General features: G+C 47.6%; 6 protein-coding genes, 1 non-coding gene and 1 pseudogene across 19 annotated transcripts; 6 read left to right on the forward strand and 2 right to left on the reverse strand.

The window, feature by feature from the left end:
• Nucleotides 1–8,781: 8,781 nt before the first annotated feature.
• LOC142864290 (U6 spliceosomal RNA) lies at nucleotides 8,782–8,887 on the forward strand. The gene has a single exon (XR_012914815.1). It is a non-coding gene; the product is annotated as a U6 spliceosomal RNA (small nuclear RNA).
• Nucleotides 8,888–12,006: 3,119 nt separating this feature from the next.
• Nucleotides 12,007–85,058, forward strand: PPP3CC (protein phosphatase 3 catalytic subunit gamma). 5 transcript variants are annotated; one of them, XM_012739309.2, is made up of 15 exons: nucleotides 12,007–12,343; nucleotides 34,879–35,076; nucleotides 35,908–36,032; nucleotides 43,347–43,458; nucleotides 52,020–52,165; nucleotides 54,204–54,343; nucleotides 57,636–57,713; nucleotides 57,800–57,894; nucleotides 61,971–62,096; nucleotides 63,102–63,173; nucleotides 69,874–69,900; nucleotides 70,804–70,885; nucleotides 71,506–71,603; nucleotides 78,326–78,355; nucleotides 79,533–80,384. In XM_012739309.2, the coding sequence occupies exons 1-15, from the start codon at nucleotides 12,295–12,297 to the stop codon at nucleotides 79,715–79,717; spliced, it is 1,563 nt and encodes a 520-aa protein (XP_012594763.1). In that variant the 5' UTR covers nucleotides 12,007–12,294; the 3' UTR covers nucleotides 79,718–80,384. The 5 variants fall into 5 exon arrangements, with proteins under 5 accessions (XP_012594763.1, XP_012594766.1, XP_012594764.1 ...); XM_075997178.1 differs by lacking the exon at nucleotides 12,007–12,343 and adding an exon at nucleotides 12,425–12,546 and having other exon boundaries at nucleotides 79,533–85,058; XM_012739312.2 differs by lacking the exon at nucleotides 78,326–78,355.
• On the forward strand, nucleotides 43,467–50,984 carry LOC105857155 (small ribosomal subunit protein eS27-like pseudogene; annotated as a pseudogene).
• Nucleotides 84,422–112,611, forward strand: SORBS3 (sorbin and SH3 domain containing 3). Of its 5 annotated transcripts, none has more exons than XM_012739304.2 (22): nucleotides 84,422–84,507; nucleotides 88,779–88,930; nucleotides 92,954–93,110; nucleotides 93,360–93,477; nucleotides 94,817–95,010; nucleotides 96,020–96,083; nucleotides 98,869–98,907; nucleotides 99,372–99,438; nucleotides 101,456–101,543; nucleotides 101,754–101,840; nucleotides 101,941–101,994; nucleotides 102,741–102,830; nucleotides 103,290–103,336; nucleotides 103,812–103,951; nucleotides 104,142–104,194; nucleotides 104,312–104,358; nucleotides 104,537–104,651; nucleotides 106,517–106,642; nucleotides 108,515–108,826; nucleotides 109,458–109,561; nucleotides 110,095–110,201; nucleotides 111,818–112,611. In XM_012739304.2, exons 2-22 carry the CDS (start codon nucleotides 88,824–88,826, stop codon nucleotides 111,877–111,879), a joined length of 2,178 nt encoding a protein of 725 aa, XP_012594758.1. In that variant the 5' UTR covers nucleotides 84,422–84,507; nucleotides 88,779–88,823; the 3' UTR covers nucleotides 111,880–112,611. The 5 variants fall into 5 exon arrangements, with proteins under 5 accessions (XP_012594758.1, XP_075853292.1, XP_075853291.1 ...); XM_075997177.1 differs by having other exon boundaries at nucleotides 101,459–101,543; XM_075997176.1 differs by lacking the exon at nucleotides 111,818–112,611 and adding an exon at nucleotides 110,766–111,801.
• A 3,564-nt stretch (nucleotides 112,612–116,175) lies between these two features.
• On the forward strand, nucleotides 116,176–136,461 carry C24H8orf58 (chromosome 24 C8orf58 homolog). Its single transcript, XM_075997184.1, is given in 16 exon segments — nucleotides 116,176–116,559; nucleotides 117,611–117,705; nucleotides 118,404–118,555; nucleotides 120,809–120,878; nucleotides 120,974–121,122; nucleotides 121,250–121,328; nucleotides 124,602–124,684; nucleotides 124,876–125,021; nucleotides 133,190–133,665; nucleotides 134,029–134,169; nucleotides 134,316–134,424; nucleotides 134,552–134,640; nucleotides 134,866–134,972; nucleotides 135,509–135,597; nucleotides 135,600–135,659; nucleotides 135,662–136,461. Coding segments are annotated over 15 exon segments (1,911 nt in total). The 5' UTR covers nucleotides 116,176–116,559; nucleotides 117,611–117,612; the 3' UTR covers nucleotides 135,730–136,461.
• Nucleotides 136,462–136,969: 508 nt separating this feature from the next.
• Nucleotides 136,970–150,432, forward strand: CCAR2 (cell cycle and apoptosis regulator 2). Of its 4 annotated transcripts, none has more exons than XM_012739298.3 (21): nucleotides 136,970–137,194; nucleotides 138,088–138,183; nucleotides 138,428–138,519; nucleotides 138,973–139,064; nucleotides 139,270–139,384; nucleotides 139,555–139,684; nucleotides 139,861–139,957; nucleotides 143,935–144,054; nucleotides 145,137–145,359; nucleotides 145,445–145,558; nucleotides 145,810–145,973; nucleotides 146,268–146,439; nucleotides 146,525–146,752; nucleotides 146,828–147,064; nucleotides 147,676–147,820; nucleotides 147,941–148,020; nucleotides 148,469–148,615; nucleotides 148,748–148,859; nucleotides 148,952–149,140; nucleotides 149,260–149,465; nucleotides 149,632–150,432. In XM_012739298.3, exons 2-21 carry the CDS (start codon nucleotides 138,126–138,128, stop codon nucleotides 149,674–149,676), a joined length of 2,766 nt encoding a protein of 921 aa, XP_012594752.1. In that variant the 5' UTR covers nucleotides 136,970–137,194; nucleotides 138,088–138,125; the 3' UTR covers nucleotides 149,677–150,432. The 4 variants fall into 4 exon arrangements, with proteins under 4 accessions (XP_012594752.1, XP_012594747.1, XP_075853298.1 ...); XM_012739293.3 differs by having other exon boundaries at nucleotides 136,971–137,194; nucleotides 147,938–148,020; XM_075997183.1 differs by lacking the exon at nucleotides 136,970–137,194 and adding an exon at nucleotides 137,280–137,769.
• A 130-nt stretch (nucleotides 150,433–150,562) lies between these two features.
• On the reverse strand, nucleotides 150,563–192,512 carry BIN3 (bridging integrator 3). The gene is made up of 9 exons (XM_012739322.3): nucleotides 192,417–192,512; nucleotides 169,926–169,974; nucleotides 164,308–164,348; nucleotides 163,854–163,915; nucleotides 159,674–159,810; nucleotides 159,084–159,124; nucleotides 154,002–154,143; nucleotides 153,717–153,851; nucleotides 150,563–151,298 (listed from the first exon to the last, which is right to left on the reverse strand). Exons 1-9 carry the CDS (start codon nucleotides 192,422–192,424, stop codon nucleotides 151,152–151,154), a joined length of 762 nt encoding a protein of 253 aa, XP_012594776.1. The 5' UTR covers nucleotides 192,425–192,512; the 3' UTR covers nucleotides 150,563–151,151.
• Nucleotides 192,513–210,312: 17,800 nt separating this feature from the next.
• Nucleotides 210,313–215,516, reverse strand: EGR3 (early growth response 3). Of its 2 annotated transcripts, XM_012739328.2 has the most exons (3): nucleotides 215,278–215,358; nucleotides 214,801–214,853; nucleotides 210,313–213,980 (listed from the first exon to the last, which is right to left on the reverse strand). In XM_012739328.2, the coding sequence occupies exons 2-3, from the start codon at nucleotides 214,838–214,840 to the stop codon at nucleotides 212,971–212,973; spliced, it is 1,050 nt and encodes a 349-aa protein (XP_012594782.1). In that variant the 5' UTR covers nucleotides 214,841–214,853; nucleotides 215,278–215,358; the 3' UTR covers nucleotides 210,313–212,970. The 2 variants fall into 2 exon arrangements, with proteins under 2 accessions (XP_012594782.1, XP_012594781.1); XM_012739327.2 differs by lacking the exon at nucleotides 214,801–214,853 and having other exon boundaries at nucleotides 215,278–215,516.
• Between the last annotated feature and the right edge of the window lie 2,527 nt (nucleotides 215,517–218,043).

Raw genomic sequence — 218,043 nt, forward strand, 5'->3', positions numbered from 1 at the left:
AAAGAGAACAGAAAATCAGAACAGAGGGGTCGGTGGGAGACAGGGCAGGGGTCTTCTGAGTGAGAGGGGAAGTAGAACCCACAATGCAAATCTTGTCAGGAGGCTCACTGGTTCTGTGGCTACACCTGGTGTTGTGTGGCCGTGCTAGCTCACCTACACCTAGGTGAGCTAGCACGCAGGTGCGCTTGCCCTGCGCTTGCCTCCTCTTCCAGGTCAACACCGACAGGGGGTGTCGGTGAGCTCTGAATGGAGGGTCAGGACCTCTGCGGGAAAACACTTGGTTTCACTGTGCTTTCCACCTCCCCTTCCCTCTCCCATAGCCTAAGACACTTTTCTATGCCTCCCTAGAAGCACATTCTGAGCACATTTAAGGTGTTTTGCATCAGCGGGGAGACTGCACAGACTATCCTCCCCTGACTTGTAGAACTGGAGTTCAGCTTATGCCCTCCTTAGACAAGGATTGGAAATCAGACACGGGATCAGTGCAGGCAAAATTGAGGATTTGCTAATGACATAAATAAAAGTACGAATAATGGGGGACGCTGCAATGTAAGGTGAGGACCCTGGGCTGGGGTACCCGGTGATTATGCTGCCAGTGAGTTTTAAACGTCTTCTCTGGGTTACCACTTCCTCTCTCCCCAACCAAAAAACGTCGAATCCTGTATCGAATCGAATATGCATTGCTCTAATTCCCTCCAGAAAATGGACGGATAGACTAATGCAGGCGGCTTCAGGCGCTGTGGAACTCACTGCAGAACTCCGGCTTCACGGGGAGCTCTTCTCCAGTTCACTGGGTGAATCGATTTATTATTATCATATTGATAATGTGAGATTCTTTCGCCACTTTGGGGAGCCAGTCTCTCCAGAAGCCTTTCTTAGTGGTGCCCACAACCGCGGCCGAGGGGTCCTGTTCACAGATTCGTGCGGGTGACGGACAAGTGTGCCTGTTCGTCGCCAACACCTGCGATTTTCTGTCCTCACACAGAAAAACTGTCCACTCTCAGTAATTAAAAGCAGCATCTATTTTGTTTTTTTTTTTTTTCTTCTTGGGAAACATCCCTCAAACCAAGGAATATTCTTGAAAAAGAACATGAGCGGGAAAACTGCTGGTGGTACTCTATAGGTTTTTCTCCTTGCCTTGCCTGTTGATGTCAGTAGATTTGGGAATAGGCTGGAGGAGGAGGAGAAATGTCTGTGTTGAAGATTCTAGATGAAATATCAGGACTGACTCCTGATGGGATTATGGTCCAGTTTTTACCAAAGAACCAATTCCTTGAATGTTGGAATCTAACTTTTTATATTGTTATTGTTGTTGCTGTTGCTTTAGAACAATTCTTCATCTTTTCTGTTTCATTTTTCTCAAAACCGCTTTCAGGAGCTAGCAGAAAATAACACGCAGAAAGTTGAAGACTCTGGAACATTTTTGCTTTCTCCTTAACTCACACTGATGTATTAAATCAATCATTTTAGCATTCCCTATAGAGCCTGCCATTCCTCAAAAATACCCCTTGGGAGTAGAATACGAAGAGTTAGAGTTTAGTGGGTTTCTAGAGTAGGAGATGAGCTCAAAAATATAATCTTTAATAAGTTGAAACATGAAATATGAAATAGTAGGGGGCTTTTCCCTTTTTGTGCACACCTCTATTAAGAAATTTCCTTTCATGGACAGCTGCCTCAAAGGGAAATCCTCTTTAAACTCTAATTGGAGGAGAGGTCAGTCCTAGTCGGAGTTTAGGAGGGGTGGAGACACTCAGATCACCCGGCTGATTGGAAGTTGCCATTGGCAACAGTTTTGCCTCACAAGTTGAAAATATGGCAATTTGTTTTTGACTTTGAAATGTTGAATTTGCTGTTTTAAGCATCTGTACATATTAGAAGTCTGAGGGGTCGCAAGTTGCTTTGAGGAGGACTTCTGTCATTCCTGCCATTTGCAGCTTCGGCCTCTTTTTTTTTGGATGGACCCGCTCCTGCTAAGGTTAGCAAGGAAAGCACGCCACATACAGGAACAGCAAGCCCGGGACAGGGGCTCTGCTACTTCTCACCTCGCCGCTAGTGGGCAGGTTGCCACTGTCCTTGTCCCTAAAGGAATAGCTCCAGTGTCAACTTGGAGCTATTCCTGACTGGTCCTTCACCATGGGTTTTAAAAAGAAGGCTTCTCTGTTTGGGTAACCTAAGATCTGCTTTCAGGAAGTCCTCTTCCAAAGAGATGGTACTATGCTGGACATCTGCTTTTTTTAAAAAAAAAAAAAGTCTGATTTTTGCAAGAGAGATTCGGATTTTATTGTTCATATTTCCCTTTACAGTTCTGGAATTCCATCACAGTATTTTTTTAAATAACTCAGGTGTTACGAGAAGAAATTAGAAAAGAAAATTAACTTATGTGGACTGTAAATGTTTTATTTGTAAGATTCTATAAATAAAGCTATATTCTGTAATTGTTGAGACTCTCACATGTGATCATTTGCAGTAATAACGTGGACGTGACACAAGGTGGCGATGGTGTCTCATTGGCTTGCAAAGTGCTGTTTTACCAGATCCAACCTACATTTTCACTGGGGTTTTAGAAGGAACTTTATATGTCCTAATTTGCTCACTTTAAAATTGATCAGTTTCTCTTTTATGGAGCCTGTGACTTCAATGTGTTGCAGGATAAAAGAATCATGGTGTTTCCTAAGAAGAATGTCTATCACCCTGTTTAATATCCACGATTTGAAACATAGAGTTGGATCAGTTCGTTTACACTTCTTTTGTGTCTGTCATGAGACTTAAAATTCTAAAGCTAGTCTCATTCCAATTTAGTTGCAAGGTCTGTTGTTTTTCTTCAACAACAGAAACGAGCAATCAGGTAAAAGGATTGATTCAGTCTCATGATGGACATAGATTAGAGATTTCCAAATGCCTATTGCTCGGTCATTAATTTTTTTAAACTCAAGAATAATAAGTGGCTCATGTTGGGGTTTTAATTTTCATGGCCTAGCTACTCCATTTGCTGGCCTTGTTCAAAGTGACATTCACTGCCCTTCAGCTTCTGCCGCCTTCTGGAAATCCATTTCTGCTGGCACTCTCTACTTGCCTTCCCTGGCTGGGTTTGGTGGCTCTCTCTGTATACCTCAGTTACAGGACTTGCATTGTAATTTCTGTTCTTTGTACACCAGACTCCTTCTGGGGTGAGGTTCTGTTGGTTTCTTTCTGTGATGTCAGCACCTGCCCCACACAAAGAATGAATGAAAAGACCAAATGAAATGGCTTTAAGTTCTGTTTGTGAAAGTGCTCTTTTTCCATTGGCAGCAGTTCTGCTGTGTGTTCCTGTCACCAGTGATGGCTCCACGTGTGCCTTTGTCACCTGGCCCGCCTTTATTTAGAAACGTAAGTTTGAGAGAGGTGAATTGGTGGCCCACGCAGAACAGAGCTAAGCAAAGTAAACAGGCCATTAAGCAGATTAAAACCTTGACCTTAGCTCTCTCTTTGTAATACTCTTAACCCACTAAGCCATTTAGGACATTTTTTGGAGGAAGGTGAAATACACCAAAATTCAAAAGATGCTATAAATTAATATCCTATTTTGTTGCTTCTGCACACTCCTTTCTACTGTTCGTTGATGCCGAGATCACATTTGAGCAAAATGCATTTCAAAAAAATAATGACCCTAAATGTGGACACAGGGCTTCTGATTGGTAGAAAAATAAAATGCCCATCTAGTTTAAAGACTGGGGACTCTTCATGATCTGGTGTGAAATAGACTTGAAGAATGATAGGATCAAACCCCAGTAGAGGTAAATCCCTTTCATCTTTCTGGAATAAACAAATTACATTCCACTCCTGATACGTGGCTTTTAGATGACCTTTTTTTTTTTTTTTTAGTAGTAGTGGAACAAATCAGTGGTTGGGAAAGATCCAAAGGTCCTTATCAGCCTTCAGCTAAGTATGTTAAGAACTGCCAGCAAAAAACAAAACATTTTTCCTTCCAACATCACGACCTGTTCTTGCCAGGTGTCTATTCAGGGTTTATTTTAAATGAAGAAAGGAAGTTAACAGACTGTTCTTTCTATGTGACAGCAATCTTTGACCCAGCTGTGGGTGAGATTCCGAGATGGTAGCACCAATTATAGTTAAGGAATAACCCCAAAGTGTTCTAACCCTGGCAATCATAAGCCAAGAAGTAGTTCTTTTTCCCCTAGGCTCTGGATGTTTTTTTCTATATCTGTGGTTTGCGTATAGATCTTGGGAACATTGAGGTTGCCTAAGAATAAACTTGGGCAGTAATCCACACGTTGTCACAAATATATGCATGTAGCACATAAGCCATCAGGAACTTCCCAGTGCAGGCCCCTGTCAAAAAAATCTTTTGATGAAGTAATTCTAAATGACATGCTCTCAAAATATCTCTTCCTGCATGTGGCTAACATTTTAAATGCATCAAAATCTAAGCATGACACCCAAGCCAGTTAACTGGAAGTTCCTCCTAAGAACATGATGTCAACCTTTGAGTTTTAAGAAGGAAAACAACTAAATCAATAAAGGGATTTTTTTCCTTTGCTTAAATAATTATAGATGCTAATAAGGAAGGAAAAAACCTCTTTGTTCTTGAGTATTCTCCCAGTGTAGGAGATTCTTTCAAGTGGTATGTTCCCTATAACTTACTGAGGTTATAAGCTCTTTTGATGCCATTGTCTGGTCGTAGTCTATAGACATGGCTCTTGAGAAGAAATTAAGATCTTATGCTGCCAAATTCACAGAGGTTAAGTATTGTAGTAATTATTCAAATAAGATATGGGTTTTTTTCCTCAGGAAAATGGAGTAAATAGGATAGAGAGATGAAATTTAGATTTTACTTTTCTGAGAAAGCTGTTTTTTTTTTTTTTGTTTTGTTTTGTTTTTTAGAGATGGGGACAGGGTCTCTGTCACCCAGGCTAGAGCGCAGTGATACAATCAAAGCTCACTATAGCCTCAAACTCCTGAACTCAAGCCATCCTCCTGCCTCAGCCTCCTTAGTGGCTGGGATTACAGGCATATGCCACCACACCCAGCTATTTTTAATTTTTAAAAAGTTTTTTGCAGAGATGGGGGGATCTCACTATGGTTCCCAGGCTGATCTTAAACTCCTGGCCTCAAGGGCTCCTCCTGCCTGGTCCTCCCAAAGTGCTGGCATTACAAGTGTGAGCCATGGAAAGATGATTTTTTTAAAAACTTGGAGCATATTGATTTTTCAGTATAAATGCTTTAATTATATATTTCTAAAAGGGCAGATAAAATCTAAATGTTAAGAGATCTCAATATCATCTTCACTTTGGCTTTAAGGTAAATTCCTATAAATCTATTTTCCTAATTTTGCCCTACTTAGCCTAGTAAAAAATTATTTTGCATTCCTTGTTTGGTTCATACATTACAACATTTTGTTTCAAAACCACCCTGATCTACCCGAGGGTAATATTTTTTCACTGAAAAACTTAAAAACAGCTTTATAAACTAGTTTAAATGAGAAAGTCCTTGGAAACATGTTTTAAGTTTAGTGATTTTTGAAGCGAATGAAGATAAGCAAGAACCAATGCAAACCTACTTCCCCGGACTTCTGAAATCTGTTAGCAACAAGAGCACAGGATTTTTCGTCCAAAAGAATGGGTTTGTGTCAATTCCATCATTGACTATCTTCGATCTCTAATGACATGTTCAACCTCTATATACCTAACGTCTTCATGAAGAAGAAATTATAATTTTTACGCTATCTCTATGAGCATAATGAGAACTTAAGTGTATGCAAAAAGTATTTTCATAAATTAAAACTCTGTACCAGTAGTAATTAATATTTTGTTCTTTGATTCCTTTGAGGATCTGAAAAACAGATGTTTTCCCACATATTCTCATCCCCACTCCCAAGCATGTATAAATATACTCAAAACCTTAATTTATTTGTTTTTGGTTTTTCAACCCGTTGGTCAATTGGCATAAACCTTAATTTCATTTACAGCCGGGAGCAGGATGGGGACAGAAGGGAAAGGAGAAGGGAAGCCCTTGTGCCCCAGGTTAAGAACTTCTGCTCCAGACAAAAGTAAGATGATAGGCATGCATTCAACAAATTGTTGAGCTCCCTTTGTGCCAGATATAGTATGACAGAGCAGGGAACAAGACAGACAGACAAAGGTCCTTCCCTTAAGGAGTGAGGGCAAATAAACACAAAAACAAGTGCCACAGGTAAATTAGCACAAGGTAAGGAGGTTGAGAGTGGGCAGACAGGGCTATCTGTAGCCACGGTAGTCAGGAAAGTCCTCTGAGCAGACATTTGAGTTGAGCTACAGCTTTGCACATCTAGAATAAATGTTCCAAGCAAAGGGGCCAGCAAAATGCAAGAGCTCTGGGACAGAAATAAGGTTAGTGTTTTTGAGGCCAGTATATGTAAACTGTAGTATATGCAGCATAAACAAGGCCAGTCTGAACTGTAGCAGACATGGAAGAGGTTTGATCTGACCATTTGGGAAAGGAAAAGTCATTAAGAGGGTTTTAATCAGAGGAATGACAAATCAATTTTAGGCTCTAAATTTAGAAAGATCTGCTGTATAGAAAAATGGACTGTAGGGGGAGTAAGTAGACAGGATACAGCGTGTGAGGAAAGAGGTTCCTGATTCTAAAATTTTGGTACAATTAACTTGATGATGCCAGTGCTGTTGACCTGTGGCATCTTACATGTGGAATACTGGAGCCCAGGTGTGCGAGGGGTATTAAATTCTATTCTCTTGGACTCTGTACCATTGTGTTGTGATTGCCATTTCTCCTGTTTCGTGATGATGCAAACAGCAGTAATAGGAAGCAAAGGCAGCTTTGGGGCTCCCAATTCTTATCATGGTTCTCAAAAGGGGTTTGCACACGACTCAGAAAATGGCCTGAATATCACTCTGTATAAATATATCCACCAGTCAGCAGAACTTCCATTTACATATTTTACTTTCAAGTATCTAAAGTGATTATTATTAATAATTTGATATCAGCTCTATTATTGGTAGGATGTTGCTTTGGGCCATGTTTTTCTAATTGCAAAAATATGTTTTTATCTGGACTTGCTAATTTTCTTAGATATCAAGACCAGTGGGTCTAATGCCAAGATAATTTAATTAAAACTAAATGTACTCGTAGAAAGATATGAATAAAGTATAGTACATAGTGTCCATAAAGTATGTGTTACTAATAAAAACATTAATGTAGTGCTTTTTATATAAAATTAGTGATTCTACATTATAATTATAGATTATATAGTATACACTATAAAATACCTTTTGTTCTGTGTGGCTGTTTTAGAAATGCTCGTTTACTTCAGTTTTTAAAATATTCTACAATTCTCATGCCTGCATTTAACACAGAAGTTTAATATTTAATGGATTCATATAAATAGAAACTGAAGCCAGGTTACTTTTACACAAAAGTGGAAGCAAGGATTCTCTGAGATTTTGTTAAATTAAAAGGCTTCATAATTATGTCTCAGAGGAGCTGGTCATTAATTAAGATTCATGAAGTGCTTAGAGAGTTTCATAAGGAAATCCACTAAATCTCACAAGCCCTACAAGATGGCAACCTAGATTTGAAGAAATTAGTAGAAATGCCACTTAGACATGAATCATGGTTATTTCAAATATTTACGTCAATTCTGACCATTGCAGAAAGTAAAAGGAAAGGGATACCAAATTCACCAACTGGATACCTGGCCAGGTGGGTAGGTCTGCACCGTGAATGAGACAGAGTTCTCCAATTATTGCTGGAACTGTTATTGTGCTGACTCTAAAATAACCACCACCCCACTGTAAATGAACGTAAATCTTACTCATTATAGAAAAAATTGTTTGGGAAGGGCACTCAATTAGAGCTTTCTTCTCTTTATATGTTCATTGAGTGGCTCTAGAGTTTTTTTAATCAGAGAAATCATTCAGAAAGTCTTTGCAAATGAATGTTTAATGCTACTGGAAATTGGCCTTCAAAAGAAAAGAGCACTTTTATTTATTTTCACCTATTTATACAGCAATACTTGCTCACTATAGACAAGTTTTTAAAAATACAGAAAATTATTAGCTTTTAGAAACAGGATCTTGCTTTGTCACCTAAGAGTGCAGTGGTGCAATCATAGCTCACTGTAACCTTGAACTCCTGGCCTCAAGTGATCCTCCTACCTTGGCCTTGCAAAGTGCTGGGATTACAGGTGTAAACCACCATGCCAGGTTATGAATTCACTGAGTTGGTTTTGATCTGATAAATGCACATGCTCAGGCAGGGACTGTCAGCATACTGGCATCTATTAGTGCTACTAGAATAACCACAATTATCAGAGTAGGATAATTACTTCATTTTCTTCTAGATTTTTTCTTTTGTATTTTACACATACTCTTTTTTTACACATAAAAGGGTAAATTTTTATTATATGTAAATTATACCTCAATAAGCTGGATTTAAAAAAACAAACAGAAGTTTTATTGAAATATTATTTGATCTTTCTGTGTGAGATGTACTCTGATCTGTTCCATTCCATTCTATTCTTTTTCATTACAACAAAAGAAGACAAAGAAATAAGATCATCTACAGTGACTAAATCAATAGATTTTACAATGTATTAACCCATTAATTATAACCTATGCATCATGATCCATAACTTGAAAAATTCTGGTCTATGTTTCTTACTGTTATTATAAGTAAAAAAGGTGGTGAATGTATCAAATATACTCAGAATGTCTGCAGAATATGTATATACATAAATGTATACATATATTAACAATAGCAATAAGCTACTTATAAGAAGGAAATTGGGTGCTGGATTCAGCAGCACATATACTAAAATTGGAATGATATAGGGAAGATTAGCATGGCCCCTGCAAAGGATGACATGCAAATCATGCAGCATTAAAAGAAAAAAAGGAAGGAAACTGAGGAACTGATGATTGGGGAATGGAGTGAGAATTTAATTTCCTGTACATATGTATTTAATTTTTTTAAACCATGTCATCTTTTACTTTTTAAAAATATATTAAAACATTTAAAAGGAAAGAGAAAAATCCTGAAAGCAGAGTCAAGTTCAAGTTATAGTTTTAATTACCTGTGTGACAGTTGGTAAGCTGCCTAGCAGCTTATCGATAAGTGAATGAGGCCCATTCACTTATCTGTCATATGAAAATTTTGGTCCATACGAATCCTTAGCCTTGGCCTCTTAGATATTCCAGTTGTCCAGTCAACCTCTATCTACTGGAGCATACTAGATTACTGCACATAAGAAAAGGTGATGTAATAATTCATGATATCAGCAAATATTTACTGAGCAACCATGATACAAATGGATAAGGCTAGAAACTGGGGATATAATCTCTGCCTCAGTAGTCTAGGTGGGTAAACAGCCACAGGTCAATAAACAATAACTCTGCCAAGCATTAGGTGGTGTTGATCTGTTTACAAAATGCTCCTGGTCCACGGAAGGAGGAGCCTTAACTTCTACCTGTATGAATTAAGAAAGGCTTCAGAGAGGTGATTGTAACAGGGCAACATCTTAAGGACACGGCCAATCTTGTCAATTGGAAGTAGAAGGAAGGGTGTTCCAGGCAGTAAAGACTGCACCTCCAAAGGTGTGGAGCTCTGAACACATCCACCATATTCCAACCCCACACCTCTCTACAGCTTTGCCCAGCCTGGGATACTTCCCTGCCTTCTTGCTCTTCAAATCCCAGCCTTCTTTGGAAGGCCACAGCCCTGGAAGAGCATGGCAAATGATTCCATGTGGCCAGCCTGAAAGGTCCCAGTGAGGCCACAGAGAGAGGAGCTCTGGTCAAGGTGGGAAAGAGATGGGGGGTGCCAAGTGAACTTGATCCCAAGGGCAATGGAAGCCACTGAAGGTAGAAGAGGAGCAGAGTCGGCAGCCAGATTTGCTGCAGAAGTTGATTCTGGGGTCAGTGTGGAGAATGCATTGGGGTATCAAGACCAAAGCGTACTGGGATGCTCCACCCAAACCCTCTTCACTATGTGGGTTCAGGGCTGGTTTCTGGCAACTCATTGCTCCCCCTTCTCCAGAGAACTGCCTTAGGCTGAATGGGAGCTCCCTCCCCAATGTCCAACTTAACTCTGCCTCAAGGTGAGAATAAGTTTGTGGTACGACTCATGCACCAGATGACGGCAGACCGAACTATCTGGAACTCTTTAAACAAGGTTCACTTTATTTTGATGTTACACAGTGCCTCCAACTTGAGATCTAAATACACTAGTCAGTTCATCTTTCCACTAGTCATACTGAATAATCCATCCCTTCACATTGGTTTGCCATGTTTTCTTAAACTTTTTGTTTATTTTTAGCTATCCTGTTTACATTCTTCAAGAAGAATTTTAGCATCTGACCTTTAGAGATATAATTTGATAGGTGTGGAGTTCTGGCTATTTCTTAAATGAAGAACTTCCTCAGGATATCTGAACAATTCTCTTGGGTGGAAGCCTGAAGTCCAAACCCATGAAAATAGAACCAAATTCTATTCAGCTCCTAAAGTGCTCCTGCCTTCTGGGTTACTATGAAAGGCCTCAGTCAAAACTCCAAGGGATAATTCAGGGCTGATTCCAGTGTATATCCTGAGACCTCCTCCCAATACATAAATCTGTATTAGTGGAGTTTTAGGTTTAATCCTGTAATCTTTTAGCTAGGAGCTGTCCAACAGAACCTTCTGGATGATGGAAATGGCCTATTCTACGATGTCCAATAAGTTTGCCACTAGCCACACATAGTTACTGAGTACTGGAAATTTGGCTATTGCATTAGAGGAACTGAATTATTAACATTAAAATTAAATTTAAATTGACATAGCCACATGTGACTACTCACTGGCCACCGCAGTAACCAAGACTGGTTTGCCTATAACTTGCATATGCGTCCTTGGATATCGGTTTCATTATTCCATTAGCATTGCTAAAATCAAAATACGTTGACATTGCCATGTACTATACTCTGTGTGAGAAGACAGTTGCGGGGAGACAGCTTCTATTCTAGGCTTAAAATTTAAAGTGAGATTAAGGTCAGTTTTTAACCTAGAGATGAACCATGTTGTTAGAACTTTATCTAGAGACTTGTCAGTAGTGTTCCACAGTAAGCCTGGGCAGGGGAGGCTGGTACCTTAACAAGGGGGAAGAAAGGGAGTTCCTGGCTGTGCAGGAACTGCACCATGGCTTGTGAGAAAGTCAGTTCCTTTCACAGAGGTCGTCTGGGCCTGAGTGTCCCAGGAGCGGGAGCTCCCCCTTCTCTGGATGTAGAAAGAAGTAACGAGGCAACAGGGCCTAGCTCAGACACTGAGCCTCTGCAAATACTGGACTGGAACTATTTAATAGGATGGACACGAATGTCCTTACTATACTAACAGCACTCAACAATGTGAAAGATATTAAGCGAGGGGGTTTAAATGTTTGGGTTTTGGTGAATGGGGGAGGGTAAACTGCAGGAGCGCAGGAGCGGAGTCCAATCGATAACGACTCCCACAGTTAAAGTGGGTGGCTGACCCAGAGTGGAGGAAGGCCTAACGACTCCCACAGTTAAAGTGGGTGGCTGACCCAGAGTGGAGGAAGGCCTAACGACTCCCACAGTTAAAGTGGGTGGCTGACCCAGAGTGGAGGAAGGCCGCAGCTCCCTGCGCGGTGTTCCCAAGCTGGGGGCGGCCAGGAGGGTGCCGGAGGGTCCCCGCCGCACACTGCAGGGCGAGGTCGCCCGGCCAGGCCGCAAGATGGCCGCTGCCTCGCTGGGCGCCCCCGCGCGGGGCGCAGGGGGTGCTTTTAGGGGCTCCAGGCCCGGGCGGGGGCAGGCAGGAGAGGAGGCGCCAGCTGTGAGGAGGCCCCGCTGACGAGAAGCGATGGGCCGTCGGAAGCAGGGACCAGGCTGGAGGAGAGGAAAGAGGCGCGCGTACGCCCGCGAAGGATATAGCCGCAGCCAGTGACCGCCTGGCCGGCCTGGGCAGCGGGTCCGCACGCGAGGCCGCCGGGAAGTTGTGAGAGCGGCGCGCGTGAGCGCGCGTGCGCGCACGAGGCCCGGGCCGCGCGCAGCCGCTCCAGTCGCCTCCCTCAGCTGCGGTCGCGGTCGCTCCGGAGGCGGGGTTCCCCGCCACAGCCGCTGGCGCCGCGGGAGGGAGCGGCCGGTGGGCCCGCATTCTGTCGGTGGGGTTCGAGGCCGGCCTGCCGCGTCGCGTCTGTGTGGTGCTTGGGCCACCCTGAGGAGCCGGGGCTGGGCGCGCTGGAGGAGAAGGCGGCGGCCGAGGCGGAGGCGCACGGCCAGCAGTCCTCAGGGGCCGGGCGGAGGCCGAGGGGACCATGTCCGAGAAGCGCTCCCAACTCTCCACTACCGAACGCGTCATCAAAGGTGCCAGGCGGGCCCGGCCTTCCCCCGCGACCTGCGGGAAACGGCCCTCGGCGGGGCGACGGCTCGGGGACGAGGGAGGCTGGGGCTCCGGAGTTGGACCTGGAGGGGTGCGGGAGAGGGGAGGGCGGGCGTGCCCCGGGGGAGCAGCCCTGCGGGGACCCCGGCATTTTTGTTGCTCCTGGATCGGTAGCTACCGGAGATTGGTAAGTTCCCTCCCGAATTGTTGACTTCCAGGCAGAGTGGGGACTTGTCTCCCACCACTCCCAAGGGCCTGGATCCCCATCTCTCTCTCTGTCTCTCTCTCTCTTCTTTTAAGAAACGATTTCTCTTTTCTGGTCTTTTATCTGGGGACGCCATCTGGGGTGGTATGGGCAGCTTAGCAGACGCTTTCAAGTCAGGTCTTTCTTGACGCCCCCCCGCCCTTTTTCAGGACATACACCATACACCTTTTGGCCCACTTTTCATCGCAGGTCACTGAGGATGGTGAAATAAATACAAATAAATCCGTTAGCTGATGTTTAAAAAGGAATTTATACACTTCTTGACATATGTTGGCCTTTTACTTTCCCTTTGGCTGTCAGAGACTTGGAGAATAATGTTCTCTGATTCAGATGTTTAGCTATATTAGATTTTTGTTGTTATAAGAACAAAACGTAAAGTTCTCCTGTCTCAATCTTGTAGAGTTTTAGGTTAAGGGCAGTTGTTTCTGCCCTTAAACTAATAAGACCGATTAAACATAACCACTAATTTATGTGCTGCTTTTGTTCAGCCATAAGACTTAAGCACAACCCTTCTTTCCTTCTGAGAATTAACAATCGGGTTGAAAGCACTATTTGGTAAGAAGGGAATATACTTAGACCAGCTGTGTTAGTGGCCTGTGGATGAAGTGGTTAGCATTAGGGTGGGGAAAACTGCTAAATGCTTTTCTTTTTCATTTTGTCATCAGAAGGAGAAAGGAAACTAAAATTGGTGTGAATTTTTTTAAGAGTGAAAAGCCTATTGCATGTTCAGAGAGGGAGAAGAGATTTACTGTGTAACTTAGGTTTTCTCCTCCCTTAAAAACATCAGCATCATAAATGTTAATTATCTGTACTGTATAATATTTAGTGAATATAATGGGATTTTTGAGATTTATCTACTGAGCATTTGTGTGGTATCATTGGGGATGTAAGTGAATTGTTCATATAACTGACATCCCTTTTACAGCTAAATTATTTTGACTATTTAAATGTAAATTTTCATAGAACATAACCCATAAGTTGTATATAACCCTCTCTTAAGATTCAAAATATACTTAACATAACCTTTTTTGATAAATCAAGGTCATCATGTACATTAATTTCTGTACCGTGCTGTTAATATGGCTGGTGCGTTTCACTGTATAGGGTATTGGCAGTTTCCTCTTGTACTAAAATGATTCCTCACTGCTATATCATTTTAGTGTTTTGTCTGTTTTTAGTGTATCTCTCCAGTACTCTTCTCTGTCCGAATATGCCCTTACTGCCTTCTAATCTACCACTTCTAAGCTGAAGTAGGCAGGGAAACCAGATAAACCAGAAGTGTATGTCAAGTCAGAATAAATAGGATCTTAGTGAGGCTTAGTGGCAGCTCTCAGACCTTCAGGAACCTCAAAATCTGATCGCCATTTCACCATGTAACTTCCACCATAATATACCATAAGATATAAAGGAAATTTTTCTATATACATGTAATGGAATTCAACTTATACCCCTTAAATCTATTAAAAATTTTTTAAAAATGGAAAAAATGGAAAATTTTCAATGGCACTTAAATATAGTAAGAAGTATAGTAAAATGAAGTATAGTCAACCAAAATTAAACACAGTTAAAATGCAGGTACTGGTTTTATTGCTTGTCATGCTCATAGTTAAGTGAACACCGCCCTGCATAGTCTGCATGATGTGAATTTGTTCTTTAGCAAAATTACAAATCACTGCATGTTGTGGACTTTTAAGACTACTCTTAAATAAAACAAATGAAACATAAATGAATGACTTCAGGCCCTTATAATGTGTGGATTTATCTCATATTTAGAAAACTTTAACATAAAGACTTAGCGACAGCAATTTCGGCTTCTTGGTGACTTATGTTGCTTTTTAAAAGGATTTTCTAGGGTTTGAAATAGAAATAAGATGTCACTGTATACTAAGGTCCATTGTATTGAGTGTTAAATCCTTGTCTGATGCTATCTTGTCTGCATTTATTCACAGCTTGAAAGCTTTTTCAGAAGTGATACCACACTCCAGTTATTTTTGGTTCTGTCATTTCCTGTTAACTTTAAAGTCTACCTAATTGTTTTGTTTGAGCAAATCTTGGAAGAGTGGATAGGCAGGAGTGATTGTATTTTTAAGTATCCTTTAAACAGCAACTTTCCTAAATTAAAGGACTAGACTGGTTGTCAGAAAACCTAGGTTTTTACTGCTGTCTCTGGAGCTTATTTGTGACCTTGCCTTTTTTTTTTAACCTTGACCTTTTACTTAGACTTTTTTTTTTTTTTTTTTTTTTTTTGCTTTAATCATCTCATCTGGAAAACAAAGTTAAGAATACCTTCCCTGTCAAGTCTGGGTCATGTGATTGACATAAGAGATATGAAAAGCTTAAGGTAGTATTATGAAACATGATAGTAGTTTGTTAATAGAGGGCTTATTACGTAAGTGGTTGGTAGAAAAATCATTAACATTGGATATATCAGAATTAGAAAGTATATGAAATTATAACATAAGTTAGGAAGCCATTGCTAGTCAAGAAAATACCTGTTCTATGATATAAAGGTTATCTGGACGGAATGCCATTGGTAACAGTGTGAGGAGACCAGCACAGTTCTGTCTGGTACTTCCTGACAGCTGGCTTCTTCTCCAGCAGTTGAAGGTGTTTATTTTATGTGTAAGAATTCTTAACAATTTTATTCATTCATTAAATATTTATTGGGTGCCATCTGCAATGTACCCGAACAGGTGCTCATTCCTTTCTTCTTTGCTTTAAAAGTAACATTTCTGGCTGGGTGCGGTGGCTCACGCCTGTAATCCTACTTCTCTGGAAGGCTGAGGCGGGCAGATTGCTCGAGGTCAGGAGTTCGAAACTAGCCTGAGCAAGAGCAAGATGCTGTCTCTACAATAAATAGAAAGAAATTAATTGGCCAACAAATATATATAGAAAAAAAAAATTAGCCAGGCATGGTGGCACATGCCTGTAGTCCCAGCTACTTGGGAGGCTGAGGCAGGAAGATCGCTTGAGCCCAGGAGTTTGAGGTTGCTATGCACTGGGGCATGTCTACTGGGATCTGGACCAGAGAACTAGAAACTCAAATGATTGAATTGTGAAATTATTTCAGCCTGACATATATTTTTTTTAGTTTCCAAGTTTCTTTTCCTGTTTAAGGGAATATTTTTTTCTTTGACAGTGATTTTTTAATTTCTTTTTAAATTTATTTCTTTTATCCTTAACTCTTTTTTCTTTAAGGGAAGACAGTGATTTTTTTTTTTTTTTATAAAAGCAGTTTATTTCACTGGACTGAATCTTTTCAGAAGCAACAAGGAAATTTCAGTAGGAATTACATGACAGATTAGGAGAATCTATAGTCTTAAATTTGTTATTTGGTGGCTGAATGGCATTTAATAGAGAAGTGAGACTTCTTGTCAGTAAGATACTAATAAATTTCTCCCACTCTCTTAGAATTCAAATATATTGTGTGTTCACAGAGTACTGTACCATTTATATTTATAGCACACATGGGAGGCTTACTGGTTCCTTGATATTCTGTCACTGGGAATACTATAGCTATGACTTTCTCTTTTTTTCTTTTTCTTTTTCATTTTTTTCTTTTCTATTTAGAGACAGGGTCTTGCTCTGTTGTCCAGGCTAGAGTGCAGTGGTGTGATCATAGCTCACTGTAACTCATGGATTCAAGTGATCCTTCTGCCTCAGCTTCTCAAGTAGCTAGGCTAGGACTACAGGTGTGTGCCACCACATCCGACTGAGTCTTTTTAGAAGTAAGGATGGGGTCTTGGTATGTTGGCCAGGCTAGTCTTGAGCTCTTAGCCTCAAGTGATCTTTCCACCTCAGCCTCCCCAAGTGCTGGGATTATAGGAATGAGCCACCAGCCCTGGCTATTCTGGCTTTCTTAAAAGATTTTAAGAAGTGTAGTGTGGACAAAAATTGCTATTTCAACAAAAATATCCTGAACCCCTTCAGTTTCTGGTACCCATATAATTCACTTATTTCCATAGTTCTTGCCCCCTCTCTCCCTTTTTTTGTATTATGAAAATGGATTTACCAAGGGTTTTAAAAAATTTTTTTCCTCTTAAATATAAACTTAACCCTGCTAATTATAAAATTTGAAAGGTAGAAAGGGAAGAAAACAAAGACTTCGTATTCCTTCCCTCCAGAAACAATTGCTTTTAATACTATCGAATTTTTCCATTTGCTGCTGTATTTTGAATTCAAAGGTAAGAGGGTCATGCATATTAAAGCTTTCATTATGCAAATATTTCGTGTTATTTTAACATTTTACCTAAATACTTCCATGATAGTTTCAATCAGCATGAAACTGGTTTGAAACAAAATGGCTTATGTTTATTATATTTTCAAGGGAGCACACAGTAATCATTTGATACAATACCAATCCAGAAGAAACATTTCAAGTATAAATTTCCAATGTGGATATGTCTTTAAGTGTGTATCTGGTGGATTGTCAACAGTCATTTGTTTAATTTATGCTTAGTATACCATTGTAATTAACAAGCTGTCAAACTTTTGAAACATTTGAAATTGATGCTATTTGAGATTCATACCTCTGAGTAGACGTCTCAGACCCTGGAAAAGAAGTCTTAATTTAAACACTTAATTCCTCTTTTTTTTTAGCAGGGATGAGGTTTTGTTTTTGTTTTTACCTATATGTTATTGGTTGTGGTCAAAACTTTATATCAGATATTTGATGATAAAGCTTTCTTTCTTTTATTTTTTAATTTTTTTTTTTATTTTGGCATATTATGGGGGTAAAGCTTTCTTTTTTAAAGTAACATACTAATCACATTTTATTGCAAAGGAAAAAAAATGTCATGGGATCCTTTGAGAGAAAAATGCTAAGGACTCATTACTTAAAGTGAATTAAAGAATTAATTAAAGATCTTAAAGAATTAATTAGAAATCTTTTCTTAAGCAGTACTTAGTAATAGAAATAGAATATCTTTCCCCTAAGGTGACATTTTTGGAAAAAGCTAATTTTTAGACATATATCTATGAGAGACAAAATTATTCAGCTAATTCTGGCATTTGTAGTCATTTTGGAATTTTGCTTCTACTTAGTTGCTAGATAACTAATGGAAATAAAGGAGTGTCTTAGTTCTCTATATTCAGTCTTATTTTGTTGGCAAACTAAAGTATCCTTAAACCTTTTAGTTTTTGAGTCTTGTGTTTATTGTTAGAAGGAAGAGGGTATAACTTGGTAACCAGGGTCTCTAAATTGGGTGACAGAAAGATATGCAGGATAAGCTGGCCAAGACAATGTGTATCTGATGATCATGGGTTATTGAATGCTAACAATTCATGAAATTTTTGTGCAGGTGAAAGAATGTGAAAGAGAAATGACAATCAAGTACAGTTTCAAGCCTGGATTAGGAAAATAAAAAACTATAGAGGACATTTGGGGGACAAGTGGGAAAATTGAATATAGAGTATATATTAGACAGTATTATATCAATGTTAAGTGTCTTGGGTATGATGATATGGCATTATGATTATATAGGAGAATGATCTCTTTTTTTGAGACAGAGTCTTGCTTTGTTGCCCAGGCTAGAGTGAGTGCTGTGGTGTCAGCCTAGCTCACAGCAACCTCAAACTCCTGGGCTCAAGGAATCCTACTGCCTCAGCCTCCTGAGTAGCTGGGACTACAGGCATGCACCACCATGCCCGGCTAATTTTTTATATATATATATATATATATATATATATATATATATATATATATATATTAGTTGGCCAATTAATTTCTTTCTATTTTTATAGTAGAGATGGGGTCTCACTCAGGCTGCTTTTGAACTCCTGACCTTGAGCAATCTGCCCGCCTCAGCCTCCCAGAGTGCTAGGATTACAGGTGTGAGCCACCGCACCCAGCAAGAGAATGATCTTATTCTTACAGCATACCTGATGAAGTATTTACATGGAAATGTCATAATGTTTGCAATTTACTTTCATATGGTTCAGAAAAAAGAATTATATATTTGTAGAGAGAAAGCAAAAGTAGCAAAACGTTTACCATGGTGAATCTAGGTGAGAACATATGGATATTTATTTTACTAATCTTTTACTTTTTTATAGATTTCAGTTTTTCAAAATATAAAGTTGGGAAGAGAAAAAAAGGACAATTAAGAAATGCCTCAAAACAGGTAGGCTTAGGAAAGGCTCTCATCATATCTGAGGATTCAATAGTGTCTTAAAGGGGGAAAGCTAAAAAGAAGAAAAAATAGCTGATACGAAGTAGAGGCAACCTGTTTAGTAGAAAAAGTTCTTTCAGCTATATGACAGGGCTTGGAAAAACATACAAAAAGTATGGGTGGAGAAACAAGGTGTACCTGGCCAAGGAGTAGGGAGAAGATAGGTAAACTAGAAGTGCTAGAGAATTAAGAGTGAGAAAATGGAGAAGAGGAGGAAGAGGAGGGATAGCTGAAAACTGCTGGAGCAGTTGGCAGTGATTCCATTAAGGGCACAGCAAGATTACTTTGATGGCCATATGTTAAAAACCCAAAATGGATGGACTTATAAACCTAATCCAAAATTATAGAAAATTCAAACACTGTACAGATAGCTAATGTGGAAAGTGAAACTGCCATGGCTTTATTTTATTGAAGAGATTGAAGTAAAAAAATGGTTAGTAGAGGGATAAAATAAATATTAAAGGCACTAATGAGTAGAGGAGAAAGACAGGATTTTCTAAGCGTATTTCCCATCCCTCTTAATCATACCACTTACCCATTTAGCCACTGGCTCAGACAACAAGCCTGGGAGTCAGGCCAGACTTTTCTTCCTCCTTTCACTGCACATCCAGTCCTACCAGACTAAATGCTATGGACTTTTGGTTTCTACATAAGCTTCTACTTCATCCTTCTCTCTCTTACCTCTTGCTTTTACTATTACAGTGGCCTCTTGCTGGGGTCATGTAATCTACTCTCCATGTTGCTATGGTGGTCAGTGAATAATGTAAAGGGTCATTCCTGTGCTTGAAATCCTTCATGACCCCTTCCTGCCTATGGGATCTGCCTGTGGGATAAACTCTGACTTTGTTGATGGGCAGTACCCCGAATGCTAAACCTTTCTAACCTTTTGTTCCACTTCCTCCTCTTCATTTCATCCCTCAATCCTCAACTGACTACACTACTACAAATTGAGCATTCCTAATCTGAAATCTGAAATACTTCAAAATCTGAAGCTCTTTGAGTGCCAACATGATCCCACAGTGGAAAAATTCTGTGACCTCATGTTGTTGGTCACAGTCAAAACACAAGTGCACACCACACAGTTTATTGTATTCCCAAGAAAAAAAGACCCTGCAAGCCCCCTTCATCTGCAATGAAGATTTAAGAATATGGTGTTTTGTACAGTCATGTGTTACTTAACAATGGGGACTTCTGAGAAATGTGTCCTTAGGTGACTTCATTGTTGTGTGAATATACACCAAAATCTGCACATGCTCAAGTCCTGAAGTCAGCCTTGGGGAACCTACATGTTTGAAAAGCTGGCCTTCTGTGTATGTGGGTCTCTCATCCTGAGTATGGTTGAACAGAATCTATGTGTAAGTCGACCCTCTCAGTTTAAACCTATGTTGTTCAAGGGTCAACTGTACTTACACAGACCTAGATTGTATAGCCTATTACACACCTAGGATATGTGTTATGGCATCTTGTTCCTTGGCTACAAACCTGTACAACACGTTACTATACTGAATACTATAGGCAATTGTAATACAATGGTAAATATTTATGTATCTAAACATAGAAAAGGTATGGTGCGAAAGAAAAAAGGGTACACCTGTCTAGGGCACTTACCATGAATGGAGCTTGCAGGACTGGAAGTTGCTCTGGGTGAGTCAGTGAGTGAGTGATGAGTGAATGTGAAGGCCTCGGACATTACTGTATACTACTGTAGACTTTATAAACACTGTACTTAGGCTACACTAAATTTATTTTAAAAAATTTTCTTTCTTTAATAAATTAGCCTTAGCTTGCTATAACTTATTTACTTTATAAACTTTTTAATTTTTTAAACTTTTTTTACTCATTTGTAATAATGCCTTAAAACATATACATTGTACAGCTATACAAATTTTTTTCTTTATCTCCTTATTCTATAAGCTTTTTCCTATTTTAATTTTTTTCTTTTTAAACTTTTTTGTTAAAAATGAAGACATAAACACACATATTAGACTAGGCCTACAGAGGGTCAGGATTATCAATATCACTGTCTTCCACCTCCATTCTTGTTCTGCTAGAAGATCTTAAGGGGAAATAACAGACATGGAGCTGTCATCTCTTATGATAACAATGCCTGGAATACTTCTTGCAGGACTTGCCTGAGGCTAACCAGTTAACTTTTTTCTTTTATAGGTAGAAGGAGTATACTTCAAAATAAAGAAAAAACAGTGTAGTAAATACATAAACCAGTAGCATAGTCATTTATTATCATTATATGACTGGTAGCACAGTAGATTTGTTTACACGGCAACCCCATAAACACCTTAGCTGAGTAATGCCTTGTGCTGTGACATTAAGACGGGCTACAGTGTTACAAGGCAATAGGATTTTTTTTAGCTCCATTGTAATCTTATGGGACCACTGTTGGTTGTATAAGTGGTCTGTTGTTGACTGAAACGTCGTTATGTAGCACATGACTGTATTTTCCAACTTTATAGTCTGCTTAGCTCTTAAAAGGATTTGAACCCAAAATGCTTAAGAAGAAAAATGCCGAAAATTTCCTTTTCTGTAATATAGATAGAATTTTGGAAATCGTGTATTCATGAACAAATATTTCATATTTGATGATTTCAGCTACATGCAACATGTTTCTGGTTGTACTTAGAAGCTTAAATATTGCTTGAAAAGTACACACATAGTATAGCATATGGTAGCCTCCCAAAAATGTAACAGAAAATTAGAAGTATGGAGCTGCCTATGACTAATACCACTGGGAAAAAAGCAGATGACTAAACTGTAGATTATATCTGATGTGAAATGTTTTTCCCTTGCTCTATAAATTGATAATCCTTTAAAGTTTAAACTGACTACAAGTAGTGGCCTAAAGAGGTAAGCCTTAATTTGTGTGTGTGTGTGTGTGTGTGTGTGTGTGTGTGTGTACACCTAGGTATATTTTGTATTTGTGACCCTAAGGCTTTGTGGAGTTTAAAAATAAAATAGGGTGATTTTAATGAATGGCTAAAGTAATAAAGGTAATTGGTAGGTTTATCCATGGAAGCAAATTAGTTATTTTTGACTATTTTGCACTCATTTATGGAAAACATACGATGTCACTACAGAAGTTATTATTTCTGTTGACCATCATTGATGGTAGTTATTACTTAATTGGTTCTAGGATGGCCAGTTCTTAGCAGATACTTCAAAAGTCACTTCTGTGACTGTCAAAGAATAGAGGGAATGATCTCAAAGAGCTTGATCAGATCACTGAAAAAAAATCACCTGTTCTAATAAGTTATGAAAATATCCAAAAGACACATATGACTTTCAGTAATAATATTTAATATAACCTCTTCAGTGTTGGCTCACAATTGGAAAGACAGGTGAGTAGGTTAGGAAATGATTCTGCAAAAGTAGGGCAGGCTTGCTGGCTTAAAATAGGAATAAAAGTAGGGTTATTTGTAGTGAACAGAGATAGCTATTTAGATAAATCCCAGTGTCCCACAGGGTAAGACCACACAGTAACCTCAAAATAATAGCTAATAGGACAATAACTTTTAAGGTTTATGTTTCATACTTGATGCAGGTTATCTCCATTGTGGCCTTTTCTTTTTATGCAAATCTGCATCAGATTTTACTTGCATTTACCTGAAAATACATATTGTTTATGGAATGGATATATATTGTAGCAGTATACTATATTGAATTTGACTATGAAAAGGCTGCAAAATTTCTTCAGTGCCCTTTAGAAACTTAGTTTTTCAAAGTGTATTTAATTTTTATTTTAATCATTGATTCACAGGATGTTGTAAAGAAATGTACAGGGAAGTCCCATACACCAGCAGGGGCCAACATTTTTGGCACCAGGGACTGACTTCATGGAAGACAATTTTTCCATGGGATGGGTAGAGGGATGGTTTCGGGGTGACTCAAGTGCATTACATTTATTGTGTAAATCTCTCTGCTAATGATAATCTGTATTCGCAGCCACTCCCCAGTGCTAGCATCACCGCTTCAGCTCCACCTCAGATCATCAGGCATTAGATTCTCATAAGGAGTGCACAGCCTAGGTCCTTCACATGTGTAGTTTACAGTAGGGTTCTTGCTCCTATGAGAATCTAATGCTACTGCTGATCTGACAGGAGGTGGAGCTCAGGCAGTGATGTGAGCAATGGGGAACACCTGTAAATACAGATGAAGTTTCACTTGCTTGTCCACCCCTCACTTCCTGCTGTTCCTAACAGGCCATGAACTGGTACCAGTCCTCAGCCTGGGGGTTGGGAACCACAGCCATACACCTCTCCCCTAAATTCCTTGCCCTTCTTTGCCACAATGTTAGCATCCCACACCTCCTCATACTATACCAAAACCAAGAAATTGACATTGGCATGATCCATAGAGCTTGTTCAGATTTCACTCAGTTGTGTGTGCATTCCTCTGTGTGTGTGTGTGTGTGTGTGTGTGTGTGTGTGTGTGTGTGTGTGTAGCTTTATGCAGTTTTACATATGTAGCCTTGTGTAACCACCAGCACAATCAAGATACTCAACAGTGACATCACCACAAGACTTCTTATGTTACTTCCACTTCATAGCCTCACAATCTCCTTCCCCCACTGGAAACTCAATTTTATAGTTTGGTTGTTATTTTGAATCATATGCCAACCTGGTTTGGTTAGGTTTTTAGTTCTGAGTTGGAAGTATTGTAAAATAATTTTTATTGAAATACCGGGAATCTAGCAGTAACTGACACATTGTAAAAAGCTAGGTTTGGGAGCACTAAAACCTTTCTCAGATGAATAAGCTTAGTTAGGATAATAATTCTCAACCCTGGTTATGAACCAGGATCACCAGTGGAGTTTTAAAAAACCATGAAAAAAAATGGGTACCTTGGTCCTGTTCTAGATAAATCTTGAAAGCAATGTTGAGTACAGAAATGCGAGTTGCAAAAGGATGCACAGGATGATGACATTTATGTAAAAATTCAAAGTATACTCTTTTGTGTACAGATATTAATACATTTGTAACAAAATTACACATGAGAAGGATACACAACTACTTAGAGGTGTTAGTTACCTCTGCAGAGGAAGGAAGAGAAATAGAAGGTATCTTCAGTTATATCTATAACATTTTATAATAACTCTTAAAAAAATTTGAAACAGATATAGAAAACTTAATATTTTAAATCTATTTGGTAGATATGTGTATTTGTAGTATTTGTGTTATTTCTTATACCATTTTATGTAAAATTATGTAATATTGAAATATTTTACCTAAAATATTTACTGTATATTACATATTATCTGGAATTTCCACTTTTCTCTCTTTTAGTATACCTTCTGTTTATTTTGGTATCAAGAATGGGGTGCTGCTATAATAAATACCTAAAAATGTGGAATTGGCTTTGGAACTTCCAAAGGACCTAGCCCAAGTCTCAACTTTCTCATGCCCTTCCTTGATGTCTGTAGCCATCATTGATTTCCTTTCTTAAAATCTTTCACACTTACAGTCTGTACCATACAATTTGTTGCTTACCTATTCTGTGTACATATTATATTTTTTTATGTGAATTATTTTGTCTACATAACTAGAACACAAGGTTCTTCAAGGTAGAGCCCAGGTGTTAAACTTGTATATTTCACACAGTACTCACAGTGTGAACATGTAGTAGGTGCCAGATAAATATTTATTTAACTAGAATATAATTAACTGCCCTGGTATTTTTCCCTGGCATTTTTTAATTTTACTCAGAAAATCCTTCCGGCTCTTTGTCTGCTGTAGATTTCAGAACTTCATTTTTAACAAATATCACTGTTATCTGGGATTTTAGGAAGGCTACCTATAGAAACTTAGATCTATTCAAGTTATTGAATATTTTGTTTTTTAGTTAGTAATGTATAACCTCTCAGTGTTTAAAAGGATGACGATGGATGTTTAGACTTGAATTGTACATCAATCCAACTGGTTGTTGGAGATGAAACTGAAATGTCTGAGTTTCGAAAAGAACAGGAGGAGTTGGTTATTCTACACACAGTCTTTTGTAGCTGTTATTATTAGGAAAAGAGGAAGATAATGTTAGTTGTGGTTGATGAATTTCTTCAAAGTTTGCTGCTTTTAAATCAAATTAAGGGCTGGTTTGGTGGCTCAAACCTGTAATCATAGCACTTTGGGAGGCCAGACAGGAGGATCCCATGAGGTCAGGAGTTTGAGACCAGCCTGAGCACCATAGTGAGACCCTTTCTTTATAAAAAACACAAAATATTAGCTGGGCATAGTGGCATGCTTCTGTATTCCCAGCTACTTGGGAGGCTGAGGCAGGAGATCACTTGAGCCCAGGAGTTTGAGGTTATGGTGAGCTATGATGATGCCACTGCACTCCAGCCCAGACAACAGAGTGAGACCATGTCTCAACAAAACGAAACAATAACAAATTAAGGATGTCAGCAACCATAAGTAGAATGATACTATGATAAAATATTTTATTGTTATGAAGAAGAGTGCAGTTTTTCATTATATGTTTCACATATTGAAGTTGGCACTAGAAAGAAATTTAGTGATTTGTTATTTTTATCTCTGTTCTCTTTAAAATAGAGCTACAGGTTTCTTACTATTCTTTAGTGCAGTCTAGGTGTGAAGTGTGTTATAATTTGTTATTGTTAATGACAATATTTTAAGTCCTAAAGTTTTTGAACGATTTTTGTGTCTGTAAGAATTAGAGTTGATTGAAGATTACCACTAGTAACTACTTCATTTAAAAACACACACACAAAGTGAGTTTATCTAGAATTATGCAAAATCTTTGTTTCCATGATCATGTATCTTGCACGTGAATGTTATTTTTCTGTGTTTTGCCTACACAGTTGTTGTTTGGACTTTAGTGGCCTCTTAGAGATTATTTTCATTCTAGCCTTTGTCATATTACTTTGATTTATGTATTAAGAAAAAATATTAGCAATTATTTTATGCTCTGGTCTGAATGTTTGTGACACCTTTCTCCCCTCAGAACTCCTATGTTGAAATCCTAATCCCTAAGTATTAGGTGTGGTTTTGGGGAGGCAAAGTTTATTAAAATTCTAAAAGAAAATATAGGAGAAATCTTTGTGACCTTGGGATAGACAGTTTTCTTAATAGGTCACAAAAAACAGAACTATAAACACTGATAATTGGATTTAAATTAAAACTTTAATAAAATAAAAGTTAAAATAAAAATTTTTATTCTTCTAAAAAAGTTAAGAAAATGAAAAGGCAAGTGTCTGCACAGATTGGGAGAAAATATCTACACTACATATATCTTACCAAACATGTATATCCAGAATATGTAAAGAAATTACAACTTACTAATAAGTACACAACCAGCAGAATTTAAAAATGGGCAACAGATTTGAACAGACAGGTCACATGAAGATACACAAATGACCTACAGCATACACGAAGATATTGAACATCATTAATTATTGGAGAAATGTAAATTAAAATCACAATGAGATACCACTTTACACCCTTTAGAATGGCCAAAATGGCAATGACAGTTGCTGTTTTGGCATGGATGTATAGTGACTGGAACTCTCATACACTGCCAATGGGAGTGTAAAATTCTATAACTGCTTTAGAAAATTATCTGGCAGTTTCCTAATATGTTGATTATACACCTCTCATACTACCCTTGGCATTTCACTCCTAGGTATCTACCCAAGAGAAATGAAAACACAAGATGTATACACAGATATGTATAGCAGTTTTAGTAACAATAGCCAAAACCAGGAAATGTTTAATAGGTAAACAACCATGATATAGTATATCTACACAATGGAATACTTAGCAATAAAAGATATAAACTACTGATACATGTAACAGCATGGATGAGTCACAAAATCCTTATGCTTAGTGAAAAAAGCCAGACACAAGACTATATACTGGACAGTTCCATTAATATAGAACTTAAGAAAGTGCAAATAATCTGTGCGACAGAAAGCAGATCAGTTGCCTGTTGCTGGGGGCAGTGGGAAGGCTCTTTTGGGGGTAATGGAAATGTTCTTTATCTTGATTGCTCTGGTGGTTTAACACGTCTTCATGAGTCAAATCTCATCAAGTTGTACACATTAGTGGATGCAGTTTGTTATACCTAAATTAACTTACAGCTTGCTTTTAGAAAAAGAAGTGTGGAACCTATACTGTAAAATTTATACAGAGGATTACTAGCTTTAATATATGGGTGTATTTTTAAGTCATCTTTTATACTTAAAGAACTGCAAATCATACAAAAATATGAAGAAAAGTGAGCAAAGGATATGATGTTTGTACATAATTTATAACTGGATAAATTCAAATGGCAATAAACATATGAACTTTTAGATGTATGAACACATTATTCATAATAGCAAAAAACAGAGAATAATTGTAATGTTTAATAATAGCATATTAGGTGAATTATATCCATGATGAAAACTCTGAAAATTATATTAGGGAAGAATATCTATTGACATGAGAAAATTTTAGTAGTTTACTACTAATTAAAAAGAAAGTAGGGCCAAAGTAGTTTGATTAGCAGAACATTTATAACTGATACTACATCGGTAGTATTATGCTATTCTATTTTCGTAAATTCTGTATTTGAAAATGTCAGTTTTAAAATAGCTCAAAAACCTTCACTTTACTTACAGTAGTATATGAATCTTATTTGTCAAATATAGCTCTATATATGAAGTTTATTTATTTATTTTCTTTTTGTGAGACAGAGTCTCACTCTGTTGCCCATGTTAGAGTGCCGTGGCATCAGCTTAGTTCACAGCAACCTCAAACTCCTGGGCTCAAGCAATCCTTCTGCCTCAGCCTTCCGAGTAGCTGAGACTACAGGCATGCGCCACCATGCTCAGCTAATTTTTTTTTCCTATATATTTTTAGTTGGCCAATTAATTTCTTTCTATTTTTAGTAGAGACGGGGTCTCGCTCTTGGTCAGGCTGATTTTGAATTCCTGACCTTGAGCGATCCGCCCGCCTTGCCTTCCAGAGTGCTAGGATTACAGGGGTGAGCCTCTGCGCCCAGCCTGAAGTTTATTTTTAATGATAAGTTAGAGTCTTTAAACTCGATTTTTAATAGATATACACTATAATAAAACTTTGTTTACATTAGATATAAAGCTAATTATTACCCCTAACTGCTGGCTGATTCTCTAGCCTTGTGGAAATAGGTGGTGAACTTTTATGTCTCCTGATACCCAGCAATACTCTGATTCCTGGCTGAGTTCCAATCATATTGGATATTGGTAATATTACTCTTGTTTGATTATGAGAATATTATATACATTTCTAAAGTCTAATTTTATTTATTTTTGAATAGGTAATACAATAACATGGTATGAAATTTAAAAAGGTATGTATCAGGCTGGGCACGGTGGCTCCTGCCTGTAATCGTAGCACTCTGGGAGGCCAAGGCAGGAGGATAACTTCAGGCCATGAGTTCGAGACCAGCCTGAGCAAGAGGGAGACCCTGTCTCTACAAAAAAAATAGAAAAATTAGCTGGATGTGGTGGCATGTGCCTATAGTCCCAGCTACTTGGGAAGCTGAAACAGAAGGATCACTTGAGCCCAGGAGTTGGAGGCTGCAGTGAGCTATGATAGAGTGCTATTGCACTCTAACCTAGGCAACAGAGCAAGACCCTGTCTCCAAAAAAAAAAAAAAAAGGTAGCAAAAAGTCTTCCTACTTCTAATTCTCAGCCACTAGTTTGTTCCCTGACTTGAGAGGGTTAAAGCATACCACCAAAGACTGTCAAGAATACATCTGTGGTCAAATAAGTTACATTTGTTTAGCTTGCTGCAGGAAGGAATACCATATATCAGAAGATCTGTGGGGCATCTCAAAAGGAGGGAGTTGAAAGGAGGACATAAAGGGTTTTAGGAGCTAAGGTCAGTCATAGAGTGATGTTGGGATGGAAATTAGTAGTTTGGGCAGGGATTGGCTGGAATCTAATTTGGGTGAGCTGCTGGAACTGTTCTGCTGTTAGTACACATGAGTCCTTGGGGAGTTACTGTTAGATGAGTTTATGATATTGGAACATATGGGTCTGGGTGAGCTGATAATAAAAAAAGGTTTGAGGTTAGATGGTCTGTGATGTATAGTACATTGTGGTTTGGTTTGATATTGTTTATCTGTTTTGCAAATCCTAGTGTTTTTCTGAGCGTTTGTGAGCACTTTGTGGTTTCTCTTTTAATTTTCAATCTGTTTTTGAACCTTCTTCTGCTAAACTGGAAGATTTATCATTTAGGGGAGGTAACCTATCTAATGTTGCTTGATAGGTTGTGAATGTTTATCAACCTTTATTTATTTATTTATTTTTTTTGAGACAGAGTCTCACTTTGTTGCCCAGGCTAGAGTGAGTGCCATGGCGTCAGCCTAGCTCACAGCAACCTCAAACTCCTGGGCTCAGGCGATCCTCCTGTCTCAGCCTCCCAAGTAGCTGGGACTACAGGCATGTGCCACCATGCCCGGCTAATTTTTTTGTATATATATTTTTAATTGCCCAATTAATTTCTTTCTATTTTTAGTAGAGACGGGGTCTTGCTCAGGCTGGTTTTGAACTCCTGACCTCGAGCAATCCGCCCGCCTCGGCCTCCCAGAGTGCTAGGATTACAGGCGTGAGCCACCGCGCCCGGCCTCAACCTTTATTTTTTGAGACAGAGTCTTTCTCCGTCAACCTCTGTCACCCAGGCTAGAGTATAGAGTCATAGCTAGTGCAGCCTTGAACTCCCAGCCTCAAGCTTTCCTCCCACCTTGGCCTCCCAAAGGGCTGGGATTACAGGCATGAGCCACTCTGCCTGGCATATCAAGCTTTTGATGGTAAACATTTTGACCTCTGCAAGTACCAGGCCATTTTGTTCTTTTTCTTAGATGATCATTTGTTGAATCATCTGGTGTGAAAGTAGCTGTACTGCAGCATTTAAGACCGAAGATCGCACACTTGGCATCTGCAACAGACTGAAATGCAGACAGTTATTATTATTAAAGTTTGAAGTAATGTTACATATATCTCATAATCTATTTGAATCTTCCTTTGGTAACCAGGTAATTTTTTTCTTTTAATTTGGATATGTATTGTTCACCTTTGCTAGTGTCTGAATGATTAGTCCTATGTCTGGTGATTGTCAAAGTCTGAAGGTCTTAATAATACAAACCATAAAGGAAAGGATGTCTGTTGACAGTGTAGAATCAGGAACCACTGGAGAGAGAAGAAAATAGCCAAGAGAATAAAGGATAAAATCATGCAGAGTACATGGTAATCAGTGGCTTCTGGCATCCGGGAGATTGTGTTTTGATGATCTTGGATCTAAACAGTCTATGCACATTGTCTTTTGCTTCTGGACCATAACAGTTCTGGATCCTAACTCAGCCATTGTGTCTTTCCATAGCAATGATACCAGCAATATGCATAATTAATTTATTCTCTGTAGTGCCAGTAGTTATGAGTACATGATAACAAATGTTTATAGAAGTTCTTTTGATATGTTTTGCACAAAGCTCAATTCCTGAGGTTTAGCTTATAGCCAGGAACTTATCATGGATGTAAAGAAGCAGAAACCACTTGTGGAAGGTGAGTTAATTCATATTAGCCAGTGTTATCAGAATGGAAGAGAGTGGAATCTATTATAATAAAATACATAATCAATTTTATAAGATTTAGTCACTGATTATCCTGGAAGTAAAAACATGTTGAACAAGGAGGACATTGACAAATCTCCTGGCCTGTCTTTCATTTATCCTAGAAAGTATATTATGAATTTCACCAATACAAGCTTATTTAAACCTAGAGATCAGTTCTTTTTGTAGATGGCTATTGTGTCACTCTTTGTACATGAATGTATGTTTTCTTTAACCTGGAAAATACCCCAGTGTTGAAGTATATTTATTTTTAACAAATTTTATTATACATGATTTACTTAGGAATGCTCAGCTTAATGATTTGTCATTTTTCCCCCTTTAACCCAAGTTTAATAAAGCAAAGAGCTCTTATAATAGTTTTGAATTAATTAAAAGTTAGAGAATGCCAAACAAAACTAATAATTTATATAATCCTTTAAAAATTTTTCATAAGGTAAAGGACCAAATTTTTATGTTATCTAATGACCATTCGAACCCAAAGATGTTGTGGGAGTGAAAGATATCTTAACAGTTTTATTATTCTGAATTTGGGAATGACAATCAAAGAGAATTGTCATGTAGTTATAGGCAATATCTTTAAAAACACAGCAATAAGTGACAGTGATTATTAGGAATGTTACCTTTTTTCCAAAAGTAAAGAACTTAAGAAAAAATGATATGAGGGTGTCAAAAAGCACAGAGAGGCAGGGCATGATGGCTCAAGCCTGTAATCCTAGCACTCTAGAAGGCCAAGGCAGGAAGGAAGTCAGGTGTTCAAGACCAGCTTGAGCAAGAGCAAGACCCCATCTCTACTAAAAATAGAAAAGTTAGCTGGGCATGGTGGCACATGCCTGTAGTCCCAGCTACTCAGGAGGCTGAGACAGGAAGATCACTTGAGCCTAGGAGTTTGAGGTTGCAGTGAGATATGATGACACTATTACACTCTAGCACTAAGAGTTAACAGAATGTTTTTTTTTTGTTTTGTTTTTTTTTTTATTTTGGCATATTATGGGGGTACAGATTTTAAGGTTTCAATAAATGCCCATTTCCCCCCTCCCCCCAAAAGTCTGAGTCTCCATCATGACCATCCCCCAGATGGTGCACATCTCACTCATTATGTATGTATATACCCACCCCCCTCCCCCCTCCCACCTGCCCAATACCCTATTACTGTAGTACCTATGTGTCCACTTAGGTGCTAGTCAGTTAATACCAGTTTTCTGGAGAATATATCTGGTGCTTGTTTTTCCATTCTTGGGATACTTCACTTAGTAGTATGGGTTCCAGCTCTAACCAGGAAAATATAAGATGTGCTATATCACCATTGTTTCTTAGAGCTGAATAGTACTCCATGGTATACATATACCACATTTTATTAATCCATTCTTGGATTGATGGGCACTTGGGCTGTTTCCACAGCCTTGCAATTATGAATTGTGCTGCTATAAACATTCGAGTGCAGGTGTCTTTTTTGTAGAGTGTCACTGGATCATTTGGGTAGATGCCCAGCAATGGGATTGCTGGATCAAATGGTAGATTCAGTTGTATCGCTTTAAGGTATCTCCATATTGCTTTCCACAGAGGTTGAACTAGTTTGCAGAATGTTTTGGTGATTTTTGCCTTTTCCAGGTTTTACATCTCTGAGGCATACCAAAATATGGACTGATTGGTCAGAGGTCAAGGAGGTCTGCACAAATCTGAGTTTTCAGTAAACTTTTTACTCTTGGATTTGAGAAGTCTTTTACTTAATCAGTTTTGGAATTTGCATTACATTTGGAAGCCTCTTCATGTTAATTAAATACAAACTAAGCTAGGCATGGTGCTTATAGTCCTAGCTACTCAGGAGGCTGAGACAGTAGGACTGCTCGAGCCCAGGAGTTTGAGGCTAACCTGGGCAACGTAATGAGACCCTGTCTCTATCCTTGAATATTCAAGTATCTGTTTTTTTCTTGTTTTAAGGAGTCTCTTCAAATAAACAATCCTCTTCATGGTAAAAGTTCCCCAAGATGCATTTGTAATTCTAAAGTTTTCCTCAGTGGGATTAAGCCATTTGTTGAATTATAGTCATACATAATCTGAAAACTTGAAGGAAGCAGGTAGAGGAGGCCCAGAAGAGACACAGAGTTAGACTGAGAAAAATCTCAGGTGACTTGCAGTGGTTGGTAAGAATGGCTCATTTGCAACCATGGGTCTCCAGAAGACATGATGTGACGTCAGAGACCAGCTCTTATCAATTGAGGGCAGTTCCAGGCAGATAGAACTAAACAAAACATTTCTTAGGATTATAAGGACTAAGAAAAGTCTTTACAGAGTTTTAGAAAAGGTGACCTGAGGCAAAATTTGACCAAAGATATTGGACTGATGAAACCTTCTGAACTAGCCAGCCTTTGGGGCTGGCTGGAGGATGGACTTATTAGGCCTGTGTTTCTCTTCTCTCTGCGCTCCTCTCTCTGCGGACTCCGTCTTACAGATGAATGACACTGAAATAGTGAACAAGCAGGTGAGGGATAGGAATGACATAAATTAGGCAGAAGCAAATTATACTTGGGAATAGCGCAGTCTATTAAGATTTGAAAAATCAGAGGACCCAAATATCACCATGACACTGGAGTGCTCAATAAAATTATCAAAGCTCAGCCACCTCATTGTTTCAGGAAGGGTGGTCTTGAGCAGGTGGAAACTCAAGGGTCTCAGATATACACACTATTACATTGTTGCAGAAACAAGGGGCTCAGCTGATTCTTAGTGGAAACTCCAGTTGTTCAAGCCCACTGACCAAAACCATGAAGGATTTATTTGTAGTTTTTAATTTTAAAAAGTTGAGTATATTTAACTTGCTGCAGAAAACAGAAAGACCCAGAGATACTAGTGCTCTCTCAAAAGGGGAGGCAGTTAGGAAACAGTACCAATTGGGTACTGTTTGTTTAGTGACAGTTGTTAGATTGTAGGGTACAACTTTGTAATCTGGACAAGAGTTAGCATTTGTAATCAAGATGAGTTGCTAGAACTCACAAAGTGCTAAGTGTTAGATCAGATCTAGTATGTGTAGAGTTACTGTTAAATTAATTTGCCTGAGGTCTTGTCTTTGCACTTGGATCTGAAGGATCTGGTGAAGGATCTAGTTTGAGTTTAGATAGTCTATGATACACATGTGGTTTGGTTTGGTTCACGTTATCTATTTTATGAGTCATAGCACAGTTACAAGTTTTGACTTCTCTTTCAATTCTAAGAGACAGCCAGTAAACATCCTTGTGTAAACATACACTGAAAATGTATTTGTAATTGTCTAAAAGTCTTAGTAAACAACTTTGACTTCCTGAATTACCCAAGAGTCTATATTGCGTAACAAATTGCCACAAATTTAGTGTCATAAACTAGCACCCATCTTTTAGCTCATAGTTGTGTGGGTCAGAAGTCCATTCATGGCATAGATATCTCTCATGGATGTTTCAGCTCAGGGCCTTGAGCTGAAATCAAAGTGCCCTCCTTTTACATTTATGGTTTATAGACTTGTGGCTGTTAGATCCCAGAGGACCTAAAGTAGACAATGTTACTATGGTTATGACATCACTAGTTGATAGGAATATTTCAGCTTCATCATAATTTTATATTTTTATTTTTTTTAAGAGAGAGTCTCATTCTGTTGCCCAGGCTGGAATGTGGTGATGTGATCATAGTTTACTACAGCCTTGAACTCCTGGGCATTATAAAGTAGACAAATGAGGAGATAACAACCAATTTTTAAATGTCATAATTTTTTTCTGTTGCAGTTGCTAATTCACTGTAGTATTATAGATATATAAACTTTGTACCCAGTGTGGTTGTTAGCGTTTCCAGATTAGAAAACATAACTGGACTTTGCATATCTATTCTTATTTTATGCTCTGTTAGTGCAGCACATTATTCTCTGACATAGCTCCATCCTGTCAGTAATGTTCTTCTTGTTATCAGTAATAAAGGCATGAGGCAACTACCTTTTAAAAATGTAGTATGTATCCATGATCCCCCTGATCAAGAATTAAAGTCAGGCTTCTAAAGTATTAGGTCAGTTCTATGGAAGAAATAAATGCCATTTTAGTGGTGTGATTTCTTTCATTTTCTGTAACCATAGTTTCATTTTTAATACCTTTTCCACAGATAGAAAAATAAAGATATTCATATCATCTCGTGCCTTGTCTCATTTTTAGCTTTGTTCCCAGAATCAGGTTTGAGTCCTTCATGTTTATATATAAAACATTATAATTTATGCACACACATGTGCACACACAAATCTGTTAAATGACTTTGACGGTAACTATGATCTTTTTTACAATTAGAGGTGATCATTATCATACACAGTATCTTGGAATTTTTTCCTACATAGTTCTGGTGCTGTGGATGCAAAATCATAGTGATTTATTAGGTTTAATTTGTCACATTAAAAAAAGTGTGTTCTGGTTGTTTTCTATACAGTTAAGTATTTTAAATTATTTTTTCTCTTTCTAGCTGTTCCCTTTCCTCCAACCCAGCGACTTACTTTGAAGGAAGTATTTGAGAATGGGAAACCTAAAGTTGAGGTCTTGAAAAATCATTTGGTAAAGGAGGGCCGACTAGAAGAGGAAGTGGCCTTAAAGATAATCAAGGATGGGGCTGCCATCCTGAGACAAGAGAAGAACGTGATAGAAGTAGAGGCTCCAATTACAGGTATGAAAAATATTTGCATGTTGGCACTTAGATTTGTGCTAATTTTGAGAAATGATCACAAATAACCAGCTAAAATGTGGTGGTACAGTTTTTCTAGGAATTATGAGACAGTTATAGGATTGGTTAGGACAGTGGTCCCCAACCTTTTTGGCACCAGGGACTGGTTTCATGGAAGACAATTTTTCCATGGCCTGGGGTTGGGGGCTGGGGAATGATTTCGGGATGATTCAAGTGCATTACATTTATTGTGCACTTTGTTTCTATTAGTATTAAATTGTAATATAATGAAATAATTATACAAACCTCTCTGCTAATTATAATCTGTATTTGCAGCCACTCCGCAATGCTAGCAACACCACCTCAGCTCTACCTCAGATCATGAGGCATTAGATTTTCATAAGGTATGAGCAACCTAGATCCCTCACATGCGCAGTTTACAGCAGGGTTCATGCTCCTATGAGAATCTAATGCCACCACTGATCTGACAGGAGGTGGAGCTCAGGTTGTGATGTGAGTGATAGGGAGCTGCTGTAAATACAAGTGAAGCTTCACTCGCCTGCTGCTCACCTCCTGCTGTGCTGCCTGGTTCCTAATAGGCCATGGACTGGTACCCAGGGGTTCGGGACCTCAGAGTTAAGATGTGTGTTGTTCATTGAAGGAATACTATTTTAAATGTCTAATTTTTCCAGTAGGACTATTTAGTATCAATAGATTCACTATAATTATATAGCAATCTAGTCAAAAACTAAAGTTATTTAAGTTAAAAGTTAAACTGCGATCTCTTTTCTTCTAAGACATGTTTCCTCACCTCACCATATGACTTTTTCCTAGTGTGTGGTGACATTCATGGACAATTCTTTGACCTGATGAAGTTATTTGAGGTTGGAGGATCACCTAGTAACACACGCTACCTCTTTCTGGGTGACTATGTGGACAGAGGCTATTTCAGTATAGAGGTAAAAATTAAACTGAATTTGTTGGAACTATTATATTGTCTTTTTCAGTAGAAGAAATTAAAATGAGAACACTGGCAGAATATATGAACTTTGCTACTTCAAAATTAAAGTAATAAAGCAATATTTTAGTTGATATAAAAAAGCTATTCCCTTTTTTTAATTAGCAGAAAATTTGACATATAGAAGGCTATATTAACCCAGCTTTGCAAATAAGTTAGTTAAATATTTACTAACCTGTCATCTTTGAAGATCGTGTACAAGCTGCATACAAGTGACATAAATTGGTGTTCACCTTTAATGGTGTTTGGATTAGCTGACCTTAATTATAAGACCATAAGCTGCTGAGCTGCACTTAACTCTTAGATTAACTGTGAGTGGTAAATAAGCAGGCAGTTAGCTTATTGTAGGAATAATTTCTGATACTGTTACACATAGTAACCACTTAATAAATGCTCATTGAAGTGGAAAAAATGAATTGCAGTTCAGTTAATGAAAACATAGTTTCCTTTTATATATTTTGAAAATTGAATGACAGGAACATGGTTAGAATTAAAAACAAATAGAATGTTTTATGTGTAAAAGATAAAACTATTTTAGAACATAATACAAGGACTAGAGTACAGTGGACCACAGCACATTTGTATTTAATGTTCATTGGTTCAACTCTATATGCTTGGCAAATAAAAGAGAAATAACTTTTGAAATAGTGTGGGTAATGGTATTTGTAATGTGCTCCAGAATAAGCCTGAGATGAGAAATTGAGTCTGCTTGCTGTTTTTATTGTCTCTAGTACTGGCTGCCCCTCATAGTCTGAGAATCTCACTGTACTAAGTGTGTTTCTGGTGGTTAAAAGTTCATTGTTGCTGCAGCATGACTCCTAAATACAAATTGACTATCTCTCCTGATGCCCAGCCAGTTGTTCTAAGGCTACAGGAAAAATAAACAACAAAATAAACAGATCTTACTCTTTAGTTACATAGGCAATCTAAATTCATCAATCAGAAAAGTTCAATTTTATCTGCCAGTGCCTAAAATTCATTTATTATTAAATGTGAGGACAAAAGTTAATGGTATAAAACTGCTGCTCAATGTACAAGGTCCCTAAATGGGTCCCAGAAATGGATGAAGATCATGTTTGCAGACCATATCATTGAAAAACTTCCCTATTGCTATTCAAGTCATGTTTCAAAAGACAGTAAGTCAAAAGTATGGATGTTTGAAAGACACACTGAGTGTCTATTTCTTTGTGTGTTTACAAGTATGAGGAGGTTTTAGAGGGTGAAGAGAAAAAGAATACAAAACTTACTGAATTTTTAATTAGTTGTTTAATGAAACAACTTTTTAATGATAAATTATTGTGCCAAATTATCTTATTATTATTAACTCATATAATGTAAAAATAGTTTTAAAATAGTTTTAACTCATTAATATAGTCAATAAAGTATATACAAACAGATCCACAATGATCTTTGTACACATATACCATGTTCAGAATATTTTATGTTAGGCATTTTTTTCTTCACTCATCAACAAAGTTTCCTGAGTGCCAACTTTATGGCAGGCTGTGAGAATAATATAAAGAATAAGATTCATGCTCTCTGTAGGAGCTCATAGTTTCATAGAAAATCTATACACTTATGAATAATCTTTCAGTATAATACAAAAGTGCTTGTTTAGTTATTAAGAAATATTTTTTTATATTAGGAGCCCAGCATAATGCTTGATACATAGTAGCCACTCAATTAATATTTGTTGAATGAGTGAATATGAATTAATCATAGTTTATACTTGGCTTTATCCTGTTATTGGATGTTTGCCAACTTGTTTTTCTGGAATAACTTAAAAAATAAATGAATTAAAACTTTAAGATGACAATGCTATTTTATGCCAGTTTTAAAAATGACCTGTGAGATATATCTAGTGTTAGTTGGTAGCCACTTATTTATAAACTACTAAGATTAGGCTTAAGCTTCCATAGGCTACAGCTTGGTCCAATATGATACAGGTATTTACTTGAAATAATTTTATATCTATGTCCTTGACAACCATGAATGTGATGATTTTGTCCAATAGCTGAAAATAAAATCACAGAATCTTTATTAAAATTTTTTTTTCGTTACAAGTAGTTCATTTTTGGTAGAAAAATTGGGAAATGCCAAATCTAAGAAAACAAAACTTTCCATAAATCAGAGAAAGTCACTGTTATATGACATTTTATTATATTTTCTTACAGTCTTTTTCTTCTTTTACATTTGTATATATTTTGTTTTTGAAGAAAATTGGCATCATGTTCTATATTCCTTTTTGTAACATTCTTTTTCCACCTAAAACTGTATTGAAAGTATTTTCTCTATCATTAAAATTTCTCCAAGAAGAATCACTTGAGTCCAGGAGTTCTAGACCAGCTTGGGTAACATAGCAAGACCTATATCTATAAAAAATTTTAAAAATTAACTGGGCATGGTGATGTGTACTGGTATTCCAAGCTGCTCGGGAAGCTGAAGCAGGAAGATTCTTTGAGCCCAGGAGTTTGAGGCTGCAGTGAGCTATGATCAAGCCATTGTACTCCAGTCTGGGCAACAGAGACCATGTCTCTAAAAAAAAAAAATTGCTGTAAGAATGGGGTGTCGAAGTCAAATGAAATATAGAGACAAATCTTTGAAATTAAAATGTTTTATTTGGGAAGAAATAATTGTAATTTGAGTTATACATGCAGACTAGGTAGTCTTCGGTATATCCAAAGAACAAACAAAATGTTAGAGGTTTTATGCAAAAGAGATAGATAGGTTATGCATTGCTCTTTGAGAAAGTTCATTAGCACTAGTGGGGTTCCGGAGAGCCGGCAAGCTTCGATTGGTGAGTGATGGCAGTGGGTAAAAATAGTCTTAGAATTGCAGCAGTCATTTTAGTAGCCATTAAATAAAACTGATTTCAGGTTACAGCAAGCAACTTCAGCAGACAGGCTTGCAGAGAATTACATTTTGGGAAAAATGTTATGTGCCTTGAGTGCTTTTCCCCTGATCTCTTGACTCTGTATTAGTTGGGTATGACAAGAATGACCCAATTGGCATGACCAACTTTCACAGTAGTTAACGGTACAAATACAATGATCTATTAACACCATTCCTCTAATATTGTTGGATAAATAGGTTTGTAGCAGGTTGTGCTTTTGCCTACCATTCCCCCCATTCTTCCTTAATAACAAAATTTCTCTTTTATTCAGATAAATGGGATTGGGGTTGCAGGGAGAACCTTTGCTCTCAGGGAAGGAAGGCCCTTATCCCAGCCCCAGTAAATTCTGGTTGTTCTGAACTAGTCAAGACAATCCATTTCCTGTCACCAGTGATTTGGTCTAGGGGTAAACATGGGATCTTCTTCTGCCTAGTAATATATAAGGGGAACTCTGCTGGGTCTCGTTTGTTGTTTTTGGAAGCATTCTAGATGAAACAACTCTTGCAAGGTGAAAGCTTTTGGACCTCCATTCTACCATGTCATTTCAAATATGGATGTATGTCCTATAGCAACCATTTTGTGACTATGAGGAGGTGACATGACTAAGGATGAAAAGTAGACCTGCCGTGAATGAATCAAAAATCAAAGAGGTAGAGAGGGCTTGGTGTCTTGGTGATGATATTGAGCTGGTACACCAAACCTGGATATCTTATCTCCAACCTTCTTCTTTTGTGGGATATATAATGTCTTCATTATGCAACAGTGAATTGGGTTTTGTATCACTTGTACTGTAAGTGGTACGAGGTTACTTTGTTATTATTTTTGTTCTGTGTATTTCTGAAGTTAATGTCTTTTCCACTATATCTTTGATGGCATTTCTGATATTTCCTAAGACAAGATTCTCATATGTGAAGTAATTGGATCAAAAAGTAGAACATTTTTAGGACTTTTGATAGATATTGCCAAATTGTTTTCACAGAATCTTATTTTACCTTATTTTTTCATTATATACTTAATTTTCTTACCTTGAGCCTATCTAAGTGAATCAAGGCATAAAGAATTTTTTTTCATGCCCAGAGCAAGTATTGGTCTTTTCTTAAGTAATGTGGGCTTTGATTAGTACACCAGGGACAGATCTAAATGTCACTTATAAAACAGAATAGTAAAGTTTCACTTTTCTTTGAGCCTTTTTATGTTCTTTTCTCATCTGTACCTATTATAAAGTGCATTTTTTGTGGTAGAGGAAGCTGAATTTGAGTTTTCTTTAGTTGGTTTTGTGAGAAAAGAAAAGATTAAAGAGGACATGTTCGGCATAATATGTCATGCTAAATACACAGGAACCACCAAGGAGAAAATGTTGTAAGATGACCAATTGATGAACAGCTGTTGACACACAGATGATTCTTGAGGTAGAGTAAAAATTCTGTTCATATAGAAGTAAAGAAGTAATTGAGTATCTGAACCTATCTCCTGAAAATCATGACCTTATAATTGAATTATACAGTTGCATCCTGATATGTAAAATAAAGAAATGAAACTTGAAATTAGAGGCCAGGAGGTATATCAACCAAATAACATTGTACTATGGATATAGATTGTGCTTTTATATATGTCATTACTTCAAAAAGGTGAGTTGGTCTGTCCAAAAGGCAGAAATAAAGACCCAAATAAATCAAAAGATATATTGTGTTCTTGGTTGGGAAAGGAATGTGTATAGAAAAGAGAAAGCAAAGTCTAAATTTATATATGGATTTAACATAATTTTCCTTATGAATGTTTTGTGAAAATTGATATCTTGATAATGAAATTCAGCACCCAAAAGAAAAAAGCCTTGTAAGCATATTTATTTGTATTCTATATACATCTATATGCCTATATATTTAAGTTTTATGGTTATTTTGCAATGTCTGTATCAAAATGTATATATACTTTGATGTAACAGTCCCTTTTTTGAGAATTTGTACATAACCTAAGTATAATGATGGATAAATAGTTTGTCACAATGATTGAAAGGTCCTATTGGCATTTAATAAGCAGGTTCCAGGGATACAAAATGTCATGCAATATGTAGGAGACTCCTAAACAACAAAGAATTACGATTTTCAAATTGTCAGTAAGATCTGTGTTGAAAAACGTGATTAAATTATCTAGATATGGAGATGAGCAAGCAGAGTCCTTTACTATATTTTCTAGTGAGAAGGACAGCCTCATGTATTTATTTACCATCTGTGAAAATCAAATTAAAGGGTTAAAGGGGACAGGAGCAACTAACTTAGATGGAGTTACCAGGGCCGGCCTTTTTGAGGAGGTAACATTTGAACAGAATGACCTGCTGGAACAAACCATGTATAGATTGGGAAAAACACCTTCCAGGAAGAGGACACAACCAGTGTAAGAGCTCAGAGGCAGGAACAAGTGTCAGCAGTCCACACATAGTGACAAGGCCAGTGTGACCAGACAGAACTGTGAATAAGGAGGAGATGTAGGAGATTTAGCAGTGAGAGAGGCAGATAGATTATGTTAGCCCTGCAGGCCATAGTCAAGAGTTTGGGTTTTATTCTGGATGTGATAGGAAGTCATTGGAGGATTATCATTATTATTATTATTATTTTGAGCAGGGACGTGATATATTAACATTTATGTTTTAAAACAATTACTCTAGCTGCCCTGAGGTGAACTGACTGTTAGAGCCCAGAAGTGGGTGCAGGGAGTCCAATTAGGAACTTAATCCAATATAATGGGCAGAAGATATTGGTGATTGGATTGTGCATATTGAGAAACATTTGTATTCAGGATTTAAAAGTCTTTCTTCTTGGGGAGGTGGGAAAATCTCAGTTGAATTGATGAAGCTCCTCAGGTCATGGCACATTTATCTTTGCAAAGTCCCTCTTTTTGTTTTATTCTCTTTTTTTCTTATCTGTGACCTCTATCTTCCTTACTCCCTCTCCCCAGTATACACATTTCTATTGTATTTGATATATGCCTCAGAATATGTGTAATACATCATATTAATTTTTTTACTATACAGTGTTTCATAGATAAATTACTTTAATTTTACATAAATGATATGCTGTTTTGTGGTCCTTAAATTTTAGCATACATCATCATTACCTGGAAGGCTTGTGCAAACAGGTTGCTGGGACCACCCATTTCTGATTCATTAGGTTTGGGCTAGAGCCTAACAATCTATATTCTAACAAGTTCCCAGGTGATGCTGGCGTATACCACATTTTGAGATGAATGTGATTATACCTTGAGAGCCAGTGGTGTGGCTCTATTTCTATTGATTTTTTTCCACTTATTACTGTATTTTTAAGACCTATCCAGGTTATTACATGTGCCGCTAGTTGATTGCTTTCTGTCTACTGTATAGTATTTTATAGTATGTATCTATGACAATTTATTTCTCTATTCTCATTGGTGGACACCTAGCTTGCCTCTAATTTCTGTCTAAAAGGAACACTGCTATGATGAACATCTCATATAAATCCTATTATGGACCAATGTTTTAGTTTCTCTATGGTTTATGAACAAGAATGGTATTGCTAGGACAAAGGGTATAAGCATTCATACTTGAACTGAGTATTGATTGCCAGATGACTTCAGAGTGGCTGTACCAGTGCATATTCCTACCAGCAGCACTGCCGTGTTCATATATCCTTATATCCACCCTTCCAGATTTTATCTCATTTTCTAATATTTACCAATACAGTGAGTATAAAGTAGTATTTCAATGTTGTTTTAATTAATATTTCTCTAATTACTAATGAAATTGAGCATCTCATATATTAGCCATTCAACTTTTACAATCACTATTAGAGGAGTTTCTTACATGACCTGTCAGAAGTAAATTAAGCATATACAAACATATTTGCATATCTTTTTTTTTGGAGATGAGGACTTGATCTGTCACCCAAGCTGGAGTGCAGTGGCATCGTCATAACTCACTGCAACCTCAGACTCCCTCTAGTACAATATTGAATAATAACGGAGATAGCAAGTATCCTTGCCTTGTTCCTGATCTTAGTGGAAATGCCTCTTGTGTTTCTTCATTAAATAAAATATAGGTTTTAGGACCAAGATATACATATGTGTGTAGGTGGCATGTCAGAGAGTTCTAGATATTTACATAGAACATGGGAACAGAAATAGAGGAGAGATTTCTGTGAAGGTTACTCTCTATACTTGGTCAAATTCTAGGGCAACAAGCATATCACATTCAAAAGCTGGAAGGTTTCATTTTTCAATTTGGCGATAAGCAGGGAGATATGCCATTACAGTAAGTCATTTGAATTTATATAAATTGTCTTTATGCATTATCATGCTCACCAAGAAAATTTTATCCTTGAATTTGTCTTGCAGTGTGTGCTGTATTTATGGAGTTTAAAGATTAATCATCCTAAAACATTGTTTCTGCTTCGAGGAAATCATGAATGTAGGCATCTTACAGACTATTTCACCTTCAAACAAGAATGTAAGTATAATCACTTCTCTAGAACCTTTTTAGTTACCCTTTAAAGCCTGTCCTAAAGTGAATCAAATATAAAGAAAAAAGAAACTAGTGGAACTCAAATACTTCCTATCTCCCCCTCCCCAAGAACTAAGATTCCACCTTATAAGACCTTTATTTTGAAAATAACTTTTTGAGTTTCCTCCTTAATTGTAAAGTAATAAATTTGGGATATTTAGAAAACAGAAGTCCAAAGAAGATAAAAATTGTCCATAATCAAACCACTTAAAGATAATCACTGTTATCTCACTATTTGAGATACAGTCTTCCATTCTTTTTTCTGTATATATAAAACCAATTATAAAATAGTTCAAATGTATATATCTGTATATATTTTTAAAATAAAATTGAGCTCATATAACTAATAAATTGTCCTTACAATAGCATTTTTCCATATCATTAAAATTTTTGAAAACATGATTTTTAAATGTTATTTTGATGTTTTTTTAAGTATTCCAGGTTATGAATGCTCTATTTTGTATATATGCAACTGAATAACAACTATAGGACATTTACATTGCTTCTAACTGTAAATACTACTGTAATAGTAAAAAAAAAAAGGTAAACATAAAGGTAGAATTATTTTGAAAGTCAAAATATTACTAGTTGATTTAAAAAATAAACAATATACTCAGGCAGTTGAGGCAGGAGGATCGCTTGAGCCTGAGAGTTCCAGATCAGCCTGGGCAACATAGTAGGACCCCATCTCAAAAAACACATTTTTTCCAGTGAAGACACCCTTCTCACCAGAACATGCCTCTCACCAAGGATCTCCTTTATCCCTCTCTGGGAGAGGAGAACAGGAAACACAAGAAGCACCAAGGTGCCGAGCCCCAGTTCCTACTTCAGGAAATGTGAAATGCCCAGGATGCTATAAAATTGCCATGGCCTTTAACCACACACAGGCGGTGCTTTTGTGTCTTGGCAGCTCTGCTGTCCTCTGCCAGCCCACAGGAGGAAAGGCAAGACTTATAGAAGGGTATTCCTGCATAAGAAAGCAGCACTAAAGGAACCCTGAATCAAGATGAATGGGATATGATCCCACTAAGCGCATTCTTATTAAATAAACAACAAACATAGATTTCTTTTAGCTGTTAATTAACATTCAGTGTGGTGGTGACGATGTTGGGGATGTCTGGGAGATCGGGCTTCTGCATTTATTTCTTCTATTCTCAGGTAGCTATCTGCTCATAAGGCATACATTCTACTTCATTCATGCCATTTCTTCAGAGATTTTCTTGTCTAGTTGCTTTTCTAAATTGAAATCTCATCATTTTTACCTTCATATTGTGCTTTTTTTTCATAGTATTTATCAATACCTGAGATTTTTATATATTTATTTTTTTACTGTCTTTTTCTCCCACTAGATTGTAAGCTCCATGACAGCAGGGACATGGTCACTCATGTTTTGTTCACTCATGTTTTCCCAGCACCTAAAACAACAACTAGGAGATGCTTAATGAACATTGGTTGAATTAATTTGATTGAGTGAGCATCTATTATTTGTACCTTTGGAACAAACTCTCAAAAAAGGTTAAATGGCATGCACATTTTAAAGACTTGTGATATATATTCTACATTGCCCTCCAAAAAGAATATATATCAGTTCATTCTCCAAGGAATTTTATACTTTTATAATAAAAGGAAACTACTGAAATAAACAAAAGCAAAATTATATTTGTTTTGATTTCTAAATGTTAGCAAATTCTTTATAAAATAAGGAAGTTAAACTGAATCTCTTGGCTTCCATCTGTCTCTACCATCTACCCTTTTCCCCAAATAGTCCTGAATATATAAAAATACTTGTGTCCATATAGTTGATATTTTGATCATGGTTTTACTTTGTATCCCATTCAGATTTTTCTTTAGAGTGCTATCATGGAGAGGTATATTATAAAATATATAAAGTTTTATTCCCAAAAGAGTATTCAAAGTTAAAAACACTTAAATTTGTTTTCATAGACTCAGAGTTTATCCAAGCACCCAAACATCCAATGCCTTTACTGATAGGTAGATCACAATTTGATAGTGTTTCATATGCTCATATTAATTCTTGCTACCAATAACTTCCTACATTGGAGATGGGAGTTGTAAAGACAGCCTCCCTCCTAGTAGAACCTGAAAGGAAAAGTTATTGTTGTTAAAAATGTGAGTATGAATACTCAAAAAATCCCTCTGCCAGAAAAGACAGCTATAAGTGGGCAAGAAACAGATCATTCCAACCCTTGGGGACTTACTGGAGTAAACTATTTATTTATTTATTTATTTATTTTTGAGACAGAGTCTCACTCTGTTGCCCAGGTTAGAGTGTCGTGACGTCATCCTAGCTCACAGCAACCTCAAACTCCTGGACTCAAGCAATCCTTCTGCCTCAGCCTCCTGAGTAGCTGGGGCTACAGGCATGTACCACCATGCCTGGCTAATTTTTTTCTATGTATTTTTTTTATTTGGCCAATTAATTTCTTTCTATTTTTTTAATAGAGATGGGGTCTCAGTCTTGCTCAGGCTAGTTTCGAACTCCTGACCTTGAGCGATTCACCTGCCTTGGCCTCCCAGAGTGCTAGGATTACAGACGTGAGCCACTGCACCCAGCATGGAATAAACACTTTAAATCATATATAATTGCCAGGAAATTTTTTTAAAAAATAAGATCTACTTTTGGTGGGTGTTTAAATTGATTTGAAGTATTTGAAGAGCAATTTTCAATATCTTTGAAAATTTTAAGCATGTATCACCTTGATCTAGCAATTTGACTTGTAGAAATGTATCATGTATTACTTTTTAATGCTACATGACAAATTGTCACAAATTTAATGGGTTAAAAGAACACATTTATTATCTCACAGTTATAGGTCAGTAGTCCAGCCACAGCATGGCTGGGTTCTATGCTTAAGGTATCACTGAGCTGAAATCAAGGTGTTGCTAGGGCTACAGTTCTCATCTGGGGCTTTGGGTCTTTTTCCAAGGTCACTAGTTGTTGGCAGTTCTTCTAACTGTAGGATTAAGGTTCCTATTTTCCTGCTAGCTATGGACCGAGGACCACTCTCAGCTTCTAGAGACTGCTCGCAGTTCGTTGATGCGTGGCCCCCATAGGTAGTTCCCAGGATGGATGTTTGCTTTGTTCCAGGCCTGCCTGGATGTATATCTCTGACTTCTGTGATCAGCCAGCCATAGAAAATCCTGAGCTTTGACCCTCAGCTGATTAGGTTAGGCCCACTCAGGATACTCTCCCTTTTGCCAAAGAGTCTCATCATATTCACAATTTCCATCCACTCAAAGGGGAGTAGATTATACAAAGATGTTTTAAAAAAAAAAAAGATTATACAAAGATGTAGATCATTGCACATCACTTCCAAATCTGCCTACCACACAAATAAACTCACAAAAAGGCAGTAAGATATGGACATTTAAGGATGGTCATTACAGTGTTAATTGTAATAATAAGAGAAAAAGATAATCTAAGTGTCAATACGGGTTGATTAAATAAATGATAATACATTTTTTAAAAATACTAGGAAGCTATTGAAAGACCAAGTTAGATTTATATGTACTAATATGAAGTGATGCTCAGATATATTATTAGATGAGAGAATCAATTTGCAGAGCATGTATACTCTTATCTCCTTTGTAAAATATATGTAACACACAGAAGAAGTTGTTAACAGTGATTATGTCTGGGGATTTGGGTCAGAAGGACTTATAGTTATAATTTTATATCCATTCTAATACTCTTTGAATCATTTTTCACCACTACTATGTATTACTTTTATAATTATTTTATTTTTTTCAAACTGCTAATTTAAAAATTACCCCATTGGGGCCCAAACATTTAAAAAGCTTTTTAAAACACCCCAAGTAATTCTGCAGCATGCTGCTGGTTAAGCATGACTGCTCCAAGGTCTTTGGAAAGTTTCTACTCTTTGTCATTTGGAAATCACTTCACCAAATACTTTAAAAATTTGAAACATTTTACACTGTCTTTGTAAATCAAATATTGGGGTATTGTTCAACACCTCTATTGCTTTATTTTGTTTTGTTTTTCTTTTTTTGGAGATGAGGTCTCGCTATATCACCCAGGCTGGCTTCAAACTCCTGGCCTCAAGCAATCTACCTCAGCCTCCCAAGTAGCCAGGACTACAGGCACAAGCCATGACACCTGGCTCACCTGGAAAAATTAAATAATGCATGTATAGCAGTTAATAAAGGCCCTGGAATATAATACTTGATAAAAGTCAGCTATTTTTATTATTTAGTAGTAGATAAGTAATGAAGAAAGCTGGCTGTGGATACCTCTGTTTTGAATTAAGTATCAGGGATTTTTTTTAGGTGACATTTTATTTAATTCTTCCTGTTTTGTCAGACTTGTTTTTTTTTTTGACAGGTATAATTGGTTCAGACTATTTTTAGAAAATGGAACAATAGGTTTGGGAAACATTTTAAGTGTCTTATTTTGCACAGAATTTCTTATCTCAGGTTTTATTTGCTTTTCACAGGCTTTAATAGCAGTTACACCTGGTTGCTTTCCTTTTTTTCTATCTACCAAGATACTCCTTCTGTTTCATTCTAAGGCTACATCTGAATGTAAATAAATCTTGGAACATGCACACAAATTCAAGTACAAATTTAAAATTTTCCTGTATAAGGAAAGAGCATGTATGCTATATTTTGCATAGCTGTTTTTACTGATAAGCTGATCTGTCTTTTAAAGGGCCACCATGACTTTTAGAATTAGCACTTTATACACTCTAGCCAGGGCAACAGAGTGAGACCCTGTCTCAAAAAAAAAAAAAAAAGAAATTAGTATGTTATAATTACTGCTAAGTGATGCTTAGTTCTAGATTGTGCAATTGTAATATTGTTAATGTCTTTTTTGTAGGGGGATGAAGTGGGTTGGAGGCTTTTCTTTTCTCATATCAATTCTTTAATTGCTTTATAATGCAATTAAAGATTAGATTTTTATTTTTTTAATATTCCTTTATTCATTCAAATCCAGAGATAATTTGGGTAGCAAAGTATAACAGTTAACTTTTTTCCTTTTTTAAAAAGATTGGTATGTAATAGTTGTACATATTTTTTGAGTACATGTGATATTTTGATACATATATACAGTGTGTAATGATCAAATTAGGATAATTGGGATATCCATCACCTCACACATTTATCTTTGTCTTACAGTTAATTTTTGACATTTACTTTTGCAAAATATTTTTTGGTATATACTTGCAAAGCAAGAAACCTAGTGTGTTTATGATTTCACCTCGTAGTTCTAGGGCCAAGTTTCTACAGTAAGGAAATTTTGTATTTCTATGAGCCATGTTTTTGATATGTAGTTAAAACAGCTGACAAGTTTTAAGTTCCAAAAACTGACAAAACTACTGACAAGTTCCAAAAACTCCTGTAATTTTACTAATGAAAACAGTATTGTTATGACAAGTTGACTTCTAAAAAAATAACTACTGTTTTTCATTGTTCATTGCAGCATTATTTAGAATAGCAAAAGATTGCTCTGGTGAGATTGTGGTATATCCATTAGTGAACTACTATGTAGATATTTAAAAAAAAAATTACAAAGCTTTTATAGGAGAGGCAAAATTTGACCTTCACCCTCTTAGGGTTTTTCAGCTGGGCTTGAGAATTAAATTGACATAAGACAGATTAATAGGAGAACAGCATACAAATTTAATGTGTATTCTGCATGACACCACAGCCCATATAAGGAAATGAAGACACAAAGACTCAGAGTTGGAACATACATACTGAGTTGGACAAAGAGTAATAAGTTGTGGAAAAGTAAACTATGTGGGGAGGCTAAAAGATAGGAGTCTATGTAGAATTCTCTTGACCTCAACTACCTGTGATAAGGTCCTTCTAGTATAGGTAATTTAAAAATTTGTCATGAATATAAAGCACTTGAATCACCTAATTTAACCTCTGGGAATTATATATTTGGCCATTTAGATTCTCCTATTAAATATCTTATTTAAAAACAATGATTTAGAGGAGTACTGGAGGGTGGTTAAGAGGATGAACATATTTTAGTTCTAGTTCTGCCACTTACTGGCTTGCAACTTTAGGCAAGTAAGCCCAGTTTCCTCAGCTTTGAAGCAAAGATAATAATAGTACTCACTTCTTACAGTTTCTGTAAGGATTAAATCATTTTATCAGTTAATGGTTACATTATACCTACTATGTGCCAGACAACATTCAACACATTTTACATATATGAATTCATTTAATCCTCACAGCAATCCTGAATTGTAGGTAGCTGTTATTATTAGGCCCATTTTATAGACAAAGAAACCAAGGCACAGACAGTTAAGAAATTTATCCAAAGCCCCAGAGCTAGTCAGTGGCAGTCAGGTTCCAGACTCCATTCTCTTGACCACAATGCTATGTAAATGCTTAGCTTACTTATATGCCTTCAACAAATTTCAATAGTAAGGGTAATATAGGCCAGGCATGGTGGATCATGCCTGTAAGCTTAGCACTAGCTAAGCCAGGAGGATTGTTTGAGGCCAGGAGTTCAAGACCAGCTTGAACAAGAGCCAGACCTTATCTCTACAAAAAATAGAAAAATTACCTGGGCATGGTGTTGCACAACTCCTGAGTAGTCCCAGCTACTCAGGAGGCTGAGGCAGGAGGATCACTTGAGCCCAGGAGTTTGAGGTTACAGTGACACCACTGCACTCTGCACTTTGTCACTTGAAGGGTGACAGAGTGAGACCCTATCTCAAAAAAATATATATATAATAAAAAATAAAATATAAGAGTAATATAATACTATAATACAAAGATTACATAATCATCATAGAAAATGAAGATAATACAGCTAAACTAAAGAATAATATAGATACCATCTTCAGTCTAATATCTCAGAAAATTAAAGGTAACCTATTTAAATCACATATTAATACAACATGAACTCCTTAACATTTTGTAACTTATTTTAGTTACATATTAATATAACATGAACTTCTTTTGGCTTAATTTGATTTTTGACCTCCTGTTTTAATTTGCAACATGGCATAATACATTATTTTACTTGCCTTCTTTCTCCATAGTTGGCATCCTTTTTGGAGGTAAGCTAAGGGCTTCTTTTGAGTCATGCTTAGGACTGAAAGGCATTTCTACTAATGTAGGATGTTATGGAGCATGATTAATACGTAATTTAAATTTCCACCTATATTCAAGCTTAGGACTCTTAAAGGAATTACTTATTGACATTGGCAACAGGGAACTCTGGTCCTAGGGTTTTCATTTTTTGCTTCCAACAGACTTTATAGCCGATACTGGATCTACTTTTGAAATAGCCAAAATGTATAGTGTTTCAATGCAAAGCAGGATGTAGGGATGTAACCGTAAGAAGATACTACATAAGACATGGCTCTTGTTAACCTTGAGCTCATAATAAAGTTAGCATATGTAAGCATAATTTGCTTACAGACCTTAAAAATCATGAGCAAAAAGGTAATATTGACATTTTATTGATGTCTCTTTTTTTTTTTTTTTTGAGACAGAGTCTCGCTTTGTTGCCCAGGCTAGAGTGAGTGCCGTGGCGTCAGCCTAGCTCACAGCAACCTCAAACTCCTGGGCTCGAGTGATCCTTCTGCCTCAGCCTCCCGGGTAGCTGGGACTACAGGCATGCGCCACCATGCCCGGCTAATTTTATATATATATATCAGTTGGCCAATTAATTTGTTTCTATTTATAGTAGAGACGGGGTCTCGCTCAGGCTGGTTTTGAACTCCTGACCTTGAGCAATCCGCCCGCCTCGGCCTCCCAAGAGCTAGGATTACAGGCGTGAGCCACAGCGCCCGGCCTTTATTGATGTCTCTTAAAACTCTAGTTTCCACTTATATATCTTCAAGATATATAAGATCTCAGAGGATCGTTTAAGACCCAATAAAAATTCAGACTCAGAAGACTACCATGGACCATAATTGGCATCTGTGTAGTTAGCAGGAAGATACAGGTCAGGAAGGGCAGCAGCAGGCATTCCTAATCACTGAAGTAATCCTCACAGAAGCACATACAGCAGTCCAGAGGCTGCCTCCATGTCCCAAGTCACAGCTTATGTGCAAAGAAACAATATATATATATCCATGTTGGACAGATTAGAGAGCCATTCTGGCTTAGAAGCCTCATGCATCACAAGTGTCAATATGTTTTGTAAAATCTTTTTGGCATAGCTTTCAGACTATGCAGGGACATAAGCAGTTATGAGTCACTGCCCTCAGAGGAGCCCAAAGCTAGAGCTTCCTACCAGGTAATTGGGTAATTTTGCCTAATCACACAGCTGACAGTCATCTTATCCAGTTTCCAGGGCAGCAGGGCTAGAAAATCCAAGGCCACACTTGTCTTTAAGAGAAGGAGAGAGATTTTGTTAACGCTTTATCCAAACTTTTCCAAAATATTTTTATAAAGATGATTGTTTTCAAATTTGTGTCAAATAAATGGTTTTGAAATAGTGTCATATGATAACATTTTAGCTTTTCTTCCTTTGACTGTTTTTCCTTTTTTTGTAGGTCGAATCAAATATTCTGAACAGGTGTATGATGCGTGTATGGATACATTTGACTGTCTTCCTCTTGCTGCCCTCTTAAACCAGCAGTTTCTCTGTGTACATGGAGGAATGTCACCTGAAATTACTAGTTTAGATGACATTAGGAGAGTAAGTAATTTTTTTTATTTTCATAGGATTTATTTTTAAAATTTGTTTTTTATTGCTGTCAACCAATACATCTTTAGCCGAATTTTTAAAATACAAATAATCAAATGTAAGAAAATGAGCCAGGTGCAGTGAGTTAAGCCTGTAATCTTAGCAGTTTGGGAGGTGGAGGTGGGAGGATTGCTTGAGGCCAGGAGTTCGAGATCAGCCTGGACAACTTAGTGAGACCCTGTCTCTAAAAATATTTAAAAATTAGCCAGGTGTGGTTTTGCATATCTGTAGTCTTGGATACTCAGGAGACTGAGGGAGGAGGATTGCTGAGCTCAGGAGTTTGAGGTTACAGTGAGCTATGATGGGCCACTGCACTCCAGCCTGGTCAACAGAGTGAGACCCTGTCTCTAAAAAAATTTTTTTTAATAAAAAAAGTAAGAAAATGGAAATTAGACTGGGCATGGTGGTTCGTGTGTGTAATCCTAGCACTTTGGGAGACTGAGGTGGGAGGCTTGCTTGATTGAGCTCAGGAGTTGGAGATCAGCCTGAGTAAGAGTGAGATCCTGTCTCTACTAAAAATAGAAAAATTAGCCAGGTATGGTAGCATAGGCCTGTAATGTCAGCTACTCAGGAGGCTGAGGCAGGAGAATCGCTTGAACCCAGGAGTTTGAGGTTGCAGTGAGCTATGATGACACCACTGCACTCTAGCCAGGGTGACAATGCGAGACTTTGTCTCAAAAAAAAAAAGGAAATTACCTATGAATTCATCATTGCAAGATAACTACTGTTAACATTTTGGTACATACCTACCAGAAATTTTCTGTGAAATCTGTGCTTTTACCAACTAGAAACATAACATTCTTAGAGTATAGCCCTGAAACTTTAAATTGTGTCACAGTGTGAAAGGAAAGAAATCAGGGTTCTAATCCCAGTCCTGCCATTAATTGTGTGACTTTGACCAAATTACTTAGTTGCATCTTCTTCTCTATGAAATGAGGAAGTTGGAATGGATGCTCTGAGCACTCTGCCAGCTCTGAATTGTATTAACTTTAACATTTTAGATGATATAGTTTAATCACTTTCCTTACATGGTGATTATTATTTCCAAGATTCTGTATCTTCATTATTGAAAAAAGATGACTAGTCTTTTTTCACTTGTGTTATTCTACATGACCATCTTCTCTTCTCTACCTTTGTATTCTCTTACCTCTCTCTTATAGGCACTGAAAACTAAAGATTTTCCTATTCATAAAACTGTTCTCTCTGAATTAAAGTCAGTCTCCTCAGGGTAAGAAGGTGTACCTATATGCACTGACTTTTCTCTTTATTGTCTTGAAAATAACCAGGATTTCTCTTTTACATAGTAAATTTTAAATTTTATTATTCTGAACCAATTGTATTAATAAAAAGCTCCTCTTTCACTCAGTAGAAGCTCTGTTCTTGGCACTGAGCTATTCTAGCTACTTGTTTTCTTTTTGTTTTCTTGCTTTTAACTAAAGCAGCAGTGACTAAAAGCTTAAGTTAATAACTTATATTGAAATGCCTCCGTTGCCTAGAATGGAAAGGATAAATGTCCTTACAAAATAAAATTAGCATTCTTTAAAATGAAGAAATCTCCACTGGAATGAGGTAAACAAGGAACAGCAGAACCATTATAAAACCTTCCTGTTCTCATGGTGACATTGACTTATCTATATAATTGAAATTAACTTTGCATAGTCTTTCTGAAATACTATATCTCTATAGTGATTGATTTCACATTCAAATTAAATTATTGCTTTAAGATTAGGATGTAAGTGGGTCCTTTTCTACAGTATAGTTAGATGAAAAGAATATTTATAAAAATTTATTACAGAAAAATAATAAAAATTGTGAATTGAAATTTGTTAAATATTCCTTTTAGGAAAATCCTTTAGGGACTTACTGCCTTCTCTCTTAATAGATTCTTGTGGATGCAAAGCGGTTTTGTTTTTCTTTGACACATACTATTTTCCAAAAGCCCTTTTACTTACCTGATTTTTTTTTCTTTTGACTTTTGTGTATCTTCTAGTTAGACAGGTTTATTGAACCTCCTGCCTTCGGGCCATTGTGTGACCTGCTTTGGTCTGATCCCTCAGAGGATTATGGCAGCGAAAAGACCTTGGAGCACTACACCCACAACACTGTCCGAGGGTGCTCTTATTTTTACAGGTAAGTTAATCCTTGAAACAGAAATTACAAAAGGAAACTGTAATACATTTATTTCATCAGGTTATTTTTAAGAACCTTCTATCTCGAACATGTATAGATACTTTTGTTTAATTTTTTGATTAATAGAAGGCAGAAAACTCTTGTTTGTTTGTTTGTTTAATATTTTCTTAGTTATTATGCCCTAAGAAGTATAACCAAACATGATTGGATACCTGGTAATCCTTTGATATTGTTGTCTGATCCTACATGATCTAGATTATTTGTTCATAAACATCATCTATACACTTCGTAAAAATAAAGTTTTCTTGGCTCTTTCCCCAGAGATTCTGATTCACTAGGACTGAGACAGGGGAATCCTGTTATGTTTTAAAAAGCTCTCCAGCTTTTGGAACTGCTGGTGTAGACAAAGATATAAAAAGAACAGGACATTGTGAACTAAGTTGAGTACATTTCCTGGAAGTTGGCTGTTGTTTTAAATCTCACATGTGAGCTTTCATTGTGATTTGATACTCAAAAATAGGAAGATATAGGGAAGTTTGAAACCTAAATTGTTTTTAATCCCGATATTTTATTGTGACAAAAATACATATATTTAGTCCCCCTAAATCTCTGTGAATTGACTAAGATAATGCATTCACTAAAGAAAAATACACACAAGAAGCATAATTTTGCCATTAGTTTTAGCATTCTTCTAAACTTTTTTCATTTCTCCGTGCCAACTTTTCCAGTGACTAATATGATGAAATCATTTAACTTTTGTTTCTTTTTATATTGCTTAAAATAAAGAGCATAATACTTATTTATTGTTGGCAGAATGTAAGTTGGTGTAATTTCTGTGGATACCAACTTGGCAATATCTCTCAATTATAAACACACATGGCCTTTGATCCAGAAATTCTACTTCTAAAACTTAATCCTGTGGATATACAGTTGATTCTTAGTATTAGCAGACTTTGTATGTGAGTTCCCCTCCTTACTAAGATTTATTTGTAACCCCCATGTCAATACTTACAGAGCTTTCACAATCATTCTTGGACACACATTGTGCATAGTTGACAAAAAATTTGAGTTTTGCCACACACATTGTTCCCAGCTGAAGTTGAACAAAGTGATGCTCTGCCTTCTTTTCAGCTCTCATATTATAATATAGTTATTCTTTTTGTGGTTTATTTAGTGCAACATTTTTCATGTTTTTCTGCTTTTTGTTAGTGATTTCACTGTTTAAAATGGCTCCCAAGCATAGTGCTGAAATGTTGTCTAGGGTTCTTAAGCACAAGAAGGCAAACCTTACAGAGATAATATGAGAGTATCAGGTATAAGCTTTGTTCAGGCATGAGTTATGGTGTTGTTGGCCAGGAATTCATTGTTAGTGAATCAATAGTATTTATTAAATAAAGTATCTTTACACAGAAACACATCTGAAACAAGGTAGGAGGATAGTTGAGGCCAGGAGTTCGAGACCAGCCTGAACAACATAGCTGTCTCTACAAAAAATTTAAAAATTAGCTGGGCATGGTGATGCACACCTGTAGTCCCCACTGCTCAGGAGGCTGAAACAGGAGGATCGCTTGAGCCCAGCAGTTTGAGGTTGCAGTGAGCTATGGTGTGTCATTGCACTCTAGTCTGGGCAATAGAGAGAGACCCTGTCTCAAAGAAAAAAAGAGAAAGAAAGATTTTCCCTACATTTTCTTCTAGTTATTTTAAAGTTTTAGGTCTTACATTTAAGTCTTCAATCCATTTGAGTTGATTTTTGTATAAGGTGTAAAAATGGTCCAGTTTCATTCTTGTACATGTGGATATACAGTTTTCTCAGTACCGTTCATTGAAGAGAATATCCTTTCCTCATTGTGTGTTCTTGACACCCTTGTTGAAGATCAATTAACTGTAAATATGTGGATTTAGTTGTGGGCCCTCTATTCTGTTCCATTGGCTAGGTATCTGGTTTTTTGCAAGAACTGTACTGTTTTGATTATTGTTGCTTTGTAATATATTTTGAAATCAGGAAGTATGATGATGCCTCCAGCTTTGTTCTTCCTGCTGAAGATTGCTTTGGCTATTTGGGGTCTTATAGTTCCATATGAATTTTAGGATTTTTTTTTTCTATTTCTATAAAGAATGACATTGAGATTTTGATAGGGATTGAATTGAATCTGTAGATCACATTGGATAGTATGAACATTTTTACAGTATTCTTCTAATCCGTCAACATGGGATGTCTTTCTATTTATTGGTGTCTTTTCCTCCATCAAGGCTTTATAATTTTCAGTCTTTCACCTCCTTGGTTAAGTTTAATTTGTATGTATTTTATTCTTTTTGTTGCTATTACAAATGAGATTATGTTCTTAATTTCCTTTTTTTAATTTATTTTTTATTTCAGAATATTATGGATTACAAATGTTTTGGTTCCATAATTTGCTTTCATACTGTTTAAGTCAAAGTTATAAGATATACTGATTTTTGTACGTTGATTTTATATCCTGTAACATTACTGAATTTGTGTGCTTATTATTTCTAATAGTTTACCTGGGAAGCAGATTCTTTTACTTTTCTAACAATTTGATAGTTGATGGTTGAAGAAAATTATGTGTTCAGCTTTTAGCACCTGCTATACATACACACAGACACACATTACTATCATACTTTTTTATGTCACGGCACTAAGAAAAGTTTTGTATTGTTTTGAGTTAAGACAAAAAAATTTTAAATGGGAAAGCACTTTCTATTTTCGTATTATCTGTTATCTTCATGGGTTTTTTTGTTTTGTTTTTTGTGGGTTTTTTTGAGACAGAGTCTCTCTTTGTTGCCCAGGCTAGAGTGAGTGCCATGGCGTCAGCCTAGCTCACAGCAACCTCAAACTCCTGGGCTCAAGCAATCCTCCAGTCTCAGCCTCCCGAGTAGCTGGGACTACAGGCATGCTCCACCATGCCCAGCTAATTTTTTTTATATATATATATATGTTAGTTGGCCAATTAATTTCTTTCTATTTTTTTATAGTAGAGATGGGGTCTCGCTCAGGCTGGTTTTGAACTCCTGACCTTGAGCAATCCACCCACTTTGGCCTCCCAGAGTGCTAGGATTACAGTGTTATCTTCATGTTTGATCTGTAATGAGGTATATTAGTGAAATCGAAACACAGAATGATGATTACTAAGATATTAATAAAATTCTAGTGGTGTATAATACCTGTAATCTTGAAACAAAATCAAATTATATCATCTTGGCTTTCCCCCTTCTTCCTATTCAAAATAATTATTTTAATTCTGAATTTATATGTTCTAATTTTGTTTTTCAGTTACCCTGCAGTTTGTGAATTTTTGCAGAACAATAATTTATTATCAATTATCAGAGCCCATGAAGCCCAAGATGCCGGGTAAGTTATATTAAAACTGTACTGAATATCACTGTAGAGTCTTTACCTTTGATATAAAGACAGATGAGCTGTCATCTCTCTTCCAGGTATCGAATGTACAGGAAGACCCAAACAACAGGCTTTCCATCGCTTATTACAATTTTCTCAGCCCCCAATTACCTAGATGTCTATAACAATAAAGGTAATGGAGTTCAGCAATACTTGAGTTTCAATTTGTGAGTAAATGTGAGCTCCAGTTTAATTATATGTATGTGTGTATTATTTTTAAATATAAATTTTAAATAAGAAAAAAGAGGTCTTCATTGAAACAAAGGCCAAGACATTTAGAATTTATGCTGCTGCTTGGTCTCCATATCCTAAGGATTATTGGGTTTTTTGTGAACATAAATGATGATCATAATAGGTCAGGTTTGTGCTACTGAATCAAAGTATAAGAGGAAAAAATTGCTTCAGGTTCACATTAGAACAGTTAGCATAAACTATTGGTTTTGGTGAATTTATTTTGTTTATAGCAGTACCTCAAAAAAATGTGACCATTGATATTTTAATGTTTGTCAAATACTTAGCTATTTTTGCTCTTCTTGAAATATAGGTAGAGTGAATAGTGTACAAAAAGTCAGAAAAAATTTTTCATTTTTGTCTAAGCCCTGCCAGAAACTAAAAGTGTGACTTTGGGTAAGTCACATAATATTTCTAAACCTCAGTTTCCCACATAAAAAAAGAGGCCTGGATATGCACATGCCTTTTGTTCCAGAAATTCTTCTAAGACTTTATCCTGTTAAAGTATTTTTTAAAATTTAAAGCTTCTGTGATTCATAATTCATAAGTTTTCTGTCAAGGCAGTGATCCTACTAAAAACTTCATGTCTGTGTAATTATTTTGTTATTTTATAAAGTATGACTGTAAAATAATAGGACTTTTAAAACAAACATGCCAGAACAAATATATCCAAATGAGTATTGTCCCTTCAAAGTAGTTACTTTGGAAGGTTATACACGTATTCCAACAATGCTGTCCTTGCTCAAAAACATTTTTGGAACTCCTCTTTTGGCACTGCCTTCAGAGTCTGCGACACATTCTTTTGAGTATCCTCAATGATGGGAAATCTTCGTCCTTTGAGGGTGGATTTGATTTTTGGACAGCCAAAAGTCATTCGGAGTCAAGACTGATAAGGTGAGTCATCAGGCTAGATGGTACCATTTGGGGTCAGAAACTAGGTATGATTATAAGGTAATGAGACTGTTTTTTCTCGTGTTGCTGATGCAACGGCTCTGGAGGCACTTCCAAAAGAGGAGTTCCAAAAGTGTTTTGAGTAATGGCAGTATCTCTGGATTAATTGCATGGTAAGGCAGCAAGTTGTGTTGAAAATAATGCCAAGCAAGGAGTCAGAGTTCCTAGTCCAGTCCTCCTTCACTTTTAAGGGTATCACATTTAAAACGATGCTTAACTTTTTTGAGCCTCAGTTTATCTTTAAAATACCTGTTATATTGTTAAAGATGTTAGAATAGTGAAAATGAATATTAAAGCATTGTTCAAAGTATAAACTGCTATAATACTATAACATTTTACTGTTACTGTGCCTGATGTGATAATGTCAAAGGACCACACTCATCTGATATAAAGGTCTGGTGTGTTTGTAGTGGGTGGTTTCTTAAGTCTCATTACTTTATAGTCATACCTTGTATATGTAGTTGGGGAGAGAAGTTTCGAAGAGAGCCAAAATGTGCTTAATATTTACTCTACTTAAAAGTAAGCTATGGAATGGCATATCTCATTTAACTCTGATTTGGGTTAGTTATTTCAGTGTGTCTTTCAGTGACTTACCCATTTTCAAAAAACATTTCTTTGACTATTTTCTGTCCTAGGCTTATGCTGTTTTCTTTTTACTTCTTACCATTCTTCTCTGAGCCTTAGCTATACTGCAGTGCTCTGCTCTCCCCAAGTTCATTCATTATTTCCTTTTTCCTAATACTTCCAATATATTAGCAACCTACTTTTATTCTTGTTTCCTCCCTTATCAATGGGATGCATTGCTTGTGTTGTTAAGCATCTTTAAGGACACTTAGTGGCCCTAGACCTCATATTTGTAATGAAGACTTTCCCTTCTCACTCCCTTTTTAAACTTCATTATTAAGAGTATCTATTGATCACCCAATGGATTTATCAGTGTGCTGAGCTGAAACATGCCACCTAAATCAGCAGCCACTGTACAGCTTGCTAATGCCAGCTCAATCTGTGTCCCTTCTGATCTGGTTTTGTTCTTGATTATTCCTTTAGCAAACTTTTTTTTTTTTGACATATTATGGGGGTACAGATTTTAAGTTTTCAATAAATGCCCATTTCCCCCCCTCCCCCCAAAAGTCTGAGTCTCCATCATGACCATCCCCTAGATGGTGCACATCTCACTCATTATGTATGTATATACCCGCCCCCCTCCCCCTTTAGCAAACTTTTAAATTCACAGTCCATTCTGAGTTTTCTGTCAGCTTTGATATGATTGGAGGCTTGACTTCCAAATAATCTTATTTCCCTTGGTAGTTTCTTAAACATTTCTTTTTTTTTTTTTTTTTTTTAGGAAAAAGTCAGGAAATGTGGCATCTGAAACAATCCCTGGTGGTACTCAATTACTTTCCATACAAGTACCTCTTTTCTTGAAAAAGGGAACTCTATCATCCTTTTTCTTCTTCTCTTTATACTGTTGCTTTTCTTTCTTTCATATTCTTTAGACTTATTGGTACCTATAGACATTTCTTAGTTCCACTGGTTATATGAAAGACCCTTAAGTCATGATTTTAAAAGATTCTTATTCCTATTTTTTTCTGTCCACTGGGAACATACCCAAAAGCAGTTTTTTAAAACTCTTATTTCTAATCATGCACTATTGAGAGACACCTCCCCCTTCCTTTTCCTGCATAGATTGAAGAAGTTGCTGAATATGATATATGATGTAGTCACCTAACCTAAGTAAGGTATATATACATAAAAATAATGAGACATGGACATTGTAGCAATGTTAGGTTTTTAAGAGCTAGAGATTCTATTTTCATGTATTTTTCTTTATAATCTTTGGTATATATAGACATTAAGTAGCTTAAATTTTGAGAACACTAGGTTATCTTATAACAAGGAAGCAAGAACCAAGAGATGACCTATATCTGTTATATCTAGAGAACTGTTAAACCCTATTATATTTTATGAACACAGTAAGAATAATTAAGAGAACAGTGCAAATATTTCTGGTGGTGAAGACTAAGGAATTGGATTTTAAGACTTTTAAAATATGAGGAAAATCAGTTGGCATCAAAGTATATGTGCAGTTATATGAACTGGTTAATATTAGACATTTATAGTGTGTTGGCAATATATTGACTGTGTATTGGAGAAAGAAGCAGTTTTAAAATCCACTATATTGTATGCAGAGATGATTTACTTTTGGACATTAAGTGTAAATTGCTCCAAGTTTGCCATTTGTATCCCCCATTTTGAATTGATAACTGCTATTTATAAACGCTCAGAGGGTTTATAAAATCTTTGGCTTTGGCTAATGACTGGCAAAATAGGCTATGTCTGTTTAATGAATGGTATTTGCCCTCAAAAGAGAGTTGTGATTGTATAACTATTTCACCTATAAAAAGAAATTATGGGAAATTTTTTCTCATGTATATCCTGAGGTTTCTATAGATAGCTTCTATGCAGTGACCCTTTGAAGTTTCAGTTTCTTTTGTACTTTTATTATATGAGCACTTCAGGTAACTTTGTTCCTTGGAATAATTCTTAAAAGAATGAACTAGCTGGGCATAGTGGCTCATGCCTGTAATCCCAGTATTTTGGGAGGCTGAGGTGGGAGGATTGCTTGAGGCCAGGAGTTCAAGACCAACCTGGGCAACATAGTGAGACCCTGTATCTACAAAAAATTGTAAAATATCTGGTATAATAGTTGGGGATACTCAGGAGGCGGAGGCAGGAGGATCACCTGAGCCCAGAAATTCAAGGCTGCAGCGAGCTATGATGGCACACTGTACCCTAGCAGTCTGGACAACTGGACAACAGAGTGAGCCCCTGTCTCAAAAAAAAAAAAAAAAAGGAATGAACTGTATAAAATGCTTTAAAGTTTTTCATCTGCTCTTCACATAGTACTGAATTTGCAAGTGGAAAATAAGGCACTGAAGTCTGTGGAGTAGGTACACAACTGTACAAAACCTACCAGTTGCCTTGTCATGGTCCTATGGCAGATTTTCTTGCTTTTTTCCTTTTTAGCTGCTGTGTTGAAATATGAAAACAATGTCATGAACATCAGGCAGTTTAACTGTTCTCCACACCCCTACTGGCTTCCAAACTTTATGGATGTTTTCACATGGTCTTTACCTTTCGTTGGGGAAAAAGGTAAGAGAACTCAAGTGTCTGGATCATCACTTGTTTTAGCTAGTGACTGAGCACACCTTTATATTTGCTTGAGCCCCCTGATGGTTCAGACATGTTTTCTAATTTTGTTTGTTCTCTACAAAGAGTTTTAAGTGGCACTTAATTGGTTCTTAAATTTTAGTTCTAGTCTATTAAGGTGTTCTTATTCTAGATATTAATTTAAAGTAGCTGACCTACTATTATCAATATCAACATGTTAAAATAACAGTTATTTACCATTCCTTCAGTGATTTCTTTAGTGCTTAAGAGATTTAGATAGGATTATTGTCCTTATAGTTTTATGTACACTTATACAGATAAGCTATGGAAATATAAAATAAGCCTGTTGAACATAGGCCTGTTGGCTTAACTTCTTCATAAAATGAGAAGAAATGTTCTCATGTGCATATCAGTGAGGAAAAATATCTCAACATCAATCTAATAAAATCAAGTAATTGGCCAAGTGTGGTGGCTCATGCCTATAATCCCAGCACTCTGTGAGGCAGAGGTGGGAGGATCATTTGAGGCCAGGAGTTTGAGACCAGCCTGGTCTCGAACATAGTGAGACCCCATCTCGAGAAAGAAGAATAAAGAAAGAGAGGAGGGAGACGGAGGGAAGGAAGGAAGGAAAGGAAAGAGGGAAAGAAAGAAAAAAATAATAAAGAGAGGAGGGAGAGGGAGGGAAGGAAGGAAGAAAAGGAAAGAGGGAAGGAAAGAAAGAAAATAATCTTGGTTAAAAACAAGTAATTATGCAATAGAGTCTTCAAAGACTCCAGACCTTTACTAGAGCAAGTAATCTACCCAAATTCTTTTTAAACCTGAAGGTCTGTGTTTATTGCTACTCTTTATAGCCATTCTTACTGATATAATAATAAATAATTTTGCTTATGCTTATTTACCATATGTGTTTATTTAGATATCACATTATTTTAGAGAAAGTCTCTTATTAATTGTATAAATTTTGGATTATTTTGTGTTATTGTATAGTCACAGAGATGCTGGTTAACATTCTCAACATATGCTCTGATGATGAACTGATTAATGAAGAAGAAACAGAAGGTAAACTATTCCTTATTCCTCCTTTGAACTAGAAACTAAGGAGAAGTTTGGATTTTAGTTGTTTTAGTTTATTTTGAATAATTTTCTTTTGTCATATTAAAAGAGAATTATATACATTGTAGAAAATAAAATTTGAAAAATATAGCAAATCATAAATAAGAAAAAAATTCACCCATAAACCCACTGTCTCGTAGATATACACTGTTAACATCTTGATATATACTATATTAGCAGTCTTTTATCTTTGTATATACTTTTCCTCTCTTTTTTTCTTTTTAACAAGAATAAGGTCATGTAATGGTATCGTGTATATTTACTGTTTTTATTTTCTTTTGTAGACTAGTTTCTAATGGATACATAGTCCTCCAAGTTGATCATTCTTTGTTTTTAACCAATCCCATGCTATTGGATATTGGATTTTTCCCCCCAACTTTTTGCTTTTAAAATTTCTACAGTTTTGAAAATTTGCATAGATAAATCTTTGCACATTCTGTTAACAACCAGTATTTATTATATGCTTGATATGTGCCAAGTTTTGTTTGGTCCTTGCTTTCCATAAGCTTATATTCTAGTGTAGGGAAGACAAAACAAACAGTAAATATGAGTCAAATGGTGATATATGCTATGAAAGAAAGTAAAGCAATATTAGAAAGTCAAGGGTAACATTTGCATGATAATTTCCTTAGGAAAAATTTCTAGGAATTGAATTTCTGTGTTAATTAGTACTTAAAATTTTAAATCTGATACAGATATCCTCTAGAAAGGCTGTTCCAGTCTGCACTTGTGTGTGATGCATAGTTAATCAATGCTCTGTCCAGTAGTATTTATTATACTTGTTATAGTCTGATGTTTTAAAATTTTTAATTTGTATTTTTTGTGTGTATATTGGCCGTGTTTATTTCTCTTTTGTGACTTGTCAAGTCATATCTTCTATACATTTTTCTACTGGGTTATGTGCATGTTTTTTCTTTCCTTTTTGACATGGTAGGGATCTTTGTATGGTAACATTTTGTTATATTTGTAGTCAAGTATTTTTTTTTCCTAGTGTGTTATAGGAGGTTTGATTTTAAAGGTAGGTCCTAACCTACCTCAGAATGCAGGATATCTGGAGAGATGGTGGTCACCTGAGCACAAACCTCTGACTGTCTCATTCTCTCCAGGCTCTGTGCTGAGGTGATTCACTTAACTGTTAAGGTAAACCATCTCCATAGTAGAGAAAACCTAGCTCACTGTGGGAATCTAAAGGAAATTCCCACATATGCTTATGCTTCAGGTTCCATATTGAAGGTCAAGAGCAGATAGAACATAGGTTGTAAGTACCTTTATGGGATAGAAGATCACTGTAAGGAACTAGTTCTTAAGGAATAATACAGCCAAGTGAAAATTTTTAAAAAATAAATAATAAAGAATTTAAGTTAAGGGAAGATGAAATATGGAAGAAAGAGATGTAATAAAATTTATATTCAAATGTAAGTGGAAATGGAAATTATTATGAACTGTATTTTATATGTTAAGAAAGGATTTTTCATTACCATAAGGGTATGCTTATAAAAGTATGCCAAAAATGATATATGGGAATATTTATTGAAGTATTGTCTCTAATAGCAAAAGGTTCAAAACAATCTAAATATCCTTCATGGAGAGCTGGGTAAATCAATTATGGTATATCTGTATGTTAGATTCTCTACCTGGAATATTAGTTCCCTTAGTCAAGCCTCCTTTCTCCTCTTCTCTTCTAGTTAGTTCCTGTTCAACTTACTGTTACTTCCTCAGGGAAGACATTTCTGACATCCCTAACTAGACCCAGTACCCCTGTTATGCTCTCATATCACTATGTACCTCTCCTTAGCATTTGTTAGAGTCTCAGTTTTAAATTTATTTATATCACTACATGGTTAATAATGTTTCACACACACCCCCAACTATAAATTCCCTGAGTCCTGGGACAAAATTGGGTTTCTGTCACCATATAGCCCCCTAAACACAAGTATAGTGCATTGAGCACAACAGGTAAATACTTGTTGAGATAGAGTGACTTAAATGATATAAATATAACCTACCTTCAAATTATTTCAATCCCTGAAATTTAAATAAGGTGGTCCCAGACGCCTGAGGAAAGCAAACCTCTCTGGACTAAGATAACATCATGTAAGGCCGGGCGCGGTGGCTCACGCCTGTAATCCTAGCACTCTGGGAGGCCAAGGCGGGCGGATTGCTCGAGGTCAGGAGTTCAAAACCAGCCTGAGCCTGAGCGAGACCCCGTCTCTACTATAAATAGAAAGAAATTAATTGGTCAACTAATATATATATAGAAAAAATTAGCCGGGCATGGTGGCGCCTGCCTGTAGTCCCAGCTACTCGGGAGGCTGAGGCAGGAGGATTGCTTGAGCCCAGGAGTTTGAGGTTGCTGTGAGCTAGGCTGACGCCACGGCACTCACTCTAGCCTGGGCAACAAGCGAGACTCTGTCTCAAAAAAAAAAAAAAAAAAGATAACATCATGTAGAACCATAAATGATTTCAACAAATAGTCTTTCAAGTAGAATATATGGTTCATAACAAAAAATAACCAGGAATGTAAAGAGAATGAGAAATAGCAAAAATACACATAGACCCTCAAGTTCTCGAGGCATTGGCTTTATCACATTAAATAGTTAAAATAACTATACTAAAAAACAAAATATAGCTGTGCTTACCATGTTCAAGGACATAAAGGACCAGATTGAGACAGGACTGAAAAATAAAATAACAAAAAATTCAATGATGAATTAACATCAGATTCAATAAAGCTAAACATAAAGTGAACTAGAAGATAGGTCTGAAGAAACATCTAGAATGAAGCATGAAGAGAAAAAAGAAAAATATATACACACAGAGAAAGCATCAGAGGTGGAGGATATAATCAATACTATATGTGTGTTTGCAGTCCCAGAGAAGAGGAGCAAGAGAATGAGGTACAAGCAGTATTTGAAAAGATAATGGATAAAATTTTCCCAAATCAATAAGACATTAAGCCATAGTTTAAGAAGCCCTATAAATGCAAACAGAATAAATACAAAGAAAACAGCACCTATGCACATGCTAGTAAAAGTGCTCAAGACAAAAGACAAAGAAAAAAACCTTTAAAGCAGTCACAAAAAGATAAAAATATTTCTTTCAAAAAAGAACAATTAAACTGATAGTAGATTCTTCATGGAAATAATGGAAGAAGAAAACAATGAATAGCATATTCAAAGTGCTAAAAGATAATAACCGATGACCTAGAATTCAAGAATGAAGGTGATAGAAACATTTTTCAGTCTCTCTCTCCACTTTAAAATTTTAGTAAGAGACTTATCAGGAGACACACACTAAATGAAATTCTAAAAGATATTATTCAAACAGAAGGAAAATACCAGATTGAAGCTTGGAGATCCAGGAAGGAATAAAGAGTAAGAATGGCAGAAAATATGTGGGTAAATCAAATGTAGACTTTATTAAACAATAATAAAAATATTTGTTGAATTTAAAAGATTGAAAATACATGACAATAATTTTGGGATAAGGAGAGTTAAAGAGTGTGAGGGCTGTACATTATCTGAAAAGAGAGGAAAGTATCCATTAACATTATACTTTGATAATTAAGAGATAAATGTTGTGATCTCTAGTATAACCTGTAAGAAAATAGTTTCAATTATATAACTTTTAAGTTATAGAAAAAAAATGAAATGATGAAAAAATAATTCAAAAGAAGGCAAGAAAGGAGGGAAGGTACATATAAGAGTAGGACAAATCTAATGATGGTAAAAATACCAGCAATTTTATTAAATGTAAATTGACACAGAAAGATTGTCAGACAGAATTAAAAAAAAAAAAAAGCTTAGCAATGTTTTATAAAAGCAATCCAAAGCATAAATATACAGAAAGTTGAAAGTAAAAAAACAGAAGTAAATATATAATGCAAACACTAACCAAAGAAAAGCTGATGTAGATAGATTAATATTACATGAAATAGACTCTGAAAAAAATAAGATGTAAGGGGCCAGGCATAGTGGCTCATACCTATAATCCTAGCACTTTGGGAGGCTGAAGTGGAAGGATTGCTTGAAGCTAGGAGTTCAAGACCAGCCTGAGCAAGAACAAGACCCCCATCTCTACAAAAAAATAGGAAAAATTAGCCAGGAGTGGTGGCATGCACATATAGTCCCAGCTACTTGGGAGCCTGAGGCAGGAAGATGACTTGGGCCCAGGAGTTTGAGGTTGCAATGGGCTTTAAGGTACTACTGCACTCTATCCTGGGAAACAGAGCAAGACCCTGTCTCTTAAAAAAAAAAAAGTAAGAAGTTGTTTTCATCAAAAAACTCCATTAAGCATGTGAAAAAGAGGCTACAGAGTGGGAAAGGAATATTTGCAATACAACCAAGAAAAGGCTGAAGATACATTTGCTGAAGATACAGAAACTATAGATTAAGGCTAGACATGGTGGCTCATACCTTTAATCCTGGCATTTTGGAAGGCCAAGGCAGGGGGATTGCTTGAGGCCAAGAGTTCTAAACCAGCCTGGACAACATGGCAAGACTTCATCTGTACAAGATTTTTTTTAAAAAAATTAGCCAGGCATGGTGGTATGTACAGGACTCCAGCTACTCAGGAGGCTAAGGTCGGAGGATTACTTGAGCCCAGGAGTTTGAGACCCCAGGGAGCTAGGATCATGCCATTGCACTCCAGCCTTGGGGACAGAGTATGACCTTGTCTCCAAAAAAAAAAAATTTTTAAACCCCATAGATTAATAAAGTGAGTTTTGAACAATCACTTCACAAAAGATAATATCCAAATGGTCAGTAAAAAATATGGAAAGATACTCAACTATATTAGTAATCAGGAAAATGCAAATTAAAACCATAATGAGATGATATTATACACCTACCCGATTGGCTAAAATTAGAGATGAATAATACCAGATGTTGGCAAGCATGTGTAGCAACAAGAATGCTTTTATATAGAAGTATAAATTGGTACATTCACTTCAGTAGATAATGCCAAACTGTTATCCAGAGTTGAACATATACGTACCCTATGACTAAGCATTCTAATCCTAGGAATGTGCTCAACAGAAATATATGCATACATGTATCAAAGAGAAATATACAAGAATATTTATAGCAGCCTAATTCTTAATTCCCCAAAATTAGAATCAGCCCAAATGACCATTGATAGTAAAAAGGATAAATAGTGGAATGTAAGTGAAATATAGCAACAGGGAAAATATGGATAAATCTTTGAAGCATGATGTTGAGCAAAAGAAGCCAGACCAAAAAAGTACATATGTGATTGCCCCAATTACATAAAATTCAAAACAATGAAAACTAGTGCTTATGGATGTGTGCTTACATGGTAACACTATAAAGAACAGCAAGAAAATAATTTCAATGAAGGTCAAGAGAATGCTTTTCTTTCAGGAGGAGAGAGACTATAAGTATTAGGAGAGGCCTAAGGGGAGCTTCTGGGGTCCTAGCAACATTTTGTTTCTTGACTTGAGTGGTAGTTATATGGGCATTTGCTGTTTAGCAAATCATTGAGTTATGTATCAGTTTTGTGTACTTTTCCATATGTTTATTATACTTCACAATAAAAAATGTTAAAAAAATTATATACCTACAAAAATGGAATTTTTATAGGAATTTTTAGAAACTGGAAAACAGATGTATTAGTGTCATTGACTTAACTGATTCAAAGAAAGCTCAAGCACCGCTTAGCAATAGGGAATACTGAGTTCCATCACAGAATCCTCAAAAAGCAAAGGAATTAGCAGCACCAATTGCTGGATTTAGAACTGTGGGAAGGGGGAGTGGTAGGGGACTCTGAGCTAACATAAGTAGACTGGGCAAAAGCTATTTGAAAGGCAGTTAAAGTCCTAGTTTCCACTGGGCAACTGTCTCCTCCAAGTCTGGAGACTAATCTCTAAAAGTGTAAACCAAAGGATTTCTGGACTGGAGATACAATTGAAGGCATCAGTACCTTGCCAAAAGCAGGTGAATTAAATGACCGTATGCACACTCAGTTCTCTGACAAAAGCCCACCCTAATCACTCAATGTAAAGCAGTGTCAGCAGTCTCTACCCACTAACTCTGAAAGCTTTTTAGTCCCTTAATCATAAGCAAACACCAAGGAATATCAGACACCTAAAGAAAGCCTTTAAGACATCACAACAAAAACAGCAAAAGGCAACTTAAATGAACTTGAAATTCTGAATAACATCAAAACTTTAAAAAGGAAGAACTATAATATCCCCTGAAAGATGAGAAGATACTGAATCCATTAAATAAAAAACATAATGTTCTTATTGAGAGATTTGTAAACTTTTGTTCTGTTCTTTGTTCTTGTTCCTTGTTTTTAGCATCATTTGTTTGTTGTTCGACAAATGATATCATTGTCTAATGTTAATTTCACTCTGTTAGGGTAGAAAATGTTGGCTAATAATAGATGTGAATTAATGTAAAATGTAAACTTTTAAGAAGTGGAAGAAAATACTGACAGCAGGAATCTGTAATTTAATATTCTAGCATGTTACCAAGGGTATCTCTTTTGAGCTGATAAAAATAATAACCTGCTTCTCTCATTGCATTTCACTTTGATTTTTTTCTCTCTTCCATGTAAACTTAAATTTCTCTTCTCATATTTCTATCTTCATCTCCTTGTTTCTTGGTGTCTCTTCTCCCTGAAGATCACTACATTTCAAGCTATCAGAAAGGTATCTGACGAAAATGTACTTAGAGCTTAATACTCACTGTCTGTCTCACCACTATCTATTGTTTAGACATCTTTAATTGGTAGAATAATTTCACATGGGCTCTCCGTTCTCCCTTTTAGTTTCAATGTGTAGTTCTCTCTGGATCTGCTGCATGATCCAGCAGGATATTGAGAGCTGGAGGTGAGGAAAGAGAGCCCATGTTTCTTTTTCTGACTTTTGAATGCAGCCACCTGACGCATGCCTGGACCTTGCCTTCTCACGTGTGGGCTGTTTTCCGAATCTTAAATGAGAAAAAGCCATAAAGTCTTGGGTTAACTTTTTTGATTTTGCTTTTTAAAATACTGCACAGTTGTCAATAGTATTGTGAAGAAATAACTCACCAGTGTGAGTAAGTGATGATTATAGAATAAAAGCAGCCCTCACTAAGTTCGGGAGAACTAGTTGGGCATGTCTATGTGCAGAAGACAACTGCTGGAATGATCACTTGCCGTTTGGCAGGCCAAACCCTGCATCCTAAGGTGGCCCACAGCATTCTCAAAAGAGACCTTTGCTGTAGCAACTGTCTTTGTGAGGTTTGTTTATGTGTGTGTGTGTTTCATTCTTCACTGTGTTCAACATTTCAGAACCACAAATAAGTTCCCACCTCCCATAGATCCACTCAATCTGCCTTGTTTGTGGTACCTCCAAATTTTTACTTCATCTTTTTGTCTTCTGGGTTATTTTTTCTCTTGCTCATTACAACTTCCTGGGATTTTTGTTTGTTTAAACAAACTTAGGCCTTGATTTTTTATTTTTAAAACAATAGTTTCTTTAACTTAAATAAGAAAGACACTTCATCCTACATTTTTTAAAAACAACCTGCCAAGACATTCCTTTAACTCACTTATTGTTTGTATCTCTAAGGAAGCACGACAGTTCGTAAAGAGATCATCAAGAATAAGATCAGAGCCATTGGGAAGATGGCACGGGTCTTTTCGGTTCTTCGGTAAGGATGTCTTTCACTACAGTGTGGGTTAAAGGCATTTTGACAGTGAATTACGAGTTGATTTCAGGACTTTTTTTTAGAATTAGAATTGGTTAATGGCACTGCAAGGCTTCAGGTTCAGTGCAGATTATATCAAACCTACATGTGAAAGTGACTAAAAATGTTCCAGCAAACATTCATTTGGTGCTACCTTTGATATAGTGAATGTGGTGGTTTAGTGTGGACTTTTGAGCCAGATTTCCCATGCTCACATTCTGGCTCTTCTTGGCTGTGGGATCTTGAGTTTCATCTCTGTGCCTTAGTTTCCTTATCTACAAAATAGAAATAATAATAGGACGTACCTCACAGGGTTGCTAAATGGATTCAATGGGATAATATATGGCAAACATTGGAACAGGGCCTGGCTAAGTACCTCTTATTGAGAAATGAGAACTGGCTGATTTTTTTAAGTTGGAATATGTACAAACAACTTCCTTTTCTTTGAGTCAGGGAAGGGCTCAGAGGTAAGAGAACCTGTCCTCTACCTCTATGCTTTTTTTCTTAACTTCCTTCAAGTATCTTTTTAGTGCTGAATGGTGGGCTCCCTGGCATTAACCCAGGGCTTTGATCTTTCTTTCCAGGCAAGAGCATGAGAGTGTGCTGACTCTCAAGGGGCTGACACCTACAGGTACACTCCCTGTGGGCGTCCTCTCGGGAGGGAAGCAGACTATTGAGACTGGTAAGTAGTGAATGCTCCATTTATGGAAGGTGTACTCCCATTATCTAGCAGCCGATGTTAAATTAAGAATCAGGACTTCTTTCAGTAAATGGTACTAGAGCAATTGCTTATACACCTGAGGGACCACTGAGTCTTGACCCTTACTTTCCTTCATACACAAAAATTAATTCTAAGTGAAATATAACTTATATGTAAAAGGTAAAACAATAAAATTCCTAGCAGAAAACATGGAGAGTAGCATTGGGGTAGGGAGAGTTCTTAAGTAGCACACAAAAAGTACTAACCTTAAAAATATCAACAAATTGAATTTCATTAAAATTAAGAACTTGTCTTCATAAAAATACATGATTAAGACAGGGAAAAGATAAGCCACAAACTGGAAAAAGATTTTTGCAATAATATGTCCTGACAAAGGGCTCGTATTCAGAATATATAAAGAACTACAAATCAATAAGAAAAAACAAATTTAAAAAATGGTCAAAAGATTTTAATAGATACTTCATCAGGGAGGATATCAAAATGGCCAATAAGCATATGAAAAGATGTTTAATACAGTTATTCATCTGGGAAATGGATATTAAAACCACAGTGAGATACCACTAAATACTCACTAGAATTATTAACATTAAAAAATCTAGCAATACCAAGTATTGGTGTGCTTGTGGAAAAACAGAGCTAGATACATTGCTGGAGGACTTGTAAATTGGTTCAACTAACCACTTTGGCAAACTATTCGGCAGTAAAGCTAAATGTATGTCTCCCCTATAAACTGGCAATTCCACACCTAGTATATATTCAAGGAAAATTAGTGTGTATATTCACCAAAGGATCTACATGAGAATGTTCACCATAGCTTTATCCATTATAGCCCAAAACTGTAGACAACTCAAATGTAGAATAATCAATTCTGTTATATTAATCCTTATACAATAGAATACTAAGAAATTTTTTTAAATAACATATTATGGAGACATGCAAAACGTGGTTGAATCTCACAGACATTATGGCAAACTAAAAAAGCCAGACACAGAAAATCACATACTTTCTGATTTATATGATGTTCAAGAACAGTCAGTAATAATAATAGGAGTCAGAATGGGGTTTCCTCTAGTGGGAGAATATTGACCCAGAAGGACACAGGGAACTTCTAGAGTATCAGGAATCTTCTCTATGTCACAAAAAAGGTGGTAGTTACACATGTGTATACATACATAAAAATATATTGAGCTGTATACTTCAGATTGTGCACATGATATGCCTCATGTGTATATTTTATACCTTAATGCAATTTGGGGGGCTGTAGCCATATTCTACTCTAGTACCACAATCTCCTCTTCACCCAGAGGATCAGTTCTAAAAATCTTGTGGGAGCTGACTTCTTAGAAGAAGACTTTATGGACTCCTGGATCAAAAAGATTGATATTTGTCAGAATAAACATAGATATGGTAAAACAAGGAGGGGAGACAGAATCACATCAATGGATGACTAATTCAATGGATGCAACTGCAATTAAAGCATTATCTTAAACTAAAGTTTCACTGTGTTTTTGCCTCCCTTGTTTTATTGAATTGTTTCTACTTAAGTTTTTTTTTTTTCTTGCCTTTTTTTTTTTTATGAGCCTGGGCACTGAGTGCCTGTAATCCCAGCCACTTAGGAGGCGGGAGGGTCACTTGAGGCCAGGAGTTTGAGACCAGACTGGGCAACAGGGAAGTTGCCCAGAGACCACCCTCTCTAAAAACATTTTTTTTAATTAGCTGGGCATGTGCCTGTAGTTCAAGATACTTGGGAGGCAGAGGCAGAGGCAGAGTTCCAGGCTGCAGTGAGCTATGACTGCACCACTGCAGTCCAGCCTGGGTGACAGAATGAGACTTTGTCTTAAAAAAATAATAACAATGATAGATATGGTCTCCTATGCTACCCAGGCTGGAGCGCAGGGGCTATCCACAGGTGCAATCATAACATATTGCAGCCTCGAACCCTGGGCTCAAGAGGACTTATCTTGGCCTCCTGAGTAGCTGGAACTTTAGGCACCTGCCACTGTGCTTAACCATCCTGTCATTTATAGGAATCCTTTTCCTTTTGTGGAAATTTCATTACTATTGACCAATTGAACAAGGACCAAAGGAACAAGCTCATTTTTCTTTTTTATAGGATTGAATTCCTCCTCTTTCAAAATGAATACTGAAATATTAGATTTTAGCTATTTATTCATTATTTATAGAGAGAACCAGAGAGCCAGAGACAGAGGTCTTATTCTATTGCCCAGGCTGGAATGCAGTGCCTGGATCATAGCTTGCTGCAGTCTCAAACTCTTGGGCTCAAGTGATCCTCCCACCTCAGCCTCCCAAGTTGCTGGGACTACAGGTGCACACTACCATGCCTGGCTAATTTCTTTTGCAGAGATGAGGGTCTTGCTATGTTGGTCAGGAGGCTGGCCTTGAGCTGCTCCTGGCCTCAAGCAATCCTCCTGCCTTGGGCTCACAAAGTGATGAGATTACAGGACATGAGCCATCCTGCTTGGCAGAGTTTAGCTATTTAGAAGGAAGACTGAATGGTTTCTCCTTGGAAGTATACAATTTGATTGATTGATTGATTGATTGATTGATTGATTGTGAGACAGAGTTTTACTCTGTCACCCTGAATAGAGGGCAGTGACATCATCATAGCTCATTGCAACCTCAAACTCCTGGGCTCAAGCAATCCCCCTGCCTTAGCCTCCCAAGTAGCTGGGACTACAGGTGCATGCCACCATGCCCAGCTAATTTTTTCTATTTTTGGTAGAGAGGGGGTCTTGCTCTTGCTCAGACTAGTCTTAAACTCCTGACCTCAAACAATCCTCCCACCTGGGCCTCCCAGAATGCTAGGATTACAGGCGAGAGCTACTGCACCGACCTACAATTTATTTTATTTATTTATTTTTTCTATTACTCAAATAGTTTATCTCAACTTTTATTTAAAACATACCAGATTCCGTAACTTTTCCAATGCCTTGCTAGCAGGTTGCCTCACAATTGAACCATCATTTCTGGAGGGGCACAATTTATTTTAATTCCTTTCATTTCACAGAAAGGTTCAGCAAACTATTTCAGATTAAGAGGTTTTTTTTGGTCCTCAAATAAATGTGCAGGTTTGTAAGCAGAGTACTTTCCCACCATTTCTTTGCTTAGTAATTAGTCATGTGAGATATTCTGAGAGCAACACTGACAAGGATATTTTAGAGTAATAGGAAGTAACTCGAGTAAAGAAGAAAAAAAATGTTCTATAGCATCTTTACTTGGAAAGTTTTCAAATTTTGCTGATTCACAAAGTTGTTGTAATCTATACCAATTTTTTTCAAGACCTTGAGAGAGCAAATCTGCAAATTGGGGATGAGTAACATGGAGAATTTTATAGACATGTTATTTGGGAATTTCTTTGTTTATAATTCTTGATCACTTTTGGGGGGGGTCTCAGTCCCAGTATATCCAGTTTTTCTTTATTCCTGATTTGAATATGAGTGTTTTAATCAGTATAGGATTGTCTATTGATACTTCTGAAATTGCTAAAAATCCTCAGGAATGTGTGAGAAGAACAAAACTAAAGCTGAAGCCAACTTTTTAGAGCTGCTTATTCTCTTATTGATTGCAGGAAATAAGTTTATTTTGTTATTTTCACATCAGAGTTTCAGTTCCACAGGTTCATTGGCAAACTGGAGCATTAGCTAAAAAAGACCTTTTATCATTCATGTAACTTTACTTGGAGAGCTTTCCATCAACAATATTCCACATGGCCTTGTAACATACATTTATTTGTGCCTCACTTCATTCCAAGGGGATGTGTGTGAGTTACAGTATACGTAAAACACAATGAAGTAAAATAAATATCCTTGGAAGTTGGAGCATAAAGAAAAACAAAACTAAAGCCAATAGTCGGCCACAAATTTAACTCCAGACTTCTTAGTAGCCAAAATAGAGAAGAAAGCTGGGGACAGAACAAGATTCACAAAGACCATAAAATCAGTTATAAAATGGACTACATCAAAATTAAAAACCTTTGTGCTACATATAGTACCACAAGAAAGTGAAAAGACAACCCATATATTGGGTAAAAATATTTCCAAATCATATACCTCATTTCCAAATCATATGCATGTCTAGAAAATATAAAGAACTCTTAAAAACTGAATAATAAAAGGATAACTCAATTAAAAATGGGAAAAGAATTTGAATTGACATTTTTTCAAAGAAGACATACAAATGACACATGAAATGGTATTGAACATCATGAGACATTCAGGAAATCCAAATCAAAACCACAGTGAGGCCGGGCGCGGTGGCTCACGCCTGTAATCCTAGCACTCTGGGAGGCTGAGGCGGGCGGATTGCTCAAGGTCAGGAGTTCGAAACCAGCCTAAGCAAGAGCAAGACCCTGTCTCTACTATAAATAAAAAGAAATTAATTGGCCAACTAATATATATATATAGAAAATTAGCCGGCATGGTGGCACATGCCTGTAGTCCCAGCTACTCGGGAGGCTGAGGCAGAAGGATTGCTTGAGCCCAGGAGTTTGAGGTTGCTGTGAGCTAGGCTGACGCCATGGCACTCACTCTAGCCTGGTCAACAAGCGAGACTCTGTCTCAAAAAAAAAAAAAAACCACAGTGAGGTACCACTTCACAATTACTAAGATGGCTGCAATAAAGAAAACAATAAGAAATGTTGATGAGAAATATGGAGAAATTGAGACCCTCATACACTGCTGGTAGGAAAGTAAAATGGTACAGCTGCTTAGGAAAACATACTGGCAGTTCTTCAAACTGTTAAACATAGAGTTATCATATTGCTCAGCTATTCCAGTCCTAATTATATATTCCCCAGAGAAATGAAAGTATGTCCACACAAAAACCTGTACACAAATGTCCATAAATGGCATTCTTCATAATAGGCAAAAAGTGGAAACAACCCACGTGTCCATTAACTGGTTAAACAAAATGTGTTATATACAATGGAATACTCTTTAGCCATAAAAGGAATGAAATACAGGTACATGCTTTAGCATGAGTGAACATTGAAAACATTATGCTAAGTGAAAGAAGTCAGTCACTAAAGACCACATATTGTATGATACCACTTATATGAAATGTCCAGAACAGACAAATGTATAGACAGAAAGTAGATTAGTGGTTAACTAGGGTTAAAGGGAAGAGATGAGGGAGGGAAGTGGGAAGTGACTGAAAATGAGTTGGAGGTTTCCCTCTGGGGTCATGAAATTATTCTAAACAAAGATTGCGGTGATGGTTGCACAACTCTAAATATATTAGAAGCATACTTTAACAAGTGAATTTTATGATGTATGAATTATATTTCAGTAAAGATACTGAAAAGAGAAGAAAATCAGTTAGTTTTACAGGACTGTTTCTTATAATTTCCCTCAGTGCAGGCTCTATCTTAATACCCAGTCCATAAAGCAGATCTAGAAAGGCCCAAAACAATGTAATAACTAGCACACATTTTACCATGTAGCTTCTAAACTCTAATTAGACTAACATTCAGTGTACAGTTTCAGGCAGTGCTTTGTTCTCCTGCTTCCTAGCAGTTACAGCACTGACGTACTGTCAGAAGGCACTGTAGTTTTCTTGTGAAGTTTATTTTTCCATTTAAGGAGATTAGAGAGGATATGACATTGCTTCAACACATGCCTACATATGGTTGACAAATGCAAACACTTGATAAGTGGATTCCATGTATCCATTTTCCATATTGCATTGGGTACTTAACTGTGTAGTTCTCTCAGTTTCTCCTATGGTATTGCTGTGCAGCGCTTCAGGAACAGCAAACTGTCACTGCTTGCTATTCTTCCCTGCCTTCTTTTAGAAAGTTGGTATCGGAGGAACTGACAAGATTTGCCTAAGAGGATCTTTCTTGCTACAACTTGTAACCTTTTCATATATTAGAAGATGCAAGGAAGTTTACTGGTTGGTACTAATTTTTAAATTGCTTCCTTTTCCATCACTGAGGGAGAAGAGGGCCTTCTTGTTACTGGCCTACTCTCTGGAGCACTGAATGGAAGCCATATGGGTCGGACATGTCAGCCTCTGCCATCTCTCTAAGCCCAGATGGGTATAGGGATTTGCAGCAGGAATTGAATAGTTCTATGCCTTTGCTAGCTTAGTACCCTACTTCCAGACAGGAAATACCCTTCCCATGTAACCTGTTTTTCTTGCCTTCCAAATGCCAATCTGCTATTCAAAGGCCACTCTTATTTTATTAAGTAATTAAAAAGGACAGTTGAAAGCAATAAGTCACTTGAGAGCAGTAGGAAGTAGTTGTACATAAGTTTCTTAAACAGGACCCAGCAGCAGCTCACTGAATACTATCTGAGCTATTATAAACTAAAGAATGCTGTGATGTTAAATTATTTGATAGGACAAGTTATTTTAATATGTGGATGTCAAGCCATAAATTATAATAGCAGTTGGCTATTTAAAATGAAGAGAGCAATGTTTCCCTGCTACCTGGAGTGTTAAAAAATATTAGAAACTCACCCCACCTCATGTCCTACCCCCCTACCCCTGGTTTACTCTCTTGCAATAATCCTCTTGCTTCTCTAACTAGTTGACTTGTAGGGATGGGGAGAGGCTAAAGGGTGAGACCCTGGGATGTCTGTGCTGGCAGCAGTGCTGTTGGTTTACTCACTCTTTTTCTGTCTTCATTTTTGCATGCCACTGCTCCTGCCCTCTTACAGCCACAGTAGAAGCGGTAGAGGCCCGGGAAGGTATGGCCTATTACTCTGATAGATGTAACCATTTGTCTGTCTACTAGTTTTAAAAAGTTTTATCAATGTTGCATATCTTTTATTATTGCATCACCAGAACTGTAACAGTGAGAAAAGGAATATATATTTTGAGGCATGCGCACAAAGCGAGCATTTCCTTTGTGTTCCACATCTGTAGTAATTTTAAATGACCTTCACTATAGCCACAGTCCTTTCTGGGCTCCATCAGTTTTAAGGCAGTGGCTGAAGCTTAAGCAACTGGTCATGCGAGGTTGTGTGGTTTGCTTCTGTGTTCCTCCATATACAACAGATGTCCCTTTGTTTATAAAGAGATTCAAACAGGTCAGCCTCTTTACCTAATGATTAGAAAATCTCAAGAGCAGAGACAAAAGTAGATTAGAATTTAATTGTTTGTTTCTGAGGTTGCCCTAAGGCACTCAAGCTAAATTATCTTTGTTTCTATGGAAATATATTCTAAGTAACATTATCTATGAATTTGTGGGTGAAAACCATTGGAATTGGCAAACCTGTGTTATAAATTTAATTATTTTATTAGGTAAGATGGTTCAAAATAGAAATGCCTTTCTTTGATTAATCAAAAGTTGAATCAGAAGGAAAATATCTAGAAGCTATTTTGATGGTTTTTAACTTATGTTCAGCTCCTGGTTGTGCAAGATAAAAAGCTATCCTAAACAAAAAGATGAGCTTTTTTTTTTTTTTTTTTTTTACTTGTTTTGTGGATAATGTGGTATTTGTACTTAAAGCAACTACTACTCAGTGTTTAACTTGTTCTCTATTATTCTAATGTTGCCTCTTTTTTTTATTTAGCATTGAGCATGTTTCTGGCTTTTAAGAAACTCTTTCTCAAATGTTTTGGGGCTAAGTAAGAACTTGTTAGTTTTTGGTCAAGTATACCTCTGCCATGATTACTCATATTGAGCTTTTATGAAAATTACTTTCAGTTTCTGCTGCCCGTTGGGCCTTAAGGAAGCAGTAGCTTCAGACAAGTCTGATTCAATAAAAAATGGCCTATTACCTTCACCAGACATGTGCTCCATAGCTACCTTTCTCTGTTTTTCTTTAGGAGGTTGCTGTGTGCTAAGAAACTTTTTTAAGCTTTTGTTTTGCTGCCTAATCGAGCACTCTTCACCACCACCCCTTTCCTGTTTTTCTCTAGCCATCAGAGGATTTTCACTTCAGCACAAGATCCGGAGTTTTGAAGAAGCCCGAGGTCTGGACCGAATTAATGAGCGAATGCCACCCCGAAAAGATGCTGTACGCTCTGATGGGCCAATGAAACCTGTAACCCCGGGACACCCAAAGTCTCTGCACAGGAGCGACCATGGGAAGAAAGCCCAGTAATGATTCAGAGTCCCACTGTGGCACAGGTGGATCCAAAACTTAAGAACAAATTTTATTTATTTATTTTTGGAAAATGAAACAAAAACAACTCAAACAACTTAAACCTGGAGGTGCATTTATAATTCAGTCTGCATTTATTCTGTAAGAAAGGTGACCATTTTATAAATTCTTTTAATTTATGTTCAATATATATAAAAAGTACATCTGTTTTCTTTTTCCCTTTTTTCTCCCTAATTTTTAAGAACTAATCTGATTGTTGTCAATACATATGTGAAGTCTTGTGCTATAAAGGGGACCTCCCCCTAAGAAAAGGGCCTTGGAAACTTCAACCCTGGGTTTCTGACTTGAACTAGTCAGCCTTCACTCTTGGTTTTGGAAGGTAATATCTTTCATGTAAGACTCACAACTTTTCAAGTGCAAGATTTTTTTCCTTTTTGTTTTTTCCTTTCTGCTGGGTGCCATTGAAGAAAGTCCTCTTATATTTCAGTGGCTACAACTGTTTCTCTCCTGATGGAAAACTTGATTACAGTAGAACTTCTAAGTGAATAACCCAAACCCAGTGATTTTAAGGGCCAAGTGGAATATTTTCCATAATAACCTACTTTCTCTGGACTCTCAATTCCTTTAAATATGTTCTAGTAAAGCAAAATAAAAAATAATGAGGGATTTTCTTAGAGTTACTTACAATTTGTTCATCTAACCATGGGCATGATTGGTTTAAATTTCCCTTAGAACTTTGGAAGGAGAAAGATTTTCAGAAAGCTTTAACTGTTGCCAGATTCTTTTGCTTTCATTTTGAACCCCAGGTGTCTCACCCCATCTGCAAAGGAAGTTACATTTCTAAATATTTTATAAATGCCCTCAGCAGAACTGCAACAGCAAGAGTGTTTATGCTCTTCTAGGCTCTGGCATCTCTTCCCTGTCATCCTTCTGTTTTTCCCTGTCAGTATTTCTGCAACCAACTGGAATAATGGAAACCGACAAGGGTGGTGTGATCCCCTTGTGAATTGAAAGTCTTGCTAAAGGGCATTGGATGAGTGAGGATTTCCTGTCTTCTGTATCAATTACAAGGACATTTCTCTGTCTTTCAACACTCATTGAGTTGAACTGTATGTCAACCCCTAGTAGCATATTTTGGAATACAAACAGCAAGTGTGCAGATACAGCATTTAAATAATCTTCCTTTAGTTTGATTTTCAAGTCACAACCAATTAGCAAAGGAAATTTTGGGATATTTAGGCTCCCATTTTTGGTTTAGCCTGATCACAGGTGCCATGTCATAATACTTACTGGTCAGCTCTACAGTGAACATACGTGCCTAGGCACTCTACATAAAGCATGGAAGATGCTCTTTTATGGCATTCCTTAATGTCATTTGTGATGTGGGAGTTCCCCATTAAGGCAAGTATTTCAGATGGTAGTACTTCATGTTGGGAGCTTCAAGGAAACCAGAAAAATAAAAAACTCATTTTTTTTTTCAAAAAACATAATTTTCATTAGAAGAATGAAGACTTAGCCCATCAAACTCTATTTTCGTATACCTTTTGCTAATAGTTCCCAATTTGTTTAGGACAGAGATGAAAGTATTTTGGGGGAGTTGCAGTCTCCCTGCATGGATTGCTCTGTTAATAAAAAAGATAAAAAGGATATTGTGGAAGGAGATAAAGGATCTCTTTATTGTGTGTGAGTAAAACCTCTGAAAGAAGGGAGAAAAAGTCTTAAGTAGCTGTCTTCCTGCCCATCATTTCTTTATATTCAAAGAGAGAGAGTTTAATCATTTGGGTATCCTCATAGTCCTCCATCCCCAAATCCTAGTATTAGAAAAGATCCTGCCTTTGGAAATTTCACATGACAGATTGTAGAGTTAGGAGTCCCTTGTCCCTTTCTCCTTTTTATTAAGGTTATTGTTATACATACACAGTCCACAAGTGGAAAACATTCTATAGGGCCTCCATCTGCAGGCAACAGTAGAATAGTTATTGTAAATCCTTACAAGCAAAATATAATATTTTACCAGTTAAAAAGAATGGATTATTTAGGAATGTCTCTGTTCAATCTTCTCAAAAAGCAGTAGTATGATAAAGCAAGTTTCCTTGGTACAAGCAGCGCAAAGGAGTGCAAAGTGCTTGACAGGTACCCTCTGAGCTGTGGATCAGCCCGAGTAGACAGGTGAGAAGTCCTGATTCAAGGAAATCTGAGTGAGTTTAATTTAGACCAACACCAGCTCTTGGAGGAAAGGTTTGAAAATTCTGTGGATATATAAAGGTAAAGATATTTCTTCTGCTTTATAGAAAGCTGGAGTATGTATTTCAACATTTTAGAAAGTTGTGTCGTGTATCTACATGATACAGGTGACTTCTTAAAGTGAGGCTCTCAGTCGGTATTCCTACGTATGCCTTTGCACCTATGACTCAAACCCATTTAAGAGGCATGAACCTTAGGAATATGTCGCAATAACAGTACTTTTTCTTCACTTTAGACTTCATTGGAGGGTTTTAACACAGTTTTGAATGCTTTTATCTAAACAGCTTCCAAGATGGCTGGACGCCTGCCCTGGGTTTGCCCTAGAACTACTATTCCTGCCTAGGGCCGTTATTAGACAAACATTGTAACTGCTGTCACAGCTCTGCAGTGCTGGTGTCTTCAAAGCCTCTTCTGTTTTATTAAATCTTTCCCCCTGCGTGTTCTAAAGATACTAAAAATACTTTTTCTCTTGTTCTTTTTCTCTCTTTTTCTCTTCCTTCAATTTTCCCCATTTAGAAAAACAAACAAACAAAAAACAAAACAAAACACTTGTTATATCAGTTCCCCAGGATGTCAGAGGACTCCTTGGTAAAATTTTCCTAAATACCATTTTGAAAATGACACTTCGCACAGACCAGGTTGCCCAATTGTGGTTACGTAAACATCACATGAAATTTTAAATTGACCAGATGACTGTTTTTTAAAATGAAAATTTAAAAATTCATCTAAGTTCAAGATATAACGTCCCTTTTAAATCTGTGTTCCGAATATTTAGAACAAAAGCAAAACAATAAGCCAAGGGGTTTGTGTATGAAACAGAGTGACTGTTTAATAGAATGTTAAAACAGAAATATCCGAGGTGTTCCTTAACACCTCAAGGTGACACTTTGGCTATGGGTACAAACTGGCAACATGGAAATTGCATATTACACTCTGGTGGGCTTGATATGACTCCATGCCTAGGAATAGAAAAGGCAGACTATCCAGAAATAGCAGTATTTTTCATGTCTTTTTATCTATATATACACTGCCTTTTTTGTTCTTCTATGAACGATTCAGTGAAGCAAGTTTCTCTCAATAGCAAAGATTTTCTTTCTTAAGGTTAGCTTTCTTTGCTATTCCCACAACTTAGGGATGATTTTCTGACTGACATTGTTCAAAATAGGAAGAGAAAAATCCTTATTTGTTTTGTCAACAGAATATTATTATTGAATGTCATTAAGAAGCAAAGGTAAGATTTTAAAAAATGGCTCACTTGAGGGCCTTTTGAGCCTTTTTGCATTGTCCCTTAGCTCCTCCTCTGAGTGATTTAAAAACACATAGTTTGAGGCAGCTGGTCTGTATGAGAGAAATATTATAAGCCATGCCCATTGAGAACACAGCTGGGCTTGCTGTTCACTGTCATTACTCGAGTCTCTCCAGCCTCAGAATGAGTATAGCTAAAATCTATTCCCTTTACCCTCCCTTATTTTATGTAAATATCATAGCTTATCTCTAGAATTTTTGACTGTACCATCTCTATATCTATAAATATAAAATTCAAGCTCTTGAGAATTTTTATCCTGACCAGTCTGGGTGACCAATCAGTTAAACTGGTTTAGGAAAGCACTTGCCCCAGATTCATACATAGATTTTGGGGGAGTATTAATTATCAGGCTTTTCTGTCCAATGTTTGTATTGAAAATAATTTCGTAACCCATAAAGACTTGTTTAGATACCATTCTAGAATTCCCAATATTTATTCTAGTTGTTATAGTAACGGTGGAACCCAAGTTTCTTTTAAAGCATCACTCAGCTTTCCCTACCCAGGCAGAAAAGATACCAGAGGGAGGGTGAACCCAGAACCCCAGTTTTTGTGCGTGTGAGGTTCCAGTTTCCTAAATTGTTTGTGGTTATAACCATGGGTTCCACCTTGTCTGGCACCTGGTCCACATCTTTTCTGAAATCTGCTAGAAAGAGCTTAAAGGCAGCCCAGCAATAGATTGAGGAGGGTTCGGGTTACCTGGAGGACGGGTCTGAAGCATCATCTTGCCACAGTCTCTTTTTGGTATTGCAGTGATCAGATGCTCATAGGAAAGCTGTAAGAAAAAGCAGATGTGTGTAGAGAAAGAAAGTTGTGTAGTCGAAGGACAGGTTGTTACCCTTATCTTGAGTATGAGCAGAGGACTGTATTAACAATAGGGCTTTGTGCCATTGACAGAGTGTGAAAGAGGGAGCCTATATTACACTGGGACTTGGGACCTGACCTGCCTATATCTAGCCAGCCAGAGTGAATGGGGTCAGTGTTGGCTGCCTTCATCTGTGCAGTCACAAAGGTAAAGATGATACTGAAGAGTATATCCCCTCCCAGGAGGCCTTGGCCTCATGCCTCAGCAACTTTGGCGAGGCTCGCTAAATAACACCTTTGTTTGAGACAGGGTTATGCATCATCTCCTCTTCTATGCCCTCATGACAAGTCTAGGTGGCTTAAGATCAAGAAGCAAGGACATGGACGTGGACCACACCTCTGCGCAGCTCTAAAGTAGGGCCATGCACACTGCCTGCCTGTAAGTTCTTCCCAGATTCCCTTCACTCCCTTGGCATAGTTGTCTCCAGAGACTTTTTTTGCATGTTAAAGTAAGATGCATGTAATAAGGAGGCGGCCTACCGTAGATTTTCATTTGGGGCAATAAAGATGTGTTTTTGTCACAGAACCTTTTCAAAGATGCCATTGGGAACACCTCACTTTTCCTTTCTCCGTGCATTGTGACCAGCAGCTGTTTTTCCTAATAGAAATGTCAACAGACATTTTCCAAGAAAGGATACTGGTTTTGATTCCTAAATGATGAAGTGGTCAGACATCTGAGACTAGCTGGTGGTGGAATTGTTTTCAAGGTTCTTCTGAATGCTGGATTATTTGCTTGTGCTTAGAGATGACCTGCTTTTTCTTGCTTTTGGTTATGTTAAAGAAAATGGTGGAAGTGTTACTTATTGACAGAAATCATTTAATAAGTCTTTTTTGTGAAAAAAATTGATTTGTTAGAACTTTCTTACTGTAAAGTCATCTTTAAGATAAAAAAAGAAGAAATCCTTAAAATTAAATGATAACTTTATTGGCTCCCTGTGTCTTTATTTCCTTTATTTCTGGGTAGAGGCACTTATATTTGGCTCTTACCTATTTAATAATTTCAGAAGTCAAGGGAAACCCTGGCTATTGATGTGGGCTCTGGTCTCTGACAAAGCCAAGGAATTCACCTCCCAAGGGAGGGAATTCCATCACAATAAAAAGGACCTCTTTCTTTATCTCTCCAGCCCTTTCCTTTTAAAGCAGCTTTGGTGGCTGCAGAAGTGATTCTTTTCCTCCCTGCTCAGAATCTGCTCCCTTGCCCCTGTCCTCCTTCCAGACCCTTTGCCCACCACTAACTCATGTTCAAGTCCCAGCTTCTTCTATGGCTTCTCCAGCAGAGGCTGCTACTTGGAGAAAAGGTGGGAAGACATCCCAGAAAACATACCTTCTTCATAAAGGTTGAAAATCATTTTTTATTACAGTAGTTTAGTTACCCTGCATTTTATCCTAATAAGAGACAGAATGAATCCCAACTGGGATGAAGTCAAAGAAGCCAGAGAGGAAATGAGTGTGGAGTTTGCCATGAACATGAAGTGCCAGGCCAGCCTTTTGATTCCTCTGAAAAGAGGAAAGATCTCAAGGTGCTGTAGATTCACAAGGAAAAATAAGCTCCTCCAGGCAAGTGGGAGGTTTGGGATAGGAAAAGTTCTGGGGCCCTGAGGAGGAAACTGTGTCCGTGAGAGAATTCTACAGGTTATGGCAGTAGAGAGAGAAAGGCTAAGTCCAGGGCTCCCGGGCCTACGTACAGCGATGCTGACGTTACATACAGCCACGGTAAGGGCCACAGTGCAGTTTACAGGCCAGAAAACTAGCCCAGGTTCCTAATTTCAAATAAGCTGAGTATGTGTTTTGGGTTCTTTGTTACCCTGATGACATCTTGACTTAGCAATGTCCTTCCTTATACCTTAGCTAAATTTTCAGTAAAATGGAATATTTGCCCTTGTTTACAGAGTTGTGAAAAGCTTTTTAAAAGCCTAGAAATTAAGGACTTAACTGCAAATTCATGTTAACCTCTCACTATATCTAGACCTAGTCCCCACTTTGTGCCTGCTACTTGCTATTCCGAAGTCTTGCTTTTTTTTTTCTTAAATCATTTTGAGGCTTTAGAAAGAAAATCTATTTAACTTTGATACAGTGGGTTAATAATTTAGTAGTAAATTAAGTAGTCTTTTTAATGTTGATGCCAGTGAGGAGAAGGTTCATCACCGAATTTGCAGAGGTGGGAAGACAAGGTTATTCTTTGTTTGGAGGCCAGAGCACTACCTCACGGTATCCACTGGGGCAACAAATCAGCCCTCTTATCTTACTTATCTCAGTTTACCTGAGGTGGGAAAGAAGGTTGGTGCAGACCTAATTTTCCAACTCCTGGTTCTGTGCCCTTCTTTGTGGCCGAGTTGACTTGGCTTGGTCTTCCCCTCTGAGATCATCGCTTATTTATCCTTCCCTTATAAAATCTGCTTTCTAAAGAGCTGACAGTCACTTGCTCTTTTCATCATTCCTGAGAACTAAAAGGAGGTTCATCCAGCTCAGTTCTTCCCAAAGACATGCCGTCTGCGCGTTGTGCTTGTTTGCTCAGCCATAAAAAGAGGAAGAGAGCAGTCGTTGATGTGATGACAGTGTGAAGGCTTCCTTGAGGACAGGCTGGATAAACTGGGCAAGAGGCTGAGTTCTCCCGCAGCCTTCAGGGCTAGCATGTGACTGGCTCCGAGAACCCGGAATAGAAGCCAGTTACATCATGCGTGTGCTATGAAAAGGTCTGTGTGAGGCAGGCCTGAAAGCCTCATTCTGTGACCCCTTGGGGTTCCGTGTGCCCGTCCCAGCTGCCAGGCCCCGTCACTGGCCATACTTGACCTGTACAGGGTATTTTTTTCACTCACAGAGATCCTTGGATTTACAGCAACTATACCAGAAATCTTGGATTCCAGATGGGCCAGGGCAAGTCATTGTCAGTGCAGGAGGGCCTTTGAAGCCCCAAAGTGGGTCACTGCCCTTTCCTCTGCCACTTGCCCTGTTCCCATGAGTGGTTGGCGCAGACAGACCAGTGCTGTCAGTAGAACTTGGCCGGCTACAGTGGCAGGAGCTGGAGTCCAGAGAGGGCCCGGGAGAAAGAGATGGAGCCCAGGGGATGAAACACAGTCCAGCTTCGTGCTGCTGTGTCCAATGTGACTTGGTTTCATTTCCTCACTATTGTGTCACTGTGGTCTTCCCCTCTAGAGAATTCCACACTGCTGGAAAGGGACAGTGCTGCTTTTTGCTTGTGGTGTGCTTGCTCAGTTCCCCTGGCAGGAAGAAAACACTCTTCTGAGAGCAAAGATTAAAAAAAAAAAAAAAAAATCTCAAAACCTGCCTGAAGAACACACCAGAGTTCATCACTGGGGAGAAGGAAAGGAACAGCAGATGCCCTTTATCTTGCACGTGGTGACTTGGGCACAGCACTAGGGGGCCACTCAACTGCTCAGGGTAGATCTCAGAGTGTGACTGGTTCAGATGGCAGACTCCCTGCACTAGAGAAGGACACTCCTGGAGAAATGAGTCTGAGAGTCCAGGTTTACAGCTTCTGGGATCTCTGGCTTCCCTCTTCCCACTTAAGAAATAAAACTGAGTTCTTTGCTCAGACCCTGCTTGCCTAGTTCTCCCTGTTACTACGGTAAAAAGCTCCTTAAGTGTTCCTTCCATCCTTCCTCTTGGTGACAGAGGTTGGTTTTCAGAGTGACCTGCATTCCACTGCTTCCTCCCCCTCAGGAGGCAACATTTATTGGCAGTCACTTGGCTAATCACCCTCTAGGGTGGTGGGTGTGGACAGACCTCTGTTGACAGGAGTGCTGTTGGGGACTAGCCACAGAACAAAAGGTGGCAGCCTCAAGGGGCGGGGTGAGGTGGGGGGGCTGGATCCTGGTGCCCGGATCAGATGGCCAGGAAAACAGAGCAGTTATGAAACTGTGTTTGCCATGGCTCAGGTGGCTCTGAGAGGGCAGAGGCAGCCCCTGACAAAAGGCAGTGCCGGAGGTGGGGAAGCAGCCGACTCCCAGTCAGGAAGGTCCCTCTTAGACAGGAGAGCTGTGCAGAGGAGATAGCGCCCTGGGATCCTGGGAGGAATCTGTTCTGTTGTTGACAACAGGCATGCTATCTGGGACAAACTTCCCTAGCCCAGCCTCTCCCTAAAGCCATGCCAGCTGTGGAGGCAGGCCAGCAGCCCGAGAGCTGAAACTCCAGGGAGGAAGAGGGAAACCAGACACCTGGTTCTTGGCTGAATCTCTGAAGCCTGCTAGTCCCCCCCCCCTTAATCCACCTTCAAAGAGGTGGATTAGAGGTGGATTCCTCCCTAGATATGGGCAGAAAAGGAGGAATTGGTCACATTTCCTGCCCTGTGGTCCCATCAACCTTCCATCCTCTCTTGTGTGAGGCCAGATGGGCACCACAGAACATGCTGGGTTCTGACCCGAGAGAGAAGGTGATAAGCCCTGCAGGGTCCAGACCTAAATCGATAGGCAGACGTCAAAGCAGCCCGGGAGGGAGGCCCAGGTGTCCCGTGGGACCTCCCCTTCCTCCTCCAGAGCTGTTTACTGAACTGTATTCCCATAGAGATGAAACTAGTGGCCAGTCCTCAGCTCCTTGCCCATAGCTGCCACCTCCCTTTGTGAGGAACAGGAAGTTGGGACCTTTGTCAGCTCAGCTGCACCCTGTACATTAAATATTTATCTTGGAGTCCAGGTCAGAGCCCTGGAGAATAAGAGAAGTCGCTGCTGATGAGAGGGTATGGCCAGGATTCCTGGAGTTGGAAGATCTTCAGCTTCACCATCTTTGGAGAACAAGGAAGAAAATGAAAGTGATGTGGCCCTTCTTAGTCCCAAGGACCCTGACAGGTGGGAAAAACTTGTGACTAGGGAAATGGGCACATACTTTATCCTTGGGGGAGGGAAGAGGATGGTCCCTAGGGGTGGTAAGCATCCAACTTTGGGGGAGGGGCAGTGCCCTGCTGCCTGCCCCCACAAGTGTCCCAGGGCTGCTCCACTCCTGCAGCTGTCTTCCGTGGCTACCACCCCATGCCCACACTGCAGCTTTCCTGGAGAGGCAGAGGTTCTTGGAAGGGACCTTGAAGGTTGTCTCATGTAGCTCCCTGCTCAGTGCAAGAGTTGCCTTTACATACTTGCCCAACTGGCAGACTTTGAACCCTGTAGTCATTTAAAGATTCTTCCTTGGAAACCTTGGACCTGCTTCCCTCTGACGTGCACCCAGCGGCCCCACTGCTGGCAGCCCACAGACCCTGGAAGCCAGCCAGGCTGCTATCTCTGACGTGTCTCCCCAGTCGCAAGGGCTGCTCCTCCAGCTCCCACGTTGACATTGCTTAACACAACTGGGGAGAGCTCTTTTACTTGGGAAAAAGATAAAGCTGATAGCAGTAAGGGTGGCAGGGGCTGAAAACCGCTTCATCCCTTCTCCCCTCCCTTTCCTTTCAATTGCCGGAAACTGGAAAACACTGTGAAGCACATGGTGGCCTCAGTCACCAATCTGACACCCGGCAGGTATACAGTAAGCACTGTCATGTACCCATAAGTTATAACTGATCACTCCCAACACATATCTAACGTCCATCAATAACTATTTGCTGGTTGGGCGTTTTGGGGCTTGGGGATCTCAGAACCAAGCAAATGGCTAAAAGTACCCCAGAGTCTGCTGCCATTGACACTGTTCGTTAAGCACCCTCACTTTCTGCCACCGGTCCTATGCGACAGGCTTGGGGGAGAGAAGGGAAGAAGGGATGGACAGAGTGAGTGGGGAGCCAGTGGGTGGGGGCTCTTGGGACTCAGATCAAAGCAGAGGGAACAGCGGAAATGCAGGAAGATCCAAATGAACACGGTGTATGGGAACACCAAGACCCTCCTCACCTCGTCCCCGCCAAAGGGACCCCACCCTCATCCTCTTTATGGGCGCGGCACGCCCAGGGGCCGCTCCCCTGGGCAGGTTTCCTGCAGTGCCTGCACATGTGTGCCTGCGCGCGTGTGTTTGCACGCGCCCGGCCGCGCTGACGCAAACGCAAACTGAGCCCAAGTGCTGGGAGGCGGCTGGGCCTTCCCTGCGCCCGCCAGGCCGCTCTGCCTGGTGGCCGCCCTTATCTCGGTCCCCGCCCGCCCGCCTTCCCCGCCTGTCTCTCGCCCCTCCGAAGCTGCCGGCCGCGTATCGGCCGCGGCTCGGCTCGTTAATCACTCCTGCGCTCTGCTTCCCACACGCTGGAAATGCTGCTGGAAACTCTGAGTGGCCCGTGTCGGCCCGCCCCGACGCCAGCCCTGCAGCTGGGAAACCAGAGTCGGGCTCCCCGGGGACCCTCAGCGGCCCCTCCCGGCGCCGCCTCCCGGCCGGCCCGGCCCCCTCGGCCAGGGGCCACAGTGTCCCCGCCGCCGCGCGTCCTGACGGAGGACACTCACTCCCCTCCTCCCCGGCCCCCAGTCCGGATCTGAGACCCAAACACTGCCCGCCGCGCCGTGCGACTGTCACAGTCCTGCCTCCCGCGCGCCTCCTCGGGCGCCCTGCCCGACCCAGCCCGTCCCGACCGGTCACGAGGGCCCGACGGCCCGCGCTTCTCCCTGCCCTCCCTCCCTCCCCGAGTGCCGCCGCGGCCGCGCCAGGCAGAAGCCAGGCAGGGATGCTCCTGCGCTCCCGCCACCTGCTCGCCGCCTGGGAAGGTAGGTGCGGGGAAGGAGGGGCGTGGGGAGGAGACAGCGACCCGTGCCCAACCCCAGGGGAAGGCACAGGGCCCCTCCCCCGGGGTCCTCGTCCCAAACTCAGAGGTGGGAAGAGGTGAGATGTTCCCCCTGCCCTCAATCCAGAAGAGGCGAAATTCGAGAAAGCCTGTCCGCGTCCACGTGGACTTGTCAGAAAGTACCTGGGAAAGCGCATAGGGCCAAGCCCCGAGTCAGGACAGTGTTCCCAAGTGGGAAGGAGTCCGCCTGCCTCAGCAGAGCTACTTCCCCTCTTCCCGCCATGTGAGCCGGCTGCCTTCCTGAATACAGGGGCTGCCTGAGTTCTGGGAGGACACAGAGATGTCCAGGCACTCCCTGTTCTCTGCTAGTAAGGACCAACTCCTCGGGATGCCTCCATTTTCCCTGCGAAAAGTCTTCTCAAGCCTCCTGGCAGGGCTGCCGAGAGAGAAACTCAGACACCCTTCCCTGGATCTTCCTGGGGGTGCCTGACAGGGAGCAGATCTGCGGAGGGCAGGCTGGGGCACCCAGGATCATCAACCTCTGAAAACAGGTGACAGGGGCAGGTCCTCTACAAGAGGGCAGGTCTCCCTGAGCAGGAGGGCAGGGCCAGGAGGCTGGGGAAGGAAGGCCCTTGTCAGCTGCTGGTTGGGAGGGACTGCAGATGCTGAGCCGGCAACTTGGCCTCCAGCAGTCAGCTGGGCAGGGAGGGTCACTGCCAGGAACTGGCCTGCCTGACCTCCTGATCTTCCACTGTGCCCTGCCTCAATTTCCCCCACAAGGGGAGGCGGAGCAGCTGGGCCCGGGGTGCCTCTGTACAGTTCCTGCTGGTAAGAGTCCTAATTGGATCCAGCTGGTGCGCTGCCCCGCCTCCAGCCTCAGCCCTCCTCTCCCCCGCAGTCAGGGATGGGCACAGAAAAGCTGTGTCCCCAACAGGCAGTTCAGATGTCAGAAGGGGTCCCCACGAACTCACACCCTCACCCCCAGGCCTGAGCAGGAACTGGGTTCACAGGATGAGTCATCACATACCCCCTCCCCGTTATACTTTCATCCCTCTGGTCCCCACAACCCTTGTGCTGCTCATATGACTGCCCATGTCCACCCCCCACTACTGTTCAGCTGACACCCCTCTGTACCCACAACCCCCGTGCAACTCACATGGTCCCCCGGTGGTCCCCCCCAAAAGTCATGTTCACAGCACTGCACTTACATTCCCCACACGCAGTCTGTCCCTCCTCACCTTGGCTGTGGGCTTGGGCCAGGAGTGGAGCCAACCTCACCACCCTCTGGGGCTGGGGCAGATCAGACTTGTATGTGCCTGTGGCTTCTGTGGGGCTCTCAGGGAGGACAGCAGATACCGCAAGAAGTGCTGTGTGTGTGTGCACTCATGTGCATGCCAGCGTATGTGTGTGTGTGCACACGTGCCCACATGCAAGAGAACACCCAAGAGCACCCATCACTGTCCCTCCGTGAGCAGGAGCAGGTCCCACTTTGCCCTCACCCACTGCTTCTCCTTCCACCCCCCCTCAGCTGAGCCCCCAAGTCTTCAGGAGGCTGAAGAACAGGGAGCTGATCCTCCCTTTGAGCCCAGAAGGAGCAGTTCCTGGTGCCTGGAAATGCCCCCCCCCACGCTCTCCTTGGCCCATTAGGGGGGAGGGCACTACTGACTGCTGCCCCGTGGGCAGTGGGTGGTGGCCTTGCTGTTGGCCAGGGCCTCTTCCCCAGTCAGAGCAACCCCATGGGCAAGCAGATGCTCACGTGGGGCCTGGGGGAGGCAAAGGAACTGAAACAAAGTCCCGTGTGCCCAGGCCCCCCCACCCTCTGGCCCAGTCCCTCTGTGCCCTCCCTCTGGGGGAGCGGGGAGCAGACTGCACTGCACAGGGAGAGCCCCGCAGGCTCCTGGCCAGCCTCCCCTCCCCTCCTCCTAGCCTGAGCCTCCCCCTCCCCCATTCCCACCCAGAGCTCCTGCCCTGGGCCTAACAAGCAGCCCATTGTGCCTCTGGGAGCCGCACGGGCAGCCTGCAGCCCGGTGCCTGGAGAGGCCTGCTTCCTGGGTCCTTGAGCTCCCACCCAGCTGGCCGTAACCCCCTCCCACAGCCAGCCCTTCCTCCCCCACCCCAGGGCCCAGCCAAGAGGGCACAGGCAGCCCAGGCCCAGGAGGGCTTTCCCTTCCTTCCTCCTTCCCCGCAGAGAACACGCAGAGGAGCAGCTGGCACACCCAGAGTCCTCCGACTTTGACCCAAGCATGCAGGGCCCACCCTGCAGCCTCCCTGCTGGGCTCAGCCTGGACGACTTCATCCCTGGGCACCTCCGGACCCATCTAGGGTCATCGTCCCGGGGAACACGGGTGAGTGAGACAGCGAGGAAGAGGGTACACTGTGGGCCCACAGTAGGTGAGGAGGCTAGTAGGTGAGGGGACCAGGATTAAAGGGATGGAGAGGACAGCCTGGAGAGAGCTCCAGAGGGCCTCGCTGGCTTCCCGAAAGAATGTGAGGCTGGCCCTGGGACCCTCACCATGGGCTGTGGGCTGTGTCCTGGTAGCCATCCCTCCTGCCTTTCTGGGCCCTGAGCTGCCGCTCCTGGCCCCTCCCCACAGGTGCCTGTGATCCGGAATGGTGGCTCCAACACCCTTAATTTCCAGTTCCATGACCCCGCGCCCAGGACTGTGTGCAATGGCTACTTCACACCGAGGAGAGATGCCTCCCGGCACCCAGGTGGGTCTGCTCGGGAGCACCTGCTCCAGGAGCCTCCTGTGGGGTAGGGGTCAGAGCCCCCTGGGCCCTGCCATCTGGCCCCGCCCTGTGTCAAGCGGGAGGCGCAGCAGGGGGATGGGGGTCTCAAGGCCGGCCGTGAGGAGGGCCCTCAGGGGACTCTGAGCTCAGCTAAGGGCCCTCCCTGTGTGAGCATGCTGAACCCGTAAGAGACACCCACTGGGGGAGAGAGTAGGCTGCTGCATCCCTTCCCATCCCTACCCGCCTGGTGCCAGGGAAAGGAAGTGAGCAGAGCCAGAGCCTCTGGTGGCCAGGGGACCTCTAGCAGGCCAGGGATCGCTTGAACTGGGGATGGATGGAAGGGCCAAGGGAACGTGAGGGTATGTTGGCTAGAGAAGGGATGGGGACAGCAGAAGGCCGAAGAGGCAGCTCTGAGGGTCCGCCAGCCTGGGCGATCCTCGGGACTCCTGGGTGCAGGCAGCCCTGAGCACCCCTCTCCTGCAGCAGGCACTGGGTAAAGTTTATTCATTTAACAGTCATTGAACACTTGGAGTATGCTGGACACTGAGGACACCTTGCAAGGCTTACCTCATTTAGCCCCTGATATCCTAGCAAAGTAGGGTCTGGTGGTGAGTGACATCTTCCTGGTGAGCAGCCCGAGCCTCAGAGACTTTCAGTTGCAGAGGCTGAGCTTCAAGTTGCAGCTTGTCCATCTGGCCCCGAAGCCCTGACGCTGCTACCCTGGACGCCTGGGGCTGTAGGTTCCGGGGAAGTTGAGGACACTGTAACCATGTCTGGGGAATATGTTTCTGTCCTTCTGTCCTCTCGACCATGTGTCAGGCACTGTGCTGGGTCATGTCACACATGCTAAATGTCACTGAATCTTTGTCACCACGACGACTCTTGTTTTACAGAAGTGGAAACTGAGAGGGTGATTGATGTGGCTAAGGTCATCAGCCAGTAGGTAGCAGAGCCGGGGTCTGAGTTCAGGTTTGTCCCCTCCAAGCCACACCCCAGCTGGAATGTCCCCACTATTACTACAAGGAATGGCTCTCAGCCCTCACCTGAGTACTCTTAGGACAGTCCCAGGAAAGGAGGACAGAGTGGGGGCGGATGCAGATTTCTCGAAAAAGATCCATTTTGAACAATTCATTTTAAGAAAAAAACAGACAAGGGTGCTGCTAGGGACAGGGAGGTTTGCAGAGTCTGAGTTACCTTTCAAACAAACAAGATGTGGAAAGTCTTGAACCCAGAAGGATCTGTGTTCTGAGGAGCAAAGGGACAAATACATTTGGACGGGGTCCCTGCCTTTGGCTGACGCTGTCCTGCACTTGCCCCACAGACCCTGCTTGGTACCAGACCTGGCCAGGCCCTGGGAGCAGGCCTTCTGCAAGCACAAAGACTCCTGCCCCGCAGCCCGCCCAGAACTGGTCAGCTACGTGGACCAAGGACAGCAAGCGTCAGGACAAGCGCTGGGTCAAGTACGAGGGAATCGGGCCCGTGGATGAGAGCGGCATGCCCATTGCCCCCCGATCCGTGAGTCCAGGGCTGGGGGCCACAGACAGATGGGGCCCGGGGACCTACACTGAGCTCCACTTCTGTGAATTAAGGTGGGGTGGGACAATAAAGGCCGTACCCAAACCATTCCAGACTGAGCAGGGGTGCACCCATGATGGGCTTCAGGGGGTCACGACCCCCATAAAGTTTTGGGCACTCTTGTGCATCTGAGTTGCACAAGTGGTTGAGGGGGGCACAGATCTGGAATTGCCATCAGGATCTGAAAGGTAGCAACACACTGCTGTCAGGGCTGAGTCTGGCGGGGACCCTCTCTTAGTTTTGTATCCCTGGGGCCTGGCACAGCCCTTAGGAATGGTCAGTGAATGAATGAATGGCTGGATGAGTGAGTGAGTCTTGACGGATAAGGCCTCACGCTGCGGCAGGTGTGGAAGGATCTGGGGTCCATCCCGGATTGGTGGGACCCTGTCCTTCCACCTGTCCTCGTGTGTCTTGAGCCAGCTGTGGTTCTTCCTCTGGAAACTGGGGCTGGTAACGCACCCTTCCTGCCTCCCATAGCTGCTTTGAGACTCTAGTGAGGCAGGTGATGTGAAATACCATCCCACCCCTACCTTATTACTTTCATTGTCTTCATTGCATAGAAACTCATGCTCTTTTGCAGAAACATTAGAAATGTAGAAAAGCAAAGAGAACAAATGTAAGTCACCCCAAATCTCACAACTTAGGGATCACCATTATATACACTTTGAGCGTGATCCTTCCATATATATATCATAGGTATGATATATATATATTATACATGATATATGATATATATATTATGCATGATATATGATATATATATGATTATATATATTCATAGGTAACAGGTTACCTGAAGTTACTGTTACTAATGAGAACACAGCCATTCCCTAGCTCACCCACTGGGGCTGCAAGAGTGGCCAGGGAGAGGACTCACTGAACAGATTTCATGGCTTGATATTGGGAGGGTAAGTGAGCAGGGAGGCCTGACTGTATTTTCTGATCCCAGAGTGTTGACAGCCCCAGGGATTGGTACCGGAGAATGTTCCAGCAGATTCACCGCAAAATGCCAGGTAAGACATTCATCCAGGGCCCTCTCCCTGCCAGAGTGGAGTCTGGCCTCTGGGGCTTGGAGAGGGAGGAATGGGAAAGGGGACTTACCTTCCCTGGGGCTCTTCTCCATGTCCCCCTGGGCTCTGAGGTCCCTCGAATAGGCCAAAGACAGGAGTCTCCCCTCTCCCCACACTTGGGGCCAGCAGTGCTCCAGCAGTGCCTTGGAAGGACAGTGACCGGCCACTGTCCCTGGGAAGCCAGTCCTCTCCTAAAACCCCTCACTGATTTTCCTGCCAGGCTGGAATTCCACCATTAGTGGTCATTCCCCAGCATGAAGCATTGCTTTCTTCCACAACCCAAAATGCATCCAACCCTGGCAGTCCTGTGGCCATTCAGTCAGTCCTTGACTATCCGTTGAGCGCAGACTGTGTGCCAAGCACTGTTCTTGGTGCTGAAGATAAAAGGGAATCCCATAATAAATAGATCCATCTTTAACTTGGCAGATGGTAGAAAGGGCCAGGGAGAAAAATGAAGCCAGAGCAGGGGAGTGCCCAGCGCAGGGGGCTGCCACATCTCCCAGGAGTGTCTGGCAAGGGCCCTGCTAAGTGGCATTTGAGCAGCCAGTCAGTCAAGGGAGTGAAAGAGGCAGGCGGCAGAGCTGGGGGAGCATTCCAGCAGAGGGAGCTCCAAAGACCCAGAGGTAGAAGCATGTTCTAGATCAGCAAGGAGAGACTAGACTGGAGTGAGGGGGGGCACGTGGCAGGAGATGGAGCCGGAGAAGTAGTGGGGCCAGGTCACGTGGGGCCTTTGGGGACATTATAAGGACTTTGGCAAGTGATGAGGAGCCACTGGGAGGTTCTGAGCAGAAGGTGACATGCTCTGACAAGCGATAGCTGAAAGGCTGACCCTGGCTACCAGGTGGAAAAGGGATGTTGGAAGCAGAGGGAACGTTTTTGCTTTGTAAGGGTTAGGGAGAAAAAGACCACCATTACAAGTTGGCTTTAATCCAAGTTAGAGGCAATTGTGTCTTAGACCAGGGTGGTGGCAGTGGACCTGGTGGGACAGGGAGAGATTCTAGATACAGTCATTGGAATTTGCTGATGAATAGGACATGGCATGAAACAAAGGAGTCAAGACTGGTTTCTTTCTTTTTTTTAGAGGTGGGGTCTTGCTCTGTAGCCCAGGCTAGAGTACAGTGGTGTGATCATAGCTCACTGCAACCTTGAACTCCTGGGCTCATGATCCTCCTACCTCAACCTCCCAAGTGGTTGGGATTACAGGCATGCCACACCTGGCTAATTTTTTCATATTTTTTGTAGAGATGGGGTCTCACTATAGTGCTCAGTGTGGTCTCGAATTCCTGGCCTCAATCTTCCCACCTCAGCCTCCCAAAGTGCGGGGATTATAGGTGTGAGCTACCACACCTGGACAACGATGGTTTTAAACCTGAACAGGTTGAAGTATGGAGTTGCCATTTGTAAAGACAGGGAAGACTACAGGAGGAGCAGGTTTAAGAGGCATTCTGTTTCAGAGACATGATACATCTGAGTGGAGAGGTCCAGTAGGCAGTGGAATATCCTAGACTGTAGCTCAGGAGGTGATATCTAGGCTGCAGATGAGAACACCTAGGACTTGCTCAGAAAAGATTTAGATTTAAAGTTCCTCAAACAATTCCAATGTGCAGCCAGGGTTGTGAATCACAGGAATAGATGGTGTTTTAAAAGCCATAAGACGAGCGAGGTGTGGAAGCGCAGACCTGTAGTCCCAGCTACTCAGGAGGCTGAGGCTGAAGGATCACTTGAGCCCAGGAGTTTAAGTCTAGCCTAGGCAACATAGTGAGACCCTATCTCTTAAAAAGAAAAAAAAAAGCCATAGACTAGACAAGATCACCTAGGAAGATGGAGAGACAAAGAGGCCCAGGACTGAGCCCTGAGGCACCTAGTTGCATAGAAGTTCGAGAGAGGAGCACTGAACCAGCAAAGCAGACCGATAAGGTGTAGCCATGGAGGTAGGAGGAAAACTGAGAGGTCCCCCTGAAGCCAAGTAAAAAAGGAACTTCAAAAGGAGGACATGGTCAGCTGGGACCAAAGCTGCCGATGGGTCAAGTAAGGTGCCCATTAGATTTGGTAACACGGAGGTCACGGGGGTCTTTGAGAAGAGTGGCGGAGCGGGCAGCGGTGGGCTGGAGCTTGCTCTGGGAGCCGAGAGTAGGAATTGGAGACGGGGCAGGTGTTGTGGTCAACTGGCTGGGAGGGAAAGAGAGGAAGGTGTGGGAGCCAGAGAGGGGCGCTTCGGTTGGCGTTCAGGCAGGAGCTGTTGCGACAGGCTTGCATGCCAAGGGGATCAGGCGGGTTGGCCGGTCAGCAGCCCTTCCCAGCAGGCCCTGCAAATTCCCAAGCACTGTGAGGAGTGGGTCTGGGCGAAGGGGGCAGCAGGGTGTCTAGGAGAGGGTGCAGAAAGGGAAAGAGGGAGAAGTCACATTTCCCCAGCCTGACTGTCAAGTCCAAGTCCACAAAGGGCAGGAGCGGGTGTGTGGGAACAGGAGGAAGAGCGGGAGGGCCTGGGCAAGGCGACTGCCCAGCTGGCTGGCTCCCGCAGGCCCTGAGTCTGCCAGAGGCATTTCAAGCCCTCCTGAGAGCTGCCCTCCTAATTCTTTCCCTCCCTCGGGACATTCTTCAGGCCCTGACTCAGCCCTCGGCCCCCTGCTGTAGGTGGGAGGAGGCTGGGAGCGGCCAGGGCAGCCACACAAGGCGCCCTCTCCTCACTGTCTGCCCCGCCGTGACCTGGTCCCTTCTGCCCCCACAGACCTGCAGCTGGACTGGACCTATGAGGAAACACCCAAAGGTGAGGGGGTGCAGGCCACCGGGCCACCCCAGCCTGGGGTGCCTATGTTTGCCCCTCCCCGAGGCTGGGACATGCAGCCTGCCTGGCGTGGGGGCTCCCAAGTTGGCTGAGTTCAGCTTGAGAGGTTTTAACAGCTCATTTCCAGAGTGTCCCAAGTCCCCTGACAGGTGGTAATTAAGAGCCTCAGCTTCACAGTCCAGGGAACCCTCCCTCTGCCACTCCCTGGCTGTGATTTCTCTGGGCCTCTCTTTCCTAATCTGTAAAATGGGACCACAGCCTCCCCAGAGTTGTCTTGAAGATTTTGTCAAGAATGTAAAGCTCTTGGGGCAGAGCCCACATTTAGTGGCCCTGAAGTGCCACCCCTATCCCCACGGGCCACCCAGGAACTAGGGTGCAGGGGAATGTGAGACCTTAAACCCGTCTTCTCCCCCCTTCATTGGTTTCCCTGTGTGCCTTCTCTGCAGACTCCAGGCATCCAGCGCCCCAGCAGAGACCTGTCTCCAGGCCCGACCAGGCAGCATCTTTCAGCGGGTGAGCACAGTGGGGCAGGGGCCCGAGGGGCGGGGGGGGGCACAGCCTGCATGTCCCTGCAGGACACACACTCCCTTGTGGCCACAGCAGGCATGGCCTCAGAGCAGCCAGGAGGGGGTCTGGCTCCCTCGCTGGGCTTTGCCCCTCTCGGGGTCTCCACCGCTCCAGAGACGCTCTTTCCCGCCAGGGGCAAAGGAGGAAGGTGGGAGGAGTGGACCTGGCACCTGCTCCAGGACAGGAGCGCCTGTGATGCGTTGTGGTGGGCAGCAGGAACTCATCGCTCCAAAGACCCATGGGTCACGTGGCATAGGGAGTGGGGTGGCCAGGGTGTCCATGGACCGCACCATCGAGGAATCGTGGACCTATGGCCACGATTGGAAGTCTCAGAGAAAACAGGGATGTGGAAGAACCCAAGTTCCTGCCCCAAGCCCCTCCAGGGAGAGGAAGGGTGACATTCCTTTCCTCTGTGCAAACCCACAGGCCCCGCTGGGCTGCTGGGTCCCTGGAGGGCTCCACACCACTTTGGGAATCAGGAGCTTGGTTGGCTCTCAGAGTTAAATCCAGGAGTTTCTCATTCCTTTATAGGGAGGGCTTCACCTCATTAGCATAGCCGTAACTGGCCCCTGGCTCTTGGCATCACCAATAGGACAGAGGCAAAGAGCTCAAGATTTGGGCCCAGGCTGGGTGAGGGGGCTCACACCTATAATCCTAGTACTTTGTTAGGCCGAGGTGGGAGGATCACTTGAGGCCAGGAGTTCAAGACCAGCCTGGGCAATATAGCAAGACCCTGTCTCTACAAAAAAATAAAAAATAAATTAGCTGGGCATGGTGGCACACGCCTGTAGTCCCAGCTACTCAGGAGGCTGTGGCGGGAGGATGGTTTGAGGCCATGGGTTCAAGGCTACGGTGGACTATGATTGTGCCACTGCACTCCAGCCTGGGCAACAGATCAAGACCCTGTCTCTAATAAATAAATAAATAAAATAAGATTTGGACCCAGAGTTCTGGGTTCGAGCCAGTGCACTGTCACTAGCTGCAACCTTGGGCAACTTACCCAGTCCGAGCCTCAGTGTCCCAGTCTTTGAAGTGGTGACTTTGACGATTAAATGTAGATAACGTGTCAAGCATCAGGATTGGCGCATGCCAAGTCTGCACAAACATTGGGAAAATGCAGGCTTAATTACACTTAGAGCTTTCATAGATTGGGAAGGACAAATACCGTTCTCATGATCATTTTTGTTATTACTCAAATCAGAGCGGAGTCATAATTACAGCCAACCATTCCTGACATCAGGCATTCTGGCACGTGATAAGCTGAACGCAGTGGTTCCACTTGGTGGAGACTTTCAAACTAAACAGAGGCTGTAACATTTGAGCCAGCCAGGAAGGGACCCCTGGCGGGGGTGGGGGGGCCTAGGGGGGTAAGGCAGATGTGACCATGCAGTGCCTTGGTGGCTGGGGTGGTCACACAGATAAGGTCACTAAATCGAGTGCCTTCATAGAGCAGAGGCCCAGGGACCAGGAACACTTGCCCAGAGCTGCTCTCAGTGTTCCTTGGAATAGGATGTAGCCCCATCCCCTTGGGTTTGGGTGTAAGACCCCGTCGCCATGGCAGCCAGAGAGACCAGCTTCATCAAAGCAGTGCAGACATGGTCACAGGGCCGGACCAAACACAAATGCAGGGCATTTTAGCAGGAGTCAGCTCCATGGCCACTCATGGAGCAGGCGTAGCTGTCAGGCCTTCTCCTGGGCACCCCACACATTGCCCCCACCTGATCACTCCCAACCTACGTGTCTCTAGCCCGGGCTCCGAGAGTCCAGGAGCTTGCCCAGGGCTCACATAGCTCTCAGTGCTGGGGCTGGGGTTTAAACTCGGGGCTCGCACTTCCCGCTGTTTCACACTGCCTCCTCAGTAGGGGGCTGGGCCAGTCTGAGGCCCCTCTGCCAGGGCTGTGTTCTCACTTTTGCCTCAGTTTCTCTAAAAGGAAGCTGAGGAAATGTCCTTCCCTCTCTTCAGAAGAAGCTGGGAACAGTCTGAAGAGTTACCTAGAAGCACCTTCAACTATAATCCTGGAGCATCTTCTGGGCTCCAGCCCCCAAATCAGGTAGCACTCCCAGGACGCCCTCTCCTCTGCCCCAGATGTGTGCTCCGTGGCTACAGCCCTGAAATAGCACAGATAATGCTCTCTCAGCTTGAGTCCTTTGGAGGGCACTGGTGGGCACAGGGGAGGGCAGGGGCCCGCATGCCTGCGCTTTGAGCCTGGCCAGTGTCCCAGCACCTCTCCATGCAAGCTGATGCCTGCCCCTCCCTGCAGGTGCCCAGGCGCCGAGAAAAGGCAGACAACGTCTGGAGAGAAGACTCCTGGAACCAGTTTCTGCAGGAGCTAGAGACTGGGCAGAGGGTGAGTGTTGGCCTGGTCCTCTGGGAGTGGATGTACCTGTCTGCTGATGCATTTTGGGAAGATCATTCATCCCCTCTGACACACCCTTCCCACCCTTCAGCCCAAGAAACCGCTGGTGGATGAGCCTGTTGAGAAGCCCTCCCAGCCCATCGAGGTGAGTGCTTTGGGGCGGGGGCAGCACTGTCGGGTGAATGAGATGTCTGGGTTGTGTGGGCCCCAGTTGGCCATAGGCAAAGGCCCTCTCCAATCCCATATGGCTCACCTGTGTATTCCCAGCACCCACCAGGGACAGTACCTAGCATATAGTAAGCACTCAATAAACGTGTTTAATAAATATGTGTTGACCAAAGCAGGAGCAGAGGAGGGAGTGGGCAGCCTGACTGGAACTGTCAGGAAGTGTTCTTGGAGGTGGAGCAGGGCTCTGCAACCATGGGAGGCTGGGCCAGGCAGAGTGAAAGGGACCCTTGGGGAGGGGAGACCCACAAGCCAGGCTGGGCAGAAGCAGCATGGTGGGGGGCACTCAGCCCCCAGGGATGGGCAGGGGCAGCCCGGATGGGTACCTTCTTCATGAAGCTAGGCCATAGAGGGCCAGAGAAGATGAGGGGAGAGGAAATAGGGATCCCTGTAGGCTCCTGAATGGAGAAGGACAAGGACAAAAGCGGGTAGGAAGGTGCGATCAGGCAGCACTAAGTTGCTCCCAGGGTGCACAAGTGGGTTAGCTGCGCTGGGACAAAGGTCGGTGAGAGGCTGGGCAGGGATGCCCTCCTGGTACTCCCTGCAGGCGCACAGCAGGGAGCGGGTTACCCAAGCCCAGGTGTCGGGTCCTGCACCTCCCATCTGACCTTTGGCCAGTCCCCCACTGCGTGCTGCCCCTCACCGCCCAAGTCTCCCCCGCCCCAGGTCCTGCTGGAAAGAGAGCTGGCCAAGCTGAGCGCAGAGCTGGATAAGGACCTGCGGGCGATCGAGACCCGACTGCCGTCGTCCCCCAAGGTACCAGCGCTCAGTGTCGTCGGGGGGCGGGCAGAGTCGGGGCTGACGCAGCCGGGCGGGGTCGTGGGGCGGGCGCGCGGAGGTAAGGCCTCCAGCCGCGCTGGGCCGTCCTCTCCTCCTCTGAAATCCAGGGCGTTGACTCTTCCAAGTGACCCTCAGGAACCCTTCCGGGCCCGCTCCACGTCAGCCTGACGTCGGGGAGGCTGGGGCTCCCCGCCCCGGCCCCGCGGCCTCGGGACCCCCCTCCCTGTCCTCGCCAGGCGCTGCCTCCCGGCCGCCGCCCTCTCCCGCCTCCAACCGCCCCGCGGCGCTCCCGGCCCGCCTGCGGCCGACGCTAGGACCCCGCGTCCCGCCCGCCGCTCCCGCCCTCCTCCCTCCCGGCCGCGAACTTTTCCGGAGGCGGCGGCCTGGGCTGCCTCTGGGCCCCGCCGGCCCTGACCGCTGCGTCTCCCCGCACAGAGCTCGCAGGCGTCCCGACGGGCCCCGGAGCGGCGGCCCCCAGCCGGGTGAGTGGCGGCGACGCGGGCCAGGGACTGGGGCTGTCCCCGGAGCGGGGACGTGGCGCGGGGCGGCGGGGCAGCCGGGCGGGGCGGCCGCCGGCCCGTGGGAGGGCGCGGAGCGGGCTGGGAGGGACGCGAGCGCTGCTCCCCCAGGGGCCGTCCCCTCGCCCGCCCGCAGAGGGCAACTCGCCCCGCACCGGGATTTGGGTGGCTGGCGGGCTCCGCGAGGCGCAGCGCTTTGGGGGCAGCCCCAGCACTTCCCACGCTGTCCTGCTGTCCGGCCTCTCTCTGGCCAAGGCCTCACCCTTTCCCGCCACGGCTGCACGGGAAGTAGGACATCCTGTGGAGCCCCAGGACCTGGGAGACGCCTTGGGAGGAGCTGGCTGGGATGGGGGGCATTAGTGGGCCCAGGGAGGACTGGGGGCCAGCCGAGTGCAGTGTGAAGCTCCAGACAGGTGGCTCACTCGCTGTGTCCCTGCAGCCCGACCACAGCCTGGAGCTCCAGTGCCCCGCAGACACCTTACCTGGGTTCCTCCCGAGCCCTGAGCCCCCACAGAATGGCGGATGCAGGAAGCCCCTTCCTAGGTCGCAGGGACTTTGTCTACCCTTCCTCAACCCAAAGTAAGGACCAAATCCTGCTCTGTTTCTCACCCAGACGCCCACCTACCATATACTCTGGTGCCCCAGGGGTGGCAGGAGGTCACAGAGCCCCTTGCCTCCACGGGTGCCTGTCCTGGGGGGGGGACATAACCCATCCCAACGCGGTCCCCCAGATGTGGCCTCCCCAACCTGAGGTAGTGCTTCTCCACAGACCCCAGTGCGTCTGAAGGAGGGGGCAGCCCAGCCAGGAGGGAGGAGAAGAAGGTAAGGGGGCACCAGGGTCAGGGTACAGGGAGGGCCTGGGTGGTCCCCACAGCTGCTCTTCTGGGTCTGCCACCTGCATGACTGAGGCAGCCCACTCTGTCCTCTCCCCCTGCCCAGAGGAAGGCCGCTCGGCTCAAGTTTGACTTCCAGGCACAGTCCCCCAAGTAAGTGCCTGTCTCTCCCTTCCCCTCCCACCCTGGCAGTCTCCGAAGGCAGAGGGAACAGGCCTGCAGTGCCCATATCCAGAGGGGTGGAGGGGACTCGGGTGCGCTGGGCAGGGCCTGCAGGGAAGGGGGCTTGGAGGGCCTTGGCATGCTGTGACATCCTCACTCTGGTCTGCAGGGAGCTGACGCTGCAGAAGGGTGACATCGTCTACATCCACAAGGAGGTGGACAGGAACTGGCTGGAGGGGGAGCACCACGGCCGACTGGGCATCTTCCCTGTTAATTACGTGGAGGTGAGCTGGCGGACAGGAGTAGGCAGGGGCCAGGCTGGGAGAGACCTAGTGTGCAGGCCCCGGGCTTCCTAAGATGTAGAACCGAGGTGCAGGGGCCACATCTCATAAATGTCCTCGGCCCCCTGGCCCAGTGCTCTGTGTATACTCAGGAGATGAGGGTGGGGCCCAGCCCCAGGTAGGACCCAGCGGCCCAGCTCATCAACCATCAGTGTCAGCGTCCCAGACGTTCCCCACCCAGAACCCGGCTTTCTAAAGCTGTCTCTGGCAAGTTGTCTAATTGCAACTGGCAAGTGCGTGAAGTGTGTGACAGCTTACAGATCACATATACACGCATCACCTCTCCCAGGTGTATTACCTCCCTTGTTCCTGCCACACTGCCTGGAGAGTGACAGACGATCCCCATTTTGCAGATGGGGTTATTAAGGCTCAGTGACAAGTTGTTAGGTAGAAGATCCAGGATCTGAACTCAGGTCTTCTGATTCCAGAGACAGGTTCTGGACGTGATGATAGGTGAAGCACTATAGGCCATCTCTGCTCTTTGTGTGTTTTAAGGAATGTCAAGTTGTCTAATTTATTGGCATAAAGTTGTTCATAATACTCCCTTATTATCCTTTTAACGTCAGTAAAATCTGTGGCAATACCCTTTCTTGCATTCCTGATATTGGCCATTTGTGTCTTCCGGCTGGAGCTTCATTGATTTTCTTGATCTTTTCAAAGACACAGCTATCAATTTCATTGATTTTTCTCTGTCATTTTTGTTTCCGACTTTACTGATTTCTGCCTCTTTATTACTTCTTTCTTTTTGCTTGCTTTAGGTTTAATTTGTTCTTTTTTTCACCCCTAGTTTTTTAGGGTGAAATTTTTTTTCTTGTTTTGTTTTCTTGAGACGGAGTCTTGCTCTGCTGCCTGGACTAGAGTGCACTGGCGTCAGCCTAGCTCACTGCAACCTCAAACTCCTGGGTGATCCCCCCACCTCAGCCTCCTCAGTGGCTGTGACTACAGACACGTGCCACAATGCTAATTTTTAATTTTTTGTAGAGACTGAGTTTCATTATGTTGCTCAGGCTGGTCTCAAACTTCTGACCTCAAACAATCCTCCTGTCTCGGCCTGCCAAAGTGCTGGGATTACAGGCATGAGCCACCATGCCTGTGCCCGGCTAGTTCATTCTTTTAAGAATTATTGGCCGGGCGCGGTGGCTCACGCCTGTAATCCTAGCTCTCTGGGAGGCGGAGGCGGGCGGAATCCTTTGAGCTCAGGAGTTTGAAACCAACCTGAGCAAGAGCGAGACCCCGTCTCTACTATAAATAGAAAGAAATTAATTGGCCAACTAATATATATATAGAAAAAATTAGCCAGGCATGGTGGCGCCTGCCTGTAGTCCCAGCTACTCGGGAGGTTGAGGCAGAAGGATCGCTTGAGCCCAGGAGTTTGAGGTTGCTGTGAGCCAGGCTGATGCCATGGCACTCACTCTAGCCTGGGCAACAAAGTGAGACTCTGTCTCAAAAAAAAAAAAAAAAAAAAAAAGAATTATTCCAAGGTACAAAGTTACCTGAAGTGTTCATATAATAAAAGTACAAAAGAAACAGAAACTTGCCATTCCCCACTTTGGTAATACCCGCTCCATACAACTCTGTTGAAAATTCTTCTTCCGGGGAGCCTTCTTGGGCTACCTCTCTATCCCTCCCTGGCTGTGCTCACTCCTGGCCACCCCCAGAGCTTGTGTCTGGTGTTGGCGTCTTCTCTCTGGCCAGGGGCAGCCCTTGCCCATACCACCTGGTCTTTGATGTCTCACTCTCCCAGGAGCCGCTGGTCTGTGCTCAGCTGATGCCCAGGGCGACCTTTCTCATGAGCTTTCTTCCTGCAGGTGCTGCCCGCAGATGAGATCCCCAAGCCCATCAAGCCCCCGACCTACCAGGTGGTGGAGTATGGAGAAGCCTTGGCCCAGTACAACTTCAAGGGGGAGCTGGAGGTGGAGCTGTCTTTCCGCAAGGTGAGGCCAGGCAGAAATTGTGGGGTGGGTAGGGGCAGCTAAAGATGTAGACAAATATGTGCACCAAAAACAATTTTTTAAAGAGTCAGGTATACTTATCTTCACCGGTATTTCAAAGTTTTACATAACCTCTGCAATTATGTTTCCCTTGATATAGTCCATTTTTTAAAAAATTGGCCGGGTGCAGTGGCTCACACCTGTAATCCTAGCACCCTGGGAGGCTGAGGAGGGCGGATCGCTCAAGGTCAGGAGTTCGAAACCACCTCCTGAGCAAGAGTGAGACCCTGTCTCTATTAAAAATAGAAAGAAATTAATTGGCCAACTGAAAATATATCTATAGAAAAATTAGGCAGGTGTGTTGGCACATGCCTGTAGTCCCAACTACTCGGGAGTCTGAGGCAGGAGGATGGCTTGAGCTCAGGAGTTTGAGGTTGCTGTGAGCTAAGCTGATGCCACGGCACTCTAGCCCGGGCAACAGAGTGAGACTCTTTCTCAAAAGAAAAAAAAATTGTTATAGGCGGGGTGTGGTGGCTCATGCCTGTAATCCTAGTAGTTTCAGAGGAGGATTGCTTGAGGTCAGGAGTTCAAGACAAGCCTGAACAACATAACAAGACCCCGTCTCTACAATAGATACAAAAATTAGCAGGTGCAGTGGTGTGTGCCTATAGTCTCAGCTACTTGTGAGGCTGAGGCAGGAGGATCACTTGAGTTTGACGTTGCAGTGAGCTATGATGACACCACTGCACTCATGCCTCGGCAACACAGCAAGACCCTATCTCAAAAAAAAAAAAGATTGTTATAAACTTCTAGAGTTGTGTTTTTTCCAACTGCAGATTGGCAGGTTGTGAGGATCCCAGTCAGCATTTTTAAAGGAATAGTTATTAGAAATATTAGAATTATTAGAAATATTAGAATACATTGCATGTAGAAAGGGTAGCTTATCAAATTCTAGGCAGTTATGTATATATAAATATGTATTCTGGGCTGTTATTAAAACATATTTTGTACATAGATTGTGGTGGGAAAAATTTGAAAAACAATGCTGTTCTAGAAAACAGGGAAGTGATCTCCCTTGGGTTGGTTTTTGGGGCAGAGGCCATGAATGTCCCTAGTGAATGCCACCTGGAAGAGCTGGCCCCAGGGGAAGAGAGGAAGAAGAGGGCTGGGTGGAGAGAGGTAAGGGGCAGAAGAGGGCAGGGGAGGGTGAGGGCGGGAGACCACCCTCCCTGGGGTGGCCCCCTGAGGTGGTAGTGGTTCTGCCCCTAATGTCGCTCAGCCCTCGGGCTGGAGGACTCACCGCCAGACCTCAGGGAATTTGCTTTTTTGATGCACTCATGTCAGGATCACTCAGCGAGTGAGGCAGGGACAGGACACTGTCATGGAGGTGGCAGCTAACGCCTGTCCTGTGCACCTTAGGAGTTGACGACTCGTTTGTGCTTCACGGCAACAGTATGGTTGTCCTCACTTCACAAATGGGGAAACCAAGACTCAGAGCAGCAGAGCAGACTGCCCACGGCAGGGATCTGGCAGAGCTGAGTTTGGATCTGCTGTTAGCCACGGGCTCCCTGTGACTGCAGCTCTGGGGAGGGACCGTGCTGAGACCCCGGAGGGAGAGTGCACGTGTGGTGGGCTTCCCAAGGCAGGACCTCAGCTCTGTGTGCATGGGGACAGCTCAGAGTTCTGCTCGCCCAGGCAGCCTGGGTTTGGCTGCTGACTCTCCACTTTCTGTGTGGCCTCAGGTAACGTGCTGAGCCACTCTGAGCCTGATCCCTCGTGTGTGCAAGGTGTCAGGCTTGAATGGGACAGTCCAGGTGGGGCACCCTCGGTGCATGGCACCAGCAAGGCCTGCAGCCACTGACTCTCCTCCCGCAGGGGGAGCGCATCTGCCTGATCCGCAAGGTGAACGAGAACTGGTACGAGGGGCGCATCCCGGGCACGGGGCGCCAGGGGATATTCCCCGCCAGCTACGTGCAGGTGTGCCGCGAGCCCCGGCTCCGGGTCTGCGAGGATGGCCCCCAGCTCCCTGCGTCTCCTCGCCTGACTGCTGCCACCCGCCTGGCCCGTCACCCCAGCTCCCCCTCAGCGCCACGCAGCCCAGCTGACCCCACCGACTGGGGGGGCCGGACGTCACCCCGCCGCACTGGCTTCTCTTACCCTGCCCAGGAGCCCAGACCCCAGCCCCAGGTGAGGTGGCTGTCTCGACCAGACCACACAGCCCCATCCCCGTGACTGGTCCACACTCAGGAATCCTTCCTGGACAGGCCCAGGACGAGTAGAGGGGTGACAGGCAGAACCTAGCATTGCAGCCCACCCTGGCCTGGGCGACCCCAAGCCCTCGAGTTGGTACTGGTCCTTGGATGCCAGGCCAGGGAGGCATGGGGCAGCCAGCCAGCACTAGGTGGGACCCCAAAGCCAGCCCAGGCCCACTGACCCTCCAGATGTCGCTCTGTCATGATTTACCTGTGTCTGCTCTGGACAGGGTGGTGCTGGGGGTCAGGACTCTGCCATTCACCTGCTGTGTCACCTTGGGCAGGTGACTTACCTGGGTTTGGGTTTTCTCACCTGTAGAATGGGGATAATAAGTCCCACTGCAGAGGGTGGTTGGGTAGGTTATAGCTGACATTAGAAACAGAAGTGTGAGATGAAATAGTCCTAGCACGTCCTCCTGTGTCGCAGTCTGTGAGGACAAGGCGAGGCCGTGCGTGAGATGCTCTGACAAGTGGGGTGGGGAGGCCCATTTCTGTTCTTCTCCCTCCTGCCTGGATGCACCCATCACCTTCCTCCCTCTGACCCCCCCTCCTCCTGTGAACCACAGAGTCTCAGCACCGCAGGGTCAGCTCTGTCCCACCCTCAAAGCTCCAGCCGGCCCCTGGACCTGAGGGCCCCCTCCCCTAACACGACTCAGATACACTGGACCCCGTGAGTACCGCCTGAGGGTGCTTGGTCAGGGGTGGGGTCTCCAGCAGGCAGTCCCCCTCCTGCCCTCTGCCCCCACCTATGGATTGGGAAACTTCTACTAGGTGATGCTTGCCCTGGCAGTGCTTATAGGTGATTTAGGGGCAGGGAGGGAGGTGCCGGCCTGTGGTGTGTCTGACACCCCTGCCAGCTGCCTGGCCTCGACACAAGCCTCCCACACTCGGCCTCTCGGCCTCAGGCTCTTCACTGGGTTTCCAGCTCTGAGGCCAGGTCATGTAGAAATGAAACGTGGGAATGGGTGGAACAGACTCAAAGGCCCTGGGTGCGCAGAGGAGGGAGGGTTGGTGGTCGGGCCTGGAGGCAGGAGCAGGCCTGGGCAACAGCGCACTGAAGCCAGGCATAGTCCCATTCCAGGAGCCAGGTTGGGGACTCATGAGAGCACAAAGGGACCCTGGGCAAGTCACAGAAAGTGGCAGCACTTGGCTCTGGGAACGGGGCGAGGTCTGCGGTGGCTGCCTTGACGACGCCTCCTGCAGGTACCGGGCGATGTACCAGTACAGGCCCCAGAATGAGGATGAGCTGGAGCTGCGCGAGGGGGACCGGGTGGATGTCATGCAGCAGTGTGACGATGGCTGGTTTGTGGGTATGTGGGCCGAGGTGGGCTGGAGGGCAGGCGGGGGGGAGGGGGGGTGTCAGGGCCCCATGTGGGTGGGCTGCTGCCTCCCTTCCTTCATGCCCTGAGGAGGGCGAGGCCCAGGAGAAACTGGCACCTGCCCGAGGTCATTGCTGGAGTCACTGTGGACTCGGGGCAGGGGTCTGGACCGCAAGATCCCTGCTTCCTCCCTCTGCAGCAGTCTTGGGGGAAGCTCCTGGTGGAAAGGACATGGTCTCATACCTATGTGCCCTCAACCCTAACTACCCCCCCACCCTGCCTGGGAAGAGGAGGGCGTGGAGAAAGAGCCTGGCCCCTCAGGGCTGGCCAAGGGCAGCTCAGGCAAAGAACTAACAGAGGAAGCCTCAGGTTGGCCTTGGCCTGGTTTAAGGTGACCAACCTGCCAGGCTTCCCATGGCCTGTGTCCCTGGAGTAGGCAGGCCCTGTCCAGGCTTAAGCTTCCAAGGACAGGCCGTCCCCAGAGAGAAGTGAAAACCAGAAGCGCCCCTATTGCTACCCCAGGCAGGCTTCAGGGCCTGAGGGCTTGGGGGGCAGCTGGGGCCCTCCTTTCTGATCTGAATTTCAGTACCTCCCTGCCGGCTCCTGACACACAGTGATGGTGAAGCACCAGCTGGGGAACAGTCCTTACCTCTGAGGGGTGGGCTTGGGGTACATTCTGGTTTACTCTATACGCTTTTGCTTTTGAATTTTTTCACAACTACTAATAAAGTTCTGCAAATTTACACAGACAAGAGAGAAAGCACCGCTTTTATGGTATAAGCCACAAGTGCTTTGAGAGGAATGGTTTGGACCCGCACCACCCAGTACAATAGCCACTAGCCACATGTGGCTGTTTAGATTTACTTAAAATGAAATAAAATAAATAATTCAGTCACTCAGTCGCACTAGCACGTTTCAAGCACTCAGTAGCTGCATGTGGCTGGCGGCTGTCATTCTGGACAGGGCAAGTCTGGGAGGGCTTCCTGGAGGAGGTGGGAGAAAGGCAGGGGCAGCACATTCTCGAGGGCTGGGGGCAGGATGAGGAGGGGCTGCTCCTGAGGGAGTCAGGATGCCAGCCTGGAAGGGGAGGCCCCGAGCATCGGTTTACCTGGGATCAGGACTCACTTTCAGTTGATATCCCTGTGTTTCTAGCATTCCCCTCCTCCTCTCAAGACACAGGTTTCTTGGGGGTGTTGCAGACCAGAGACCTGAACTGTAGTCCTGACTTCCAAGCAGCTGGGTGCTTTGGGGCAGTTCACTGGGCCTTCTCTTGGCCTTACCCTCCCATCTTGAAGTTGAGGGCACCCTACTAGACCAGCCATATTCCTGCCGCGTCCTCACTTTCCCGAAGAAGGGTAGAGTTGTTGAGTGCTGTGTGCAAAGTTGTACGTGTTTTCATTGCCCAGATTCTCTTTAATTACTGAATCTAGGAAGTGCAAAGCTGCCCATCTCAGCTTCTGCCACTAGGGGGCAGGAACGCGCACAACAGATCAAATCCGCCCTCTGCAGTGCCCGGCACGGCCGGCAGGGGGCAGGACCCGCAGCCCCACGTTCCTGTTTGAAAAAGGAGTGTGGGGAAGGCTCTCTCTGTCTCTCTCCTCTTCCAGGTGTCTCCCGGCGGACCCAGAAATTTGGAACGTTCCCTGGAAATTACGTCGCCCCGGTGTGAGTGGTCCCCGTGGCGACTCGGAGCCAGCCAGGATGGGGTGGGAGCAGTAGCGCTCGTGGAAGGGGGCGTGGACCCCCATCCTCCTTCCGCAGGACCTGAGCTCCCGGCATCTGCAGACGCCCCCAGCAGCCCTTCCCTTGGAGCCCCCGCGAAGCCCCCCGGACTGATTCCCACCCACAACTCGCAGGCATTCCTCCAGCAGCCCTTTCATTTCCGCCCCGCCCCACTCCCAAATACAGAGGTCTGCTTTGAAGCGGAGACTGTTTCCAGGCCTTATTGAGACCAGACCCCCGGGCCCCCACCCCCACCCCGCTATGGTTTCCTCTAACAGGGACGGGCTCTGCTTCACCCCCATGGGGTTCCTCTAACAAGGACCAGCTTCCTAACCTCACAGAGACCAAAGGCCTCCTCCGCTTGGAGGGGTCCCTCCCCTTTAACTCCAGCTTTCCCCCCCACCCCGCCCCCTTTGCCTTCTTGCTTCCAGCTGGGCCTGGGAGTGAGGTGGGGGCCAGGTGTGGCAGCTCCTCACCTCCAGGCCCTGCAAGGGGTCTTGCTTTAAGGCCTGCTCTGCACAGAGGCTGCCATGCTCTGGGCCTGGGCTCTGCGCCTCTGGCCCGGCCCAGATGTGTGACAGCCCAATGTCGCTGCCCTCCTGCCTGCCGCCTCTCCTCCCCCCCCCAGCCCCCAAGCTCCCCTGGGAAGAGAATATAAAATAAATCTGGATACCAGGGACCTCATCTCTGAGACCTTTTCCTTTCGGGTGGGAGAGGCCTCCCCTGCTTAGCAGTGTGGAAATCCTTTCTGCAGTGGGCTGTGCGGGGAGTCAGGCGGGACAGGTGTGTGTGTGTGTGAGGGTGGAAAATACCATCATTATCCCCCCAGATCTCAGCCTTGGGGAGTCAGGCAGGGGTTGGGGGGGAAGCCCCCAGGATCAGGCAGCTGAGAAGCGCTCAGAGGACAAATGTCACCGGGACCAGGGCAAGGCCTGACTGTGGGGAGGAATCGGAGACGGGGAACTGACTGTGGCCTTGTTTGCAGGCTGTTTTGATTCTGCAGCCGCCACCGTGGGGTTGCTGGACTGGATGACATTTCTGACTATTCCTCTGCTAATGTTTTCCTTCTGTGCTCTCCGTTTCCACACTGAAGGGCTCGTGTGTTTGTTTATTTTCTTCTTTCGGTTCAAGTTTGTGAGCAGTCGGTTCCAGGAGGCTGGGAGTGGTGGGCACAGCTAGCCAAAGCAATGGGGCTTGGTGGTCCCTGTGGGATGTCGACGGTGGCACAGCCTGGGTGTGGCCAAGAAAGGAAAGCTCAGTTCTTTGGCTGCCGCTGAGCACTAAGCAGGGCGTAAGGGGCGACCCGTGTGTCCTCTAGCTCGAGCATCACAACTGGCAGGTTAGCAGTTCCCTTTTACCAGGGAGACCACGGCTCTGCGGAATTACCATGTTTCCCCGAACATAAGACAGGGTCTTATATTTATTTTTCCTCAAGAAGACGCCCTAGGGCTTATTTTCAGGGATGTGTTATTTTCCCCTCAAAGCCTCAGCTTGCAGCACGCACAGGATGGCCAGGACCTGACAGGGGGAGCCGACCTTGTTGGTGGGGCTGCCTGCACCTTTCCAGTCACCTCTGGGATGGTAGCTGACACGATGGGGCAGATGAGAAGGGCTGCTCGTCTTCTTTACCACTCTGCGACAAAATGCATGGGTTGTGCAGATGTGCTGCGCAGCCACGCCCGTCACTAGGTCTCATTTTCGAGGTGGGGCTTCTATTGCGCAAATGCTTAGAAATCCTGCTAGGGCTTATTTTATGGGTAGGTCTTATTTTGGGGGAAACATGGTAAATTGTGTAGGTCACAGGCACTATGAAATGCTGAAGTCAGGTCCACCCGATTGCACAAAATCTACCAAATGCCAGGCAGACCTTGCCCCTAGAGAAGGAAGGTCATGCATAAGGTCAGGGACTTCCCTGGGGTGGCCAGGGTTGGGCTACTTTTATGTTCTTCCTGTCTTCCAGGCCTGTCATTTAAAAGGTGCCCCCACCCCAGGCAGGTGGGAAGAGGTGGTGCCTTGTTCTGCCACCCAGAGGGAAGGGCCTGTGGCTGACAGGGCAGTGGCCTGGCCTTGGCAGGTTCCTTGAGTCTGGGTGCGGCCTGGGCCCCAGCGGTGGTTCAGCAACAGCTTGAAGAACAAGACCGACATGCACTCCTTCATCCATTCCACCCACATCCATCCTCACCTGGGTCTGGCTCTAAGTCGGCAGGTCCAGCCTGTCGTGGACTGGAAAGGTTCATGCCCCTGTATCAGCTCCTGTCACTTGCATTCCCTGATGTCCTCATAAGACACATCAGGGTTGAGACTTCCCCTTCCTGGAACTGAAACCAAATCCACACCCTCTCTTTGATGGGGACCTGGCACCTCCCGCAGCAGCAGTTGAACCCTGCACCCCTGGGCTGCCTGCCACCATGGTCCTGCCTGTAAGATGACCTCTTCTGTGCTTGACCTGGCCACTGTGTGGGTGGGTGGCGGTGAAGGGGGAGAGGGTAGGTGAGTGACTTGACTTACCCAGAACCACACAGTCACCCTGCAGAGCAGGACAGTATTCCTTCAGTGCCTCGAAGGCACACCCTGGGCCAGCTGATTTGACTTTGTGGTGGGTTTTGTTAATGCACAACGCACTGAGCAGAAAACCCTGCAGATTAGCCTGTAGATGTTTATAGAGACTGCCCGAGACACGTGACAGCGCCCCTCTGAGGACAGGAGGTTTCTGTTTGGCTCGCTGCTCCATTCCCAGGAGCTAGTATGGTGCCTGGCCACAGTGGGTACACAGTAAATATTTGTTGGATGAATATTGTTGAAATGACTGAGTAGATGAATTGAATGAATTCTCCTTCTTTTGCCTTCCCTCCCCGCCACATTCCCCACCTCCCCACACACACCCCGAGTTAGTGGCAGGGACTCTGATTCACACCTCATTGCAGTCCTTGGACTTTGCCTATGGAGAGCAATCTGCACAACAGAAGGGTAAACTATGCATTATCACATTTTACACAGGGAGAAACTGAGGCCAGGGGGCGCTGAGGAAATTGCCCAAGGCCACGCAGCTAGTAAGAGGCAGATGTGGCATGTGAGGCGAGGTCTGTGTGACCCCGGGGCTGTGCGCGCTGGGTCTGCAGTGTCCTGCTTGCTCAAGGGGCTTCCAGTCGAGCCGGGGAGGTAAACAGGTGGATCGGGCAAAGTGGCCGTGGCAGGAGGCACAGGATCAGCCAGTGGGAGAGCAGTTCGCACACCCTGGGCAGAGGCGTGGAGGTGGGACAGGGCTGGACTGAGACTGCAGGGAGGGCAAGGCACGGGCGGGTGCAGGAGGTGAGGAGCGGCGGTGAGGGCACTCCTCAAGGGAGTCTGGAGGGAATGACTCACACCTGGGGCAGGCAAGTTTCAGCTGTGCCCACAGATGTGCTGCCCTGAAAACAACAGCCTGGCAGCCAGAGGGCCGAGTGGAGGCCCAGAGACGCAGGAGGAGGCTCTGCCAGCCTGAGGTCCCCAGGGTGAGGGTTGCCAGGTATGGCTCCTCTTCCTGAGCTGGCACCTGGGGCCCCTCCTTGGCTGTCCTCTCCTGATCCCTAGAGTCTGGGTTCCAGGTGGTTGGCCCAGGGTGCGAGCTGTCCCTTCTCAGGCAGGCGGGGGAGAGGGTGAGGCGTGGCAGCCAGGAATGGAAAGGCTTCAGCCCTGGTGGGGGGATGCCAGTGACCCCTCCCCCCCCCCCCCCCCCCCCCGCCAGGAGGCCCTGGCGGGTCACCCGGAGTGCCACAGGCTTGCGGGGCACCTCAGGCGGGGAAGAGAATCATGGACCATCGCGGCCTTGGAAGGGAGTTGAGCAGGGTGGGGGGCATCTGCACTGGAGTCCGAGCCTGGAGGGGGCGGAGGAGCCAGCCTTCCCGCGGGGCCGGGGGGTGTGTGCTGGGGCTGGGGGGTTGAGGGCCTCTTTGAAGAGGCGTGGGGGGCGCGGCCGGCCTGGGAGAGCTTTGGGGGCAGCAGCCTCAGCGGTCTGCGACCTCAGCCGTCCGCCCCGGAACGGCTCCCCTGCGCTCTGGCCGATAGGCGGCTCGGGAGTGCGCGGGCGGCTCGGGGAGCACGGTTGCACCCCGAGGGGCTCCGCGGAGAGCCCGTCCCCTTCCCCCGCGGGGCGGCCCAGGTGGCAGCGCCCCGTCTCGCAGCGCGGAGGCGGTGGCTTCCCAGGCCAGGGGCGGCGGCAGGGGCGGCCCCGGGATCACATGGGCGGAGGCAGGTCCCAGAGCCCCGGGCGGGCTCTCCCCAGAGCCGGGCAGACGGCGGCGGGAGCGGCCGCGGCTCTTCGCTCTCCTCCACCTTCCCGCCCCTCCCGGCCGCCCAGCCCGGCAGGTGAGCGGCAGCCAGGTGAGCGCGCCCACCTGCGCACCCTGCGCCCGGCCGCGTCCTTCCCCGCGCCCGCCCCTAGAACGGGGACCCTGTCCTGCTGCGGCCTCGGCGCCGGCGTCCTCGCGGGCTGGGCTCTCCCCCACCTGGTGCTCCTACTCCAGCCCCCCGGCGCGCCGGGTACTTTGGCCTCGGAGCGAAGAAGGCTCCAGAACTGGGAGAGCCAGGCCATCGGGCTGGGCACCTCCCTGTGGCACCCGCAGCGCGGAGTCCACTGGCCGGCTCAAAGGTCTGGGAATCTCAGGGCGTCTGTGAGCCGCCAGCGCCAGCCTGGGGACCTGGGGTCCGGGGAGGGACCAGGCCTGGGCAAAAGGCGGTAGCCAGCAGGCTGGGATGGGGTGGACAGACCCTCTGGCTGGGGGGCACTCCCTCTCCAGGATCCGGGTGTTCCTGATGGATGGCCACGGCACTTGCCGTCTCTGGACCTCCCCAGGGGCAGCCCCAGGATGGGTGCTGGGCAGGGTGGTGCCCAGCCTGGCACTGCAGCTTCCTGCCTGGGTTGGCTCCTGGCTCCAGAGCTAGAGGCTCAGGAAATCCCACGAGGGCCTGTCTGCAAGGGCACTCCCTAGCCTAGCAGCGGAGGGGGCAGTGGATGGGAGGCCTGTCACCCCAGCTGGCTTGCAGCATCAGTGAGCTCACCATGGGGTGGTGTGCCCGACTTGGCAGAGGAGCCCTGGTCTCCCTGCCGGGGCTGCTCAGAGGGCAGCAGGCGGGGGAGGTGGAAGCCTGGTCTTGCCCATCTGGGCCTCGCTGCCAGTGGCTAGGCCCAGCCCAGCCAGCCCCCAACCAGGGTCTGTGCTGGTGCCACCCCATTCCTGGTGCCGTCACTCCTGCTCCCAGAGCTCTGCTGTCCCCAGGCTGCTTGCCTGCCCTCCCCCAGAGTGGGGAGGAAGTACCTTGTGCTGTCAGTTTTGGGGACAGGAAGCAAGCACTCGTGGGACTCAGCCCCGGTGGTGGAGGAGGGGAGAAGGTGGAGGTGCTGAGCTCTCCTACCAGCTGGCAGCCCCTGCACACCCGTCCTCCGGCCACCCCCACCTGGCATCTGGGACACCCGTCCTGGAAGCTGCTGGGTTGGAAACTAAGCAAGGGGGAACCTAGAGTCATGGCTTCCCAGGGTGGGGGGAAGTGAAACCCCAGGGGGGAAGGGAGGGAGTTACTCACTTCCTCCGCCTGCCCACCCGCAGCCCCCAACTGGCTGCTCTGGGCCCTCCAGCCCCTCTTCTCCCCTTGCCACTCCGGCCACCTTACAGCTGCTTAGGTGGCCCGCCTCTCCCCCACAGGGATGGCGCTGACGGTGGACGTGGTGGGGCCGGCGCCCTGGGGCTTCCGCATCACGGGGGGCAGGGATTTCCACACGCCCATCATGGTGACCAAGGTAAGGGCTACTTCCAGGAGATGAGGGGTCCCCCAAACGCCAGGTCTGCCCTATCCACTCTGCTCTCCACGGACGCTTTTTTTCCTGTTCTGAGCCAGAGGCCTGCTGCTGGCAGTGTTGGCCAGGGAGGGCTGGGGCCCCGTCACCTTGGGGACGTGGCGGCCACTTCAGGAACAGTTGTTAGGAGTGAAGGGGGCTGCACCAAGGACAGGCCTGCCCTTTCCTCCCGGGTCGCTAACCCCACACCTGCGGGCAGCCATTTTGGGTGGTTACCAGAGCAAGAGCCCCGTGGGTTCTTGGCAGCTTCCTCTCGACCCAGGCCTGGGCCCGGGCTGGGGAGTGTTCCCACAGAGGCCACGTGCAGGCCGCCACCTGCAAGGTGTGATTTGCAGGGGCAGGGCTCTCCATCCGAAAGTATTTCTGATCACAGTTCCTGAAGTTCTGCCATTGCACATTCTTTGGGAGGCTCCCGTTATTAGAATGCTGGGGTGAGGCAGAGGCTGCCACCCAAGCTCCTTGAGGGGACAGCCGGCCAGCTGGGCTGACTGGTGGGCAAGGAAAGGGATGTTAAGGGGTGCAGGACAGCCTAGTTCAGACCAGCATCTGCATTTCTTGGGCAGCAGAGGGAGGTCCCCTCCCCGAGTGCACCACTGCCTGGGCGTAGGTACTTCAGACTCACCGACTGCTTGTCCCTATAGGTGACCGAGCGGGGCAAGGCCGAGGCTGCTGACCTCCGACCTGGTGACATCATTGTGGCCATCAACGGGGAGAGCGCGGAGGGCATGCTTCACGCCGAGGCCCAGAGCAAGATCCGCCAGAGCCCCTCACCCCTGCGGCTGCAGCTGGACCGGTAGGCCTGCGCCTCTGCTGGGCCCGCCAGCATCCTCCCTCCCCTCTGCCATGATGGCTCTGCCATGATGGCTGTCCTTGTCCCTGCCACAGCCCCAGGCCCTGCTCAGCCCCAGTGTGGCCTGCCTGGGGCCTTCTGGCACACCTTTGAGAAGGTCCTGGGCTCTGCAGCAGGGGAGAGGGAAGCAGGCTGGGCTGGGGGTGTTCCCGCGCTGGCTGGGGAAGGTGGGCGCCAGCCTGGGCGTGCAGCCACAGGCTGGGCAGGGCGAGCTGGCACCAGCCACCTAGAAGCCCAGGTTCGACTGGTTCCCAAGAGTGTGCAGGGTACAAGGCGTGGGCATGAAGTGGGTTGAAGAGGGGAAACTTGTGGGGAAGGTGTGCCCTGGGCTGGGTCTCCAGGACCCCTGCCTCCAAGAGAGGATGGCCTTTGTTTAGATCCCAGTTGTGGGTGAGGAATTCAGGGTCTCCATCCTCCTGGAGCCCATTCGTTCCTCCCTGCACATCTCTAAGACCTGCAGGCAAAGGCAGATTCCTGTGGGGTTTGGGCCTAGAGGCCCTGGGTGGGGCCTAGAGCCCAGGGTATTGGGGAACAGGTGGCTCCCTGGGGTGGGGCATCACAGTGAGTCATAGATCAGGAATGCTGGGAGATGCCCCAGTCAGGAGAGCCCTCTGGGCGGGCCTGGAACCTGAGTCAGATGCCACCCCTGCTGCGGGCTGGCTGGCTCCCTGGGGCTCCCACCCCAGCTGCTGCCCTGCAGAAGCCAGCTCCCTTCATGCCACTTGGGCCCTGAGTGTTTGCAGGAGTGAGACCTAGAGGAGGGTGGAGAGTACCTCCTGGCATCTGGGAATGGGACCAAGATCTACAGTGGGACCAAGGAGGCTGCAGTCTGGGCCGGGGGCGGGGCGGGAGCTGCTGACACCATCACTTCCCCTCAGGTTCCTCTGCTGGGACAGTTCTGCCAGGCAGGCCAAGGCTCCTGGTCTCTTTTTACTTCTGCTGATCCCCCGCCCTGCCCCACAGGAGACCTTTCTGGCATTCAGAAGCCCTGGGACAGGAAGCAGGGCTCTGGGCTGGAGCCAGAGCCGAGCTCCCCTTGCTCTGCCCCCACACCCCTCCTGGGAGGCTGGGAGTCCTGCTGACCTACGCACTAGACTCCAGACGTGGTCCAGGAATGGTGTGGCGGGATAGGACACAGCAGGCTCTCGAGCCACCCCCCAGCCAGCTCCCAGCCTCCAGTGACCTCCTGTCCAAGGTTCCAGCTGGGCTCCACTTTGGCAGGGCATCCTCAGGGAGCGGGGTGGGGGAGCCCCTCTCGCCGGCCCTGCCCTGCTCCCCGGGCCCTTCCGTGGCCTGTCTGAGGGATAGGGGAAGTTCCACCCTTTGTTTAACAGGGGTGAGGCTTGAGGAAGGGACCAGGACTGACCCTCTCAAAGACACTCCAGCTGTCAATGGTGGAGCTGGCAGGGGACAAGCCTGGGTGGCCACTAAGAGCTGGCCAGGCCACTAATGGGCTTTAGGACTTTGGGCGACGCACTTTCCTTCTCTGGGGTGCGGTTTCTCTATTGAGTAAAACAAAGGATTACGTATATGAAATTAGCCATCTTCCCCCAAATTGAGCTACAAACAGATGCTGATCAGTGACAAAGTCTAGACAAAATGGAAAAAAATGGGGGGAGAGGGATAACCTTAGGAATTTCTAATAAAATGGTTTTTATTGAACATTCTGCAGAAATTCTGTGCTTTCTACTTTTTAGTACCAAACTGTCCTTTCTTTTAAGAAGTGATGGTGTTCCTCGATGACAGTTGTTTTTTTTTTGAGTTTGGCAAAATTAAGGCCAGGCACCATGGCTCATGCCTGCAGTCCTAGCATTCTGGGAGGCTGAGGCGGGAGGTTGATTTGAAGCCAGGAGTTCAAGACCAGCCTGAGCAAGACCCTGTTTCTACAAAAAAATCAAAAAAATTACCTGGACATGATGGCACCCACCTGAAGTCCCAGCTACTTGGGGGAGGCTGAGGCAGGAGGATCACTTGAGCAGGAGTTTGAAGTTATAGAGAGCTATGATGATGCCACTGCACTCTATCCCAGGCAATAGAGTGAGAACTTGTCTCCAAAAAAAAAAAAAAAAAGTTGCCAATCCGATGTCCAGATGTTTGGGATATCCTACTAGTCTAGGGACAGGTGGTCCCCTTGCAGAGGGCATGAGGAAGGGGCCAGGACCCCGTGACACTCTCCTTCCTCTGTTTCTTCTGCAGGTCTCAAGTGGCCTCTCCCAGGCAGACCAACGGGGAGAGCTCCTTGGAGGGGCTGGCGACCCGCTTCCAGGTGAGCTGGTGCCTTCCAGCTGAGGGACAGGCACCCCGCCCACCGGTGTGCGCGGTAGGACTGCCAGGTTCTTCCCGCTGCCCCTCTCTCCACAGGGCTCCTTGAGGACGCACAGTGACAGCCAGTCCCCCCTGAGGTCTTCCTACTCCAGCCCAGCCTCTCCCAGCCCCCGGCCAGGCAGCCCCTTCTCCACCCCGCCCCCTGCCAGCCCGCAGGCCCTGGCCGGAGAGGCGGTCAGCCGCAGGTGAGCGCAGCCCTCAGGCACCCGGCCGCCTGCGCCGGCTTCTCAGGGTCTCAGGAGCTGTGTTTAGGGGAGCTGGGGCAGGCTGGGTGTTGCCCTGCCACACACACTGTCCATTTCCCCGTTCCAGCGTCCAGAGTCTGGCATACTCCCCGGGGTTCACCGCTGCTGACCGCCTGTCCTACGGGGACCGCCCCAGAAGCCGACAGGTGAGGCCACCTGGGGGAAGGAGAACCAGAGAAACAGAAGAGGCCCCTTTGCTGGTGTCCCTGGGGCTGCGGGTGGCGGGCCCCACCTGGGCAGTCAGTGCCTCTTCCTAGCAACAGGCACTCCTACGCCTGGCCGGGTGGCCCGCCCACCTCCTGCCCTCTTCCTGGCCACCACCCCCAGCCCCCATGGCCCTCTCCTCCGGGCCTGCTGGCTTCCTGCCTTCCCCGAGTGTTTCTCTTGGGCCGAGGCTGAAATAGTTTTGCTGCTGTTGTTGGGATGCTTCCCTTTCAGGGCTGGCTGCATCACTCGAACACATTCCTCCCCTTCCAAGCCCGTGCCTGCCCCGACTCCCACCCCAGCCCCCTCTCCTTCTCTGACTCAGCTCAGAGATCCCTGTGGGACTGTGGTTCTGTGTCCAGCTGCACTTGGCTTATCCTCTGTCTCCCCTCCCCCGTCTCCCCTGCCCTCCCCCCACCCCACGTCCCACTGGCCATTGGTGGTGGCCTGACCCCCTCACCCCGGGTGGTATCTCTCCTCTCCAAGGGCAGGGGTGGGGTGGTGAGGGAGAGGGGTGACCAGCAGTCCTGGTCGCAGCTGCTGGGGGCAGAATGGGGGGGCATGTCCAGCCTTTGGGGTGAAGGGGATGGGGCCCAGCTGCTGGAACCCTACCTCTGAACTGACTCTGTGTTCCAGGAAGCAGAGCCTTTGGGGACATAGGGGTAGGGTGCTTGAAACCGGGGGCCCTGGAGAAGGAAGGAGCAGGAACCCCTGGTGACCCACTGTATGCCCGCCCAGGGGTCAGCCCAGCACCTGGGCTGTGGAGACGTGGTCCCTGAGCACCCCTTCTCAGAGGAATGTAGGATGTGGTTGAGGAGATCAGGTGAACGTGCAAAGCAGTATTGGACCATCAGGCGCTAACAGTGTGCTACTAATTAGGAAGTGGGAGGCGTCTGGGAGGGGGCGGGGGGCCTGAGAAGACCGGGTCAGGGATCTTGCTGGACAGCGACGTGGGAGCAGGCAGGGTCGGAGAGTGATGGGGGCCACCGGCGTCTGGTGGGGGAAGTAGTGGTACAGGCAGAGCCTGGAGAGTGGGGCTGGGGGTGGGGGCACTTTCCAGGGGCGCTTTGCTCTGCCACAGCCAGAAAGTGCTGGGCTGGGGCTGGAGAGGGGTCAGCCCCGCTCCCTCAGCTGGGCTCATGGGGGGTCTCGGCAGCTGGGGGGATGCAGGCGGCACGGGGGCGCAGTTCTCACACCAGCAGCAGCACCCAGAGACTTGTAGAAATGCAGCTTCTCAGGCCCCAGCCCTACTGACGTGGACATAGGGGTGTGGGGCAGCGGTCTGTGTTAACCAGCCCTCACGTGGGACACACAGGTGCGCAGGGCTGGGTGGCAGGGAGCCTGGGTCAGTCCCACTCTGCTGTGTGGCCATGGACAAGCCCACCTTCCTCTCTGCGGGCCCCAGGTCAGACGAGATGCTCTGGGCTCCCTTCCCGGACCTGGAGGGCTCTGGTCCTTCCTTTGGCAAATACGTATCCAGCAGCTGCTTCCCGTCAGACACGCTTCTAGGCTCTGGGGATTCATTAGTGGAAAATCAGAGCGACATTGCTGACCCTGCAGAGCCGATGGTCTGCTCTACAAACCTACAAACGAGGCTGCGGTCTGCCGATGGGTGCCGGAGTCTCGGGGTCCCACAGCTCCCTGTTGAGGGTCGCTGTGCACTTTAGCATATTAATGACTCTAAGAAACCTGCTTAATTCTATTCCCTAACCATGCTCAGGCAGCAGAACTCCAGCCTCCCACCCCCACCACTCACTCCTGAGCATCCTCCTGTTCTGACTGGCGGGTGACGGGCAGCAGCTCTCCTGGGCTTGAGGGTAGAAGGTCTGCTGGGAAGGCAGGGGCCTAGTGCCCGGGAGGGAGGAGAAGGCAGGGCCTCTCCAGGTGGGAGCTGGGTAGGCGCCTCCTCCCTTGGGCCGGGTGGTCTGGCAGGCACTTGCCAGGAAGGGCTGGGGGCTGGGGACAGAGGTGCCACGGCCTTGCAGCTGGCAGAGAGCCCAGGGTGTGGGACACCACCACCCCTATGGTGCCCTTCTGGAAACTGCATGTTTCCCCCTCCTGGTGGGCACGTGCCTTGGTGAGCAGACGCCAGGTGAACACAGCGCCTCTCCCTCTGGCTGGGAACGAGGACTTGGCTTGTGCGGGGCGCACACCGGCCTGTCTGGAGATGTGGCTTGCCTCCTGAGTGCCTGAGGAGACCATTGCATGGACCCTCAGTGGACCACACGGCACCAGCCAGCCGGCCGGGAGCCCGGGCGTGGAGTCCTGGCCTCGCTCTGCCCCCCCAGGGAGCTTGGACCAGCCACTTTGCCCTTCTGATGGGCAGCCTCGTCACCTGCAGAGCCCCGGGAGCAGAGAAATGTGGCCTGCTGGAAGAGGCCTGGCCGGGTGGGGTCTAGGGCTGTCTTCTCAAGACTCTGAAGCTTTTGCTTTTCGCTTAAGGATTCATGTGATTTGTTTACATTTAACCCCATAATTCGTCTGTGACCTTGAATTTTAAGATCTAGAGAAGTTGGCTTCCCAGGAGACTGTGCCCTCTGGCCTGGCACTGGCCTGCCAGGTCATACCTGGGAGGGGCTGTGCTGCCAGGTGCAGGCCAGGGTGGGCTTGGCCCCCCCAAAGTGCCGTGGGCAGGATGGGGCTTCGCAGGGAAGTGGGAGAGGCTGTTCACCAAAGCCCTGGCGCTCTCAGGAGAATGACAGCTTGTGTGGGAGACAGAGGGCCCTGGCACTGAGGGGGCCGTGAGCCCTTTGTGCCACCCCTTTCTGTGTCCACCTCCTCCCTGCAAAAGAGAGTCCACTTCCTCCCTGTCTGCTCTGGCGGCCTGGAGCCGGGCTCCAGCTGCACCGTCTTGGGAAACATGTAGTGCACCGTCTTGGGAAACATGTAGTGTGACGTAACAGACAGGAATCCGCAGGGAGGAATGCCTGTGCTCTGCCTGTCTGTCGCCTGCTGTCTTCATTCTGCCCCTTCCCTGGTCACCTTGTGGAAGCCCACACCTCCCCAGCCGGCACTGGCCCCCTCCCCTCCTGGAACCTGGCACCGCTGGCTGGTGCCCTGGCTCTGAGGGCAGGGACTGGCGACGGCCACTGGCAGGGGGCCGTGGTCAGTGCGGGCCGGGAGCCCTCTGGTGTCGGGCCTGGGAACAGCCGGGCCTGGCGCCCTGTGGTGTTGGCCGGAGGCCCCGGCCCTGACTCCTCCCGGTCTCCCCGCAGGCCGGCCTCGGCCGCGCTGGCGACTCCGCAGTGCTGGTGCTGCCGCCTTCCCCTGGCGCCCACTCCTCCAGCCCCAGGCTCAGGTACCAGCAGGCTCTGAGGGGTTCTGGGGGGTCGTGGAGGGACGGGAGGGAGACTGTCCTCCCCAGAGGGACGGGACCCCTCTCTAAGCCCAGTCAGCTTTCCTCCTAGAGCCCTCCCCCACGCGCTTGTCCTAACACTGGGCATGGGACCGGGCGTGGGACGCTCATTCCTGGCCGCCTCCCTCCCGCAGTGTGGACTCAGAAGGGGGGAGCCACCTCCTGGACGAGGACTCGGAAGTCTTCAAGATGCTGCAGGAAAATCGTGAGGGGCGGGTGGCCCCCCGGCAGTCCAGCTCCTTCAGGCTCTTGCAGGAAGCCCTGGAGGCTGAGGAGAGAGGTGGGCCCGGGGCTCAGGGAGGGCAGGGGTCCCCCGGACAGCTGGGACCTGGCTGGGAGGTTGAGGCGCTAGTATGTCTTTGGTGCCCACCGTGGGGCCAGGCACCAGTCCCTGCATGTGACAGTCTGGCAGGGGTCACCCGCTGTGTACTGGGAGGTATCGGGATCAGGAGAGCGCCAAGGGAATGACAAGCTGGCAGCGGGGCCCATGGGTTTGAGTCCCCAGGGGACTCTTGGAGGGCGAGGAATCTGACTCGGCCGCCAGAAAAAATATCAAGACTTAAATAGTCTCGAGATGGTGGCAGCAGGCCTGGCAGCATGGAGGGTGGCAGTGGAGGCCGTGTCTGTGGCCGAGGACCTCAGGAACCAGGCTGTGGCGCACCCTGACCGGGGAGAGCTGGTTAAATAATGATGCCGCAGCTTCCAAACGGGCCATGCAGACCATACGGGCTCTTGCCAGCGGTCAGTTATTCGTTCGACAGGTATTGGGACAGGCAGGGGAGGTATTTGAGAGGCAGAGTGATCGGTTCCAGCTCTGATGTTTAGCTCCAAGGGGTATTTTGGGAGGCATGGCGGGGGGGAGGTGAGAAGGGTTGGAACAAATCTTGCCCCTAACGACCCCAAGGCTGCGGCGGGCCCCAGGAGGCAGGCACAGGGCAGTGCAGACAGTGACTGGCCAAGGGCCCTCAGCAGCCGCCCGTAACTCTGTGCTCAGCGTCGTGCCACGGCTCAGATGCCACGATGCGTATAAAAGCCCTTTGAAAGCCGTATAAAGGGCCGATGTGCCGCTCTGATCTGGGATTATTAGCCACGCACATCATCATTACTGGATGCGGAGACAGGGAACGCCCGCTTCCCTGGCGTGGCAGACTCCGAGCACGGGCAGCCCCAGGTTGCCTCAGAAGGGCCAACCAGGCCGTGGACCTGCCTCCTTCATGCCGGTGACCAGCCTCAGCCCCGGGTCTGGCAGGATCACCTTCCTTCCCTCTCACCTGCTCTCACACTCGGTGTGACTTTAGAGGTCCACCTGGAAGGGTGCCTTCTACGGCCACCTTCTTGGGGCAGCTATGGCAGGAGCTGGGGTGCTGCCGGGGGTGGCCACGCCCTCATGCGTGTGTCTGCCCCCACCCCAGGTGGCCCTCCCGCCTGCCTGCCCAGCGCACTGAGCCCTCAGTCCTCCCTGCCTGCCACCCGGGCGCTGGCCACCCCTCCCAAGCTCCACACTTGCGAGAAGTGCAGCACCAGCATCGCGTGAGTGGGGGGTGCCGGGGAAGGGAGGTGCGGGCTGAGCGGGAGAAGGGGCGTCAGTTGTGCTTGGGAAGGGCTGGGCCCACCAGGGACCCAGGAGAAGGCGCTAAGCTACCGCTGCTGCCGCTGCCATGGTGGCTTTGGGTGGCTTATTTGCAGCCTGCTTGGAATGCCTGGGCTGGCGTCTTCCGGCCACATCTCCTCCTCCTCCCCCGCCCTCTAACAATCTCAAAGACTCGGGAGATCTGGCTCTGGATGGGGCTCCTCCTCCTGAAAAATCCTGCTCTGCCCCCTCCCTCACCCTGTGGAACAGGCAGGATTTTCCCGGAGTAGGTTGTGCCTCTCCGTGGGTGGCATTATCATGCAACCATGTCCCCTGGAAGACTGCTGAGCCGTCCCGTCTCTCCCAGGCAGATTTCTTAAGTGCTCAGTGTGCGGGGTCAGGTGACTGACTTTAGGCAAATTCCTTAACCTCCGGGGCTCCGCTTTTCATCTGCAGAATGGGATAGCATCCAATCCCCCCTGTGTGCACAGACAAGGCAAGCATGCTGGAAAAGAGTGTTTTATGTCGGGGTTCTCAAAGGAGCCCGCCTGATCCCTGGAGGGCGTGTTAAACATGGCCGGTGGGCTGCCTGCCCAGTGTCCCCTGTGAGGTCGGCAGCCCTGAGAAGTCGCGTTTCTGACTCGCTTCCGAATGCTGGTCCTGGGACCCGGGACCACACCTTACGAACCAGTGCTTGCTAAAAGTCCAGAAAACCAGGGGCAGGTTTTCAGTCTTGTGTGGGGAGGAGCGACTTCTCTTTGTCCTGGCGGTGGCTGCGGCTGTGTCTGGGGGTGGTCCAGGTGAGGTTCCCAAAGGGAAGCTTGGAGAGGAAGTCTGAGAAGGTTCTGGGTTCCTCCCAGGTCCTGACCCTATGGTGGGGACCCGGCTTCCTGGGCATGGTGGCCTCACGCTGGGTGCTGACAACTCCGTCCCCGTCCCCGCAGGAACCAGGCAGTGCGCATCCAGGAGGGCCGGTACCGCCACCCGGGCTGCTACACTTGTGCGGACTGCGGGCTGAACTTGAAGATGCGGGGCCACTTCTGGGTGGGAGACGAGCTGTACTGCGAGAAGCACGCCCGCCAGCGCTACTCGGTGCCACCCGGCCTTAGCTCTCGGGCCTGAGCCCCTCCCCACTTTCCCCTCTGCAGCCACCGGGCCGGCTGTGCCAGTAGCAAGCTGGCATGGCAGGGGTGATGGTGAGCAGTGGCTCTTCCGTGAACTAAACTCGGGGGCCTGAGGCCCCTCCATCCTCGCTGGCTGAGGCCAAGGTCTGGCACCTGTCTCGGGCTGCAGAGGCTGGGGGCAGCCTCACCTTCCCTGGCCTCTCTCTGCAGGACAGGCACCACACCAGGCTGAGGTGGCCACGGCGTTGGATGTCTCTGTGTCCCTTGGGGCTGAGCTGTGTTGAACACAGAAGTATCTAGAAAGAGAGATGTGGGCCAGAGACAAACTGTATTCACTGTGTAAAGTTTTCAACACATGAGCTCTATAAATATATAAATGTGGACAAAATAGTAGATGCTCCCTTTCCTCTCCTCTCGCCCAGCCCTTGCATGTGAGCTGCTCCCTTCCACTGGGCGGAGAGTCCTTATTTCCCCCACACACACCTTGAAGTCCCCCCACCCTACCGGGTGTCCCCTACCTGGCATTCCCATGGATCAGGCTTTAGGCGAGGCTGCTCCTTGACCCTTCTGAAAAGAGGCCCCCTCTTTTGGAGGGACTGAGGTTCTCACTGTGAGCCTGGGGAGGGGAAGGCAGGCTGGAGGGAGGCCCAGAGACCCCTCGGGCTGGCTGGGCTGGGCTGGGCTGGCTGTCTGTCTGTCTCTGCGGCTGTCATGCTACCTGGTGTGGACGCCACCAGCCCTGATGCCACATGGGCACAGAAGAGGCCGTGGTGACGGAGCACGCAAGGGAGGAGGGCTTGAGTCAAGGTGGGGGCAGTGGTCCTCTACCAGCCCACGATTTTTGGCCTGATTCACCAACCACCCCTAACCCTAATCCCTGACGATGTTTCAGAAAGTCCTTGCAGGTGCTGCTGGGTGCTCCAGATCTGGCCTCCCCGCAGTGAGCCTGGGGATGGGCGGTGGTCCTGGCTCTGTCTTCACAGAGAAGATCAAAGGGGACTTCAGAGGGGGCCTGGGAGTCTCCTCCAGCGGCTCTGTGCGATCTGGCTCATTTTGGAAGGAATCTTGGCACAGACTGTTTGAGTTGCCTCCTCAGGCACCTGTTGATATAATTTACACCTTGATATAATTGGCTCGCCTTTTGCCTGGATGGCTGCCTGACGACGGGCCTTTATTTTTATAGAAAAGATCAGGGCTGGCTGTCTGGCCCTGGAATCTGTCTGCCCAGGGCCAGAGACAGGGAGCCTCTGTGGCGCCACCTGGTGTTCGGTGCAGCACACGGGGGAGGATGTTCGCAAAAGAAACTCAGTTCGCTGGTAGAATGCCTGGGATCTCAGCACAGTGGGATGACAGAAAGATCTGGCACTTTCCTGGAGATAAAAGGCAAGTGGCAGCACTCGAGCTGGCATGGATGGAACTGCTGGGTGGCAATGAGTGCTAAGGAACACACAAAGGAGCGCCCAGTGAGTTCACAGTGGCCGTCGGCGCGGAAGGATGCCCAGGTCTTGGACAGGGAAGGAGAAGAGTGCTCAGTGGTGGTGACTGCAGGTGGGATGCTTGGTTCAGAGTGGTGGCTGGCAGGGTGCTCAGATAAGATTGGAAGGGGTCGGGAATGCTAGCCTGGTTCTGGGGACACTTGGAAGATTTTAAGCAGGGAGGTGACAAGTTGGAAAAGGTGGGCTGGACTGACTATTGCTGTGGTCAGGTCCCGGCCTGTGACAGACCATGCTGGGCCAGCAGTGTCCTAAGGAAAGGGGGACAAGTGGTGTGATGGGGACACAGTGAAATGGACATGCCAGTGAGTTGCTGAACGCCTTCCAAAGGCTGAATAGCTTCAGGCTCAAATCTACGCATGGCCTGTGTTTTTTGGTTTGTTTTATTTTCCCCCCATTTATTTTTTATTTGTATATGTTTGTGGGGTACAAGGGCAACTTTGCTACAGTTGTACCTGCCAAGCAACCTCCCATCGTCCACTCCCACCCACCTGCCCTTGTCCTTCAGCTGTGGCCCCTAGCTCTCCCCCGGGGGGCCAGAGGGTTTTAGCACCCAAGTTCTGTGGGGCCACATGGCTGGCCGGAGCTTGGACGTGAGCTCCTCTGGGAATGAAGTCATTAGTCAAACAGGGTTGTCAGCAGAGAAGGCTGAGGACAGGCTTTGGTCTCTCACCCCTGCTTCTTCCCTACCCCACACCAGCTGGCTGCGAGCACCCACCCCTCTGCCCAGATGCCCACTGGTGCCCCGTACTGTGTCCGTAGTGTGCCCTCCTCACTCCTTTCTGCATTTCAGGGACTCACTTCAGAAGTGACAGATTTGCATTAGAAGTGGTCTGAGAGAGCATCGGATACAGCCCCAAGCTCCTGTGGTTAGAGATGGGATGTCCCAAGTGACACTGCAGGACAATAATGGCTGATGATTAAGAGTTCCTTTTGATGTGCTAGGGACCTTTTAGATGCTTTAGTTCACTCCTCACAACTCTGGGATAGGTATTGTTGTCATCCTTGCTCTGCAGATGAACAAACTGGGCATGGGGAGGTGAAGTTCCTGTTCCCAGGACTCCTGGCTAGTAAGGGGAGGGCCCAAGAATGGAACCAGGGGTCCTGGGTTTCTGGCTTATAGCTGGTGGGGAGCCCCTGCCCCTCTGTCACCAGAGGCAGGCTTCTGGGGACAGCTCCAGCCACCTGGCCACAACGGGAGGCCGCCACAGCCCTCCCCAGATGGGCAGGAGCTGTCTCTAGGCTCCTGGCTTTGCCTTCCTGCTTCAGCCAGCTCAGGCTGCCGGCTCAGGCTGCATTCGCAGGAAACAGGCTTCCAGCGGAGGGACTTCCCCATGGCGGTGCAGGGCCGCTGGGCATCCCTGGCCTCAGCCTGGGGATGATGCCACTCTGGCCACCCTCTGTCTCAGGAACTCAGGGTGGCTGCTCACCTTGCCAGGCGGGCAGCAGGGCGTGGCTCTCTGCCCTCCCATTCCTCCTGTATTGCTCAGAGAGACTGAGGACAGTCTGCACAGGGCCACAGAGCCCTCTGGGAAGTGAAGGTCTGGCAGGGCTCCGGACTTGGGGCTGCCACATTCTGGAAACACGCAGGCCCCTTCCTCGCAGGTTGGGTCTCAGATCCTACAGGGCTCCTACCTTGCTGTGTGTGCATCGGCACAGAGGGTGGGGGCTGTGGCCTGGCCCAGTGTGTATGTTTGGGGGGGGTTCTTTTGAGTCACACACAAAGCGTTGTGCTGAGACACTGCATTCCTGCTGGCTGGGCTTCCTGTTTCCAGATGCATTTCTGCCCCAGAGTCACCACGGAGACTGCTTGGAATCCGCCCCACATTCTCCAAATTCAGGGCGTGATAGGCAAAGGTTCCCTCCTCTTCACCTCCCCACCCTTTTACCTTGGAGGGAGGAAGCCACCTGATCGCCCTGCACTCCTGCCCTCCTGCCTTGGGGGCTGGCAGGGCTGGGGAGGTTGCTGCCACCAATCTGCTTGGACTTGCCTAAGGCAATCACTGCCAGGCCCTGCACTCTCGGGTTCCCTCTCTGCCTGTGCAGAAGCAGATTGGGGGGAGGGGGACAGAGTGCCCAGAGGATGGGACCCAGAGGGGCAATCCAGGGGACCCATGGCCAGCAGGGAAGGGCTTGGACCTAAACATCAGGGTGTTGAGACGTGGCCAGCAATTCAGGCACCTGGCTCTCATTCTGTCCACCCAGGGCTTGGCTGTGGGCCTCAGTTTCCCTAGCTTATAAAGTTATAAAATCTGATAGTTGGTGGCTCTCTGATGAAGGCTCCTGTGGATGGTGTTTGAGGGCGGGAAGGAGCAGGGAGCAGAGGGGGTGGGCAGACTGTGTTCTCCCTCCCAGTTAAAATCCACTTCCTTCCAGTGGCCGGGCTCCAGCCCCTCCCCCAGAGGCCCAGGTGCTAGCTCGCACGTCCCCAGCTCTCTTATCTGCCTCGGGGGATTTGGGTCCCGCTGGGATTTTTTCCAGCCCTGCCTCCTCCCTTAGGAGGAGGAGGCTTTCTTCCTCCAGCCCTGTCTGGTCGCCCGGCTGTCTCACCCCCTTTAAGGACGGGGAGTGGGTGGTGGAATCCCACGGGCGAAAGGGCGGGCGGGGACAGGCAAGCATCTACACTTTGGCCCAGGCTCGGGGCTGCTCCTGTCCGCTGGCTCGCGTCTCCCCAGGCCCCAAACACCCACCCAGCCCCCAGCGTTAGGGCACCCGGGACGGGGCGTGGGACGGCAGGGCTCCAGACGTAGCCCAGGACACACAAGGGCCCTGCGGTTGTAGTGAAGGATTTCCCGCGGGGCAGCAACGGAGTCCCCTTTCATCGCGCCAGGTTCCTGAGGGATTTGCCCCGAAGCCCCGGGAGCCCGCGTCCCGGTCCGCGCACTTCCCACCGCCAGCACGTGGGGCTGTTTCCTTCCGGGCTCCGTCCAGTTCTCCCCCCGCACCCGCGGGCCCCAGGCGGGCGGCAGGAAGACAGCCCCGGCGTGTGGACCGGGTGGGGCGGGCTGCCGGCGCCCCGAGCCCGACGGCGTCCCCAGGCGGGGGCCGCGCTCCGCGCAGGACAGCGGATCCCGGCCCTTATCCTCAGCCCTGGGGGCGGCAGGGCGGACGGGCGAGGGGTGGCCGCGCGCCGCGCACCTTGCCCCTCCCTCCCGGCCCCGCCCCTGGCCCGCCCCGCCCCCCGCCGGCAGTGTCCCGGGGCCGCGCCCAGCTGGGTCGGGGCGCGCGGGCTGAGCCGCCGGAGCGGCGGGGGACGGGCCGGGAGCGCCGCGCAGGCTGTGGCGGGAGCGGGCCATGCTGGGCCGGCGGCGCGTCTTCGCTGTGGACGGCCGGGGTGAGTCGCCCGCCCCCAGGCCGGCCGGGGTCCCCTGCCCCGGGGCCGCCCCTGCGCCCGCCAGCCTTCAGGGGCCGAGACATTAGGCTGGGGGCTCCTCGCAAGTTGGAGACTGGGCTTTGGCATTAAAGCAGCCATCGCCTCCATCCCTCTTCCCTGTCACCCCCTGCCGCAAGCCTGCCGGCTGGGGGGCGTCGTCTGAGCCCACTGCCTGCGCCCTCGGTGCACGTCCCCGGCCAACGGGCGGTACCGGCATCTCCAGGCCTCCTGGCCGGCTTCTTGCTCAGAGGGGGCCGGATTGACATCCAACCTCCGCCTGGAGGGCTCGGGTTCTGCACCCAGGTCACAGGAAGGCCCGACACAGAGATGACAATGAGCGGGTGCTCATGCTCCCCTCTTCCCTTCCTTTCACTTAAGTCCTCCCTTTTAAACTCTTCGCAAAATCTTCACTATTTCTCACTTAAAAACACGAAAGCCCAACGTGGCCAGAGCTGTTACTTTGATCACCCTCCCCAGAGAGGCTTCATCTTGCATCCTGACTTGGGGGCCAAGGAGAGCAGTGTGGTCCCTAGGCTTGTCTTTGTGCCCTTCCCCCTCTGGCGAGGCGGCACAGCCCTACTCCCCTGGGGGAGCAGCTGAGGAGCCTGTGGCCCGATGTATGACTTGAGCGTTGTGGCCAACCCTAGTGGGGGCAGCACAGGGCTCCTGTGGCCTGAGCTCCTTACTGCTACAATTATTGTCAAGAAGGGACCCCCCTCCCTGCGGTTCCCAAGCAGAACTGGGCACTATCTGGGTGGGGCTGTGGCTGTTCCGTGTCCTCCCTTCATCGCGGGTACAGGACGCTCCTCCCCGGGAGTGCTGCCAGCTGCCAGGAATGCTGGGGGCGGTGGGGGCCTGTGCCCAGCCTGACACCGACTCTCCTTGCAGATGGGGCCGGCGAGGACCTGGCACGTGGCTGCGTAGTGCCAGGGGTCACCAGCACCTACAGACGCATCCCGGACGTGGTTCATGAGTGCTCGGCAGATTCCTGGCAGTGGGGTGGTGAGTTGAGAGGCGTCGAGAGGCAGGTGACGCTTCTCAAACTGGCCTCCCGGGACTCAGGAGTGGAGATGGCAGTTGGGGATAGCCCCCTGGCCACCTTACCAGGCCTTTCTCAGGACTCTCTGGACTTTGAGGCCCTGGGGAGCCCTGAGCTCCCGGCCCAGCGAGGCCGGCTTCTGGCCAGCCGTAAGCTGGAGCAGGTGCTGGAGCGGTCCCACCGGCCCGCCAGCGTGTCAGGACAACACCGCCCCCTGCGGCCACCAAGCAAGCCAGAGTGTGAAGTGCCTCTTTTTGGAGCAGGGGAACAGGAGTCCACTGAGGCAGACACGGATGGAGAGGCAGGCCTGGAAGCGACACAGGTGGTGAGTGCCAGTTCTCAGGCTGGGGACAATAGGGATGAAGTCAGCTCACCCCGCGCTGGCTCTCCCTGGAGCTCTCTCGGGGTGGGGCGCTCCTTGCCCCTAATTTGCCCAGTGGTGTCATAGCTTCTTGCCTCACCTCACACCCTGCTGTGGTGGCCACCCTCGAAGAGGAGACAGGTAGCCACGTACGGACCCTGCCTGGAACTGAGCCTGGCTTGGTGCTGGGGCAGCAGCTGGGTGTGCTCCTCCTCCTCCACCTGCCTGCCCTGCCCCCATCTGCTGGCCAGGCACGCCAGGCTGCCTGGGGTGGGGTGGGGATCTAGTTGAGTCCAGGAGTCTCCCCTACCTCACTGTGTCCCACAGGTGGGAAGCTTGGGGCCCGCAGCCTGGGCCTGCCTCCCGGGGCAGGGTCTCCGCTACCTGGAACACCTGTGCCTGGTGCTGGAGCAGATGGCACGGCTCCAGCAGCTCTACCTGCAGCTGCAGACCCAGAGGCCCCCTGGGGTGAGTGAGCTTGGCCGGGGAGGGGACTTGTTAGGCCATCCAGTGAGGGAAGCAGGGGAGGGGCAGGAACCCTGGAACTGTGGCTGCCTTCAGAATAGCCTCCACCCTCTAGTTGGCCCTGACTGCCCCCTCTCCCCTCTGCACAGGATCCTGCCGAAGAGGAGTTGGCTGTGGCCCCATTGCCTTCACCCTCACAGCCCCCAGGCGATGCGGTGCAGGGGCCATGGGAGCTGCAAAGCCAGATGGAAAGGACAGGTGAGGGGCATTGAGTTTCCCTCTATGTCCTGCCTGCCCAGGGTCCCACCAGCAGACCCTCTGAGCCATAGCCTGATGGAGTGGCTTCCTGTTCCTGGCCCTGGGTAACCTGACTCTTTTTCTGAAGGGACAAATGCAGCCAGCACCAACCCTCCCAGGCTGCCAGGGGCCCCAGTGGAGCCAACTCACAGCTTTCCGTGCTGCCAGGGACACAAGGTAGGCAGTGGGCATATGCGCGGCAGGTGGCAGGATAGGGTGGGATGGGATGGGAGGTGGGGACATTGGGCACCCATTGGCCAGAAACCCTGGGAAAAGGACAGGATTGATTCCTGTTTGGAGCAGGTGACTTGTCCTGGCTGTGGTGACAGCTATCTCTGGGAGCTTGGTTGGGGGTATGTGTGTGGGGAGGCCTTTGTGGTGACCCCCTCATCCTCTGCTCAGCGGGATACCTCCCACTGGGACAAGGTCAAGGTCCTACTCAACCGGATCCGCTGGAAGAGCCATCAACAGCCTGAGTCCCTCACCCCTCCTGGCAGTTCCGGCCCCAGGTGAGTCCTGTGCCCAGCCCAGGTTAGGGCAGGGAGAGGAGACTGATGAACCAGAATGCTCAGATTGTCCTGCTACTTGTCATTTTTGTCCCTATGAAGCTTGAGAGGCATAGATGGTCTTGGAGGGGGTGCTGGAAGAAACAGAAGGTAGTTAAAACACCCCATTTTCAGATGAGGAGGCTGGGTTCTGGGTAGAGTTGGGGGTAGTTGCTTTCCCAAAGCCACACAGTAAGTCAGTGACAGGAGTGGAATGTGGGAAATCTCCTCACCCCAGCTCAGCAAGCCCTCATCCCTCGGTGCTGGAATTTATGCCCCTCCCTGAGTTTGCGGGGTTGGGGAGCCAGGGAAAGGCACAAGCATTCCACAGTGGGTGCAGTCCTTCATGTCTTGGGTTGTCCTGAATAATTCTCCAAGGGGCAGCAGCAGCAAGTCATTTCACATCCTCAGGCTCCCCGCAGCAGATACACAGTATTCTCTCAACTTGGGGGCCATTGTTACCTTCATTCCCACCCAATGTCTCCTTTCCTTTTCCACAGGATTGAGCCTAGGGACCAAATCCCTGAAAGGCCTCAGTGCTGCATCCACCGGAAAACCTTTATGCCATCATTAGTGGTTAAGAAGCAACGAGCAAAAAACCTTTCTGTATGCTGAGACCTCTTGGTGCAGCAGGTGACCCTGGGTGGAGAGGATTGCCATGAAGTCTTCCTCACCCTTTACCCAGTTGCTGCTTCTCCTCACTGCCAGGAAAAGCTGTTGACACTTGCCCTTCTCCCCAAGGCAAGGGCTGAATCTTTCTCCTCCAAGCAGCCTGGCAGAGGAGCCCTGTTGCCCGGAGAGGCCCCCAAGATCTGGCAGCTCTAGGGCTTCTCCTCCTTGCCAGAATCCCTGGACATAGACAATGTGAACTAACTTATCAGGCATCTGTGGAGTGTGTTTGGCATGGTCATCTGTCTGAGCCCAGCATGTTGCAGATGGGAAATTGTGAACAATGAGTCTCTCTGTGGGACTGCAGTGTTGTAAACTGCCTGGATCCAACCATCTCCTCTGGAATCGTGCATCCAAAGGTTGGTCTTTTGGGTGAGATAACTGCTGAAGGATGGAACTGACCTTCATTCCGCAGTGGGCGGTTCCTGAACTTTCCTCCTCATGGCTGTGCTGGCAGCTCTGGGACAGAGCATGGCGCTGCCTTGGCTGCCTCTGCATGGAGTCTTGCCCCCTGGAGCAAAGCCCTGGAAGACTGCACCAGGAATGGGGACGATCAGGCACAACATGAGGAACAGCTGAGTAACGTTCAGAGTCCATTCTCAGCTGCTCTGCTCCATCCTAGCTTTTACATGTCAGAACTGAAACCAGAAACTCATACTAGTTTTTAGACCCTGACAAATTCTCAACTTTCCTGAGCCACAGCTTCCCACGTGGAACAATGATCCTGCCTTACCTACCTCACAGGCTTGTTAGCATAAAATGAGATTAAACTGCCTCAAAGTGCTTCGTGAATGTTAAGTGAACAGGAAAGGGGAAGGCGTGGGTGCTGGCAGGGGGCTGGACTGGAGGGATGATGGGGAGGCCAGCACTAATAGGGACTAAAATGGCCATTTTCCTGGCAAGATTTTGAGCAAGTCATATCATCGAGGTCTCCTAGGTTCCACATTTGAGAATTAGGGCACTGATTCCTGACTTGCTCACCACCAGGGCTGCTGTGGGAGTGAAGTCCATGGAAAGACAGAGTGCTAGGGATGCGCGTCAGTGGCTTGAGTAAGCCACAGGAATGTCTCCTAGAAATGGCCATTGCTCAGGCTCCTCCAGTCAGGAGGGGCTGGTTCTCTTGCTGCTGCACTCTGGGCGCTGCCAATGTGAGGCAGGAGTAGTAGGCGAGGGCGCTAACTTGCGCAGGGTCCAGCTCCAGCTACATTGGCACTAGGAACCAATACTCTCATGCCTACTTTTCTAGACGGACACTTAAGCGAATACACCAGGCGCGGCTTCTTAACGCGCATCCGATCCAGGAAGGCGCACTTCCGTTCCCCAGTTCAGCGGGATGGCAGGCCGGCGTGGGGGAAGGGAGAGGTCGGTGGAGACGAGGGAGGGACCATATCCGGGAGAGTGGCAGCTTCCGACCAGTGGTCGCGCTTCCGGAGAGACGCTTCCGGTGGCGGCGGCAGCAGCGGCTGTGGTGGTTCCGGGTGTCTTTGTCCCCCCGGTGTCGCGGCCCTGGCCCGCAGGTGGGTAGGGGAAGCCCCCGCCGCCTCTCGGCTCCGTCGCCCCTCCGCTCCTGCCTCGGCCGAGGGGCTGCGAGGACCCGATGGCGAAGATGCGCGGGGCGCGGAAGGAGCCAAGCCCCCCTTCGGGCTGCAAGTCCGGTCTCCCTGGCAACGGCCTCGGCCCTGGGGGCGGGCGGGAGGAGGAGAAACCGCGCGCCTTCGTCCGCCCCCGGTGGCCTCGCCGCGGCCGGGCCGGGACACCTGGCGCCGCGGTGCTGAGGCCGGAGCGGAGGGCTCCGGAGCGTGGGAGCAAGAGGGCGGGCGCGCAGCTCGTTTTGCGTTCGGCCGGCCAGGGAGCCACCTTCCCACCAGCCCGTCGGAGAAACAACGGGCCGGGCTTCCGGGGAGCGGGCCCACAGCGTCTCCTCGCCCGCACCGGCCTCCTCCATTTTCCCGGGCCCTGCGTGGAGGGTTTCGGCGGATATTTTTGAATGAATGAATGTCACCGGGGTTCTTTCCAGCCCTCCACCCCAGCAACTACTCTGGGGGTGGCGTGGCATAGTGAGAGGACCGCTAAGTTGTTGGGAGACGTCGGTGTGAGTCTCAGTTTTGTCTCTAGTTATGTGGCCCCGGCAAGTCTCTGGATCTCTCTGAGCTTCCGTTTCCTTTTCTGTGAAACAGTATGACAGTATCACCCACCGCTGGGTTATTGTGAGGGTAAACTGGAAATAATGTAATTTCTCATTTTATTTACTGATTTCTTTACATTTTCTCCGTCCATGGCCTTCATTCAGTCTCCGTATCCACCTCTCTGCTTTCCCGAAGATCCTTAGTTACTTAAGGTTCTCCACCTTTCTGGGGGTAGATAGAAATCTCCCATATGAGCTGTTAATGTATTTCTTTTTGGATTGAAGGTTTTTCCCCAAGACTCTGAAAGAGGACAGCATTCCCAATGTCCCAGTTTAAGCGCCAGCGGATCAACCCGCTTCCAGGGGGACGCAACTTCTCAGGTGAGCCTCATACTAGGAAGTACGTGCTCTCGAGTTATTTTCAAATATTGGCTTTCCTTGGTGGATAGCAGTTTGTTGCTGCTGCTGTTTTTTAGTCAAACAGGAGATGCCCAGTGGTTGCCAGTGAAGCCCTGTGGAGGAGCTGCTTGGAGCTTTGCACTTTGGGTTTACTGTGTCCTCTGGCTGACTCTAGTACTTAAGGTGGTAGTTGCAGTTCCTGGAGATTGCTTCTCTGTCCCCATAGGCACAGCTTCAACATCTCTTCTGGGCCCTCCTCCTGGTTTGCTCACTCCTCCTGTGGCCACAGACCTGTCCCAAAATGCCAGGCACCTTCAGGTAGGTTGGGCATCCTTCGTGGTGAGTTTCAGCCCTTGGGATTACCTAGCATGTGTGGATGCCTGATGCTCTTTGATTTCTTACATAATAGTGGTCATCGTTTCTGACTCCTGTCTTGGTAGTGGGCCAGTATGGAGGTGACTAGACACCTCTCATACTGGGGAGTCTTACTTTCTGGCTCCAGGGAAATCTTTGGGGTACCTCTGGGAATTAAAGAACTAGAAATCCTATAAGAAGCTTGTGAGCCAAGAATCAACTCAACTGTCCCCCACTCCAAAGATGGATTACGGCCACTATATACACATGCTTCACGATGCAATTCACTACATACATACATCTCGATGCAGTGCACTGAGCTAGGGTGTGGACAGAGATGAGACTCTAGTGGCAGAGTGAGGTTTTGCCGCCCAGGTTGCTTGCTGTTACTTTTTCAACTGCTGTCTTCCCTTACAGGGTGGGGAGAAGCAGCGGGTCTTCACTGGCATTGTTACCAGCTTGCACGACTACTTTGGGGTGGTGGATGAAGAGGTCTTTTTTCAGCTAAGGTAGGCTTGAGGCTGGTCCCCTACCAGAAATGCTTATTGGATTCAGTTCTGTCACCATGCTGGTGGCTCCCCCACCCCCAAAGCTACTGCTTTGCTGTTTTTATGCAAGATGTGAGAAATCTTGATGGAGATTCTCATGGAGGCAGTTAGGGTGGCTTGGCCAGGGTCCTTCTCCTGATGGGCCTCCTGGCTTGTGTGCTGGCAGTGTGGTGAAGGGCCGGTTGCCCCAGCTGGGTGAGAAGGTGCTGGTGAAGGCTGCATACAACCCAGGCCAGGCGGTGCCCTGGAATGCTGTCAAGGTGCAAACGCTCTCCAACCAGGTATTCACCTCTCCTGAGCATGTGCATTGGAAAGGGGAGGGATGGAAGCCCTGGGCCCTGACAGCTGGGCAAGGATATTATTTTTGTCGAGGGGGTGGGAGTGCATCTTTCCAAGGTAGTGAGTGAGTCAACCATGGGATCCCCTGAATTTCCTGTCTACTATCCTGCAGCCCCTACTGAAGTCCCCAGCACCTCCCCTTCTGCATGTGGCAGCCCTGGGCCAGAAGCAAGGGATCCTGGGAGCTCAGCCTCAGTTGATCTTCCAGCCTCATCGGATTCCCCCACTCTTTCCTCAGAAGCGTGAGTACCAGTGGCATGGTTGTTGGGGTGTGGCTTTATGGGGTACTCTGGATGAACGGGCTTGTAACTTTTAAGTTGCTGCTATTAGAATAGAAGTGGGTACTTCTGTGCACTGGAAGAAAGGGAGGGGGAAGCTGGACAGGGCTTTTGAGTCACTGGCCATTTCCTCTCTGCAGCTCTGAGTCTCTTCCAGACATCGCACACACTTCACCTGAGCCACCTGAACAGATTTCCTGCTCGGGGCCCTCACGGACGATTGGATCAGGGCCGAAGGTAAGAGGATGATTAAGCAGAAAAGATGTTTTATTTGCCTTTAGGAGTAATGGCCCTTTTTGGACACTTGTTGACACTAACATTCTGTTTCTGCAGCTAGATCCTAGTCCCTTTTCCCTGAAATCAGCAGACACATTGAAATGTATATATAAATATCGGAACTTTATACACTGGTTTAGCAAGCAGGGATTTGATATAGTTCATTATGTTGAGATACTTTTTTAAATATATGATTTCTTGACTCGGTGCAGTAGCTCATGCTTGTAATCCTAGTACTCTGGGAGGCTGAGGCAGGAGGATTGCTTGAGCTCAGGAGTTCAAGACCAGCCTTACCAAGAGAGAGACCTCATCTCTAATAAACAGAAAAATTAGCTGGACATGATGGTGTGTGCCTGTAGTTCCAGCTACTCGAGGGGCTGAGGCAGGAGGATTGCCTGAGCCCAGGAGTTTGAGGTTGTAGTGAGCTGTGATGATGCCACCGTACTCTACCCAGGGCAAAAGAGCAAGCCTCTGTCTCAAAAAATTTTTTTTCTTTTATTTCTAGTCCCTAAGATTGAGATACCAAGAATTGAAACTCTCAAGGAAATAGTAGCATGTCAAGAAAAGTAACATTGCAGTATGTTTTAGTTACTAGTTTCAAAGGTTTCTTTATATATATATACAATGTATACATCAGTACAATGTTAGAATGTTACATTGCACTGTGCTCAGAAATGCAAGCCTTGTGCCTTGAATGTGCAGGTAGCTTTCTTGGCCATACATAGAACAAGCATTTGAGCCTTTGAGGGGCATCCTAGGTGATCCTGTGTCATCTGTGAGCATTGGGGACTTTTAGGAGCATGCTGTCTATCCTCTGTCTAGTTCACACCTTCCATCTCTCCTCTCTCCCTCAGTTTTTTGCTAATATCTCTATGGGTTAAGCGCTAGTTTATGACTCATTCTAGTTCTATCTTCATTTTAACTTTTTATAATGGAAAATTTCACTTTATGCAAAGTAAACAGAAATGTGTGATGAACCCTCATGAATACCCATCTCCCAGCTTTAACAGGCATCATCATCCTATCTGCCATTCTTTTCTTTCCTTACCTCCATCTCCTCATTGCCCCTTGATTTTTTTTTTTTTTTAAGGATGAAATTTATGTGGATTGAAATGCATAAGTCTTATCCGGAACATTTTGACAAAGGGAAAATCCCATGTAACTCTCACCCCTATTAAAATTTAGAACATTCCATCACTCCAGAAAGTTCCTTCCTGTTGTAGCTCTCTCTTGAAATGAATGCAGTACATAGAAGAAAACACCCCCATCCCAAATGCCAGTACATGGCAAGAGCTGACAATGCAAACCCATGTAAACACTTCAAAGGAGCAAAGATTACTCAAAGAAAAAGTTTAGGCAAAGTGATGTAGCTAGTCTGTGTGCTGAAGCATTTGTTACCTTGGGGTAGGTCATTGTGAATTCTCACTCGGGAGCAGCTTTGTCTAGGATTGTCTTCCATGGTGTCTTCCACTACTTGAAACCCATTGTCCCATTCTCCAGTCATGGGTATGTTTTTTGCATGCACCCACCCACCCCTCTGGTCTTGTGCATCTTCCTCATCTTCACTTTCAGGGACTCTCCCCTCCTCACATTCTGTGAAATATTTAAAGGTTCCATTACATGATCACGGCAAGGCCTTCAGAGATAATGTAGCCCAGGTGGAAATCTATGACTGCTACAGACTTTCTGCTTTAGGTTCAAATTAAGGCCTTCCTTCTATGAGTCAGTTTTGATTGTCCTGCATGTGCTGAGCCCTGTGCAAGGCCTGTGTTATATTACTTTGGTCCCAATGCTTCAGTGTCATAGCTTCTAGAGAAAGGAAGTACTGGTTGAGCATCCCAAATATGAGAATCCAAAATCCAAAATGCTCTAAAATCCAAACTTTTTGAGCACTGACATGATGCTCAAAGGAAATGCTCACTGGAGCATTTCAGATTTTGGATTTTTAGATTTGGGATGTTCAACCTGTAAGTGTAATGCAAATATTGCAAAATCCTAAAAAATCAGAAATCCAAAACACTTCTGGTCCCAAGCATTTCAGATTAGGGCAAGTCAATCTGCATCAGCCTGGGAGGGAGATATTACCATCAGTCAGTGGAAAGAATGTGCAGAGCAGGAAAAGGGGTGACAGGAAGTAGGTCACTCTGGGGGAGCAATTTTTAATTTATAAAGGACTCAGCCATATTAGTGTTTGCTGGGAAGCCAAGCTTTATTTTGAATTCCAGGCTTTAGGGTACAGGGAACAATGTCTCCATGGGAAACTACTGAGGTTTTTAGACAGGTGTATCCAGCTGGGCTTCTGCTGCTGCTGGTACTGAGATGTCATCACTGGTACTGCCCTGTGACCTCCTGACAGTTGACAGTAACGGGAGAAAACTGGCCACTGAATCCATAAGATTCAGTGGAACACACAATTTAACTGGAGGTTGACAGCGTTTACTGCAGTTTCTTTGGTCACGGGTGAGCTGAAGAGACTTGTCCAGTGACTTTGGAACAGGTCTGTTAGAAACTTGGAAGCACTGGCATCCCATCTAGGGGAGATAAGGAGGCTCTGGGATGGAGATGCTCACGAATAGGGAAGTGATCCAGGCAAATAGAAAAGAACAAAAGTCTCATGTTGAATCTAATCAGCTTAGTCACTGCTGTGTGATGAGCAGGGAAAGGAACAAGCAGGTCTAAGAAGAAGACCACAAACCTGGTGAACATAATCAATGCAGCTACCTTGGCAAAGAGAAATGGTAGCTGATTTTATTTCTCTCATGAGGTTCCTTTATGAGTCAGGCATTCAGAATGAATGGTCTAAAGGTCTTTTCTCCTCTACTATTTTTACTTACGGTACCTGTAACACAGTTATTGTATAATACTATAATAAGTGATGTATTACAAAAATGTATAAGGTATAGTACATGCTAGTATATAAAATTAAGATATGAAAATGTATGGTTTCTGACTCTTTCCCTTTAAAGACATCCGTTATTAACAGGTGGGCATTAAAGAACTTGAGAAAATGATTTTGAAAAGGAAAATCACTTATTGCCACTTTTTCCTCCTATGTTCTTGTTTGGCTTTTAGCTATACATGTGCATACTTTTTGCAGTTTTAACCTTAGAGTTCAAATTACTTTTGTGATTTTAAGCATTTTCCTATATTGCAGCATAATCCTCACAATTCCTTTAGTGGCTACATGATTATTATTTTTATCTACTATAAAAATCTGGGTATTGCTGGACATGTATGTGGTTTTCTCATTCTCAGTTTATGCTGCTTAATATTTCCTTACTACATACAACCTTTGTCTTTTGGAAGGCAGCCTGCTCACCACTATACCATCAACGCGGCTCAACCTTTGTCTTTTGAATTAACTTCCTTGGGATAAATTTTCAAGAGTGATGGAATTATTAGAGCAAAGGGTTTGAGTAATTTTATGACTTTAATGTGTATTGTTAAGAGTTTGTTTCCAGGAACTAATAAAGTTTACTTTATAGAACCTGTAGCATGGTACCATATATGTATTTCCTGTTGTGAAAAAAAATTTTTTTTCTCATTTTAGAAAATTATATAACTATTAATTTATAAAGTTCAGAAAAATAGAAGAAAATTATTCATGAGTTCATCAGAGGCATCTACTATTAATACTTTATTTCCTTTCAGTCTTTTAAAGCTTTTTTTTTTTGCATAGTTGAGGCCTACTGTCTACAGGGTATTGCATACTATTCGCTTAACATAAGAATGTTTTTCTATGTTATTATAGGAGCTTAAATATCCATTTTAATATGTTTGTAACATTCTGTCATATGTTGTTAGTGTGGCTTCTTTATCCATTTCTTAATGCATGTTGGGGATTAGATTGATTCCAGTTCTTTCTTTTTAGAGCAGTATGTATTGAATACATATGTAACAATGTGGTTTCTTTCTTTTGGTGTTGGATCAACCTCCAGCGATGACTATGACTCCAAGAAACGCAAACAGCGGGCTGGTGGAGAGCCTTGGGGTGCTAAGAAGCCGAGGCATGACCTGCCTCCTTACCGAGTCCATCTCACCCCCTACACTGTGGACAGGTGAGTGGCAAGGGTGAAGGGGACTGACACTTGCCGCTGGTAACAGTGTCATTCATGTGTGAGATATAGTCTATGCAAATGCACGTGTGTATTCTTACAGACTTGTTTTAAACAAAAGGAAACCTATCTACATGTTGTTGGTACTCTGCCTTTTCACTTCCTATGTCTTAGACTTGATTCCATATTAACATTTATCAGCTCAGTCTTGTTTTTTAGCAGCTACACAGTATTCCATTGACTGGATGAACCATAATTTAATCATTCCTCCGTTTGACTCTAATTATCCTAAATATTTCCATAGTAAACTTCCATGTTTTTTGAGATCACTGCCTAGAAATGGAGTAGTTGGCTCAAAGGGCTTTTTGTTTTGTTTTGAGGCAGGGTCTTATTCTGTTGCCGGGGCTAGAGTGCAACCTCAAACTTGTGGGCTCAAGCGATCCTCTTCAAGACTGCCTCAGTCTCCCCAAGTAGCTGGGACTATAGGCATACATTATGCCCGGCTAATTTTTCTAGAGATGGTATTTTAGGTTTTGATCGTTATTGTAAGTCTCCCAAAGAAGCTGTGCCCATTCAGACTCTCACCAAGGGGACTGGGTAACGCTTGTCTCCCCATCTTTGCCAACAGTGTTATCAGACTTTTCCACCTTGGTCTATCTTATTAATGAAAAGTGGTGTGATTTGATTTCTTTATGAGTGAGACTGAGCATGTTTTCATGGGCTTTTAAGTCTTACGTATTTCTTTTTCTGTTACGTACCTATTGGTGTCAATTTTCTGTTTTCTCTTAGGCTTTTGAACTTTTTGTTATTGATTTGTGAATTCCTTTTATATTAAGAGTGACACATTTCTCTGTCAAGTATTGCAATGTTTTCTTTTTCCTTTCTCAGTTTGACTCTTGCCATAAAGAGGTTGTAAATGAAGTGGTCAAACTGATCCATCTTTGCCTTTTTAGAGGTACCTTACTTGGAAAGTTCTTTCCCAGACTGAAAAACAGTTTGCCAATTTTTTTCCAAGTCTTTCATGGTTTCATTTTTTAATGTTTTGGTCTTTGCTCAATATGGATTCCCTTGCTGTCTTCCTTCAGCCCCATCTGTGACTTCCTAGAACTCCAGCGCCGCTACCGCAGCCTCCTGGTCCCCTCGGATGTTCTGTGCGTGCACCTGAGCTGGCTGTCAGCCTTCCCTCTGAGCCAGCCCTTTTCCCTCCATCATCCGAGCCGGATCCAGGTCTCTCGTGAGAAGGAGGCAGCTCCGGACACTGGTGCTGAGCCCGTCCCTGTAGACAGTGACCCCGCTTACAGTTCCAAGGTGAGTTCACTGGGCTCCCCTACCGTATACTACTGTGGGTGGCTGGAGAAGCTCTGAGTGTCTCCTTCCTGCCACCTCTACACAGGTACTGCTACTCTCTTCCCCGGGGCTGGAGGAATTGTATCGTTGTTGCATGCTCTTTGTGGATGACATGGCTGAGCCAAGGGAGACGCCAGAACACCCTCTGAAGCAGGTTAAGGTAAGAGCCGAGCCGCAGGGCGGGAGGCACATGGACTCTGTCAGGTGCCCAGGAGGAAAATCCAGCTCAGAGATGTTCTCACTTGCTAGAGTTAGGTGGCTGGTTGCTGTTGGTGGATAGAGAAGCCCCTTTGTGGTGGACTGACCACTTCCTGCTGCCTTAATTCCTGACTAATGGGATCAGCCTCATCGTGTAGCGGGAGACCCAGGGAATGTGGTTTTCTCTTTCCCATCCTTGATCCTTTCTTGCAGTTTTTGCTGGGACGGAAAGAGGAAGAAGCAGTGTTGGTTGGGGGTGAATGGTCTCCTTCCCTGGATGGTCTCGACCCCCAGGGTGACCCGCAGGTGCTGGTGCGCACAGCCATCCGCTGTGCACAGGCCCAGACTGGCATCGACTTGAGCGCCTGCACCAAGTGGTGAGTGGCCTCCGTCCCCGGCTGCCACACTCACGGGTGCTGTGGACATGAATGCGGCCAGGGTGGGGGTGTGTGCCAAGGGCCAGCTGAGCCCTGAAGCCACGCTTGGCACCCCTTGCTGCCTAGCACCTTGTGCAGTACCTGTCGGCTTCTGAGTTGGTCTGTAGCCTTCTTGTTGAACTTTCAAAGCATGGCACGTGAGTGCCCATGGGAAACTGAAGCACTTGCTTGTAAATGTGGTGTCTGCCTGAGAACGTCATGGGTTATATCTCCTTTTCCCTTTGTTGTGAGCAGGTGGCGCTTTGCAGAGTTTCAGTACCTGCAGCCGGGACCCCCGAGGCGGCTCCACACTGTGGTGGTGTACCTGCCAGATGTCTGGACCATCATGCCTACTTTGGAAGAGTGGGAGGCCCTTTGTCAGCAGAAAGCTGCAGAGGCAGCTCCCCCACCCCAGGAGGCAGCAGGGGTAAGGCTGAGCCTTGAGACACAGAGGGGGAAGTAGGTGCCTTGACCCCAGGACCCAGAGGCTCACATCTGGGGTGTTGTTGCAGGAAACAGAGCCTGAACAGACGCCTGATGCGTCAGAGCAGGCAGCAGACGCTGCTAAGAGGAATGCAGAGACTCCTGAGGCCACCACACAGCAGGAAATGGACACTGACCTCCCAGAGGCTCCTCCACCCCCTCTCGAACCTGCCGTCATTGCACGTCCTGGCTGTATAAACCTGTCCCTCCATGCGATTGTGGAGGATCGGAGGCCGAAAGAAAGGATATCTTTTGAGGTGGGTGTAGGTGTCCTGGGGAGCTCAGGGTACCCTTTCCTCCTGGTGCTCAGGGCCCCACGCCTCTCCTGACAGGTGGTGGTGCTGGCTGAGCTATTTCTGGAGATGCTCCAGAGGGATTTTGGCTACAGGATTTATAAGATGCTGCTGAACCTTCCCGAGAAGGTCATGTCCCCACCTGAACCTGAGAAGGAGGAGGTGGCCAAGGAAGAGGTGGCCAAGGAAGAAGAAGCCATCAAAGAGGAAGTGGCCAAGGAGTCCAAGGATGAGGTACAGAGTGAGGGCACAGCTGCCGAGGCAGACACCCCGCTGGTGAGTACCTCTGTCCCCCTGCTCGACACTGGGGACTGCCAATGATAATGCTTTGCTTAATCTGAGTATCATCTGTACCAGGCACTGTTCTGGCACTTCCTGTGTCGTCTCCTTCCCTCCTCCCTCCCACTGCATACTCCCGAGGAGCCTGGGATGGACGAAGGCCCAGGGCGGTTAGGAAGTGGTGCGCCTAGGGTAAGGGAAGGTGGCAGGGACGAGCGAAGGGGCGCGCGCCACAAGAGCACAGAAATCCCAGTCACTAAGAACACTGGGACGTGTGGGGGTGTTTGATTGCCTGATGGCTAACTAGAGACTTTTCAAACCTTTTCTAAAACATGACTGACTCTGCTTCTTGCATAAATACTATCAAGTAATCATAATTTCTTCTTGGACTGAGATCAGCTCCTGAGGGAAATCCCAGGGGTCTGGAAGTGTCCTGGGCATGCTGAGTCCCATGCAATGAATGACATTAAATACCTTCAGTGAGAGTGTGTCTACAAAGCCCTCAACACAGTGCCTGGAACATAGTTGATACTCAAATGTTAGCCGTTGTTATTATTAGCAATTGCAGTAATCATGTTCCTTCTCATCACCCTGGTCTGTCTCCCCAGAAGGAGGACGGGCTTATGCCCAAACCGCCTTCTTCAGGCGGAGAGGAAGAAGAGAAACCCCGGGGTGAGGCGTCTGAGGACCTATGTGAGATGGCCCTAGACCCGGAGCTGCTGCTCCTGAGGGACGATGGAGAGGAGGAGTTCGGTGCGTCCGGTGGTGACAGAGGGGAGTGTGAACAGGGGCTCTTGGGACCTGGGGTTTCCTGTCAGGACTGGGGAGCCCGTTTGGGGGCGTGCTCTGCTTATCTGGGGCTTCCTGTAGCAGGAACAAAGCTGGAGGATTCAGAGGTCCGGTCTGTTGCCTCGAACCAGTCAGAGATGGAGTTCTCTTCGCTTCAGGACATGGTGAGCCTCTCTGGGCCTCGGTGGTGGCAAGGCCTGGTTCACTCCTGGGAGCAGGATGCTCACCCACGACTCCTCTTGGTGGACCAAAGACGGCTCCAGAACATTTCACTGTCCTGTATCTGATCCTCCCCTGAGAGAAGCGTAAGGGGTTCTTTATCACAGGTGCCCCTGAGGCCTGCTTAGGTGTGGCATCATTGTCATCCAAGCTGCTCGTCTATGTTGCCCAGGCTGGAGTGTAGTGGTCACCGATAGGCGCGATCGTAGCACGCTGCAGCCTCCAACTCCTGGGCTCAAGCCATCTTTCTGCTTCAGCCTCCCCAGCAGCAAGGAAGACAAGCCTGCCACTGTGCTGTCTCCAGCTGCTCCATTTTAAAAGGGCTGTGTCCTGGGTGATGGAGCAACTAGGAGAACTACCTGTAACTCCCGCTCACCTGTGTTTCCTTTGCAGCCCAAGGAGCTGGATCCCTCTGCCGTGCTCCCCTTGGACTGTCTCCTTGCATTCGTCTTCTTCGATGCCAACTGGTGTGGCTACTTGCACCGGCGAGACTTGGAGAGGATCCTCCTGACCCTCGGGATCCGGCTCAGTGCAGAGCAGGTTGCTTCTCTCTCCTGCCCCATTGGTCCTCTCTGGGTGGCCTCCTGACACACACACAGGCCTGCGCTAGGGTCTTGCGTGTCACCAGGACAGAGGTTTGCGCCTTCTGCTCAGTGGGTGTGTTTTCCATAGGCCAAGCAGCTGGTCAGCAGGGTGGTGACACAGAACATCTGCCAGTACCGGAGCCTCCAGTACAGCCGCCAGGAGGGCCTGGACGGCGGGCTGCCCGAGGAGGTACTTTTCGGTACGTGGTGCTCTGCAGCCTTGCTGGGACGTGGGCGGGGCAGGCTGCCTCCTCCTCCGCAGATCTTGTTAAACCTTTGCTGCCCCTTCTAGGAAACCTGGACCTGTTGCCTCCTTCTGGGAAAAGTGCAAAGCCAGGTGCCGCCCCCATGGAACACAAGGCCCTGGTGCCCCACAATGGCAGCCTGATCAACGTGGGCAGCCTGCTGCAGCGCGCGGAGCAGCAGGACAGCGGCCGGCTCTACCTGGAGAACAAGATTCACACACTGGAACTGAAGCTGGGTGAGGGGGCTGGCACGGGCAGGCTGTGTGGAGACCCCCACTCCGTAGGCTTCGGGGCCCTGAGCGCCAGGCCTCGACTGAGCAGGAGTCTTTCTGGTCTTCCCTCCCCCGCCTCGCAGAGGAGAGCCATAACCGCTTCTCAGCAACGGAAGTGACAAACAAGACACTGGCCGCGGAGATGCAGGAGCTGCGCACCCGGCTGGCTGAGACCGAGGAGACGGCCCGGGCGGCGGAACGACAGAAGACGCAGCTTCAGCGGCTGCTGCAGGAGTTCCGGAGGCGCCTGGCGCCCCTGCAGCTGGAGATGCAGCGCATGGTGGAAAAGGTGGGGAGGGACGCCAGGGGCAGCTGAGGCTCCTGTCACCCCCTTCCTTCTCTCAACCTGGGTTACCTTACCTTTGTCCTCCACCCGCAGGCTCCTGTGGATTGAGCAGCTGGCAGGCCTGGGCACTCCCTGCCCGTGCTGACGCTTGTTCCTCTGTGTCACGCAGGCTGACAGCTGGGTGGAGAAGGAGGAGCCGGCGCCCAGCAACTGAGGGCCTGGCCAGGAGCTGTGGCCCGCGAGGGCGCCTGGTGAAGTTGGAGCCTTTGGTACCTGAAAGCAGCTGGAGCAAGACCTTGGAGCCACGGGCAGGGGAGGCTGACCCTGCGCTCAGCCTCTGGAGGGGACGCCAAGCCATCAGGGTGGGGGTCTGCGATGTGAGACGATGTGCAAGGAACCCTGGTTCTGGTTACAACTAAATACATCTTTTGCACCCCTAGAATGTCATTTTGCCCTCAACCTTGGAATTTCTCCCGGGGCCCTTTTAGTCTTGTGCTGACTTTCTCCTGTCCTCTTCCAGTTTAGAATAAGACAGGGGAGGAAAAGGCTTTTCGAGTATGTGACAAGGTGTGATGCCAATAAACTGAAGAGACAGACGTGGAGTCTGGCTGGGGCTAAGAAACCCCTTTCTCTGGACGGCACAAATCCTGCTGGTTCTAGGCGCAGACTCTAGGGAAGGGTCTCCGTTGGCCATCACGGGAGTGGAGTCTGTGCTTGGAAGCTTGGTGTTGGGCTGTGTTTGCCACAGAACACTGTGTTCCAGCCACCCCAGACTTGCCAGAAGAAACCAGCACCTCTTTCCCCGGCTCCTGTGTTCAGAATGTGGTATTGGCTCTGGCCCAGCCTTCTCCCCGCTCCCCATAATTCTCGCCTTTCCATAATCCGTGGTTTCAGTTTGACTTTGTATATAAAGTTGGGTTTTTTTTTTTTTGGCTTTTTGTTTTTTAAATAAACCAAAGTCAAAAACAAACCAAGTGTGTCTTCCATAGCACTTGCCTGTGCACGCCACCGCCCCCCTTCCTGGCCCTCAGCCCCGGGCTCTGCCGGGCCACTCTCCAGCAGGGCTGTTCCCTCCTTAAGTCACAGCACAATACTACATGGACATTTTAGTGAAAACTTTACTTGAAAAAATAAAATCCCACATATCCAGGTGAGAGACAAACCCACGTTTGTGCCCTGAGGCTTGTGAATTGATATGTGACATTCTGTGTGGTGGGGCAGTTACTTTAGTTACCTCGGGAACCTGAACCAGCCTGCCTGCTCTCTGTCACCCAGGCAGGGTTGTGGCCTCTCCTAGGAAAAGAGTCTTTGAAGTGAAAAGGCAACAAGGGTCCCTGGCTGGGGTCTCTGGAGGTAGATACGATCCTGCCACACAGGCAGGGCGAAGACCCTCAGCTGAGCTGGCGGAGCCCACGCCCTCCGAGGGGCTACAGCATGCTCTGGCCCTAGGCCTGGACGTACTTTGGACGGTAATTCTGGAAGCGAAGCTCTGGGCTCCTACGCTGCTTACCTGCGTCTGGGGCTTTGGGGGAGGCTGCAGCTTGCAGGATGAAGCCGCTCACTGCTCGGGGCTGCCAGGGTCAACCGGGGCCACCCCTACCCCAGCCTGCGGGAGGAGCAGAGCCTGCCCTGCACAGGACAAGGACTACAGAGGCTGTGTCCCAGAAGTCCTCTGAAAGCAATGGGAATTCAGTCGTCGGCCACGATGGAGAGGGCTCGGAGCTCGCTCAGCTTGGCCTCGTTCTCCTGCTCCCGCTGCTCGTCAGAGTGGCCTGGCTGGTCAAGCTGTTGGGTCAGGTCTCCAAAGATCTTGTGCATCTCGGAGTAGTACACGACCTGTGGGGACACAGGAAGGGTCAGCCAGTGCTGGGCTCCCGGGAATCAGGCGCCCAAACCTCAGGAGGACAGCGGGGCTGGCGCTGCCATGGGGCCAGCTCCCACTTCTCCACCGCTGCCTCCCTCCCTAGTTCCTGTCCCTGACTGCTGGCAGCGCAGACAGGAGTAGGGCCACAGCCTTCCGGAGGCACAAGGAACAGAAAGGCTCAGCCGAGACCGCAGGGCAGCCATAAGTCAAACCAAGCTGGGGAGCAACAGGGCCCTGGCGACTGCAGGTGAAGATGCCCTTCCCACTCCTGTTCTCCCAGGACCCAAAGCGGGAAGGGACAGGCCTGTGGCCAGGCCTGGGAGGCTGAGGAGTGACAGGCACTGGGACCAGGGCCTGACTGCTTTTTGGAAGCCAGGAGAGAAACCCAAAGCTTTTGTCCTGGGAGAATGAGGACATGGTAGGCTGGTGACTCCCAAAGCCCCGAGAGCCAATTTTAGAGGTAAAGCTGAGAAAGGTGACATGGTTCTAGCCTTCCGTTCCCTCCTAACTCACCAACTCACACCCGCCCTCACGCATGGTCTGAGCGCATAGCCATGGGCACGGCTCAGAGGCCAGGCTCACCCAGATCCTTCCAGGCAGCACCAGGACTGGGTGGGACACAGGCCCAGAGGCCGAAGTGGGCAGAGGAACGGGGGCCCTATCACTATTCTCCCAGGTGGCCAAGGACAGGGGCTTTCCCAGGTCCTGCCTCAGTTTCCACCTCACGACCCAATGAAAGCAAGTACTTTTGTGAAAGTGCCCCACACCTTCAAACACTCTGTTCCCAGCTGTCTCTGCGACTACAGACACTCGAGACCATCCCTAGGCAGTCTCTCCTGGACACCCATGGCAAGGTTTCCACTGGGCCTAGAGGGCTGAATGAAGCCAGGCCTCAGTTGAATGAAGCCGGGCCTGGGGCAAGTGCTGGGGGGAGGGCGGGGGATGGCCACCCTACCCCCAAACTCCTCGCCCAAGCCAAGCCGTGTGAGTCACGGGGAATGCTCACTTCTGCAGTGACTAACGGCAGCGGCAGCGGGCGAGGAGGCGGCTGTGCCGAGGGGGCGGTAAACAACCCCTGGCTCCCCCGCTGCCTGGTTACGGGGCATCCCTCCCTCGCCTCCCACACGGCTCCAACCTGGGCACACCAAGCCAGGCACCCGAGGCTTCCTCCTGAGAGCAACAGGAGGAAGGGCGTGGACGGCTGGGATGGCTGCACGGGGGCCTGCCTCAGGGGTGGAAAGGACCCCTGCCCCCACTAGGCTCTCGGTCTCACTGCCCCCTAGAGATGACACAGATGACACAGGACCAAGGATGTGGGTCACTAACAAGTCCCAGCTCCAGTCCCAGGCTCCCTAACACTGAGTGCCTGGCCATGGCTTCTGGAGTTCTCCAAAAACTGCATGGTGGGAGGCTGGATCGGCTTCTCCTGGGGCCTGAGACTGTGGAACCTGCAAGGACTGGCAGTGTCCACTAGAGGGTGCCAGACGCCCGGCCAAGAAAACAGCAGCCGCAAGTGGCTGCAGACATGTGCAGCCTGCTGCCCGGCTACCTGAAGGTGAAGGGACGAGTATGGGGTCCTGAGGCTGGCACTGAGCCATCAGTGGGGTCCTGTGTAGAGGGGACCTGATTCTGGCTTTGGCACCTCAACGCTTCTATTTTGCCAGTGGGGAGAATGATCCTTGCTAGAGATTTAAAGATTAACGGGGGTGAGGAGGGAAATGCTCCCGCTATGTCCTTCCACCCAAGCAGAGGTGGCACAGGGTCCTGGCCTGTGTCTGACACTCAGCTCCGCAGCATTGGTGCCACCTGAGTCCGGCCTGCCCTTCCCCACCTGACCATGGCTCTCCCAGGGCTCAGGGACCCCTCCCTGGGTAGCTCAAAGTCTCGTCTCCCTGGGGCCTGGCGCTAGTGAGGACTAACAAGGTGGGCAGGCAGGGGGGCTGGGTCCTCAGAACCAGGTCTCCAGAGCCCTCGTGTCCTCAGGACCCCCCGGCAAAGAACCTGCCCCGAAAGAAGGCCTAAAGGGGCTGCCGGCTTCTTTCTGCTGCTCACAGCATGACATGAAGGGACACAGAAACCTGAGGGGACTCTCCACTGAAAGGAACCTTGCCCACCCCACGGCTGGGGTTACCCTTAGAGCAACGTGGGAACCCAAACAAATGCCAGGCAGCAGTCCGAGTCCCCGAGGCTCCAGAGCCCCACATCCCGCACCGGAATGCCATCCCCTCGGTGCCGCTGTCTGCAGAGAACAGCTCAGCCACCTTCCCTCCAGCGTGGGGCAGCAAAGTGGCACGAGGGGCGTCCACAGAGCCCACGACCATCTCCTCAGGGAGGAACTCGAGGTTACCCGATGTGACCGGGGCCGATGTGCGCGGAGCGGCTGGCCTCACCTGTGCCCGGATCAGGGACTCGAAGCTGGGCTGGAAGTAGCCGAGCCGGCTGCCGTAAAACCGGGGCATCTCATCCAGGAGCTGCTTGTTCTTGGCTTCGAAGTCGTCCCGCACGGGCCGGAGCTCTTCTCGGGCCTGGGGAGCAAGAAGCTAGTGTCAGAGCTCTCGCTGCTGTCTTGGTCCTGGAGTCCCCAGGTGGAGGGGGGAGCTCACCACACACGACCACAACGCCCCGTCCATACCCTTCCCTTCCGCCCCTTGCACCCTTGCCACCCGACCCCGTACCTGGTGGAGCTTGGCCAGCACCGGCCCTGTCTTCTCCTTCTCCTCGTACTTCTCCACCTTGGCCTGCAGCCTGCGGTAGTCCTGCAAGGCCTGCTCCCGCCGCTTCACCGCCATGTTGAGGCTCGGGAAGACGCTGCCAAACCTGGGGGACACGGCGGGTAGGACACAGGCCTTTCTTGGCGGGGCGGCCTGGCAGCTCCTCTCTCTCAGAAACGTGAGCTGAGCACACCTGGACCACCCGCCTCCCTGACCCACGCCGCATGGCACAGACTTGCTAGGGGACAGCAGGGGTTGGGACACTCCTTGGGAGACACCTGTACAATAGCTTCGTTTTAAAAACTGGGAGAAACTGAGACCAGAGAGAAGACGTATGAGTTGCCCCAGGTCACAATTATGTAGAGACGTCCAGAAGAGAACTCAGGGATCCCAGTTCTGTCTGGGCCCTTCCCCATCCCCTACGGCGCCACCAGCAGGTGGCAGAACTGAAACGTCCCGGCCGAGGGCGCCTTTGCAACGCGAGAAAAGCAGAGATCCCATGGTTCTACCCTTGGAATGGCCAAACTGTCAACCAGATGTTCTAGGAAAATGACTCGAGGACGCCCTCCCACCGTGACTAGAAGGGACGACGACGGGAAGTCCTCAGAGTGCCCATCCTCAAACAGCAGCAGTACACGGCGGCATTTTGGGCACTCCAAGCAAAATCTTCATGGCTAGTGTCATCTTTAACTACAAGGGACGACGGTATCTTGAGATGGGCACAGGGCGGTTGTTCCTGTCGGCCCAGGCAGGGATGTTGCGTTCTCCTTGCCTACACAGGGCGGGATTTCTGGAAGCGGACAGACGACGGGGCAGCCTTCTGGAACGCTATGCCCTGAGCAGTGACACACTTTGGCCGCTGCTGCTGGAGGGCCTGGCCCTGGGCTCGGTGGCAGGAGGCATCCACCAGACAAGCCGGGAGCCTCGAGCCGGGCGAGACCAGCCACGCAGCTGCAGGAAAGTGACTCAGTGGTCACTTGGGGGCTGAGCAGCAGGATTGGCGACCCAGGACCAGAAGAGACGGTTCCTCGTGGAGTTTCTATGAGGAACCCAGAAAAGATGAAAGACAAGGGCAGGGGAAGTGCTGAGGCCAGGCTCCCTCGCAGGCACCTGCGCACTCTCGGGTCAACTCCAGGGAATTCCAACACCACACAACGCGTGACTTCCCAAATCTGCCTCTCGAGAGAACACGACCACGAATGTGGTCTTAAAAAGCTTCAACAAGCGTACGTGTGAGGTCACAGCAATGAACAGTTTTGCTAGAGAACATGAACCTGGCAAAACAGTAAATGCCCCAAACTACGCTGCAGACCCAGGGAACAGATGTGGATGACATCAAGGGCTTATCCCCAAGGGAGGCCAATACTAACGCCAATTCCTCTAATTAATGAGCATCCAACACGGGTCCTCTGCCTAACAAAATGCTAAAGAAGTGGGGAAACCACGGAAACGTCTCTGAATCCTCAGCCACAGGCCCTTAGACATAGCAATCACGCCGACATTTGATGGACAGATTTGCCAGGCAGGACAGGGCCTTCCTGATGCCGTGTACACCCAGAGCACAGACCTCACTGGCACTGTGCCTGCTAGAGGTGGGAACCAGACGCCAGCAGGACACAGCCATCCAAGCCACCCACCATGAGGCAGTGACACCGCTGGGAGGAGTGGGCTCACTGCTCTTGCCTAATGCAGTTGCTGTGATGGAGTCCCAGCTGCTAGGGGAGCCCCGCTGGCTTCCTGGGCAGCTGGGAGCCATGTGGCTTGAGGGAGCGGGGGCAGTGGGGCCTGAGAAGCTGCCACCTGCCTCTCCCTCCACCTCAGATGGCCAAGGGCCACCAGCAGCCACCCTGATCCTTTCATTAGAAGCCACCTGCTGCTTGGGTAGTCCCAGCACCCGGGCCTCTGCTGTCTACTTGCAGGCTGCCTGGAAAGTGCCGGTGGGACAGGGACAGAGCATGGATGAGAGACAGGCAGGCCTGGCCCACAATTGCATCACTCTGAGCTCAGACCCTCAGGAGAGAGCATCACAACGAGTGAGGCAAAGTGTGCATAGGAGCATTCCACGGGTGCAAGATGGGACCAGCAACATGCTTGTCATTCAAGAAGCCCTGACACTTGTGACCCAGCAGCATCTACACCGTGGCTCACGCTCATAGCCCTTTCCATGGTTGTCAACTGGGGCTTATTCCAGGGCCAGAGCCAGAAATGCTGGCTACACGGAGGGACCTGGGCAGTCTATGTGGGAAACGTGCAGACGGGAGGCCAAGGGAGGCGGGGACCCAGGGGTGAAGCGCTTTCCTGGGGGAGTGGGTCAGAGGCACTGTGTCCACAGGGGGCTGCTCCCAGCACAGCTCCTCCTGCCAGCCCTCTGCAACCAAGACCACCTGGCTCTGCGGGGGACAGACCCCACCATTCTGTTTGAGCATCTGCCCCTCCGGGAAGAGCATGTCTTCACCACGATCATTTCTGTCTCCCACGGCAGCTCCCCTCGGTCAAAGCCCGAGTACGTCACCACGTGGATGGCCGGGGGGTTCTCTGGGGGTAGGGACGGGTGTCATACCCCTTTACATTCAAGGGAGCACTAACACTGGTCTGGTGAGGGGCATAGCTTTCCCTGAGGTGGCTGCTGAACAAATGTGGACCAGAACTCTATCCCCTGGCCCCGGTACCACCCACCCCACTGAGGCCCCACGTCCCCATTCTGTACTTTTTAGCAATGGGACAGGCCTTGCCAGCCACATGGGGCAGGCGGTGGACGTACCACGGTGCCATGTGGGGAGCTGGTCTGACAATTGGCACCCGTGTGGAGCTTTCCTCCACCCTCAGGTCAGGGTCTGGGCGACAGCGGGGGAGGGCGCAGACAAGCGCAGGCTGACAAGCACAGCCAATTCGGCACTCTCCTTCCACAGACGAGGAAACGGACCCAAGAGCAGGGGGCAGGCTGGCACAGCCCACCCAGCGTGGCCCCGCTCCATGCCATTGCACCCCACTGGCAGCTGCCACACCTGGCCTGCTGTCTTGAGAAGGCCACATGGCTTCCACACTAGACCGTGTAAGCCCCTCGTGTTGCTCTATGCTTCTCCTCAAAGAAGGGGAGACAGGCTGGGCCCAGACCAGCACTCGCTGCAGTGCTATCCATGGTGACTGCCCACCTCGTGCCTGTCCTCAGGTTCCACACCAAACTCGCTCCCCAGGGAGCGTGGGGTGAGGGAGGCCGGCTGGGAGGTGGGCTGGCGCAGCCGGCCCTGCGGGGAATGCCTGCCATGCCTCAGCCCGTGCCCACACAGCCGGGATCTTCCGCCCACCAGGAAAGGGAAATTGAAAGCATCCCCATCCGACATGTGAACGCGGCCCAGGGACCAGGGGATTAGAGGCCGAGCCCCCTGGGGGGGGAGAGGCGGGGGCGGCAGGGTGGCCATGTGGCCACGATCTTCATCAGAGGACAGGAAAGCTGCAGTTTCCTGTTTCCGGTGCTGGGGTCCCTGGGAGCTTCTCTCCTGGCAAGAGGAAGCCCATGGGAGGCGGCAGCAGGCAGTGCGGTTTTACGTGGTTGGGGGAGATCACATGTCAGCTGTGAGGGTGCAAGGACAAGCCAGCCAGGCGGCCAGGCAGGCCCCCGGCTCAGGCAGAGGGCAGCAGATCCGTTGCGGAGATGGGGCCGCCCCCTCTGCCACGCCCCCACCTTCCTGGCAGGTGGTGGCCCACCAGGGTGGCGGGAGCAGCCGAGTTTCTCTGCATTTGGCTGCAGAAGCCAGGCATCAGATTTCAAGGCCACCTCACTGGTACTGAAATCAAGATGGGTGTCAGCCCCCCAGTTCTCTGAGCTGGTGTCCTCTGCCTTGCTCTGCGTACCTGTGGCCGCCCCAGTGACTGGCTGTCCCCAGGACCCCTGCAACCCTGGCACAGAAGAATCCTCTGTGGGCACGGCCCGCGTTCCCTCCCGCTCAGCCCTGAACCGTCTGTTCTGGATCCCAGAACAGAAAGCCACAAGCCTCAGAGCTCCTGCACCGGCTCTCCACGTGACCCTGTGACGTGGGGCTGAGGCGTGACTCGCAAACACGGGGTGGTGGGTGCCCCACCCTAGGGGGCCAGGCCAGGTGGGGAGGAGAAATCTCTTTCCTCACAGCCACACGGAGCTCTGCAAGCCTGGCTGAGAAAGTCGCCAGGGTTAGCAGGGCTTTGTCCTCATCCCACACCTTGGGCCTGGGCAGGGAGAGATGGCACCAACCGCCAAACACCAGGGGCCGGAGTATCACACCGCTCTTCATCCTGCTCCGGGCCCCGAGCCAGGCCTGATGGTCATTAAGCAAAGGCTTGTTACCAGGCCAGGGACCACCGCGGAAGAGGGAATACGGTGCAGCTGCCGGCGGGGCCTTTCTAGGTCGGCGCCTGCCTGGGAGAGGCCGGGAAGAAGATGAAGCGATTGCAGAGCTTCAAGGCAAGGCTGCGGCCTGCTCTCCCCACCCCGGGGACTCGGGGAATAGCCCGTCTGATCGCTGCCCAGGGCCTGCCTGACGGGAGATGTGCTTTGCAGCAGCATTCCTGACCCCCACCGGTCACGAGCTAGGGGACCTTCCCAGGCAGCACCAGGCCACCGAGCCCCTCCCCGATGCAGCCACCCCCACATTTCCAAAACCGGGCACTGCTGGCAGCTGCACTCCCAATCCAGCAGAGAGAGATGAAAGGCCTTGCTCAGGTCCACCGAGGGCTGGCCAAGATCTCTGCTCGCTCAACTTGGCAAGCCCGGCCCCGCCGCCCTCTTGGGAGTGAGGGAAAGACGGTAAAACGGCCACCGGAGCAGTGGGAGAAATGGGAAGTTCCCTGCTGTCACCAAGCCTGTCTGGGCCATCTCAGGTACTCCAGAGCTACCAGGAGCATCAGCCCTTAGGCCACGGATGGCAGAGCTGCTGTCCCCACTGAGTTTCCTGTCATTCCCAGGGGAATAAGGGGACTGGCCGCTAGCAGTGCTGCTCAGTCCCCAGGTGGCAGCTCCGCCTTTCCTATAAGTGCCCTGAGGCCTGAGGTTCTGGGATGACCTTTACTTACTTTTTTAAGGGTTCAATCACAGTCTTCTGGATCTGGTTCACCTGTTGAAAGAAAGACCCAGTGACATTAAACCTGGAGGGGGGAGCAAGTCAGACTCTCCCTAAAAAGGGGGCTCCAAGTTTCTCAGAAGACAGCGAGCTGTCAGGGGTCCCCCCAAGACCCTAGGTAGGACGGGAATGGGAAGACAGGCAAGGCAGGCCACCCCTAACTGCAGCTAGAGTGAAGCAGAGATGACAGCCAGGAAGCCTGGAGGGTGACAGGAGCTCTGTCCTTGTCCTGCCAGCACTGTCTGCCTTGTCATTGTGTGGGGCAGGTGGGCAGCAACGGAAGGCTCAGGGCTCTGGGTGAGCAGAGCTGCCTAGAGTCTCCCTCAGGCCTCACCGCGAGTGACGTGACTCAGGGGATCATCAGGGAACAGGGTACACTGAAGCGGAGCCATCTAGAAAGAGCTGGGCATGGGCTTGTGGCCTGCATCCCAGGGCTGAGTGTGCCCGGGAAGCAGACTGAGCCCGCTAAGGCCACAACCAGACACAGGCTGAGAGAGAGGAGAGGAGGTGGTGTTTGGCCACCAGAGACCAACATCTAGTCACCTTCTCCTGATTGAAGGCGTCCATCCGCTTCATGGCCGTGTCCAGAGCTGTCACCATGTTCAAAAAGTCCTGGTCTTGCTCACAGAGGGGATTGGAGAGCAAGTCCAAGGAGATCTTTACAGCAGACTTGGACATGGCTGCAAAAAGGCAGAACTCAGTGACCAGATGAAGGGGCGGGTTCATTGTCTTTTCCTCAGGACCCGGTGCCCCTACAGCCCAGGGGCTGCACCCCAGCGACCTCTTCCCATGGCCCTGAACATCAAAATGACAAAGTGCCACCAAGCCATGAGATACTGATCCCTGTTGTTTACTGTTCATTCCTGATCACCTAACACTGCTCTGGGGAATGCTTATGAACCAAACTCTGGGTTATAATAGGATCACCTGGGTTGGAAGCTATAAAAACACATATTTCTGACCCCATAGATTCTAATTCAATAAATCTGGAACCCAAGAATATGCATTTAAAAAAGTATCTCCAGGTGGTTTGGATGTGAAGCTTTCAGGGACAAAGTTTCAGTACTCTAGCTTACACTACTCAGTACGAAAGTGTGGCGTCCCAAACAGTAAATAGTTAAGGCTTTGTGGGCTATGTGGTTTCTGTTGCAACTACTTATCTCTGCCTTGTACTGTGAGAACAGCCACAGAAAACACATAAAGAACAGGGTGGCTATTTCAATAAAACTTTATTGACAAAACCAGGTCAGATCTGGCCTGCAGCTGTAGCTTGCCAACTCTGGGTTCCAGTGACATCCCATAGGAAGACATCCAATGGAAAATGTGTTTTTCCCCTAGGCTCATCCAGACACACTTTGACACTGTTGTAGACAGCCCTGGGCCAACATGGCCCTTCTCCGGGGCCTCTTTCTGTCCCCCTAGAGTTTTGTTTGTAAATAATGGGGCCCTGAAAACTTATACAGGACCAAGAGCTCCAAAGCTGCCTAAAGGTCTCCATCCTGCCTCTGCCAAGGTTTGCAAGCACGGTCTCATTTAGGGCTCCAGTAACCCAGCAGACATTTGGGGAAATGTACTTTGGTTCTATCTTACAGATGAGGCCAGAGAGGCTCAGCAGGGTTTGCACTGCCTCCGAGGTCAAAAAGCTGAGTGCCAAGCCTGGCCCAGACCCATGGGACCTGCTTCCCTGTCCACTGTTCTCCTTGTGATCCAGCCTGGAGGAAAGGGCCTACAGGTCTCTGACAGGGTGTCCACTTACATTTGTGAAGGTCCTCTCTCGTACCATGTCCCCATGGCTATGACCAGCGCCCCCACACCCCCTCTTGGAGTGTTTCTACTCCCTGCTGGACAGATGGGGGGGGGCTGGAAGTCTCAGGCAGCTCAGAGGCAAGATGGAGACCTTTTGGCAGCTTTGGAGCTCTTGGTCCCCATTATTTGCAAACAAAATTCTAGAGGAGCAGAAGAGGCCCTAGAGAAGGGCCACGCTGGCCCAGGGCTATCTGCACCAGTTTCAGAGCGTGTCTGGCTGAGTCTCAGGGAAGAAGACACACTTGTGAATGCATTTCTTACTATTTGTATGTGACTGAATTGAAGATGTTATCAATTGTATAATAAGACACACCATTACTCTATAAACTGCTGAGAGAGAAAAACATGCTGCCAATCAGACTAGGACACACCTCAAGCGTTATGGTAACTTTGCTTTGAGAGATTTTAAATGTGAAAAAGTGTCTTAGAATCAATGACGTAAGGCCTGCCTCCCAGTTCGTTACAGATGTGACCTTCCCTCGCCACTCCACAGGAGGACACCTGGCCCCAGCCCTGCCTCTCCTCTGTGACGCAGGAGAAACAGAAGCCCAGAGGGGCCCCGTCTCCCTGGCCCCCTCCACTGCCAGCAAAACGTCTGAGTGGTCGACTCGCCTGCCCCGAGCCCCATCCTGGGGTTTCTCTCGCAGCTGGGAGAGTGCCGCCGTTCACCCAGCAAAAGGGCAAAATGTGGGAGAAGGCTGGAAATGTAAACTTTCCAGAAATGTTGAAGCAATGGAGGAAAAAACACTTATAAAATTCTGTGAAGAGACTTTGTAGGTTTAGGAACAAACATTATGTGTAACTTGATTTGATTATGAAACAATCACAGACAGCATAATTAAAAGATAACAAAAACCTGTATAAAATTGGAAACGTTTCAGAAAAATGTCATCTATTTTTTTTTTTTTTCATATTGAAGAAAACCACCCCAAAAAAGTCAAAGGACAGGGGAGATGACTTCCTTCCCACTTCCCCTTTTCTTCCCTAACTCCCTTCATGGTTGCTGGAACCACAGGAAGTCAAGGACTTGTGTCTGTTCAAGCCACCAGCCCCTGGGCAGACCCGCCCTCACGTCAGGTGTGCAGAGCAGAGCTGGGGCCAGTGACGTCAAGAGTACCAGGCCTCCATGCTCCTGCGAACCAGTGGTCCACTGTGCCTCATTCTGCCCTGCAGGGACTGGGGCAGGGTCAGCCTGGCACAACATGGGAGGCTGGGGGCTTTGCACCTTGGAGAAAGCGAGGGTCTTCGACACCACCTGTGTCTTTGGAGTCTGGAATGTAAGATCCAAAGACCCAACAGAGACTGATCACTCTGAAAATGATATGATTTTCTGAAAAAACAATAATCTTTTGTAGAACAATAGCTGGGAATTTTAGATCTTGTCCAGGGAGCTCGGGAGATTCCAAGATCAGGAAAGGTATCATTGGATGCCTCTCTGCTGTCTGGACCAGAGGTTCTCAAAGTGGGCCCCGCTGCCCCAGCCACACCTGGGAACTCACTGGAGACACATTTTCAGGCCTTGCCCAGCCTGAAGCATCAGAGTTGGGCTGAGGCCCGAGGTGTGCCTTGTCACAAGCCCCCCAGTGACTGGGACGCCCCCACTGTGTGAGAGTCTAGCGTGGCTGCCAGGCTCCGGCCTGGCAACCAGCCAGGACACGGTCCTTGCAGACAAGCTTTCTCTGCCCATGTCCGCTTCTGACAGCGGCCAGGAATCCAGCCCCCAGGGTCCCCCACTTAACCCTGGTTTCTCTGCTGGCAAACTAAGCTTTCCACAGCCACACACACCAGGTCACAGACCCCTGATGCTCTACTTGGTTCCAAAGCGACTGGCTCTGAACACAACACACCTTCACTTCCTCTATGCTCTGACAGCGCAGCCTGGAGGAGCAGGAAGGGACTAAAAGGTCACAGTGGCTCCTGACCGGACAGGCAGTGGGGAACGAGAAAGAAAAACGCAGCCTGAGTAACTCAGACCTGAAATAACTACAAAGCAAACAATAACAAACTCCCTAATCCGGCCTTTGGCTTGTGACACACATAGCTTGGAGAGGCCAGGGGCCAGGAGCGAGGAGCAGGTCATGTTCAGACCAGCCCACATCCTCGGGGTTAGTGCCGGCACAAATGATCTATGCCACAAAGGGGATGGCAGTCCCCACACAGGCAGGCAGCTCCCACCTGCACCTCGGTGGTGGCCACTACTCCCAGGGAAGGACCATTTTCCTTTCCTTATCAGCCCGTTGCAGGAAGGTGTGTATTAAATTATATTTAAGTCAAGGCCTTGTGGGAGGAGCTCAGGAGTTCTCCATCACTCCCAGCTGCTGGCTGCCGGCTCCCTGGGACACGACCCATGTCCCTTACTCCAGGGCTGCTTTAGTCTCTGGGCTCCTGGGCCCAGCTCCCTCTCATTTTACACAAGAGCTCTTCAGCCAAGACACGTCCCCAAGGCCACTGGCTGCCTCCTGGCAGCTGCCAGCTCCTACCTACCACAGACTCTTCAGTGCCCTTTGTAACGACAGAATGACCTGCCCTATTTCTGGTCCCACACTTTAACCCACCCTCTTGCTTAAACACATCAGCTTTAGTCCCTGTCACCACTGGAAAACCAGTCCCACCAGGCCAGGGACACATTTCTACAGGGAATGTGCTGCCTTTGCTCTCTGGGCAGCCTGAGCTGGTGCCTAGACTCGGAGGAAAGGGAGGCATCTGTGACCAGAAGCTCTTGCTGGCGGTGGCACTGGGGCTCCGTGGGAAGAGGATCTGCTCAGTGAGGAGTGACCTCACGCTGCTTCTCAGGGACTCTGGTTGGGCTTCCTCTGAGTGGTGGCTGCAGAGTCAGCCCTAAGAGGGGCTGAGGGAGGAGGGTGCCCACCTATGCCCCAGCCTGCCCAAGCCGGTCACGAGGCAGAGCGCCACCTACCCAGGTCGGCGTCGGTGCTCTTCTTCATGTCTTTCTGCAGCCTCCGGGTCTGCTCTTCCAGCCTGCAAGGCAGGGACCGGCCTCACTGGCTGCTTCGGGCCCTTCCTCCCCCTCTCCCTGCAGTAGGCCTGAGTGGCTAGGGATGCTGCCCGGGAGAAGCAGGGGCCCTCCCCCACAGGGACTTTCCCGCTGACTGAAGTGCCACTACACACTCTGCATGAGGCCACGCACCCAAAGGCTACGAGTTAAGGACTCTCACGCGGCCACCTGCTGGGGACAGCAGGGGCTGGCAGCCTGGTGAAGTTGCTGCCCTTGGCCCCCAGGGTGCGAACGGGCAACACTGCAGCCCATGAAGAGTGGCGAGCAGAGGAGGCCTCGGGAGGGGACACCCCGCATGCAGGAGGCTCCTGCCTGTCCCACCTCCCGCTTCCTCCTCCTGGGGTTTGACACTCACTGCTGGAGTTTTCCATACTCCCTCTCAAAGTCTCTCTCCACCTGCAAGAAAGAGATAACTCAATCACCGGAGCAATGACAACACGATGGAAAATGTCTCCCGGCCTCCTGCCGCCCTGTCCACACCCTCCCCTGGTTCACACAAGCACCGGCAGATCATTAACGACACAGGATCCCTGCGCTCCCAAATTAATGAGCTGTTTGACTTAGGGAGAAAGACACCCCTCCCAGATGGGCCGGCCAGGCAGGCGGCAGCAGGCTGTGGCTCTGTTCTGCCACCTCGGAGCGGAGCGAGGCCCTAAGTGGTGCGCCCTCTTCTCTCCCTGCCCTGGGGGCAGCCAAGGTGCTCCCAGTGTGACCAAATCCCACCCGGGGGGGCAGGGGCAGCAGGGCACATAGGAAGAGGGCTGTCGCTGCCACTTGCTGGCTGTGAGACCAGACCAGGTCACCTCCCCTCTCGGCCTGGCTTTCCTCGCAGGGCCCACCTGTCAGCCACAGGAGAGATGGTGCTCACCGCCCTGTGAGCAGGGAGGTACCAAACACAAACGCTGTCACTGCTCACTCGGGTGAGGCTCTCTACGTTTGTGACTCGTGGGCAAACTCTCCGGCGCCAGCAACGCTGAACCTGAGCGGGCGTGAGCCCTGAGCCAGCACTGCCACTCGAGGGGAAGATGAGTAAAGTCCAGCATTTTCTCTAGTGCCCGAACTTCCCTACCTACAAACTGGAGTGTCAACAACGGCCTCTCGAGGGGCTGGGATGTGGAGTAAATGACATCTGAGAGGCTAACAGAGGAGACTAGGATCCAGCAAGAGCTCATCTTAAGAAAAATATTCCAGATTCAATCCCACCAAAGCACATATTCTTGATAAAAGTTTAAAGTGTTACCCACCCCAGGGGATTTGCGCTTTGCAGGAATCCAAGTCTTAGCTAGAGGAAGAGGAGGCTGGTATGGCTGCGGGGGAGACTTGCTTTGGTGCAAATGAGCCCTGCCTGGGTCCTTCAGAGCCTGCACTTCGGTCTGGTCCTCTCCCCGGCAGGACCACGGAGGATGGGCAGAGACAGTAAGATGTGGACTCTGATACTCACTGTGGAGCCCTAAAACCTAACACTTCAGAGCCTCACTTTCTTTCCTAGTAAAATGGGATAATTTCATTTAGTCATTCCCCGTGTAAACTTGAAATGGCTTACAAGGAAATGGGGATAATGTCAACCTTCGTGGCTTATCTGAGGATTAAAGCAGGAGTACACACAGAACACACAGCAAGGCACCCGGCCATGACTACACTCACCAACTGTTCGATTCCTCATTCCTCTCCTGCTCACGGAGGTGCTGGGAGGACCAGAGTAGTACAGACCTGCAGCTGGCCTATAAACCCTTTCTTCCTTTTTTACTTCAATTGTAGAGATGGGGTCTCGCTATGTTGCCCAGGCTGGTCTCAAAGTCCTGGCCTAAGTGATCCTCCCCCTCAGCCTCCCAAAGTGCCAGGATTACAGGTGTGAGCCAGTATGCCTGGCCGGGGCTGTAACCCCTTTAGCAGAGAGGAGGGGCAGCCCAAGCACACAGGAAACTGGCAGCTGGGAAACCCTGATTTTGGCTGAGCCTGGGGTGCTGTGCCTAAGTACCGCAATAGTGCACTAACTCCCTCCTTCACTGGACACAGCTCCTCTCACCTCGTGAGACAAGACAGCCGAGTAGTGTCTTTACATATTAAAAGTATTTATTTCTAGAAAGATGAAACTAAAACGAAGCATTTCTTGGCCAGAATCAAGCTCTCCCAGAGGTGCAGAGCACATAGTAGGTGCCCTCGGGGAGGGGAGGCGCTAGCGTTTGCAGAGCCCCAGAGCGGCAGCCCGCGGCTCCCTGTCCTGGAGTCTGCAATCCCCACCGTATGCTGATGTGTGTGGGATGTCAGGAACACCTGGTCTCCCTGGCTGGGGACTGCTTGGGCTTGCACAGGGAGGGACTTCAGGTTTCCAACTCGGTCAGATTGGAACATTCTGGTTGATGAGAAACTCGAGGTCTCACTGTGGAAGCATGTCAGCAGTGGCAGCGCCATTCTTCTATTTTACTTGCTGCTGCGTAAGGCAATGTGACAACCTAAGAGGAGTTTATGAACCTTTCACCTCCCGTTTCCAGCAGCCAGCATGGCTTCTATGACCCACTGGCCAGAGAGCTCTCTCCTCCTAGGGAACATTGCCAGAATTTCAGCCCCAGATGATGGCTCAGGGACTAAAGGGACACACTGGAGTCTCATTCTGAGGTATATGCATTCTGAGGAAAAGAGCCAAATGGAAAAGATCTGAGTATCTCTGAGTGCTTGATGCCTTTGCCAGAAAGACAGCTGGAGCCCAGTCAGCAATGCAAGTTCAACACACGTGCACGGACCGCCAGGGACCAGGACGGCCAGGGGCCAGGCCGGCGAGGTCAGCGCAGGGAGAACAAGTGCTGACGACCACCCTTGGCTGAGCCCTGCATTTATTCTCTGAGGCAGGGCTGTTCACTGCTCTATCCACAGCGCCTGGTCAGGCCCTGCCATGGAGCAGGAACTCTGTATTCGTTAAATGAATCAACAGGCTGAGTCCCCCCACAAACTCACACTCACAGGGAAGGGAAGGGCTGGGGCTCCAATCCTAGGACGGGGTGTGACTGATCAGAGCCTGGACGTTCAGGATTCCGGGAAGCCCCTCCTTCACGGACACTCTGGGTGGAAAGCGGCTGCCTTTGCCTATGCCCTGACATGATTAAGGACAATCAATGAGGCCAAGGGCCCCGTCACTTGGCACATGGACGTCCTTCTCAAGTGGAAAGGTTGTGTGGCCAGACTCTTTTTGGCCCTGACTTCACAGAGCACCTACCCAGCTAGGAAGGTGCTTTCTGTGTGCACGAGACCCAGGGTAACCCTTGCTTCAGAGGGGCGTGGTGAGCAAAGTTTCAAAGAGCTCTTCCAGCCTCCCAGGTTACACAGCGAGGTGCAGCTGCTTCTCTCCACACAGAGATGCTCCCCCACTTTATGGGACCTGGGGAGCGAGAGGGGACTAGGCAGAGGTTAGGATCGGGAGGGGAGAGCTTTTGTTCTTTCGGCTCAGTTCTGATGGTCAGCCCCTGCTGAGAACACGCCATGCCAGCCAAAGCCTCCGCGATAATGGAATTTGCGTACCTGGGCACAGGGGAACAGGGAGGGCACAGACACAATGCTTTCTTTGTGTCTGACTGTGGGTGCCTTGAGCCAAAAACCTCCTGAAACTCCCTGAAGATAACATGAGCATTTCTTCCCATGACAGGGGTGCCACAACTTCCAATAACCCGGGAGCCACATCTGCTCCACTCCCCGAAAGTGCCTGGGCAAGAACAACAGCGTGCGTCATCGCTGTTCAGGGGCAGCTGCCAGAGATGCTGAGACAACTGCATAGCCCGGGCCTGTTCTGGGGGCCGGGAGGGAGTGGTAGGTGGAGAATGAGACTGAAGAGGCAGGGTCTCACTACATTTGCTCTAGTGCCTTCTGGGGAGTGGGGGTCTGCGCCAAGGGAGCAAGTCACTTTACTCTGAGCTTTGATTCCCTGCGAGAGACCAAAGGCCCAGCCTGCAATGTCATTGTACTGGGGAACTGAGCTGCTTGGGACAGTTTATAAAGAGAGTCAAATCAACTAGCTTTCTATAAGGTACTTAGTATCTACTGAGGGATTATGTGCCAGACACTGTGTTGAGTGCCATCCACATCTGCAACACAGGCACCATCGTCATCTTCATTTTACAAATCAGAAAATGAAGTCTCCAAGAAGCGGATGGGATGGGAATCCAGGCTGCCAGCCTCCCAGCCTTGGCTTCTTAACTGCTACCCGATAGCCAGTCTGTCTGGGGGAGCTGATGTCATAAATTAGGGGGCCAGGATTTCCTCTCAAATGAGACAGAGGCAAGGAAGGGAAGAGAGAGGCCACGCTGCATCTGTCCTTCCCTTTGCAGTCCTTGCCATTCCTCACATTAAAGGACCCAAAGATTTTTCCATCAACAAACTCTGGCAAAGCAGCTAGAAAGTGCATTCTAGCCTATACTTTTCCATGGAGAACAAAAGGCCATTTCTATAAGGGTTGGGGTGTTGGGAGGGCTTTTTGCTTATTTGCTTGTTTTTTTGCAGTGAGTGGTGGGAATAAAAGACCCTTCTCGAAACCATTTCTCTTGCAGATCTGCCATGGATTAAACTCTGGAGACCCAGAGCCACACCTTCCCACTTCCTGTAGCCGGCCAGACCCAACACTCGCACGCCCAGATTCTTTGGGCTTCAGCTGAGAGCCTCCACAGATGGTCGGCCGCTGCATGGGAGGTAAGTGCCCACGACCTGCCTCTGCAGGAAGTAGGGAGGGCTCTTTTAACTCGGGCCCATTTCCTTTCAAGTGACCTAACTTTGGAGTTCCCAAAGATGGAGACATTGGTCAGGTGCGTGCTGAACTTCCCGCCAAACAGAAGCAATATCTTTCCTGCAGTTCTGAGAGCTGAGCCAAGCGGGGAAGAAGTAAGACGAGGAGAACCGTCAGGGGCTGGTATGACAGAGACAAGGACCTCCACTGCATGGACTCTCTAGAGTTGTCACATAAGAGGTTCTACAGTCATGGTCCCCCATCTGAAAACCAAGAGACTCACTCAGCTATGTGGGGGAGGGTCCTGTACTAGACCTCTCAAATCCTGGGAGGTTGTCACGGCCAGAGGCAGCAAAAAGCAATGGAAAGAGTACTGACCATAGACTCAAACCTGAGTTTTGTTTTTTTGTTTGTTTGTTTTTTGGTTTTTTTTGAGACAAAGTCTTGCTCTGTCACACTGGCTAGTGTGCAGTGGCATCATCATAGTTCACTACAACCTCAAACTCCTGGCCTCAAGCAATCCTCCTGCCTCAGCCTCCCAGAGTGCTAGGATTATGGGCATGAGCCATCGCGCTGAGCCTTAAACCTGAGTTCTAACTCCAGCTCTGCCAGTACAGGGCTTTTAGAACTGTAGAAAGTCACTGCAACCCTTTCTAGGAGCTTGTTGTCCTCATCAGGAGGGTGGACCAGATGACCTCTAACTTTCTAAGAGTCTATGATTCTCTTCCTCTCCCATCCTGGAGATAAAATAGGGATAAAAACCGAGGGCTCAAAAGGGAGGTGGCGGGATTCAGTCATCCTCTCCTGCTGAGGGACTCTGGATCACCACCAAGAACGCATCTGGAGTGGAGAGAAATGCACCCAGGCCACCTGGAAAAGCTTCCTGGTCTTTTCCGCAGTTGAGGTACCAGAAGTAAAGGCCTGGGGTGTGTCTTTGGTGGGGGTCTCTGTTTCAGGGGTCCTCTTAGGAAAGGTATAGACTGCTCAGAAGCAGTGCCTTCCTCCCACCTCTGCAACCTACCTCTTCTACATGCCCAGAGACGGGGAAGGGACCAGGCTGACCTCAGGGGGAAAAGGACCCTTGGAGAGGAGGCCCCTCCAAACCCCGTTCTACACGAGGACATAGATCTCCACGAGTGGGAATAAGGCCCAGGTTGTGTTGCTGTCTTCCCAGCCGCAAGATGTGTTGAGTCAAAGCTCTGGTGCTGTGCAAAGGCCACGTGACATAGAGCTGAATCTCAGAGCAAAACAATTGGGGTACTCACTGTTTTGGGAACAATCTGTTTCTTGGGCTGCGTAATCTTAAAAGGAATCCTATAAGAGAAAGAGACAAAGAAGGATATTGTGAGAAATGGGGAGGGATGTGGCTGAAAAAGTCAACATGGTATAGGCCACTTTTCCTCCAGGAGGGTGAGGAAGAGTGGCGGTGGCTCGATCTTGAACTTGGACCCCCTGCCTTGGCAGGCATAGGAACATCAGCACCCTGGCTTGATTCTAGGAGAGGGAACCTGCCATCAACAGCGTCACACACAGGTTCCTGGGCACCACCTTCTGCCCCTGAGCACCTCTCCTACAACAGCCTGTCCTTTAAATACCCTGAAAAGGTACGGGCAGGAAAGGGGAGACACCCTGCAAATCACAATCATTATAAACCTGTGTCTTGAGGGGCTGCAAAGTCAGAAATTACAGCCTCATGGTAATAGCTATCATCTTTGAAAACATGCCTTTATAAAAACAGCACAAAAATCACTTATAGTCTATATTAGGAGTTTCACGACTTCCCTGTAGAGGGACAAACTGGATCTGCAGAGCTTCTTGGGAGGATGGAGGTCGGGGAGAGATGACAAATTATAGGGACATTAATGACTGGTTGGGCTGGGCTATTCCCTGGGAAAACTGACAAAATCTAAATGTGGCTAACTTGCAGAAGAATCTGAAATGCAGCCTGAGTCTGCCTTGAACTTGCTCTGAAGCCCTGCACCTCAGACTCCCCACTTTGAAATGGAAGACAGGCAGGCACAACAGAAGGGAAACCACTGAGCAGGCTGCCCTCTGGCAGGTGACAACTGCACTAGGACTTCACTTACTACTCTCTAAAGTGAGTGCATTAAACTAAGTAATTCAGAAACTTCCTCAAGGCATTGAATATGCTCAAGTTATCCGATTCTGAGAAGAGCTGTGGCCAGGCCAGACAGCCAACAGAGCACCTCCCAGCAGCTCCAGAAAGGGCAGGCTCCCCGGGCCCAAGCAGGAAGAGTCAAGAAGCCCTGGGATCGGCTGGGGAAAGGTGCTCATTCAGCCACTCTCACTTCTCTCTTTTCCTTTCAGCTAAGCCAGCAGAAGCTCTTCAATTCAAACTGCCCGCTTCCATACTGCACCCGATCCACTTCCCTCCACGCCCGCCTGAACCTGCTTTCATTTGGCCCACACTGACCAATACTGTCGCTAAACCCAACGGTATAATTAACCACCGATAATAACCCCAGACAACGATCCGGTTGAGGGGATGGGCCAGCCTGAGTCACAGTGGTTTATATTTAATTTCTGGAGGACATCCTGTTTATTGTTAACGCAGTCCCATAATTTGGGAGTGTTAACCCTTTGGGGGCTGGCCGATTCATGTACCTTCTACAAATAAATAATCCCTGGGTATATGATTGCCAGAGGGGAATGAGGTAAGGTATGGAACTGAAAAGGAAAGAAAAAGTGAAATTGCTATTTCCCTTTCTCAGACCTAAAGAGGAAAGGTTCAAGGGGAAACAAGTCCTCTCCCCAAGCCCCGGGTTAGTCTGCCCACAATCAGGTATTGGAGCTGACACATAAAATGGTTTGGGACAGTGAACAATTGTCCTCGAGGACCGTTTTGGAGACAGTGCAAATGAGGTCCTGGTGGCATTGCAAAAACACTGCTCGTGCTCCGTGGGAAGATGCTGCAGTGGAAAAGCTCTAGACCAGATCTCAGAAAACCTGGTCTCTGCCTCTGACTAGTTTTGTGATTTAAACAAATCACAATCTCTGGAGCCCAGTTTCTTAAACTGTGAAACAAAAGAGTTAGACTACATGGTCCCTTCTGCTCGTCTAAAATGGGAATTCTAAACTGATCTCCATTCCAAGAATATGGGGAGTAGGATGAGAATTCTATGTGGTCTTCAAAATGCTTCTTGGAGTCTAGTACCGCAGACTCGGGACTGAGAGATTAGGAACTTACATTCCATTATTTGTGGTGCCACAGCCTCTCTCTAAAGCTTAATTTAGAATCACGGTATTTTTAGAACTGTAAGTTACCATAGAAATTTTTTTGCCAGTTCAACCCTCTCATTTTGTAGACGAGGAAGCAGACCTGGGGAGGTTCAGTGACTTGCCCAGGGTCGTTCTGCTGGTTCACAAGAGGACTTAGGAACAAACAGCCCCCCTGGCTGACGGCCCAGTTTCCTCTCTACTACTCACAGCTCAACGCTCTTTTCACATGAGCTTGTTATATATATTTGATCGAAATACCTAGTTTTACAGTACTGTGGAATTAGAAGGGCCCCACCATTCTTTAAAAGACTGGAAATTTAACAGGAGCGCGCTGATGCAGAACTGGGTGCTCTGGCACAAATGAGAGGTCACGTTACTATGCAGACCGAACCAGGTCTCTCTTTGTATTTCTATCACAGTTCCTGCCAATCACACATAACTTTATCATACTATTCTGACGATTTTTCATCTCACCTGCTCAAAAGCCCGCTCTTCCTACTACAACACCACCTTTTTAAAAATAAGCTTTTTAAAGTTAGATTTTTGTGAAGGAAGTATATAATTTCCACGTCCCCCACACTTGGTTTCTCCTTCTGATATTAGCACATTTGTCACAATTAACCAATATTGATCTATTCAAGACTATATTCAGACTTCCTTAGATTTCCCTAGTGTCCTTCTTTCAGCTCCAAGATCCCATCCTGGTTACATTTAGCTGCTATGTTCCCTTAGGGCTCCTCTAGGCTATGATAGTTTCTCAAACTCTCTTTGTTTTTGGTGACCTTGACAGTTTTAAGGAGTGCTGGGTAGGCATTTTCTAGAATGCCCCCCAACTGGAATTTGCCTAATGTTTTTCTCCTGCCTAGACTGGAGTTATGGGTTTTGGGGAGGAAGATGACAGAGCTAAAGAACCATTGTCTTCCATGAAATCGACATGACTTATCCTTGTTGCCAGGGACCCTGATCATAGGCTGGAGCAGTCTGTCCCAGCTTCTTCCATTATAATGTTGCTACCCCTCACCCCTTTCCCTATTGTACTCTTTGGGAGAAAGCCACTATGCAGAGCCCTAATTATTATGTATTCAATCATTTATCAGTATAGATGCATAGATATTCACCTTGCATCGTGGGTTATGACCTAATACTAATTGCTCAAACTGTTCTAGCTTTGGCCACTGACAGCTTTTTCAGTTGGCTCCTACGTCCTTTTGACATATCCATGTGTGTGTGTGTGTGTGTGTGTGTGTGTGTGTGTGTGTGTGTTGTCTAGCACTTCCTTTCTGGTACTATAAGATGCTCCAGGCTCAGCTTGTCCATTTCCTGCCCCAGTCCTAGAATCCATGGAGGAATTCAGCATTCAACAAGCCTCTATGATATGGTCTCATCTCCTTTTAATCTTCTTTCCCATTCACCCAATACAACTACCCTGATTCAGCCAAGTGGATGTTAATTCCCCAAATCTAGACTCCTTAACAATTTCCTATCCCAAACTGGGATGTGTTTGAATGCATGTCATCAGGACAACTTGGACTACCCATACGGCATTCCCACCCACGTGGAATGTCTTCTCTCCCCCTGGCCTAAGCAAAGCTGTTCTCAAGTCTAAAACCTCACTTACCTTCTTCTAAAACATCTAAGACTTATTTGGCATTTAAAAATACTTTACAGTTAATTACAGTTTATCCCCTTAAAAAGTAAAATATGCTCATCAGAAAAAATAACTTTTTAAAAAGTTATAAAAGTAAGAACATGCTATCAGGGAAAACTTGAGAAATATAGAAAAGGAAAAAGAGAGAGGGAGGAAGGGAGGGAGAAAAAAAGGGGAAACCCACTCCCCTATCCATGCCTCGTATCTAATAGATGACCAGGTTAATGTTTTGGCGTTGTTAATTATATTTTTAAAATCTGCAGAAAGACAAACAACTGAAGCAAACATGCCAAATGTTAGTAGTGGTTAATTCTGGGTGGTGAGAATATGATTACTGTTTTCTTCTTTGCACTTTCCATATTTTCTCAAATAAACCAAAAAAAACTTTTTTCTTCTTGACTACAAAAATAGCACCTGATCAGTGTTAGAAACTTGGAAGACATGGAAAAACACAAAGGGCAAAACATAAACACACAAAAAAAAATCCCAAAGGAAAAAATAAACAATAATATCCTGAATCACAGTGTGTGTGTGTATCTTAATATTTACATAGCTTCTAAAAGGCAATATATATCATGAATTTATTTACTTATTTATTCATTCATTTTTTAGAGATAGAGTCTTGCTCTGTCACCCAGGCTGTAGTGCAGTGGCATGATCATAGCTCACTGTAACCTCCAACTCCTGGGCTCAAGCAATCCTCCTGCTTCAGCTTCCTGAGTAGCTAGGACCACAGGCATGCACCACTATGACTGGCTGATTATTTTTAATTTTTTGTAGAGACAGGGGTCTCACTATGTTGCTTGCCCAGCCTGGTCTCAAATTTCTGGCCTCAACCGATCCTCCTGCTTCAGACTCCCAATGTTCTGGGATTATAGGCATGAAACACCACACCTGGCCTCATGAAAGTTTTTATATGCCAATTGTCATTTCTCATCATTCTGATTTTTAAGAGAAATAAAAACTAGTGGTACAGGTATACAATGAAAATGTACCACTAGCTTTATTTCTGTAACCCATGTCATATACTGTTGGTTATTTCAACTGTTTCTATTTTCTTCTGTTAAAAACAAAAAGCCTAATAGCAAAATCTTTACCCACACCAAAGATTAGTCACACAGGATCAAGTCTCACAATTGGAATTGCTGGGTCAAAGGATATATACACCGTCAAAGCTTTGATACATTTTGCCAAACTGCCCTAGAGACAGATTGAAATAGGTGACGTTCTTTGAAAGATTGGAACAGTTTACACTTTAGCACCTGCCCTTTTGGCCTGTATATCAGGATTTTTTCCTGGCTTAGTATTTGCCTTTCACTTTTATACATTTGTGTTTAACATACAGAAGCCTCTGATTAGTATGAGGTCAAATATACCAAATCCATCTTTTCTTTTGTGATTTCTTCTTTTGAGGTCACACTAAGACCTGCTTTCTCTACACTGACAACTTACAACTATTCACCTATATTTACTTTAATACTCTTATGACTTCCTTTTATTCATCTAAATTCTTTGATCAAGGTTATACAAATGCATAGTTCAGTAAGGTAACACAATTTATTAAGTAAAATACTAGTTCCTAGGCCTGCTCAATCTCATTTGCCAGAGACAACCACTTTCAACTCAGCTATTTTTTGGCATTTCCTTTTGCATATCTAAAGAAAAATGTTTATTTTGCTACTTATTGATTGCTAGGTTTTTAGGTACTAGCTATTGACTTTTTACTTTGGAACATGAGGATTTAACTAATCGAACCAAACACTATCAGGTGTCCATCCCTTCTCCACAGACATACTCACAATTCCCCTTCACAATACAGTTATACTATAACTTGGTTTGGTCAATATTAAGTAAACTATTATGAGGATATTGTGATTTGTTTTCCATCCTGCATCTGGTGGCCAGGAGGCTGTTCAGCCTGTCACAGTTTCAGAAGACTACAGTTCCAGATGATGTCCTGAATCACAAGCTCATGAGAGCTCTCAAGCCAAACCCCCAACTAAGCCACTTCCAAATTCCTGACTAACAGAAACTGCTTATTGTTGTTTCAAGCTATTAAGTAATGGGGTATGCAGCAGTACACAGTCAACACTGCATACTTTACTTTCCCTAAAATTGGTACTTGTCACTTGTCTTTCATTTAATTATCTATGTACTTATCCCTAATTCAATCTGTGGTCTTCACTCTCAATACACTCATTCATACCAGGTATTCTCTCATTTGCATCTTCTTGAAGCACTCTGCACTGGTGCTGCTGGCCTGCTCCAATCTGGACTGGCTCCCCACTACCCAGGGTGTGCCACTGTCATCCTCGGGTCTCCCTTCACCATCCTCACTGGGATTCCTTTGACTTCTCCCCCATGATTTCCTACTGGCCCTCCTCTTATTGGTTTACTCTTTATTTTGGTGAAAACAAAGCATGTGGGAGATCATTTTTGAGACTCTGCATAGCCTAAAAACTTTTTATTCTATCCATAGGCTAGTTTGGCTGGATATAGAATTATAGGTTGGACATATTTCTTTCAGAATTTCCAAGGCATTGCTTCCCTGTCTTCTAACTTCCCAATACTGCTGTTGTGGTGAAGTCTGAAGTCAGTGATTCCTATCCTTTGTATGTGACCTATTTTTTACTTTCTTTATGCAATCTTACAGAATCATATGTTTATCCCGGTGTTGTAAAACTTCACAAGGATGTGCTTTGTGGGTTTATTTTCATCCATAGTGCTGGGCCACAGGACTGTTTACCCTGACAATTTATAATCTTTAGTTTTAGGATTTAAAAAAAAAAAGCAAAACTTCGTTGTTCATTTCTTCTCCTCCGTTTTCTGTTTCTTACTTCTGAAATTGGTATAATTTTGATGCTTGACCCTCCTTGGCTGGTCTTTCAATTTGTTTTTTCATTTCTGCTACCAGATTTTTAATTTCCAAGAGTTTTTAATTTTCAGGATGTTTTTAAAAAGAAATATACTGTTTTTATTTCATAGATGCCTTATCTCACTGAGGATCTTAACGACAGCTTTAAAAAATTTTCTTCACACTTTATAGTCTGTTTCCCTGCAAGTTGCTCCTTTTGTTTGTTGAGTCTTTATTTTTCATACTAATGCTTTCCTTGGATGAGTGGTAATTCTTGGCTACCTACTCACATATATGACAGGAGACAAAAACGCTGACTATAAGCTCTCAGCACATGGATCATGTTTGCCTACTGCACAGTGTGATTTGGCCAGTTTTGTGGGGAACTCCCTGATGTCAGTATTCTTTTATCTTTTCTCCTAGGCAGGTAAAATTCCCTAGAGAAGATTCTTCCGTTCTCCTGGTTTGGGCATAAAGGCCCAGCTCAGTGTTTCAGGAGCTCAGTGAATTAAAAGAGACCTAGTGCATGCGTGTGTGTATGCATGTGCGTGTGTATGAATGTACACCCGTGTGTATCAGGGGTAGGGGAAGTGGTGTTTTTGCACTCCATTTGCACACATTCACTTCATCCTGATTTCACTATGGTGGTCCTACCCTCAACTGTGCCTGATGCTCTCTCAGAGGTAGGTCTGGGTTTTATGGGCCTGAAGCTTATACAAAAGTGCATGCCCCTTTAAAGAAAAAGAATATAAAATTACAAATATAAAAATAGGCATGAAAGTGAATACTGAGGCAGAGAAAAGAGCATAACAAATGACAAGTTTCAAAAGCTGACAAATGACATAAACATCAGAAAATCAAGAATAACCTAATATTTTTATTAATCATCTGCTTAACACACCTTTTTCCTACATTTTTTTGGCTGCATAGTCTTTGATTGCCTCTTCATGTGACACAGAGTTGGTAGCATCATTTTCTTAGAGTGAAAAGAAAGATAATTCTGTCTTTCCTCCAGTATGGTTGATTGAAATTTGTTTTCTACTACTGACAGTTTAGAAAAGCCTTTGTTCAGCTTATTGGTAATATATAAGTATAAATTTTATAAGAATTAGGAAAATCTCAAGTTTCTTCCACAAATAAAACTAAGGTTTCAGGGCATATTTCAAGATTTCTTGTACGGTGACTAATTTTAAATGCTCTTTGAATTAATGACAGCAACCAGTTTGTCATTAACGTCCTTGTAGGAGGGCATATCACAAGTTCTGTTATTTTCATTATGTCTTTCATGTTAAATTTACCAGAAATCTCAATGTTTTATCAATGTGTTTATATGATTTGCTCCTCCTCTTCATTAACTGGATTACCAAACAATCATTACTCCTATTTAAAACTGCTCTCATTCTCTTACTGGATCACTAGCTTTGGTACAATCTGAAATGTTCTGTTACACCTTGCTTGATTTCAGAATGATTTCTACCAATTTAATTGCTCACCTTTAACACTTTTGCGTTCCATTATTTATCCACTTTTCCCCTTAGTTTTTAGCTAAATTTAAAGATGACCAAAAAGGTACCCTTCACATATTTCCAACTCAGGAGTCTATAATTTCTTGTTTTATTAAAAAATTTCCAAAAATGTCTTCACAAATTTCAGTTAAAACAGTATACTCCCAACTCAACCCTTTAGTCCTATCCCAAAATATGGCTAGGCTACCCCAAAGCTCCCTGATAAGAGGGATAGTATGAAGAAGAAAGAGCAGGAAGGGAAGACAGAGGTTTTCTTAACTAATTTCAGTATAAATACTTTGTTTTTAGTTTACCAAAACACAGGCCCATATCATGGCTATGGCTCCTTGCAGGGCCTTGAACAAGGCTGACATAAGTCAGGGGCTGTAAAGCTTAAGCTTTATTAGTTCCATGCAGTAAATACACCTTTCCGTCCCCTGGTATAGAACCCTTTGTAGGTGGAAACAGGGGTGGGAGACCCTTCATTTGTCTGCTAGGGTGGGACAGGGACAGTCCCCCAGTGAAATGGAGTTGGGGAGGTGTTAGGGCTCTAAACTTACTCATAAAGAGCTTTCAACCAATCCTGTCCCCAATCTCCAGCTTTATCTGACTTCTAGAGGTACTTTGTACCACCAACTCTGAGAATTCCATGACATGAGGTGGGATGGCGGCTCTTGGTTTTCCCAAGTGCCAGTTTAGAATTTGGCTTTCTTGGAACTACTAAGTCAGTTACCTCATGTAACTGCACTCCATTTCCCAAATTTTGCTGTTGGTGTCTCTTCTACTTTCCCTGAACTACGTGGATTTAAAAACAATCATTTTATTGTGTTTTTAGTGGGATCTGTGAGCGAGATAAATTAGATGTAGGTATTCAATCTGCAATCTTTACTCAGAATCTGATTTGATTTGAAGTAACAGCTTGATTGAGAGATAATTCACATACCACAACATTCACCCTTTTAATGTACGATGTACTTTTAAAATGTACAATTTGGGGTTTTTAGCATATTCCTAGAATTGAGCAAAAATCACTACTAATTTCAAATTTCATCACAACAAAAAGTAACCACATATTATTAGCAAGTAACTCCTTTCCTTCCAACCCCTGGCAACCATTACTCTACTTATCTCTATGGATTTGCCTTTTCTGGACATTTCACATGAATGGAATTATATAATATATGGCCTTCTGTGTTGGCTTCTTTTATCTATCAAAACGTTTTCAAAGGTCATCATTATTGTAGCATATACCAGTACTTCATTCTTTTTTAAGTCCCTGAATACTATTCCAGTGTATGGATATACCACATTTTGTCTATCCACTCATCAGCTTATGGACAATTTGGGTTGTTTCCTCTTTTTGGCTATTAATGAATGCTGCTATGAACATCTAGATGCAAGACTTTGGTGTGGACATGTTTTTGTTTCTCTTGGGTATACATCTAGGAGCAAAATTGCTAGGTCATATGGTCACTCTATGCTTAACATTTCGAGGATCTGCCAGACCAGACTGTTTCCAAAGTGGCTGCACCATTTCATTCCCACCAGCAGTGTATGAGGGTTCCAATTTCTTCACATCCTTGCCAATAGTTATTGTCCATCTTTTTTATTTTAGCCATCATGGGTATGAGGCAGTATTGCATTGTGGCTTTGATTTGCATCTAATGACTAACGATGGTGAGCATCTTTTCACATATTTATTGGTCATTTGTCTTTGGAGAAACATCTACTCAAATCCTTTGCTCATTCTAAAATGGGGTTGTCCCTTTTATTGTTGAGTTGTAAGAGTTCTTTGTATATTCTAGGTACAAACCCCTAATCAGATAAATATTTTCTCTCACATAGTTGGTTTTTCACTTTCTTAATGGTGTCCTTTGAAGCTCAAAAGGTTTACAACATTTTGATGAAGTCTAATTTACCTAGTTTTTCTTTGTTGCTCATGTTTTTGGTGTCATATCTAAGACTCCTTTGCCAAATCCAAGTTCATGAAGATTTACCCTTACCTTTCTTTTAAGAGTTTTCTAGTTTTAACTCTTACATTTAGGTCTTGATCCATTTTGAATTAATTTTTGTATATGGTGTGAGATAGGGGTCCAAAGTCATTTTTTTGCAAGTAGCTATCCAGTTTTCCCAGCACTATTTGTTGAAAGGACTATTATTTTTCCACTGAATTGTTCTGGTATCCTTAGTAAAAATCAATTGACCATATATGTAAGGATTTATTTCTGGACTCTCAATTCTATTCCATTAATCTACATGTCAATTTTTATGATAGTACCAAACTATCTTAATTACTGCAGCTTTACAGTATATTTTAAGATCAGGAAATGTGAGTCCTCCAACTTTGTTATAATTATTTTGGCTATTCAGTGACCCTTGCATTTCCATATGAGTTTTAGTGATTTATTATAGTTAAAATATTTACTTTATTTAGAGTTTATTTTGAGTGTATGGCTAGCTAGTTGTCTTAACATGATTTTTAAAATACTGCATCTTTGAAAAATTACTTTGTCAGTGTCAAATACTTCTACCATTCCATATCATAGAGTGATCCCACTCGCCAATAACATAAATCTAATTATTTAGGTCTATAAAAGATCTGAATACTTAGTAAAGCAAATCCTGTCTCATTAAATTTCTTTTTCAGGTGATTTCTTGGTTACTTTAATTTTTTCTTATTATCCAAGATAAATTATTCAAAATCATCTGCTGGGTGCCCTCCCCCCACCAAGAATCATCATAAGGACATTACTGGAAGTCTGGAAGTGAATTACATTTATAGATTAAGTTTTTGAAGAACCTACATCTTTTTTTTTTTTTTTTTTTTTTTTGAGACAGAGTCTCACTTTGTTGCCCAGGCTAGAGTGAGTGCCATGGCGTCAGCCTAGCTCACAGCAACCTCAAACTCCTGGGCTCAAGCGATCCTCCTGCCTCAGCCTCCCCAAGTAGCTGGGACTACAGGTATGTGTCACCATGCCCGGCTCATTTTTTCTATATATATTAGTTGGCCAATTAATTTCTTTGTATTTATAATAGAGACGGGGTCTCGCTCTTGCTCAGGCTGGTTTCGAACTCCTGACCTCGAGCAATCCGCCCACCTCAGCCTCCCAGAGAGCTAGGATTACAGGCGTGAGCCACCACGCCCGGCTAGGAACCTACATCTTTATAAGTATGAACTTTGCTCATTCAGATCCATAATATTTCTTTTCTTTCATTCAATTCTTATGATGTCCCTTGCTCTGAAGAGTTTTTTTTCACTTAGGTCCTCTACATTTATTTTATAAATGTTAAGAACCCAAAGTAACACATGTGAAATTTTTAGCCCTACATGTGTCTTAGGTGTGTGCATTCTGTGGAATTTTTACCCCTATATGTATATGTACTAGGTGCATTCCATGGAATTTGATATCTTTGGTTATACCATAAATGGGATTCTCTTTTTCATTTTATGTTCCTGATATTAATACATTTTCCCTGAAACCAGCTACTACCTACATATTTAACCTACACAGCCCAAGAAATTCAAGCAGAAAAACAAAAAAAGGAACTAATTAGGTTTTCTAGGTAGACAGTCTTATCCTTTGAAAAATGATAAAAATTTCCCTTTTCTTTCCCAATATTTATGCCTATTTCTTGTGTTACTGTATTAGTTAGAAATTATAGGAAAAAAGTGTTCTGACTTTGGTAAGTATGCTTTGAGTCTGATCTTTCACTGATTTCAGGAGCCAGGAAGCCTCCTAAAAGTAAGAAAATACCTTTCTGCTCCTAGTTTACTAAAAGATACAAGGATTAGATTTTTGAATTCTACTGACTTTTCAGCAGGCATAGATGACCAGTTTGTTCTCCTATGGCCTATTATTGTGATGAGCTGGGCAAATACATTTCCTGACACTGAGCTGTCCTTTCATTACCAAAGTAAACTCTGCTTGGTAAAGGGTACAAGTTAATTAACTTTGATGTGTGTGCGCCTTGCTTTCAGATCATGACACATAGCACCTCAAGGGCAGTGACTGAATGTTATGCTTCTTTGCAACTCCTGCAAGCACTGTACTAGGCAGTGTTATCTTCAATTTTCATTGAATATTCAGTGAATATTTTATTAAGGGCCACCTCTGTTCCAAGCACCATGCTACATTCTAGGGATATCAGGATGAATAAGACAGACTCATTCTATGATCTCACGGAGCTTATAGTCTAGTTTTACGCACCTATTAATAGTAAGCACTGAATGAATGAGTAAAATAAACGCATTGCCCCAAGAGCCCTCTAAAATACTACACTCTAAGCTCCCTGAAGAAAGATACTCTTAATAAGGCTCTACGAAGAACAAAGAAAGGTAGTATCATTGCCTTTGGGCTCCCAAATCCTTATCTGACCCAAACAGAACCTAAAAAGGGTATCACCAGCCAGCTGGGGTCCAGGGACAGTATATCCAGCAGAGACCAAGCAAACAGAGAGGGCCTTTGGCCTCAGAAGTAAAGCCTGGTGAAGTTATCAGAGTACGGGTCAGGGGTAAAGGAGAGGGGTCTCCTGGGTTTATTCTGAGACTGCTAAATGGCAGATGTGATCCTGCTCTGCCTGAGAAATAGCCAGAAAGTGGGGCAGGTGCCTTGATGGAAGGGTGCGATTGTCTCCGCCACTGAAACGGGGCATTCTTACAGGAAAGGGTGGATGGTGGCCAGAAGGAGAAAGTATAGCACAACTGCACTTGGGCAGGCTCTCCACTCTTCTTCCTTGGCTCCTGGTTCCAGCCCCTGTTCTTAGCCCATGGGCACGCAGGACCTCCGCAGGAGCTGCTTTAGGGAACACGGGGCAAGCGTGTCAGTATTGCAGCCTCTCTGAGAGCAGCCCTGGGCTGGCAGTCCCCCAGCACAGAAGGCCCACTGGGCTTCGGGACTGTCCTTCCTCCCCTGCCCCCTGGCGTCAGCCTATCCCCATGGCATCAGGGGTCAGCAGAGGTCCAGAGAGGAGATGGGGCCTGCTCCCCAGAGAAGCTTTATGTTCTGGAAGAAATCAAGAGGGCTCTGAGCTCCCTGCCTCTGGGGTAGGAGTCCTAACTTGGTTCAGCTTGCCATTCCACAAATATGAGCAGCAGAGGGCAGGAGAAGGGATATTTTAGTCTCAGCAACAAATGGAGAAAACATTTCTCTCAACCCTCCCCCTTCTCCAACCCCCAACGTGCCCCACCTCAAAGAAGAAAAAAAGTTCCGTGTGTACGGAGGGAAAGGGGGGGAAAAAGATTCTATTTTCTTTCACAATAAAGAAAAGTCAACAGGATGTTCTCCAAAGCTACAAATATACTTTTTCGAACAGTAAATATCTCTATTAGCAGCATGATGCCAGTTGGCTAATTCTGTCTGTCTCAGTAAAACCTTTCCAAAAAAACTCCTGCTCTTGTGTAATGTCTATTTACAAAAACAGCTCTTTTGCATTTTCAGTTTGCTTGGTTTCTCAATCTTTTGTTTCCTCACCCCCTCTACTGCAGAGGCAGAGATAAGAGGCAGGCCCAGATGGCAGTTGGGTGGGGATCCCCAGTCACCCCACTCGGTCCCTGCCTTCTTTGGAGAGTCCTCCACGTCCATGACAACGAAGAGTGGAAAGAGGCTGAACGTGCTTCCTCGGTCTTCCCTTGGCCTCCAGCATTTGTTTCCACTGAGTGTAAGCGAGCCTCGGCCCGGCTGGGGGTGGAAAGAACCCTGAAATGATTCAGCCCACCCCGCCCCGTATCTTTCTGATATCTCGAGCTGGGCAAGAGATCCACAGTTTTCGGGGGACCGGGGGGAGGGAGGTGAGGGAGGTGAGAAGGAGGACTGAGCAAAGAGTAGGCGGCAGTTGATAGTGGCTGAAATCCTGGCTCCCCGGGGAGTGGTCTGGGCCTGAGTCACTGTCTCGGCAAGAGCAGGAAGGTGGGCGAAAGGCAGCAGCTTCTGCAGGCTGAAGGACAAGCCCTCCTCCCCCCATCCTTCTGTTACTCTATCCTTGGGTTGCTGCCTGCTCTGGTCTGAGGCTACCACCACCTCAACAATCGGAGAGAAAACACAGGGCCAGGGCTGGGCCAGGGCTTATGGAGAGTCATCTGGCTCCGGCCGAACAGCTGCTTGTTGGATGCCATCCTCCCTGTCTGAGAGGCCAGCTGGCCACAGGGCCAAAGGGCCAAGGGAAGTTCAGCCTGAGCAAGGATGTACGCGACCCCATCAGAGTGGGACCTGGCCTGAGCCGGAATGCATCCGTCTCCAGCGCCTACGACTGCAGCCCTCGACCCCACCTTGGTCTTTGCCTAAACTATCTGGATCGGAAACCAGAGCACACAGAACACAACCCTGCCTCACCATCCGTCCGAGGAGGTATGTGTGTGTTTAAAAATAAAAGGCATGACTCTGACTCGCTGGATTTGTTCCTTGGCCATGAACAATCCTCCAGCTCAGCTGTGAGCCCTCCTTCCCCACCACTCCCAGGCTGACCTCTGAAAAGCAGATGGAATAAATCACGCAACGCCAGGTCACACGAGAGCTGGGAGCTCTCCCCATTAAAGCGATCACTTATTGAGCATCTACTACTGCCGGATTCCGTGTAGGTGCTTCTGATACAAGTGTTTATGTAAAGTGGGCCCCTTGTATACTCCACAGGAGACAATGACTGGGTGAGGGTGTGGACCCTGGAACCAGACTGCTGGGGTTCAAGTCCTGTCCCTGATTACCAGCTGTGAGACTCTTTCCTAAGCTGCCCATGCCTCAGTCTCCATTATAAAACAGGGCAATAATCTACTCTTCTTGTAGGGTCTCTGAGGGCTAATGAGTTTAAAGCTTAAAACAGCCCTGACCTCCAGTAAACTATCTCTACGGACCTGCTGAGAAAGAGGTGGGGACAGTGTTTTGATGACAATGACCAAACTGAAGCCCAGAAGGGATGATCTGCAGTTACCCTCAAAATGGTTAGGAAACCTGGAAATTACTTTTTCTGTTTTAAGGGCAAGCAGCTGTCCCATATCATAATGCACCACACCCAGGCGCAAGTTACAAGTCTGCCTAAAACTGAGTGGTGACTCCCTCCTAAATAGTGAAAGGATTTGTGACAGAAGCTTGGAGGCCGACGGACACCGAACCGTCAAGAGAGGAGAACGGGCAATTCGAAGGGGCAGTTTGGATATATTTTTTTAAAGCTCTTTTAAGAAACTTCTACATTTGATAGACAAGTTGTCACTCTCATTCTAATCTGTAAGACAAGAGGGGGTAGAAAATGGCTTTCCCCATCTTATGAGAGGGAAACATGAGGCATTGGAGGTGAAAGGCTTGTCCTGCTTATGCCACAAGTCAGAGAGAAACATCCAATGGCCTCCTCGGATGGGTCCACAGTGGCTTAGATGCAGACGGGCTCTGAGACACATCAGACCAGTGTTAACTTCTGAGGTACTAACTCCATCCTCGCTCTCACTTCTCTTACCAACCAGGAATTATAAGGAGCTCTCACGCTACCTTTTCCCTTTTCCCTCTTCTCTGCTGAAACTTTGGCCCCTGGAAAGCAGAGGGTAGGAGGAGGAGGGTTGAGAATGGAAAGTGACTTCTAGGGCCCCTCCCCAGATCATCCCCACCTACAGGAAGCAAGTATTCTCTGGCTACCAACAGTGAGGTCTGCCCCAGAGATGACTTAAAAATCAAAACTACCATGAAATGTTGTAAACATGCCCTAAATTATAGAGAATATATTATACTCATGTATTCACCACCTAGCTTTGTCAAATTCTAACATTAAGCCATACTCTTAAAAATTTACTTTTTGTAGACATGGGATCTTGCTATGTTGCCCTGGTAGGTCTCAAACTCCTGGCCTCAAGTGAACCTCCCGCCTCGGCCTCCCAAAGTGCTGGGGTTACAGGCCAGACCTTGTTCTTTAAGCAATACAACAGTATAGATACTAAGGCTCCCTGAGTATCACAACCTGATTCCATTTCCTTCTCTCCTTCCCTGTTACTCTAGAGTAACCACTATCCTGAATTCAGGATTTATTATTTCCATACTTTTACTACATAAGTTTAAATCCACAAGCAAATTAGAGTACTGTTTTACAGGTCTAAACTTTGTATAAATGATACAATGTTGAATGATGTATCTTTCTGAAGCCAGCTTTTAATGTTCAGCATATTTCTGAGATTTATCCCTGTTTATTACACATAGCTCTATTTCACTCCTTGTAACTACTATGTAATATTTCATTACATAAAGATAGCACAATTTATTTCCCCATTCTCCAGCCATCAAGCATCTCTACATGATGGTGCAGCGAACATTCCTAGTATGTCTCTGCTGCACAGGTACTGGAGTTTCTCTACGGGGAGGGTAGCTACAGCTCAGCTCCAATTGCAAAATCTCTAGTTCCCACTGCCCCCACTGTACGCAAATTCACATTGCTCCTCATCTCTCAGATACTTGGCCCTGTCAGACTTTAAAATTTTTGCCAATCTGATGGCTATGAAATGGCATCTCACTGTCGGTTTAACCTGCTCTTCCCTGATTATGAATAAGAGGGAACATCTTTGCACAGGATTTTGTCCACTTGGGTTTTCCTTTTTGGAAAGTGATCAACAGTTTTCAAATCTATGAAATAAGCTCTTACAAAGGACTCGGCCAGTGTCCGTCATAGCTGCCCTTTCTGCATTTCTTATTATAACCCAACAAAATGATCAAATAAACAGACAACCCTATCTTTAGCTGGCTGGAGTCAAAGGTGTTAGCTTTTAGCCAATATTTGCAATGACATTCCTAGACAGCTGATTTTCAAAATGGAGTCGATGCACAATACGTATCACTCATGGATCATTTAAACTGCCTCACATCATTCCATCATATACGTATATCAGAATTAGTCATGAAATTAATTGAGGTATCAGAGTGCATTGCACACATGAAACTTTTATTTCAAGTACAAGAAAGTGTGTGTGCGTGAGATGTGATGTCAAAGGTATTTCTAACTGAGTTGTGGTCAAAAAATTTTGGAAGCTACCATCCAAGTTAGCCTCCCTGGCACTATTCTTTCTCTTTTCTGGGCTATCCTGCAGGCCATTGCTGAAATAATCTGACTAAATCACCGCCTTTGTCGTGTTACTTCCCTGCTCAAAAGGCTTCAATTTTCAAAAGCCTAGGCTCAATTTCAAGTCCTCAGTGAGGCTGAAAGCACCATGCAAGGCGGCCCCAGGCTGGACTGCCAACTCTCACCAATGAGGCCTCCGCCCAAACCACTGTTTACTATACCAACGCGGCCTCCTGATGGTCCACAGCAAACACTCTTGGGTTGAGGTTCAGTTAAAATTACATCCCCCACTTGAAGTCTTCCTTGATGACGGCATGCTGACGTTTAGTGATCGGCTGTCCTTCTTTTGAATCCCTAGCCCTTTCCACACACTGGCTGAAGACAGAGAGCCACTCTTCCAGGCTTCTAAATGTCCCTCAACACTGAGCACAGAGTTCTGCACATTATAAATGTTTAATAAGCATTAAATCGACAAATTGAATGCCACATATGTGCATCACACTATACTGGGCACTATTTGATGGTGTAGCCATCAAAAGAATGGGTTTGGGAAAACGACACGAATAGCTTCACTGCCAACTCTAAAGACCACCTCAACAGATTTCCTTAAAGAGTGTCTAACACGTAAGAAAACACTCTGGACTAAGTTGCTGTGAGACTCAAGATACTTGCCTCTTCCAACTGCTCCAAGATCTGGAAGGAGTCCCTTTCCCTCTCATTACCAACACATGAAATAAGAGTGCCATCTTTGTGCCCAAAGCAATGTTACACACAGGACTGCACTTGAGTCTCCTTACGGGGCCCTGTGTTCTAGGCACTCCCATGCTCTCGAGAGAGCAGAAAAGGCTTGGGGAGGGTGTGGCCTGTTCAAGGTCACAGGGGATATGAGTGGTGAAGCTGCCCCAGGGAGGGGGCCCAAAGTAGGAAGAAGCTGAGATGGTTACAGAACACCTTGAGGTCTGCAGGGCACAAGGACCTCCTCTATCACTCATGTGTGGAAACTGACAACTCCCCATGATGCATTACCAACCCGCTAGTGTCAACGCATCCTGGCCAAGTGCACAATATGTATCACTCATAGATCATTTAAACTGCCTCACATCATTCCATCATATCAGCATGGGAGTGGTCTCCAATCAGCATGGGAGTGGTCTCCTACCTTTGTAGTATTCTTGGTCAATTTGACAGAACACTCAGGAGACACAAGTTTTAGTTACAGTTCTGCCAGGCACTTGCTGAGTGAATTCCAATGGGTTGCCAAGGGGGACCCGCACCGCATACTTCAAAGGGCAGATGTGAGGATGAAATCAGACAACGGATGGCAAAGCTAGAAGCACTACACAAATGCGAGAGCAATGGCAAACTAGAGAGAAAAGGGACTCCACCAAGAAAATGTTTGGACCCAATCGATGGTTCTGTCTGACCCAGTTTACCCTTCTCCCTTTATATTCCATTCATTGCATTTAACAATGACCTATTAGATACCCACCATGCTAATGGTAGTAGTGTTCACAAAGATGAAGAAGTTGTAGCTCCTGTTCTCATGGAGCTGATGTGGGGGGGAGGGGCACGATCGCGATACCTGGAAGAATGCAGAAGTGCCACAGGAGAAGCACAATGGAAGTACAGGGTGAACCCACCAAAGCAGTTTGTTGGGGGTGGGGGGAAGGGAACAGGGGGTGGAGAGGAGTGATTAGAGCTGGCTTGACCTGGAAGCCACTTCTGCCAGTCCATTTAACAATAGCATTTCTTAGGGGCTCTTCATTTCAGGAAGTGGTTTGTAGGTTTTGCACGTTTTCAGTCTTAAAATTTCTTCTAAGCTGAGGCAAGTCAGTAAATAGTCCTCATTCATACAATTTAATAACATTTACTGACTGTCAGGAACAGGGAGAGGAAACAGCAATGATCAAGAGACAGTCCCCATGCTGTCAATCCACAGACAAGTAACAATCGATAGACAAACCAACCAGCCAAGCACAGATGCCAATGAAGGTCAGAGGAGGGGGACCCAATGCAGCCTGGCAGGGGGTGGTTCAGAGAAGACCCTAGAGGAGGTGAAGCATGGCCTGACTCTTGAAGGATGAGTGGATGCTGGCCTGCTGGGTGGGCATTCAAATGAAGGACAAGCATTTCAGGCAGAGGGGACAGTTTACACAACGGAGCAGGAGCATGAGACAGCAGGGACAACCTGGAGAATTGCACACACAGTAGTAGAGAGGGACAGCTAGCTCCAGGAGGGCTGTATAAGCCATGGTCCAGAGTCAGGCCTCTATCCTAATGATGGCGGTGAGGGTATACAGGGTGAGAACAGAAAAGGAAAAAAAGAAAGAATTGATCCTAAGGAATACCAATATTTAAGGGGCAGACAGAGGTCGAATAGCCCAGAAGAGTCAGAAAAGGATCATATCTATGGAGAGTTTCCTCTCTTCTCTTAGCAGACTTGGGTGGCAAAGTGTCAGCTGGGGCTCCCCATCCTGTGTTACAGATGGAAAAAACAAGACAGAGAGAGGTTGAATGCTTGGCCAGGCCACATTGTGAGTGAATGAACCAGAACGTGAATGCAGCACTCATAGTCAAGCTTATCTGCCCTACCCCTACTTTCCTGCTTCTCGGTAGAACTACTAGAGCCTTCGGCCTAGGAGGATTGCCTCCAGTACTCCTTATTCCTCATCATTTAAGCCCAAGATGATCAAGGTGTATGATTCCAGGGGAGGCCACAATTCCTGGAGATGGCTAAGCTAGGTTCAGGTCACTATTCTTAATTCCACCTAATTCCCTCTCCATTCCATAATCAAGATACACACATATAGGAAGGGTAGGGGGAGAGGAAGGGAGGAAAAAGGAAGGGGAAGAGAGGGAGGGGGAGAGAGAAGCATTTGGCTTGGGGCCAAGAAGTGAATCCAGGATCGGGGGTGTGATTATCAAATGCCTTCTTCCTAGTAGGACAGACCACTAAGCCACCTCACTGAAAGGCAGATGTGTGGCCGGGTGGCTGAGTAGATGGTGCAGGAAGGCAGGTGACCACTAAATAAACAGGTGGTGGGTGGGTTGCCTGCGGAGAGGAAAGAGAGAACAAAAGCCTCTCACTCTTCATGCAAAGTCCACAGTGTGCAAAGGGCATCAATGTTGGACATTTCTCACTGTGACATTTTGAAAGCCCAGCCTAGCCCAGAACAATGGTTATTCTCTGGGGACCATGGGCCCCTAGGCCTTAATGATGGCTGGCATAGTCCATGTACTTGGTGAACTTGACCTTGGGCATCAGCCTCCCATGATGGCTCTACGTCACTCTGGTTTCTTCCCCTGCTGAGAATTCCAGTATCACATGAATGGGTGAATTCATTCTGGGAGCAGGAAAACCACTCTGGGAGTGAATCAGAAGGACCCAACCCTGGTCCCCTTGCCAGCCATTGAGCTGGGAACTGAGTGTGATTGTGTGCCCAGGCGCCAGTGCTGTTCCCCTCTCAGGGGGAGAGGGTCAGGGTCCACGCAAGAGATGACGTAGAAACCAAGGAGGAAGAGAAAGGAATCTCAGCTTTGAGGGACAAAGCCACCCTTTTGGTTGTGACTCGCAATCCAAGGAGGTACCAAGATACGCCATGTACTGGTGAATTAGTTCTGCTAGATTAAAATCTCAGCTCCTGCTAGACTGTTAGTTGCCAATTTCAATTCTCTCCAACTGTTAGTTGTCAATTTCAGTTATCTCCAACTATTAGTTGTTAATGTCAATTCTCTCCAATCAGATAAATTTTAGGAAATGGGGTACTAGTTTTTCCAGAAACTTTCCACAAGACAAGTGGAAACAACTTGCCTCAGATCACCCAGATAATCATTTGCTATTAGTGGTCTCTCCTCTTCTCCCAATTTGTGAAGATTGATTCAGTAAACGCCAATCTAAGCAACATAAAGCACCTGTACTCTGCTTTTTACTTCAAAAAATTAGGCAAGAGAACTCCGAAGATTCAAGACACAGCAGGCAAGAGCACTTCTACATCACAAGGTTGGGGCACCCAGGCTGCCACTAAAAGAAAGTAATTCCTCCAGGAAAAGCAAATTAAAGAATCGCTACTTTGCCCATCTCTAACTTGGTTATAACAAGACAGGGAAGTTAGCTTTTTAAGGCTCCAGTCCCCTGTTGGCTTCCTGGAGCAAAAGGTGGAGGCACGAGGAGCAGCTCCTGCTGGAGCTTATTAGGGCATTGCTTCGGGCTTCCCTGCACGTGAGGGCCCGGGCTGGCTGACACCTGTCCATCAATCTTAGCCTAAAAAGCAGGTGGGGGAGGGGACAGAAATGGTTTAAAGTTTACATTAGAGAGTTATCTTTGACATTGACTGACAGCTGCTTGTGGCCAGAGCTTAGCTTGTGGAAGACTTCCTGAAGGATATTCTACTCTCCTCATTCTTCCTAACTGGTTATCGTGCACTTTGCATAAACAAACAGGCCAGACTCTGGGGAAAGTGGCAAATATGTTCTCTATGCCAATGAAACTTGGATTCTAAAAGGGTTGATTTACCTTGTCCCTCTCTGGAGGTCAATTTATTCATACAAGTACATTATAGTTCAATCCCCAGAGGTCAGGGGTTGTGGATACACAGGTCGTTGGGCCTGAAGGTAAGATAAAGTCCTTGATACGGGTTATCCTCTAATGAAGCCCTAAGAAGGCAGGCAAGCCATCGTTCTCTCCTGTGAACATAAACAGTCCAGAGCAACGAAGAGGGACTGCCTTTTGGGAAAATTGAGCCTTACAAAATAAATCAACCATTAAACATTATGAAGTGTCTACTACGTGCCAAGTAACACGCAGTTCTACCGCAACTGGAATTGTGTGATTCCACTGCTACTAGAAGATTCTCTGGCTTTTTTTCTCATGGTGTGAAAGCTCCCAGAATGTTTAAGCTTAACCGTGTCTATTTAGAGGGAAGGTAGTGGGTACTGGCCGTGGAAATGATTAAAACTAGTCCAATCCCACCCTGCCAGGGTGAGTGTAGGGTGTCATTCCGGCCCCTTCCAAAAGAGAAGCAAGTTTTGTCTTTTGAAGACTGTTAAGGGGTGCAATGAGAGTTACCTGAAAGCGAGTGGGGGTTTTGATGAGGAAACGGGACCCAGACTGCCAGGTGAGGGCCACAGCTCTGGGGCAGACGGACACGGAGAAGAGATGCTCCCAGGGGAGAAAGAACACACAGGCTCCATCTCAATGGATATTTAAAAAAGGAGGGAACAAGGAAGTCCCTCACTTCGGGTCCGGCAAAACAGGAGTCAGACGCAGGGTCCCACGCTAGGAGAGGGTCCCCGGCCCTACTGCCAGGGAGTCCTGCAGAGAGATGGCGACTCCGGGAAGGCCCCGGAACGACCCCAGGGCAGGGGCTGTCGGGCCCTGCTCTGGGGCTGAGGTCGTGTGGGAAGGGCGGGCACCGACGCAGGGGCCGGGCGCACCGCGGGGCCGGGGCTCCAGCAGCCCCCTACCCCCCGCCCGGGCCTCACTCACCAGCTCATGGTCCCGAACCTGGGCCTGCAGCCGCCGGGGTCCTCAGCTGCAACTCGGTCCTCTGGGATCACTTCCGGATTCAGCTAGTCTCCAGGAAGTGACGTGGATCACGCCCCCGCTGCCCGGAAGAAGCGGCTGGGAGGGCGGAGCCCGGCGCGTTAACTCTTTCGCTGCCGCGTACTCGCAGCGAAATTTCTCTTGCGGGCGACCCTCTGGCTCTGGCCTAGTGCAGAGGCAGGAGGGCCTCTCAGGGCTTTTTTCCTGCTTTCAATGCTGACTACACAGGGCCATTAACTGACTTATCGCCCCCATGTTTCTGTCTGTAAAGTGGTTTCTAATCCAGAGACAGCAGCAGCAATTGTCTATAGGGAAAGAGGCCCTGGAGACAGGGCGTGAGGAAGACTTAAATTCTCCCTATCCTGTTAAAGTTTGTAGCCTGCACATGCATGACCTGTAACAAGCAAAACAAACAAACGGATCTTTCCTCTCCTTCAAGATGGCACAGGGCCCTGAATATCAATAGAATAGGGGCTTTTCAGGTGGGAATGTTCCATGGAATTACTGACCAAAATAGGACGCAGTGTAAGAGGGGCTCCCTGCCTTCCTGCCTGTCCCTCTGTGCTCTTCCGATCGCAAATGGTGTGCACGGTCCCATTCTTACTATTCCTTCATTTAACAAATATTAGTTGCACTCCTATCATGCACCAGGTGCTGTGCAAACCTGGAGGATATGACCCATACGACCATGTGAAAGAAGCATCCATCCTGCCCTTACACCCTCCCGGAGCTACTTTCCTAGAGGGAGAGACAAACAGGCAATGATAATAATAATATATGATGGGACAGGACACAGTGCTGTGGCAGCCTGCAAGGGAGCCCCAAAAGCTGCAAATGGGGTTTTAGTGAAGGCTTCCAGGAGGAGCCCATGTGCAAGCCAAGCCCTGAAGGTGCGTGCACTCAAGGGTGGCCAGGTGAATCTGGGCTGAGGGGTGGGGAGGGTCCAGGCAGAGGGAACCCATCTTGGCTAAGAAGAGGGCTGAGGTCCAGTCAAGCAGCTGATATGACTCAGATCTCCTAAAGTCAGAATCCAGTGCCTTGGTCCCTCGCAGACTTCCTGGGGTTCTGGGCTGAGTTGGTCTCCCCACCTTCCATGTTGTAGAATAGAGAAGAGTAGGCAGTGAGGCCTGTGCAGGTAACTTTAGGGCCCCCAAAGACCTTCTTCAAATTCTCCTAGGGTGGAGTAGCCGGCTCACTGAGGAGGAGCAGGGAAGCTCAGAGGGTGGGCCCCAGGAGGCAGTCTCTAATTTGTGTGTTCTGATTCCATTCTTGAAGCTTCCATAGCTTAACGGGGTTTGCCAATGGTGGGGGTGTCTCCAAGCACATCACACAGATCGGCTTCATCACTACATTGTTCCTCGGAAAGCAAACCAAAATGAGCACAAGAGCAGCCTTGAAGAGTAAAGAAGAGGAGAAGCCACCAAAGGGAAGTCTGGGCAGAGAGTGTGGGGGAAGGGAAGGACAGTCCCTGCTGCTTTGCAGAAGCTGTGTGGATCGAAGGGGCTGCCGTGTGTTTAGGAGCCTCCTGGCATTTTAGCACGTGTGCATGGCTCTCCCACCAGCTTCCTCCCTTCCCCAGACTCTGCCTCCCTCAGTTATTGCCCTACAGTGATAAAAATTTCCAAAGGTAATAGCCTAAGGCAACTTCCATATCCTGGAGGAAGTCTGTTTCAGGGCTAGGGGGTAGCAGGCACATCCGGTAGGACTAGAATGGATGAGTTCTGGACTAAGAGTCTAGAAAGGTCCAGGGCTCTAATTCCATCTTTGACATTGTGACTGGCCTCGGACAAGTCACATGCCCTCTCTGGCCTTGGTCCCCTCATCTATGAGATGAGTGCATAGATAACATCCCCAAAGTCTCCAACATCTCAAGTTTCCAAGTCAACTGTTTTGTTGATGCCAGAGCCTCTTAAGAAATAGGAGAATGGAGGAGGTGGGTGAACAGAGAGGCCAGCCCTTCTCAGAGGGGAGGATTCAGTCTGAGGTGCACCTGGGGCTGCACTGTCTACAGCTTGCCTCAAACCTTTAATGTAGCTGCCAGCAGGATCTTTGAGTTTATTGGGAAGAATGGTGGCCTCCCAGGATTCTGTATGGAAAGTGCCTTCTCTAAGCTGAGCTTGGTCTCCCCACCTGTGGCTCATTTGCTCAGCTAGAGTGACCCTGCACTGAGGATGGAAAGTTAGGCATCCAGCCATCTGCGTCCTTCCATGATCCTACCATGCCATGCAGCATTGATCCCTGGGTAGCTGGCATGGGGACACACGAGCACCTCCCACTGTTGTGCCAAGTTCAGCCTCCAGAGTCAGAAATGATGTCCTCCTTACTTACTACCAAAAGCCAGAACAATACAGGGTGATCCTGCCTCTGCAGGGGAGGGGTAGAAGAGGAGCAAACTGGGTTTCTAAGTAGGAGCCGAGAGAGGAGTCGCCTTGAGTAGAGGCAGATCCTCCTGGTCCCAAGCCTGGTACAGACTGATTCCTCCCCCAGAAGTCTGAGCTTGAAGCTAAAGCATTCAGGTGACAGAGGTCCACTCTGGGACAAAGCCGTTTACCAGGGGGAAAGCTGCAGCAGACCTGGGCTGCCTTCAGCCCTGACCTCTCCTTGGAGCTTTTTATGCAGAAATTGAAAAGCAGGTACCGCCCCCCTACTCAACCCTATCTCCAGGCTTGTCACATCCACCCTCCCCCAGCCTTTTCCGTGCTGAAGTCCAGGGCTCTCACCATGCCAGCCTCTGACCCACGAACGGCAAGGATTCCCAGCCCCTGGGCCTGGGACGTCGGGGGCTCCACCAGCACCAGGCTACGGCTGGAGGACTGAATGTGATGGACTGAGCTCCCTTGCAGCCCTGAAGGCCTCCTGGCTCAGGAGGCAGCTGCAGCACATTCAGCCCCGCCCCACTCCTCCCTGCTCTGCACCTGCTCATCAGGTGCCTCAGAAAAACAGTCCCTGGGAAGGTGGGGTGCCAAGGGCATGGGAGGAAGAGCAAGGGTGGGGGGAGATGGAGGATACCAGGGAGAGAGTTTCCAGTGGCGGGAAGCCCACAGTGATCGCTTAAAGGTCAGGGTGAAGTGACACATCAGAAGCCCGGCTGTCAAGCGGCAGTCAGGCCCAGGAATTCCTGTCTAAACCCTGCTTGTTCCTCCAAGTGGCTTGAGGGAGACTTGTCCCTCCTCTGGGCCTCATCTTCCTTGACTGCAATGTGAAGGGTCCATGTTAGATTTGGGATGGCAGGTGGATGTCATCCAGTGTGCCAACTCAGACCATTTGTCACTGGCTGCCTGGAATGTCGTGTTGAGGCTTCTGGAGAATCTGCCATTGGTGGGCAGGTTCTGTGATTGATTAGTAATGTCTGCCTTGGACAAGTAATGGGTGTGATGGTAGATGTTCCACTTTACTATTCTGTTATTATTTTTATTATGAGTTAATAATAATGGAGCACTCATGACATGCCAACCACTATTCTGAATAGTTTGCATTAACCCTTACCACACCCGGGCGAGGTAGGTACTATTAATACAATCTTTTATTTTACAGATGGGGGAGCAGAAGCACGACTGTGAAGTGGCAAAGCAGAATTTCCAACCTGGGCAACCTGGCTGTGATGCTCATGCTTTTTGCCACTGTGGTTTACCCCCTCTCTTTGATGGTCCCTGCCACCTCTGGCAATCTATGATTCCATTGAGGCACAGTGGGCTCAGATGGAGCCAAGAGAAAGAAGCACAAGCACTGAGCAGCCAAGTTGGGCGTGAAGGGAGGGTGGACACATGACCAGAACCTAACAAAATCCCACCCCATGCTCGGCCTCGTCCTGGGAGCTTTTATATGCTTCCTCCAGCTCTGGGAGTCAGGGCCAGCAGGTGGCAGCACCTGGCAGGGCGAAAGAAAGGGCAGCTCCTGCCTTGGCACGGAAGTCCTGCAGGGCTCAGACAGCCCAGATGTTGGGGGCAGCAGGGACAAACCAGGGCAGGGAGGAAGGACAGCTATGGACCCAAAGGAGGAGGCCCCCCGAACCTCAGACCTGCGGGGAGCTGCCACGGCCAATGCTTTGGTTCACCCAGCAGCGCCAGCCTCTCAGCTTGCATCTCATGGTACCTGCTGTGGGCTTTTTTTTTCCTCCACTCTGGGAGAATGACTAACTTTAAGGACTAAAAAAAAAAAGTGTTTTGATTACACTGCCTTTTTACCAACTGGGAGCATTAGTCACCGTGGATTGCTGCAGATAACGGGAAGGCGAGCAGCACCCCCTCCTCCCCCTCCTTCTCTCTGATTAGCTCACAGAGCCCAGGGAGGAGATGCGAGTGAGAGAGAGTGCACCCAGGAGGGAAAACAGTCCCCCTGGATGACATGTTCCCCAGGCGTCAGGCCAGGGGCTGCCCAGGGGGTGTGGAGGGCGCTAGGTCCAAGCTGGGCAGCCCCCTGATGGGCCGGCTCGGAGGTGGCCCCAGGACCATAGTAGGAGGCACCCACTGGAGAGACCTGGCAGAGGACCACTGAGCCTGTCTCCTGAGGTTCTGAGCTGGGTCTAGGTGGTCTGGTCCTCCGAGTAAGTCCAGGGTACCCCCAGGAAGGCAAGGTCAGAGGAAGTCACCAAAGACATGGATGCGGAGGTGTGCTCTTGTCTGCGATGTGGCCCAGTGCTCAGTCTGAGGTGCAGCCTTGGGCTGGGATCACAGGGTTCTGACTGAGGTTGAGGAGTTCCTGGCAGGTGCCACATCCCACTCCTCACACTTAGGCAATGACCCTTTTCCTCCACTCCAGGAGGGCAGGACCTAGTACTTTGGGCTCACCTTCTGGCCCAGTGTGGCCTTGTTCATGCCCACCTTGGTGGTCGTGAGGCAGGAGAGCTGAGGTGCTGAGGTCCCACCTGTTGGCCCAGGGTGCCAGAGGTGACAGCTCTGGGCCTTGCTGAGGATGGCACTGAGACAGTGCCCAGCCCTTCAGCTCATTCACTCCCTAAAATTGCTCCACCCTGGAAAGCAGACATTTATCGGAGAGGCCCCTTCAGACTGCAGGGCCATGAATATTGGTGCAAAGAATTTCAAGCATTAGGGCAAATAGCTTCTTTACTATAACAGTATAGAAAGAGACGCAAACGTGATTTTATTTCTACATCTCCCAAGATCAGAAGACTTGACTTTGCTGCTGCTAACTCCCTTTTGAAAATGCAATAACCCACAGATGTTTGGGGGTGTTTGAGGTTTGGCCTCAAAAAGCTTCTATGGCACCACCTTAGGGGAGGCGAGGTTGCAAGAGGTGAGGGCAGGTTCTTTCAGAGGGAGGAGGCCTGGGAGATGCTCCTCCAAGCTCATAGGGCCAAGGCTGCCGTAGAGGGTAGCCGGGCACTGAGGTTGTCCCCTCAGCCCCTCATTGATCTTCTGAGCATCCTACAGCTGGCATATGGACGGTCCCCACCCCCGTTCCCTGCCCTTTGCAGCTCCCAATAAGAATAAGTGCCATTGTCCAGTCTGTCAGCGCTGGGCAGAGCATGTCCCATGTATTAGATAATGTGTTCTCCACAGTCACTCGGTGAGGCAGCTCCTGTGACATTTCTCCTTTTCACAGATGAGGAAACCGAGGCTGAACTGATTGTCCAAGGTCATGGAATTGGCCAAGTGAGAAGGACAGGTGTTTAGCCCCAGGCTGTCCAAACGGCTTTGGAGTAGAAAAGTAGCAGAGAGGGAGGGAGCCAGCATTTATGGAGGACTCACTGTCTGTTATGTCATTTGCCCTTGTGATCTCCCTCAAGGAGGACCATGAACTTGGAGGGCTGAAGGTCAAACTCAAGTCCCTCTTGCTTTGGCCATTGCACCACTCAGACACCAGCAGCCAGGGGGTATCTGTTGATCTCAGAAGGCAGTAGTAGAAGACAGGGTCTGGGTTGGTTGTGAGTGAGTAGGGTAGCCTCCGGACTTTTGTCCCCTGGCTAGGGTAGCCATCCACCCCCAGCTGAAGCCACAGAGCCACCAAGGTGAGCACAGCTCCCAGGAGCACATGGCTCACCAAGGGGATCCTTGCGGGTCCCGCACGTGGTGAGCAGCAGGGCTGGGGAGCCGGCAGGGCTGCCCTAGTCTGACCTTGCTCCAGGCCCAGCTGCCCAGTGTCCACCCCCTGCTGCTGTGGCCGAGACAGCCCCCAGACACCGGCAGGGCAGGTGGCAATTATCCCCGGGCACTGATTACACCGCAGGGCCGGGCGGTGCCCCAAATAGCCCAGCAGCTGAGCCTGGTACAGGGCGTGGGGGAGGGGAAGGGTCCCACTGGGAAAGGAAGGGGCAGCGCTGACAGCCAGGTGGTGCAGATGTGTCGGGAAGGGCCATGGAGTTGGGGAGGATCTCATGCCAAGGCCTCTGCCTTTTGGGCAGTCCAGATGAGGTCCCACCACAGCAGACTGACCTAGGGAAATTTGATGGGACACATGCGACTAAATCTGGTGCCCAGCATGAGGGGCCATGCAGAGATGGCCTCACTGCTCGGCAGGAGGAGCAGTGGTGCCACTGAGGCCAGGCTGGCTGCCACCCTCCAGCCCTGGCCTGCTGTACCTCTGAGCTAATCCGGAGGGATCCCCAAAGAGAGTGCAGGGTCTCGGGCCACTGACTCCCCCTGCCCAGTAGGGCCAGACCCAGCTGCTTCCAATCTTGGCTCCCTCCCAGCCTCTGCCACCCCTCGCCTGGCCTGAGGCTGCAACTGCCCAGGCCCCAGGACTGGCAGTGCCAGCAGAGGGGCCCTCCCTCGGGGTCTTCCTCAACAGACGCGGCCAGGCGGCAGGGGGCTTCGGAGGCTGAGGGCCAGTAGCGGGGCCAGAGCCTTTAGAATGGGCACCCTGTGTAAGGACTGTCCTCAGGGCAGGGAGGCCTGCTTTGTCACCCCCTCCATTTCTAAGTGTTCTCCCCTCCCCCAGAGTGTGCCTTTCTCTGGGCCTCAGTTTCCTTGGGATGTCAGAGAGGGCTCGAGGCCTGCCGGGCCAGCACCACTGCAGTGGGCGCCGGGGGAGGACAGGAGCTCAGATTCCCAAGCAGTGATGGGGTTCAGTGGGCTATTCACCCCAAGCCTGGACCTGGCTTCCTCTGAGGCTGGCTTCTTGGCGAGCAGTGTGCAGGCCCAGCACAGCCGCATGGGAGGAGCATTGGGTGAAGGCAAGGAAGAAGAGAAACAGCCCCTTCCAGCGTGCACCCCATTTTCCCTCTTGTATAAGTGCAGATTCCTCTGCGCCGGCCCCTCCCACGTCACGAGCTGCAGCCTCGGCAGCTTCCCTCCTGCCTGCCAAGGGAGGGGGCTGAGCTGCCAGACCCCCCACCCCCAGCCAGCCACATCCCCAGAAGCTACAGCTGAGGGGAACCAGGCCTGAGGTTGCTCCCAGTATCTGCCAACTTGGGGACGAGGCGAGGCAGAAGCCTGGTTTCCCAGAGTCTCTGACTGAGGGGGTTGCGGAGACTCATGGTGCCCACTGTCCACACTCCTTCCCTCCACCCTGGGACACCCAGCGCCCCTCCGGCAGCACCTGCTGGGAAATGACCTGTGAGTTCTCTGGCCCCGGGTCAAAGAAGGAGGCTTGTCAGTGGCTCCAAACCACCTCTCCCAGCAACTCTGCTAATCCAAATAAGATAGGGAAAAGGCAGTGGGAGGAAATGATAGTTTCATGGTTATTTTCAGAAAGGAAACAAAAAAAAATGCAAACAGGAGCACACCCTGCATTTTGGTACAAAATCTAGGAGTCTCAGGGAGAGGAACCCACAGTTCCTCCTCCTTCTTGTCCTCTCACCAGCTGCTGGGGAGGGCTGCCTGGCTGTGGGGGCCTCGGGTGCTACCCCCCGCCCCCGGAGGCAAGGGGAGGTGAAGGGCTGCGGGAGGCAGGTGCTGGGAGAAGCCGGCAGAGAGCCTGGCCACAGAGGCAGGCCCGGAGAAGAAGCCAGGCATCTCTGTGCTGTGGGCAGACGGGGACCCACCCTCTGGGGGTGGCTAAGCAGAGCGGGGAGATGGCGTGGAGGGTGCAAGCGGAGAACCGGGCGGTTCTGGAGCTGCTGTCTGGGAAGCGCAGCGGCGTGTGCAGGATTGGTGGGCTGGGAGGGTGTGTTCTGGGAGCACAGCGCAGAGAGAGAGGGAAGCAGGAGCGTGTGTGCTTGTGGGAGAGTTGAGTAGGGCCGCTGCGTGCATGCGCGTGCAGGGCGTTCACAGAGAGGGGAGCCATGCGGCCAGCTCCACAGTGCTGCGTGGACAGAGGACAGAGCCTGGCTTCTTGTCCCCAGAGGGAATCTGGGCTTTACTGTCCAATCTCTGTGTTTCTCATGATGGTGTGTGGGGTGGAGCAGAGAAGGCAGCAGTGGCCTGAACTTCTGGGGGCTTTGTCTGTAGGCCTATTCGGTGGCTGTCACTCTTGCCGAGACCCCAAGGGTAGGTAGGAAGGTGTGGATGGGAGAGAATCAGGAGCTGAGAAGAGAGGTGGTGGCACAGCGACTAGGGACGCAGTGACCTCAGAATCCTAAGTGCCTGCAGAGGAGGTATTTATTCTAAACGCGAGGCAGAGACAGCGAGCTGAGAGCAGCAGGCCTAGGAGAACTGGAAAGGACCTTGGGAAATGAGCTGGCCCAGTGTCCTGCCTTGAGGCAGGAGAGATATTATTATCCCTACTTTACAGATGTGTCATCCGAGGCCCACAGAGGTTCATTGCCATGTCCAAGTTTCCATGACTGGTCAGGGAAGGAGGAGGGGTGGGGGTGGGCAGTGAGTAAGCTCAGGTGAGCTGTTGGGTGGTCTAGTTGGTGGCGGGTGTTCCAGGGAAGACAAAGTCAGGCAGAATACCAGGAAAATCCTGGTCCCAGGAGGCCCACAGGGCTTTGGAGGCTACCCACATGGAAGGCATGGAGCCTCCCCTCCCAGCCTGCTAAACCAGACCGAGCCCCGGGACCTGGGAGGGTTGGGGAGGAGATGGCAGTAGTGACTCAACTCATCCGACACAGGCTTGACCTAGGAGAGGTTGGGTAACCGGCAGACGCCGCAGTGGATGAGGGATGGAATAAATGGGTGATGGCTGAGATATGAGCGGGAGGGCGTGCCGGCAGGGAGGGGCCCTGGTTCCAGGCAGAGCTGGGGAGGAGGATGGGGAGGAGCACACTCGAGCTTTGGGGATGGGAAGAAGGAATGAGGTTCCGGTACCTTCAGAGAGGCCTTTGCTGAAGATGAGACCCCAGTAGGAGAAGCGGAGACTCAGATGGTGGGTTTGGGGCTAAAATCCCAAAACGGACAACACCCAGCAGTAGGAATTCTCAGGATAGACGGTGGCTCCATCCTGGACCCGGCCACTCCCCGTGGTGTTCCAGTCCATGTGCAGGAGCACGAGCTGGTCCGGGCACCGCAGGCCATTGCTTAGTATTTCTGGCATTGGGTTGAATGAGATCCCAATGAGAGGGCTGGATTACATGTCAATTTCTATACACTATTCAGGCAAATATGAGAGAAAACGGGTTTAAAAATATATTCCAAGAAACAAATGCAGCCATAGAACATTCCCCTACAGGCTGTGGCCAGGAGGAAGCAGAGTCAGGGAAGGCGAAATCTGAGCCCCTGGGGCACGTAGGGAAGGCGGAGGGAGCCGGTGCCCAGAGGGGCAGAGGCAGGATCTTGGATGCTGGGTCTCTGCAGTGGAGGCGGGTCTCAGGCATGGGTGCTGGGCCTGGGGTTTCTGCACATCAGGCTGAAGGTGTTGTATGGGTCCTCTACAGGGACCACTTGATTTTCTGGCAGCAACTTCAGGACGCAGAGAAGGATTGTGACTTTGTGAACATCCTACAGCTTCGTCCCAGTGTCAGAGCCAGGATCAGAAGCCAGGCCTCCTAACTCCCGGTGAGGTGCTGTGCAGAGGTGCACATCTGTTTCATGATCTGTGTTCTCATTGCAGGGAGATTTCAGTGCCCTAAGATAGAAGATAGAGTTTCTAACAGCGAAGCTGGGATTATTCCTGAGCCTGTCACCTCTGAGCCGTCTGAATCCTGTGTGGTTTTCTCACATGACCTAGTAAGAACAGTGACTGAGTTCAGACCTGGCTTCTAGCTCCACCTAGAAACATCTTCCCAGAATATATTCACCTGTCAAAGGAGAAAAGCGTCCCCACCTCCCTCCTCCAACAGACTTCTTCAGGTTTCTTGGACAGGACAGCTCTTTTTTTTGTAATTTGACATTCCAGTGGGTCCTGTCCACAATCCTGTGGTGCCCGGTATTAGCCCCATTGCACAGATGGGAGAACAGAGGCTCAGGCAAGTTAAGAGGTTGGCCCAGGGTCTAACACAGAGAAAGGCAATGCTGGAACAGAAGTGATATCTTGGTCTTTTGTCCAAGAGACTGGAGCTTTTTGAACAGAAGTAAAGGGGAAACAGGCAGATGGGCTGAGAGCAGGGAAGGTGGAGGTTTGGCCATGCCTGGAGCTGAGGGAGCAGAGTCTAAGTGCCCCAGGAGGGAGAGGACGTGGGTGGGCTTTCCTCCCACCGTACCCCCGCAGGTCCTGTGTGGAGGAGCTGGCTCCTACTCAGGCAGGGCAGGTGGAGATCACCTGGAGGGATGCTCTTCTACCTGGACCAAAAGAATCCAAAGACGGAGCCCCCCTCCCATCCTTCCCCCAGGCCCAGAAAAGTCTGCCCTGTAGCAAGGAGAAGCAACCAGAATGTAAACAGGGACGTGTCATCTGGGTTGGACAACTTCCACCAAGCCAGCTGGGCATACTCCAGAGATGCCAAGCTGCTATGTTGTTTCCCGGGGCCTGTGGGCCACTGGGATTTTCTCTTCCTCCTCCAGGAAAAGGACAAAGGAGCGAACAGCCCTGTGAGCCACCAGGCGAGCATCTTGGGGTAGTTCCACTCTACCTAGAGTCCAGTGAGATCATTTGAGGAGAGCCCTTGGCACAGCACTTGGCATGGAGGAAGTACTCAGCATGGCAGTGGGTTTGTTATGATTGGGGGACCCGGAATGTGCTTTCTGAGATCCTCCAGGAAGCCCCCGTCCCCCACCTTCACCTCTCACTGGACTGTGATTTAGGTCCCTTCCTATCAGGGAGCACCGTTATCAAGGCACCAGTCCCAATGTGTTGAAACTGTCTGTCCCTGTGTCTGCCTTCCTTGACAGCATGTAAGACCCCCAAGGGCAGGGACCGCGTCTTGGGCTGCGCGACCCGCCACCCCATGCCGAGTGCTGTGCCTGGCTTAACCCAGTTTTGGCAAATCTGTAGATGAACAAAGGAAATGTGAAGAGCTCTGGGTGATGCCAAGTCACCAGGGAAAGACAGAGACCAAGGGGAGCTTTTGGAGAGACAGGGATGGAGGACCAAAGAGGCTGGGGAGAGGAAGGAAGAAATTCTTTTTCTCAGGGATGAAATGATCCTAGAAATGACTCTACGAGATGGAGATTTGCAAGAATCCAGGGAAAAAGAGAGCTCGTGGCAAGGAGTATTGTGGATCAAGTAATTTTTGGGATGCCCCATCTTGCGTGTCCAGAACTCAGGGTACGGGTGAGAATGTGGCCATACTGGAAGAACCTGGCCGGCCACCAGCTCTTTGCCAAGGTGGGAAATGTGGCCAGTCCAGCCCCAGACAAAGGAGGGCTGGCTCTGCAGGAGCGATGTCTGAGACGTGAGACTAAAGGACAGTCCCACTCTAGGCTGGGCGGCAGGAAGAGTCATCCGTCTTACTGGGAACGTGGCACCAGGTGACTGTCAACAGGAAGAGGACAGCTCTTAGGCTGCGGGTCCTGAATGAGGCAGTTCTGTCTCTCCTTGGCCCAGCCGGAGTTTAGGCATCATAAGTGGCCTTTGGCACCTCAGACATGAAAGGAAGGTTCAGAGGGTGCAGTCCGGGGATTAGGAAGCCAAGCAGAGGGACGGGGGCTTTGAGGGCCGAAAGGGCAGGGCACCCGCAGCTCAGAGCTCGCTGCTGGCCTTCATCGTTTGTTGGCTTCTTTTGGACGCATCATTTCCTTTAAGGAGCACCATGATCTGATACCACACTGTCTCTCCGCTTCATCCCCTGGTGTGACTCCCTCCCTGCCGTCTCTCCAGCCACTCTGCTCCATGTTATTCCTCAAGTCGTCCAAGAACGCCACCTCCACCTCCTCAGAGGACCTTTGCACTTGCTGTGGCCTCTGCTGGGAAGGCTGTTCCTTAGATGTCCGCGTGGCCGGGCCCATCCCTTCCTGGGCCTGTGTGCCATGGCCTCCCTGCGAGGCCGCCCTGGGCCACCTGCTTGTAACTGGAACCCCCACCACCACCCAGCACTCCCCATTTTTCTTACTCTGCCGTATTTTTCTCCGCAATGCATGTCACAATCAGACACAACACATACTTGCTCATTTTATTTTTTATATTTTTTTTTTTTTTGCCCTGGAGAAAGTAAGCTTGGAGGATGCAGACCTTTTTGTTCACTGTGCCTAGAAAAATGTGGTGCACATGGCGAGCCCTCAACCAATATTTACTAAATAAACGAAGCCATCAACACCTTTCGGTGGGGCCCTCTGTGACCAATAGTCTGGATTTGAAATCTTAGCCTTGCATCTGCTAGTTGCGTTTCATTATCTGAAAAGGAGCACATTGGATTGCCAAGGGCCCTGCTGGCTGCAGGGTGTGGTGTGGCCTCTTAAAGTCCTTTATGACTCTACAAATCTAGGGGGAGTTGCCCAAGGTTGGGGAACACAAGGTGAGGGCCCTGCTGTCCACAATTCTCGATTTTCTCGCAGAACATCAATCACTGCCATTAAAGCCCTGGGTGCCACTTCTGCTCCCAAGCTAGGGCCAGTGCCATCGGCCCTGCGGCTGGAAGCTAAGAACTAACCATAAGGCCGAGGCCAAGGACCGATGACTAAGAACAAGCCTTAGATCAAGGGAGAGAGATGGACTGGGCAGAGCCCGGGCTGCTGCGTTTTATTTAAATCCCTGATAAGGATCAGGAAGTAGGTGACAGCCCAGTGACACATTAATTAACTTTGCAGATGATACTGGATCAGGAAGGTGTTACATCCACCCATCCCAGTGAGAGGGATAGGAGAAAAGGACCTGGGACAGGTCAGGAATTAGGCCAGGAAATGACAACAATGAACCTCAGCGGTGGCCAAGAGCAGGACTGGTATTCTCTGAGGGTGGAGTGGGGGTGGGGTGGAGAGGACCCATTCGCAGAATCCAGACATCCAGTGGATGGCAGGAGTCCAGCATGGTGGTGGTGGTGGGGCCACGAGGTCCTCTGGCTGTGTCTGGATGTATGCTCTGATCCCTGGAGGAGACCAAGCCCTTTTCCTTGCAACTGTGTTTGCAGGCTGGGGACAGGAGCAGGGACACGGGAGGTAAGTGGCACAGGCAGAGTGCCCACCATGAACCAGGCACCAGACTCAGTATCTCATCTGAACTCCACAACAGCAATGCTAGGACAAGAGGAAACCAAGGTTCACAAAGACTAAACTTGTTGACAGTCGTACTATAAGAAGGTGGCAGAATTGAGATTCAGCTCTAGGAGGGAGGTGATGTTTCCAAAGCAGGTTAAGGATCCCCAAGAAAAAAGCCAGAGTCGCTGCTGGGCTATCAAACTGCCTTCGACTCTCAGGACTGAAACCTGAGTAGGTAGCAAGTGCCCCAAAGAAGGTTTTCATTAGCACTCTGGGGTCCCAGGAGCACTGGAAGTTTTTTTCTGTCCCTCCTGCTGGGACGACCTGACCCAACATCCCTACGCAGGGACAGAAGGGAACACAGAGGGGTGAGTGACTGTCAGGCATCTGGACGTTCTGTAGGGGCAAAATGCTAAGAAGTAGAAAGTGTCATTGAGGAGATGCCAAAGGGCTTGAAGGTTTGGTTGTGTTCCGGTCACTAACTTCTATGCCTTCGGTGGGGACAGGCTGCTGATGGATTCTGGGCAGGTGGGCGACCACCCCCTGGGAATATAAGCCCGAGGACGAGGGCACCTTCCCCTGAGGGGGGCTCGGGCTGTCCCCTGCCTCCTAGGCGTCAGACATCCCTTTTCCTAGAGGGAGCTGAGAGGCGGAGCCATTCCTGAGACCATAGCTAGGATCTTAGTGAGTGACCCAAAAGGGAACCCCAAAGAACAAGTCCGTAGCTGAGCGGTCTCTTTCTGGTTGGGTCACAATGCCATGGTGAAAGGCCCAAGGCGCAGATGGCTGCAGGCCCTGGGCAGGCTCCATGCGACATGAGCGGGGCCCAGAGGGAACCACTGGAGCAACAACAGGACAGGAGGGCGTGTAGCCCCAGAGGCCCCAGGAATGGGGCAAAGGAGGGGGTGACAGGAGCCTCCTGGATGCCTGGGGTCCTGGGAAGGCATCTCTGAGGCCCAGAGAAAGGGCCCTCTCCATCCAGGGGCCTTGGGACCAGGGAAGCCACATGTCCCAACCCTGAGAGATTACACTAGGGGACCTCCCCGAGGCAGGACCCAGAAGCAGGTTAGGCAACATTAAAGAAACCATGTGGTGGTCTAACGCCCACCCAGCCTAGAAGTGAGAACATTTTTTGTTGACACTCTGGTGTGCAGCAATGTGGCCATGTTCTGTTTGCATTTGCTCCTCAGTAAGATTGCTTAGGAAACTTTCCTCTAGTCATCTGGGTGTTTGCTGGAGGGGAGGACATAGGGTTTCCTACCTGGGGTCAATGGCTCCTGGTGGCCAGCAGAGGAGCTGGCTAGGACTGCCCAGATTCCAGACCAGCTGCGATGGGGACAGGGACAGTTCTAGGACAGGAAGAGTTGGGCCTGGTCCTCTCCTGCCTGGGCAGGGACACGTCAGAGACTTTACTGCCAATTGGGGAAGGCCTTGTCACACTAACCCCCACTGTGGCCTACTCCTGCTCTTGTACAGGGCTGTGTAAAGGACCAATCTTTAAAAACATCAGAGATCAAGTAGATGGAAACCTTCACGCAAAAAGAATGGCGACACTCCAAGAGCCAGCACGCTGGGAGAAGCTGCCAGGGACAGGCGCTCTCCTGGCATCTGTGGCTGACGGTCAGGTGAGTGACAATGTGTGTCCTCAGGGACTGGTCTGACCAAGGGTCTCCTTCCCCTTCCTCTGGAGATCTCTTTCCTGTCCTCACAAACAGTGGTTTTTCTGAAAAGAACCCCTTGGGATAAGTTTGGGATTGTGATCTATATTTAAAACCCCATGGCACCTTTTGGGAAAGTCATTTACTTCCCCCCTAGTCCTTAAGATTTTGCCAGTAGTGTTGCTAGTTTTGGGGACACACAGAGACCTCCTGCTTTTCCCAGGCTTATTGTTCCAGAATGCCAGGGAAGCCAGCCGGGGCCAGGATGAGGCAATGCACAATCCCCCGATCTATAGCAGGTAAGTTCTGGACCAGCAACAGGGATCAGAGCTATGGCCTTCGATCCCTAGCACAGCCTTGCCACTCTTGCTCCTGTGCCGGTGAACGTCCTGTGCAGACACACACTTGCGCACACGCACCAGCACGCGCCACCTCCACCGCCACCACACGGAAACAGATGCCGCCGTTCGCCCCATGTTCTCTTAAAGCATCTCCTCATTTGTACCCAACCCCAGTTCACCAAGTACAACTTTGCAGTCATCACTTTCAGTATACCACTCCTGAGGGGTATGTGTGCGCACGTGTGTGTGTGTGTGTGTGTGTGGCCTCCTTTCATTCACCCCCAAACACCTCAGGGGCTGCTTGGAAGGAGCTCTGCCTTACTTCCAGGCCTGGCTTTGCCCCAGGGCCTCTTTGCAAAGCCTCCACCGATTTCTTCTTGCAATAGCCCCATTCAGGCCTTCCCTCCACCTTCTCCCCACTTCACCCCTAAGTTTCAGGGTTGAGTCTCATCTCCCCAAACATTTACAAATCCCAGGCAGGTTGGGTAGCTGGTGTGATGCTATCTGGGACAGCCTTATCTAGCTCTAAATCGTGAATCAGTGATTACACCACACAGGGCTGGTGCCAGCCAGGCGGGCTGCCATCTTGCCAAGTAACCCAGTGGTTGAACCAGGTTGGGTTGAGTAACATCCACCAATGGGAAGTGAGTTTATTAATCATGCAGCATAGTACACTGTTGACGAAAGTGTAACTCTGAAGGCCTGGTGTGATTGGAGAAGGTGTAGGTGGGACTGGATGCTAACTATGAAGACACCCAGTGACAGTATCTTCCTCTGACACTGTGCACTTGAAAAACACTTAGAAATCTAGAAGGGAGCATCTAGTTTAAGAGATAAATTTTATGCTCAATTATTAGGACTTTTCGGCCATCTTGGATTCCCTTTGTTAAGAAAAAAGGATGCCTCCACATGTCTGTAAGTAAAAAGCTGTAGTTTGGAATTTTGAAAGTTTCAAGAGGGTAAGAGAAGGGCATTCAAGATGGCAACCAGTGACCTAGAATTGTGTGGGTGCGAAGATTTAAGATTCCATACTGCATTCTCTTTGCTCATCTCTTACTTCAAAAACATTCTCCTCTAAAGCCACAGCCTACCTCCTCCACCCAGGCCTCAACTCTTGGCGACTACAGTCAACCTGAAACACCACCCATGTTTTTCACTGCGATGGGCCTGCTTTGGAGCTGCAGGAGCAGTTTCTGAGCAAGGACATGCACGGTATTTCTGTTACTTTGTGACTCGCCTGGTCTGGTCCTTGGGGGCTGAGACATGGACCCCAGTCCCAAACTGGTGCGACACTTATGCAGCCCAGTGTTATGTGCCTTAAACTAGGGTGAGGTGGAACATAGGTGACAAACACTGCAGAGAAGCTCAGGTGAGTTTTTTAGAGGGCAGGCAGGAAGAAAGGGAGGGGGAGAGGACTGATTTGTCCAAAGACTGTTCTAGAACAAACCTCAAGGGATAAAGGAGTCGAAAGACTATAGGGAACAAGGTGAGGGGAGCATGCACAAGGCTGGAGAGGCATACACAGAAAGGAAGTGGGGGAAGCCTACTTCCTTGCCAGAAATGGAGAAAGCTTTCAGGCCGGCAAATGAACTAATTAAGGGATGAGGAATGTTCTGGGGAAGATAGCTTGTAGGGTAGGGAAAGCTTCGCTTTGATGAGAGATAGAAATCACAAGATGCAATGGGTTGATGCTACATAAACATTCTCTGTGTGTTTTCCAAATCCCAAATGTCCTTCCTTTTCTTAAAAGCATCAGACCCCTGAGTCATTTGTAAGAGTGATTTTTCAGCCATGACCTCTTTTACCAGGCAGCCACCAATAGTGAGTCCTGTCCAGGCAGGATTCAAGTTGTAGAACTTTCAGACCCGATTTTCCCCAATTATCTGACCACAAAAGAGCCGCCAATCTCTCTGGTTATCTTGCCAACCCTGAAGAACCTCTGTCAAGCCTCCACCTGTTTTTCAGGCTCCAAAAGCTTTAGCAAGAGAACTATTCAATGTGGCTGTAGAGGCCCTCCAGGGTCCTATTGTCCCTACGGCCATCAGAGAAATAATTTGTAAACCAGGATATCCCTGCCCTTCTACCCCCAAATACCCATTGGAAACCAGAGAGAAGGTTCTAGAAGATTCCAGTCATCAGCTCTGACTCCGTGAGTTTATCTAGCCTGTACCTTCATCTAATCTCTCTGGCAGTTCAAGGCTGCCAGAAGGGTGGAGAAGAATCTTCTTCTAGAACCACAGTAAACACTCAAAACTGTATTTGAAAGAACCTGCACAAAATTCTGACCAACTTCCAATAACACCAAGTTCCACGGTTCCCCTTTGAGAGTTTTCAGAGCAAGAAACGACAAAACCAGGCATAACAACCTATCAAGCAAACCACCAGCCAAAAACAAACCAAGACAGAAAAAAACAAAAAACAAAAACAGGCCAAACCAAAACTTTATGCTACAAAAACAAGAAATAAAATAAGGAGATTTCTAGGCCAGCTGATTGTCAGCAAACACAATATATTTACTGTATTAGCATTTGCTCACAGTGCAAATGGTACAACATTACACCATTTCAATATTTCGGTTTTTAAAAATGCTGTTTTCATGAACTATATTATATTGGCATAACAACGTCGTGACAGAGGAGCAAATGAAATGTTGGTGAAGAATTTCACCTTTTCACAATATCAAGCATATTTTTTAACCTTAGTATAAGGTACTATAAATCCAAGAAATAAAAACATCCACAAAATATATTACATCTGGTTTGTCTTTTTCTAAGTACTCAACTTTATACAAAAGTCTTTCAAAAAATATCATTCCCCATAGGTTTTCCTGTTTAAAACCTGATTTTTTTTCTCTCAGTTCACATAAGTTAGAGTGCATTTTCTTTTGTTCTTTTTTTTTTAAAACATGCAGACATATAAAAAAATCTGGATAGCACAACCTTTTGGCAACAAAGTTATTTTTCTCTTAGTTTAGCTTAAATGTCTGAGAACAGTTTTATTAAAACAAAGGAAAACTCAGAGTTATCATGCAGTGACATGCATATACCAGAAGGAGCAAGGAAAAAATATTAAAGGATATCTGATTCCTCCTTCCAGCTTTGAAGTGACCAAAATTTTTGTTTTTTAATAATCATCACATTATAAAAAGTATTCAGCAAAATACTGTCTCTGCAAAGAAAGATTTTACCCTTCAGCTGAAAAAATATGGGCCCTCCCATCAAACTTCATCTTCTTCTCTCTCCTTCTACAAAAAGTCCAAGTACCTGGAAATTCACACCCCCCCTGCTCTTTGATTCCCCCCCATTTCGCTACAAGTCCTTTTAGTATATTTATCCACCACCAAAAAAGGTGCTTTTTTTTTTCTTTATAAAAAAAAAAAGTGGGAAACGCATAAAGTGACTTTAAAAACAGACATTCTGTAAACTCCAGACCTTTGTTCCTTCTCTCTGGGCAGCTTTACTGACCGCAGGAGAAATTCGCTAATAGGAACAGTACATTCAGTCAAGACTGTGCTGGAAGCTGTGTCAGAGAGCAACCTTCCCTACTACTCCACTTCAAAAGAGCCACCCTGTTCAAGAAGTGCTGGGCAGGACAGCTGGGGAAGAGGGGGTGCCTGAGAAGAGGTGAGGTAGGGCGGGGAGAAGGTGAGGCTGGGATATGGAAAAGAGACACCTCATTCATCAACATGGATTAATGAAAAAAATCCCCGTGTCTTTGAGGAGAATTTGGACAGAGATGTATGTATGCATATCCACACACATATATGTACAGATATGTGTATGTCTATAGCCACACATACATACACACATAAGTAAATACAATCTCATCAGTTAACATTTTCATAAAAAATACACCATTTAAAGCTGTATACACCTACAAATTCTCTTTATCTCAGTGCACTGCACTGGATCACCAAATACCTTAGAGATTTTATTTTGCTCAGAATACATACTGTGTGTTACATATATGCATGTGTGTGCATCTACACACACATACACACACGTACACACACACCCTGTACATCTATTTAAATTCTATCTGATGTGTTGGAGGTGACAAAGGGCAAGACCGAAGCCAGCTCTCTCACGCATGGTGGGAAGGAGGGTGAGAGGGAAAACAGAAAGCTGAGTGGATGGGCGAGGCCTGCCTTTCTGGGAAAAGATTTGGGAAGAGACGGGGAGAAGGCTTAGAAGAGGGGGGGAAAGGCGGGGAGGAAGGGCAGAGAGCGAATTCAGGAACATTTTTAAAAGTGGGGCCGAGAAAATACAAGTGTGTGTATATATTTAAAGGCAGGCTCAGTGATGGCTGCTTTTTCTCCCCGCAGATCAAACTGCCCTGAGGCCTAAGAGGGAAGCGCTCGGAAAAGGAGGGGTTCTGAGGGGCCAAACCCGAAGCGGCGACAGCGGCACCGCGGCGGCGGCATCCGAGGCATTTCTGTAAGAAACATTATTTCAGAGCAGATGGAAGACCATCTCCTCCGGCCACGTGCAGGCCCCCAGCCTGGGACATGCCCCAGCGGCCTGGGGACCCAATGTGGGGAAGAGTTTGGGGTAGACACAGCCCAGTTCAGCTCAAGAGTCTCACACACACGCGCGCGCGCGCGCGCACATCCACACACTCATCCACACACGCACACGCGAGCACGCACACTCTCGCGCGCATCCCCGCACGCAGGCGCGCGTGCGTGCGGCGGGCAGCAAGCTCTGCGCTTTGGTGCGCTTCTTACCCCCTCCCCCTCTCGAGTCTTCGAGGGGGAACGGAGGGAAACACGGGGGAAACAGTGAGGTGTTTGGGTTGGGCGAGGGTTGGGTGGGCTCCGCCTTCAGTCCCCCGCAGGTCCTTGGCCCGGCCCGGCGGCCCCTGGATCAAGGCGATCCGGCTGAACAAAGCGGGCTAGACGCCACCTTTCCGCCCCCACGCCTTGGCTAAGGAGGGGACAGCTAGGGGAAGGCGCCTCCAGCCCTGGCCCCTGACCGCTGGCCGGTGTGAAAGGGTGGGAACCGGGGGCATCGCAGGGGAGCAAGGGGCCGCACGTCCATGGAGAGGCCAGGGTGCGGCCCCTGCGCCTCCGTGGCTGGCTTTCCCGCTGCTTTCAGGCGAGCAGCCGGAGGCACTGAAGGGGAAAAGTGGGGATCTGGGAGCCAGAGCCTCAGGCGCAGGTGGTGACCACGGGGGCCAGGGACACTGGGGGCGCCGAGGACGCCGAGGACGCGCCCCCCTTCTCCGCCTTCTTCTCCTTTTGCTTGAGGTGGATCTTGGCATGGCGCTTGCGCTCGTCGCTGCGCGCAAACTTGCGCCCGCAGAACTCGCAGGCAAAGGGCTTCTCGCCCGTGTGCGTGCGGATGTGAGTGGTGAGGTGGTCGCTGCGGCTGAAGCTCCGCATGCAGATCCGGCACTGGAAGGGCTTGTGGCCCGTGTGGATGCGCAGATGCCGGGTCAGCTCGTCCGAGCGGCTGAAACGGCGGTCGCAGCCCTCGGCAGGGCACGCGTGGGGCCGTTCGTGGAGCGGGGTCTTGCTGGGCCGGTTGGGGTACTTGCGGGGCCGGATGGGCTTGAGCGTGAGCGGCGGCTGGGGCAGGCTGCCGAAGCCCGGGTGGATCTGCTTGTCTTTGAACGCCTTGATGGTCTCCAGAGGGGTAATGGGGGGCGGGTTGACCCGGATGGGGTCCATGCCCTGGAAGGGCTTGTGCTCCGGAATGGAGCCCATGTCGTTGGGGTGGTGGTACAGGTTGTAGTCAGGAATCATGGGGAAGAGATTGCTGTCCAAGGCCGGCTTGGCCGATTGGTAATCCTGGGGAGAATAGGCGAGCCCGGGGTTGCCCTGGGGGTCGTGGAAAGACACAGGCTCCGAGTAAATATCGCCACAGTTGGAATAAGGGGGCAGCGCCGGATACATGGCCTCCACGTCGCCCTGCGGCGGCTGCACCATGCTGGCCGTGGACGTCTGCGTGCTGAGCGCCCCTGAGGCCGGGGGCACCCCCAAGATGCCGGCGCTCATGAGGCTAATGATGTTGTCCTGGCACCAGTTGGAAGGGGAGTCGAAGGCGAACTTTCCCAAGTAGGTCACGGTCTTGTTGCCGGGGGCTGGCTGGAAGGAGCCCGAGTAAGAGAGTTCCGGGTTGGGCTTCTCGTTGGTCAGACCGATGTCCATCACATTCTCTGCGGAGAGCGGGGGAGAGAGGGGAGGGGTGAGTGAAGCCGAGCCGGCTCCGGGCCGCGGCGCCCAGGTCCTTGCCCAGGTGCTGAGGGTGCGGCCGGGTGGAGTGCGCAGCGCATGGGGTAAGAGGAACGCCGAGCCCGGCGCAAAGCGGGCGGTGCCGCGCTCCCAGGCGCAACCTGGATACAGCAAAATACTACGGATCGGGGTGTGGAGTGGCTGCGGCACACACACCGCACAAGCCGCGCACACACTCACGTACCACACACACGCGCGCGCGCGCGAGCAGCATTGTTGTTCTTCCCGAGGTGGGGCGGGCAGGTAGCTGCAGCTACAGGTAGTTTCAGACCCGGAGCGCGCCGGGCTCTCGCTCTCCAGCGCACACAACTCGGCCTCTTCCCCCGGCCCTGTCCGCTCCAGGACGCCGCGCCTTTCCCGCCCCGGAGATGCCCCCTACGCTCGCTGCGCCCGGGTCGCCGACCCAGAGCGCTCCGACGCTTTGTCCTCGGAGCGTAGAAGGGTGCCGCCCTCAAAGGGAGCTCTCCCTTCGCCTCCCCGGGCCCCGGCCTCCTCCGGGCCTTACGGAGCTCTCGGCTCTTGCTGGAGGGGAAAAGCCTAGCTCCAGCTAGGAAGGGTGGAGGGCGGCGGAAAAGCGGCCCGTGTCTCCATGGCGGGAGCGGCCGCCCCTTCCCAAGCTCCCCAGCCCCGGGATCGTCCCCCGTGTCAGCCCCCCCGCCCCGCGAGTGGGCCCCCTCCTGCTCCCCGCCGTCCCCACACCCCCACGGCTTTGCTGAACGCCCCGGAAAGGCAGCGTCGCAGTACCTCTCCCACCGCGGGGACTCCACGCCGCACATGGCTCCATCCCGGGTGGGAGGCTGAGGGAGTAAGGGGGGAGAGCGCGGGTGAAAAAGACGCTGGGCTCCTCCCGGGAAGGGGGCGACAGCACCACGCCTTGCGCGCAGCCCGGCGATCGGGCCCCCTGCGTGAGGAGGGAGAACCCCACAGCCGCTCGCACCTACCTCCCTCCGGTCGGCGGCTGCCCCCACCCGGGAGAACCGAAGCCTCTACCGTGGCGTCGCCAACCTAGCCTTCCCGATGGGGAGGGCGGGAGGAGTGGGTGGGAAAAGCAACTCGCCCCCCGGAAAATTCCCAGCGCGCCCCCCATCTCTCCATCCATTTATCCATGCATCCATCCATCCATCCATCTCTCCATCCATCCATCCATCGCGAGGTCGTTCCCTCCTCCTCTTCCTCTCCCTTTCCTTCCTCGCTGCCTCCCCGCCTCCCCGCCGCCCTTACCTGTAGCCATCTGATTGTAATGGGCTACCGAGTCGCTGCTGCCGGAGAAGAGGTTGAGCGCGCTGGGGATCTCCTCGGGGTATAGATTGTCAGGCAGTTGGTTTAGCAAACTGCTCATGGTCACCGGCAGCTTCTCGGCGAGTTTGCCGGTCATAGCACTCCCGAGCTGCCGCCGCCGCCGCCACCGCCGCCACCGCCGCCGCTCGCTCCTAACGCAGCTTCCAGGCAAGCGGCATCCGAGAGGCGATCCGTGGTGCAGGGGAAAAGCATGCGAGAGGGAAAGTTCGGGGGGAGGGGGGAGGGAAGAAGGGAAGGGATGGGCCAGGAGAGGGGAGCTTCTCTTTTTGGGGGAGTGGGTGGGAGGGTGGGTGGGAGGGGGGCAAAGGGGGTAATCCTCTGGGGTGTCTCAGCTGGTGCCGTATGAGGCTGGGTCGGGAGGGGGGGTGGGGCGTGTGCGGGGGGGTGGGGTGGGGGCTGGGCTGGGGGGGATCTCGGCGCGAGGGGGTCGGACGCGGCCTCAGTATTGATCTCACAAACAGACACGCGCCCGCGGCCCCCCCGCCCCCCGATCTGCCACCGCCACCGCCGCCGCTGCCGCCGCCGCTGCCGCTGCCGCCGCCGCTGCCACCACCACCACCAGCCCCGCCGCTTCCTAGCAAGCTCACTGCTGCCCAAAAGCTCCCAGCCAGGGAACTCCACCAGCCTATTTATCTGAGCCCCGGGAAAGCTCCGTGACGTAGCTGCCCATATATGGACAGACAAAGCCCAGCCGAAGGGGCGCGACGTCACAATGGAAGCTCCTCACAATGGAACATTAGAAAGCAGGAAGCGGGCCGCAGCCAACGTGCGGCGCCCGCACCGCTCGCCGCTCTTAAAAAAGAGAGAGAAAGAGAGAAATAGAAGGGAAGAAAGATAGAAAATGCGAGAGAGAGGAAAGGAGGAATCGGCTGAGCGCAGAGCACGTAGCGTGGAGTTGAAAACCGAGGAACTTAAGTGTGTGTTTGAGGTCTGCATTAGGACAGCGCGTTAAGGGCACGGTGGGCGGCGGGGTGGGGTTGTTTGCAAGTGGCCGCCAACACCCCCAGCAGGAAGAAAGAGCTGAAGACACCTGGCGAGGTCTCTTTGCAGCCTGGGCACCGCTGGGGAGCCCGGGCGCTGTGCGTTCCCACCCTGTTCCTGCAGCGCCCCCCGCGTCGGGACCCTACCCGAGATTAGAAGGGAGTACTTCTTGGGGTCTGGGGGGGCTTCAGGGTGTCAGGATCCCTGGGTCCACTATCCCAAGAACTTTTGTGCCCACTTGACTCTGATTCTCCGCCCACACCCTGCCCCTCCCTGGGCCCCTGACCCCGCTGTGACTCGGGCTCCGTGCAGCAGCCTGGAGATCTGCAGCGCAGCGGTTGTGCCAGAGGCGAGAGCCCGGTACATCTGGGGTCAAGAATGTGTGGTTTTGGTGAAAAAGAAGAAGGAATAAAGTTGAGGGGATAGAAAACACGTGCACCGAATCCCTGGTAAATTTCTCTAACGGTTCGAAAGCAACCCCTTTGGCCACAGGATGGCAGGAGGGCCCAGCAGGCCCGGTGCTGTCGCTGTCTATTGCTGCCTGCGAAGAGCCCGCCGCTGAGTTGCAGCACGAGGACGCTGAACCCACAGTCCCTGAGCCTCGCGGCGGCCTCCCCTAGTCTCTGCCCTCCCCCTCGCCTTCCACAGGGCTGTCCCCATTGCTGCCTGCCGGCGCTCTGCAGTCAAGGGCAGCCAGAGTGCCGACCCCGAGCGCTGCCACCTCCCAGAGCGGCAGCGGATCCCGGGGGCGGCTGATGTGTTCCCCCAGGCCTGCTCCTGGGGCGCGCGGCCCGGCCGCGGCGAGGGGGAGGAGAGGAAGGGAGCATGGAGGTGCGACCCCAAATCACTCCGGCTTGACGGGGGAGGATTCCCTCCTTGGTGGCCGCGTGGGCGCGGTGAATCCCGCGTCCCCTGCTGCAGAGTCGGGGTGGGGGGGACGCGCCTTTCCCAGGGGGAGTGGGAGTGTCGACAAGGAGGAAGAGAGGATCCCCGGGCCTCACGCCGTGGGAGGGCCACGCAGGCCGGGACGTGTGGGAGGAACTCCCGAGCTGCACATCGTCGTGGGGGCGGATGACAACCTCGCTCCCCTCCCCTCTACTTCGCTCAGGGGAGAGCCGGGATGGGAGGGCCGGCCTCCCCCCTCTTCTCCACTTCTTGGGAAAGGAGGGATTCCCGCCGCCCGCGAGCCCCTCTCCCCCACCCCGCCGCCTCTCGCGCCAGGCTCCCCACTCGGGTACCGGAGAGCCACAGCGCCCCCGGGCTCTCCTCCGCCCGCGCGGCGCGGGCAGGGAGCGCGCTGCAGCGGTCCCGCGCTCCGGCCGGAATCAGGGCATGCTGCGCCTCCCGCCCCCGGCTCCTTCCCTGGGGGGCGAGCGGCCGGTCGGGGGCGTGGGCGGCGGTGTGAGCCGGGCTGGGCGCGGGCGGGGCCGGGCGGCTGCAAGGAGGGTCGCCGGGCGGCGGGCCAAGCCGGGAAGAGCCATACAAGGAGCGGATCCGGTGACGCGCCGGCCGCGCCCCTTCTTCTCGATTTGGCTGCCGATTCCGGTCCCCGGATTTGCATATTTTGGCATCCAGTGGAAAAGGAAAAAAGAACGGAACCCGCAGCCTTTAAAGGAACCGCACAGGCTGTAGCGTCACCCAGGGAGGCGGTCTGGGTGGCATGAAAAATTAGCCAGCGGCTCTGGCCTCCGGCCGTAGAGCCTGGCA

This window comes from Microcebus murinus, chromosome 24, assembly GCF_040939455.1.
Source record: "Microcebus murinus isolate Inina chromosome 24, M.murinus_Inina_mat1.0, whole genome shotgun sequence".
Lineage (NCBI taxonomy): Eukaryota > Metazoa > Chordata > Mammalia > Primates > Cheirogaleidae > Microcebus > Microcebus murinus.

Excerpts from the sequence above, each read along its gene's own strand:
- PPP3CC (XM_012739309.2), top strand. The coding sequence starts at position 12,295 with ATGTCCGAGAAGCGCTCCCAACTCTCCACTACCGAACGCGTCATCAAA. Across the intron at positions 57,714-57,799 it reads CATGAAGCCCAAGATGCCGG|GTATCGAATGTACAGGAAGA; the intron begins GTAAGTTATATT and ends TCTCTCTTCCAG. Across the intron at positions 57,895-61,970 it reads AGATGTCTATAACAATAAAG|CTGCTGTGTTGAAATATGAA; the intron begins GTAATGGAGTTC and ends TTTCCTTTTTAG.
- BIN3 (XM_012739322.3), bottom strand. Across the intron at positions 159,125-159,673 it reads ACGCCTTCAATCAGGAGAAG|GTGAACCAGATCCAGAAGAC; the intron begins GTGACTAGATGT and ends TTCTTTCAACAG. Across the intron at positions 153,852-154,001 it reads TGCTGGCCAAGCTCCACCAG|GCCCGAGAAGAGCTCCGGCC; the intron begins GTACGGGGTCGG and ends CTTGCTCCCCAG.
- CCAR2 (XM_012739293.3), top strand. The coding sequence starts at position 138,126 with ATGTCCCAGTTTAAGCGCCAGCGGATCAACCCGCTTCCAGGGGGACGC. Across the intron at positions 149,141-149,259 it reads CACACTGGAACTGAAGCTGG|AGGAGAGCCATAACCGCTTC; the intron begins GTGAGGGGGCTG and ends CCCGCCTCGCAG. Across the intron at positions 149,466-149,631 it reads TGCAGCGCATGGTGGAAAAG|GCTGACAGCTGGGTGGAGAA; the intron begins GTGGGGAGGGAC and ends TGTGTCACGCAG.
- SORBS3 (XM_012739304.2), top strand. The coding sequence starts at position 88,824 with ATGGCCAGGATTCCTGGAGTTGGAAGATCTTCAGCTTCACCATCTTTG. Across the intron at positions 103,952-104,141 it reads CTACCCTTCCTCAACCCAAA|ACCCCAGTGCGTCTGAAGGA; the intron begins GTAAGGACCAAA and ends GCTTCTCCACAG. Across the intron at positions 109,562-110,094 it reads ACTCAGATACACTGGACCCC|GTACCGGGCGATGTACCAGT; the intron begins GTGAGTACCGCC and ends CGCCTCCTGCAG.
- EGR3 (XM_012739327.2), bottom strand. The coding sequence starts at position 215,431 with ATGACCGGCAAACTCGCCGAGAAGCTGCCGGTGACCATGAGCAGTTTG. Across the intron at positions 213,981-215,277 it reads TTACAATCAGATGGCTACAG|AGAATGTGATGGACATCGGT; the intron begins GTAAGGGCGGCG and ends CGCTCTCCGCAG.